General features: G+C 46.6%; 9 protein-coding genes, 1 long non-coding RNA gene and 1 pseudogene across 18 annotated transcripts in view; 5 read left to right on the top strand and 6 right to left on the bottom strand.

Moving 5' to 3' along the window:
• The window catches only part of IVD (isovaleryl-CoA dehydrogenase), a 10,496-nt gene extending 4,469 nt beyond the window's left edge, over positions 1-6,027 (bottom strand). Inside the window, exons 1-7 of one of the 4 annotated variants that reach the window (XR_013997570.1) lie at positions 5,640-5,848; positions 4,537-4,626; positions 4,255-4,306; positions 2,246-2,415; positions 1,700-1,793; positions 1,358-1,494; positions 1-49 (exon numbers count right to left, since the gene is read on the bottom strand). The exon at positions 1-49 is cut by the window's left edge and continues 48 nt beyond it. Coding sequence is in view for 2 of the 4 variants with exons in the window: in XM_081118918.1 (XP_080975044.1) it covers positions 1-49; positions 1,358-1,494; positions 1,700-1,793; positions 2,246-2,415; positions 4,255-4,306; positions 4,537-4,626; positions 5,640-5,795 (748 nt within the window). In the remaining 2 variants the exon portion in view is untranslated. Of the gene's footprint in view, positions 50-1,357; positions 1,495-1,699; positions 1,794-2,245; positions 2,416-4,254; positions 4,307-4,536; positions 4,627-5,639 lie in introns of all 4 variants that reach the window. The other 3 variants (XR_013997571.1, XM_081118918.1, XM_081118919.1) reach the window with 3 other exon arrangements.
• Positions 6,028-42,693: 36,666 nt separating this feature from the next.
• KNSTRN (kinetochore localized astrin (SPAG5) binding protein) lies at positions 42,694-57,656 on the bottom strand. The gene is made up of 9 exons (XM_081156412.1): positions 57,445-57,656; positions 57,161-57,255; positions 47,532-47,664; positions 46,723-46,770; positions 45,831-45,936; positions 45,515-45,608; positions 44,508-44,563; positions 43,714-43,788; positions 42,694-43,463 (listed from the first exon to the last, which is right to left on the bottom strand). The coding sequence occupies exons 1-9, from the start codon at positions 57,651-57,653 to the stop codon at positions 43,332-43,334; spliced, it is 948 nt and encodes a 315-aa protein (XP_081012538.1). The 5' UTR covers positions 57,654-57,656; the 3' UTR covers positions 42,694-43,331.
• Positions 57,657-65,346: 7,690 nt separating this feature from the next.
• DISP2 (dispatched RND transporter family member 2) lies at positions 65,347-78,049 on the bottom strand (the record flags this gene model as incomplete). Its single annotated transcript, XM_081156400.1, has 8 exons — positions 77,813-78,049; positions 71,949-72,278; positions 71,641-71,670; positions 71,365-71,488; positions 70,967-71,082; positions 70,650-70,777; positions 70,179-70,276; positions 65,347-68,607 (listed from the first exon to the last, which is right to left on the bottom strand). The coding sequence occupies exons 1-8, from the start codon at positions 77,989-77,991 to the stop codon at positions 65,347-65,349; spliced, it is 4,266 nt and encodes a 1,421-aa protein (XP_081012526.1). The 5' UTR covers positions 77,992-78,049.
• A 9,621-nt stretch (positions 78,050-87,670) lies between these two features.
• LOC308561205 (proteasome subunit alpha type-2 pseudogene) lies at positions 87,671-88,382 on the top strand (annotated as a pseudogene). The gene has a single exon. The product of its transcript is annotated as a proteasome subunit alpha type-2 pseudogene (transcript).
• A 7,421-nt stretch (positions 88,383-95,803) lies between these two features.
• On the top strand, positions 95,804-104,977 carry CCDC9B (coiled-coil domain containing 9B; the record flags this gene model as incomplete). Its single annotated transcript, XM_081123835.1, has 11 exons — positions 95,804-96,013; positions 96,767-96,880; positions 97,164-97,274; positions 97,859-98,014; positions 98,104-98,229; positions 98,892-99,091; positions 99,391-99,449; positions 100,048-100,101; positions 100,203-100,302; positions 100,848-100,890; positions 100,972-104,977. The coding sequence occupies 11 exons, from the start codon at positions 95,804-95,806 to the stop codon at positions 101,512-101,514; spliced, it is 1,716 nt and encodes a 571-aa protein (XP_080979961.1). The 3' UTR covers positions 101,515-104,977.
• A 5,271-nt stretch (positions 104,978-110,248) lies between these two features.
• On the bottom strand, positions 110,249-112,974 carry INAFM2 (InaF motif containing 2). The gene has a single exon (XM_081123827.1). The coding sequence runs from the start codon at positions 112,544-112,546 to the stop codon at positions 112,085-112,087; it is 462 nt and encodes a 153-aa protein (XP_080979953.1). The 5' UTR covers positions 112,547-112,974; the 3' UTR covers positions 110,249-112,084.
• Positions 112,975-121,769: 8,795 nt separating this feature from the next.
• PLCB2 (phospholipase C beta 2) lies at positions 121,770-145,621 on the top strand. Of its 2 annotated transcripts, XM_081140485.1 has the most exons (31): positions 121,770-122,079; positions 129,255-129,332; positions 129,970-130,038; positions 130,621-130,761; positions 130,885-130,964; positions 131,052-131,105; positions 131,212-131,287; positions 134,138-134,238; positions 134,372-134,538; positions 134,629-134,775; positions 134,943-135,100; positions 135,367-135,449; positions 135,689-135,773; positions 136,204-136,366; positions 136,511-136,617; positions 136,732-136,828; positions 137,847-137,931; positions 138,062-138,186; positions 138,911-139,065; positions 139,602-139,766; positions 140,327-140,426; positions 140,964-141,068; positions 141,237-141,331; positions 141,470-141,539; positions 141,938-142,163; positions 142,250-142,415; positions 142,530-142,606; positions 142,697-142,792; positions 143,317-143,374; positions 144,086-144,172; positions 144,542-145,621. In XM_081140485.1, exons 1-31 carry the CDS (start codon positions 121,996-121,998, stop codon positions 144,743-144,745), a joined length of 3,504 nt encoding a protein of 1,167 aa, XP_080996611.1. In that variant the 5' UTR covers positions 121,770-121,995; the 3' UTR covers positions 144,746-145,621. The 2 variants fall into 2 exon arrangements, with proteins under 2 accessions (XP_080996611.1, XP_080996612.1); XM_081140486.1 differs by lacking the exons at positions 138,911-139,065; positions 140,964-141,068; positions 141,237-141,331; ... (6 more) ...; positions 144,086-144,172; positions 144,542-145,621 and having other exon boundaries at positions 140,327-140,406.
• Positions 145,622-150,661: 5,040 nt separating this feature from the next.
• On the top strand, positions 150,662-151,810 carry ANKRD63 (ankyrin repeat domain 63; the record flags this gene model as incomplete). The annotated part of the gene is made up of 1 exon (XM_081137195.1): positions 150,662-151,810. One exon carries the CDS (start codon positions 150,662-150,664, stop codon positions 151,808-151,810), a length of 1,149 nt encoding a protein of 382 aa, XP_080993321.1.
• A 3,910-nt stretch (positions 151,811-155,720) lies between these two features.
• PAK6 (p21 (RAC1) activated kinase 6) lies at positions 155,721-192,526 on the bottom strand. Of its 2 annotated transcripts, XM_081142007.1 has the most exons (11): positions 191,970-192,526; positions 191,744-191,825; positions 180,424-180,526; positions 166,791-166,999; positions 165,283-165,936; positions 160,225-160,722; positions 159,968-160,101; positions 159,509-159,635; positions 159,274-159,399; positions 158,709-158,843; positions 155,721-157,301 (listed from the first exon to the last, which is right to left on the bottom strand). In XM_081142007.1, exons 4-11 carry the CDS (start codon positions 166,992-166,994, stop codon positions 157,134-157,136), a joined length of 2,046 nt encoding a protein of 681 aa, XP_080998133.1. In that variant the 5' UTR covers positions 166,995-166,999; positions 180,424-180,526; positions 191,744-191,825; positions 191,970-192,526; the 3' UTR covers positions 155,721-157,133. The 2 variants fall into 2 exon arrangements, with proteins under 2 accessions (XP_080998133.1, XP_080998132.1); XM_081142006.1 differs by lacking the exon at positions 180,424-180,526 and having other exon boundaries at positions 191,970-192,051.
• LOC308547851 lies at positions 180,780-199,414 on the top strand. 2 transcript variants are annotated; one of them, XR_013997557.1, is made up of 3 exons: positions 180,780-180,989; positions 181,488-181,709; positions 199,113-199,408. It is a non-coding gene; the product is annotated as an uncharacterized lncRNA (long non-coding RNA). The 2 variants fall into 2 exon arrangements; XR_013997556.1 differs by lacking the exon at positions 180,780-180,989 and adding an exon at positions 181,095-181,185 and having other exon boundaries at positions 199,113-199,414.
• A 1,812-nt stretch (positions 199,415-201,226) lies between these two features.
• Positions 201,227-261,211, bottom strand: BUB1B (BUB1 mitotic checkpoint serine/threonine kinase B). 2 transcript variants are annotated; one of them, XM_081141440.1, is made up of 23 exons: positions 260,809-260,950; positions 258,476-258,622; positions 254,294-254,353; positions 253,740-253,884; positions 240,892-241,088; positions 237,602-237,771; positions 236,356-236,570; positions 236,078-236,169; positions 229,206-229,435; positions 224,327-224,439; positions 223,697-223,812; positions 222,405-222,454; positions 221,185-221,245; positions 220,964-221,069; positions 218,949-219,223; positions 217,913-218,046; positions 217,473-217,613; positions 217,038-217,138; positions 214,374-214,523; positions 212,893-213,035; positions 209,676-209,847; positions 208,575-208,681; positions 201,227-207,233 (listed from the first exon to the last, which is right to left on the bottom strand). In XM_081141440.1, exons 2-23 carry the CDS (start codon positions 258,613-258,615, stop codon positions 207,014-207,016), a joined length of 3,138 nt encoding a protein of 1,045 aa, XP_080997566.1. In that variant the 5' UTR covers positions 258,616-258,622; positions 260,809-260,950; the 3' UTR covers positions 201,227-207,013. The 2 variants fall into 2 exon arrangements, with proteins under 2 accessions (XP_080997566.1, XP_080997565.1); XM_081141439.1 differs by lacking the exon at positions 260,809-260,950 and adding an exon at positions 260,979-261,211 and having other exon boundaries at positions 201,228-207,233.
• Positions 261,212-284,428: the final 23,217 nt, after the last annotated feature.

Here is a 284,428-nt window from a genome sequence, read left to right as displayed (position 1 = left end):
TCATTCCCAGTTTGTCCAGCTTCTGGGAGGTGCTGAAGCCAGGCATGCTCTTTATGGAAACAAAAGGTGGCCTTGATTATAGATCAGGCCGCAAGGAGGTCTAGTAAAGGGAAGACGCCTGCAAAATACCCACCTTCCCATCAAATCCCAGTACTCCCACGGCACATCAATATTCTACTTCCAGGAGCCCCACCCTGTACACAACTGCTCCACTCCTGGAAGCTCCAGCCCTAACACCCCACCCAGACCTTAGCCTTCTCTGCTGCTAGCTTGCATTCTCCCCACTTCTCACAGGGGAACTTCTTTCTCAAAAGCCTGATGCCTGGGGCCGTCCTGACCCTTCCTGGCTTTGTTTCCTTTCCTTAGGGAAATCATTTCCAAGACATTCTCACCAGCCCATTCATTTCCTTTGGCCCTTTGTTCCTCTGCCATTTGTACCTAATTGAATCCCAGCCGGGATCAATTTAACTACCTACCTGCTTTGACCTGGACTGATCAGATGCAGTGTGCATTGGCAAGCGCCCAGAGTGAAAGTCTGGTTTCCCTCACCTCCTGGCTGATGAGAGCAGTGTTGCACAACCTTGAGATTTCTAATCTCAGCCAGGCCCTTTGGGCTACTCTTGTTCCCCAATCCTAGTCAGCTACTTTCCCCTCTTCCTAGGAAGGATATTGCAAACCTTTATGACACTAATTCATGAAGTTGTCTACCAACTCACTCACCTCGGTCGTCCTCAGCCCTCACGGTGCCCTGGCCTTCCACCTCAAGGTCACCAGGCAGATCTTCCTCCCCCATCACCTGTAACCAGCCTCCCTCAACTCTCCACTGTGTTTTGTTCACTTGCTCAGACACATTTCAAGGTCTCCTTCTCCTATTTTCCTTTCTCTTTACCAAAAATTTGCTCAGTTCTCTCCCATTCTTAAAAACAAACTCAAACTCCCAACTTTTCATTCTAACTCCTGCTCTATCTCCCTCTTGCTTTTATTGTCAAGATTTGAAAGGTGCAATCTCCATTCATATTCCCACTCCCACTTCAGTCTTCCAAAGCTGCTCTCAGCAGCCCCCTGATGACAACTTCATTGTCAAATCCAGTTGTCTCCTTTCAGTCCTCATCATCCTGGCCCTTTGGGTGGTCCAGCTCAGTGGCCAGCTCCATTGATCTCAGACTTGACCCATCTTCCATGGCCTCCACTTTTTCACCACCCTCCTTTCAGTCTGCTCTTCTGCCTCACCCTCACCCCAGGGAGCCTTGACAGAGCACACAGGATTGATCACGTTTGCCATCAGCTGAAGGGATCTATCTCTGGCACCACTGTCAGGAGACAAAGGCCTCCCACCGTCCACTCCCCCTTTACTCACCTTCTCCACGATGAAGGCTGTGATGCCCCGAGAAGCTGGTACAGCAGCCGGGTCTGTCTTGGCATAGACGATAAGGACATCGGCATCTGGGCCATTGGTGATCCAGAATTTGTTGCCATTCAGGACGTAGTAATCTCCTAAGAACAGGAATTTGGCTACTTAACACCAGCCATGTTGGCCTGTCTCAGCCAGTCAGCCCACAAACCTAGTGCTAAGCAGAAAGCTGCCCAGCTGGAAACAGTTCTAGAAACCTAGCAGAGGCCAACCTCAATTATTGCTCCCTAACCCTGAGCAGGTCTGTCCCTCTGTCCCTTTCAACTCCCAAGTCAATAGAGGACTCACCTTTCTTTTCTGCTTTTAGCTTCATAGAGACAACATCAGAGCCAGCATTGGGCTCACTCATGGCCAGGGCTCCAATATACTCACCACTGATCAGCTGCAAGGAAAAACCCAAAAGGCCTGGTTATGACTTCAGAAATATCTATAGGAGCTCAGATACTTATTGCCTATTCACATGACACCGCTTCAAACTTCTAAGACCAGGGTATTGGTAAGTCTTACAAGAGAAGCCCAGTATCTGTAAGTCTGAAAAAAACCTCTCCTTTTCTTAGTCCCTTTGCACAGGAAGCAAGTCCTAGTCTTCAGTTTCTGAAAGTGCTCTCTACAGATGTTGTCCAGTGATGAACTCAGGAGGTCTGGCCCTATTTTTAATTTTTTTGACTGAAGTATTTGAAAGCAAACACCTGACCTCTTCCTAACCATATCTGGTTCAGGGCAGTGGGCTACAGAAAGCAAGTCTGCCTGGCCCTTGCCAACAGGGGAGGGTGCCTCGTGGTTGGTGGTTGCACTGTGAGATCAGCGTGTGTTTCTCCATTCCCATTTCCTCACCTTGGGGAGGTATTTCTCCTTCTGGGCCTCATTTCCATTGCGCATAATTTGATTGATGCAGAGGTTGGAGTGGGCACCATAACTGAGTCCCACGGCTCCAGACACTCGGGATATCTCCTCCATCACCAGCACATGTTCCAGGTAGCCCAGGCCAGAGCCGCCATACTGGGCTGGGAGTGGAGGTTGTTCAGGGGAACAGAAAAGGCAGCCCAGATTAAACCAGGACATTGACAGGAACCTAACATTTATAGATAGCAGAAAAATACCTTGGTAGCACCTATTCCAAGTTCCTGCTGACAAAGTCAACAGGTTGATGCCATGGAATTTACTTACAAACACACAGAACCAGCTATGTCTGCTGCCTCTGTCAGCTGAGGGGGTTCAGAAAACAGTCATTGCAACTCCCACTTTATCCCAGACAGACCTCTTAATGAGGACAAGAGAACCTGAAGTGCAGAGGCGGATGAATGAAGAAAGAAAAAGGGCAATAAACAAGAGGGAAGATTAAAGCAGTAAGAACAGATACAAAGCAAAGGATGTGTGTATAAAAGGCCTACGGTGAGATTTTCATAGCATAGGTTTGGACCTAAAGAAACAGGCTATCAAATCAACACACTGTGCACATTAAACTTACATAATGTTACATGTCAGTTATATCTCAATGAAAAAAGTTAAAAAAAAAAAGAGAGAAAAGGAAAAAAGCAAGATTAGTAACAGGGAACAGGAGAACCATAGCCTGAGAGAAAATATGGTGGGCAGTGCAGCAGAAGGTGGGAGAGATGCTGGTAGGGAATTTCAGAACTCCTCATAAAAATGTGCCTTGTCCTTGGCAGTAGATCTAGAATCAAAGTGGCTGGGTCATCTGGTACCAACTGCTGCCCTGCTGTTTGGGTAAACCCTGGTGAGATCCTCTGCACATGTTCACTCTGATCAAGAAGTCAGGCTCATCCTAGACTCTCTGGAAAGGCTGGCCCTCCCCCTGCAATTCCAGGAAGGAAAGCCCACAGGTGGTGACACTGGAAACCAGGACAACCATGCAGAAAGCAGAACTCATATCTGGCATTCTTTTCAAGGTTCTGATTTGTAACTACCTCTTTCTACCATCTGATTCAGAAGCATATTCTTTTGGGGGGTTCATAAACCCATAAGACACAGTGGAAGAAAGAGTCTTGTTTGGAAGTTCCCAGTGGCCTTCCCTCTACTATTTTCCATTAAGGTGGTCTAAATTAATTTTTAAGTGGTTTCATTTTATCATTACTCATGATGTAACTTTCTATGACCAGCTCAAATCCAAGAACTGCCTCTAAGTAGTAAGGGGAAGATGTAAGGAGAAGTATATTGTGTTCCACCTCTATTCCAATGCCCAGTGAATATAAGCTGAAGCAGGGTGTGCCAACCAGGCTTTGGCTGGTAAGGCCATAGGTTCATCTATTTACTGGCACAGCAAGCAAAGCTGGGCCTCGCCTTCAAAGGCCAACATCCAAATCAGAGCCCATCAGCTCCGTGCCCTTTAATCCTAGAAACAAGTAGTAAGTCCCAGAGGGGGACATAGGCCAGGCCCAGGAACAGCGTATTGAACATATATCATCTGGCCACCTCATGTGGAGGCTCAGATAGGCATCCCTCTCCTACATACCACCATCGGTTCCTAAATGAGCCCAGGACCATGCTGTGTGCCTAGATGCTATTGGTAGGATAGAACTCAGGGAATGGACTGAAGTACTAAGCTGCCAAAATCACCTGGGGGAGCTTATTAAGCATGTAGACTTCAAGAGTCCAAGTGATCCTGATCTAAGTGAACCACACTGGCCTAATCTCTTTGCCTTCTCAATGTCACTGCCTAAAAAAACAGAAGGGCTGACAGTCAATGGGTGCCTTGCCAGAACCAAGGGGGAGGAAGTTCTAGGTTTCTTTGAGTATAATCTTTTCACTCTTTTTCTGCTTCTTTTGGGACTGGTGTTAAAGGGCATGCAAGAGAAGTTCTCTTTAGGGAATGAGAGTATACTCACCAGAAGCTGTGATGCCCAGGACTCCCAGGTTTCCCAGCTGCTTCCAAAATTCCTGCCAACAGAATGGAGTGAGCACAGTGAGTTGTAAGAAGGTCGCCAGTCACAGGTGCCTGGATACTTGGAACAATGAAACCCAAATGCTTCACAAAAAGTGGCTGCATTTTTAAGGAGGTTTCATTCACCAGAAGACTATATGAGCTCTTTTAGGCTGCAGTGTAACTGCCAGCTCATCCCAGCTCCCAGACTGCCCCCTGCCCCCTCAGCGTGGGCCTCAAGACTCACTCGAAGGTTCTTGAATTCATTGCTTCGATCAATCTCATGGGCCTGGGGGGCTAGGTGCTCCTGAAGGAACTTAGCCATGGTCTGACGAAGCTAGAGGAAGAGAGGTGGACAGATGCTCTTAAACAGTACATTATTGCCACTGAAGATAGCATCTCCACTACTGAAGACACATTCAGGAAACAGGCCCCAAGACACCTCACCAAACAGAATCAGACTGAAACTTAGAGTTTGTGCTTCCTCAGAGATCATCTTTACCCCTTTTGGACCTGCATGAACCGACCCAAGCCAACCCTTCCAGCCTTCCCCAGTACCCACCCCCTTTTACTGTGCCCCCTTCAGTTCTAGGCGCCTGTCAGGCTCTTTTCTGCCTTTTGTCTAAAAGGGGTTACTCAAAGAGATTAGAAATTCCTCTTGGCAAGAAAGTTTGAGAACTAGAACTAGAACCGATTTCTGGTTCTCCGCGGTGATTTAAAGCTCTGCCCGTTGTCTGTAAACCCAAATGGGCTTTGGAATTCCCAGGGGTACTGGCACCTGCTCCCAATTGCCACAGGAAAATCGCCTGCGGGGGAGGCGGGGGCAACTGTGCCCAAGTGCACAGTCTTCTCCCTCTTGGAACGGTTACAGTTCAGCTCCTTTCCTAATGAGGTCTTTCAAGTATTTTTTAAAATCCTCACTCGAGGATATTTTTTCCATTGCTTTTCCGAGGGTGGGAGGGAGAGAGGGAGAGAGGAACAACACGGACGTGAGACACACTCTGTGGTATGGGATTACTGCATTTCAAAACCCAGAGGTGTGGATTTGGAAAAGATTTATTAGGAATAGCGGTGAACCTGTTTGAGAACCACAGCCCTGGCGTCAGGTGTAAGCGGACTTCAGACAGACCGAGGGTCCTTTTGCCACACACGGGTGGCCCCTCCCCAAACTCCACCAGAACACCATCGGTCTCCCAGGGGCTTCCTGTCCCACTCCTCATCTAACTCGCGCCGCCGGGCGCACGGCCGCTGCTGGGTGGCGGCCGGCAGCGGAGCGCGAGGCGACGGTGAAGCGGGGAGACGGGGGCAGGCGGGAGGCCTTGGGGCTGGGAAAAGGGCCAGGCTCCCTACCTGCTTCTGCTCCTCACTTAGCCCGTTGATCGCATCGTCCACCGCCAACAGCGAGTGGGCCCGCTGGGAAACGAGGCGGGCAAGCGGCGACAGCGGCGGCGTCCGCAGCCTCCAGCTCGTCGCTCGCGCGCCCAGAAGCCAAGCTGCGGCCGCCATCTCTGATTTCACGGGAGCCCGAGCTCCAGGGGAGGTGAACCCGCCCTACGGGCTCCACCAAACCCAGGCTTCGCTGCCCCCACCAATGGGCGAGGGGGGTGGATCTCCCGCAGCCTATCACTCTCCTCTACCGCTGAAGGGGGCGCGGCCCTCAACCGAGACCCGAGCTAATCAGCGGTGACCCCCGCCTGCCGCCCCGGGAGGCGGTGGGGAGCGCCCGGCGGCACCGCCCGCCTCAGCGCTAGGTTGAGTCTCCTTTAAGTAGAGTAGCAAGAAAAGTGGGTTCCTTTTCTGAGCGCAGGATATAGTATCTCCCCTGCGGGGAGGAGCAAGCGTTCAAACAGCTAAGGGGAAACTCCGCCAATGCCCAGTGTTTAGGAATAAATTGTTTTTTGTGGGGTTTTTTGTTTGTTTTAAATATATCTTTATTGATTTCAGAGAGAGGAAAGGAGAGGGAGAGAGAGAGATAGAAACATCAGTGATGAGTCATTGATTGAGCCCGAAACCCGGGCATGTGCCCTGACCTGAAATCCAACCCGGATCTCCTGGATCCTAGGTTGGCGCTCAGCCGCTGAGCCCCGCCCCGCCCGGCAGGAGTAAATTGTTAAACCAAATCTGGGATAGCTCAGACTGGGAAAGCAGGCTCGCTCTAGTGTGCACTTAAAAAGCAAGGTGTTCCAAATCAAATACACAGAATGGGATACCTACAGCATTTTAAAATATTAATAAGGGTGAAACGAGAAAGGCGAGTCACAGGACTCCTTTCACCAGAGTGGAAACCTTTAGTTTAAAAAAATTTGGGATACAAAAATGGACATGAATGGGATTAAAACAAAGGTTTCAGTACAGCAAAAGGCGGAATGGGCGGAAGTGACTCCCTGTAGGTACACCAACATTAAAGGGCCCCAAGCAAGTCTTTTCTATTTACCCATCTTGGGAGAAGATTGGAAGGAAGTGATTACAAGGAGAGACCTGACCAGAAATTAGTTGGAGCCACAATCAGGCTGGTTAAGTCAAGTTAAAGTTTGACAACAGGGCCAAGGTCCCTTGGCTTGACTCTGTGCTAGTGACCTAAAGCCTTTTTACTCGAGTGAATAAAATGATCAGGAGACAGAAGAGAGAAGTTTCCAGGATTCCTTGATATGGGAATTTATGAACTGTGGTGAAGCCCTGGTCCCAGATCTCAGTTGGTTAGAGCATCATCCCAGTATGCCAAAGTTTCGAGTTCAGTCCTCAGTCAGGATACAAACAAGAATCAATCAATTAAAAAAAAGAAGAATATAGATATGTAAGTGTGGCAGGCAGTTTGACAGACATGAGCAGAGCAAGGACGATGGGCCAGGTACAGAAGGTCACCAGAGTGAAAGCCCTGGGTGCCTAGTAAAGGACAACTGTAGGGTGGGACCTTGCCCCCAGGGGGACCTTTCCTCTCCAAACATATTGCTGGTCACTCAGTTTGGACCCCCTGACCTTTCTTCCCTAGAGATAACAATGTAGGCCTCAGTTGTATTTCAGCTCCAGGCCCAGAATAGCAGCAAAGCTAGCCACAGCTAATCTTAGGACCAGCTGCCCTGAATAATGACCCCTTGCCCTGGTGCAGAACAATCAATCATTGAAGACCACAACCCTGAAAGGACACACCTGGAAAACCGCTGAATATTCTATTAAGATCTTCCCCTGGGACCGCCCCTAAAATCTCCACCCTTAAAACCCTCAGGAAGGAAGACCAACCCGGCCATCACAATCTCCCTCCAGGGAGCACACTGGCACTTTTCCCTTTTCCTTTCCCCTCCCAGGCCCTTCCTTAGAGGCGCCTTACCATTAGCTTCCTCCCAAGCTCCAAGGGCTCTTCCTTTGCTTCTGTAACTCCTGTCCTCAGCCCATTTCTTCTATGAATTACTTCTACCTCTGTGATTTTATAAATAAATGGTCTCTTACAGTTTGGGTCTTGGCTCTGAATTCTTTCCGAGCCAGAACTCAAGTACAGAGGTTGCTGAACCCATGTCCAGTCTGACCCCACAGGTCAGACACCTAGTGCTGTTCCTGCTACCTACAACATAAGGATTGATTAGATTATGGAAATTGGAATAGGCTTTATGGGAGAGAGCCAAGATGGCAGCAGATTGAGTGGAAGCTACACTGACACTCTCCTGGGACCAATCTGGATTTATAACTAAAACATAGAAAAACCATCCTGAAAACCAACTGAAGACTAGCTGGAGAGCACCCTCATAACCAAGATGTAGAAAAGAGACTGCATAGAGACTAGTAGCACGTGCGGAGGCCAGAGAGGCCTGGCTGGGCTCCCACAGGAGACAGCTGAAGGTGGGGAGGGATATCTCAACTGTAGGGGGTTCCCACTGAGGACTCTGGGGCCTAAACCCCAGGCTGGGCTTCCCAGCCAAAAGCACCAGAACTGAGAAAGGTGCCCACATAACATCTGGCTGTGAAAAGCAGCTGGGTTTCTGTCTGCCAGGGAGAGGCAGCTAGAACTGCAGGCACCCTCTTAAAGAGCCAACACACAATGTTTCAAGTGCAGCCACTCACCTTGGGCTCCGGTGGAGGTGGAGTGGAGTAGACTGGAGCTGTGTGGGGAGAGTCTGAGATTGTGGGCTCTGGAGAGTGAGATCAGGGGACGCCCTTCTGGATTCCTCTGCCGAGTCATTCCCCCAGACGGTGGAGGACATCTTTCTCTGCGGCTAATTTTTTTTTTTTAAATATATCTTTATTGATCTCAGAGAGAGGAAAGGAGAGGGAGAGAGAGAGATAGAAACATCAATGATGAAAGAGTCATTGATCGAGCCCGCAACCCGGGCATGTGCCCTGACCGGGAATCGAACCCTGATCGCCTGGATCCCAGGTGGACGCTCAACGGCTGAGCCACGCCCAGCCAGGCTCTGCGGCTAATTTTTGGCTTTTGCTTGAGGGGGAAGCAATTGCCCTACCCTGCTGGAAAGCCTCTCACCCTGCCCAGATGAGTTTCTACAGCCTAAGGCTGGTTAAGAGACTGAGAACAACCAGCTGCTCCACCTTGAGGCTCATTAAGAGAATCAGATTAACCAGTCTGCAGGTGGAAGCAGACCTCAGGGTTCTTTGAGTCTTTGCCTGATCTGCTTCAGGACCCAGGCCTTAGAAAAGCAGACTTTGGTGTGCGTCTTGGTCCTGTCCAAATGCACCCAGCCCCAACAGTGGAGACCCCAAGCCTAGGGTTGTTAATAGCCCCAAACAGGGTACTCAGGGCCAGTCACAAACTGCATCTGACATTCACCTGTACCAGAGACCCTCCAAAAAGACTGAACCTGGCTGGACGTGGCTCAGCGGTTGAGCGTCGACCTAGGATCCAGGTGATCGGGGTTTGATTCCCGGTCAGGGCACATGCCCAGTCCGGGGCATGCAGGAGGGAGCCAATCAATTACTCTCTCATCAGTGATTTTTTTTCTCTCTCTCTCCTTTCCTCTCGTTGAAATCAATAAAGATATATTTAAAAAACAACAACAAAAAGACTGAGAGTCCCTGGCAGACCTACCTAACACTTAAAAACAAACCCCAAAAAAGTAGCCAAAATGCAGAGGCCAAGAAACAAGTTCCAAATGAAAGAACAATAGAATTCTCCAGAAAATGAGCTAAATGAAATGGAGATAAGCAATCTCTCAGATATAGAGTTCAGAATACTGATTGTAAGGATGCTCAACAGCATGAAAAAAAGATATGGAAACTATAAAAAATGACCAGGCAGAAATGAAGACTGACATAGAAATAAAGAATACATTGGAAGGAATAAATAGCAGATTGGAGGAAGCTGAGGATCAGATCAGTGAATTAGAAGACAGGGTAGAAAAAAATCACTCAGTCAGAGACCCAAAAACAAAAAAAACATTTAAAAGCAGGAGGACAGTCTAAGGGAGCTGTGGGACAGCATGAAACATAACAATATTCATATTATAGGAATGCCAAAGGGGGTTGAAAGTAAGCAGGGGTTAGAGAACCTGTTTGATAAAATAATGGCAGAAAACTTCCCTAATCTGGTCAAGGAAAAAGTCACACAAGTTCAGGAGGCACCGAGTCCCAAGCAAGAAGAATCCAAAAAGGCCCATGCCCAGACACATCATAATTAAAATGCCAAGATGCCCGGCCGGGCGTGGCTCAGTGGTTAAGCGTCAACCTAGGATCCAGGCGATCGGGGTTCGATTCCTGGTCAGGGCACATGCCCAGTTGCAGGCTTGATCAATGACTCTCTCTTCAATGATGTTTCTCTCTCTCTCTCCCTCTCCTTTCCTTTCTCTGAAATCAATAAAGATATATTTAAAAAAAAAAAAGTGTTATAAAATACCAAGAATTTAAGAGAGAATCTTAAAGGAAGCTAGAGAAAACCAATCTGTTACCTACAAAGGAGCTCCCATAAGGCTGTCATCCGACTTCTCATCAGAAACTCTGCAGGCCAGAAGGGAATGGAGTGAACATTCAACGTAATGCAAAACAAGGATCCGAAACCAAGACTACTCTATCCAGCAAGATTATCAATCAAGATAGATGGTGAAATAAAGAGCTTCCCAGACAAAAAAAAAAAAAAAAAAAAGAAAGAAAGGCCAAAAGACTTTATCACTACAAAACCAGCATTACGGGAAATGTTAAAGGTATTGCTATAATTAGAAGTAGAAATAAAGAGAATGAGAAACATAGGCATAAAGAAACAAAATGGCAGTAGATAAGGATCTTACAATAATAACCTTAAATGTAAATGGATTAAATGCGCCATTAAAAAGATATAGGGTGGCTGAATGGAGAAGAAAACATGACCCAAATATATACTGTCTACAAGAGACCCACCTCAGAACAAAAGACTCATACAGGATGAGAGTGAGGGATAGAAAAGAATTTTCCATGCAAATGAATATTTTAAATAATAATAATAAAAAAAAGATTTTTCCATGCAAATGGAAATGAAAAAAAAAGCTGGGGTAGCAATATTCATATCAGACAAAATAGACTTCAAAATGAAGACCATAATGAGAGACAAGAAAGGTCATTACATAATACCAAAGAGCTCAATCCAACAAGAGGATAAACCCTGATAAACATATATGCACCCAATATAGGAGCACCCAAATTTATAAAAAACTTCTAGAGGACTTTAAGGGAGAGATTGACAGCAATACAATCATACCAGGGAGATGTAACACTCCACTGGCTTCACTGGATAGGTCTTCCAGACAAAAAAATCAATAAGAAAACAGTGACCCTAAATGACACACTAAATCAGATGAATTTAATTGACATTTACAGAACATTGTACCCAAAGCTGCAGAATATACATTCTTCTCAAGTGCACACAGAACATTCTCAAAGATAGTATGTTAGGACACAAAACAAGTCTCTACAAGTTCAAGAAGACTGAAATCATATCAAGCATCTTCTTGGACCACAGTGGCATGAAATTAGAAATCAGCTATAATAAACACACTAAAAAACATTTAAACACGTGGAGGCTGAAAAGCATGTTTTTAAATAATGAATGAGTCACCAAAGAGATCAAGAAAGAAAGAAGAAACTTCCTGGAAACAAATGAAAATGAACACACAACTCCAAATCTATGGGACACAATGAAAGCAGTCCTGAGAGGGAAGTTCATAGCACTACAAACCTACCTCAAAAATCAAGAAAAACTTCTAATAGGTTCTCTAACGCTACAACTTAAAAACTTAGAAAGAGAACAACAAGAAAAGTCCAGAGTAAGTAGAAGGAAAGAAATAATAAAGATCAGAGCAGAAATAAATGACATAGAGACTAAAAAAATAATACAAAGATCAATGAAACCAAGAGCTGGTTCTTTGAAAAGAAAAACAACACTGATGAACCTTTAGCCGGACTCATCAAGAAACAAAGAGAGAGGACCCAAACAAACAAAATCAGAAACAAAATAGGTGAAATAACAACTCACCCAACAGAAATACAAAGGATTGTAAGAAAATACTATGAACAACTATATGCCACCAAACTGGACAACCTGGATGAAATGGACAAATTCCTAGAAAAATACAACCTTCCAAAACTCAATCAGGAAGAGTTAGAAAGTCTAAATAGGCCAATAACTGATGAAGTTGAAGCAGTAATCAAAGGGCTCCCAGCACACAAAAGCCCTGGCCTGGATGGCTTCACAGGGGAGTTTTACCAAACATTCGAAGAAGAATTAACACCTATCCTCCTCAAACTATTTCAAAAAATCCAAGAGGAAGGAGCACTTCCAAACGCTTTTTACGAGGCCGGCATTAGCCTAATTCCAAAACCAGATAAAGACACTACAAAGAAGGAGAATTATAGGCCAATATCCCTGATGAACATAGATGCTAAAATCCTCAACAAAATATTAGCAAATTAGATCCAATAATATATTAAAAAGATCAAACACCATGACCAAGTGGGATTTATTCCAGGGATGCAAGGCTGGTACAATATTCGCAAATTAATAAACATGATACATCACATAAACAAACTGAAAGACAAAAATCACATGATCATATCAATAGACATGGAAAAAGCATTCGATAAAATCCAACACCCATTTTTGATAAAAATTCTCAGCAAACTGGGGATAGAGGGATCATACCTCAACATAATAAAGGCCATATATGACAAACCAACAGCCAACATCATACCATGGGCAAAAACTAAAAGCATTTCCCCTAACAACAGGAACAAGACAGGAATGTCCGCTTTCACCACTCTTATTCAACATAGTACTGGAAATCCTAGCCACAGCCATCAGACAAGAAGAAAACATAAAAGGCATGAAATTGGAAAAGAGGAAACAAAACTGTCATTATTTGCAGATGACATGATATTGTACATAGAGAATCCTAAAGACTCCACCAAAAAACTACTAAATGAATTATGCAAGGGAGCAGGATACAAAATTAACACCCAGAAATCGATGGCATTTTTATACACCAATAATGAACTCTCAGAAAGAGAAACTAAAAAAACAATTCCATTTACCACTGCAACTAAAAAAATAAGATACCTAGGAATAAACTTAACCAAAGATGTAAAAGACCTTTACTCGAAAAACTACAGGACACTGGAAAAAGAAATAGAGGAAGATATAAACAAATGGAAAATATACCATGTTCATGGATTGGAAGAATTAACATCATTAAAATGTCCATACTACCCAAAGCAATCTACAAATTCAGTGCAATCCCTATTAAAATACCAACAGCATATTTCACAGATCTAGAACAAACACTTCAAAAATTTATATGGAACCAAAAGCCCCCTGAATAGCCACAGCAATCTTGAGACAGAAGAACAAAGTTGGAGGGATCACAGTACCAGATATCAAATTATACTTCAAAGCCACTGTAATCAAAACAGCCTGGTACTGGCACAAGAACAGACATATAGATCAGTGGAACAGAACAGAGAACCCAGAAATTGACCCATGCCATTATGGTCAATTAATATTTGACAAAGGAGGCAAGAACATACAATGGAGTAAAAGCAGTCTTTTCAATAAATGGTGTTGGGAAAATTGGACAGGTACATGCAAAAAAATGAAACTAGACCACCAATTTACACCATACACAAAAGTAAATTCAAAATGGATAAAAGACATGAAGCCATAAAAATTCTAGAGGAAAACATAGGCAGCAAAATATCAGACATCTCCCATAGCAATATGTTTGCTGATACATCTCCTAATGCAAGAGAAACTAAGGAGAAAATAAACAAATGGGACTGCATCAAATAAAAAGCTGCTGCACAGCAAAAGAAACCACCAACAAAACAAAAAGGGAGCCCACTGTATGGGAAAACATATTTGCCAATGACACATCTGATAAGGGGTTAATATCCAAAATATATAAGGAATTCATACAACTTAATGTAAGGAAGAGAAACGATCCAATTAAAAAATGGGCAAAGGACCTAAATAGACACTTCTCCAAAGAGGACATACGAATGGCTAAGAGACATACGAGAAAATGCACAAAGTCGCTAATCATCAGAGAGATGCAAATTAAAACCACAATGAGGTATCACTTCACACCTGTCAGAATGGCTCCATCAACAAATCAACAAGACTACAAGTGCTGGCGAAGATGTGGAGAAAAGGGCACACTAGTACACTGCTGGTGGGAATGCAGACTGGTGCAGCCACTATGGAAAGCAGTATGGAGTTTCCTCAGAAGATTAAAAATTGACCTGCCATTTGACCCAGTGATCCCACTTCTAGGAATATAACCTAAGGAACCTGAAACACCAATCACAAAGAACTTATGCACCCCTATGTTTATAGCAGCACAATTCACAATAGCTAAGATCTGGAAACAGCCCAAGGGCCCATCAGTAGATGAGTGGATAAAAAAGCTGTGGGACATTTACACCAGGGAACACTATGCAGCTGTAAAAAAGAAGGATCTTCTATCCTTTGGAACAACATGGAGGGAACTAGAAAGTATTATACTAAGTGAAATAAGCCAGTCAGAGAAAGACAAGTATCACAGGATCTCACTTATATGTGGAATATAATAAACAAAAAAAACCTGATGAACGGAGACGTAGAAGCATGAAACAGACTGAGGGATCTCAGAGGGAAGGCGGGGAGGGGGGTGTGGGTGGGGAGAGATTAATCAAAGAACTTGTATGTTTATAAGCATAACCCAAGGACACAGTCATTGGTAGGGGGAAAGCCTGGGGGTGGGATGGACGTGGGTTGGAGGGGATCAATGGGGATAAAAAGGGGACAACTGTAAAATTTTCAACAATAAAGATAAAGAAACTTAAAAAAATAATAATAAAAAATAAGCAGGCTTTATGTTAAAAAAGTTATGTCAACTTTAATTGATTGCATCTCTTTTATCTGGTTGTATTATGGAAATAGATACTGTGTCTCACTGGGGAACTGAAACCTGAAGGTGTAGGAGTTCAGAACAGGTTACCCCAAGATGTGCTTCTGGGTACAAGATGTGGTATGGGGATTGTTTTTCCGCTAAGGGCAGTAAACTTATTTACTAAGTATCTGCTCTTCTCATCATCCTGCAATAACCCTTTGAAGCCCCTGAGACACTTTACCTCATCCCTAGCTCAGGATGTCTTATATACCCCACGTTTTCTTTCTGTCTCTGAACCTGTCTGCATATGAGGTCTGACTCTCTCATGTGTGTGGGGTTCCCATACATATGTATGTATTAAATTTGGTTTATTTTCTCTTGCTAATTTATCTCAAGTCTATTTGATTATTAGAACAGCCAAAAAAAACTTGAAGGTAAAGGAAGTCTTTTCCTCCCCACAGAGGCTGTCAGTTCTTTCTTTTCTTTTTTAATGATTTCAGAGAGAGAGAGAGGAAGAGAAACTTCAACAATGAGAGAATCATCCATCTGCTGCCTCCTGCACGCCCTCTACTGGGGACTGAGCTTAAAACCTGGGCATGTGCCCTGACTGGGAATCTAACCATGACCTCTTGGTTCATGGGTAAACACTCAACCACTGAGCCACACCGGCTGGTTGTCAGTTCTTTCTTTTGGCTATCAGAAGAAAAGACTCTTAGAAGGTAATAACCTGCCCTGGCTGGTGTGGCCTAGTAATTAGAGTGTCGGCCTGCACACTGAAGAGTCGTGGGTTCGATTTCCGGTCAAGGGCATGTACCCAGGTTGCAGGTTCTATTCCTGGCCCTTGTCGGGGGCGAGAGCGGGAGGCAACCAATCAATGTGTCTCTCTCACATCAATGTTTCTCTCTTTCTCGGTCCCCCTTTCTCCCTCCCTTCCACTCTCTCTAAAAGGCAATGGAAAAAAATATCCTTGAGGGAGGATTAACAAAAAAATACCCACGATAAAAAAGAAGGTAATAACCTTTGCACCCTCTTGGATCCATGGAATTGTTTAATACCACCAGAAATACTTACTGTTTATCCTAGCTGAAACATGACAGGATATTTGAAAGGATTTAATAATTTTCTGATCAGAAATTTGGCCAAATTGGAAACTAATGTCAGAGCCTGATAAGAAATGTACTCAGAGGATAAACATTCCAACAGTGGATGGATGGATTTGTTAGTCTTTTACCACTATTTAAGCTGCAACCCAATTCTTGAGGTGTTGGCTCCAAAAAACCAATTCAAGCCCACCAATTCCTCTTACCTTGCCAAAATGGTCCTATTCAACGTGAGAGGATTAAAAATATTGGTTTAATAAAACAAAAGTCTTTCTGTGAGGAGCTTGCATTTCTTTCCCTGTACCTTTGAGATGTAAATATATGGTCTTCTCCAGGAACTCTTACCTGGGCCATCTTTTAAAATGCAAGTTTCAGGAAGGTAATTCTTAAAACAATAAACAAACAAACAAACAAATCACCCATTTGAAAAGATCAATTCAATTATGCCAGCTATTCTTTTCTAAATTAGTGAGTTTTGCATTATGGTGCCTGTCTTATGGCTAAAAGCTCTCTGTATGTGACTGTATGTTCATGTGTGTTATATGTTATTTTCTACCTCAGAATGATGTATATATATATATATATATATATATATATATATATGAGTGCTTTTAAGTTGGCTTAAACAAATAGGCGCTTATATGAGAAATCTCTAAATTATAATAGAAACTAAATCAAATGCTTTTCAGAATCATTTGATCTGGGAAAATATTTGATATTGAAGCTGGCTTGAGTTTGGTTTGGATAAATAGGCATATCTTTAGAATCATCAGCATTAAATACTATTTTCATTCTACCTGAGTTTATTAGTTAAATGAGTTCATGTTATCTTTGTTGCAAATTTTGTCAGTGAGAAAACTTGGTATAATAAAATTTTCAAAAGTAATGTAGCTTAATTTTTAGGAGCAAGTAAATTAAATAAATGTAAATGGGATAGTTTTAGGTTAACTTTTAGCAACTTAAAAATATTTTTGGTAACCTGAAATTTGAAGGTTTGCTAGTTAAATTAAATGATGAATATTCATTAAGTGTCAAGAATTCACTGTTGCAGTTCTCTGTGGTGTCCTTTAGAGTTTAGGAGATGCAGGCCTGTGGCGAGGAAGAGAGGGAAGAAGCAGGGAAAGGGAATGGGGGCTGCTCCCCAGAGAGAGAGCAAGCGCTGGGTCCTTCTGTTACCAGGAAACCCCAATGGGGCTCCGGGCTGCCTGTCGCTGTATCAAGTTCAACGGAGGCAGGGTTGAATCCTATAAGGTGTTTATTGAGAAGACCAGCCACCAAGAAGACAGGGAGCCTACTAGCATCCAAAACCTGTCTTAAGGAGTGGCCTGAGGGATCTGGTTATATGGGGCAAACTGGGGCTGGGAATGGAATGCAGCTACGTGCAGTCCTGGAAGTCATTCTTTTGCTCTTGGCCGCCTGGGGATGTCTCTATAAGATGATATCTTAACCCACTGTTCACAGCTGTGCCACCTTCTTAATTGCTTCAGTATGAAATCAAGGGAAGTGCTGGGTGCAAAGGCCTAGGAGAAAGAAGCCTAAGGAAAAAACCCTTAAATCCCTGCTTACATAGTATATGTGTCATACAATTTTATAAGTAATATAATTATATTTCAGATTAATTCAGGTGCTCAATCTTTGGAAATTATAAGTGCCCCTATCACTTTGCCTTGAGGGTTTATCTCTTTCTCTCAGGCAGGAATCTTAGGAGAGATCTCAGGGGAGAGTTTCAGCAGAATATTCATTAGTTTTCTAAGTGTGCTCCTTCAGGGGGTTATTAGTCACTGCAGTTGGTCCTGGTGTCACCCACCTCGTTTTGCTGCTTTTCTGGGTTTGGAGCTAAAATACAACTGAGGTCTAGATTTATCTCTAGGGAGGCGACCTTCTGTATCTGCTGTGAATAGCTCTGCCAGTTTGTTCAGCTATCTGTCTCAGTTTCCCTATTCCACTTGTCCTGGTTTGCTGGCCTATCTCATTCCCCCCTCAGAGACTTGCATCCCTAAAAATCTTTGTATCTTTATTTTTTATTTTTAATATGTTTTTTATTGATTTTAGAGAGAGGAAGGGAGAGAGAGAGAGAAATATTGATGTGAGAGAGAAACATTGATGAGTTGCCTCCGTACGCACCTGACCAGGGATTGAAACCATAACCTGGGTATGTGCCCTGACCAGGAATTGAACCCACAACCTTTCAGTACAGGATGATGCTCCAACCAACTGAGCCACACTAGCCAGCACCATTCCTAAAATCTTTTGGGGTAAAGAGGGAGGGTGGTCTGTCTTCACTGACTGCTTCCTTCTGACAAGGGCTGTGGTCCTTGCCTGTATAGGGTGAGGAAGTCTCTCCCTGCCTGATCTAAGGGGGAAAAGGGAATGGGATCAGAGACTGGAACAGAGAGGCTGTTACTTGATTCTTCCAAAATGGGAATAGACTGGAATCCCTGAAGCATTAGCATCTTGATATGGAATTGTTATATTAATCCAGAAGTGAAGTTGGTAGATTGCTCAATATTTCATTGACTCAATTATTTAGTCCTGAAAATAAATCAGTTTGTTAAATTGTTGCATCTCCCCCTGATGGGTGTGGTTCAGTGGTTGGAGCATCGGCCTGCTCAATTTCTCCAGAGAGAAATTAGGTGGAGGAAGGGGACTGGAGCCTGACTGCCTTTTTTTTTTTTTAATAAACTTAAAACTTTTACAAACTTCTGTAATCTTCATAACCTTCTATAAGTCTTTTTACAATTTTCACAAACCTTTTTACCCATTCAGAAATAACCATCATTAGCATAACACAGTTTCAATCCTTGTCCTGCAAAATCGTATCTCTATACTTTATGCCTTCTCTTACCATAACCATACAATTTCTTTCCAACCTAAGTTGAACTTTTAACTCTTAGAAACCTCAGTTTCCAATGATAATAAAAAGGGTAAACAACCAGCATTCCTTAGATTGATTTTTACAAACACATTTTAAGCACGCCCTCACTTTCAAGAAACACACTTTCAGCAAAGCACAAGACATCCATCAACAGCTCCAGATGCACTTTACAGACTTTCTGCAATAAAAAGCCAAAAGCAGGCAAACTTAAGACTTGTCTAGCAATTAATGTTTCAGTATTTCATGTTATTTCAAAACATCTCGATATTCAATAATTTTGATTAAAACTCACTAATTTAGAAAGGAATAGATGAAATAAGTTAAATTAATTTGCTCAGATGGCTAAGTTTTTTTCTATTTTGATAAGATTTACCTTCCAGAGATTTGTTTGTTTTTTTAAAAAATATATCTTTATTGATTTCAGAGAGAGGAAAGGAGAGGGAGAGAGAGATAGAAACATCAATGATGAGAGAGTCATTGATCGGCTGCAGCCCACAACCCGGGCATGTGCCCTGACTGGGAATCAAACCCTGGTCGCCTGGATCCTAGATTGACACTTAACTGCTGAGCCACACCGGGCCAGGTGAGATTTGTATTTTAAAAAATGGCCCAGATGAGAGACTTGGTTAAATCCAGGTATTTGCATTTCAAAAGTCTCGGGAATTTGGTTTCATAAAGCCATTTACCTATAGGCCTTTTGAGATAAATAGGGGAGGTTTTGGAAAGGTAAAAGGATTTTGTGGGCTTTGAATTGTTTCTGGAGCCACACCTCAGGCCCTGTGAAAACTTCATTTGTAAAACAAGGACAGTAAATTTGGGGGGTTGGGGGAGGACAGTAATTTTTTTAATACTTCAACAATTGGTTTGCTACCCAAATCTTGTTGGCCACAGATTGACAAATCCATTCACTCAATTTTGGAATATTTCTTTCCATTTGGGCACATTTTTCTAGTTTACAGATAGTATATAGCTTAGGGTCACCTCTGAAAGTCATAAAGGCTTAGATACATGGAACCTCCGTCCATTTCCCTTGAAAACGGTAAAATAAGTCTAGCTGCAAGAGAGTACTAAAATTAATGGTGCCATTAACTGGCTGAACATCTCCATTGTTCAATTTATATTGGGGCCAGGCTGTGTTACAAAAGGTTAGCCTTTTACTAGAGGGACCCAGGGTCAAATTTCTTCCAGTTGGCAAGTATGTACCCCAAAAGGGGGACTCTCAAGGCACTGTGGACTGGTTCCCCATCTACAGAGAGTAGGGCAGGTACCCTGTTAAACTGTCCGTCCCGTCCCTCAGGCTCTCATGGAACTTAATAATGAAGAGTGGTTGTTAGCAAACAGTCAATCTCAAGGTTAGTTTCCTCTTGGGAGGTTACTTTAATATCATATTTTCCCCTTTGGTTCAGTATCTGGTTCATTTAGTTCTAAATACATATTATCCTTCGGGAAAAAGCATATGTGGGCGTCACTGATTTCAAGAAAACTCTAGCCCAGCCGATGTTGCTCAGTGGTTGAGCATTGACCCATGAACCCGGAGATCAGGGTTTGATTCTCAGTCAGGGCACATACTGGGGTTGCAGGCTTGATCCCCAGTAGGGGGCATGCAGAAGGCAGCCGATGGGTGATTCTCTCTCATCATTGATGTTTCTATCTCTCTCTCTCTCTCCCTTCCTATCTCTGAAATCAATAAAAACATATTTTTTAAAAAAGAAAACCTCACCCTATCAGGTGAATCAGGGCAGATTTGACTAGCAAATGTATATGACACCATAACATTCTCCAGTAGCAAAGGAACAGGTTCTATTTAAAAACAGACATTGATTAGCAACCCTGACATTTGTGCAGAAGATTTACTCCCAGGGAGGATACCATTTAGTTGGGTGTGGTTAAGAACAGATGAAGTAGCCCCAGTATCTACAAAGGCCTTACTGGATTCCTCTTCTATGATAATTTTAACTTCTCCAAAACTATCAGTAAGGAGAAGGGGAACCGCCTTTGGAGCAACCCTATGCTTACTTTTGGTTTCTTTTCTCTTTCTAAGCCCCATTTTGGTTTTTATAAATCCTTTTTAAGGTGGCCTGGCTTTCTACAGTAGAAACAGACTCCTCTATATTTTCCCAGCAGACCTCATCTAACATTTCTGTTGTCTTGTTCCCAGAAACCAGTAGGTATATTAATCGGAATAGATTAGAATAGCCAGCACTATTTTCTAAAAAGTTTTTAAATGTTTTTATTGATTTCAGAGAGAGGGAGGGAGAGGGAGAGCTAGAAACATCAATGATAAGAGTCATTGATCCGCTGCCTCCTGCACGCCCCCTACTAAAGATGGAGCCCGCAACCTGGGCAAGTGCCCTGACTGGGAATCGAACCCCGATCGCCTGGATCCTAGGTGGATGCTCAACCGTTGAGCCACGTTGGCAGGGTCAGCACTATATTTTTTAACAGTAAATCAGATTCCTTTGGAAATCCATGAGGGTCCCAGAGAAAGGAATGTATACAATCACTGTCCCCCTCTTGACTGAAAGTTTCTTTTGGTTTTCTATGCAATTGACCTGTGTTCCTCCTAGGAGTTTCTGATTTGCAACCAAGAGCTACATCATTTAGCTATCTTAAGTGGGTATCATTTCTAGTTAAATCTTCCCATCTCTGTAAGTCAGGAGTGTTAATGGGGACTGGGAGTTTGTGGCCTTGGAGACACAATATCCCATGTTTATTTTAGTTTCATTTTGAGATCTGCAGAGTCTGAACAAACCTCCAGATACGCTGTGTACTGTGTGCTGCCTGTGGACTGAGCTCCAAGTCATCTCATACTCTCCCATGTGTCGGCCTCCCTTCCCCCCTCCACAAAGATTCCCAGTTGCCTAAGAATGCCTGAGATTCCAGCTAGAGGGAGTAAACTACCCCCATCCTCAAAGCAGAAGGAGCATAGGCTCACATTTATGCGGTAAAATATTTTGTCCAGTCCCCTAGAAAGCAACTTCCAGTTGAAAAGCCAAAGTTAAAAATCAGCCATCCACTTTCCGCCTCCTGTCCTTCCTTAGCCTGGATTTTTCATAACCTTAACCTTTAGCTCTACCTCAAGGATTTTTTTAAAAAGACAGATCAAAGAAATTTAGACTCTTACCTTATAACAACAGGGGGTTCTGTTGTTCCCTGTTGAGGGAACTCAGCCAAGCTCACCGACGCAAATCTGCAAATCAAGGAGATGGTGGGGCTCAATGGGCCCCTGCTGGTACCTAGTACGCTTCGGTCTGGGAGGTAGTCCTGGGTGGGCTCCTCTCAGAAATCCTACCATTCTGCCTGGCCGGGCGTGGCTCAGTGGTTAAGCGTCGACCTAGGATCCAGGCGATCAGGGTTCGATTCCCGGTCAGGGCACATGCCCGGGTTGCGGGCAGCAGCTGATCAATGACTCTCTCATCATTGATGTTTCTATCTCTCTCCCTCCCTTCCTCTCTCTGAAATCAATAAAGATATATTTAAAAAAAAAAAAAGAGAGAAATCCTACCATTCTGCTCCACAATAAGACAACCCAGTCACTGCAAGTTAGCCAGGGGGGCTGCTTAAACTCAGGAAAGAAAGTCCCATCTCAGGTTGCCAAAATGTTACTGGAAAGGGGACCTGGCCCTTGTTGGATCTGCCTAGGGCCAGCCGGTAGTGTGTGGGTTCTTGACTTCATGCAGGAAAAATTTCACAACACAAGTCAGGTGACTATGACAGAATGTTTATTAAAGCTGGGGACGGTAAAACAAGAAAGAACTTAGCAGAGAAGAAGTGATCGGAGTGCCTAGGCTGGGCTGCCTTAGCATTCTGGGAAGTCAGAGAAAAGGGGTTCTTGGGAACAGATTCAGGGGTTAGCCTGGGATGAGCTGCTGCTGCCCATTGCTCCCCTGGTTGCAAGTCTCTGTGGGGCCCTTTAGAGTTTAGGAGATGCAGGCCTGTGGGGAAGAGGAGGGGGAAGAAGCAAGGGAAGGGAATGGGGAAAGGGGTGCTGCTCCCCAGAGGGAGAGCAAGTGCTGGGTCCTATGTCTTGAGGACTCCATCTCTTTCTCTCAAGTGGGAATCTTAGGGGAGGTCTCGGGGGAGGGTTTCGGCAGAATATTCATCAGTTTTGTAGGTGTGTTCCTTCGGGGTCCTGCTCTTCTCTGATTGGTCAGTGTCTGGGCAGGGGGTCATTAGTCATTGCAGCTTGTCCTGGCCCTCATTTTGCTGCTTTTCTGAGTCTGGAGCTGAAATATAACTGAGGCCTAGATGTTATCTCTGGGGAGGTGACCTTCTGTATCCGCTGTAAATAGCTCTGCCAGTTTGTTCAGCTATCTGTCTCAGTTTCCCTATTCCACTTGTGCTGGCTTGCTGGCTTGTCCCAGTAGAAGAAATGGGATCAGGAAACAAGTAATAGAGGCAAAATAAGGGCCCTTGGAATTTGGGAATGAGGAAGTTAATGGTAACTTGCCTTGGGGAAGGGGAGGGTGAGGGGAGAGAGAGCTCGCTGGGTCTTCCAGTCTTAAGGGTTTTAAGGGTGGAGATTTTAGGGGAGGTCCCAGAGGAACATCTCAGTAGAATATTCAGCAGTGTTCTTGGTGAGTCCTTTCAGGGTCTGGGTCTCCACTGATTGGTTGTTTGGCACCAGAGCAGAGGGTCATTATTCAATGCAGATGGCCCTGAGGTCGGCTGTGTTTTCCCTTGTCTGGTTTTGCTGCTTTTCTGGGCCCGGAGCTGAAATACAACTGAGGCCTAGATGTTGTCTCTAGGGAGAAAAGGTCAGTGATATGAAAGGGTTGGGGATCCAAACAGCATTGCCAGTGATATGCTAGAGGAGGAAAGGTTAGCCCTGGGGGGCAAGGTCTCACCCTACAATTGTCCACTGCTAGGGACCCAGGGCTTTTTGCCCTGGTGACCTTCTATACCTGGCCCATTGTCCTTGCTCTGCTCATGTCTGTCTGCCTACTACAAAAATAAAAATATTTGTGTCTATTGGTAAACTTATCTTGTGCCACATTAAAATAATTTTTATGATGCTATGAGAAAATATATATTTCTAGAATGTGTTCATAAATGTATCAATCTAAAAAATACTGGTGTAACACATAGTTAAAAATTGCTTACTTCTTGCCCTGGCCGGTGTGGCTCAGTGGGTAAAGCATTGGCCCATACACTGAAGGGTCTCAAGTTTGATTCCCTAGTCAAGGAAGGGCACATACCTGGGCTGCAGGTTTGATCCCTGGCGCCTGTCAGGGCAAATGTGGGAGGCAACCAATTGATGTGTCTCTCACATGGATGTTTTTCTCTCTCTGTCTCTCTGTCTGCCCCCCTTCCACTTTCTTATAAGTCAATGGAAAAAATATCCTCGGGTGAGAATTAACAACAAAAATTGCTTACTTCTTAGTTTTCACTAGCAATTAAGATATTAAAGGTTAAGAATTCTAATATATGTAATTAAATCTCCAGAAATTAATGGTAACAGGAAAAACAACTGTGTATACAAAAAAAATAGGATATGGTTTGGCTTAAAAAAAGGTGTGAAATATGGAGATTTGTTTTTCTTAAAGAAAGTGAAGTAATTTTGTACTGATTGTTTCTGAATGAGAGAACAAGAACGTGTACTAAAAGTAATGCAGAAAGGTGTAGCAAGTTTATGAAAAATCTATTGAAAGGAAATCTTATGAGCCCGGCTGGGTGTGGCTCAGCGGTTGAGCGTCGACCTAGGATCCAGGAGATCGGGGTTTGATTCCCAGTCAGGGCACATGCCCGGGTTGTGGGCTCCATCCCCTGACGAGGATGTGCAGGAGGCAGCCAGTCAATGACTCATCATTGATGTTTCAACTCCCTCTCTCTCTCCCCCCCTCTCTTCCTCTCTCTGAAATCAATAAAGATATATATATTTTTAAAAATCTTATGTAAAGTCAGCTGAATAAGATTGAAAAAAGTTATCAAGTGAGTAAATTTAAATATCAAAAGTAAGGTGATGCAAAATTAAAGTTTAGGGTTTTTTCTATGCTATAAAGGACAAAATTATCTGAAATTATTGATCTGCTACTGATATTGTGTAAAAGATTTCTTTTACATGAAATTGAAAAAACAAAGATTCTGTGTTTTATCACAATATTTTTCTGGTTTTTTGTTTTGTTTTGTTTTGTTTTAACCCTCACCTGAGGATATTTTTTCCATTGCTTTTCTGAGAGTGGAAGGGAGGGTGGGGAAAGAGAGGAAGAGACAGAGAGAATCATCCATGTGAGAGAGACTTATCACATCGATTGGCTGCCTGCTGCACACACCCCGAGCAGGGCCGGGGATTGAGTCTGCAATCAAGGTACGTGCCTTTGGCCAGAATCAAACCCGGGATCCTTCAGTCCCCAGGCTGACGCTCTAACCACTGAGCAAACTGGCTAGGGCAATTTTCTGTTTTATGTTGTCTTAATCAGGTCCTTGATTACTTAAGAAAACTGAATTTCCTCAGTAGTAAGAACTAAGTTATGCTAACAATTATGTAAATTTCTATTATTTTTCATTGTCATCTTTTACTATACCTTTGGTTAAATGGATAATTAAGTATCACTTCATAATGACTTATGATCCTATTTTGTCAAATGCCCAAACCTTTTGTTATATTTTGACAAACTTCCCAAAATTTAAATGATAAAGAGTCCATCCCTGGCCAGTGTGGCTCTGTTAGTTGAAGCACCATCCTGTGCACTGAAGGGTCATGGGTTCTATTCCCGGTCAGGGCACATGCCCAGGTTGCCGGTTGGGTCCCCGATCAGGGTGCATACTGGAGGCAACCGATCTATGTTTCTCTCTCACATCAATGTTTTTCTGTCTCTCTTTCCCTCTCCTTTCCTCTCTCTCTAAAATCAATAAAAACTTATGCAAAAAAATAATATTGGGGGTTTCCAGTCAAGATGGTGGGGTGGTATACTCTGCACTCACCTCCTCCCATAACCACATAAAAATTACAACTAAATTATAGAACAATCAACCTGGATAACTATTTGTAGAGTAGTTGAAGAGAAGTCCCACAGCTAGGGATATAAATAAGAAGTAATGTTAAGACTGGTAGGAGGGGATGGAGCGGAACTATGAAATGGACTGGCCCCACACCCATGTGTGGCAGCTGAGGATCTGGAGAAATATCTCAGTTGCAGAGGTCCTCCCTTAAGGATCAAAGGTCTCAGCCCATGCTGTGCTACCCGGCCTGGAACACCAGTGCCAGGAAAAGATGAAAGGCTTCTGGAAACCCAGGTGTCCTCTTGAAGGACTCTGTGCACAAACTCTCTCACAGGCACTCACTACGGGCTCCTGTAGAAGGACAGAGGCTCAGGGGATGCCAGGAGACATACAAGAGAAACTGAGTCGTGTGGCTTCAGGCTGAAGGCCAGAGGTATGGCAGCCAGTGTCCCTGTGTTGAGCCCTCTCCCCAGACAACCAAATCTGAATCCACATTAGCCTGGTGGACTCAACTAGCTCCACACTCCACCCTGATGACTCTCTGAGACTCACCCTCACATGCCCCCCAAAGTTCCACAGCCCTCAAGTGGGAGACAGCTGGCCTTGGGGTACCCTGAGACTTTTGCTGAGTGGCCTTAGGTCCAGCACTGGTGCTAAATCAAATCTATACTAACCTCCTTATGAACACCACTTGCCCCTAACTGGCAAGCCTTTGACACCCTGCCCAACCCAACTCTCATTCCATCCAAGGCTCTGTCAGCGACTGTGCCTTACAGGCAGCCTGAAGGTGGCAGGAGTTCTCAGGGCACCTTGAGCTTTTGCTAAGGTGCCCAGTACTGGTGGCAGCAGATCTCAATACGCTGTTTGGCCCCTCCCATGCACCTCTGTGACCCGCGCAGGCAGGAACCAACAATGGATCAGTTAGTAACTACCAACAGGTAGCGCTGGGCTGGTCACAGACAGTGCTTGATATTGACCTGCAATGGAGTGTCTTGCAAGAGACACCAGAATCAAAATATCTGGTGGCCAGGTTTAGACCATAACAGATCACCATCTGATTAGTTCCACAAGCGGCATACGCAAAGGGAGGCCTTAGTGGGCACAAACCCCACTGAGGTGAATCTTGCTTCATGGGGGCAGCCCCCACACAGCAGCTGGAATGCTGTGGTTGTGGCCAGTCCTCACAGCCTGCCAGCCTGATGGTCAATTCTACCCACTAACGTGTCAACAGCAATCAAGGGTAAACTACAACAGGAGGGCACACACAATCCACACAAGAACACTCCTGAAGCAGCATGTTCAGATGATCAGGAGAAAGCTCCACTGGGCCCCATGGGACACCTACTAAATAAGGCCACACTTTTTTTTTTTAATCCTCGCCTAAGGATATTTTTCCTTCCTTCCTTCCTTCCTTCCTTCCTTCCTTCCTTCCTTCCTTCCTTCCTTCCTTCCTTCCTTCCTCCCTCCCTCCCTCCCTCCCTCCCTCCCTCCCTCCCTCCCTCCCTCCCTTCCTTCCTTCCTTCCTTCCTTCCTTCCTTCCTTCCTTCCTTCCTTCCTTCCTTCCTCCCTCCCTCCCTCCCTCCCTTTCTCTCTCTCTCTCTCTCTCTCTCTCTCTCTCTCTCTCTCTCTCTCTCATTCTTTCTTTTTGTTGTTGTTAAATATATCTTTATTCATTTCAGAGAGAGGAAGGGAAACAGAGACAGAGATAGAAACATAAATGAGAGTCATTAATTGATCGGCCCCCTCCTGCACACCCCCTACTGGGGACTGAGTTAGAAGCCCAGGCATGTGCCTTGACTGGAAATTGAACCTCGTTCTCCTGGATCATAGGTCAATGCTCAACCACTGAGCTACTCTTGCCAGGCCCAAGAATATTTTTTCCATTGCTTTTCAGAGAGAGTGGAGGGGGAGAGAGAGAGAGAAACATTGATGTGAAAGAGACACATCAATTGGTTGCCTTCTGCTCTCACACCGACCAGGGCCAGGGATTGAGTCTGCAACCGAGGTACATGCCCTTGGCAGGAATCAAACCCAGGACTCTTCAGTCCTCCGGCTGATGCTCTAACCACTGAGCCAAACTGGCTAGGGCAAAAGGCAAATTTTTTTTTTTTAATCCTCACCAAAAGATATTTTTCCATTGCTTTTCAGAGAGAGTGAAAGGGAGAGAGAGAGAAAAAAAACCCCACTGAAGTGAGAGGCATTGATTGGTTGCCTCCCACATGCACCTCAAGGGGGGCCAGGGATGGAGACTGCAACCGAGGTACATGCCTTTGACTGTGAATCAAACCCATGACCCTTTGGTCCTCGGGCCGATGCCCTAAACATTGAGCCAGACCAGCCAGGGCTAGTTTGTATTTTAAAACATCAATAGTGAACTATCAAAAAGAGAAATTTAAAAACAATTCCATTTGCAATTGTCTCAACAAAAAAAAAGTAAAGTGCCTAGGAATAAACTTAACCAAGTAGGTAAAAGACCTGTACTTGGAAAATTATAAGACACTGAAGACATAAATAAATGGAAACATATACTGTGCTCATGGATAGAAAGAATTAACATCATTAAAATGTTGGTAATAGCCCAGCCGGGCATGACTCAGTGACTGAGCATCAACCTAGGATCCAGGAGATCATGGTTTGATTTCTGGTCAGGGCACATGGCCAGATCGTAGGCTTGATCCCTGGTGGGGGGGCATGCAGGACACAGCCGATCAATGACAACTCTCTCATCATTGATGTTTCTATCTCTCTCCCTTCCTCTCTGAAATCAATAAAGATATATATATTTTAAAATGTCCATAATAGCCCGGCCGGGCGTGGCTTAGCTGTTGAGCGTCGACCTAGGATCCAGGCGATCGGGGTTCGATTCCCGGTCAGGGCACATGCCCCAGTTGTGGGCTTGATCAATGACTCTCTCATCATTGATGTTTCTGTCTCTCTCTCTCCCTCTCCTTTCCTCTCTCTGAAATCAATAAAAATATATTTAAAAAAAAGAATGGGACAATTCACTTAAAAAAAAAAGTCCATAATACTCAAAGCAATCTACAGGTTCAATGCAATCCCTATCAAAATACCAAGGCATTTTTCACAGAACTAGAACAAATAACCCTAAAATTCATATGGACCCACAAAAGACCAAGCAAGAATAGCCACAGCAAATTTCAGAAAGAAGAACAGAGTTGGAGATATTAAGATACCTGATATGAAACTATACTATAAGGTTACAGTAACCAAAACAGCATGGTACTGGCATAAAAAGAGACGCATAGATCACTGGAACAGAATAGAGAGCCCAGATATAAAGCCACATTTATATGGTCAATTAATATGTGACAAAGGAGGCAAGAATATACAATGGGGTAATGACAATTTATTAAATAAATGGTGTTGGACACTACCTAGTTTTGCTCAGTGGTTAGAGAGCTAACCCACAGACTGAAGAGTCTTGGGTTCGATTTGGTCAAGGGCACGTGCCTCGGTTGCAGGCTTAATCCCCGCCTTGGTCGGGGTGCCTGCGGGAGGCAACAAATCCCTGTGTCTCTTTCACATTGATGTTCCTTCTTCCCTCTCTCTCTCTCTTTCTTTCTCTCTCTCTCTCCTTTCTACTTTCTCTGAAAAGCAATGGAAAAAATATCCTCAGGTGAGGATTAAAAAAAAAAAGTGTTGGGAAAATTGGACAGATAAGTGCAAAAAGTAAAACTAAGATTCCTTATTACACCATATATAAGAATAAAGTAAAAATGGATTAAAGACTTAAATGTAGGACTTGAAACCATGAAACTCCTAGAGGAAAACATAGGCAGGAAGTTCTTTGACATTTCCCTTAGTAATATTTTGTTTGATATATCTCCTTGGGCAAGGGAAACAAAAGAAGAAAGAAAAATAAACAAATGAGACTGTATCAAACTCAAAAGTTTTTGCACAGCAAAGGAAAGCATCAACAAAATGAAAAGACAACCTACTAAATTGAAGAAGATACATCAGATAAGGGAGTAATATCCAAAATTTATAAAGAACTCATACCACTTATCCCTCAAAAAACAATCCAATTAAAAAATGGACAAAGGACCTGAATAGACATTTCTCCAAAGAGGACATACAGATGGCCAATAAACATCAGAAAAGATGCTCAACACCACTAATCATCAGGGAAATACAATTAAAACCACAATGAGATACCACCTCACACCTGTCAGAATGGCTGTTTTCAATAAATTAAGAAACTGCAAGTGTTGGTAAAGATGTGGAGAAAAAGGAACCCTTGTGCACTGTTGGTGGGAATTCAGATCAGTGCAGCTGCTATGGAAAACGGTATGGAGGTTCCTTAAAAAACTTAAAAATACAACTACTTGCCCAGCCGGGCGTGGCTCAGCGGTTGAGTGTCGACCTAGGATCCAGGCGATCGGGGTTCGATTCCCGGTCAGGGCACCTGCCCGGGTTGCGGGCTCCATCCCCAGTCGGGGGCGTGCAGGAGGCAGCCGATCGATGACTCTCTCATCATTGATGTTTCTGTCTCTCTCCCTGTCCTTTCCTCTCTCTGAAATCAATAAAGATATATTAAAAAAAACCAACAACTACTTTATGACACAGCAATTCTATATACACACACACACATACAAACACATACACAAAACACTAATTCAAAAGAATATATCAACCCCTATGTTCATTGCAGGATTATTTACAATAGCCAAGATATGGAAGCAACCCAAATGCTCATCAATAGACGAATGGATAAAAAGCAGTGGTACATATAGTCAATGGAATATTACTTGACCATAAAAAAGAATGAGATGTTCACATTTGCAACAACATGGATGGACCAAGAGGGTATCATGCTAAGTGAAATAAGTCAGAGAAACACAAATACCATATGACTTCACTTATATGTGGAATCTAAAGAACAAAATAAATGAACACACAAAACAGAAACAGACTCATAGATACAGAGAACATTTAAAAAAAAAATCTAATCATTGGGCTTATTTTTATTATTATTCTTTTTTTAATCCTCACCTGAGAATATTCTTCCATTGCTTTTCAGAGAGAGTGGGGGAGGGGGGGAGAGAGAAAGAGAGGAAGAGAGAGAGACATTGATTGGTTGCCTCCTACACACGCCCCGACCAGGGCCAGGGATCGAGCCTGCAACTGAGGTACGTGCCCTTGGTTGGAATCGAACCTGGGACCCTTCAGTCAGTGGATCGACACTCCAACCACTGAGCCAAACCAGCTAGGGCCATACAGAGAACATTTTGACGGTTGGCGGGGGGGGGGGGGGGGGGGGGAGGGTTGGGGGGTTGTGTGAAAGAGGTGAAGGGATTCAGACTTACAAATTGGTAGTTTCAAAATAGTCAAGGAGATGTAAAGTGCAGCACAGGGAATATAGTCAATAATATTGGCCTATGTATTGAGTAGGTGGGCACTAGAATTATCTGGGGGATCACTTTATAAATTATATAACTTTCTAACCTCTATGCTGTACACCTAAAACTAATATAAAATAATGTTGAATGTCAACTGTAATTGAAAAATTAAATTAAAAAAAGAAAAAAAGACATTGAGTCTTTTTTATGTTATATTTGTATTTGTACATGTTGTAAGTGTTCTAGAAATTATGTGAGATTTCTGGAATGCCATGACAAGGCACAAACTACAAGGACTGAAGCTGAGTATCGGATTGTGTCACATGGATAAAGTCCATTCTGTTTTTTGCAAAAATGACCCCTTATTGCCAGACTTTGCTATTCTTGTGTTCTTGTAACATGACAACAGTCTGCTCCTGAATCAGAGAAATTAAGATGGGTAAGCAATGGCTGTAAATGAAGTGAATAGTTGGGGCTGTGTGCAACCCAAGGCAGCTGCTTGGCTCTTTCTGGCTCCCGGTCATTTTTTCTGTTTTTACATTCCTTCATCCACTATAGTACATTTAAGCAGGACTTCATTCAACTGCCACTTAGTTTGGGTTATCCATATGTTCTTGTTGTTGTGTATGTTTTCTGGATGAGTTGAAGCTTTCCCCTGCCACAAGGCTGATGCCTTCACAGTGGCAAATTAGCTGCTAGAAAATGTGTTTCCCACCTGGGGTATACCTTCCATAATCTTTAGTGATTGGGGTACCCACATCACTGAACAAATCACATGAGCCTTGATGGATCGCCTTGCAAACCTCTTGGATTATCACTGATCCTATCACCCTCAATTATCAGGCAAGGTCAAGAGAACTCAGGTGAAAACTGGATTCAAGCAGAACAGGTTTAATTGCACAGGACTGAATGCACTGATGAAGATTATGATTTTATGACTTTTTATTTGAAATACTGCTGATTTTAAGAATCTTTTGTGTTCCAGGTATAAGGATTTTTTTCTTTTTCTTTAACTATACTTAGAGCAATTTGGTAAATTATATATTTGTAAGCAGAATTGGAAAATTTTATTCTCTTTCCCTGATCCCTCCAGAATTTGGCAATTGTGAATTTGCAGAAGTTCAATAAGAATCTATTCTCTTTATAACAGGATACAACTGGAAATTGGTTTTATTACTAAGGCTTTGACTGGAATGTCAGGTTTGACAAAGACATGCATAGACTCAGACATGACCAGCAAGCTTTAAGGAATTAAGATTGACTTTGCAAGCCAACAAGAGCCCCTTAGGAACAAAGCCTGGTACCTTGATTACATGGTTCACAGCAGCCTTTCCAGGTAAGGAACAGATTGCTTCCTGGAGGTGCAAAGAACGAACCTCGGGATACATTGGGGACCTCAAGAAGAGCGGAATTACCCCCAAGTCAGTGGGTATTGCAGGCAAAGTCTGATGGCAACTGCATGGCTTGACCTCTTATCCTAGAGAGGCCTTTTTAAATTCAATCTGAAGATTCCACGTGAAATATGAAATATTCCAGCAAAGCAGATTACTATTCTTGCTGGACTTATACAAATAATGAGATTTATAATAACTAGACTTATTTTACAAATAAATTACTCTTAATTTGGCTATCTTTGGTAAAAATGGGGGTGATTTTAGAGAGAAAAAATTTTTCAATTTGATATAGACTTCCGAGAAATCACAACAGCTCATCTGTGGACTGTCTTTGTGCCTATTTCAGAAAGATCGCCAGAGACATTCAAACTGCAGGAGGATCTACCTGATGTCACTGCCTGTCTTCACTCCATATGAAGATGATTTTGAAACAGATATCTAGAAATCTTAACTGCCTGCCTTCAGAATTCAGAAACCAAGATTATTGTCATCTCTAATCATTAATCTTTGTTTTGCTTTTGTTTCCAGAGAGGTGTCACTAATTAAAATACCTGATTTCTTGCACCAAAGGCAGTTAAGATTTCTAGATATCTGTTTCAAAATCATCTTCATATGGAGTGAAGACAGGCATTATCGCCTTCTAAAATGAGACAAGTTTCACTGTACTGAACTTTTCTTAAGACTGAGGCTGGCTTAATAGAGAATGGTTTATTAGCCCAGCTTCTAGAATGTGAAACCTCCAGGGAAATTTCAGAGGAGGGAACTATGGAGGTTCAGAGCTAGTCACCCCAAAATGTGTTTCTGTGGTATATGGATTGTTTTGAGCTAAAGGCAATTTTAGCTTTAGGCTCAAGAGAATTCTCTGCCCCCCTCTCTAACTACCTAGAAGAATGGAACTAGGGGCCTTGTCCATAATAAGAGAATATCTGTGATCATCTTTTTTTTAAAAAAATATGTTTTTATTGATTTCAGAGAGAGGAAGGGTGAGGGAGGGAGAGAGAGGAATAGAAACATCAATGATGAAAGAGTCATTAACTGGCTGCCTCATGCACAGCCCCCACCGGGGACTGAGTCTGCAACCCAGGCTTGTGCCCTGACCGGGAATTAAAACGCTATCTCCTGGATCATAGGTCGTTGCTTGACCGCTGAGACACTGGGGCAGGGCTGTGATCATCTTTTTGACCCACCCATATGGCAGGGCAAATTTTTATCATCTTGCAATGGCCCTTTGAAGCCCCCAAGGTGTGTCACCTCATCCCTAGCTGAGAATATCTTATATACTTCAATCCCCCTTTCTATCTCTGAACCTCTATGCATGTGAGGTCTCTGTATGTATTACATTTGGTTATTTTCTCTTGCTAATCTGTCTCACGTCTACTTGATTATTAGACTAGCCAGAAGAACCTTGAGAGTAGAAGAAAATTTGTTCCTCTCTGGCAGAGCCAAGAGCCCGAACTCCAAGGAAGTAGTTAATAGTGGCCTCAGCTGTTTAAAGGTCAAAATGAAACTGAAAGTCCAATGGATTTAGCCACAGGCAAGTCATTGGTGACTTTAGCGAAGATTGTTTTGGTAGAGTAATGAGACAAGAAGTCAGATTATGCATAGGTGAAAGAGAAAATCACAATAGAAATTAGGAAATATTTTAAACACGATGATAAAGAAAATATGGCATAGCCAAACTTGTGGGATGCAGCTATCTGGCCCTTGGAGAAAAATTTATAGTTGTAAATGCAAATATTGTGTTAAAGAACAAAATTCAACGGAGTCAATTTGAAGATCTAATAGGCTTTTTTAGGCGAGTCATAAATTGGGCAGCATCTAACCTAGCAAATAGAAGGGAGCTCTAATGAGTTGAACAAAATGAAATGGTTTTATAGGCAGAAAGTGGGTGGGACTAAGAAGTTAAAAGACTGGATTATTTTGAAAAGTACACCCTCCTTTAGGGAAGGTAAGGGATCTTATTGGGTAGATTACCTCAGTGCTGACCAGGAAATTCCAAACTAATTGATTTAAAAATTCCAGTCCTGAGAGAGTCTGAAACTGCAATTAGGTTAGTTATTAAGTTTTGGTTTGGTGACTTAGCTTAGAAAAAGTGACTCCATTTTGGCCTGTTGTTTCTTTTTTGACAACTGGAAAAGAGAAAACTTGAAATGACGTCCACTCTTCATTTTAAGAAAATAGAAACAGAACACTAAATTACAACAGATGTAGATGGAAATGAATAGTAAGAGTAGAAATTATGAAAGAGAGAGCAGATTTACAACAAAGAAAAGCAATATAAAATTGATGAAACACTAACAAGACCGACCAAGAGAAAAGAGAAATTGCAAATCACTGATATCAAGAATGAAAAAGAGGGTAGCCTTCAGGTCCTATTGGTATGAAAAGGTAATAAGAGGATATTTTGAGCAATTCATGCCAACACATTTGACAATGACAAAATGGACAAGTCCATTTATATGAAGTTCAAGAAAAGAATACTCATAGATGGTGATTTTCTGTCAGAACAGTACTCCTCTCTGGAGGTGGTGGCCGTGGCGAAAAGGGCACCAGATTTTACCGGCGATTGGACCTGGGTTCAGCAACCTCAGTACTTGACTTCTGGCTAATAAGTAATTCAGAGGTAAGAAACTGTAAGAGAAAGTTTATTCAGATAGTCACAGAGGCAGAAGAACTAAGCTGTAGAAGAAATGGGCTCAGGAAACCAGTTACAGAGACAAAAGAAGGGCCCTTGCAGCTTAGGAGAAAGAGAGAAAGGCAAAGGTAACTTGCCTGGGGGGGAGAAAAGAGGGAAGGGAAAGGGGTGGGCATAGTGGGGGGGGGGGTCAGGGAGAGCCTGAGCCCCTCTGTCCTTCAGTCCAGGGGCTCTTAAGGGTAGAGATTTTAGGATTTTAGGGGAGGTCCCAGGGGAGGATCTCAACAGAATATTCATCAGCTTTCCAGGTGTGGCCTTTCAGGGTCCTGTTTTCCACTGACTGATGGGCTCCAGGGCAGGGGGTCATTATTCAGTGCAGCTGGTTCTGAGGTTTTGCTGCTTTTCAGGGCCTGGAGCTAAAACACAACTGAGGCCCAGCTGTATTTGATGCAGGTCAGAACCTTTTGTCCTGGAGCTTAATGCTTAAGGGCGATCCGCTGGCCTCCTGTTTGTTCCTCTAAGGGCGTCTAACCCGCCCGACTACCCACTGCCAGGGGAAGAAAGGTCCGGAGAGGATCTAAACGGCATGGCTGGTGTTATGAAAGGTCAGGGGGTCAAACGGAATGACCAGCAACATGGTTGGGGAGGAAAGGTTACCCGGGGCTGAGGTCCTTGTTTTCCGTTTTGCCCGTTGCGAGGCACCAGGTTTTCCCACCCAGGCCGACCTTCTGTACCTGGCCCTTCATCCTTGCTCTGCTCGCGTCTGCCTGCCTACCACGGAGGGAAGCAGTAATTTATTAACCTGTACACGTAAAGTTAGTATATTTTGGTAAGCCTCAATACATTTTATTAAAAATTGTAGTAAAATATGCATAACAAAATTTGCCATTTTAACTATACTTTAGTGTGCACCAGTGACATTAAATACATTCACAGTGTTGTACATCTATCACCGCTATCCATTTCCAGAACTTTTCATCTTCCCAAACAGAAACTGTACATGTTAAACTTCCTGTTTCCTCCCCCCCCCCAGCCCCTGGCAACCTCTATTCTTCTTTCTGTCTCTATTAATTTGCCTACTGGGTACCTCATAATCAGACTGGAAGGGGAAAAGGAGTGAAAACGCTTCTTAAGAAATTTTAAAAAAAACCATGTTTTTTAACATATTTGAGAGAGTAAGGGAGAGAGAGAGTAAGGGAGAGGGAGAGATAGAAACATTGATGAGAGAGAAACATTGATTGGTTGCCTACTGGGGATCGAGACTGAAACCCAAGCCCTGCATGTGCCCCGACTGGGAACTGACCGGGACTTGAACAGGTGACCTCTTGGTGCATGGGGCAATGCTCAACCAACTGAGCCACACCGGCCAGGCCTTCTTGAGAAATTTGACTGTGAATAGAAGATAGATGGTAGCTGGAGGGGATGAGAAAGGTGCTTTTTTGTACTCGTGTTTCAAGATGGTTGTATTTGAGCCTAAGAGTAGAAGTTGAGAGATCCCTGTGACAGGGAAGTTGAATATCTGAGGTTTGGGAAGTCATAGTAAAATTAAGGCACTGAAGAGACAGAGGCAGAAGAGAGCAAGAGAGAGTGCCAGCATGGTAGTGGAAGTTAAGGGCAAGATTATAAAAGAAATCATTTGCCAAGATAAAAATTGAATTTTAATATTACCATCAGGATTTGAGTACCTTTGCCAGGTGCTGGAAACAATTCTCTCTTACAACAACCCAGCAAGACAGATATCTCTACTTTACTGGTAAGAAATTAGACTGAGGGAAGTAACTTGCCAAAGACCAGTTTTTAGTGGTGAGAAATAGATTGAGAAATAAAATGGAATCACTATAGCCAAGCTGCTAAATTATTGAAATAAAGTAGACTGAGGTATGAGGGAATGATTCTGTTTTGGTTTTAACTAGCCTGGGAACTTACTTTTTGAATTTTCCAGTCTGATATCAATGATGGATATTCATCAAGCCTCAGATAACCCTCTGATTTCCCCTTGAAAGACTAAGGAAAGAAGGCTTGCATATCCAGACTACCTGACACTCATGTTCTAGACCTCAGGTCATCTAGAGGATTACCACCTTGGACCCATTCAGAGGCTAAGAATGCAAAACTCGTTCTTTCCAAGAAATTACTTTCTACTATGAGAACCCTTAGCTTTTCTTTCTTTTGTACTCTGGGTACTGCCTACTTGTATCTCCGGGTTGCAAACCCTAAAACCCTAGAATAAATCTTTATCATGTATTTCTAGCCAAAGCCTCCAGACTCTTTTTGAGTCTGATGGACAGTGTGTAGGCTGGGATTCCAACCCAGATTTGTCTGGCTGGGAATGAGCTGCAAGCTGAAGTTTCAACATCCTAATTTAATAACTAATTCTTTTTCTGTCCTTGCTCAAAACCTCTATGTATGTAGATTCCTTCCCCCACACCCTATGCCATCAATTAATTTCTGTAGTTTTCTTGTGTTTCAAATCTTTCTTTACACCTTTGCTGTCATGGTCCTAACACATTTGAGTCCTCTGCAGTCCTGATGTCCTGGACTCTTATCATCTTAATCCTCTTAAAAGTTCAGAAATAGCCAAAGTAAAACCAGTGAATCACTGAAGTAGTCATTAGTAAAAGTTTATTGTGTAAACCAGGAGCACTCACACCAAAACATGGGGTGAGGCTCAGGGGTATATTGTTATAAAGCAGCTTATATAGTGAGAAAATGTTACCAAACCATACCAATCAAGGGTCTGCCTGCCCTCTGTGTAGCAAAGCCAAACACTGAACATCGAGGTTGGCAAGGAGAAATTAAAGCTGTTTTATTTGCAGGGAGTCAAGCAAGGAGAACAGGAAGCTATTGCTTAAAAATCCAAACTCCCGATGGCTTTTATTTCTTTTTTCTTTTTTTAAAAAATTATTTATTCATTTTTGAGAGAGACATCAATTTGTTGTTTCACCCACTTATATATTCATTGGTTGATTTTTTTTTTTTTAATATATCTTTATTGATTTCAGAGAGAGGAAGGGAGAGGGAGAGAGAGAGACAGAAACATCAATGATGAGAGAGTCGCTGATGGAGCCCGCAACCGGGGCATGTGCCCTGACGGGGAATCGAACCCTGATCGCCCGGATCCTAGGTCGATGCTCAACCGCTGAGCCACGCCCGGCCGTGCCCTGATGGCTTTTAATCAAGGGTTTTTAAAGGCAAAGATTGAAGGTGAGGGGTTAGGGGGAACAGGCTGGTATGCAGAAGCACTTGGCAGTACAGGTGTTGATTGGAGAGCTTTGGAACTTGGCCATTTATGGTAAAATATGGTAAGGGGCTTCAGCATTGATCTTCCTGCACAAGGGACCCTTTGCTTCTGAAAGGGTTTTGGTGTTCAAATTCTGGTCACGTCCCAGTTCTTTGGTCCTATGTGTATGTAGCTGGAGGCCAAAGTTCTCCCCTCTGCACACGCTTTGGCTTCATGAGTTGCAGTTTTGGTCTGTTGACTCTGAAAGACAACTGAGTAACTTGTTAGAAACAGGGTAGGACCGTTTTGAGCTGATTCTAAAGTTACAAACACAGTGACTATTAATTCTTCACAGCAATTGGTTATATTAGAATTTTCAGTGGTTACCTATGTCAACCTCAAGAAAGGGGTCAAGTTTTGCTTATGATTTCTTGAAGCAAAAGCAAGAAATGAACCAGGGCAAGTTCGTGTTGCAAAATAAGCTAAATTAAGCTTTGTTTGTATGACTGAACTGGTTTTGTCTCCTTGGAATTGTCAAGGCTGTTATCCATTTGTTTTATTTTAACACTGCCATCCATCTTTAACACCAATGCCAGATTCAGTTTTCTAAAACATTCATTATGATGACTGGGCTGCAAACTCACAGGGATGTCATGTAATATTTTAAACTTTTGGGGGAATCTCAGTGATACTTCACATGTTAAACATGTGAACTACTAGCTTGAAGTAGGTCAATTTCAAAATTAGATCACACTACATTCCTTTCCTCTTTTTTAAAATTTATCTTTATTGTTGAAAGAATTACAGATGCCCCTTTCCCTATTACATTCCTTTCAACGTCAAACAGGGAATGAAGGCAGTAGTGTCCAATTTGATTCCAAGGTTTGAGAAATTAAGCAGTGTCCAACATCCCATTAGTAAATAATTGTAGTTACTGAGCAGTGAAATGAAAATTCTTTTCTCTAGATCTTTGTATTATTTTTTCAAATAGCTATTAAGTTGTTAGGCCATAAGTACTTATGTGGATGTAATTACTTGAAGTAGCTAGGTATTTCTTTTGGTGTCAAAAAATATTACTGAGACAATAGGGCCCACACTTCCCACCTTTCCCGTAACTCTGGAGACAGTGGCACTGCGCTGTGCTTGCTGTCCCCTCCTCATTCGTGCCCCTGCTGCAGATGGGGGGGGCTGCAGGCGGCTGCAGGAGGTCCTGTCAACCCCAGCCGCAAAGACCCGCAGGGCCAGGAGGAGAGTTTCCGTACTTTGCCCATGGCAGGAACCTGCTGAACCCAGAGGGTGCGCCTCCGAACGCCTCGTGGACCGCCCGTAGGGTTCTTAGTTGCAACAGAAAGTGGCCGATTTCAGCAGACAAAGGAACATGCTGAAAGGCTGTTTTAAAGCTTACAGAATGACAAGGAATTTAGGACCATAAAGCTGACTTAACAGGCAGGCATAAGGGAGGTGAGGCATTTGTAATACAGCCAGTGTCACAGACGGAAACAGCCCCGCAGGCCACTGCACCCCTGCTGAGCTTGGCGAACGTGGACACTGCCTCATGCGTCACCGGCACCACCCTGCCTGCTGCTGTCACTACACCCCTGCAGTTCCCAAAACCCAGATGTGGCTGCCACCACCAGGGTGAAGTTTCTGCTGTTCTTGGGCACAATTCAAAGCCCCAGAGGGTGTCCAGATTGGCTAAGTCTTAGCCATGTGCCCGTGCCCTGACTGCAAGCAAAGCTGGGATAACCAGCTTCTGCTGTTCAGAGCTTCAAAATCAGGACTCGGGCTCTGGCACTCTCTACCCTCTAGACGCATATGGTAGGGAATTCCCCAAATGTTTATTCAGTTATAGGATTTTAAGCTTGATTTTGGCAATTCCCAAGGCAAAACAAGTGAAACTTGGAGTGGATGTATAGCTACCAGTTTTCAAAGTCCTGGCGATGAAGTATGGGAGTAGTATAGAAAATGAACAAAAGCAATTTAGGTTCTCTGGAAAGCAAGAAGGGGTTCATAGTGGAACATATGCTCCAGTAGAAGTGTTTACATTCAAGAATGAAAAAAAAAATAACCTGTTGAAGTTATCAGATAAAAAATTAAATGCTCCCCCTTCACCTTAGTATAAAAACGTTGTTTGCATGGGTGCAAAAAAGAATGGTTTGCCACTGGAGCATCGAAAGAAGTTAAATGTTGATAGAACCGAATGCCTACAAAGGAAGGGTTCGGAAGAAATTATGGACATTATTAAAAGGGGGAAACAAAAACTCATTAGAACATAGACTGTACCTATGGATATTTTCTCTATGTGCTCATTTAATATATTTTTAACATTTAGAACAGGGACCTGGGATATCTCTACATTTAATATACAGGTTGTCCCCAAAAATGTCTACACACTTTAATAATTATTAATTCCAATGAGTTAAATCTGAAAAGAAACATCAATTGAGCTTTCAGCTGTTAGTGTATACAGTAGTCTTTGGGGACACCATGTATTTTCAACAATGCTCTGGAGGGATATCTCACTTGAGCGATTGTTTTCAGACTATACAAAGAAACTGGGTTAGGAGTTAGGCAACTGCAAGGGGACCATGAGGCCCTGGAATGCATGATAAATGGATATGGGTACTTCTTCTGTGAACACTTTCCTATGAAGTTACTTTCTTGAGCTGATCTGTATTCTTGCGCTGTGCCAAAGGATAGATTTGCAACTTAATGGCTGTTAAATCCGTTAGTGCTGGTGAATCGCTCTGCTCTGGAATTTTATCAGCTAGTAAGAGCAAGCAAACTGCAGAGACAGTTGATAATAAAATTTCTTTAATTAAAAAAAATTATTACTGAGACAATAGGGGCATCATGAACTGAGAAAGTTTGGAAACCTCTGGCCTAAATGATAAAAACCCACACTTCTTAGCCTGGCATTTAAGGTTCTTCAAAACTTCTGGCAACACCATGTATCTTCACTCCCATTATTCCCTGGCTCAATTTTTTTCTTGAATACTTGCTTGTAGTTTGACCCTGGGTGAATCAATTTAACTACTCTGAGCTATTTCCCCAGCTGTAAAATGGAGTAACAGTGCTTACCTTCTGATTGTAATGATTACATGAGAATGTACATGAGGAACATGAACACATTTGGCACATTACAAGTGTTCAATTAAGCATCAGACATAATCCCTTCTCATTTTGAACCCTCTGAACAAGCCCAGTGTTCTTACTAAGTTTCCCAAGACTCATCTGGATATTCCTCTGCCCTTTTTTCCCAGTCTTCCATGATTTTATTTTCTTTCTGGAGTTTCCCAATGATACTGCCACTCTCCCCAATTCTCCACGTGTTCACCAACCTGGAGGGCCCTCAACTTTTTAGCTAGCCTCTCCAAATGTTACTTTTCCTTCAATTCCCAGTCTACCTTTTTCAAAGACTAGCCCATAGTCAACTACTATAGAACACAATTGTATCACACAACCCATTGTTAATGAAGAATCACCTTTTGTTAACTTGTATATGACCTGCACACTTTTTGTTTCACCAAATACTGTAAGAGTCTGAGGTTAAGAATGTCACACTACATTAAAGATTCCTATAGCATCTAGCAAAGTGGAGAGTGGAGATCACTATTTGTTGAGTTTGTGTATGAATTTGTTCAGGCTCCAGATCAGAATAAGCACCCAGAATATTACATGTACAAAAGGCAGATGGAGCAGCACAGGTCAGAGGGAATGAGTCAAGAGTGCACAAATGCTGGCTGGTGGTGCAGAGCAGAACCTTGGTGAGACCAGGCCATCAGAGAGCAGGGTCTCTGCTGGGAAGGTGAGTAATGATAGACATTGAAATCAGTATGTTCCCAGGAGTTAACTAGGGAGGCATGACAAGGCGGTGAGGATCCCACAAGGAGTTTCCCACCCTCTCCTTCCAAGAAGGAAGTAAACTTTTGGGGGGCCTGAAATAGCAATTATAAATTCATTTGGTGTAAACAACTTTTTAAACTATTAACATCCTGAAAATGGTTAGAAAATGTTCAGTCCTTCTCATTGATGAGATTTAACTGGGTTGCCCCCTCAAAACATGTGGGGCGTAACCAACTGCACAAATGTTTGTGGCGAAGGCAAAGACTTTTAGCTCTATAAGTTAGGGTGGGGGCATTCATCGCTTGATTGGGTGGCTCTGGGAAGCTTCAGTAATGCTGTGCCTTTGGTAAACCAGGGTGAGGCAGCCTGCTATGGACTTCAGCTGATTAAGGATCTATGAAGCCAGGTCCCGGATTGGCCATACAAAGCCAATAGCAGGCACACAACCACGCTTAGGAATACAGGGAGAACACAGGCAACTCGTGACACAAACCTGTGACTGGAGCCTGGCACCTGCTGCTACAAGCAGGGAATGCCCCCAGAAGACTAGCTAACGTTCCTGGAGGACAGGGCGGCGTAGGCATGGAGCACTTAGTGAGTAGAAGAAAGATATTCTGGGTTAAATTGGAGTTGTGAACTTGTTACCTACATTAGTTAAATAGTAGTCAGTGAACATACTTAGGTTAGAAGGCTATTTTCACTTTTCAATGTTGCAATCCAAACAGTTACAGAAATCTTTATTTTAAAATTAACACTATATATATATACATATAAAAAACACAGAAGTAATTTAGATTAAAAGCTCCAAGTTGTATTGTTTCAGGTAGGTGTTACTGCTATCTATACCTTCACCCCATTTAGTAAGCCATTTCAAGTAACTTAAGTTCACAAATTTATGAGGTACAGAGCCCAACCAGGATGGGAAAGAATGTGTTCCAAATCAGAAGAGGGCTGCGTGGCTCCTCAGTGATGTTCCCTGTGGAGCACCTAAGCTCCAATGTACAATTAAGGGTTTCTTCCCACACATCTGAGTGTGACCTTTTGGGTCCTCTGGCAGTGGCTGGTTTAGTCTCCTGATTCTAACGGCATGTCGCACTGTTGCCTAGGAACTGATCCAAGTTTCCAGACCCCTTTCTTGTAGACTTCTGACCAATGTGAAGGTTGGGAACACTTGCTTAAAGGAGGAACCGCCATTCCAGCATAAACTGTCCTTAATCCTACTGCCGAAACTGTTTTCATTCTAGGGATGGTAAGATTACGGCCAAGAAGCAAATATCCTTAGTGGCTTTCTCTTCAAGTTAATTCCCAAGAGAGCCATCTGGCCACTTGCTTTTTATCACATTTCTAATAGCTGCTCCATTTCCTCAAGGGCTGTTGTAAAATCATTTACTTGGCTGTTACATAAGATCTGCTGTTCTAGGAACCGGGCCCTCTCTTCTTCTTTCATCTTCAACTTTACTTTTAATGCCTGCATGGAAAGATATTCAAAAAGAAAAAACCAAAACTTTGAAACATTATGCTTCTATTCCATTGAGGAAGAATTATCTGTTATTTGTAGGGGAACTGAATTCTGTTTTTCTTTGCAAATTTTCTGTAAATCTAAAATTATCACAAAAGTTTATTAAAAATAAATACATAAATAAGCAAAAGCCCTCCATAGATCCACCTACTGTCGTAGGAAATGGTAATGTTGCTTCAGAGTGATGCCTGCCTCTTACCTGTAACTCTTCCATCTGCTTTTTGGCTGTTTCATTAAAAAGCTTCAGTTCATCTTGCAAAGTTTCTAACAGCAACTAAGAGGAAAGTACAATGTAGTAATGAATCTTTATTGATATGTGAACACTTTCTTCATATAAACTAAGCTCTTTGTATCAAAGGAGAGTTGAATTAGATGATCATTCAGTCGTTTGCTGAGGGTCCACATGCATCGGGCTCCCTACTGGGCACCCAGGAGGAACTCAGTCCTCAGGAGGGACTACAGAATACCCCACTTCCATGAGCCCTGCTGCACAAGCAATATGAGCAAACAGAGCCACTGAAGGGGTGACTAATGTCCTGGGAAAGCTGAGGATGGTTCCATATCTAGTGTTCTATGACTCTAAGATGACAACTGATCTCCTGATTATAGAGGCTCAAAAGACTTAAATCCCACACTTCAGAGAAGGAACCAAAAAGAAGCCAAATTTAATTCATGCTGAACCTTTGCATTATGGTTTTTAGCGAAGTAATAAGAGAGAAATTTGTTATATAGTGTAGGACAGAGAAACCAGGTCTCTCCTATTGTGTGTTTTGAAGTAGTACATTTTCAACTCAAATTCACTCATATTTGTAAGCACAAAGTCACCTGCCAAGTAAAATATGCTATTTTGAGTACATACCCACCCCTCTCCTCTTCCACTACCCTGGATACCAAAGGCTGATCCTCGGGGTTTACTGAGCATATGGCAGAGATCTTAGAGCTGCAGAGCCCCATGGCCACTCAGCCCTCGCCCACTCACACCCATGCCCTCACCATAGAGTCCACATGATCCGGGTTGGATTCTTGCTCTGTTTCTAGGGTTTCAGCGTCTAAACATAATGGAGACAACAAAGTTAGCCTCGCTTAGGGAACTGTACCTTAAACAAACAAACAAACAAAAAAACCCCTCTAGGCAGCTGCTCCGACTCCCCTGAATTTTTACCTTGGCAGTGTTGCCCACACCTGCCTTGAGATATATTTTATCTCCTTCCTTTCTAAGTTTGGATATGGCCAAGAATTCCTCCTCCTTTCTCTTCAGAAAATTTTTCCAAAGGCAATGTTAGGTTGGATTTTTTGTTTACAAAACACGGAACTATTTTTTAAAGCTTTTCAGGCTTTAAATATTATTTTTATTTTTGGTAAAAGTAGTGCATACACATAGTAAATTAAAATAATGTAAAAATGTACATAAAGAATATATCCTAAATTGCACAGTTAACCAGTAGCATTCAATGTCATCATTCCTTAATTCAAAGAAGACTGGGGCCCTTCCCTGGGCACCCTCAGGCTCCCCAGCTCCATCTAAGGCCCCTTCCAGTCTCTGGGAAAGCCCTTCTCGTGCTCTCCTCTTTGCTCTACACTCTGCTCTCTAGGGACGGGGTCAGAACAGGAATCACATTTTAACCACGGTGATTCTGATTAGCCAGATGGTACTAGAAACAGCATCATCTCTCTCTCTTCCCACCTGGGAAAGTTAACTGTATACTCTCTTTCTTGAAAGAAAGTATTTCTGGTCTAATTTGCAAGGTCATACCTTTGGGCACCAAATGAATGGCATAAAGTGTTCAGATAAGAAAGCGACAATCCTCTCTCTCTCCACAACCACCTGAAATTTTGTTGGTCAGGCATAGTCAACATCGTCAGCGAATGAAGAGCTCCGAGCTCCTGCACGGACTAGGCCAGCTGCTGCCATGCTGGACTCTTAACACACAGTCCAGAATCATCCCAGGAGAGGGCAAGTGCACTGATTCCTCTGAAGGCCACTGTGTGCTGTTTCTTACCTGGGTTGAGGCCCTTGCTCTCCAAAATTGCCAAACTGTTGTCCTGAAACTTCTGCAGCAGTTCCACCTTTTCGGTCAGGTCCTTCAGTTTTTCCTATTGGGGTGCCATGCAGACAGATCAGGCCTGTTCCACTCCTCAGGGGTGGTCTTTGCTGCCCTTGCTCTCAAGACAGCCACAGCACAAGCCTGGCGTCTTAACTCTCTGCCCATGGGTAGCTGGGCATTACAAGCTTGCTCCCACCTGAGGGGCTGTCCCTCAGGGTCCCACATGCATCACCCAGTGCAGCTGATGGCAGAGGGCTGGCGGGTCTCTTACCTGAGTTTCAGTCAACTTCTGGTGCAACTGCTTGTTGACAGCCTCTAAGATCTGGTTCTTATCCTTGAGCTCTTCCCCCGATTTCTGCTTACTCAGTGGTCTATAGCTGTAATGATAACTATGCTTAAGGAGGTGGTGGAGGGGCTGAGAGTATGGACTAGGGAGCCTCACAAATGGCTGTCCAAATCCTGGCTTCATCACAGTGCTGTATGACCTTCAGTGAGTTGCAGAACCTCTCTGAGGTTCTGTTTCCTCATTTCTAGAATGAGGATAATATCTACATCTCCGAACATTATTATTGTGAAGGATAAGAGAATACATGTACCATTTTTAGCTAGCTACTGACACTTAGTAACTTAGAGTTCTTCTTGGACAGTATTTTGTTTTCAGAACTTTTAAGACATGCCCAGATTTGGAATTAGAACCTATTTCTACAGACTTTTCAGCTTACATTATTTCTGTCTCAGGACTGCAAAATGTCCCAGCTGGCCCCAAAGACAGAAACATGGACCCTTCTCCTGGGTTTCGCCTTCACCAGCATCAGCAGCAGGAGCACTATGAGAAATGCCATCTTGAAATCACTAACTACACGCAGCCCCTCCTATCCTGTGATAGGTCATAGATCATAGCTGGGTTTTATTTCCAGACAGCAGTGGTCCTGGCATAGAGCCCAAAAAGCTCTTGAGTGGCACTCAAGATGGTAGCTTCTTCACTGATCTTGCCCCAAGAGTGTTTCTCAAATATGGCTGTGCCTCACCCCTGAAAATTCCATTCAGATTTCTGGGGGTGGCACCTAGACTGTAACACATTAAACAAGTCCTAACAAATCCTATATAACTAGGACTGAGATCCACTAAAATGGTACCTAACCTTCATTTACCCTGATGCTCACCTCTTTTTGACATTCCTCTTGATGGCAGTATCTGCAGCTTTCACCTGCCTAGAGAAGCAAAGACACAGAAATCAGGATGTTCACTTGACTTACTGTGGTGAACATTTTGCAGTATCTACACATATCAAATTGTTATGTTGTACACTTGAAACTATAATGTGGTCAATAATACCTTAATTACAAAACAACAAAGGAATCGATCAGAGAATTGTAATATATTGTTACGTGTTGTGAACAAAGCAGAAGAAAGAGGCTGGTTTTTTGAGGACAGAACCAGAGATTTTATACAATGCAAACAGCACAAGACTTAGCTCTGAAACATGCATGTTGTCTCAGCCCAGATTATTGAAAAAGGCTTATTAACAGAGAATGAAATCCCCTCTTGCTCAACATGGAGTGACTATCTCACGTCAGCCTCACTTACATGGGGGACTGAGCACTGGGTGGAGGGACACGAATGCACACTGCGCTGGACTATGCTCAGACCAGCTACAGAGGCTAACAACTAGCCCCACCCGCCATGACTACTATTTAGGGCTGGTGTATGACCACAGTGGTGCCATCTGTACACTGAGAGCAGTGGTGAGAAAGGAAACAATGCCTCTTATCATGACCCTTGCTGTGCCTCTTCAGAACTGATCAACATAGAGGCTCCTGAAAACCACTCAGCAATACTGCACTGCTCTGGGTCACCGACTCTCGGCCACTTGTTCAGATGCCTTGTGCTCTCAAAAACCCTCTTTTCTAATTCTTGGTACCGAGATATTTTTAGCAAGGTGTTCTAACTGGATACCAATGACCTGACCCACCCAGTCTCTCGCCTTGGTTTGATGATTTTCATAACATCATTTTCTGAAACTCCTGGATGAAGAATTCTGGAAACATCGACTTCTTTAGATTTAACAGGTAATAAGCTCTTAGAAGTGGCTCGAGTTTGTGAGTCTGCAAAGGAAAACAGGAGGGTAAAACCTCTATAACAAACGGAGCTCCATTCTAAGTTGCCAGAAATGTACTTCATTTTGGCCTATCTCAATTTGTGAAAATTAATTCAGAAGGATAAGAATTCTAGACTCCTTGGGGATAGAAACCAAAATTCTTTAAATGTGACAGTGCAGTGTGTTTCAGGGTAGCGAAAAGCTGGATGACAAAGCAAACGGAATGGCCAGAGGGTCAAAGTGGAGGCTGACACAAGCCAAGAGCTGAATGCGAGGCAGTGTGGCGGTGAGCAGGGCAAAACACGCTGAATCCTTCATCAGACAGCCGAGGACTCGGGCCATCCTGTTGAGCTCCTAGGCACTTGGCACGCTCTCCCGAGGCCACACTCAAGCTGCTTCGAGTTTCTCTTTTCATCGCTTTAGCTGTTTTGACCAGACTGTCTCCCTAACTACTCTAAAATGCGTCTTTGTGTCCCAGTGCTTAGGAGAGCATCTGGCATACGAACAGAGGTTCAATACCTGCTGTTGAGTAAACAGTACCCTTCAAAGTTTCGTGGGTTATTTCACAGACCATCTGTAAAGAATCTCCTCTAGTCTCCTTTCCCTCTTCCATGCTGATTACCTTTACCGCCGGCCCTTTTAATATGTTTACCCATCACTAAGTTCAGAGGTTACCATCTAGCATTCTGTTCTGATCCTCTTGCTAGGCTATGGCCAGGTAACCGAGAAACGGCCCTGCCCAGAGGGCGGGATTCCCTGACCCTCACACTACCCTCCACCACACGCTGCCTTTCTACCATTTATATTCCATACCAAATTCAAGTAGTAACTTGTTCTGGGGTTAAGTACCCTCCCTCCTCTCCCCAACACACACACACACAGACACACACAGACACACACACACACACACACTTTTCTAGTTTACACTTTTACTTTATTCATTGTAAAATGGCTCCTTTAAGCTTAACCTAAATAAAGAAAGAGCCATAACAATGAAATCAAGTTGAAGAAATGAGGTACAAAGCACTAGATCACAGGGATTAGGAAATTTTGTATTTATGTTTGAAAAAGATTTTGATGACTCTAACTTCACAATAATATGATTATTGTGGAATAAATATGATTTCTCAGGTTAACAAATTATTTCATTTATAGGTATACTCACTGAGGACTTACACCCAATTTTCCATACTCTTATCCACAAAACAAAGATTAAAAGGGTTCTTTTTGAGGTCTCTGTCTGAAGTAAAAGGCAACATTGGGGGAACATATTTACCTTCTCCTCTCTCAAGTAGTCATAAGTTATAGATGATAACAAGGTGTTAACAGTAAATTGATCAAAATTAACACTCTTCTTAAAATGAGAGCTGCTAGGAGGGAAACTGAATGGCTGGTGCTCAAAGGAGGAAAGAGGACTTGTTTTTCATGGCATATCATTTTCTAACTTTGGATTTTTTTTATGTGTATATGTTACCCATTTAAAAACCTAAAACTCGGAGTTATGTAAAACCTGGAGTGATGTAAGCATCATGGCAGAGTGAGAAAACCCCTTTGTTTCTCCCAAGTTTACAAGTTCGGCAACTATAACTCAACAAAGGATCCTCTGCTCAACACACAGACATGCCTAAAAATCCATCCACTAGGACACCTGAAGGTGGGTGTACTAGAACAAGTAGGGAAGGCAGGATGGGGGAAATAGAGGAATGGGGCCCCCCATGGCTCCAGTGAGCAAGTTAGCAGTGAAGTCAGGCTGCAGCCCTCACACAAGGGCTGCAAGAGGGGCAGCAGCAGTGTTCCTCTGGGGAAAGGCATCTCCCTTCTCCCCTCCCCATTGTGGCAGACCCCAATAGAGGTGGCTGGGAAACCTTAAATAGTACAGCAGTGCTGACAAGGAGGGGGGCAGAGCCATAAGATCACAAACTTGTCTCCCCTGACCCACCCATCCCAACAGAGCCAGGAGGAGGCAGTGAAGATGCCTCCAAAAAGACAGCAGGGCCAACGACCATTAGGAAAAGGAGATAATGCACAAAACCAGTACTCTACCATTCACCACATCCCCCACCACAGTGACAGTGCCCTGTAACTGAGGCCACCCAATCCCAGAGGGGACACCAACCACCCCTGTGGGTATGCAACATTTTTCTTAACTCAGGTGACATCGCTCCACCATGAACCCAGAGGTGCCAATATCACAGGTAAGAGAAAACAAAAACTTAACACTATAATACCATCAAAGTAAAGTACCCTACCTAGCAAACTCCTGAATTATTGAGAGCAAAATAGTACTTAAACAAGAAAAGGGCTCAGTACCTCAAATGTTCAGGTGGAGAAACAATTCATTAAATACCATGAACAACCAAGATAACATAGGAGAACAGAAAGAAAATGAAAAGTCTCCAGAAATCAAAGTCATGGAAGGCTGTGACTTAAAAAACAGAGAAGTTAAGCCCAGCCAGTGTGGCTCAGCAGTTGAGCATCAACCTATGATCCAGGAGATTACTGTTCAATTCCCAATCAGGGCACATGCCCAGGGGGCTCGACCCCCCAGTGGCATACGTGCAGGAGGCAGCCGATCAATGACTCTCTCATCACTAATGTTTCTTTCTCTCCTCCCTCCCTCCCTCTGAAATCAGTAAAGACATGTTAAAAAAAATTTTTTTTTTTAAAAACACACAAAAAGCAGAGAATTTAAGATTGCAGTTATGAAAAAGTTCAACAAGATACAAGAGGACTCAGAAAGGTAGTAAAATGAGTTCAAGAATAAAATTAATTCAAAGGAGTACTTTACCAAAGAGATTTAAACTATAAAAAGGAACCAAACAAATTCTGGAGCTCAATAAATGAGATGAGGAGTGCACCAGAGAGCACTGGAAATAGAGCAGACAAGATGAAGGGAGATTTAGCAAGCTCAAAATAGAAACCTAGAAATGACCCAGGAGGAAGAACAGAAAGAACTAAGAGTAAAAAAAGAAAAAAAAGAAAGAACTCTGTCTATGAGAACTATCTGACTCCACTAGAAAGAGCAACATAAGGATAATGGGAATGCTAGAGAAGAGGGAGAAGGAAACAGAGCCTCGGGAGAGAAATAATTGATGAGAACTCCCAAACCTATGGGAACAAGTGGACTTTAGAATAAGGGAAGCTAACAGGACACCTAATTTTATCAATGCAAAAGATCTTCTCCAAGATGATTTTATTCAAACTGTCATAAATTAATGACAAAGAAAGAATTCTCAAGGCAACCAGGGAAAAGAAGACTGTAACCTACAATGGGAACTCCATTAGATTACCATCAGATTTTTCAGTAGAAATACTGCAAACCAGGAAAGAATAGAAAGAAATATTCAAAATATTGAAAGACAGGAACCATCAGGCAAGGATAATATATCCAGCAAAGTTATCCTTTAGCTATGAAGAAATAAAAGCTTTCTCAGACAAAAAAAGAAAAAGCTGAGAGAATTTACTACTACAGTACCTGCATTAACAAGAAATGTTGAAAGGAACTCTTCTACTGGAAAACCGAGAAAAGTATACAAAACTTTGAGCAAGATGACTAACATACAGAAGCAGAAGCCTACAACTCTGCTTCAGAGTAGGAGAGTAAACACTTAATTATAACAAAGGTTAAGGAGAAAAAGAGGCATTAAAAAATTACTATAGCTACTGCAACTTGGTAATGAATGCACAGCATAAAAAGGGGTAATTTGTGACAACAAAATCACAAAAGGGAAGAGAAAAAGTACTGAATACGTACAGGTGAATGAAGATATGAGAATATCAAAAGCAGGACTATTGCATGTGTGAGACATTTTACATAAACCTAATGCACCTACAAAACAAAAACCCAGAGCTGAGACACAAAACATAAAAAAAGAGGAAACGAAGGGGAAAAAATCATAGAAAACCACCAAATTAAAATAGCAGACAGAACAAGGGAAAAGAAACAATGGAGACAGAGTGACCAGAAGACAAAAGATAAAATGGCTGTGGTTAGAGCCTCATATGTTATAATCACCCTAAATGTAAATTACTAATTACCAATCAAAAGGCACACAGTAGCAAGATAGATTAAAAAACAAGACCAAACTATATGTTGTCTGCAGGAGACTCAGCTCCAAAGATAATCATAGGCTTTAAAGTGAAGGGGTGGGCCAGGCCGGTGTGGCCCAGCGGTTGAGCTTCGACCCATGAACCAGGAGGTCATGGTTCGATTCCCGGTCAGGGCACATGCTCGGGTTGTGGGCTCGATCCCCAATATGGGGCATGCACGAGGCAGGCAATCAATGACTCTCTCATCATTGATGTTTCTATCTCTCTCTCCCTCTCTCTTCTTCTCTCTGAAATCAATAAAGATGTATTTTAAAAAAATAAATAAAAGAAAAAGTGAAGGGGTGGAAGATGATATTCCAAGCAAGTGGTATCAGAGAAAAAAGTGGATGTAGCAGTACTTATATCAGACAAAATAGATTTCAAGATAAAAAAGGTAAAAAGAAACAAAGATGGACATTTTATAATGATAAAGGGGATAATTCATCCAGAAGACATAATACTTACCAATACATATGTATGAAACCTGGGAACACCAAGACACATAAAGCAATCACTAACAGACCTAAAGGCAGAAATTAACAAAACTACAATTACAGTAGAGGGCCTGAACACCCCACTTACAGCAATGGACAGATCATCCAGTCAGAAAGTCAGTAAGGATATATTGGCCTTAAATGACACATTAGACCAAATGGACTTAATTGATATTTACAGAACTTTCCATCTCCAAACACCAGGATACATTCTCAAGTGCACACCGAACAATCAAGGATAGACTATATGTCAGGACACAAAACCAGTCTCAATAAATTTAAGACTGAAATCATACCAAGTGCGCATATATATATATAAATATATCTTTATTGATTTCAGAGAGAAGAAGGGAGAGGGTGAGAAGGACAGAAACATCAATGATGAAAGAATCATTGACTGGCTGCCTCCTGCACGCCCCCGACTAGGGATCAAGCCACAATCTGGGCATGTGCCCCGACCAGGAATCGAACTGCGATCTCCTGGATCCTAGGCGGATGCTCAACCACTGAGCCACGCCGGCTGGGCCCAAGCATATTTTCTGACCAGAGTGGTATAAAACTGGAAATTAATTACAAGAAGAAAGCTGGAAAAAATCACAAATATGTGGAGATTAAACAGCATGATACTGAACAACTACTGGGTTAAATTAGAAATAAGAAACCAAAAGATACATAGAAATGAATGAAAATGAAGATATGACATAACAAAATTTTAGGGGTGCAGCAAAAGCGGCACTAAGAGGGGTGTTTATAGCATTATAGGCCTACCTTAAGAAACAAGAAAAATCCCAAGTAAATAATCTAACATTACACCTTAAAGAACTAGAAAAAGAACAAATGAAGCCCAAAGTTAGTAGAAGGAAGGAAATAATAAAAAGCAGAGCAATAAATGAAATAGAGAAAAGACAATAGAAAAAAATTAATAAACAAAGAACTGGTTCTTTGAAAAGAAATAAAACTGACAAATCTCTGGCTAGAGGAGAAAAGAGTCAAACAAAATCAGAAACAAAAGAGGAAGTTACAATGGACACTGCAGAAATACAAAGGATTATACTAGAATACTATGAAAGGATATACTGTACACCATCAAACTCAATAACCTAAAAGAAATGTACAAATTCTTACAAGTATACAACTTCTAGAGTGAATCATGAAGAAGCAGAAAACCGCCCTAGCCAGTTTTGCTCAGTGGTTAGAGCGTCGGCCTGTGGACTGAAGGGTCTTGGGTTCGATTCCAGCCAAGGGCACGTACTTCAGTTACAGGCTTGATCCCCAGCCCTGGCCAGGGCACATGTAGGAGGCAACCAAAAGATGTGTCTCTTTCACATCAATGTCTCTCTCTCTCCCCCTGCCCCCCCCCTCCCCCCGGCTCCCTTCCATTCTCTCTGAAAAGCAATGATAAAAATATACTCAGATGAGGATTTTTTTTAAAAGTAGAAAACCTATATAGATGGGTCACTAGTAAGGAAATTGGAACAGTAATCAAAAACCTCTTAAAAAACAAAAGTCCAGGACCAGATGGCTTCACTGGTGAATTCCACCAAATATTCAAAGAAGATTTAATACCAATCCTTGTGATTTTTTTCCAAAATAATTGGAGAAGACACAATACTTCCTAACGTTTTATGAGGCCAACATTACCCTCACACCAAAACCAGGCAAGGATAACACATACACACAAAAATTACAGGCCAATATATCTTATAAACATAGATGCAAAATCCTAAAAAAAATACTAGCAAATCGAATACAGCAATATATTAAAAGAATCATAGATCATGATCAAGTGGGGTTTATTCCAGGGATGCAAGGGTTCAACATCCACAAATCAATCAATGTGATTATAACAATAGATGCAGAAAAAGCATTTGATAAGCTGTAACATCCACTTATAGTAAGACACTCAATAAAAATGGGTATAGAAGGAAAGTACCTCAACATTATAAAGGCCATATATGACAAACCCTCAGGTAACATCACACTCAGTGGTGAGAAACTGAAACTTCCTCTAAGAAAAAGACATGGACGCCCACTCTCATCACTGCTATTCAATAGTACTGGAAGTCCCAGCCAGAACAATCAGACAAAAAGAAAAAAAAAAAGGCATCCAGTGGAAATGAAGAAGTAAAACTGTTTTCAGATGAGATGACTCTCTATATAGAAAACCCTAAAGATGCCACCAAAAAAAACTATTAGAAACAACAAATAAAGTTGCAGGATACAAAATCAATATATAAAAGCCTGTTGCATTCCTATATACTAACAATAAAATATCAGAAAGAGAAATAAAGAAAACAATCCTATTTGCGATCACAACAAAAAGAATAAAATACCTAGGAATAAAGTTAACAAAGGAGCTGAAAGATATGTATACTGAAAACTACAAGACACTTGTTGAAAGATTTAATACAACCCCTATCAAAGTCCCAATGGCCTTTTTTCAAGGAAATAGAACAAAACATTCCTCAAATTTGTATGGAATCACAAAAGATCCCAAGTAACCAAAGCAATCCTGAGGAAAAAGGACAAAGCTAGAGGTATCACACTCCCTGACTTCAAACTATACTATAAAGCTACAATACTTAAAACAACATGGTATTGGCAGAAAAACAGAAACACAGACCAATGGAACAGAACTGAGAGCTGAGAAATAAACCCGCACATGGACAACAAATTTTTGACAAAGGAGCCAAAGACATACAATAGAGAAAGGAAAGTCTCTTCAATAAGTGATGTTGGGAAAACTGGAAAGCCACACGCAAAAGAATGAAACTAGGCTGCTTATTTGACACCATACACAAAAACTAATTTAAAATGGAGTAAAGACTTGAATATAAGACCTGAAACAATAAAATACATAGAAAGAAACATAGGCACTAAACTTATGGATCTTGGTCTTACAGGGGTTTTTGTGAACTTGACCCCAAAGGCAAGGGAAGTAAAAGGAAAAATAAATCAATGGGACTACATCAAACTAAAAAGCTTCTGCATAGCAAAAGAAACCATCAACAAAACAAAAAGGCAACCAATGGAATGGGTGAAGATATTTGCAAATGATACCTCTGGTAAGGAATTAATATCTGAAATATATAAAGAACTCATACAACTCAACAACAACAATTCTATTTAAAAAATGGGCAGAAGACCTGAATAAACACTTTTACAAGCAAGTCACATATGATCAACAGAAATATGAAAAGATGCTCAACATCACTAGTTATAAGGGAAATGCAAATCAAAACCACAATGAGCTACCACCTCACACCTGTCAGAATCCTGGAGAAGCTCTGGAAAAGGGAACCCTGGTATACTGCTGCTGGGAATGTAAATTGGTGCAGCCACTATGAGAAACAGTAAGGAGGCTCCTCAAAAAGTAATAGAGCTAACATATGAGCCAGCAATACCTCTTAGACCGGGTATCTACCTTAAAAATATGAAACCACTTATTTGTAAAGATATGTGTACCACTGTGTTCACTGCAGCACTATTCACAATATTGTCAAGACATGGAAACAACCTATGTGTCCTTTGACTGATGATTGGAAAAACAAGATGTGGTACATATATGCAACGGAATACTAAAAAAATAAAATAAAAATCAATCAATAAAAAATATTTATTTTTTTAAAAAAAACGACGTCGGGTGCTGAGCTAACAGGTATACAGATGCTGTATTATAAAGTTGTACACCTGAAATTTATATAATGTTATTAACCAATGTTACCCCACTAAATGTAATAAAAACAAATAAAAAAACTAAAACTTAAGAACAACCAACCCATGCCCAACACAAAAACAAAAAACCTGGAAGAAGGCCTAAAAATGTTAAATTATTGAGGCTACATAAGATCACAAAGCTCGGACAGGGGCAGAAAGCAAGGAGATGAAAACTTGGCTGGGGAGAGCCAGTCACTCCCCACTGACAGGCACTGCACTCTAAGGGAAAAGCAGGGTAAACAAAGTGGCACTTGTTCCCGGGTCACTCCTAGATCCTGCTAATGGCAGGATTACCAGTCAGGTGTTCTGAGGTAACATAAGCAGGACAACCCTTTAAACCAGCTCCATGGAGTAACTGAGAAGGGATCTTAAAACAGCTGCTTCAAAATCTCCCACAACAAGTTCTTTTCTTTTTTTTTAAATCCAGGATTAATTTAATTTTAAAAACAAATACAAGCTATCGATTCACTCTTCTTAACCTAACCGGACAGTCTACCTGTCCCACAACAGGTTCTGATGACTGAAGCTTATTTTGTGCTACAATCTCTAGATTAGGCAGCTGAACACCTGCAGACCCTGGACAATGACTTTCAACCACAGGCCAAGTAACGTAAAGCAAGATGGCAAAGCAATAAACAAGTTTTAATCAGGTCTCTTCTCCCAAGTTTCTCGAATGCTTTACGTAGGCCTGAGCCCCCTCTCTCACTTCACTCAACACATGTTTATTGAGAATGAACTACATGAGACACACCAGGCAGATACAAATGTAAACCAGACAAGCTGGGGAACCCTAAAGCCACCCCCTATGTATCTTGCTTCCCAAATGAACTCTCCTCCGTCCTCCCAGACAACAAACTCGGTCCCTCCAGACAGCGCAAGTATGGAAATAAAACCCGTAATTGTTAACAAAGGGCTTCCCAGCTTAATGGGAACAATATTGTAGGGCAATCAGCAACTTAAATCTAATTGGTAATGCAGCCCGGTCAGGTTTGGGGAAGCAAGGGGTGCAGGGCAGGTCTAAAACCCTACCGCACGCCTCTCTTCCCCTAACTCCCACATTAAAGCCAGACCCGACGGCTCTACCGGAGTGCGCAGGTCGTCAGCGCCGAGGGGATGCCCTCCCCCACCCCTGCCTGCGCCTCCCACAGCGGCCAACGATTCGATCCTCCATCTTTCCCGGGGGGAAGGGGGGTGGACACCCACCTGCGAGCGGGCCGCCGCTCAGCACCGAGGGGGGCTGCAGTGTGCACACTGTCTTAACCACGCCGGCCATCGTAGCGAGGTGGTAAGGCTGGGCCCTGGAAGGTGGAAGGTGAACGTTACCCGGTGGTCCAGGGTGTCGCCCCCCACCCCCAGGAAGTGGAGGGCCCGGGGAGAGCGCGACCTAGCCCGTCCCGGCTCCGGGGAGGAGTAAGGAGAAACTCCTCCATATCCACCCCAACCCGCCCGCCCTCATCAGCCCAATCCCATTCCCCGGTAGACCGAACCCAGGTGCCTGTGGCTCCTGCCCGCAGTCCTCGTTGCTCGGATTCAGAAGGTGCTCCGCTGCAACTGCCGCACCGTCAGCCGGCTCTGCCGCCTGGGTTTCAAATGGAAACTTCCGGTCGCCGGGTGGGCGAGGCTGCGGCGCGAGCCCAGTAGGCGGCCACGTTGTACGGTCGGCCGTGCACTGGGCGGCGCCTTCGGAGGCTGCCATGCTGTACGGAAAGTTTGAGCGAAGGCGCGAGCCTGAGTTTCCCTTCACTCGGTGATGGTGGAGTCCCTGGGTCTGGGCGGGGGAGGGGAGTGGTGCACTTTGCGGACCTGAACGGAGCTGTGAGCCACCGGCGTCACATTCCGCTTGGGACGCAAACGCAGTCAAGTTTAGAGTCCATGTCACAATCCTCTTTGTTTGGTCTGTGATGGTCAGGGACATTGCATGATGCTTGACTGCCAGGCTGCAAAGGGTTCAATGGGCATAAAACTACACGTTACAGGATCGAGAGTGGCAGATGAGGTTTGAAGACGGCCTGTGGGCTGAAATACCACAGGCACCAACCCGGGCATGTGCCCTGACCAGGAATCGAACCACGATCTCCTGGATCCTAGGTCCATGCTCAGCGGCTGAGCCACGCCTGGCCGGGCAGATTTTATCTTAAGAGTAATGGGAAGTTATTGAAGTATTAGAGCAGGAGAGTATTCTTCAAGTTATATTTTAAAAAGCTCATTCTGGGTACTCCAGAGAATGGATCGAAGGGGGCAAGAGTGGAACTAGGAAGGCACCGGGGAGGCTACTGTAATCAAGTGAGAGAAACGGTGGCTTGGCCATGGTGGTGGTGGTATTCATGGAAATGAAGAGACTGACTCGCAGAACTCAGTGCCAGATTGGCAGTGGGCAGGGAGTGGAGGATAAGGGAGGGGGAATCTTCAGGATGATTCCCTGGCTTGAATAACTAGGTGGACAGAGTCACTATTTTGTGTTGGGGGAGACCGAGCATTTAATTTTGAACATGGTAAACTTGAAATGCCTCTGAGACGTTCAAGTGTTTAAACTGTCAGGTAGGCAGTTGGAAATGTAGGCTTTGAGCCCAGAGGAGAGTCTAGGTTGGAGATACACTTTTGGGAGTTATGGGTCTAGGGATGCAATTAAACCCATGATATTGGATAAGATCACCAAGGGAAGAAGTGTACAGAGAGCCTTAGGGCCAAGGACAGGGACAGCAGCATTTAGAAGTTGCAATAAGAAGGTGCCAGCCAAGAAACACAATAAAGATGGGCCAGAAAGGTGAGAAGGAAACAAAAAAAAAAGGTGGTATCCTAGAAGCTAAGAAGGAAGGAGTGATAAACTGCTGAAGGAGTGAAGGAGGGAGTGGTAAACTATTGAAAAAAACTTAAAGGGTAAGCGAGATGAAAAATAAAAAGGATCCATTTAATTTAGCAACAAATAAGTTATTGAAGAGTATAGGATGAGAAATTCTGGTGAAGTGTGAGTGGAAGTCATGTTGGAGCAGGTTGAAGAGTACATGAGAGAGAGAAGCAGAGATGGCAGGTACAGACTTGGTTTGTGAATGGAGGAACAGGTGAGCAGTAACGAGGTGGATTGGGGGGCTGGTCTTGAAGGTGCAGATACTAGTTGCTACATGTGCTGTTGGGAATGAGCCAGCTGAGAGGAAGAAAAGGATGCTTTCGAGGGGAGAGATGAGCAAGGAGCAAAGTCACAGAGAAAGAGGGAAGAAAGGTGGGATCTAGAGCAGCATCTTCAAATTATTTTGTTCACATACCCCCACAAGACAATAAAACAAAAAACAATGTACCCTGTTACCTATTTTTAGTTGATGCCTAAATGTTTTCATAATTTTAAATATTTGTAAAGGACATATGCTTTCTACCTGTTATATATTATGTATGACCTTTATTCATTTCTAAAACTTTTTTCTTTTGGTATTTCATTTTGGATAATTTCTATTGCTATGTCTTCAAGTTCACTAATCACTTTCTGCAGTGTCTAAAGTATTTTTAATTCCATCCAGTGATTTTTTTTCATCTTGGACATTTTAGTTTTCATCTCTACAAGTTCAACTTGACTATTTTAAAAAATACCTTCCAAGTTTCTACTTAGCTATGTGAATATATGGGATACAGTTACAATAACTGTTTTGTTGGCTTTGTCAAATAATTCTCATATAAGTCTCAGTTCTGGGTTGGTGTCAATTGATTTTCCTCCTTACTATGGGTTATATTTTTCTGCTTCTTTGCATGACTGGTAATTTTTTATTAGGCCCCAGACATTGTGAATTTTATGTTTTTGGGTGCTGGTGATTTTTGTATTCCTGTAACTATTCTGAAGGTTTGTTCTGGGATGCAGTTACATTACTTAGAAACAGTTTGATCCCTTCAAGTCTTGCTTTTAATATTTATTAGGTGGGAAAAATCAGTGTTTAAACTAGGGAGTCCCCACTACTGAGCCAAGAACTTTTTGCAAATTCTAACCAATACTGCATAAATTATGAGGTTTCCCAGTCTGGCTAATGGGAATAGGCAATGTTCCAGCCCTGTGTAACTAGTGGCTACTGTTCCTTCTAATCATTTTGGGTGGTTCTTTCCTTGGTCTCAAGTAGTTTCCTCACATTTATATGATCAATGCTCTGTGGAATACTCAGGGGGGCCCTTTGCAGATCTCCAGAATTCTCTCTCTTTGTACCTTTCTTCTATCCACTATTCTGTCCTGAGCACTCTAGCTGTTTTGGTTGCCCCAAACCCTGAGCTGTCTCCTCATCTCCGGAAGTCTGCATGGCCCTGCCTGGGGTCTCCCTCTCTGCAGTGTATCCTGCTCTCTTAAGCAGTAAGCCGGGCAATTATAGGGCCCACTTCATTTGTTTCTTGTCCATTAGGGATCATTGACCTTTGTTGTTGAATATACAGTGTCATGAAAAGTGTTCCCCCCCCCCCCGCCCCATTTGGTTATTGTTTCAGGAAGGAGGGTAAATCTGGTCCTGCTACTCCATCTTGGCTAGAAGAGGAAGTGGTATATGTACTTTAAATATACTTCTGTTCAAACCATGAAGCTTCAGATTTAAATGACTCCACTTTTGGAAAATGTCCACCAAATATCCTATGTGCAAAGCCAGTCCTTTGTGTTAAACTCATCAGCCAAATCAAATTGACTTTCTATTATAAAACGTCTGATTTTAAAATTTTTTATTAAAATTTTTTGTTTTGTTTTTTAATTACATTTTTCAATTCAGGCAATTCAAATTAAATGGAGAAGGCACAGAACTGAGCTACTGGGTTGCCCCCTGTGAAACTTCTCATAGAAACTATCTAGGCTTTGCTCACTCAAGGACTTCCTCAAGCAGAGCATTCTCAAGGTGTCCTTTTGTTTTTTATACTGCAGAGCAAATTGCCAGAGTAGGATTCAAAAGGAAGGAGGGGGTTAACTGGGAAAGTGGAGATAGAGAAGAACTGACTGACCTAAGGCTCCTTCTTAGGCTGATCAATATAAAGAGAGGAAACATATGAAGGAGGAAGCTCTGGAAACTGATTCCCTAAAACTGTCTGTGTCCACCTACCTTTTAGAAAGTCTTCATGTCCCCGTGGGAATGCAAGCCCTAGGTTGAAGGCCTTTGGTGCAGTGTGTGAAGCCATTGATGGAACCATCTTTTGTTGTAATAGAAGGGATGGGAACAGAAGCAGGCAGGAGCAGGGGTAGGTAAGTTGGGGACTTGGTGCCTTGAAGGTGACTAAATTTCCAGTTTTCTTTATGAAGAGTGACTTGTCTACTGACAGTGGGGTTGTGGAAGCTGGAGATGGGCATCAGATATTTGAGGAAGGTAGAGAAAGTATGAAATGGTCATTACAAAGAATGGAAACTAGAAACTAGAATGGAAACTAGCTAGGCAGGGCTGAGGGTCTAGTGGAGGAGGTTGGTGGTCATGAATTCAGATCGACATCAGTCTGCCCAGCTGTGTAATTTTCTTTAGCAATACTAAAGCTCTTGTTTGATGTTTGGGAATTTGGTAAAATGCTGATCTTTCCCCTATATTGAAGGATACCATGAATAATCACACAGAAGCCTGATAATAATTATAAGTTTATCAAGGTCCTTCCAGGGCTCTTCAGTACAGGGTGGCTTTGGACTGCCAGCCATTTACATAGCACATGATGGCTTTCTTTTGTTCCTCATCTTCCCAGTGAATTGTGTTACAATTTCTTAAGTAAAAACACCTCCAGACCTTGAGTTACAGTCACACCTGTGAACAAGGGTGAGGGTAGAAAGGGTGAGGAATGTCTGTTTTTCCTATCCCCAAGCTAATGGGATCTTGACGCACAGCATGGGGTGCCAGAGAGCTTGTCATTGCCCATGTGTATTATCAAAGGCTGAGATAAGGCCACGATGGAAGAAAAGATCAGAAACTCTCTGGATAACAGGTGAAGGTTGTAAATCAATGTTTCCTCTTTCCTGATATCTCTCACCTGCCTCCCTGTCCGGTTGTGCACCGGGAGAAGAATGAAGAGTTGGAGGGGACTGAGGAAGTTTGGCTTGTCAATCTCTTATGATATGTCTCTTTCAGAATCAGGCTCAAGCTGGGATATTGACTAAATATCATGGTATGGGATAGGCCATGTGCCAATAAAATCTAAGATTCTGCCAGTCACATCAATCTCTGCCTATCTTCGTCATCAAAGCACCACAGCCATGGAAGGATGGGCTTTCCCATTGTAACAAACTATTCCAAGTTACATTTTAAAAACACAGCACACATACTCTGAGTGTGAGTTCAAGGATCTGTAGCACAAATAGGAGAAATACTCTCAAGTCCCAAGTGAGCGTTAATGTAGTTCTATTTTAAAGTGTCTTAGTGTTAAGAAACCATTTCTTGAATTTTCCAGAGCAAATGTGAATGCTTTGACTGGTTTTCCCTTGCCTCACAGTATGCTTCGAAGCCTCTCCCCACGTATGCAGGGTCACACACTCATTGTAACCACCCATAACAATAATTAAGTGAATAGATCTGCTAAAGTCAAAGGAAATTAAAAAATGCCTTAAATCCTGCTTTCCAAAATTGGGGCCCCGAGAGGCAGGCTGGATTACCTGCCGAAATAGGGTGCCTGCTGTTGGTTTGGGCCATTCTTGTTGCGAGGTGAAGTTTTTGATTGCCAGTGGGTTCTTCCAGTCCTTAGGGCCCAGAGGCATAAAGAACAAATCCAGTTGGCACCTCAGCTGTTCTGGCTCATCTGCCTTCCTATAGGGTTGTATGGCCATGGCCTGTAAGAATGAGACCCAGAAATCCCTGATAGGATCATCAGGTGTGCCCAAACTCCCAATGACGCCCCCACCCCATGCTTTAACATTTCAGTGGTTGTGTTCAGGCAGTTTTTGAAGCTCCAGTCCCAGACACCAACGTTTTCCTTTGTAAGAGACAAAAAAAGGGTGTGGAGGAGCAGGTTCTTTTGGTCCAGGTCCCTGCTGCCCTCCCACAACATGGGGCAAAAGAACCTTGGTGAGTTGCTGAGAAGCAGCTAAGATGCTGGACTCTCTTTTGCATCAAGGTCACACTTCTGCTAATGCTCAGAAGGAAGGGCTCACCTGTCCTCCCTCTAGAGGGCTGATTGTCCCAGGTGAGACCAGGGCGCTCTCAGCCTGATTGTGTAGTAACAGGACAGTCCATGGTGCAGAGAAGTCAGGACCCTGATGAGCAGCCCTAGGCCACAGAGGCTGAATTCTCCTTGAACATGGGGAAAGGTCCAAGCGGATCTCTGGGGGGACAGGTTGAAGTTATGTCCTAGTCACTATCCTCCCTTCCTAGTGTCAGGAGTCAGATGGGTTCGATTTACTTATCTTGCAAAGTATTCTGTCATTCCTGCCCACGGTCTTCTGTGTTTTCAACTCCTATGTCTCATTTGGGCTTCTGTCCTACTTTTCATGAGCTCCCATTGGGGTGGGAGGTGAGTCTCAACAATATACGAAAAACCAAAACACTCCTTGATTTATCTCCAGCTCTGCCACAGACTGTTCATGCCTAGAAAACTCCTTTCCTTTTGTGATACTCATCTGTAAAATGGCCTGAATCAAGGGTTTTCACACCACATTCTGTGAGGCCTTCAGGAGCTTGAGGGGTTCCCCAGGTACAGTAGAAAGGGAGGTTGAGCTGGCTCTGTATTCCCCCACCCAGCACCCAGCAGAGTAGCTGCTTTTTATCTGTTCTACATACTATGTTTCCATACAACAATTCTTTGAAGAAAGGGTCCTGAGGCTACAAAGTTTGCAAACTGCTGGAATGGATGATCATTAAGGTTCCTTCCAGTCTGAGATACTTAGGATTCTGAAGCCCAGCTCAAGTTGTTCTTCTTCCAGAAAGCCTTCCTGGTTACCCAGTCTTGGGTACTTGAGCTCCAGCAATACTGATGGTGACAGACATATGTCCCTCTGAGGCCCACTGATGCCTGCATGGATGTGTGAACTGTTTCCCCAGTTAGAGAGTGAGCTCCTTGAGGGAAGATGATTTTCCTTGCACGCCTCTGCCTCCTTGTAGTACCATATGCAGGGTAGGTATTCAGTAAACTTGCTGATACTCTAAGTGTCATGAGCTCTTACATGGGATAAAACCTTCCAGAGAGACTCACTGCCTTGGGGAGGAGGAATCAGCCTTTGGTCTGCTGATGGCCACCAGGAACACCTGTCCTTAGGAAGCCGGGGAACAGCTTCAGACCCATACAGTCCCAAAAAGGGCAGCCCTGAGTTCTTGCTCCACCTCTACTTTCCTCAGTGTCTCTCCTGGTGGGGGCTGTCCATATACTGTGGCCATGGAAGAGGCATGCCCCGGACTCTGAACTTGGGGACCAGATTAGCCAGGATACCTGATGGCCAGCAGGCATCTCAGCTGGATTTGGAGGGATGCACAGGGATGGTGGGAGGAACTCCAGGCTTGCTCAGAATATCTCTCTCTGGAGATGGAGGCCTGAAGGGGGAGGGAGGGGAGTTTACTCAGAGACATCTGAGAAGGCAATCATAGGAGGGTGCTAGAGGTAAAAGATCAGGACAGCCACAGACCAATGTTTGTGGCCAGGTGGCCAGGAGGAGAGTGGGAGCTGTAGTGGTGGAGTGAGTGTGGAAACCTGCTGTGCCATTTATTAGCTATGTGACTTCGGGTAAATCACTTACCTTTACTTAGTTTCAATGTCTTTACCTATAAATTGGGGGCAAAAGAACCAACTTCAGGGTACCCCACAGTGAAGTGAGATTCCAAGGATACAAGTCTAGAAGTGTTCTGTAAACTAAAAGATGCAGGGACAGAAAATATTCTGACTGTTAATAGGGGAGTCCACTCTTCCCTGCCACGGCAGCTGCCTATGAAGGACCAGGCTGCAATGTAATAGGGATACTCAGAGGCTGATCAGCCCTCTTCTCCTGCTCCTGCCTTCTCAGCCTGGCCTTGATGAATTTCCGGTCAGACTGGGGTGTGTGTGGGGGGTAGGGCAGCTCAGGGCAGAGGCCACAGCCCAATTCTGGCACAGAGAAGCGCCTCAAAGAGAAGGAAGTATCCTGGTAAAGAGCCCCTGAAAGATATGAGGCCCAGGAGGCTGCCGAGGTTCCCCAGGACTCTTGCTTGGTGAGATTCCCTGGAGTGGGTCCTGGTTGGCACTGTGGGGGCTCAGGAGTCCTCAGCAGGTCACAAGGAGAGCTTGGCATTTCTCTCCAAAGATTCTCCCCACTGAATCCTCCAGATGGGGGGTGTAAGTAGCAGCCCCGACCAAGGCTGGAATATCTGGCAGGGTTTAAAGTCCACAGCTGAAGGGTGAGATCTCTCCATGCTGACATGGGGAAACACCACCAGGCTCCAGCTTGATGCTGTCCCTGCCCTGTCCTCCCTGACAGGCTCTGCACCTGGCCCAGCTTCCCCCAGCCTCCCTCAACTACTGTAGCCTGAAGTATGGGTGCTGGGCCTGCGCAGCCAAACATCTGGCAGATCTGGTTGGCTGTTGGGCAGCACCACAGGGCTGCCATCCCCTGGTCCCCCACGGCCCTTCCAGGATGAGGTGCTCTGGTGGGAGGCAGGCTGTGATGGATCATACACAGTCTCCTTCAGCGCCAGCCACAGGGTGTCCCGCTTCCTGTTCAGCTGGCCTCGCTCAGGTACTGATTGCTCAGTTTCATCCAGGTCCTCTGGGGAGGCACCCATGGAATCTGGTACATGGGCATTGGGTTCAGAGGTGCTTAGGCAGGTCTCATCCGAGACGCTGAGCCCCTCCAGGGTGCTGGCTGAGGAGCAGAGGCAATCAGGTGGCACTGCAGCCTTGGGCTTGGAGGCGTGGGCTGGAGCTTCTGCTGAGGCCTGCACGGGCTCAGCCTTCTGCCCTTGGGAGTCCTGCCTGGCCTGGGTTTTGGGGCTGGTGCCAGCCTGCTTATAAGGGGAGGAGGTCTGCAGGGCTGGGCACTGGCTGAAGACTGCCTGGTGGTCCAGGAGCAGGTCCCTTGGTGAGGCAGGGGCTGGTGGGGGCCGGGAGCAGTAGGGGCCATCATGAAGCTGTATATCCTCAGAGAGCACTGAGGGCCGGTGAGATAGTTTGCTGGTGGCTGTGCTGGTGTCAAAGCTGGGGCTCCGGCGCCGTGCCAGGGGCTGTAGCTCATACTGCTCCGAGTAGGACCCAGGCGGCCCTCCTCCTGGCCCTGGTCGTGGGCGGCCTGCCTTTTCCCCACTTGGCTCCCCAGTTCCAGCATCCCATGGCAGGTGGGCACAGGGCCAGAGGATCTGCCCACAGTTCTTCTCTGGTCCAAAAAAACAGCAGAGAGATTGGAAGAAGAAGCTGGCAAAGCCGCAGCTGACACACTTTACCATCATGAGGACAATGCCCAGCTTGCGAAAGAGCAACACCGTGGCAGGCAGCATGAGCACACCAGCTGCAAACAGGGCTGCAGCCCCCATGGCCGTGGCGCGGCTGGTCTGGCGCAGTGAGAAGGCTACACGGCTTAGGCGGTCTGGGTGTGGGCATAGGTGATAGGAGATGCAGTAGTTGACAGTGAAGTCTACCGAGAGGCCCACAGATGCAGAGAGGAAGAGTGTCTCGGCAGTGTTAAGCTGCCACTCGAGTAGAACCAGGAGCCCCACGGTGAGCAGGACCGTGCCTGCTATAGCTGCCACGGAGAACAGGCTAAGTGGAACGTTCCAGGTGCCAAGCAGCAGTGTGGCAAAGGCCAGCGCCAGAGCCAGGCCCAGCACCACAGCAGGCTCGGTGCTCAGGCTGTGTTGCAGGCTGTACAGCTCCAGACGGCTGGTGAACCAACCCTGGCGGAGGCCCGGAGGTGCCCTGCCCAGCTCTGCTGCCAGCCAGTGGCTGACCTCAGTGTAGAAGTGGTGGGCCTGGCTGTAGTCTGGACTATACTGGAAGTTGGTCTGGAACTGTAGGACCAGGGCAGTCAGGCTGCCCTGGGTATTGAAGCGAGGCCCCAGGTCACGGGTGCTATCTGGGCCTTGCTCCAGAGCCATCATCTTGAGGCAGTGCAGGAAAAGCTGGGGTGCCCAGGGGAAGCCTGAGTGGCTACAGCAGAGGCCAGGTCCCAGGCGGGCACAACCGGGGCTCTCCATCCAGTGCTGGAGGGCCTCCACGAAGCACAGTGTGGGCCAGCCCTCCGGTTGGGCTCCAAAGAAACTCTGATTCCGAGCTCTGTAGCAGAGTGCCAGCAGCCAGCGCTGGGCCTCGGGACTGCTGGCCGAGAAGGCAGGGTCACTAACCAGTGAGCTGTTGCTGCGAGGGTCCAGGGGGTCCCCAGTGTCTACAGGCAGGATGCCCCACACCAAAATCACGGGCATGTGGCCGCCCTCGCCCTCAGGCAGCCGCTCGAACTGGAACTGCTGGCGGTACTCAGCGTCGAAGCGCTCGAAGGGGTGGCTGGGCCGGAAGACCTGGCCGCGCGGGGGCAGCAGGGTGGGCAGCCGCAGGCGGGGGCTGACGCCCGCGATGTAGGCGCCCCCTGCCGCCAGCGCCGAGAACCAGCAGATCCAGATATAGCGGAACTTGATGACGCCGCAGGGCAGGAGGCGCTGGAACAGCAGGCGCGAGGTGCCGGTGACCGCCCTCCGGAGGCCGCGGAGCCGCCTGTGCAGCGCCAGCGCCAGCCGCCGGGGCGCGCTGCCGGCCCACGGGCCTCGCGCCCGGGCGGCACAGCTGCGAGCCAGGTAGCGCTCGTGGAGCACGGCCGAGGAGGGCAGCCAGGCGAGCGTGAGCGCCAGGTGCGCCAGCACAGCCGTGCCCATGTAGAGGGCGAAGCAGCGCACAGCCGGCAGGCGGCTCAGGTAGCTGGCATAGAAGGCCGCGCTGGTGGTGAGGCCGGAGACCAGCAGCAGGTAGCCGAAGTGGTGCATGGTGCGGCCCACGCGCTGCACCAGCCCGCCAGAGGGCAGCTGGCTCTTGCTGAGGCGCCAGAGGTCAAAGAAGACGAGGGTGTGATTAGTGCAGACGCTGCTGAGCAGGACGAGGGCCGCCAGATTGACGAAAGGGAAGTAGGCCATGCGGAAGGCCACTCGGTAAAGAAAGAAGGCCATCAGTAGGGAGCCCAGCACCCCTAGCAGAACCATGAACGTAAGGAAGAAGGAGCGCAGATAGAGAGCGATGCTGAGGAAGATGGCAGCCAGGGCCAGCAAGGGGTACACCGTATCCTGAGCTAGGTAGTACCTGAGCAGCTCCTGCTTGAGGCCCAGATCCATGCCAGTGATGGATGTGTAATTGTCAGAGAGCCCCCAGGGGGTGGCTAGGCGGTCCAGGTAGATGCCCATCATGGAGGCACCCTTTGGGGTGGGCAGGAAGAGCAGACTGTACTTGAGGGAGGGCACCTGGTAGTCAGCAGTCTGGGGACTCAGAAAGTCCCTGTCCAGCAGAAAGTGCAGAAGTTGGTAGACAGCACTGCTCCGGGAGCACTTGGTGGGAACCTGGGCACAGCGTGGGGGCTTGTCCTGCCCAGGTCCCAGACAAGAGGGCACCAGGGCACCACGGTGGTAGTAGAGGGCACAGGTCCGAAGCAGGGCCAGTATGCGGACTGTGTCTGCTTGAGTAGTGTCCAGGCAGGAGGAGCGGTTGGAGAGCACGGCCACATAGTTGCCCAGGGACCAGCTGGGGCAGCACTTGTTGGCGGTTATACGGTGGCACAGAGCCCCAAAGCGGGTATGGGAACGAATCTGTAGGGCAGACAGCAGGAGAGAGCTCAAGGGCAGTGCAGGGGCCCAGGTTTCCCTAGCCCTGTCCAAGGCCCTCTCATCTTCTTTCAGACTGCAGGGCAGAGGCAGCGATGTATCTTGACAGCCCAGCAGAACTGGCTTGTCTCAGAGCTGCCTTTGGCCCCTGGCCCAGGTGTCAGCAGTCACATCTTGACTCCATCTAAGTGGAGCCTCAGGGATGCTGCTGAGGCCCCAGCCTGAGAGGTCCTGCCCTAATGGCCCCTGCAGGTCACACACCTCAACTCTATACTGCCTGAGCCAGGAGTAGGAGTGGAAGTGGCAGTCACAGATGGAACAGGGCTGCGGTCCAGAGAACTGGAAGCAAATGGTGAGAAACGCGGAGGCCAAAACATTCCAGGATCAAGGTCACTACCAAACCCTACCCGCCTCCCTCTGTCTGCTGGTCTGCTTAAACCCTGTTAGGCACAGGTCTGTTTCTTTTTCAGACCTCATGCCTCCTTTTCTCTCCCACGTGCTGTTGACATCACAATAGGTGGTATAGTTACAGAGAGTGCCTGTCTGGGAACCAGAGCCACCAACTGGGTGTATGGCCTTGGATCTGAGATGATGGCGACAATAGTAACATTTATTGAGAGATTACTCTTGCCAGTAATTACATTATAGTTTTACAAATTCTATCTTAATTGTCACAACATCCGTATGAGGAAAGTACCGTTCTTATCCCCACTTTATACACACAAAGACTGAGGCACTGAGAGGTTAAGAAAGGTGCCTGAAGTCACACAACTTGCGGGACGGCACCTGGTAGTCAGCAGTCTGAATTCAGCTAGGAAGTATTAGAGCTGGCCTTGAAATCAGGCATCTGACTCCAGAGTACATGTTCTTAACCTCTCAGTGCTTCAGTCTTTGTGCATACAAAGGGGGGATAAGAACGGTACTTTCCTCATAGGGATGTTGTGAGAGAGATACATTGACTGGCTGCCTCCCGCAGGAGCCCTGACCAGGGGTGGGGATTGAACCTGCAACCCAGATATGTGCCATTGACTGGGAATCGAACCTTCAACCCTCTGGTGCGAAGGCCAATGCTCCAACCACTGAGCCACGCTGGCCAGGACCAGAGCACATGTTCTTAACCAGTGTTTCTTTGTACTTTGGATATCCTTGTATGAAGTGGGCGTCTTGGGCTACTTAGTGGTATTTTTAGCAGCAAACCTTTCTGCAGATGTTATGGTGTGTGGTTATCTAGTTAGCATGATTACATTGGCACTGCTTGGATTGATGGGGCCTGGGGGCCTTGGGTCAGGGCCTCCTTAACAGTTCTTGAGGCTCCTTTTTAGGACCTTTAGGAAATCCCCAGGCTCCTCATGGTCTGTTTTCCAACACTTGTGTTTTGGCTCTTCTGAAAACAGCTGACTCTTCTTTCCCCACCCCAACCTGGAGCCTCTCAACAGCATTGGAATAATTTTCTAAGCAGAGAATGCTCTTCCCCAGTCCACCCTAGCAGTCCTGGCTCAGCAGTATTTCCTTGGGATCAGGTTCTTGGTGTCCTGGTACCTCCCCAGTCAGCTCACCTGGTCCTGTTCCATGCGACACATGGAATGGATGGCATGTAGGTTCCACAGGCTGCCCTCTGAGGTGGACATGAACACCAGCTGTGCATAGCTCTTCTCTGCAACATACCCCCCAGAGCTCAGCCCTTTGGCCCCAGGTCCTGGGCCCACCAAAGGAAAGATTCTTACCCAGGGCCATATGAGGTTCAGATTCTCAGGAAGCTGAAACCTGTCCCTGGTTGCCTCATCCAGGGCCTGCATTCCAGCTCCTGTCCCCCCACCCCCACCCCGCCTTGACCCTATCTGGCTGGATCACCTGAGATCTGCCTAATCTTCCCAGATGTACGTAATCCAACTTCCTTGGCTTGAATGTGGCCAGCTGGCTTCCTTCCCTTTCTATCTGCCTAAATTTGTTCTTTTGTGCCCTTCTGTTCTAGTAGGTGGGGGTGGGGACCACCATTAAAGCCAGGATCTGGCCAAGCTGAAGCTTACCAGGGGGGCCACAGAAGAAGTTCTCCTGCCCTCTCTCCTCCAGGGGCTCCACCATCCTCCGGGGCCGGACCATGCCCTCCTGGGCAGTACTCCAGGGTGTGGGGCTCAGAGTGGTGTGGGGGTTTGAGCTGAGGTATACAGAAAACCAGTGCCAGGCACCATCAAGGAGTGGGGTGTTCAGAAGAGGCCAGATGCTACTCCCCAGCAAGCTCCTCTAACTTGCTCTTGAGGAGGTCATCTGGTGGCTTCTACCTAGAGACCTCATTTCCCCCCCCCCCCATTCCCCTCAATGGTGTGGAAAGATGGGAACCCATTACCTGTTCAGCTCAAGGTCTGGGGAAAGGGAAAGAAGCTTCCTGGGGCCTGTGAGGGACTGCAGTGCTCTCCAGACCTCTAGCTTGCGACCAATGTCTGTGTCCCGAGGCTCAAAACCCTGTGGGGAGGAGGGCCAAGAAGATAGGCAAGCAGGAGGAGGGATTTTCCATATGGTTCTTCTCAGCTCTGCCCCTTTGCATCCCTGGAGCAGGGAAGGCCAGCCTTCCTGCTTGGATTGTTGAATGGGAGTATCACCTCTATAGCATTTTTCCAGCTCTCTATGTAGGCTGAGAGCCCACCATTGCCACCCCGCCCTCAGCTGGGCCACTCCAACTTGTTGCCCCAGACTGAGCTGAGGTGGCCAGGCCTGGGGACTGCCTCCCTTCCCTTGGTCCCTTACCAGCAAGGGCTTGGAGAAGTCAGGCAGGTGGCCCCCCAAGAGTCCAGCCAGGGTGCAAAGAAGGATGACAGCTAGACACAGCAGCAGCACTGCCACTGGCCACTCAGCAATCAGCTGGGAATAGCTGGAAAGAGGAAGAGAACCCACATAAACTGGTGTTGGGTGTGGTAGCAGGGCCTGGGTGAGCTTTGGAGCAACCAAGAAGGGGTGGTAGAGCTATATTGGGCACGGCCTGGTCACCCTAGGGGTCAAGAGAAGGCCAAGGCCTAGGCCTACCTCTTGGGCATCCGGAAGGCCTGTTCTTGCCTGTGGAATAGAAGAAAAGACACATGCTTGCCAGAGTCGTTTTATATGGTAGGAGGTAGGGGTAGGGGGATAGAGGAAGATGGTATTAACCCTTTTAGGCTTTCCCACACCACAGCTACAGCCCTTACTTCCTCCTCTATCCAGGCTGCCTCCTTCATCAGAGGCAGGGGACATCCTGGACTGCCTTGATGATGTTGTCCAGAGCTTGGGGTTGTCCCCACATTTTAGCCCTGCCCTACCTTCCGATGGCAGCTGGCAGGCTGCTGGACCTCTCTTACCTGACACTGATCACATGGTGCTGCACAGATGGTGGCTTCCAGGCCCCATCATGCTGTGAGGGGGCTGGGGAAGGGCTGAGGCCAGAGCCATGGGAGCACAGAGCTGCCCGGTCCCCCAGCCCTGGCAGGGAACTGCCCCCCCGGTATTCCTTTGGTGCCCGTGTATAAGTGAAGTGGGCAGGGGCCAAAGGGCTGGAAGGGCCCACAGGCTGGAGGGTAGAAGTTGCTGGTGGAGGTCCTGAAGAACTGGAAGGGTCCTCAAGGGGACAGCTGTGGAGGGAGCAGCTCCTTTCTGGGCTTGCCTCAGGGGCCACAGCCTTGCTCTGGGACCTGGGGAGAAAAGAGGCAGGGAAGATCGGGTGAGGCACATTGGTGAAATTTTTCTATTACCAGTCCTGGAGGAGAGGCAAGGAGGGTGAGGACTATGAATCTATATTCCCAACCTACCTCTTGGGGTCCATTGCCTTGTTCACTCATCTGTCCATGCACTCAAAAAACAACACATTAGTGTCAGCCTGCTACACACTAGAACTGTGCTAGACAATGAACGTGTTTTCACATGATGAGTTAATGCACTCCTTACAAAAACCTACAGGGGAAGTACTTTCCTTGTTTATAGATTTGAAAACTGAGGTTCTTTGAGATGTGAAGAGCTGGGCCTTGAACCCAGTTCTGACTTACAGTCCTGTGCTCTTTCTGCTAGTCATCAGTTCATCCTCTTGTTAGATATTTATTGAGCACCTGCTGCACTCTTGTCCCCACAGGTAATTGCTCCTCTCCCAGGTAATTGCATGGCTCACACTCTCTCTTTATTCTGTTCTCAGTTCAACTATTACCTTTTGGAGAAGCCTTCCATGATTACCCTTGCTAAATAATTGCCCTCCAGTTCTTCATCCCCCTACCTGCTTTATATTTCTCAGAGCATTTGCCACAACTGGACATGATATGATATAGCTGTCATATTTATTGCCTGTCTCTCATATGGAATGCGAGCTCTGGGAGAGCCGGGGCCTGACACATTTGTTCATCTCTCTATCCGCAGTGCCTTGAACAGTGCCTTGCACACAGAAGGTGCCCAGGGAATGTTTGTTGAATGAATACCGAGTTCAGACAGGCTGCTAATAGTGGTGCTAGGATAAAGAAGGCCCAGTCCTTGTCCTCTAGGCACTCATAGCGGGTGGGAGATGTGGACAGTCTAACATGTTGAGTGCTGTGAGAGAAGTCACAGAGGGCTGAAGGAGCCCAGAGGAGGGCCCGAACTTCACAGGGCTGGGCATAGTCAGGGAAAGTTTGGCCGAGGCAGCTGCTGCCTTTCCACCACCAACCTTGGGCCATGGGCCATAAAGTTTGTTTGCAAGGGTGTACACAATTGGGAGATGGAGTTGGGACTCCCAAGGAACTTGCCAAGGAGAAGTCAGAAATAGATTCCTCTTCCAAAATTACTAATGAGGGCAACACTGTCTAGGGACTCAGCCCCACTCCTTGGGTGTGGGGGTAGATGGAGTCCCACCCCAGTGACAGAATTGCCAGATAGGACATGAGAAGATGGCCACAGAACAGAGTGGGGGGTTCCCCAGGGGTTCTGGGCTTGTTAGGTAGCCTTGGCAGAGCCCTGTCTTTTTCCCTCCATCTCCCTGGATCACGTGGCCTGCCAGAGCTTGCATAGCTCCCACGGGAGAGCCAGGTGTATGCCGAACCAACACTGGCTCCCAGCCCTGCCTGCTGTACTGATGAAGAGGCTCTGGGCCAGAGTCCCGATCCAACTGGACATTGCTCACAGAGGCTGGGTTCTGCCCAGAGACCAACTGGAGAGACTGCAAAGAATAGGCAAGTTCCTCCCCTTCCTCCCAGAAGGCTGGCTGGCTGGCATAGCAGTCTGGGTAGAGTGACCCTTGTGCTGAGAAGGGGGGGGCAGTGGAAGTGTACTCCTGGCTCCATCATCCTTTAGCCCTGGTACCTTGGGAAAGACACATGATTCTTGGAGCCCTGGCATCCATGTCTGTTGGGTGAGGGTATAACCATAACGACCCCTCCCGGGTTTGGTATTAACAGATACAACATATGTGAGGTGCCTGACATGGAGCCTGGCATGTGGAAGACACATTTGCTTTCCTGCCCCTTCTCACACTCAGTACTGCAGGGAGCATGTAGTTTAAGAATATTTATATTTACAGTTTGACCTCTTTAGTACCTCAGATAATATATCTCTATATGAGAACTCCTCACACCTTAAGTATCTCACTACATACATAATTATAAAGACTACTTTTTGTTATCCAAAAGTTGCATCAGAATTTGATCCCACAATTTAAATCACTGCTACTTTAAAAAAATTTTTTTTTTATTTTTTACTAACAACCTTTAGAAAAGTAGGGATTTGACCAATGTTGTGCTAAAGCAAGACCTCAGATGACCCCATAAAATTAATGACATAGCAACAACTGTCCTGGCAGTTAAAAGACCTTATGGGCCCATCTCCATGGACAAAAGGAAGCTGGATAAATGGCCTGGGTTTATGTGTCTAAGTGTGGATATCTACCTCTTTACGATTTTTATCCTGCAGGTGTTTTTTGAGCACCTACCACATGCTGGGCACGGTGCTTGGTCTGGGTTGGATCCTGAGGCATGAAGATGACCCTTTAGTCTTGGTCTCCCTTTTTAGAGCAGGGCCTGCCTTCCAGAGGTCAGGAGGGTGGGGCAACCAGGGCGCCTGTTCCAACTTCCCATGGCCTTAAAGCACTCACTGAGCACTGGACCTGTCCTAGGAGCCAGGCTCCCACTTGGAGTGTCAGTTTCTTTTTCACTAAGGGAAGCCAGCACTCCAGGGGGTGTTGGAGGAGAACATGAGCACTCTCCCTTAACCAGTCTACCAAACCTCATAAGCCCAACCCCTTCATTCCATTGCTTCTATTTAATGGGGATTCCAGTGTCCACCACTTATTTGTTTCTAATGAGGTCTTCCTGGCTCCAGCCCCTTTCTTTTAACCCCTTCTTTCCCTCTCCAGGGACCTAGGATCAGCTGTTCCCAAATCTCAACCTTTTTGACTGTGCCCATTGTCATATGATAAAAATTTTTTAAATAGATTTTTAAAAAATCCTCACCTGAGGATATTTTTTTCATTGATTTTTAGAGAGAGTGGAAGGGAGGGAGAGAGGAAGAGAGAGAAACATCGACGTGAGAGAGACACATGGATTGGTTGCTTCCCACATGAACCATGACTGGGGCTGGGGCTCAAATGTGCAATGGAGATAAGCACCCTTGACTAGGAATAGAAACTGAGATCCTTTGGTCCACAGGCCAACGCTGTAACCACTAAACCAAACCAGCAGGGCTAAATTGAATTTTTAGAGAGAGAGGAAGGGAGAGGGAAACAGAGAGAAACATTGATGTGAGAGCAAAACACTCATCAATTGGCTGCCTCCTGCACTCCCTCTATGGGGGATTGAGCCAGAAACCTGTGCATGTGCCCTGACCTGGAATCGAACTGGCAACCTTCAGTGCACAGGATGACACCCAACCAACTGAACCACACCAACCAGGGCAATATGGTAGAATTTGAAACCTCCACATTCTGACTGCTTTAGGACTGATCCTTTATCTCAACTCTTTCAAGAACAGCCAAACTCTACTCAGAATAAGAGCTTTCTCCTGCCAGCCCCTGCTGCCCTCTGTTCTCAGGAGATCTAGTAATAATATGACTTAAGTACTCCAGGCCTTGTCTCCCCAGGGGGCTTTTATTCTCACCCTCTCAGTTCCATGGCTCTGACTAGGATGAGCTATTTCCTGGGCTGCCTGCCTGGGCTCGCTGGCCTATAAGCCAAGTAACTGAGGTAGGCGGGCAGGGGGATGGAAGGTAGTGACGCAGGCCTCCTTAAGAGGCCAAAGTCACAGCAGTCAGGGCCTGACGGGGCTCCAGACACAGAAGTTCCACTTGGGAGCCTCATAAGGGGCAATGCACATGTGCATTGACCTTGCTCCCAAGCTCACAGACACATAGCCATATGGACATCCATGTGATCCTGCAGAGTGCCCAGGATAGATGGGGAAGCAGCTCACGTCACTAGGAAAATAAAAAGGTAATTTTTAAAAATACAAAGAATGAAATATTTCACCCAGCTGGGTGTGGCTCAGCAGTTGAACATCGACCTAGGATCTAGGAGATCGTGGTTCAATCACCGGTCAGGGCACATGCCTGGGTTGTGGGCTCAATCCCCAGTCAGGGGTGTGCAGGAGGCAGCCAATCACTGATGACTCTCATCATTGATGTTTCAACTCTCTCTCCCTCTCCCTTCTTCTCTCTCAGATCAATAAAGATATATTAAAAAAAAAAAAATTTAAAAAAGGATGAAGTATTTCAAATTGCTCTGTAGTCAATGCATTAGTAAAGGACAGTGTGTGTGTGTGTGTGTGTGTGTGTGTGTGTGTGTGTGTCCGTGTCCATGTGTGCATGTGCACGCCATCATATTCACTGTGTATCTATCCTCAGAGTTCTATGTAGCTCATCAGGAGCATAGTTGTGTTTCTTGAATTGCACTTTGTCTGATTGGTATCCAGGGTCTCTGGGGATGTGCAGAGAGGGGCCAGAGGTCCCAGGGAGTTGTTGGAGGAGAGCAATTAGTTCATGTGCCCAAGAATGACCCTCACGTGCAGGGGAAGTGAGCAGGCCAAACAGGGCTGATCCTTGGCAAAATATCCAAGGCACCAAATGACTTTCCAGCCCCTTCTAGGGAGGCTCCTGACCCCAGACCCCTGCTCTGCCCTGTCACTGCCCTGCCCTGTCCACCCCTGGCTCTTTGGTCAGGCCATAATCCCAAGTAGACCTTGGTCCAGGGAACACATCCATCCTGTGTCACATCCCTTTGAATAAATCTCTGTGCCTTTCAGATGGAAAGGTGGCTATATCTGTCCAAGCTGATGTGTTAACAATAGAGGGATGAAAACATTCTTTTTCACTTGTGGGGTCTCCTCTTGCTCTGAGGTACAGAATGTACATTTTAATTGGAGCAGTCTAGAGACCATGTGTCCACCTCTGCTTTGTGCCTCCAAAGAATGCCTCTTATTTCAGTCCAGGCAGGACAGAAAGGCAGTGTCATGTCAGGAGAGGGATTCTGGAGACGGCAGGGCACAGAAACTGTGCCATATTGCTACCTGGCTGGGCTGTTTCCTCCCACATATGATGGAGGAAGAGAGAGGAGAGGCACCAAGACCTGGGCCCTCAGCCAAAAGGTGTTCCTCTGGTCCTGCCAGCTTGGGGCTCCTTCAGGGCCTGAGCCTCTGAGCCTGCCCACCTTAGTGCCTCCAGCGAGTGCAGGTAGCTGCCACATGCGGGGACTCTGGCCCACACGTGCGCAGCCGGCCATGCAGGGCAGTCTCCTGACGGTGATGGACAAAGACAGTCCCTGGCGTGGCCGCCGAGTGTCTGCCCTCCCCAGGACACCCACCTTGGTGAGCCCCCCATCCATGGTACACGCACACTCTCCCGCACACTGACATGCTGCCACCCGGACTGAGGCAGCCCGCGGGCGTGAGGCTTACAGAGAAGGCGCGGGGGCAGGGCCTGGAGGGAGTGGCTCGGGGCCGGGGAGGGAAGCCCCGGCCTTGGAGGTAAGGTAGGAATGGTGGGTGGGGCAGGTTCCCGGGGCGCTGAGGGCGGCGGGGGCCGACAGTAGGGGGTATCAGGCAGAGAGAGAATGGACTTGGCGGAATGAGGGCGTGGCCAGGGGGCCGGGAGCGTGGAGGCGCCAGGTGGGGCTCCGAGAGGGGCTGGGGAATGAATGGGGCGATGTATGGCGGCTCCTGAGGATACCTGGGGTGGGGGTGCTGGAAGGTCTGTGAGTTGGATCTGTGGAGTGGTCCGCCCTACCTGTCCGGGGAGCTGCCATCTGGGGCCAAAGGCTCCCCTTCTTGCCTTTGCTCCTCTTCCGGACCCGGGCCGGGAGCCGGACCGCTCCCGCCGCTGCAGCTGCCTCGGTCCATGCCCGTGGGCGGTGCCGCTGTCCGGGCGCTGGTGCTGAAGCAGTCGTGGGGCCGGCTCTGGCGCATGCGTAGGCGCCGGGCTTGCGGATCGCTGGGCGGGGCCGACCAGGAGCCCAGCCAATGGGCGCGGCACTGGGGGGCGGAGACAGAGGCTGCCTGCGGCGCCGCTGCCCCGAGCTGCACGCTCCCAGTCCTTTAGGACCCCGGGGCTGGCGGTGTGGGTCCCTCTGACCAGGCCCAGTCCGAGAGCTGCTGTTAGGAGTCTGGCTTTCTGGCTGTAGTCTGCACATCGGCTTCTCCTGAGGGGCATCGGTCTTCCCGTAAGGAACCAGGAAGCGGGACCCAAGCACAGTATAGAGAGCCTCACAACTTGAAATGCAGACTTTTTCAGTCGCAAAGAAGGAGCAGCTCCACACCCGCACTTGAGGGAACAGGACACTGAGGGGTCGAGAGGTTGGATGACTTTAGTCCCACATTTCTCTCGGCTCCATTCAGTGATCCCTGTTCCTCCCCAGCGGGGCTAGGCACCTGCTCAAGTTGGGTCCTTCTTTACTTTCACCTGGACCTGGACATGAGTCTATGCCCATCAGAAGCGTAGCCCCAATTCTGTTATTCAAGTGTGGAATATAGTGGGGAGGGGGCAGAAAGACACTCAGAGAGTCCCCGTTCCTTTTCTTATAATTACCCTACTTCAGCCTGGGAAGCACCCAGTCCCCAGTCACTCCAGGGCACTTGCTGCCTTCCGCATCAGGGAATGACTGTGAGGGAGGGGAGGTGTGACGGGCTGTGGACAGGCCTGGCTAGAGGGCTGTGGCAGCACTCGAATAGATAGGGGCAGTGTAAGAAGCCTGTGAGTTGGCGAGTGGAGAGGGTCCCAGATGTAGGACTTGCATAAGTGGAAAGGGTTTCACAGCAAGCAGGCTGGATGTGTGTGCAGGGAGGTGCCTTGGATGAAGAATAGGACTGGGGAGAGAGTTAGAACCCAGAAGTATAGGTATAGGTATCCCTAAACTGTGTGCAAACGCCATTCTATGCAAGGCATAGGTCAGTAGGGGATGGGGGTGGGGAGTCTAGACGTGTAGAAGTGGTGGGCGTGCCCTGAGTACCTTAGTTTGGTTGGAGAGACAAAAGACTAGCCCATAAATTGGTGCTGACTGGGTAGCATGGGGTCAGGCTATTCTATCCTATCCATGTGATAGTTGATATAAGCTGTAGAGAAGGAGGTAGTGTGCAAAGAGAGAACCTCTCTTTTCCTAATGGGCTTTAGGGAAGGCTTCATGTTGATGGTGGAGCTTCACATGGCTTGGAAGCAAGGAATTACTGACCTGGGGGTGAGGCAAGGGTGGTGTGGTGGTGGTGAACTGTGAAAAATTAAGGAGGCTGGAAAGTTCAATGTATGTTCAGGGAAGGATGAGAAATTCATCTGGACAATAGGGATCCACTAAAGGCTTCTGATCTATAAAGTGAGGCATGCAAGATGGAACTTTGGAAGGCCCACCAGGTCTGGGTGTATATGATGGGGTAGAGGTGATGAGGCCACATTTTAGGCCCTTTGATGGGAGGAAGCAGAAATGAAAAAGAAAGGAGAGGTGGCCTTATACAACCTTATGTTATGGGGACCACAGAGCCAAGCTTCTGAGAATGCCTGGCTGGGTACCCCGTTCTCACAACTAAGGAACTCAGACTGCTGGGCCCCCTGAGTGGCAGGTTGGATATGAAGGAAGTCGGGCTCTTTTAAGAGTAAAACACGGCACCCAGCCAGTGTGGCTCAGTTGGTTGGGGTGTCATCCCATGCACTGAAGGATTGCGGGTTTGATTCCCAGTCAGGGCACTTACCCATGTTGTGGGTTCGATCCCTGGTCAGGGCGTGTATGGGAGGCAACTGATCAATGCTTCTAACATCAATGTTTCACTCTCTCTCTCCCTTTCTCAAATTAAAATAATAATAATAATAATAATAATAATAATAATAATAATAATAATAAAGACTAAAATATGGCCTTTAGGAGGCTGTTTATTAGGAAAAAAAGACTCTGGTTCAGGCTTCATCTCAGGTCAGCAGGGCAACCCACTCAGGCTCCCCATTCTTGTGTCTTGTTTCTTCTGCTTGTTCAGTGATGTGGACCAGGGGGTGACCCACAGGACCCTGGGGGTAGCTTCCCTCCAGGGCAGTGCCTAGGGCCAGGGTCATGGCAATGCTCACTACCATGGCAGTGCTCCTGTGGAAAGCCAAATTAACAATGTTAGAGTCAGAGGTCAGTGCCAATTTCACCCCAAATTGACTCCCTCCTTCTCCCTACTCCATACTGTAGAGGAATCAAGATTCCTGGACACTAGCAGGGGATCATAGTGGAGGGTTGGAAGGCAGGGACAGCAGTGACAGCTCTTAGCTCTGGGCCTTTTGCTTTGATGAAACCAGAGCACTGAGCAGACAAAAGGGAGGAAGCTAGATTCATTGGTCTCCATTCTTTGAGCTGAGATATGACTCCCACTTCCTGGACCTCAGTTTATTTTATCTGTATCAAAGAAGCAGAATTATCTCAATCTCATCTTCTTCCTTCCATCACCCAGGAACCCTTGTAGAGTGACTAGAGGTTTTGCCATGTTAGGAACGGCAAGCTGACTGTACTTAGAAGTGAGGGTGGGGATGTGGGGGCTACAGAGAAGCTCACTGTGGGCCAGAGGCAAGGAGGAGACAGGAAGCAAGGTTGGGGCGGGGGTGGGGGTGGGGTTGTAGTATCAGAAGAGGAAGAGGAGGGAGAGGAAAAAGAGGAGGAAGACAGCTTGAGGGTGGGAGGAGACCAAAGGTAGGAGGTGGCAAGTCAGGGGTGTTCGTATTCATTATGTAGGTAGTGCATGTGTGTGCATAGGTACAAGGGTGTGTGCTAATTTACATGCAGATAGCTGTGTCTTTGCACATGTGCATGGGTGGGTGCATATACATGTCTGCTGTATACACAGATGCATGCGTATGGGTGCATGTGCATGGCTGTAAGTACAGGACAGTGGGAGTGTGTGTGAGCCTATGCCTGTCCCTGAATAGGAGCCAGACTCAAGAAACCAGAAAGACTAGAGGGTAAAATCAAGGCTTTACTGCCTCAGCCAGAAGAGGCCTGGAAAGAGGGTGGTTTAACCTTCTGTCTTAGCTGGAACCACTCCTGAGGCCCCAAGGTCAGAGGAGTTTCTTTACCTCTTGCCACAAGCCGGGGGAAGAGGAGAGAGATACCACCCTGGCTGGGATCCTGAGGGAGCGGGGTGTGTGTGTGTGTGTGTGTGTGTGTGTGTGTGTCCTATGCCCCTACTCTAGAGGTGAGATAGCTTCCCAGTCTGCTTCTGCCTCCTAGGGCCTAGTTAAGGCTTGGGGAGTGGGGGTGGTCATGGGGTGTTAGCATGGGGGTATGTGGTGGGGAGGCAGGCTCCAGGAGCAGGGGCTTTCCTGTGACCATGTTAGAGCAGCCCCTGCCCCCTCCAGGCTCAGTGATGCCTGGATATAGCCCCTTCCTATCCTGCCTGCCTCTCCTATGACTCTTTTTGTGATGGAACCAGTTCCAGGCCTAGGAGCTGAGTCTGCTGGTGGTAGCCAATGGAGGGACTGGGGGAGCAGGGAGGAGAGCTGGTAGCCTCCCTTCTCTGGCCTGGGCAGGTCACTGGGGCCCTGTAGTGTGGTTGGGGTTTGGGAGCAAGCCAGCCATCCAGGAAGACTGTGGGGGAGGCCAGGAAGGCAGGAAGCAGGAACAGGCGGGGAAGCAGCAGGAGAGAGGATGGGGCAGGGAGGGGATGTGAGGAGAGGAGAGAGACAGATGGGAAAACAGGAGAGCAGCTGAAGAGAAGGCTGCAGCCAGCAGGGGGTGGGTAAGTGCTGTGGGGCCGATGGCTGAGCCTGCTCCCTACTCTTCATTTGGGAAGGTCTAGGAAGGCAGCTAGAGGCCTGGAGGACATGGCAGTGGAGAGAAAAAAGGGAAGGCGACTGGGAAACTTTCCTACTTTCTGACCTGTGGGAGAGAAAGGGAAAAAGAGCAGCTAGTTCTGGGCTCCAGAACTAGCCACTCCTCATTTGGTTCTGCAGTGAGAAGCCTGTCCTCTCCCTGGTGCTGATTTTGTGCCCACCCCCCACCATCACCAAGGTGCCTCAGGCTTGCTCACTTGCCTGACCATCATTCTTTCCTTCATTCACTCAACAACAGATATGTGTATAGAGAAATTCAATGCAAAGTTCAGCTGTGCATTCCTGTTTGCTCAAGAGCTGGCCGAGTCCTCCTGGATGCTGTGGGGCCAGTTAGGAGGTGCGGGTTCTTGTCCCCACCCTGTCAGCTGTCTGCCCTCCAAACCTCAGCCAAACTCCATGACACTAAGGGAGGTATTCTGCAGTGGCAAACCCTGGTTCTTCTGCTTCCACCTCTAGGCAGGCCCCATCCAGCCTCCCCATCTGCCCCCCTGCCAAATCCCACTTTTCTCAGTCCAGTCTCTCTGCTCAGTCAGCTGCTTGTTGGCTACTGCTTATGGCCTTCTGCTCCCCTCCCTTAGCCTTTGCTCCTATCTCCTGTCACTTGAAAATCTCTCTTGCTCCTCTCTGTGTTGCCTTCCTGCAGGATGTCTGTTTAGACTGGGCCATCCTGCCTGCCCTGCCTGCGGAGCTGCAGGTCCAGTGGGGTCATTCTTCAGTGACGAATCTGAGTGTCCTGGGTGTTTGGATGGGTGCATTGGTGGGAACTGCCTACTCAACGAGACTTACATTTCTTGAGGACCAGGATTGTCTCTTGTTCCTTTTGAGGGAAGCCAATGGCACAGCTGCCAAGAGCTGAGTTCTGGGCTCCTGAACTAGCTACTCCTCCATGGCCTCACCCTGAGCATAACCCCCTAATTCCTCCGGCCTCTTGTGTACAATAGGGAAGCATCTGTCTGCTTTATCCCTGAGGTTGAAGATCTAGTGAGATGAAGAAGGTATGAGGATCTTTCTTAAACTATAAAGTGTTCTACAAAGTATAAGAAGTTGTTTTCATTTAGGAAGCCTACTACCACCTTTGCACAAACACACATTCTTTTTTTTTTTTTTAATATGTTTTTATTGATTTCAGAGAGGAAGGGAGAGGGAGCGAGGTAGAAACATCAATGATGAGAGAGTCATTGTTCGGCTGCCTCCTGCGCGCCCCCGCTGGGGATCGAGCCCGCAACCCGGGCATGTGCCCTGACTGGGAATCGAACTTCGATCTTCTGGATCCTAGGTCGATGCTCAACAACCACTGAGCACACCGGCCAGGCACAAATGCACATTCTCGGCAGCAGTAGATCTAGCTGAGCGGTTGCCCCTGCCTTTGCCGCTCTTCTTCCTTCTCTCTTCCTTCTTCCACCCCACGGCTTCCCCGCCACGGTAGTTACCTAGCTCCATTTTTATGGAACAAGTGCAAAGGAACACCTGCGGTTCAACAGGTAAACCTTAGTTTACTGTAATCTAAATCTCAGCCTTTCCTTATTCCCCCCCAGGGATGTGTAACACAGCCCACGCAGGAGCTGAAAGGGATAAAACTGCTCTCTCTCGCTTAGCTCGGTACCCAGAATGGAGCTGGGCACTGAATAGGTGCCAGCCACAAGTGTTGAATGGATACAGTGGGTTCACCCACATGGTGGGTAGACAGAGACATGAAAGCATCATGCACTGGCCCCTGAACCCTGCACCCTCACATTTGACCCCCAGACTCAAAATCATGTATTAATTCAGTTCCACTTGAGTCAATGTCAATCATGTTAATTATTCATGTTGTGTGCCTACCATGTGCCAGGTCATGATACCCAGTCCCTATAGATTCTTGTCCCTGTGTAGACACCTGGCATAAAGGTGGGAGAGGATGGCTTGATGACATCAGTTCACCCAGAGCAGGGAAGAGCAGCATGGGATTAGTGGGTAGGGGTCTATGGAAGATCCAGGGACCCAAAGACCTTTGCAAGTGAATGGAAAGCCTGCCAGGGTCCGAAGTGCTTGTTCCTGTCTCCTCCCACCAGAATTAAAAGTTGGTGGGAGGCCTAGGGTCTGAGCCAAGTTGTCATTTATCAACAAATATTTTCTCATCGGATGGAGGTGCTGAGGTACTCTGTTGCCAAGGTTGGCCTCATCTTGTTTGGGGCTGGCACACAGGTCACAGTGGACAACACCAGAATGGACCAAGTGCACACACAGTACATTCATTTTTCCTGAACCACAAATGAGAATACATTATGCAACAGAAAGACCAAATGCTTGACATCAGGGCTCTCTGGTACTCATATAGTTGCTGAACATAGAAGCACAAATGTTAACACACACACACACTTCCAAGATAGGCCCCCTGTACCTCTTGAGCCACTCATTTTTGTTGGCTTCTATTTGTACCACAAATATTCCCCTGAAGTCAGCTTCCAAGCTATGCCCATGGCCCTTCCTGCCCCCAATCCTTCCTCTTAATGAGTGATGAGTCTGAAAGAGATCCATGGGCCTGGGCTTGGGAGAAGGAGCAGTAAAGAAAACCTTGGGGCAGTCAGAATCTGTCTTGGAAAAAAGAGAAAAGACAGGTTTTGGAAAAACACAAACAATCAAATTGAAAAATGGGCAGAGAATCTAAAAAGACATTTCTCCAAAGAAGACATACAGATGGCCAACAGGTACATGAAAAGATGCTCACCATCACTAATTATCAAGGAAATGCAAATCAAAACCAGAAGATATCATCTCATACCTGTTAGAATGGCTGTTATCAAAAGACAAGAGATAGCAAGTGTTGGTGGTGAGATGGGGAGAAGAGAACCCTCCTGCACTGTTAGTGCGAATGTAAATTGCTGCAGCCACTATGGAAAACAGTGTGGAGGCTCGTCAAAAAATTAAAAATAGAACTACCATATGGCCCAGCAATTTCGCTTCTGAATATTTATCCAAAGAAAATGAAAATGCTAACTCAAAAAGATATCTGCACCCCCATGTTCACTGAAGCATTATTTACAGTAGCCAACACATGGAAGCAGCCTACGTGTCCATTGATAAATGAAAGGATAAAGAAAATGTTCACACACACACACACACACACACACACACACACACACAGGAATCGTATTCAGCCATGAAAAAGGAAGAAAATCTTGCCATTTACAACAACATGGATGGACCTTGAGACATTATGCTAAGTGAAATAAGTCAGATAGAGAAAGACAAATACTGTATGATCTCACTTATATGTGAGATCTAAAAAAAAAAACCCCAAATAAAAACAACAACAACAACCCTTCAGCTCATAGACACAGAGAACAGATTGGTGGTTATCAGAGGTGGTGGGGAGGAAGAGGGGGATGGGGTGGATGAAATGGGTGAAGGGGATCAGAAGGTACAAACTGTTGTATACCTTAAACTAATATGTTATACATCAATTAAACCTCAAAAAACACAAAAAAGGTCTTGGGCTTTCTCTTGCCAATTCAGGCCAAGTGCTTGAGGGACAAGAATTGGCGGCTCTGAAAGGAAACTAGTCATTCTATCCCTTCAACCCTCAGCAAAACCCGTCTGCCTGGCATGACAGAGGCTGTAAATTCAATTATAACTCAAGTAGGAGGTGGACGTTTAGGAGTTTGGCCAGGAATGGGACCAGGGCAGGTGAGCAGACACAGATGCAGATATACACACAGACCCACATTGCATTTAGGAGAGACACAGACTAACCCCCACAGATGCATGACACCCACACAAAGAGATACAGGGGCACAGATACCAATTCAGAACACATGTACTTATACCCAGAGAGACCACGGCCACACAGAGCCACCATACACTCTCACAGAGAGCTCCTCCTGTCCCCTGCCGCAGCCAGCAGAGCCAGACTCTTACCTGAGAGTGCAGAGCAGAGGGCAGGAGGAAGTCAGGATCGCCCGGTCCTCAGGTGTATTTGTATAAGGCAGCGATTTTCAATAGTGTGTTGCAGCACCCTGGGGTGCCACAAGAATTTTTTTAAAACATGCAATACCTGACTATTTAGTCAGGGGTGCTGACCTCTTTTCCCTTACATTGTCCAATAAAAATGTGACAACAGCTAACACAATAGATGTCCTGTGTGAATGAATAAAAATTATACGATTTGTGTGTGTGTGTGTTTTCAAATCGGCAAAAATATATTTTTTGGTGTGCTGCAGAATTTTAATAATTAGTTTATATGTGCCATGAGGTGAAAAAGGTTGAGAATCACTGGTAAAGGGGAGGGTCTGGGAGGGGCCAGGTGCACTGGGAGGATCATGGGCAGAGGGTGTGGGGAACAAGGGCGGATGGCCTAATCTCTGTCTGGGCAAAGAGGAGCTGGAAGCAGTTTGCACGTGTGTGTGTGTGTGTGTGTGTGTGTGTGTGTGTGTGTGTGTGTGTGTAGTAGGTGGAGAGAGTAGGGAACAACCCATTACCTGATTGGTCTGGTCTGGTAACAAGATGCATAGAACCAAGGCAAGGCTGTTCAGCACCAGGCCAGCTCTAAATATCTGTGGAGCTGCTACTGAATGCCAGGCCGTGAGATGCTTCACACAGTTTAGTTAGCCCACTGACTCCTGCAAATAGACAGGATTCTCACCTGCTTCCAGGGGTGGAGGAAATAGTGACCCCGGTGGAAGGAACAGGTTGACAATTTGCCCTGGGCACCAAGCCCCAGTTCTGAGTTCTCGAATGTGCTGCCACAACCCAGGGAGCCATATTGTGAGTGGAAATCAAACAATTCAGAAAAGGGGACTTTTGGGATGGAATTCAGACAAGAGGGAAAGGAGCCAGGGGTTTTGAAGTCCAGGCTGCCAACTTGCTCTGCACTCTGCAATCCCCTGTGCTCTGGCCTCCTCTAAGCCTTTGACCTCTGCCGTGGGCCACAGCCTTTTGCTCTGTGTGCTCTGGCCACACTGGCTTCCACTTGTGCCCTGCAGACAGACCAGATACCCCTGTTACAAGCTCTCCTGTCTCCCTGGATCCTTTCTTCTAGTGTCACTTGTCCCCCACTGGACTGTATGCCCATCTTTTATTCCCAGGGACTGGCCCTTAGCAGTTCTCCCAGCACTTAGCAGGTGCCAGTAAGTATCTGGTGAATTTGGAGTGTAGTTATTGTTGGGTAATGATGGAAATATTATATATATATATATATATATATATATATATATATATATATATATACACTTCCATTTCTGTGGTTTATTTTTTGTGTTTTTTCTCCTTGTTACACATTTTTCTGGAAAAAGGAGGAGCATATCTTCCAGGATTGCAGCCCCCTGGCTGACCTGAGCTCACAATGCTGGGCAAAACTGAGGCCAGCTGAGACTCCCATTCTCAGTGAGGCAAAGGGCTTGGTCGGCTCCTGTTACAATCAAGAACAAGAACCATGTGAAATCACAAGAGAAAGCAGAGAAGTGAAAACAGTCACTGTTCCAGGTTTTCCTGTAAGGAGCCTGGATGAACTATCTGTACCTGAATGGCATTAAATTCATTTTAAAAAGTAATGTATCTGGCTGGTGTTGCGCAGTGGTTAGAGATTCGGCCCATGCACCAAAGGGTCGCGGGTTTGATTTCTGGTCATGAACCCGGGTTGTAGGTTCAATCCCTGGTCCTGGTTGGGGTGCGTGTGGGAGGCAATCAATCGATGTGTCTCTCTCACATTGATGTCTCTCTCTCTCCCTCTCTCTCTCTCTCTCTCTCCCTTCCACTCTCTTTAAATGGATCCGGTGAGAATTAACAACAACAAAAAGTAACGTATCTAGTCTCTGGGTAAAGATGGCCGAGCGCGGTCACAGCTTCTCATTGACTGCGTTCAGCCCATCTGGAAACTTGTTCAGACTGCATGTACTTTGGCTGCTGTAGCTGGAGGAGCCCCTTCAGTGGGAATTAAAGCTGCAAATGGTGTGGTATTTGTGGTATTAGCAACTGAGAAGAAACAGAAATCCATTTCGTATGATGAGCGAAGTGTAGACAAAGTGGAGCCAATCGTCAAACACACAGGCTTGACTCTAGTGGCATGGGCCCAGATCACAGAGTGCTTGTGCACAGAGCTCCAAAACTAGCTCAGCAATATTATCTTGTTTACCGAAAACCCATTCCCACAGCTCAGCTGGTACAGAGAGTAGCATCTGTGATGTGAGAATATGCCCGTCAGGTGGTGGTCGTCCATTTGGAGTTTTTTACTAATTTGTGGTTGGAACGAGGGACGACCATATTTATTTCACTCAGATCCATCAAGAGCTTACTTTGCCTGGAAAGCCACAGCATGGGAAAGAACCATGTGAATGGGAAAACTTTCCTTGAGAAAAGATATAATGAATATCTAGAGCTTGAAGATACCATTCATACAGCCATATTAACCCTAAAGGAAAGCTTTGAAGGGTTAAGTGACAGAAGATAACATAGAAGGTGGAATCTGCAACGAAGCTGGATTTAGGAGGCTTATTCCACCTGGAGTAAAAAGGATTACTTGGCTGCCACAGCATAATAACAAAGTGACAGAAAAATCCAGAATTTCAGAGAACCTCTATATTTTAACTAGTTTAAAGTATGCTTTGTTTGCAAACTTTTTGCATACTTATTGCAACATGATTTAATGGATCAATGTTTTTAAAATGACACTTATAAATCATAATAAACTGTTAAATCAAAAAAATAAAATTTAAAAAGTGACACACCTATTGCCAGATGGGTACTAGACTTATTGGGGTGTTCAATTTGTAAGGTATATAAATGTCTAATCACTATGTTGTATACCTGAAAGTAATACAATATTGAATGTCAATTGTAATTGAAAAATACTTTAATAAAAAAAGAAAAAAGTAACATATTTGAGAGAAATGAAAACAGGTCCTCACAAAGGTTTATACTTGAATGTTCAGCGTAGCTTTGTTTGGAAAAGCTAAAAATTGGGAGCTTCTCAAATGTCTATCAGTAGGCGAATGAATAAGCAGATTGTAGTGTATGCATTTGCTGGGATACTACTCAACAATAAAAAGACCTTTGCTATATGCTAAAATATGTTTGAGTCTCAAAATAACTGCCAAGTGAAAGAAGCAGCACATACTGTACAATTCTATCTAGAAAATTCTAGAATTTTGGAAAATTCTAGGAAATGTGAGCTAATTACAATGACCGCAGATCATTGATTGCCTGGGGACAGTGTGGTGGGAATGGGGAGGAGATGGAGGGAGATGCTAGTAAGGGACACCAGGACACTTTTGGGTTTGATGGATATTTACATTATCTTAATTGTGGTGATGGCTTCATGGATTATACATATGGCAAAACTTATCAAATTGCACAATTTGTGCAGTTTATGGTATGTCAATTTGGTCTCACTGAGAGCTGTAAACAGAAGTAACATAACCACATCAGAAAATGATTTGAAAAATGGAAAGAAGGAAAAAGAGTGATTCTTCATTATTTTCATCGTGGGTAGAAAAATATTTCTGTGTCAGGTTCTTTTATAGTATTAATTATCTCTTATCAGCTCTTGGAGATAAGTGTTACCTTCCCTTCCTTTGTAGATTAAAAAAAATAAAAATCCAGGATTCAAAGAAGTTAAGAGGCTTGCCTGAGGCCATCCAGCCGGTGTGCAGTTAGTCCCAATCATAACAATCTGAGTCTAGCCTGGGTCTTCTCCACCTTACTATTGTCTCTCCTTTCAGGAATACTCTTCTGGAAAATTCCAGCCTGCTTTGTTAACATTGTGGACAAAGGACTTTGGTCAATGACTAGATGGAGAGTTATTACTGCATCACCCACACATTTGCTGTGAGCCTTGGGGGAGCCAGGGCATGGGAGATGGAGGCCCACAGAGAGGTGCCTGCAGTACTCCCGCCCCTCAGCCCACACTGCGTGAATGGCAGGACCTGTGTCCACCCACGCCCTGTCTTTGCCAGCCCTTCACACTCTCTCTCCTAGGAATCCTCCTTTCCCCCTTTAGGGACCCTGACAACATGATCTCCCCACAGCTTTGGCAGGAAAGGGGAGGCCTATGTCCTCAGGAACCCTCAAGGGAGACTGAGGGGCTGCAGGGCTGAGGAGTGCTGTGGGGGCTCACTGCTCTAGTCCCGAGGTTTAGGGCCTCAGTTCTCATCATCTCTGGAGTCATGGTCTGAGCTCGGGGTCCCAGTCACTGCAGGCACATGCTGGGAGGTATGGAGGTGGTAGACCTGTCTTTATGGGGTGGACAGAGAAGCCAGGACAGACTGAGTGGCCTGGGTGAGGTGAGAGGCCTGAGGGAGGTGAGGATGCCCACAGCAGGGTGAGCATGCTGGAGTCAATTTACAGCAGAGCATGGTGCTCTGGCTTCTCCCCTTCCCAACCTGAAGGTGTGCAAGCAGAGCCTCGGCCGCATGTGTGTCCCCTTCCTTTGCACTGTGCCTTACAGGTGGGAAGTGCTCACCAAGTGCTTGGACTTATTGCTTGGCTGAGAGAGGAGGCACTTCCCTGCCAGAAAGGTACCAAGTGGAAGAGAAAGGAGCCTGGGGAGCAAAGAAGACACGACTGGGTAAGGGGCTGGGCTCAGGGAGAGGAGAGGCTAAAGGGTGTCTCCTGCAGTGGTAGAGGCTATGGGCAGGGGTCTCCAGAGGGTGCAACTGACAGTGAAGGCCAGAAGGCAGGATGGCCCTCTCTCTGGCCTCCAATCTCTCTCAGCAGAGCCAGCAAGGCCCCTTGTTCGGACTGGTTTTGGGTGGGAGGGAGGCAGGCCAGCCAGGCTCCTTTACATGGTTTGGGTGGACAGGTTTCTCACTGCAGGAGGGCAAAAGTGGCCAGCCCTGGGCATGCACTGGAGAGTGTGCTTCAGGGCTGGGGCATCGGCCTGAGTGATTCAGGGCAGGTGCAGTGGGGAGGCCTCCACCCCTCCATCCAGACTCCTGGGCAGCTCACCGACCTGATGGCCAAAGAGAAGCTAATAACAGCTGCCCTGGCTAATTCACAGATTTCAGAGCTTGACGAGATCAAATGGCATCACGTGTGTGAGGGGTTGGCCATGTCAGATGTAAGTGGGAGGTGGTGTTACTACTGTTAGGATGAGCACTGAGGACCTATTTGACTTCCTGGCCTCTCTGTTCCTTCCATTGCTCACACAGGGATCTTCCTATTGGACATGGCCCCACCTCTGGCCTCTGGTATCACTCAGAGTATCTCACCAACAGGCTCCTGAGCAGTTCCCTCCCTGCCCAGCCTCTTGCAATACCTTCTTTCTTCCTAAATCGACCAAATGTCCAGGTTTGCCTAGACTTGAGGGGTTTCTGGATGCAGGACTTTCAGTGCTAAAACAGGGTCAGTTCCAGGCAAACAGGGACAATGGGTCACCTTCCTGCCCTCCCCACCCCCAGGCTGCTTCCTCTTCCCCTCGGTGAACATGGTGTCCAAGCATTTCAAAGCTCTCTTTCGCCCTGGATGACCTCTCCTGCCTTGAAGCCTCTAGTCCCGGGCATGCCACTCAGAGATGGGGCATGCCACCCCTGGCCATTCCAAAGACCCTTCCCCCTTCTCAGGGGGCCAGCCAGCTCTCAGCAACCCCTTAGCCCTCTGTTGGGCTTCTGTCCTCTCTACCCCTCAAAACTGTGCCAGACCTTTTCCCTATCCCTACAGGATGTGACCCCACCCACACCACACCCCTATGAGAGGCCCCTGGGATGAGCTTCAAGGGGGAAGAGTACCTGTCTGTCCCCTCCAACCCTCTCTGCCTTCCCAAAGGAAGGAGCACCTGAGCACATGCAGGCAAGCCCGGTCTGCACCCCACATCCATGAGGGTCTGCAGGCCTGAGTCCTTGATGTTGTCTTGGCCCTTCCCCTCTCCACTGTGCTCACCCCAAGTCATGCCAATACTCTGAGGACTCCTGCTCACTCTCCCTGCACCCCCACTGCTCTGCCTGGCCCAGACCCCTTCCTCCAGGCTCTGGACACAGCTTCCTACTTGTATGCTTGAGTGTTCACCTTCCTGTGCCCTCAACCAGGCGAAGCACACAGTAGGTGCTGCTACTGCCATGGGCAAGCCCTGATGGGGGCAGCACTTGGCTTCTCGTGTGGGCAGCTCTGGGGAAAACACTCTGAGTCATCTTTGCAGCCACCAAGGAAAAGAAAGTCCCCTACAAGGGAGACCCCAGGGGGTCAGTTCCACACAAGGGTTCACTTCCCACTGCTGGGCCTAAAGCTGGAAGGCTCTAGAGACCCCAGCCCTGGGTGTGCCTTGGAGAACAGAGTGGAGGGCTGGGTTCCCAGGCCATCTTCCCTTTTGCTTCCTGATACCTCAAATGACTTTGGTCCTGCCCTTCTCTGGCATGTGTATTCTCGGGAGAGGCGGGGCCCAGACTTTGTCCTGGCACCTGGAGCCTGCCCAGGGCTAGTCCCTCTGGCTCAATCTCATGCACTCTGAGTCTTCTCCACCCAGAGCCAGGCCTGGCCTGACCTGAAAGGCCTGCACATACCCTTGTCAGTAGGAGTTAGCACAGCAGTTTCTTGAGCCAGGAATGGCCAAGGGGGACAGTGGAGGGAGGGCTTTGTAGGAAAGGAACACTGCTTTAAGCCGTCTTCTCGCCCCTTCCCATTTGGAGGGCCGCTGCCTGGAAGTTGGGCTCTCATGCAATCTAGCTCCTCCCACCCTCTTCCTCAATACTCACCCACCCACTCAGAGCTGGCTAGTGGCACCAGTGATGTCTAAGGGCTTAGCCCCAGTCAAAAGAATGGTTCCTAGGCACTGGGATGTGAGCGTGGAACTGAGCCTGGTGGGATCCAGAGGCAGGTGAAGCACAGGGACTGCTTCCAGGAGCACCAATGTTAGCTGCAGAGAGATGGCAGCCAGAGCAGGGATTTCAGAGGGAACAGGGCATAGGGAGGAGAGCAGGCAGGGAGGACTCCCTGGAGGAGGTGGGCAGGAGCCCAGTCTTGCAGGATTTGCTGGCAGGGAACAACATGAAGGGAAGCACAGAGAGGATGCTGAGGAGGTATCTCAGGATCTCCCCCACCAGGTCACAAAAGGTCTCCATTCTCTAGAGGTCTTCAATGTGTTCAGTCCCCAGCAGGCTGGCAGGAGGCAGCTGCTGGAGTGCCTCAAAGGATGCTGTGGTGGTAGCATCCAGAAGGTAGCTGTCAAGGTTATCCGAGGCAAGAAGAAAACTATTTTGAGCTTTACTCTGGGTCACACATTGTTATAGATAAGTACAGATGTTACTGCGTTTTTTCATTTAACCTGTCAATGACTCAATGAAGTAGGTACCCTTCATTTTATAGATGAGGACCAGAGACATAAGGAACTTACCTAAAACCACATAGCTAGTAAGGGGTGAAGATAATTTGGAATCCACGATTCCACTCTGCCTCGTTTGATGACAAGGCTGAGGAAGGGCAAGGAGTGCTTGTATTTAATGACCAGCCGTGGTCAGGGGTAGCCATTCTGGAAACTGTGAACAGGGTCTGAGTAGTGCAGGCTCGATGGGTGGGGCCTCAGCGTGTGGTCCAGAGGGTCTTTTCTCCCCTGCATGCTTCCCTCCTCTTTTCTTCCTCAACAAGAATCCCCAGACTTGCAGCCATCTTGTCCTTGGGTTGGCTCTGGGTCTGTGTACCACAGACCCGTAATACCTCCCAAAGGGAAGAGATGTAACCTGGACCCTTGAAGTCTCCGGGCAGCTGCTGGAGTTGGGAGGAGGAATGCTGGGCAGGGAAGCAGGTGCCCTGCTGGTTTCCAGTTGCATCTGTGTTTCAAAGAGGCTGTGCAGCCTAGGCAGATGGGGCTACCTTTCTGGGCCTTCCCATCTCCATTCTCGTGGAGGTGGGAGGTGGGTGTTACAGAGGCTTGAGGTAGAGGAGCTGGAGAGCAGGAGCCAGGGGAAATCGCTCCTCCCCAAACCGGGCTTTGTAACTCTGCTGCCCCCTAGTGGTGGCATGGAGTAACAGAGACAGGCTAATCCAACATCAGGCAGGCCATCTCCCTGCCCCCAGACAGGGAAGGAGGGTTCACTCTTGGTGGCCTTTACCAGCCACCTCCTCCCTCAGGGCTGCATGCGGTCTGGATGAAAGAAAGGCAACCAGAGCCTATACATAAGATCCCCACAGCTGTGCCCAGGATTGCATGGGTTATTAACTCATATATTCATTCTGCAAGTGGGAGGGTCTATAGTTTGCAAGGGCACAGTGCCAGGCCCTGGGGATCTAGGGGCCCTTGGCAAACCTTTTCTGCCCTCAGAGAGCCTCTGTTCAGTGGGAGAGCACACCGGCAAGTCGCAGACTCTGGAGAAAATAGCAGAATGTGGGGCTGTTCCAAGGTGTGACATTGTAATACTTGGGAAGCACACGGTGGAAACTGTGGGGCCCTGACTATTGGTTTGTCCCAGGCACGTGGGCCTCCAGTCTGGTGGGCTTAGAGGCCTTTGCTACTGGGTCAGTGGAGTCTCTCCTTGTGGGTCCTTCCAGAAGAGCTGGGTCACCCTCCCCATGGAATGGCTAGATTTCTACCTGTGCCTCCCTTTCCCTTGGCTGGGGAGGGGACCGAGGGAGACAGCAGTTCTTGCCTCACCCCTGCAGCCTCTTCTATCTATACCCCTCCTCCTCAGACCTGGTCTGGAAGCCTGGTTTCCAAACATGATGGAGAACGTTAGGTCTCAGCCGCATCTCCCCCTCCTAGCCTGATGCTCTGCGGGCCTCCCAGCTCCAATATCGTGACACTGTGTGGGCAGCTGATGGGAAGCTTGACTGCCACGCCACCAGGGCTCTGCCCCTGGCCTTCGGAGGCTCCGCTGGAGCTCAGCAGCCTGTGGGGGGCGGCGCATGGAGAAGGTGGGAGATGGAGCGAGCATGCCTGAGAGAGAGGCCCAGGGCAAGGAGCCTGGGTGCGTCATGTTGCTGGGAAAGTAGATGAGTCTGACTCAGTGGGAACATCCGGCAGGAATGGAAGAGAGAAGGCAGTGGCATTTCCAAGGGAGCTCTGGGGCTGTGCAGATTGGGTGTGGGGTTAGGGGTGCTGTGTGAAGGCCTGGCCAGGAAAGAGGCTAAACATGGTGGGGAAAGGAGGGCACACAGGAAGGGTGGTTCAAGGGGAGCAGAGGTTGGACCTCTGGCTGATCTGGGGAAGACAGAGAGTGCAGCGGGGCTTTCTGCTCTGGAGACAGAAGGGGACAAGTCACAGCATGGGATTAGGGAAACTGAGGCCTTGTCAATCAGGAATGTAGGGAATGCAGAGACCTCTGACCCCCTCAGGGCCCGGAGGCTCTCAGGGTGGGACTGCCAGGCAAGCTGCTCCCCTGGGCAGAGGGACCAGCCTTAGCTGTACAAGGAAAGTTCAGGGAAAGACTTTCCCAAGAAAGGCTGCTTTCTTTTTCTGGGTGAGAGAGGCTGAAAGGGCCAGCTCTAGAGAGCAAGGCCAGGAAGGGCCCAGAGTTTGGAGCCTGAGGAGGGAAGGCCTGTGGCCAGCTGTGAGCTGTGGTGGCAAGGGCCCTTCACCCCATACCAAAGAGACACAAACAGCTGAGCTTCCTAGGAGGGGCTGTACTTTAAAATACAGGAAAGACAATGTTCAGCCTAAAGGAATGAATGACTAATGGTGTTCTTTTAGGTATGAGGTAGTATTTGGTAGTGTAGGGGAGGGGAGCTTCTTGATCCCTTTGAATTATTTTAACTGGGGCTGGTGAGGAGAGTGAGGTGGGGGCCTCAGACCAGGGAGCTGGGTCCTGCAGGTCTTTCTCTACTAATGGTCGGGGCGAAGGCTGCCCATCTGTCCGCAGGCAGGCCCAGGCTGGGGCCTTGCTGGGGCACAGGGCCTTGGGGAAAGCAGGGCCTGGGGCAGCCATGTCCCCTGTGTAGGCTCAACCTGCCAGGGGAGGTCCGTGTTGGTCTGTCTGGGAACGCTGGGGCAGGTCAGGGAGAGGTGCTGGGCAGGACCAGCTCGCCCTCTGAGAGTGGATGGGTGGGGGCAGTGGCCCAGGCGTTCCTGGCTGGGAGCCCAGAGGAGTCTTTTGTAATCACAACATGATCTCGTGTGCTGAGCAGCGAAGCCGGCAGGGAGAGGCCGGCAGAGGCCTGGCTCCAGTGGCTCCAGCGTCCCTCCTGCTTTGGCTCCCCCGGGGCTGCTCTGGAATTCTCTTCGTACCCGCTGTTGCCATGCACTCAGCTGTGAGTGGCACCTGGCCCTTTGCGGAGGGCTCCTTGGGGCTGGGAGAGGGTTGAGACACCAGGAAGCCATACTCTGATGGCAGCTGGGGACAGCTGGGCCTGGGAGGAAAAGGGCTGTGCCTAGGCAGGTGGGGGGCTGGGGAGGGGCCCTGGTGACAAGGGAGACCCTGCAGCCAAACAGGGAGGGACCTGGGCGTCCCTAGAACTGGCTTTCTCTTGTGTCCACTGCCAGCAGCTCACGGGCTGGAGAGGCTGGCCCCTGGGAGCGGCTCTTTCCCACAGGCTGGGCATAGGCTTGAGGAGTGGGGTCCAGGGCCTGGGAGTTCAGGACGGATCAGGGGCCTCTCTTCTTACTGTGGTTCTGGGCCTGGGAGCCAAACAGCTCACTCCTCGACCTCCTGAATCCCCTGGCAACTTCCCAGTCACGGCAGGTTCCGTTGCCAGAGCCATTTATAACTCCCATTCCAGGCTGTGCTCAGCAGTGGAGCTCCCTGGAGAGCCGGGGGAGGGGCAGCCCACTGCTGGGAGCTGTAGGCCTGGGTACAAGGCCCTGACCTGAGCCCAAGAATGCAGAGTGATGGGCAGACAGACCAGGTGGGGTGGGGGCTTGGGCCTTCTCTGTGCCATCTCCCCTTGTGACCCTAGCTCTGGGGCCTGTTCCTTAGGTGGTAAGAATCTGGTTGGGTGGGAAAGTTGGGGCACTAGTAAGGGTTGGGCCCAGCAGTCAGCAGCGTGGACCCCTGCCCTCTGCAGGGGTCACATGGGGCCGAGTCCCCGATGAGTAGGCAGGAAGAGAAGGATGCCGAGCTGGACCGGAGGATTGTTGCTCTTCGCAAGAAGAACCAGGCCTTACTACGCAGGTACCAGGTGAGTGGGCTGTGCCAGGGGCTGTGAGGACTGACTGGGTTGGCACACCCCATCTGACCGCCAGACCCTTGTGTGGTGGTCTCCCCCTGAAGGCTCAGCCTGGACATAGGGTTAGGGTGGGTGTGGTCCATCTCAGAGGCTCTTTGAGGGTCTTGGGGACTCTGTGATGTGGTGCCTCTGCCCCCTGGTGTCCCACCAGTGTCTCTCTGTGTAGGCCTGTCAGTGTGTGTGTCTCTGTGCTTCTGGGGGCCATGGCCTGTGCTGACCCTGGGCCCTCTCACAGGAGATCCAGGAAGACCGTCGGCAGGCAGAGCAGGGGGGCATGGCTGTGACCACGCCACCAGAGTTCCTCCCATCTGATAGCCTCACCGTCACCATCAGCCAGGTTCCCGGGGTAAGCCCCACCTGTGAGACAAGGCAGGGTGGCTAGGAGGTGGAGGCCCCAGCCCATGGCAGGGGAGGACAACCGCCCCTTCTCCTCTGCTTCTCCCACTTACAGTTCTGGGGTGCTCTCCAGCTCCCAACCTCATGCAGCCCAGGCCACTGCTGTCCCCCCATCCCCGAAGGGCCACAGATGAACGGCCAACAAATAGAAGCCTCCTCATACCCCTTTCCAGCCCCAAAGCCCTGTATGTAGGTCTCAAAGCTCAGGCTATTCCTAAACCCCAAACCCCAGGGGTCAGAGAACTGGTGCCAAATGGTAGGAACAGTGGACAAGGGACAAAGCCCCATTGTCTGAGTGCTCTGTATTTCCCAGTTCAGAGATGACGGGTCACTGTGGCATCTTGGGCCCCAGGGTGGCCCTAGGCCTCGATAACCTAATGCCAATGGCATGCGAACACCCCATGGAGTCAGCTTCTTTGTGGGCATTCCAGGGAGGGCCAGGGCTGGAGCCCGGCCTGGGGAACCACCCAAAGGACCCAACCCCCAGCTCCTGCCCAGCACTGCCCACAGGGGACAGAGCACCTCATTCTGCAGGGGAAGCGAGTGGTCAGCCGGAACTGGGCAAGGAGCACCCTTGGACCTGGAGCAGCAAATGAGCTGCTTGAGGGTGAAGAGGAGGAGGACCACATTGATACTTTCTGCCTGGGGGAGCGGGTGGAGCTGGCCGTGACCATGGAAAACAAAGCCGAGGTGAGCAGGTGGGTGGGGGAAGCCCAGCTCCCAGGCGTGTAGCCTTTTCTCCCCCAGCTCTGCCACACTGTCCATACTCACCTCCCCAGGCCAAGCGGATCGTAAGTGAGAAGCCCACCAGAGCAAGGAACCAGGGGGCAGAAGGGTCACCTGGAGAGGGCTTGGGCCGGAGCTCCTTCATGCAGATGGCTGGCGGCTTGGATTCTGCAGGGAAGGTATATCTTCAAGAGGGGATGGGGACATGAACATGGTGGTGCCCATTTTGGGGAAGGCCAAGAAGCTGAGTCACATATGTCCCCCATCTGTGAGGACATGGCTAGGTAGCACTAGCAAGAATTCCCATCCCTTCTTCCTTTCTCTGGCTAGTCCCTATGTTGGGTGGGCCTTGTGGTGAGAGACGGGGTAAGCCGGAGGTGTGATCCAGCCCCTTACCCTACCTGGACCTCTGATGGCAAGTGGGTGGGGCCTTGGGTGGGGTCTGGAAGGGCCCGGGACTGGCTATGTGCCAGGTACGACCTCTAGGTGGCAGCAGCACCTAGTTCTGGCTGTTGCTCACAGCTGCTCCACCCCCTGCCCCTTCACCTTGGGCCTAGCCACACATCCCTGCAGCAACCCTGTGGATAGGTGCTATTATTATCCCCATTTTACAGGTGAGGAAATGATACACAGAGAGGTTAAGTAATCTTCCCAAAAGACACAGCTAGCAAGTGGATGGAAACCTACTGCAAACAGCAATTAGAGATGGAACACATTTAATATTTAGATGGGGACAGCAAAACCTTGAGAGAGGAAGGGGTTAGTAGACTCTGGGTTTCCATTCCAAGCCCAAGGCTTTTTCTGCTTCTACTGCATGGTTCTGAGTGTCTTCTCCTGGCAGGGTGCTCGGGAGCCCCGGAGTCCAGGCAGGGTCCCAGGCTCAGCTCCCCACCGGCCAGTGTGGGGGCCTCTAGAGGTGGGCTGGGACTATGCCCAGTGGAAGCAGGAGCGGGAGCAGATTGACCTGGCCCGTCTTGCCCGGCACAGAGATGCACAGGGTGACTGGCGCCGCCCATGGGACCTGGACAAAGCCAAGCCCACGTGGGTGGCAGGGCAGGGAGGCTTGTTGGGCTGATGTGCTGTGGGGTTTGGGGTAGGGCTAATTGTGGGTGCTTCTTGGAGGGCTGGTGGGACCTTCCCCAGGGTGGTGAGGGTCTGCCTTCGTCTTCAGGTCAGGGCTCTGTGTGGGCACTGGGTCCCCCATCTTTCTTGGGCCCATCATCTCCCTGCTGCCCTCAGCTCTGGGGCTGGGGCTGGGGCAGGTGGGGTAGGTGTGGGTCTTGCCGCAGCCTCTATCCTGCCTGCACCAGCAGCCTGACTACCTCTCTCTGTCTCCACAGGCTACAGAACTCCAGCAAGCCTCTGGAAGAGGGCCCCGGCAGGGCAGGCAGCACCAGGGGTGAGCCAGGACCCCACACATTCCCTTCCCCTCCTTGGCTCTTTTTATCCCTTCCTCTCTTTTCCCTGTCTTTTGGTTTACTATTTGTTTTAGAGCTGGAAGGAAGCATGGAGGAACATCTTCCTTCCTCTCTTTTGCTGTCAGAGGAGGTCACCATGACCTCCCTGCCTATCCTTCAAAACCACAACTCCTGCGCAGGGTTCTGACCCCAGAATGTCTGGGGAGATGGCTCATGAGGAAGTCTGTGCTGGGGCCTGCTGAGCTGTTGGTTCCTCATGTGTGAAAGCCCTAGTTTCCTTCCCCTGGCCGGTTGTAGGAACAGAGCTCTGCGAATCACTGGTCCTCTGATTTTATACATGAGGAGGCTGGTGCTGGAGAGGCTGGCCAGTCACTTAGCCAGGAGTGGCAAAGTGAGCACAGGGACCCAGCTCTCCTGACCTCCAGACCAGGACTCTATTTGGGAGCCAGAAAACCCGCAACTGAGCCAAGAGAAGGACTGACAGCTTCTTGGTCCTGGGAGAACTGGCGTTCCTGCTCCAAACTGGTGTTTGGATCCTCTGTCACCCTACCCTTTCTCCATTGCCTTTGCCCCACTTAGGTCACAGGAGCCACCTGAAGCTACAGCCCCCACCATTGCCCCCTGATGGCAAAGGTGAGTTGGGAGAGGAGGAGAAGCTGGGTGCCACGAGCTGGTGAGGGAGCTGGGCTGCTAAGGCCCTCTTCTTGCCTTGATTTGTGGACCATTTCTTGCAGGTGGCACTACTCGGGGTGGGCCATCTAGCAGACCCTCAGTGGCGCCGGTCACACGCAGCAAAGCCCGAGGGACGGAGAGGCTGACTGGCAGGGCCCGCAGGTATCAGGTGGCAGGGGGCAAAATCAAGGGAGGCATCTGGGCTCTCTGATTTCCTGGCTCCCCTTTGCCCCAGGAATTGAGGACCCACACCGGCCCTTGGGGCTTGTCTCCTGGTTGACTGCTGCCTGCTGCCTGGTGGCAGGTTAATGAGATGCAGGGAGAGGCCATCAGTGAAGGCAGCAGCAGCAGCAAGAGCCTGGTGCCCAGGGAGGCCAGTGGTAATTACAGCAGTTACCTTCCCCCGGGAAGGCAGGTGCCTTTCGCAGGCAGTGCAGGCAGGGACATGCCTGGAGTCTCCACAGAACTCAAGGTGCTACAGGCTCGGCCATAAACAGCAGCTGGGGACCTGCTGCACTAAGGAGGGCAGTGTTCAGAGGAAACAGCTGAATTTGGGGAGCGAGGCGGGTTGGAAAGGAAGCATCCTGGAGCCTCGTTCTGGCTCTGATGCTCCTGAGACCCTGGGAACATGGGCCACCTACTGCAGTGCTGGTGACGTGAAGTGGGGTGGATAAGAGTAGCGCCCACCATGTGCTGTGTTTCTATAGGTGGGAGACAAAGGAAGACAAGGAGGAGGCACAGAGCCAGGAGGTGGGTACCAGGCCAGAGGGTGTGGCGGGCTAGGGATGAGCCCTGGATTTGCCAGCCAGCAGCGCCAATCTCTTGTTTCAGGGAAGTGAAAGCACCAACCAGACTCTGAATGAGAAGGAAAACGCACAGACACAGAGCAGGATGGAGCAGCAGGGCAGACCCCTGAGTGTCCTGGCAACCAGCCCAGCTCCAGCATCCCCAGAGGGGCCAAAAGGGGAATCAGGAACTTCAACAGCCAGTCCGGTCCCTGGCTCTCCACAAAACACTGACTTGGTTCCCCTTGACCTCTCTTTAGGAGGCACCAGTAGCCCCTGGCCTGGGAAGAGTGTGTGTGTGCTCAGTCCAAGGCCTGGGGCCCAGGAGAGTCCTGTGTCCCCATCTGATGGTTCCGAGCAGCCGCTGGGGTGGAATGATCCCCAGGCTGAGCAGGAAGTCCAGACATGCTCCGAGCCACAAAGAGGAGCAGGGCCCCTAGAACCCAGAAAAGACAGGTCTGGCAAGGCTGGGGCCCAGCAAAGCCTGGCACCGAGAAGCAGGCCCCCCAGAGGAACTGGCCAAAGAGCGAGGGGCACAGGAGGTGTGAGGACCAGAAGAGGGGGCCCTGGCCCTGCAGGGAGATGCTGAGCAAAGCTCCTGGGAGCAGGGGCACCAGGCTGGGGAGAGGAGGGAAGAACACAGACAAGAGCCTTCTTTGTGATGGGTGTCTGGTTGCTGTGGCTTGTGGCAGTCTGGCTGAACAGTTTGGCAAACTCTGGCACAGTGACATTGTGAGGGCAAGGAGCTGTCCTTTCCTGCACCTCATGTGCACATTCCTGTGCACGTGTGTGTTTTCACCTGCAGGTGCAGCCCCTGATATATTCCTGTGCCACATCTGGTCTGACTGGTAAGCCCTGTGTTGGGTCTACTGCTGCCAAGGCCACAAGCTCCTCCCTACCCGCCATGGCGAGAGAGCAAGGCTGAGAAGCACTTAGCACTGGCTTGTGTGGCCTCCCTCTCCAGCCTCCAGCTCCAGCTTCCAGCTCCTCAGGTGCAGGCAGCCTCAGCAGCTGGCATGACCAGTCCAGGCCTGGGCCCTTTCCCTCACCTCTGCCCTGCACCCAGATGACTCACAGCCCTAGACTCACAGGGTGGCCAAACCAGGGAAATCTCACCAATCAACCAGAAGCCTTTTGCCTTTCTGGAAGAGGAGGCTGAGGCCCAGAGAAAGGGAGGCCACTGCGGGCAGGGGCTGAGCTGGGAATAGAAGAACAGAGCTCAGGTCTCCCCTCGAAGGAATGGGGTGAGGTTGGGTGGGGAGGGGACAGCCTCCTCTCCCCACAGTAAAGTGGGAGAGCTTACCAGCAGGGATCCCCTCCCCCACACCAGATCAGACATTGAGTGCACTCTAAATGGAGATCAGGGAGCAGCCCTGCAGCCCAGGCTCGCTGCACCATCTTGCTGCACCATGGTCAGGCAAAAGTAAGGACTCAGACAGGATCTCAGAGAGAGAAACAGCAACTCCAGCTAAGTATGACATCAAGACTTGTTTTTCCTACTTAAGTCTCCATTCCTGCCCCTCCTCTGAGGCCCATGTCTGGTGAATTATCCAGACTCCGCACAAGCTGTGGCTTCCTCTCAATTCAACAAACATTTCCTGAGCACCCACTACCAGCAACGCAGCTGGTAGGCGATAGTGACTTTGCCAGCAAGAGGGAGGGAAGAAACCTAGTTATCCGGCAGATCCAGGCTGCACAGCAGGAGCCCTTCTTGGCTGTAGGTGCCTGACAGGGTACAGGGGCTGGGATGGTGGTAGAAGCCCAAAGGGAGCCATCCCACCTCTGCTGGCAAGGGCAGGTACCCCTCCCTTTCTCATCACATGTACCCTTTGCCCCCAAGTCCTTGCCTCCCCATGTGGTCCCCTCTGCCCCCCTCCTCTGTGGTTCTGCCATGGTTGTTCCCTCTGCTGAGAGTGCCAGCCCCCCCCCCCCCAGGTTCTCTAGGGAGTATCCGGATTGTCCCCAGGATTTCTCCATTGTCAAAGTGAGGCCTTTCCCATGAGGTCTCAGCCTGGGCTTCCTCACTGGCTCTTGCTCCACCCTTCCCAACTATTCAGGAAGCCTGAGGAGGGGATCAGACTGTTTACAGCAGCGTTTCTCTCATGTAAGGTGCAGAGTGATGCAGATTGTAATTCAGTAGGTCTGGGGAGGGCTGGGAATTTGCATTTCTAATGCATCTCCAGGTGATGCCTATGCTGCTGATACCTGGACAGCACTTAGAGCAGTAAGGGTTTGGACTATGGAGAGCTGGGCTCAAAGACAGACTAGGCTTGTTGCTGGCTATGTAGGGAGGAGGAAGCATTGCTCCTGTTGGTGGAGCTTCTTGGCTATAGAGCTGGGTGGGAAGCTGGGGCAGCTAGGAAGATGCTTGAGAGGCCAGTGAGTGGTGGTGCCAATGTCCGGTAGCAGAGAGTGAGAAAGCTGGGTGGGAAAGGGGCAAGGTGAAGAGAGTGGAAGAAGTTGGTGTGGGGTTGATCAAAGGGGTTTGGAAAAGGCTTGGGAACAATTCTATGCATATGGGAGGAAGACCCCTGTGAAATGAATAGGCAAGAATGAAAGAATCCCAGCTCAAGTTTTCCTCTTGGCTTCCAGTCACACAAATCTGCCTTTGGAGCTTTGCTCTGGCCCTGGAACCCATGACTCCCAAAGGATGGAGCTGGGGTAGGCAGAGCCTTTGAATGCAGCTGTCTCCAAAAATAATTGTGATCAAGAACTTAAATTATAAGATTCATAAACTGCTCCCAACCCCCAATGCTTCCAACTGTACAGATGTGCCTTCATTTGAGGGTGTGCCAAGGCATGTTTGACTGTGGGGTGGGGATTTAGTATTTTGGAAGAGCTCTGGTTCAGCTCTCACAACAGGACATAAGCAAGAGAAAAAGCTGGGCTGAAGGGCTATGGAGAGATAGGGCTCCTCTCCCTGAGGGTAACATCCAGAAGGAGGTTAGGAGAAAGGATGTCATGGGAGTCACTAGGGGCTGGAGAGAAGACTGGCACAGGACATCTTCACTGGAGGAAGACTGTAGGGCAAGGTAATTATCACTGAGCTTTAATAAAAAAGGGGAGCCCTTCTTCAGAATAAGGGGAACCAGCAGCTATGAGGGCCAACCCTCCTGCTCTAGGGTGGAACCTGATATGAAGCAGGCGGGAAATGTGGATAGATATCCCTCCACCCACCTTGGGGTCGTGGAAGACTGGATTTTTTTCTCTTCCTGGATCCTTAAGGCCTGGTTGGGAGCCTTCCTCTTAGAATCCCTTCTGCTCTCCAACCAACAAACAAGATTGCTCTTAGAAGTGGGAAGTTCTTCATGAGACACGGCTATCAGGAACTCAGGCACAGAGCTGAAGGAACTGAGACGGGAGGGAGCAGAGGGTAGTGGGAAACCAGCAGGGAGATGACAGCTTTACCTAAGGTCTCATAACAAGGAGAGCAGAAGAGGCGGGAGGCATCCTTGTCCTGGGCCCATTTCACTTCGCAGAGGGGAGCAGCAGACCATATTGCAAGAGAGCTACGTGTGTTATTTTTGTTTGACATTTTTTTATTGAGTTTTAGAGAAAGGAAGGGAGGGAGAGAGAAACATCAATGTGACATCGATAGGTTGCCTCCTGCACCCCCTGCACTGGGGATCGAGCCTGCAGTCTAGGCATGTGCCCTGACCTGTCCAGAAACTGAACCTGGCAACACTTCAGTGCACAGGATGACACCTAACCGACTGAACCACGCTGGCCAGGGTGGGAGGTATGTTTTTTGATGATAGGAAGCATAGCAGAGTGGGTCATACATGGGCCTTGGAATCTGACAGACTAAATCTGGATCCTGTTTGCCATATGCTAGCTGGACGACCTCAGTCAATTTAACTTCTAAAAGCCTCAGTTCTCTTATCTGCAACATGGGGCTAGTATTACCTACCTTGAAGGGTTGTTCAGAAAATTAAAGATAAGGGTATGCAAAATATGCCTGGCACATAGTAGGCACTCTATTAACAGTAGCCCGGCACCCAGAAGGCACTTAGTAAATATCTGTTGAATAAATGAAGTAGCTATTTGCTGTGATCTCGGTCTACTTTGTTTCCCATCTTTTCCTTTGCCTTCTTTTTTAGTCTCATTTTCATTGGGTTAATACACTCTCAGGGACAAAAGAGGTGGTTTATAATGTTTACTAGCCTTCCAGGTCAGTGAGCTGCTTTCATCTGGGGAAGTCTAGTTGAGAAAAAGCCTCAGGAAGTGACCCTTTTCTTACAGGGAGGGTTCTTTGTCCCCACCCAGCAGTGGGATCTAAGGATGTCCTAAGCATTTCTGCCTAACTTTGCACATTGACTCCCACAGCTCAGATGGTTCCTCTTGTCCTCTGTTCACCACAGTAGGAATCTCATGAACTTCCACCAGTATTTACTTCTTTAATGTTTCCCCCCAAAACAAACTCGACTTGCGGAGTTTGCTCCATGCCTGCTGGTGTTAAGTTTTGTCACCCAATAGAGCAGCATGATTATATTTTCTTATGGTCAGGGGATGGGAAATTGGGGATCCCGGGAAGCAGGGGCTCCCCAGCTACCTAACAAGGCTCAAGTTGGGAAGGTTTGACCACTAATTAACTCCAGTCCCAACCCTGGCCTCAGCGACAAGAGTAACAGGTGAAGATGGTACTAGCCCCCCAAATGAACAAAGGAAACAGCAAAAATCTCCTTATCTTTTTATTTTGGGGACTAAATCAGAGGGGGTCAAGGGAATAGGAGAAACTAAAGACACCGACCATTTCAATTCTGCCTCTTGAGTCATTTATCAGCGTCTACAGACTCCAGCAAGCATCTCACCGAGTGAGGGTTATTGGGGCTAATGAGGAAGGGTTGGCACTGGGTGACCACAACCTCACTGAGGGGGAGCATTCAAGGCTGGAAAAGGCAATGAGAGGAGCCAGCATAAGGCCCAGACTGAGGCTGCTTTTTCTCAACAAGTCTGCTGGCCCACGTCACAGCCTCTCATTAAGCATCCACTTGACACTAGGGAAGTGAAATTGCACAGACCTGGCACCAGAAGGAACAAATGTGGCACCCACTACTCCTTTTAAGGACTGGCTCGAGGAACAGCAGGCCTCAGGGAGGAGGTGAGGCAAACACACCAGTACCTTTGCGGGAAGGGGAGGGAGGAGTCTTTCAGGCCTGCTCCTTCTTAACAAGCTCTCCAGGGCAAGTTCTGCTGCACTGTCAGAAATAACCAGCAATGTAGGCTTTTCCCCTTGTCTCAAACTCTGGGGACACAGCATTTCTTTTCTCCCGAGCAGGGCAGCTGGCTTCAACCAAGAAAGAGGATCAGAAGTCCCCTTGATAGCAGTCTGTCAGAACAGAAATACCCTGAGCCCTGTACACCAGCTTTGTCCTGTACACCAAGAGGTGGCAGTTTCGATTCCCAGTCAGGGCACATGCCTGGGTTGTGGGTTTGATCCCCGGATGGGGTGCATGCAGGAGGCAGATGATCGACGTTTCTCTCTCCCTCCTTCTCTCTGAAATCAAAATATAATTAAACAAACAAACAAACAAACAAACAAACAAACAGAAATACCCTCACCTAAGTTACAGGTTCAGAGGGAAAGGCTGGGCCAGTGGTTCTCAAATTTTAGTGTGTATCAGAATCACCTGGAAAGCTAGTTAAAACACAATGCTGGGCTCCATCCCTGAATTTCTCATTCAGTTGGTCTGAGATGGGGCCCAAGACATAGCATTTCTACCAAGTTCCCAGTGATGCTAATACTGATGGTCTGGGTACTGGTGTGAATGTTTGCTACCTGCCCCTTCACATTTCTTTCCTTGCATCAATTTTCCTCAAAGGGACAGCAGTTCCCTTGAAAATATATTACCTCATGTGTGTACACTGTACTTTTATTCCCAAGATCTCCAAGCCCTGTCACATCTATGACCTCCATTTGCTCTCATGAATTCCATTTGGTTAGGAGAAAAGAGAGGGGTCAATGGCCATAGCCAATGCCATTACTGAGTTCTTAAGTTTCCTATTTTCTAGTTCAAGGCTCCTTCCCAAGAGCATGCTGCCTCCCACTCATGTCCTCATGATACTGCGAGCTGTCTATGGACCAGAGACTGACTGCTGTGACACAGCACTGCCCAGACTGACCAGCAGGAAGCTGAGGGGGTAGGTGGCCTCCAGAACACAGTGGGGGGAGACCTCAACTCATGACTCAGAATACTATGGAGGAAGCAGAGAGAAGTATATTAAAAAAAAAAAAATTCCTTGGTAATGAATGTAATTGCTTCTTTGGACAAGTTGGTTTGGGGACTTTTGAGGTTCATTTGGCACTCTGTAGGCACTAAATAAATAGTTCTTGAATTAATGGTAGTGGTTTATGGAAAATAATTTAAGTTAGAATCTTATTGCTGTTTAACTGAAAAACTGTTGCAAAAACAGATTACTGAAGTTAAGAAAATGGGGCAGTAACAAGGGTAGATTCTTGTTGGCATGACTGAAAATTCCTTGAGGGTGAGAACTGTGTGGTAATCTTCTGGTCCCTTAGTAGTAGCTTAGCAAATGTTTCAAGTAGCACAGGGAAACTGGTTTTGGCCAGTGCTCCTTACTGACCAGGTGGCTCATGTGCACCATGGGAGCCATAGCTGTTTCTGCACTTAGGATGGAGAGCCTGGTAGAGTCTGGCTGTGTGGTAAAAAAAAGGTTTTGTTTTTGTATTTTTAAAATTAGCTACTGGAGGGAACAAAGAGTGTAACATAGGTTTTCTGGCAGCAGAAACCCACAGGCTATGTCAGCAAGTAAAACAGATGTGACCAAAAAACTGTCGATGGAGCAGGTATTTTTATAGCTCAACATTAGGCATAAAAGGCCAGAACAGAGGAGACAATGAATGGGTCACACATTCTATGCTGCCTCCATTAAGCACCACATGGAATACAGCTGTGAACTTCTGGAGCCTGGAGAGAACAGGCAGGCTAAGCCCAAGTCCCTCAATTTGGAAATGAAGAAAATTGTGGCTAGCCCAGCCAGTGCAGCTGTGATTTGCAGGGGTTCTCTTCAGAAATCAGTCCCTTGAACCAGATTATGGGCTGTGATGTGGGTCCACAAGTGAATTATGACAATGACACCACAATGACACAAGGAACAAGGCTATTGCTATCCAACACAGTGATCAACCAGTTGAGCAACAAACTCAGGGCACCTACTACTGTGCCAGGCACTGAGATTAGTGCTGGTCCTGAGAAATGAGCAAAGCCATGTGGTCCCTCCCTCATCCCAGAGAGACCAAAACAAACAAACAAACAAAACCTACAGCTGTGACCCTTTTGTTAATGCAGTTGCAATTCCAGAAATACCTCCATTCTCTGTAGACAGGAAGGAGAGGACAATTATTACCCCTTTTAAATAGCTGTGGTAGCCCTAAAGCTTGGGAGCTGACCTTTCAGTTCCCCTTCAAGAAACATGTAGAAACAAGTAGATGCTCTTCACTCAGCATTTCAAAACAGGATATAAATACTCAACTAAAGAACACAGTATCTTAGAATTCCCTAGTGAAAACTGAAAAACAAGGTAGACAGAAAATGGTCTCATACTGTGTGGAAATCTAGAGCTCTTAGGAAGAAAAATATTTCTTAAGACTTCAGGGAAACACTTTTTGTATCTCAGCACCCATGGGGGAGAGACAAGATACCCACACAAAACCAATGTAACCAGCTTAGCAAACCCTGGCCCCTCATCCTCCAAAACTTCACTTTCAAAAGAGAATTCTCTCTTCCTCCAAACTCAGGCTGTCAGGGAATAAGCTCATAGCAGAAACTTCTAATAGAAACGAACACCGAGAAACTATCCTGGTGGTGCAGGTACAAGGCAGTTGAAGGAAAGTAACCCCCTTTGCACAAATCTCTACTTCCTGGCTCAAAAGCTGATGGACAGTTTTGCAGCTAATTTCTAACCCTTGAAAATAAAACTATTCAGACCACTGACCCCCACCAACCGGGCCCTGTTCTGGTGGACTGGTGTCCTTCTCATCAGCCAGCAGGCCCCTGCCACACACACGGCTGTATGGGCCCACCGCGTGAAGCCGGGTGCAGCTGCAAAAGCCACATGTTACCATCTACAGAAAGGAGGGGCTGACTAGAACCTCAAAACTCTTTCCCTCCCCTTCTGCTCTGCCTTACCAAGCCCTCTCACAGAAAGCCATTGTGTAGGCTGAAGAGGGAAATAAAAGAAGGGCAGACTTTTTCCAGGCTCCCCTGCAGACTACAAGGTGATGTAAAAGAGCAGCAGCCAACCCCCCAAACAGCTCTGGAGAAGTGCAGGCCTCAGGGGGCCCCACCAACACTGGCTTCTGGTTGTGTACTGGGCAGCACTGTCTAATAATGAGCTGAGCTCAATTGCTTGCCATGTATTTTGCAGCATAACTAATCCCTTATTTTTGTGCTTTTCACCCACATGTTCTTTTATTGTTTGCTTTAGGGGGAGAAAAAGCCTCACCTTTGAAGCAATCTAAAGCTTCTCTCAGCATTTGGCTCTCTTACCTCCTCCATTGTAGACAGAGCTCTGAACAACCACTGCAGACTCCTCAGTGTGCCTTTCCCAGTGTTAGCATTTCTTGAGCTATCTAGAGGCCAATGGTTTTGTTTAAAGGTGAGAACAGTGATGCTATCAAGCAGCTTATCCTCACCTCAGTTCTCAGCCAGCTCAGTATTTGCAATAATTCTTAATATGCATGGTGACTGGTCCCTTAGGTTTCTCAGCCAGGCATCTGCTCACAGTCTAAAAGCAGAACTTTTTCAACCTTTTAAAGCTAGATATCACTGTTCTTCCAACCCCATCATTGCTTCCCGACTAAGATGGATCCTGCCATCCTTCACTAATCAATTCAGTCAAGCTATCAGGCACAGAGAACATTAGGGCAATTGTTTTTTCCTCCTACAGCTATTTATCACCGCCCATCCACATCTCAGACCATTTCCTCTTCCAACCTCTATTCCTTACCAAAGAAATTTGAAAACAGAAACAATTTACACACGCTTACATAGTTATTAGAATGTATTTTTGTTCACCTGAAAAATAAAACTTTTAAAAAATATACAAGACTTTTTGAGTACAGGTATATTTTAAATGGCTGAATTATAAATAATGTCTCTGGTCATGTTCACAGCTAGAGCTGGAACTAATGTCCCAATTCCAGTGAAGGCTTTAGAGTCAGGAGGCCAGCAGCTGGACCTACAAGTGGTCTCTCTAGACTCTTTGATCCATCCCAGAGTGGATTCAACAGTCCAGAATGCAGGGGTTAGGATGGGGACAGGAGATTGGACTCCCAAATGTTCTTCTGCAAGTTCAAAGAATTCTTGGAATAAGAGATCAATTTATAAATTATTAAAATATAGGACTAAAAATTCACACAATAAATATAAAGTACAGGCTATTATTGAAGTTATAAAGTGGCATTTTATGTTTCTCCCCCACAGGTCCCCACCAAAATTTTAAAAGGCCTCAGAGGCTTTCTAATGACCAAAGTCAAGTCAGCTGCTCACAAATCTCCTCCAGCCAGACACCTTGGGGGTGCTACCAGCCATACCCCTAGGCTATGACAGCTCAGCTGCAGTTATCTTGCCCACAACAGGAGACGGCTTAAAGCAAGGCTGTTTGTCCTATAAACTTGGATCAGAGCTAACTACAGTGTAGGCCAGAAAACTGAAGAGACAAACTGTTTCAGGACTCAGGTGGCTAAGTTTTTGTCTTTTTTTTTTTTTAAAGTGTCTCATTTCCCAAAACGGAAACACTAAGGGGTTTGATATCGTCACTACCCACACTCAATTACCTAAAAGCAAGTGGCAGAAGGAAATGGAATCCGAATTGAGGATGTATAATTCTTACTGCCCCAGAGCTATGGAAGTGTCATTTCCCTTGATGTTTCTCATCTCAGTAAAAAAGGCTGCATATAAGTTTATCAGGAGAGGTAAAGACAAGCCAATTTAACCTTCCTACCGCTGGTCTATTAACTGGCTATCAAAGCACAATCCTGAGTTTGATGCCTACTTTTTAAACCAGAGGATGTGTAAAAGCTCTGGTTTCACAATAAATTTCATCCTAATCGCAGGGCTACATTGCCACTACAAGCTCAGGGAAGAGGGAAGGCTAGGATGATTACTGGAAGAAGACAAGATCTTAAGGAGCAGGGGAAAAAATAAATAAATAAAAGATAAAACAAACACTTGTGAGTCACTCTACTTACAAAAGCTTGCTCTTCCTAAAACACTGTGAGAGAAGGCCAAAGATTGAAGCACAGAGAAAGGCACTGCTCTTTCCCTTCTTTATTCCGTGGCCCACATCCAGATACTTAGGGTGCAACAGGAAGCCTCTTGGGTGGGGGCACAAGAGTGGGAAGAGATCAGTACACTCCCCAGCTTCCCTAAACTGCTTCTATTTCTCCTAAGGGTTTTCACTGTTCTTTCAACAAGTCAAATAACGATTATACTCTTTTGTGTCATAAACCTATCTTTCTGAAATAGGAGGGGGAGTAGGGGAAAGAATGGGTGATGGAAAAAACAGTGTTTGTGCCCTTTGGCTAGCTGCACTTTGGGGCCCAGCAAATAGCCCTTGCCTGACCCCATCAGTCAGTAGCTACCCAGGGTGTGGTAGAATATATAGAATTCTATGTAATTACAGCTTCTAGTGCATATGTCAACAACTATATACAGGGATCTATAAATTAAATGCATTTGTGGTCACTGCAACTAGGTTGACGTACCTGAGCTCCACTACTTTTGGTGCCCTCCTCCTTCAACTTATTTAAGAGCCCCTACAGCTCCCTCCTTCCCCTGAGTCTTGGGGGAAAGCCCGAGTCACCCCTGCACGTAGGATACACGAGTGCAAACGGCGCAGAAGAGTTCGGTGCTAGGATCACCCCACCCCTCCCCACGCCCCGCTTATGGCTCATAGCCCCGGCGCCGCATCACGGTCCTGGGAAGACCAAACCCCCGAGTCCCGGACGAAGAGTGGTCTCTTGGCCGAAGATCGAGCTGCAGGCCACTCGCCCCACGAGTCGGCGATCGTCCGGGGAAGGGGGGCGTTCACTCCCGTGCGTGTCGCTTCAGCGGGCTCTCCGCGCCGTCCCGCTGCAAAGTCCAGCCTCCAGGCTTGGGGAGGATGGTTCCCCGCCGCGGTGTGGCGGGCGGGCTTCAACGACTCCCGGGCGCCGCCGCCGCTCCCTCCTCGTCCTCCTCCGGCCCCCGCGGCCGCTCCGGCGGCCCGGCCAGGGGGCTTTCCGCAGAGGGCTCGGGAGGCAGGGGCCCTGCCGCCTGCAGCGGGGGCGCGTCCCGCGGAGCCTCACGGCGGGATGACCCCGTGGCACTGGGCCCCGCGGCTGCCGCCCCCGAAGTCCCGGACGGGCCGGTGGCGTTGGAGCCGCCGGGGGGCGGGCCGGCGGCTCCTCCCGAGGTCCCGGCGCCCACCGGCTGCCAGATGAGGCTGTAATAGACGGCGAGCACGATGGCGGCCAGCGACACGGAGAGCACGTAGGCGAACACGGTGGCGAGCCGGACCCACTTCTTGTTGGTCTTGGCCGCCATCTTCGCCTTCTTGTCCCCGGTGTAGGTGGCCGGCTTGCCCCGCTCGGCCGGGGCGGCGTCGCGCTCCTTCATGGGGGGGCCCCGACCTTTGCCCCGGTGCTCCACGGCCCCGGCTGGAGGGGGCCTGGCGGCCTGCGAGGACTGGGCAAGGGGCGCCCGGCGCCCTCGGTTCCCGGCCGCTCCGCCGCCGCTCCTCACGCCGCCCGCCCGCAGCCCGCCACCGCGTCGCTGCAGCCGCCGCCGGGGCCTGGGCCAGTCACCGCCGCCAGCGCCGCCGCCGCCGCCGGCCCGTCAGCTGCTTCCCCGCCGCCGCCACAGCCACAGCCGCCACAGCCGCTCGGCTCCGCGTCCCCATCCGCCGCCGCCACCGTCTGCCCGGCCGCCGGCCGCTCGGTCTCCAGTGGCCGCGCCGACAGCGAGCTCCGCTCCAGCCGGGCTCCCCCGCCTCGCGCGCGGGCTCCGGGGGGGCGGGGGCGGGGAGAGCGCTGCGGGGGGCTGCCTCTTAAAAGGGCGACGCCGGGGTCCGGAAGTGCCGCGCGGGAAGGCGGGCTTCTGTTGGGCGCCGCACGGTGCCCCGCTCCCGGGCAGGGACCCGGGGGAAGAGAGAGTTAAAGGAGGCTGGTTCTTAAAAGGGCAACGCCGCCGCAGCCCGGCGCCCGCCGGCGCGGGGAGGGTGGGCGCTCAGCGCTTCTTTAAAGGGGACCCGCGTCATTTGGGGAGGAGCGCGGAAAGCGAGGGGGGCGGGGAGGGGCGCCCGAGCGCGGAGCTGTCAACTCTGGCAACTCTCCTCTTAGTCCTGACTGTCCCTAGTGAGAGGTGGAATAGCAGCACCAGTTTGGGCCCCCGGGCCTCAGTTTACCCCCAGGGTAGGGGTGGCAGCGCACTCGTGCCGTCTGCTCGCGCTCCGCTCCACGCACGCTGCCGGCGGGTCCCCCAGACCCCTCGATGCCTAAGGACTCTGGCCCACGTCGGGCTTAGGCAGACGGGACCAGCAGCGCGCACGGCGGTCACAGTTGTCGCGCCCCTTCCCCTGCGGCCCCACGCCCTTCCCCGTCCCGCCGGCGCTTCGTGGCTTTGCTGAAATGTACCCAATACCTTGTCCTCTTACAACCCCGAGTCAGGATGCCCAGGCCTTCGAGAGCTTCCGGGACGGTACTACGTGCTAAGTTGGCTTTCCAGACTCGTCTCCCACCTTAGTGCCAAAGTTTGCAACGGGTCTCAGGTCCCGCTTTCGGGGGGTCCCGACCCCCAGGTCAAGGGCCTGGGCTGAACCCGTGGAGCGGCTCCAGGTGCTTTTCCCCTCCCTGATCCTCTCGAGGTCTCAGAGCCTGGGCGTTCGTTCCCTCGCCCTCCTTCTACAAGACTTCCCAGAATTTCTGGTTCCCTCCTCCTTGAATTCTGCTTCCTGTGTTCCCAGAACTGGATGTGTGGACTGCCTGGGTATCTCAATGGGTGTGGGAGACTGCCTGTGTGGGGAGAGGACTGTGGTCCTGATGGGCTTCTGTGGGTGAACAGCTTTCCCCCCAAGTTCAGACCCCGAAGATGTGAGCCTGATTTTTCGCTTCTGACTCTGTGGGGCAGGACCCTCTCGCCTTTCCCATTTCCCCTGCTCCTCTACAGGAATTCTATGGTATGCAGACAGGATGCCCCATTTATGAGGAGTCCCCTTCCCAGCACTGCTGCCCTGCCCCCACTAAGGACAGGCCTAGTGAGAGAAATCAGAGAATCAAGGCAGGGTGGGGACAGAAAGGGCCCAAAAAATCATCTTTTGTAAATACCCCCCTGGACCCTAGAACCTCCTGCACAACGTCCCTATGGAGCACTCCAGCGTCAGATAACGACTCTGTGATGGTGGACCTTGCCTGCTCCCCGAGGCAGCCTTCTCAGGCTTTGGAAAGTTCTGACCAATTACACACAGAAGTCAGGTGGTTGTAAGAGCTGAGTGTGCTGATGACTGAGGGAACCAAAGGCCTATAACCCAACCCCTCACTCTCATTCCTGAGGCCCATTTGTGAGTCTGCCACTAACAGTGGCCAACTGGATGCTAGTTCCAGAAGTAGCCTGCCTTTTTACTTTCTGAGAAATTTCAAGAACATTGGAAGTTTGGAGTGTGTATTGTCTTCTGTTGGGCTGATGGGGAAAAGACCACTCCTTCCCCATCCTGCTCTCAGGTCAGCCACAGCTTGTCCAGCAGGTGGCCTGTTAAGTTAAAATCCTGAATTGACTCTGGATGTTGTCCGCTCCTCTCCCCTGCTCTCTGGCTTTCCTGGCAGGACTGATCATACCAACTATACCAAGGTAAATTATTCTGAAAGATTCCAGCTAAGGCCAACCCAAAGCCTCCGTCTATCTTCTTTCTTGAATTCACTCCATATTTCTTCTGTTGCAGATTAAACTTCTTTCTTCTTGCCTGGTTCTCAGTGAAGCGGAAAACAGCATGTCATTCTTTTCTATACTAAAGAATAAACATACTTGAAGCACTTATTCAATTCCTCTCACCCTATTTTTTTCCAAACTAAACAGTGCCAGATTCTTTAACCTATCATCAATAAGCCCTATTTATTATCTGGATTTACATAGTGCCTTTTACCCTGGAACTCAAATTGCTTTCAGGTATAATTGAGCCTGATCTCCCTGGTGCCTGAGCCATTAAGAAACCATTAGTGTTTTCCTGCTGCAGGCAACTAAATGGCCCCCTAGTGGCCTAAAAGTGAATATGCTTCTCTAAGTGCCTCTCCGCCTCTGAGTGTAGAAGAGAGAGAGAAATCAGAGAATGAAGACAGGGTGGGGACAGAAAGGGCCCAAAAGGTCATCTTTTGTAAATACCCCCATGGGCCCTAGAACCTCCTACACGACATCCCTATGGAGCACTCCAGCATCAGCTAAAATACCCTCCATGACTGTGTACCTTGTCTGCTCCCTAAGGCAGCCTTGTCAGGCTTTGGAAAGTTCTGACCAATGACGACAGCAGCAACATCCAAGGCCTTATTACGTGCTAGGCACCATACTGAGCACTTACATTCCTTGTCTCATTTGTCTCACAACAACCTATCAGGTAGGTACTCTGGAAGGGTTGGTGATTCACCTTGACTTGAATGGGCATATATTCTAGATATGGATTTCTCTTTCTTGCTAAAGGTGTCAACCAGCACCACTCTTTAAGGGCTTAAAGGTGTTTGATTCACTGACTGACTTGGGATCTCACATAATGTTGCATCAGATCAAGAGTCTTACTTTATAGCAAAAGAGTGGTTGTGAATCTTCTGGGCACATCACATACTTTGCTGCCCACCGGTAAATAGAGTTGATAGAATCAAAGAACAGCCTTTCAAAGGTGCAGGTGAAGCACCATTTTAGGACACGGTGCTCTGGCACAAAGCATGCACCCTATCCAATAACTATAATATGGTGCTATGGCCCAACAGCTAAAATATAAAAGTCTAGGGAACAAGGGATGGAAGGAGGAATAATTTCATTTATCATCACTCCCAGTGACCCTTGGAGGTGGGGGTAGGATTTGTGGTTCCTATTCCAACAGTTCTAGGCTCCATGGGTTTAGAGAATCTGAGTCTCAGAGGTGGAACACTTCCAGCAGAGGCAGAACAAGAATCCCATAAATGCTTACTGTGGCTGCTGTTCATCCTTCAGAGTCCTTGTGCCAAGAGGCCAGCAGGCAAAGAAAGGAATCACTTCCTAGCAAAGATATGTGACCCTGGTCCTTTATAAAAGATAGGGCTGCTGCTACATAGTGGGTCAGGGAAGAATATGTTTGGCACCCAGGTGAAACACTGGGGTGTCTCTTGGTACTCCCTTGCCCAATTTTGACAGTAAGTAGACAAATTCAAAAGCTTAGTTTGAGAAGGGCATGGTGATTAAGGGCTCAGACCCCTCAGGAATGCCACCAGGTAAGCCACCTAGACCAGCAGAGGTACAAGCTGAAGGTAAACAGAATTAGAATGGGTAATGGGGTGGCGAGAATGCTGAATATCAGTGACACCAAGACAAGCTGCAGTAGTGGAGAGTCAGGAATGAGTAGAGAAATAAATTAATCAGTGATGCAGTCACAACAAAGGACACTCTGGAGTTGAAATGACCCTTCACACCTGGCCCTAACTGAGGCAAGAGGGCTGGACCTTTAAAATCCCACATTGACCATGCAGATTATCCATAGGAAGGGCTTATGAAGTCAGGCAAGGTAGCTCCCTTTGGAAATGCCCAGGGAGAGATTCAGCTATGAGCCATTAGCAGCCAACACTCCGGAAATTTGGGATTAAGTTTCTTGGTCCCAGATGCAGGATCTGGGTAGTGAGTCACAGCAACTATGACAGTGCCCCCTGGACATGGCTTAGACTACATGCTTCATATGGTAAGCTTGCTTTGGGTGGACGTAGCTCCTCCAGAATTCTGCTTTTCTCTGGGAAACTTACAGGAAGATAAGTAGGGGGAACTTTTGCCTCCCACTTCATGAGCCCTTCCTAGGGATAATCTGCCTGGTCATTGTGGGGAAGCAAAGGTCCAGCCCTCTTGTCCTCAGTTGGGGCCAGGTCCGAAGCATCATCCTCATCCCAGAGCTCCCTCTGGAGGTGTCCTTTGTTGTGACTGCATCACTGATCAATTTATTCCTCTGTTCAGTCCTGACTCCTTCACTCCTTCAGATGTGTTGTTTCTGAGAGTACTTCCCAATAAACTTTCTGCAAGCAATTCTCTTCCTCATAATGGTTCATGAGTAACCTGGGGACCCAGGAGAACAAGTCTCATCCATCTGAAGGTAGACTTTCTGGCCACCTGTGTCTCTTAAGCCATGGTTCCCTCCATCAGTCCTCACAGGGTGTTGTGTCATCCTATATCCCAGCTGTCCTCCACCAAGTGTCCTCCAGCTATGTGTTTCCCATGATAAAGCAACTAAACTGAAGTCCCTGGGTACATCAGATGTGGTCTGACATGACAGGAATGAGAATGTGATTGAGTCTTCCTTGGTTCTAGCGCCTTGGCTGCATATTGGAGCCAAGGGCAAAACTTTAGAAATCCAAACTCCCCACCTTCCTTCCTCTCTCCCCACCCACCCATCCCAGGTCCTGATTCAGAGGGTCTGGCGCAGCAAGGATACAGTCTTACCAGAGCTCCCAGGCAATTCTGATTGATATCAAGATGGAGAGTCACTGGGCTTAGTATTCAACTTCAATTCAGCAGCCTCAGAGTCTGTCTGCTTTTCTGGCAGCCTTTTCATTTGACTCATATGGAGCTGGCTGTCAGCAAAACCCCTCAGTTTTATTCACACATGCTTCTGCTAAGCTGCCACTTCCCCACCCTGTCCTTGTACAGTCGGTGCCTTGGAGCCAAGCCCAGATCTCTCAGTTAAGCCCTGTTCATTTCACCTTTGAGGTTCAAGCTGTTACTCCAGCAAGTTAGGAGGTTTTGGGATCCTGAGTATGTCTCCCAATGTATCCCCTGTTCTCACTGACTTCAGCATTCACAGCATTGAGGGGCTTGTTCTCTGTGGCTTTGCCCAGGTCCTGATAAAAAGGTAGATGACAGGAAAGGGAACAAAAGCCTTTAGCGTTTCTGAGGGCATTCCTCATGTGCAATGCACCATGCCCGCCTGGAGAGGGACATCGCCCACCTTCTTTTCATCACACTTAGGAAAATGGGCCACTTTCACAGATAGATAAACAGAGGCAGAGAAGATGTTTAATGTGTCCAAGAACACCCTGCTGGGGTGGAGGCCAATCCTTTCCTGCCGTCTACAGCTCTTATCTCTAGGTTTCTCATATTCCAGGGGAAAGGTGGGAGATAAAAGTGACAAGGTTGGCCCTCCTGATTGGAAAGAGAGAGGTTTTTAGAGCTGGAAGGGATCTTTGAAACAATCAAAAGCCTAACAGATTAGAGAGCTTGGGTAACTTGCTTAGATCACACAGCATAAATCTCTCCTCTGTTTGAGATTAAAATCTGGGTTTCTTGAGGATGAACAGTGTTCACTCAGCTACATCTCCAGGTAAGTTTGATCAAAAATGGCACTTCAAAGGGAAACACATATGGGACCGATTCTTTTCCACTTCTAAGTCCCAGATGTTTCCCTCTATGATTCTAGAAGAGCTTGGTTTGGGAGGACAGGTAACATCTTCCTCCTGTGCTCCTGATTGCCTCTCCTCTCCTACCTAAGGGATTAGAACCTCAGCACCTGTTACCAGCCTTGTCCCTTCCTCCATTCGTACTCAACTCTCAGTGTGCAGAGGGTGGCTGGATCTGGAGCCACAGCTGGACATACAGACAGACTGGTGGACAGCTCCTGCTCCTCACTCTCACGCCTGCCTCATCGGCTGTGGGGGCTGTGGTGGTACAAAGGTGGTGGGAGGTAGGCACTCAACTTCATGAGCTCTGGCCACTTCAAGTCTACAACCAGGAACACCCCTAACTCAGCCGGCCCTGGGAAGGTGGGTCCAGCCCCTGATCCACACAAACTACTGAACACACACCCACACCCACACTAGAACCAAAGTCCGTGAAGATATTTGTTATGGAAAGAATAGCATATATACTGAGAAGGGTAATAAGAAACTGCATTGCTCCTGTCGGTGTTTGCTAAAAATACCTGTAATAAGTACTTTACATTCATTATAATATTTAGTTCTTACAACACCCCTTGAGGCATTATTAATTCCATTTTACAGGTGAGAACGTTGAGGCACAGGAAGGTTAAGTATCACAAGATAAGCCAGCTAGGAAGTGACTGGGTTCATAGAGTAGTGAATGTGGCTCCATATGTCAGACTGGGAAACAGACCCCAGAGGATATAACAGCAGCCTTCTTCATTCCAAAACTAAGCTAGCCATTGGCCCAAGACGTACAACAGGCCTCCGGGCTCCTGAGCCTCGCTGCTTCATCAGGTAAGAAACACACCTAATGGGGCTTTCTTGTTGGCTAGTAACTGGGTCACCAGAAAATCTGAGTTCAACTTCCACCACTAAACTTCTCTGATGAACAGACTGGGAAACCAAAGCATGAAGTCCCCACACAAAGCTGCCAAGTGAGCCAGTGAATTAGGGACCTGCCTCTGAAGCTTCAGGCTACCAGCATCTCCCTGGGAGGCAGCAATGTGCTGAATATAAGTTCTTAGTGACTTCTATGGCCCAAAGCCACAGAAGCTCACACATGACAGACTCTCCAGCTTATGTGTCTCCCCAGATCACAGTTGACACAGACTCTCCAGCGACGTCACTGAGGATCTACTTTCCCTTGATTCCCAGCCTTTCCCCAGGAGGCATGTGTTTTCTAGTGCACCCAGTAGGGGGCATCCTCACCCTTCCACCTTCTGCCCTGGAAAGAGTGGAGGGGTGGGGAGGCGCAAGATTGGCAGATTGTCTGGGGCCCTCTGCTCAGCTCAGTCCAGGAGCACATTTCCCAAACTGGGTATTGTGTGACCGCCTGATTTTCTTCATATCCATTCTACCATTATTTATACAGTATTTTTCTTTGTCAATACACATTTTTTTAAAACCTCAATGTATTTTTAAAAGAAAAAAGCCTTCTTTGATGAAGGTTTTCCCAGCTCCCTCACCCTGTGAATTTCCTGCATTCTGAGGGCTGCTTTGCAGGATATGGGCAGGAAAAGACAGGCCCCCGCAGAAGCTACAGTTGGGGGTCTCAGTGACCGGTTCCAGGCAGTGCCATCACTCGGTAAAGAGGGTGAGGATTTATTCTGTGGATTCAGAGCCTCAACCTTCAGAGCCTGATAATGGAAGGATCACAGTAAAAAATCCTGAACTCCCTGCCTTGCTGTGGCAACCCCAACCTTGTAAAATGAGAGGAACTTGTCTCCCCAGTCCCCCACCCCCAAGCTGAGGGAGAGGGAAGGGATTGTCTTTCCAGGCCCAAAGTGGAGAGAAGGCTGATGACTGCAGGACAGATAAGAGGGGGGTACTTGGGTGCAGTACCAGAGGTAGCTGCAGGTGGCAGGTGACAGTTGACAGGTGCAGGGGCTTTGGAAAGGGGCAGGGATTTCCCTTGCAAAATCTATTCAAACAGACAGAGAGGGAACCTGATCTCAGGGAGGGAATCAGAACTGCAGGGACACCAGAGGGGCCCCCAAAGAAGCCCATCGCTAGAGGCATGGGGGAAGAGAGATGAGGGACAGCAGGACTTGGAGAGAAGGGAGAAAGGATGAGTCTTGAGGGGAAAGGGCAAAGTAGCTGGAGGATTCCCAAGCTGCTTCCACAGACTCAGTCAGGCCTTGCTCCAGGCTCTACCCAGTGGTCTTAGAGTTGCTTTCCTGGAGGCTATTTTTGCACTGGGAGTCCCCTTAGCTCCAGCTCCACTGGCCCCCATCCTTCTGCCCTGGCCCAGACTGGCCAGCAGAGACTGTTCTAAGGCCTGAGTGAGGGTCCCACAGTTGTCAGGGGAGCAGAAATCGAGGCCCTAAGAGGGGAAGGAAGTCCTGGGCAGAGCTCCCTGCTCCCCCAGTTGAATTAACAAGGGTGATAAGCAGATCAGGTTAAGCAAGAGGAAGTGGGCTGGCTGAGCTGGGCCAGGCCTGAGCTCCCTAGGCTGGGGCAGTGTTAAGACCATGCAAGCACCCTGAGCAAGTGCCCAGAGCTGAGGTCTCTCCAAGTAGCCTCCTGCCTCAAGTGTTCTCTCCCCAGGCTTTGGGCACATAGCAGAAGAGGGAGCCTGGCAGGAGAGCCCAGCGAAGTCTGGTGGCCAAGAGTTGCTCAACCAGCTGTGTGTTGAGGGTGGCTGGTCAGTGGAGGTTCCAGGTCTCAGCCAGGCCTAGAGGGCCGGGAGGGGGAGTCATGTGTGGTGGGTGAGGGGTGTGATTGCCTCACTTGCACCTCATTTTCATGGGGAGGAAGTGTTGAGAAAGAGGAGCTGGGTGTTCAGCAAACTTTGCTTATTCAAAAATGCTCAATCCCAGCTGGGCGCTGCCCCACCCTCAACTCCCACTTCGAGGGTGGTCCCAGCCTCCTCAGGCTCTGGGAGGAACCCCTGTGCTCTGGACCCCCTTCTGTGGAAGCCCCTTCCCTGGTCACCTCCTTGCTTCCTCCTGTCAGTCCCTGCCTGGGCAACAGTCTCCCCAGTTGGCCCCATATCGATCCCTGTCTAGTCCCCCACTGCAACCGGGGGAGCAGGGATACTCCTGTGACTGGGAGGCCCCTGCTCCGAGCCGACCGGGCCTCCTGACCCGCTGTCCTGAGCAGCACAGAGAAGGAAGCCCTGAGCAGGAAGTGCTGAGGCCAGGGCGACAGCGGGGGCGGGGGCTTCAGGGAGGGGAGCTGGCCTCTCTGGGAAGGAGCGGCAGCCACAGCCCCCGCTGCAGGCCTGAGGAGGCTGATTTAAAAGGCAGCCAGGCCTCTGTCTGAAGCACTCAGCTCCCGGCCCAGCCACCACCACCGGTGGGCTGCAGGAGCACCCAGACTTCCGCACCAGCTCAGGGCGTGTGCCATGTGAGCCCAGCCTGGCTTCCCTCCTGCCTGCCCTCCTCCTGCCGGCCTCTGCCTGTCCAGCTTCTCCAGAGGAACACTGGCACCATGTCTGTGCTCAACCCTGTCCTGCTGCCCCCCAAAGTGAAGGCCTACCTGATCTCCGGGGAGCACTTCATCAAATGGGACGATGTGAGTGGGGCAGGGGCTGTGGGCTGCTGGGGCACTGGGGCAGCCAGCTGGCTGCTAGGGGCTTTGCCAGGGTGGGTGGGTAGGTTTATGTCTGTCAGGACTCAGGCGCCTGTGTGACTCCGCCGGGCAGCTGACACAGTGCCTGGAAAAAAAAACTTGGGGGTGAGGGTGTGTGCCCCAACATACGTCCCTGGGCTGCTGGGGCTAAGGCCCTGTGTCTGGGCGTGAGAAGCTGGTGGGCTGCCTACGAAAAAGTTTCTCTGGGTTTGTTGCTCCCAGTCTAGCCTTAGTGGAAGGAAAGTGTGCCCCAGAGCTGAGGCAGGGCCAGAAGCAGAGGCGAACCAGGTCCCTGCTCCCAGCAAAGATGCCCCACTCCTGCCCCATTAGGGTACCCAGACTGAAATTGTTCACCCCTCCCCACCTATCCCTGTCCCAAGGAAGCCCTGCTTTCCCCTAAGTTGCTGTGGGGTAGCCACAAAAGGCCCCTGGATCCCAAGTGAGAACTGGAGGCTTCTGTTCCCAGGGACCCTGGAGGGAACAGACTGACTTCTGCTTCTGGGGGCTACTCTCAGCTGGGCTGACTGACTCCTGCCTGTCTGTAGGGGAAGGCACTGCTTTGTCTTGTACTGTCTCCACTGTGTCTGTTCCTTCCCAAACTGGGGCCTGCTTTCCAGCCTCTGGTCCTTCCAGACCCCAGGGGCCAGGATTCTCTTGGGCAGATGAGGAGAACAGTATGGGGACCCTTCTTCAGGGAGGGGAGGCTGCTGGGCTGGCCCTGAGTGAGAGTCAGAGGGGCTGGTCCCAGGAAGGGAAAATGAAGGCTTGGGAAACGATGTAGGGGGTGGAAGAGAGGGCCCTTAGGGCTGGCTAGTCCTCCTTACAGGTGGGTGAGGGGGCTCTGGGTCTGTGAGTTAAGGTAGCCTGGGGCTCTCTGCCTTTGGGGCTGGGCTAGGCTGCATAATCTAGCTGCCATGACTATGGGGAGGAGGCCATGGCTAGATGCTTTCTGCTTCCCTAAGGTTGTGTGGTCGATGTGGCACGGTGGTGGCATGTCTCAGGAGCCTGTGGAATGAGGGAAGTGGCTCAGATGAAAAGTGAAGTGGCCTTTCTCAGTTCCTCTGGGAAGTGTGTGTAACCTGACTGGGCAGAGGGTCATTAGGGGTGGGGACATGCTTTGTGGCCTTCTCTGCAAGCCAGCACCTGGGTACCTGGCTGCCCCACTCTCCTCCCCAAGGCAGGGCACTGGGCAGCCTTCCTTGATCCTGACTTCCACAAGCAGGAACCTCCCAAGCCAGTCACAGGGCACATGGACCTATGAGCCCGGGTTCTGCTCTTGGACTGGATTCAGCCCAGTTAGCAGGTGACTTGGATATGTGGTGCCATGTTGAATAAGCACAATGCACAGGATGGAATCAACTCCCAACTTAATTTTGTCTTCCAGGCCCCTTTACAATGTATTTGCTGGGAGAAGCTCTCCTCCTGCCCATGGAAGGAAAATCAGGCAGCCATAGACAATCCATTTGCTCTCAGGGAATACAATCCTATGCTCACTTTTCCTCACAAAGCCCAGTCTTTTTTCTTTTCTTTTTTTAATCTTTATTGATTTCAGAGAGAGGAATGGAGAGGAAGAGAGAGAGATAGAAACATCAATGATAAGAGAGTCATTGATCAGCTGCCTCCTGCATGCTCCCCACTGGTGATCAAGCCCACAACCTGGGCCTGTGCCCTGACCAGGAATAGAACAGTAATCTCCTGGACCATAGGTCAATGCTCAACCACTGAGCCACTCCCGCCAGGCACAAAGCCCAGTCTTATTTCAGAAACAGTTAAAATTAAAAAATTCAACCTTCAATAGAATAACATCTTCTGCCCTCCATCCACTAGGAATGGTTTTAGGTGGGCTGCAGGCCTTCTGGTGGGATTCCCTGCTCCCCTTCCAAGCCCCAATAGGGATGGGGTGCAAGGAGGGAGGTGAGAAAGGAGTACCAAAGTGCTTAATTGAAAAGTATCATCATCAACTGGCTCGTGTTCTCTGAGCCTAGCAGAAGGTCCAGATTTATTCTTTCTCTGGTGCACATGTTTGGGTATTCTCAGGAGACCTTCCCCATGCTGAACTGGGGATCTCTTGCTTAGGGTCCTCCTGCTATATGTATTTCAGGAGGCCACTTGCAATGGCTTCTTCAGCCCCTCTGAATCCAGTTACCACCTTCAGCCTCCTGTAGCTTTGGACTCTTTGCCCCTCTCTCCCACAGGCCCACTCCGGACCCCAGCAAATGCCACGTGTGCATTGTCCTAACAGACTCTAGGAGTGAGGCTCATCCAGCACACCAGAGTCTCTCTGTCTCCAATAGTTAGCTGATCTGTCACCAACTCGGTTTCCTGGGCAAGAGTCAGACCCAGTCTCTTATGTCCCACAACAGCAGGGATGACAAAAGCTCTCCAAGTGCAGTTAAACCCCTCATTAGGTTTAAAGTGAGGGGTCGGGCACCTCAGTCCTCCCTTAGGGAGGGAAGGGAATGGAGTTCACAGCACAGCTTTCTCCAGAATTAGTCTCTTCACAAAGTGTTCTCTTTCTTAGTCCTTTAAGCACCTCTGATCTGAGAAGCTTTTCTTTGACCCCTTCCTTTGTAAATGCTGCATTTGATTTGCTCTGGTGTGCAGGAACTACCATGTGTTGTGGGAAACTTGAACTTTAATATCTTGTTACACAGGGGTGGGCAAAAGTAGGTTTACAGTTGTTCATATGGAGAATAATGCAATAGGAGGTCCAAGATGGCAGCAGGTTGAGTGGAAGCCACACTGACACTCTCCCAGGACCAAACTGGAATTATAACTAAAATATAGAAAAACCACCCTGACTAATCAACTGCAACTGAAGACTAGCTGGGGAGCACCCTCATAACCAAGGACGAAAAGTGGAGACCCCATAGAGACTGGTGGGAAGTGTGGAAGTGTGAGAAGGCTGGCTGGGCTCCCACAGGCAGCAGTTGAAGGTCCAGAGGGATATCTCAGCTATGGGGGGTTCCCACTGAGAACTCTGGGGCCTAAACCCCAAGCTAGGCTCCTCAGCCCAGAGCACAACAACTGAGAAAGATACCCATATAACATCTGGCTGTGAAAAGCAGCAAGGTTTCTGTCTGCCAGGGAGAGACAGCTGGAAATACAGCCACCCTTTTAAAGAGCCAATGCACAAAGTTTCGCGTGCAGCCACTCACCTTGGGCTCTGGCGGAGGCAGAGTGGACTAGAGCAGTGTGAGGAGAAGCTAAGGGGGCTGGCTGGGAGAATAGATCTTGGAGGGCACCCTTCTGGACCCCAGTGCTGAGTCATTCCCCCATATGGCAGAGGACATCTTCCTCAGGCAAACATTTACCTTGCAAGAAGCTTTTGCTTGGGGGGGAATAAATTGCCCCACCCTGCAGGTAGACCTCTGGCCCCATTCCAGGGAGTTTCTACAGCCTGAGGCTCCATAAGAGACTGAATAATAGCCTGAGGGTGCTTTGAGTCTTTGCCTGATTTGCTTCTGGACCCAGGTCTTGGGAAAGCAGGCCTCAGTGCACATCTTAGTCCTATCCAAACACACCCAGCCCCAGCAGAGGAAAAGAGAAGCTGTGGAGTGTGGAAAACTTCAAACAAGGTAATCAAAGCCAGTCACAAACAGCGTCTGACATTGACCTGCTCCAGAGACCATCCAAAAGACTGGGAGTCTAGCAGATCTACCTAATACATAGAAACAAATCCAAACAGGCAGCCAAAATGGGGAGACAAAAAAATAAGCCCCAAATGAAAGAACAAAAGAATTCTCCAGAAGAAGAGCTAAATGAAATGGAGATAAGCAACCTATCAGATACAGAGTTCAGAATACTGATCATAAAGATGCTCAACAGCATGAAAAAAGATATAGAAACTATAAAGGAAATTAAGGATGACATAGTAGAAATAATAATTAAAAAAACATTGGAAGGAATGAACAGCAGATTAAGGGAAGCTGAGGATTGGATCAGCAAATTAGAAGATGGGGTAGGAAAAAAATCACTCAATCAGAAAACTAAAACCAAAAAGCAATTAAAAAACAGGAGGATAGTTTAAGGGAGCAGTGGGACAACATGAAATGTAACAATATTTGCATCATAGGAGTGCCAGAAGAGGTTGAAAATAAGCAAGGGTTAGAGAACCTGTTTGAAGAAATGATGGCAGAAAACTTCCCTAACCTGGTCAAGGAAAAAGTCACACAACTTCTGGAGGCACAGAGAATCCCAAGCAAGAAGAATCCAAAGAGGCTCACTCCCAGACATATCATAATTAAAATGCCAAAAATTCAAGACAAAGAGAGAATCTTAAGGGCAGCAAGAGAAAAGCAAGCTGTAACCTACAAAGGAGCTCCCATAAGGCTGTCAGTTGATTTCTCATCAGAAATTCTGCAGGCCAGAAGGGAATGGAATGAAGTATTCAAGGTAATGCAAAACAAGGATCTGAAACCAAGACTACTCTATCCAGCAAGGTTATCACTCAAAATAGATGCTAACATAAAGAGCTTTCCAGACAAAAAAAGGTAAAGGAGTTTATCACCACCAAACCAGCATTGCAGAAAATGTTAAAGGGATTTCTGTAATAAAAAGTTAAAATAGAGAGAATGAGAAACATAGGCATAAAGAAATAAGATGGCAATAGATAAGTACCTTTCAATAACTACCTTAAATATGAATAGATTAAATGTCCAAATCAAAAGACATAGGGTAGCTGAATGGATAAGAAAACAAATATATGCTGACTATAAAAGACCCACCTCAGAACAAAAGACTCACACAGGCTGAAAACCCCCCAAAAAACCAAACTTCTGGAGGACTTTAAAGGAGAGATCGGCAGCAATACAGTCAGAGTAGGGGACTTTAACACCCCAATGACTTTACTGGATAGATCTTTCAGATAAAAAATCAACAAGGAAACAGTGAACCTAAATGACACACTAGGTCAGATGGATTTAATTGACATTTACAGAACATTCCACTCCACAGCTTCAGAATAGGCATTCTTCTCAAGTGCACATGGGACATTCTCAAAAACAGACCACTTGTTAGGACACAAAACAAGTTTCTACAAGTTCAAGAAGATTGAAATCATATCAAGCTTGTATGATTTCAATCTTCTTGAACTTGTAGAGACTTATTCTGTGTAAATGTAGAGACGTTTACACAATGGCATACTATGCAGCTGTAAAAAACAAAGGATCCCTTACCCTTTGAGATGGCATGGTGGGAACTGGAAAGTATTATGCTAAGCAAAATAAGCCAGTCAGAGAAAGACAAGTGTCACATGATGTTACTCATATGTGGGATCTAATGAACAAAATAAGCCTATGAACAAAATAGATCCAGAGACATAGAAGCAGGGAACAGACTGATGAATCTGAGGGAAGGCAGAGGTGGGTGGGTGGGTTGGGATATATTAGCATATAGACAATACAGACAATAGTGGATACAGACAATAGTGGGGTGAAGGCCTGGGGGATGGGTTCAGGGTGGAGGGGATCAATGGGAGGGAAAGGGGACATTTGTAATACTTTCAACAATAAAGATATTTTTTTAAAAAAAATTCAAAATGGCCTGGCCAGGCGTGGCTCAGCAGTTGAGCGTCGACCTAGGATCCAGGTTATAGGGGTTTGATTCCTGGTCAGGACACATGCCCGGGTTGTGGGCTTGATCAATGACTCTCATCATTGATGTTTCTATCTCTGTCTCCCTCTCCTTTCCTTTCTCTGAAATCAATAAAGATATATTTTTAAAAAAATAAAAATAAAAATTCAAAATGATGAAAAGCAAGAACCTACAACCAAGATTACTCTACCCAGCAAAGCCATCATTTAGAGCTGAAGGTCAGATAAAGGGCTAAGATAAGAAAAAGCTAAAGGAGTTCATCATCACCAAACCAAATGAAATGTTGAAGAATCATCTTTAAGAAGAAGCTAATGAACAGAAGAAACTGACAAACAAAATAGACCCAGAGACACTGAAGCATGCAACAGACAGTTGTATCTCAGAGGGAAGAGGGAAGGGGAGTGGGGGGTGGGAAGAAATTAACCAAAGAAGTTATATGCATATATGCATAACCCATGGACACAGTCAATAATGGGGTGAAGGCCTGGGGAGGGGGTGGGAGCGAGGTGGAGGGGGTTAATGGGGGGAAAATGGGACACCTGCAATACTTTCAACAATAAAGATAAATTTAAAAAAAGAAAAGAAAGCAATAATTAATAATAGTATAAGAATAAACTGTTTCATGCACTTACAACTATAGACCTACTTTTGCCCAGCCTTGTATATGCATACAAGTATCATTACAATCAAAGGTAGCCTGTGTGCCCTGTGATCGGAACAGGAATTTAGAAGTGAGTTCATTCATCATTCATTCACTCGCTCTTTTAGCAAACCTGGGGCACCAGGATCATGGTCTAGTCCAGGCTTGTTTCCTGGGAGTCCATAAGCCCCAGGGGATTTCCTGGATGGGCTTCTTGTCTGAAAACAAGCCCCCATCCAGCCTGCTGCAGAAAAGACTTTTCAGAAGAGGTGAGGCTTTTGCTGGTCCTTAGTGGTGTTTCAGGCATGGTAGCATTGGATGCTTAGGCTTGGAGGTGAGAACGCACTTTGTGTCTATGCAGCAGTTGGATGGATGGGGTGGAGGGAGCAGTTCATGGAGGGGAGGACTGGGCATGTGGGAAGCTAGATTTCAGCTGGATTGTGTAAGGCCTTGGATGCAGGCACAGGAGTTGGGTTCTTGGCTCTCACTGTGTTGAGCAATTCTGGAGGCAGTATGGACCCTTAGGAAAGATATTCTAACCCCCTTGGCTGAGCTGTGGCCATTAAAAGCAGGGTAAGGTGGGGGCCAAGACCCTGTTTGGGGTCTAGAAAGAGAAGCTCTCTTTGAGGTTTAGAGGGGAAACTCTCTTCTCTTCCAGAAATGCCATTTCCAATCCTCTATCCCTCCCCTCCCCTCCCCTCCCCTGGTCCAGAGCTTTTGAGGCTTATGCCCAGCCCTTAGCTCTGGAGAACGAAGTGAAATGCCTGCAGATTCTTGGGACAGCCACTTCCTAGGGAGATGGTGAGCTCTGAAACCCCTGGTGTGGGCCAGGGAAGCTTGGCCTGAAGTCTCAGAGCAGGGTGTTGACTCTTTCTCTCCGCAGGAAACAACAGTAGCCTCCCCGGTTATGCTCTCTGTGGATCCCAAGGGCTATTACTTATACTGGACATATCAGAGCAAGGTGAGGCAGCTCCTACCTACAGTGGCCCTGAGCTCCTGCTAATCCATGGAGTCAAGCAGCCTCTTAGCAATGGGGAACTGAAGGTGTGGATGCTGGGGAGTGTAGAAGGACCTGGAAGGGTGGCTCTTGGGGATCGCCTGTGAGCAGGGGCTGTTTGCTTTGGGAGGGAGGATGCAGTCACAACAACCATGCCTGCCTCGGGCCCAGATGCTCCAGCCCTAGCATCCTGTGGAGAGAGAGAGAGGGAGAAAAAAGAGCTGCTACTGAAGACTGATTCTCTGCCAGTGGCTGCAGGTGAATTGAGGGCTCAGAGAGATCAGAGAAGGGCCTCAGCACCCAGGCAGAGGAAGGGAGGGAGAACCTGGTGAGAGTCCAGGATGGTGGCGGTGAGGCCACAATTACAGGTGGCTACGGTGAGTAACTGAAGTGGCCAGCGAAGAAATGGACCGAGAGGAAGGGAGGAGGGTCACCAAGAGTAGGGAGAGTCTGACGGCTGGGAAGGCTGGGGTCCGGGCAGCCCCCACACAGTTTTGGCATCTAGAGAAGGCAGTTGGCCAAGATGTGAAGGGGCGTGGAAGCTCCCTCCTTGCTGCTCTATGTCCACACCCTTTCTTTGTTCCCACCGGGCCCCTTCCAGGAAAAGGAGTTTCTGGATATCACCAGCATCCGGGACACCCGCTTTGGGAAGTTTGCCAAGATTCCCAAGGTAGGTGGGCTCAGTAGCAGCTCAGGTTCAGCATGGTCACCAGCTCCACGGGGTTGGGGCAGCAGTCCCTGGTGAGTGAAGAGAGATTCCTGGGCTGGGCAACAGGGCCTCCCCTGAGCCAAGGAAGGGGTGTGGCTGCTCCTGTCTCAGGGCCAGCTCTTGCCCCTAAATCACCCCAGGCTGTCTAGGAGGTATTGCTTACACCCCCTCCCCCCCCTTCCTGGTCAACTCCCTGATTGATTTGCCTAAATTTGCTTAATGCTTGTAGAAAGATTGGAAGAAGGGATTGGCAGGAGCCGGATTCCCTGAGACAGGGAGCTAAGGCTCTATCTTCAAATGAAAAAATGGCAAACAAGATACATATGACTCTCAGACCCCATGGCCTTGGTTAATCTCTTTCCATGGGTTTCTCCCTCCCGGCCCAGCCCCTGAAGTCAGGGATAGGAAGATGCTGGGGCCTGTGGCTCCTGAGGTGGGAATGGGATTCTACCCCAGTGGGCAACAGTTCAAGGGCCTGAGGGGGAGGGACAGGGGGCGCCACAGCAGGCAGGGATGAGCCTTACCTTGTCACCATTGCTGCAGAGCCAGAAGCTCCGGGATGTCTTCAACCTGGATTTTCCTGACAACACCTTCCTGCTGAAGGCATTCACTGTGGTGTCTGGCCCTGATATGGTGGACCTCACCTTCCACAACTTTGTCTCCTGCAAAGAGAATGTGGGCAAGGTGCTCGGGGGTCACCTGGCCTGGGGCTCAGCACCCGGACTTCCTGAGATACAGGCCTGGCCATGGGTTGGTGGGGACACCTTCAAGGTCAGGGGCCTGACTGCTGTGCTCTGTGTCCTGCAGGACTGGGCTGAAGATATACTGGCTCTGGTCAAACACCCGCTGTCAGCCAACGCCCCCCGCGCCACCTTCCTGGACAAGATGTAAGTACCTGCCTGCCTGCCTGGCCACAGAGTGTGGGACTAAGTGTTCAGCCCCAGGGCCTGACAGGTTGCTTTCTGCCCCACCAGTCTGGTGAAGCTCAAGATGCAGCTCAATCCTGAAGGGAAGATTCCTGTGAAGAAGTGAGTCTCCCCTATCGCCTCCCTACCCTTATGTCCAGCTCCCCAAAGCCTTCCCTCTCCAGGCATGACTCCTCTCTTTGCCTCCTGCCTTTCTCTGCTCCTTCAGTTTATTCCAGATGTTTCCTGCTGACCGCAAGCGTGTAGAAGCTGCCCTCAGTGCCTGCCACCTCCCCAAAGGCAAAGTGAGTGGTTCCCCCTTCCCCAGCCCACCCTTGTCATCTGAGCTTGCTCTGACCAGAGGGCCACTTGGCCAGGCTGGTGGGGGAAGGAGAGGGTAAGAATGATAACACAGTCCCAGCAAATAGCCCCAAAGCCAGTTAACCCTAGAACCACTGGTTTCTGATACACAGAGACAGAACCAAGCAAAGGGGGTGAGCTGCTCCGGGTTCTGAGCAGGTTGGTCTCCCACCCCTGGGTGGCGGTGGGGCAGGGGTTGGTGTTTAGGACAAGCAGCAGGGATGGGTGCATTCCCAGTCCAGCCTTGGAATGGAAGTGGAGATGAATGTTTTCAGCCTGGAGGAGCGAGGTAAGGTCAGTGGGCACAGGAGGCAGTCTACAGGGATCCGAAAGCTGCAAGAAGGGACTAGTCTGCAGGGTGTGGGGAGAGGCACCGAATCAAGGATGTAAGCTGCCAGGACAGACTTTAGCTCAACACAGAAAAATGTTTTTCTCTTTCTTTTTAGTTAAGTCACTAATTTTAAATTACAGGTTGTATGCAGGTGTATTGTGTAATACACCCATAAGGTATATTATGTAAATTACAAAAAGGAGCCCTTCTGGGCAGATGCAGGCCTGAGCCAGGGTTCATGCCTGGCAGGGGAAGTGGACCTCAGCCCCCTGACCCCCTTGGCCATGCCTTTGTACAGGGTACCACCTGCACCCCATGGAGTCTTTTCTCCTGGTAAGAATTTGGAACATTGTAATTAAACTAAGACCTCACTGATCACTTGTCTCCCTGAATCCCAAGAGGAATACTTCCCTCCGAGTCACAGCTTTATGGAGCTCATGACCCCTGGGTGAAATCAGCCACAGGGGATACAAGCATGGGGTGGGAGAGAGGGTGGGAATGGGCTCCTGCTGAGGACCCCATAGCCAGCATAGCAAGCTTCAGTCAATACACATCCACCCTCCTTTCTTAATGCCTCCTGATCTCCCACCTTGGCTAAGTCCTCCTGATTTGTCAGCTCTGCTTGTGTCCCAGTAGGGGCCACTGGCCCATCTTTGCTTAAAGCTGATAGGTCCAAGATCCAATCTTAGGGAGATCCATTCTAGCTCTTCTGCTCCAAAGTAAGAGTAATGTTGGCTTTCCAATATGATCCTGAGGACATATGATGGGCATTTCTGGGATGGAATGCAAAGGCACAGAATCCCTTGATGCCACTAATCTACTTTCTGTTTCTATTTCTGTGGATTTGACTATTCTGGACATTTTGTGTAAATGGAATCATACAATATGTGATCTTTAATGTCAGGCTTTATTCACTTAGCATGTTTCAAGGTTCATCCATGTTGTAACAGGCATCAGTACTTCATTCCTTTTTATGGCTCAATAATAGTCCATTGTATGGACATATCACATTTTGCTTAGCTCTGCACTAGTTGATGAACCTTAGGACAGTGTCCACTTTTTGGCTATTATGAAAAATGTTGCTATGAACATTCACATACACAATTTTGTCTGAACATGTATTCGCAGTTCTCTTGGGTATAAACCTAGCTGTGGAATTATTGGATCATATGGTAACTCTATATTTAACATTTTGAGGAACTGCCAAAGTGTTTTCCAAAGGGATCACACCATTTTACAGTCCCATCAGCATTGTATGAGTGTTCCAATTTCTCCATATCCTCACCAACACTTGTTATTGTCTTTTTTTTCTTTAATTTTAGTCATCCTAGTAGAAATGAAATGATATCTCATTGTGTGTGTGTGTTTTTAATATATCTTTATTGGTTTCAGAGAGAGGAAGAGAGAGGGAGAGAGAGAAACATCAATGATGAGTCATTGATCAGCTGCCTCTTGCACGCCCCCTGCTGGGGATCGAGCCCCAAACCCGGGCACGTGCCCTGACCAGGAATTGAACTGCAATCTCCTGGATCCTAGGTTGATGCCCAACCGCTGAGCCACGCCCAGCCAGGCTCACTATGGTTTCGATTTGCATCTCCCTAATGACTAATGGTATTGAACATCTTCCCATTTGTTTATTAGTTTTTGAATATCTTCTTTGGAGAATTATGTATTCAAATCTTTTACCCATCTTTCAATCAGCTTATTTGCTTTTTTACTGCTGAGCTGTTCCTTCGTAGATATCTGATTTGCAAATATAGGGTGGGGCGAAAGTAGGTTAACAATTGCTTTTATGGAAAATAATACAATTATTAATAATAGTACAAGAATAAATTGTTTTTCTTACAACTATAAACCTACTTTTGCCCCCCCCCCCATTTTCTTCCATTCTGTGGATTGTCTGTTCACCTTTTCGATGGTGTTCTTCAAAGCACAAAAGTTTTTAATTTTCATGAAGTCCAAGCCATATTTTCTTATTGCTGTTCCTGTGCTTTTTGGTGTCTCCAACTATTATTGTTGACTTGTCTATTTTCCCCCTCGATTCTGTCAGTTTTTACTTTATGCATCTTGGGACTCTCTTGTTAGCTGTACTATTTACATTCAAACTGCTTCTTTTTGAAAATTTACCCTCCACTTAAAAAATAAAAAGCTAGCTCAGTACTCTGCAAGTGTGAGCACCACTTACTTCTGACCTCTTTTCCTCCTCATTCTGGTCACTCTTAGTTCCAATCCTGCCCCAGCCAAGGGACTGCCCAGTGTCTGAATTCAGGGGCAAAGTAAACCAGCTAAGCATGCTCTCTGCCCAGCAACCAGGGCCTGGAAAAGTGGGCACTCAGCATGTCCTTAATGCTCCTCTGTCTGCCCTGAGCCGTCCTTGGGACCAGGTCCCCGTGTACTGGGCCTAGTTTGTGGATCTCAGTGCTTAGAAGGTGGAGCAGAAGTGATCAGGTGACTCTCTCCCCAGAATGATGCCATCAATCCTGAGGACTTCCCACAATCTGTCTACAAGAGTTTCCTCTTGAACCTCTGCCCCCGGCCAGAAATAGATGAGATCTTCACTTCCCAGTGAGCTTCTTGGGTTGGGCTCAGCATGGGGAAGGGGTGGTGGCTAAATTCCTACCTGCTATGCTGACAGTTAGGAGGGTTCACTGGACCAAGGGGTTATCTGGAGACCTGTGCTCTTCTTTCTGGTCTGCAGCCATGCCAAGGCCAAACCCTACATGACCAAGGAGCACTTGACCAAATTTATCAACCAGAAACAGAGGGATCCTCGCCTCAACTCCTTATTGTTCCCACCAGCGCGGCCTGACCAGGTGCAGGGCCTCATTGACAAATATGAGCCCAGTGGCATCAACGTGCAGAGGGGTGAGGATCAGTTGAAGCCCTAATCCCCTGTGGGCTTGTCCTGGTCTGACAACTGGGCTGTGGCCCTGAAAGTTATCCCCTGCCCCCCAGGCCAGCTGTCACCCCAGGGCATGGTGTGGTTTCTCTGTGGGCCGGAGAACAGCGTGCTGGCCCAAGACAAGCTGCTGGTTCACCAGGACATGACGCAGCCGCTCAATCATTACTTCATCAACTCCTCGCACAACACCTACCTGACAGGTGGGCCCCAGCCACCTCACTGCTGACTCCTTTTATGGGGGCTGCTCCTGTCCTCTGAATTCCTCCCGGGGTTGCCCATGGGCTGCCATCAGTACAGAGCATGCTGGGGTGGGGTGGGGGAGAGCCCTTGAGTGAAGCCCCTGCCCCGCCCCCTTGCCCTGGCCCAGCCGGCCAGTTCTCAGGCCTCTCCTCTGCTGAGATGTACCGCCAGGTGCTGCTGGCTGGCTGTCGCTGCGTGGAGCTGGACTGCTGGAAGGGGAAGCTCCCCGAAGAGGAGCCTATTATCACCCACGGCTTTACCATGACCACAGACATCTACTTCAAGGTAAGACTCGGAGTGTGGAGGCTGGTGGCGGAGGCACTAGGGAAGGGCCCTGGTCCCTAAGTTTTCTGGGTATGGAGGCCATAAGCAGGAGGAGCAGCTGGGGGGCCTCGGAACAGAGTGGGGATTAGAGGGGACCAGAGGAGACAGGGGACCAACAGTGGCCCTCCAGCTCTAGGTGTGTGTTAAACCTGGGGAGAGTGGAAGGGTGCCATTGGGGGGGGGGCTGGAGCACTGACCTCCCCTCCACCAAGTCCTCTCTCCTTTAGGAAGCAATTGAGGCGATTGCAGAAAGTGCCTTTAAGACCTCCCCCTATCCTGTCATCCTGTCGTTTGAAAACCACGTGGACTCGTGAGTATCCAGGCCCGTTCAGCCTCATTCTCTGCTCTGTCCCCGTCTCTGTCCTCCCCCCACTATCCCCGGCCCCTGCCCATGCCCTCCACACAGTCTCCTCGAGACCCCAGGCTCTCCTGCCTGTGCCCCTGCCTCCCTGACCTCCTGTGCTCCTGATGACCCAGATCAGGGGTCCAGAAGGATGGCCAAGAGGAGGGTGGTGCTGCTGAACCTCACCCCACTTCTCCTCCCTGCAGACCCCGCCAACAGGCCAAGATGGCTGAGTACTGCCGGACCATGTTTGGTGATATGCTGCTCACGGAGCCCCTGGAAAAGTTTCCAGTGAGTGGCCTTCACTACGGGGCATCTGTGTTAGGCACTGTGCTGGGCTTTGGGGGTCTGTTAGTGACAAAGGTGCAGTCCCAGCCCTCAGGGGAGAAAGACAAGGCAACCAGTGGCTGCTGTGGGAGTGCTGGGGGAGTCCTGATCTGTTCTTGGGGATCAGGGGAGGCTTCCTGGAGAAAGTGACGGCTAAGCTGAAGCCCAAGGGAGATACTGGGTTTGTGTCGGTGAGAGTGGGAAAGGAGTTCTAGGCAGATAGAAGAGGTGAGAGAGAACATCACCGAGGAACTGGGAGCGTTGGGCCAAGCAGCGGCTTAGCACAGGAGGGGGAGTGACGAGGGGAGAGGCTGGAGGAGCAGGCAGGGGCCATGCTGAGAGCTTGATGTGAAGGAACTTAGGCTGCACGCTGACACCCTCTCCTCTCCCACAGCTGAAACCAGGCAGCCCCCTGCCCAGCCCCGAGGATCTCCGTGGCAAGATCCTCATCAAAAACAAGAAGAACCAGTTTTTGGGCCCAGCAGCCCCCAGCAAGGAGCCGGGCGGGGAGGCTGAGGGCAGCTGCCCACCCAGTGCCCCTGTGGCGGAGGACACCCGTGAGTGAGCCTGGGAGGAGTGGGGATCAGGGCGGGGGTGAGGGACTGGGCCTGGAGGGAAGAGGGGGCTGGGCCTGGAGGAGACCTGCTGGGAGCCAGCCTGGGGGGCCCTGCCCCCAGTGCTGACAGAGTGGTGTGTGGCAGTGTTGGCTGCTGAGGAAGGGGCTGAGCTGGAGGAGCAGGTGGAGGAGGAGGAGTCGGAGTTGGGAAACCTGGATGAAGAAGAGATGAGGAAGATGCAGTCAGATGAGGTGCGTGGAGACAGCCCGGAGGCCCTTCTGCCATCCCACCGAGTCCTCCAGCAGGACATGGGGCCATGTCCCTGGGCTCTGGGCTCCTATTCTTCACTCTCCTCTCTCCTCTAGGGCACAGCGGGCCTGGAGGTGACGGCCTATGAGGAGATGTCCAGCCTGGTTAACTACATCCAGCCCACCAAGTTCATCTCCTTTGAGTTCTCTGCCCGTAAGTTCATGCGGGTGGCGGTGAGCTGGAGGTTCAGCGAGGCTCAGGAGGCCCTCGGGAAGTGTGTCCCAACACCAGGCACTTTCATGGGTGGGGGTAAGAGGAAGGGGGTTGTCCCCCTTCCTTGGACTGGGGGCCCTGTCTATAAATATGCATCAGAGGAGCCAGGCCAAAGGCTTAAGTGGCAGTGGCTCCCATTTCCCAGTACTGAGGAATTTGGCACCAAGCAGAATGCTCTGGAGTTTATCGGTGACAGGCAGGTCCAGGTTGTATATGACAGGCCCCCTCAGTGGGGCTGGCTTGGGGCTCCCGCAGCCTCCTGCAGGTTCTGTGGCTCCTAAGCCCAGAAACCCCAGCCCCGGGGCATGAGAACTGCTGGGAGGGGGTGGAAGGCAGAGAAACCAGCCAGTGCACACCTACTCCTTGTACCCTTCCCTTTCTGTGTACACCGTATTATTTTTCTTCCCCGGACAGACACACAGTGCCTTCCTCTCCCCCGCTGTGCCTGTCCCCAACATGATCACCTCCTTCTGTCTATACTTGTGCACCTCTGTAACCTTATTTCCTCACCCCTGAACCCACAACCTGCACCCTTACCTGTGCTCACCCATGGCATGTACCACCCTTGGCGTGTACCTCTCACCCCGGTACCCACCCTTTGTGTTTACACCCTGAGCGTCGCAGCATGTTCCTGACTCCTGGTCTCATCCTCACATGTTCCTCATACTTTCTGTCCCCACCCAGGGCAGGAACCCCTCACCCTCCAGGACCGTGGCCCCCCCATCCCTGTGCACACCCACCATGCATGCCCTTTCCCCCTGTACACACTATTACCCACACAGATCTGCACATCCCACCCCACCCTGGGTTCACCTCCCTCCCTGAAGCCTCAGGCCTCGGTGGGAATGCTGGGTTAGAGGCATCTCTGTGTTGGAGGTAGCTGCACCAAAGGAAGGGGAGGTCTGCGGGACTACCTCAGCCTGATAGAGACTCCCCCTCATATTTCTCCCCCACACAGAGAAGAACCAAAGTTATGTCATCTCTTCCTTCACGGAGCTCAAGGCTTATGACCTGCTCTCCAAGGCTGCAGTGCAGTTTGTTGAGTATCCTTGAGGCCTCAGTAGCCAAGGTCCCTGGTTGGGGTAGAGGGATGGGGACAGGGTTCAAAAGGGGGGGCTGTTGGGTACTCCTGGTGCAGCCTCAGGCTGGCTGGCTTCCTATACTCTGGAGCAGCTACAACAAGCGCCAGATGAGCCGCATTTACCCAAAGGGCACCCGCATGGACTCCTCCAATTACATGCCCCAGATGTTCTGGAATGTTGGTTGCCAGATGGTCGCCCTCAACTTCCAGACAATGGGTGAGAGCACTCCCTTAAGACCCTACCCCTCCCACCTTCACCCCATTCCTGGAAGGTGGTCTTTAGAACAGACCTGGTGTTCAGATGTTTGTTTAGGCTAGGGGTGGGGAACGTCCGGCCCATGGGCCTTATACAGTCGGTGAATCATTTGGTCTGGCCCTGCCAAGGCAACCGCAGGCAGGACTCAAAATTCAATAAATCTAGGAGCTTTTATTCATAGCTAATTTTTAAGTTGATAATTTTGTATGGCCCTCAAATGATGTTATAAATATCCAAATGGCCCTTGGCAGAAAAAAGGTTCTCCACCCCTGGTTTAGGCTCTGGGAGCCCGTGCAGGTGTGTGAGTGTTTCGGGGCAGAAAGGCATTAGCTCATGCCTGTGTGACTGCACATATATGAGTGTGTGTGTGTGAAGATGCCAGGGTGCTGGCATGGGTTCTGGCTGCTCCTTGAGTGGGTCTGTGGAAATACCTGCTCCACTGGCCTCAACTCCCACTGTGAGCCTGAGATCTGGTTGTGGCTTTGGTCCTGCTGATGCCAGGTTGTGGGCCCTTTCTGAGAGAAGAGACACCCTAAGAAACCAACCAGACATGAGAAACCCTCATGCCCATGGTCCGTTCAACCTCTGGGTTCACAAGACAAGAGAAAGGCTGAGAAATGTGGAAATAGAGATTGGGTGCAGACACAGAGTCGGGCCTTTCTCACCAAGTGCCCTTGTCCCCCAGACCTGCCCATGCAACAGAACATGGCGCTATTTGAGTTCAATGGGCAGAGTGGCTACCTTCTCAAGCATGAGTTCATGCGCCGGCCAGACAAGCAGTTCAACCCCTTCTCGGTGGATGGCATCGACGTGGTGGTAGCCACCACCCTTTCCATTAAGGCAAGGCGCTGAGGTGGACAGGTGGCTGGGAGGGCTGGGGTCTTGAGGAGAAAGACACAGGAGCTCCATTCTTCTACTCCCAACCCCCTCCCCTGATACCCTGCAAACTTCAGCCCCAGCTAGTTCCTGCAGTAGCAAGTTGCCTTGGAAACTGCCTCCTCCTCAGCCTTGGAGGCTGCCTCTTGGTCCCCATGGAAACCAAGGGGAAGGACTGAGGCTGGGGTGGGGGAGGGGAGAAGCGTGAGCAAAGTTAGGCTCTAGGAACCCCAGGCCCTGGGAAAGAGCCCTATTCTTTCTTTGCCTGGGGAGGGAGGTGGGGAGGCCCACACCCCTTCTTGAATGCTGGAAACACCCGTCAGCAGAGCTTAGTTGTAACCCTTGAGCCACACAGCTTCTATTCAGTGGCCAGAGTTGAGTGGGGCTCTTCACAGTACCCAAGAATGGATGCTTCAGCTCGGGAAGCTAGAGGCCCCAGGTGCTGGGGAATGGCCTGGTAGGGCAGCTGATGCCGGCCTCCCACGGGCTCCCACCTCCAGGTAATCTCTGGGCAGTTCCTGTCAGAACGCAGCGTGCGCACCTATGTGGAAGTGGAGCTGTTTGGCCTACCTGGGGACCCCAAGAGGCGCTATCGCACCAAGCTGTCACCCAGTGCCAACTCCATCAATCCTGTCTGGAATGAGGAGCCCTTTGTCTTTGAGAAGGTGGGAGGCTAGGGCAGGGCAGGGGCTGGGGCCTGGGCAGGGTAAGGGCTGCCCCTAGGTCTCGGCTTCTGTTTGTAGAACAGAGGAAATACATAAAGGGAGGCCCTTGGGCGTCCTCCTCTCGCCACCCCTCACTTTGTGCCCTCCTAAATTTCAAGAGCCCAAAAAGCAAGTTTACAGAAGTGTACTTGGTGGGCAGGTTGGATGTGTGTGCATGTGTGTGTTCATGTTAGGACCAGAGGCAGAAATGTGAACTCTCAGACCAGGGTGCAAGGTCCCATGGGGTCCCAGGGGGTCTTTTGTCCCCACTAGATACTTGTTGACAAAGCTGTCACAGGCTGTCTGCACCAGGACCCCCAAAGCCCTACTCCCCTGTGCGGACCAGCCACGGCATGAGCTGTGAGGCTGTTTGTGTGTGGCCTAGTGTGTGCCTTCTCTCCTCACCAAATCTGGTCACACCTACTATGGTCTCACACTGACCCCAGACTTCTGAAACTAGAGAGGGAGTCAACTTGGCCACAGTCTCCTCCCCAGCTTGTCCTGTCCCAAACTCTCCCCAGATCTTGATGCCTGAGCTGGCCTCCCTCAGGGTGGCTGTGATGGAGGAAGGCAACAAGTTTCTTGGACACCGCATCATCCCCATCAATATTCTGAATTCTGGTAAGGGTAGGGGTCCTCCTTCGCTGTCCCCAGTAGGTCTGAGATCAAAGTCATCATCAGGAGCCTGTCCAGAGGGTGGGGCAGCTTCAGGGAGGTGGCCCTGAGACTTTACCTAACCCTTTCATGTTATCAGCCCTACGGAGTGAAGCAAGAATAATACCTCTCCAGGAAACTGACAGAAGTGGGGACTCTGGCCACCTAACAGAATGTCTGTAATTTTCTGAAACCACTGGGGCAATTTTCCAAGTAGCTGACACTTACTGGGAACTTGAAATGCTTTAAGGCCTTATAACATTCTCACTTAATCCTAATGGTAACCACAGGAGATAGACACTGTTATCCCCATTTCACAGATGAGGAAAGTCTCAGAGATTTAAAGTAACCTGCCCAAGGTCACACAGCCAGGAAGGTGCAGAACCAGACTTGGACTCTGGCCTCTCTGACTCTCAAACCAGAAGCCTTGAGTGCTGGGCTGCTGGCATGCTGTGCTGGGCAGCGATGGGCTCTGCTCACTGTCCGCCCTGTCCTGCCCCACAGGATACCACCATCTGTGCCTGCGCAGTGAGAGCAACATGCCCCTCACCATGCCTGCGCTCTTTGTTCTCCTGGAGATGAAGGACTATGTACCTGACACCTGGGCAGGTTAGGAGGCCCACAGAGTGCTGGGAGCCCAGGGCTGTGCATTTCCCCTCCCCCTGCCTCAAGTCAGCCTCCAGAGTGGGGCACGCCAGGGTATCTTGGGGTAGGTGAGGATTTGGGAGGCTGCCAGGTGCTCTCCATACCAGGCCTGTTATGCCTCTGTGCACCCAGATCTCACCGTGGCCCTCGCCAATCCCATCAAGTTCTTCAGCGCCCATGATAAGAAGTCTGTGAAGCTCAAGGAAGCCATGGGAGGTCTGCCTGAGGTCTGTGTCGCTGGGTTCATTGCCCGGGCCCCCCAGGAGCTTTGCCCTCTCTTCGGGAAGATGAGGGCGGGGCAGTGTCCAGGGCTCAGGGAGCCAGGGCTGTTGGAGCCATCTTCCTAACCTGCTCTCCCTACGCAGAAGCCCTTCTTTCCCGGGAGTCCAGTTGCCAGCCAGGTCAACGGGGCCCCGGCCAGCAATGGGTCAGCAGGTACGCACTGTGGGGGTCCTGCCCTCTCTGGCGGCATCCATAGGCACTTCCCAGCCTGGCGGCAGATCTTGAAAAAACTAAGACTTTAACCTGCGGAAGGGAACACTGTGTCTGAAGCCTTAGCAACGAGAAAGTGCACCTCAGGGGTCCCATGCTGGTACCCCCAGCGGGCCGGGAGGGGCGGAGCTGAGCCAGGGGACCCCAGGGCACCTGGCAGCCCGTCCTGTGGCTCTTGCAGCCGCCGGGGCCGGGGCCCAGGCCGGGGAGGCCGCGAAAGCAGCTGTGGGTAAGGCCTGCTGGGTCCGAGTGGTCTTGAGGACGAGCTTGGGGAAGGTTCGGGTCTCCAGGGAAAGGCGGGGGCTCCTGGGCGGCGGGACACCTCACCCGGGTCCCCGCAGAGCCGCGGACCGCCAGCCTGGAGGAGCTGCGGGAGCTGAAGGGCGTCGTGAAGCTGCAGCGGCGGCAGGAGAAGGAGCTGCGGGAGCTGGAGCGGCGCGGCGCGCGGCGCTGGGAGGAGCTGCTGCAGCGGGGCGCGGCGCAGCTGGCCGAGCTCGGGCCGCCGGGCGCGGGGGGCGGCCTCGGGGGCTGCAGGCTCGGCCCGGGCAAGGGCTCCCGCAAGAAGAGGTAAGGGCAGTGGCGGCGTCCTGCCCCCCGCGGCGAGAGTGCGGGCGTTGGAGAGCTCAGGACCTGTTCCCACGTGGCCTCCGCAGGACCCAGCCCAGGGAGGAGGTCGCCGCGTCCCGGCTGGGCGAGGGCCCCGAGGGCGCGGACCCGCGCGCGCATGAGCTGAGGGACAGGCTGGAGCTGGAGCTGCAGCAGCAGGGCAAGGAGCACTACGAGTGTGTCCTGAAGCTCAAGGAGCAGCACCTGGCCGAGGTGACGGGGTGGGGGAGGGGAGAGAGCTACAACCGGACCAAATCCACACCCTCCGCACAGCAAAGGGCTTCTGGATAAGCCGGTTTGCTAAACCCATCCTTCCTTTCCCTACAGAAAATTGCCAAGATGATGGAGCTGGCCAGAGAGAAACAGGCTGCAGAGCTTAAGACCCTCAAGGAGACCTCAGAGAAGTATGACTGCCTCCCTCCCAAGCCTTACTCTCACCTCCCAGGAGGCTCAGGACCCCACAGGACATCTCCCTAATGTCTGTATCTCTACAGTGACACCAAAGAGATGAAGAAGAAGCTGGAGGCCAAGAGGCTGGAGCGGATCCAGGCCATGATGAAGTCTACCACTGACAAGATGGCCCAGGAGAGGTGAGTCCTGGAAGAGAGGCCCAGGACTCAAACTCCAGGCCCATTGCTGAGCAGGAGCCACGCCAAGTGGGAAGGGGTCTCCCAACAGAGGATCCTGACTCGCTTCCCAGAGATGTGCCTGTCCCCTGGCTCTTGAAAGTTAATGTTACTTCTGTCACCTCTGATTAGAGTGACTTCCTTACACAAAACACAGATGTCAACACCATTTGACCAGAGAGGAGAATTTAAGGGAAAATCAAGCAGGCAAAGAGGGAGGTGAAATCTTGGGACAGCAGCTTCCCACTTGGGCTTTCCCACACACCCCCTGAAGGGCAGTGCGAGTTAGTGAGGAAGCCTTCCTTTCAGAGGGCCCCCAGGACTTCCAGTGGCCACTCAATCCTCCTTGGGTTTCCGTTTCACCCCTTTGGCTTGTTCCTGCCCCTATTGCATAGCCCTTATTTGGCCTACACCCTGAGGAGTCTTCATCTCACCCAGTTCTTCCCGGGGGCCTCCTGCCCTCTCTGAAACTCCAATCACCCCAACAGGTTGAAGAAAGAGATTAACAACTCCCACATCCAGGAGGTGGTACAGGTCATCAACCGGGTATGTAACACTGTATCTTTCCCAAACACACACACACACACACACACACACACACACACACACACATTCACACTCCATAGGAGAGAAGGGTGGCACTGGGCCTTTACTTTGCCCTTAGGAGATATACTGTCCAGAGTGGCCCATGAAGCTCAGGAAGGTGGGAGATGGTGCAGAGGATGGGGAGCCCCTAGGCCAGCCTGAGGTTCTGTCTTTCTGTGGAGTTTGGGGTACCAGCCTGAAGAGGTCTGTCTCTGTCCAACTGCCCTTAATGGAAAGGATATGAACTAGCTAGCCAGGTGATGATGGGATTGGGGTGGGTGGGTGAGAGGGAGCCAGGAGTGCTTCCTGAGGCTCCAAGGAGTCTGAAGAGGAAGGAAAGCCCTGCTGGGAAGGACCTAAAGCTCCCCTGGTGTTAACAACAGTAACAGAACTCCCAGCTACTGAGTCGTGACCTTATTGCAGACACTAAGTCAGGTGCTTCACATGAACTATCTCTTACAAACCTTCAGGATACGGTGAGACAGGTACTATTATCCTGATTTTACAAATTAAACAAACAAACAAAAACAGAAACAATGAAAACTGTTAGAAGATTAAGGAATTTACCTAAGTCTTATAGTCTTATAGCTGGTTGGCTGGGATTGTAGCTGGATGCCAACCCAGACTGCCTGTCTGTGCTGTCCTGATTCCCTGCCTCTCACCCCCACCCAGATGACAGAGAGCCTGGAGAGGCACCAGGAGAAGCTGGAGGAGAAGCAGGCAGCCTGCCTGGAACAGATCCGGGAGATGGAGAAGCAGGTGACAGGAACCACCACCCTGGCCCCCAGCAGAGTTGGCATGGCTCCAGGGTGTAAAGGGGCCCTGTTCCAGGGACTTTCCAGTCAGGAGATGGGGGGGGAGGGGGCAATGACCCCTCACCAGTGGGTCACAGGTGCTGATTCCTGTGGGACCCTAGGACTCTTTCACATGAGGCAGATCTCTTTGCTTGGTTGGTACCCCCTCTCCTGAGAGGCTTCCTGATGGGCTCCACTGTGCCCCATCTCCCTCCCACCCCATCTCCTGGGAGCTCTGAAAAGACAGGACATCTCCTTGTTCCATTGCCCAGGGGAAGGAGAGTGGGAAGGTAGCCCCTCCTGAGCCAGGCTGTGGTCCTTGCTGTCCCCACAGTTCCAGCAGGAGGCGCTGGCAGAGTATGAGGCCAAGATGAAGGGCCTGGAGGCTGAGGTGAAGGAGGCGGTGAGGACCTGCCTCAGGGCCTGCTTCCCCTCTGAGGCTGAGGACAAGCTTGAGAGGCCCTGTGGGGCCTCCAGGGAGCTGTGTGAGCAGGAACCACTTACAGTCAACACAGACACCCAGGAGAGCTGCCTCTGATACCCTCATCCAACTGGGACATTCTGCAAGGACATCCCCCCTTCTGTTGGATGGGGCTCCATCCCGCCAGGAAGAAAGGCCCCAGCAGCCCCAGCTCTCTGAGGCTGTGGGGAGCTGGGTTCCCTTGGACCTTGGAGCCCTCTCCTCAACAGCCAGGCGAGAGGAGGAGGCAGGGACCAGATACCATCAGGGCAGGGGCCCGTCTGAGGCCTAGAGGTCCTCTCTAAGCTGACGTCCTGCTCCTCAAATTAGTGTCACATATTTGTTGAGGGCAAAAGAATGTCGACTGGGAGGCAGGAAATGGGGTCCTGGCCTCACCCTGCCTTTCCTAGTATGCAACTAGTGGTGCCCACTCTGGAATCAGTCTCCTCGCCTGGAGGGTTAGGCCTGGCACCTGGAACCTCCATTTAGCACCCAATTCAAGCAGGACCCATTCTGCCATAAGGCCCAGGCTTCTAGGCCTCATTTTAGGCCTGCCCTGAATTGGCCTCACTGTCAGCTCCCTGATACAGAGCCTGGCACCACCTCCAAGCTCCCTGGGGACTGCTGCCCCCAGCATCCCAGGCTGAGGCCCCTTGCTTGGCTTCCTGCCTATGGGGAATGGGAGGCTGACATGAAAAAGCTGCCTCAGCTGTCTGGCCCTCAGGCCGCTGAGACAACTGGGGCTGTGGCTGGGGGTGAGGGGAGAAGGGTGGTCTTTTGGGCACTTTCCCACCCAGTGCCTGGCTAACCTCTTTTCCTAGTCTTGGGGGGGATATTTCCTAACATGTACCACAACTCAGGCTGCCTGACAAGGTCATTGGTTTTCTTTCCTGACTTTATGAGATTTATTTATTTTTCCCCTTTTTACTCCTACTAAAGAACTCTGTCCCAATATTTCCTGCCTAAGCCTGCTTTTGTTCTATAGTTAAGAAATGGGGAGGGGGAAGGAGAATGCCCTGAAATGAAGCAGGCTGCAAAAAAACCCTTGGGAGCTGAAACCCCGGCTGAGGTGTCCTTCAGAGTCCAGCAGAATGGCCCTGCCTCTAGCCATGAAGAGGATTCACTTCCCTTTCTGCCAGCCCTGATGCTACAACCACTGGAAAATGATGTCACCCCTCTTCTCCACCCCGACCCCCACCCAGATGTGGCCCTTGTCTATACCCTCAGGGCTGGAGCAGAAGAGCCTATGCAAAGGTGCCCCCCACTCTCTTGGGGGAGTTGCAAACCTTCAGGCCACCTGAGTCCCTTTAAGCACACTTACAGTGGTCACATTCTCAGGCCCCTGTGGGATATGGTTGACCCCAGCACTTGCTGTAGAGAGGCTTGTGGGCAGTCATTCACTGCATCTATAGCATGGTCCCAAATCCCAAATGGGGACAGGCACTGGCTTGGGAGAGGTGGGGTGGGGTCGATTCTGGGAAGAGGTTGTTTTCTTCTCAGAGAGTTACAGCAAATACCATTAGCTGTGAGCACCTGTGCCTTTGGAAAATAAACAGGACTCCCCCCCACACACACACACACTCCTTCCCCATCCCTCTGGGATCCTAGGAGTTCCTGGCTGCAGGGTGAGGCTAAGGACCTGCTCATTCACAGGAATAAGGCCTGTCATTGATACAGCTGAGGGCAGTGCCCTGTCTTCAGTCCTCCAGCTGGGCACTCAGCTGCCCCAGCTGCCCCCCAGTCCAAGGGTAGAACGCAGGCCTAGAGGAACTCACTGACCTAGGCATGGGGGCATAAACCCCAGCCAGTACCATACAGAGCCCACTGGGCAGCCTCCTCTTCCCCTCCTCGGGGAAGAAGGGGCTGCTTTCTCCTGCCTCTAAGCCAGGCCTGGTAGAATATCTGGGCCCCTAGTGTGGAGTTGGGAAGTCCAGGAGTGGGGAAGGAGAGGCAATCCTGCCTCCTAGAGAGGCCTCTGCACAGCAAGCTGGAGGCTTCCACGCCCAGGTACCCACCTCCGTGCTTTTTGTTCTCCTAGAAAAGGGCAAGGTGCCCCTGGGAAAATGCCATCGTCTCTGGGCCCTGGAGATGAGTTAATTTCTGGCGTCAGGGGATGTGCAGGGGAAGAGTTGCCTTCTGGGCAGGTGAAGGCCACCTGGGTTCCATTCCAATGTGTATCTATGGGGCTGGGCCAAGGTTCCCTGTCCCCTTGTCACGCCTCGGTTTCACTTTTTGCATAAAGAGAAGGGTCCCTACCCCCTTCCCAATCCCACTGCTGATTCAGTTGCCAGAGTCCTCTGTTGACTCACCAGTCCCCTGCAGCTCCCCACTTCCCCCCTGTAACCTCCAAGCTCTCTAGATCTCCCAGCCACGTGCCACCAGGCCCAACTCTGCTGAGCTGGTGCAACGTGACAGGGTGAGGGGGTTGGTGACACTTGAGGAGGAAAGAAGAGGGCCTGGGGGGGGGGGCAACTGCAGACAGAGTGACAGACTGCAGACCTGAGCATCCTCTTGGAGGAAGTCCTTTTGCCAGCCTGAGGCCTCCGGGGGGAGAGGCTCAGCTGGTGGGAGGGGAGGGGAGAGTGGAGTGCCTGCCTGCCCCCTGCCTGCCTCGGCTCTACCTCCTGTCAGCCTTCAGCTCCCTAAGCGACAGCTTCTAATTCGAGCTATTGGTGCCTCTGCAGCAAAGTCTCAGCTTTTTTTCTTTTTTTTCTTCCAGCTTTGCTATTTCTTTTCTGTTCAGAACATATTGAGCCCACAGGGAAGTCAGAGTAAAGGCTCCAGGGTCTGAGCCCTACCCCCCCCCCCCCATCCCAACACAGATCTGGCCTGATTGGCAAGGCCAGCTGGGGGAAATGGAGCAGGCTACTCCTTCCAAAGAGCAGCCAGCATGGGGCTCTCTCACAGGCCAGGGAGAGGCCCTGAAGGGGACCTACCTCAGCTCCTCTTCTTCCACAGAACTGTCTCCATCGTCCGCACTCCACAGGCAACAGGGACATAAATGAGGCAGAGTTGTCTCAGGGAGGCTCAGAGGACAGGGCGTATGGCTGTTTAGGACCAACCAGGTGCCCAGTCGGTGTTTCTGCTGCTTCTCTCCTCCGTCTGGGGGGGCGTCACTGCCTGGGTGTAGGATGGCCTGCTGCACACAGATTCCAGGGATACCCTCTCCCCTGACCCTGAAAACAGAGAAAGATGGGAAGAAAACAATTTCCTTCATGGTGGAGAAAAGGGATGTTGAGTCACGAAGGGAAGAAAAGCCTGTCTTCTGCTGTCTGAGTAGCATTCCCTTTCTAGTCCTTATGGGGGTTGGAGAGTCTATACCCACCCCTGGGTGACACCCAAGAGGGGCCCCCAGGTCTGGGGGCGGGATTGGGCTTTTTGCATGCTGAATAATTGTGTAGTTCTTTTCCTGACACTCTCTAGCAAGATCTTGCGTGAAGCAGGCAGGGTAGTATTATCGGCTTCATTTTGCAGGTGGTGATATGCAGGCCTGGAGGCAGACTGCTAGTTAATGCCTTCAAGCTGGGACTTAATTCTGATGTCGAATACTGTGCCCTTTCTGTGACACCATGAGAGAAAACTGGCAGAACCCTGAGCAGAGGGATGGAAAAATACAAAAAGAAAAAGGGGCTTCACAGTGTGTGCAGAGATACTTCACATGCCCCCTCTGGACACAGCGGCCTGGGAGCACCTGCTCCATGGCTGGGCCCCATGCCAGGTGGGCATCCCTGGGGTTTGGGAGCTAGAGAGAGGCAAGAAGTTCAGGGTGCAAGGCCATGTGTCCGCTTTGCCACTCACCCACCAGCTTCTTCCTAGAGGCAAATCCTCTGCTCACCCCATACTTTTCCCCAGTCAGCTCCTCCTACAAAGCTTCTTGTCACTGCTCTGCCCAGGCTGAGGACACTTTTCCTCTCCCCTTGATTTCCAGTTGTTCATAGGAAGGGACCCTTTAAAGCAGTCCCCAACACTGTCCCTTCAAGGTGTTTTTCCTTGCCTTCCTGCCCTTGCCTCAGTGACCCCCTCTGGAATGTCCTCCTTGTTTCTTAGCAGCCAGATCCCATCCCACTCTTCCTTGAAGACCACCTCAGAAGCTCTAACCTTAGAAGATTTCAGAGCCCTCTCCTCCCCATAGCTCCAACTTTCCCTCTAAGGACTGTCTCGGTTTGTATTTAACAGATGTATTCAGCTCTCAGGTGATAACCTCCACTTTTTATGTGCTGGTCCTGTCTTCCCATTTGAGAGGGGAGGTCTTTTCTATCCAGAACTGAACTTCTGCTTCTGTATTTCCCACAGCTGGAAACACAATGCTTGGCTCACGAAAAGTCTCAGTAAATTCTGTAGTTGACACCTGATTCATATTTTACTTTACAAAGATCCATTCCAACCCTCCCCCATCCCTTTGGCTCTGAGGTGCCCTGACTCTCCTCACCCGAGGCCTGCGCCTCCCTGCCCCCCAGGGCCACCCCTGGAGCAGCCCGCCAGAGACTCAATGCGGTGGTTTTCCCACACCCCATTGACTCCAGCTCTCCTCCCCCTATCCAGAGGGGTCAGGGCGTGGACAAGGTCAGAGCCTTGTGGTCTAGGGGTGGTTTTGTGCTCAAGAGGGAGATGGCGAGTGGGGGTGGGGGAGCTTGCGTGTGTCCCTCAATCTTTGCTCTTCTGGGATGGCTGCTGGTCCCGAGGCAGCGAGGAGGCGGCGTCGGGGAGTTGCTGCCGCGGCTGCAGCACTCCAGGATCCTAAGGCGCCCACTCCGCCTGCGTCTCAGCCGCCGAGAGCTGGCAGGCGGGCACGTTGTAGGGGTTGGAGACGTCTGAGATTGGCGAGCGCGCTCTCCTCCCACCCCCACTCCGAGTGAGCCTGTGCGGGAGGAACAATTGTGAGTGCGTGGTTCGCTACACCTCGAGTGGCAGTTCCCAGCCAGACTGAGCGCCCCCAGCCCGCGAGCAGCGCAGCTACTCCTTCCTCCAAATTACTCCCAGCCCGCCATTCGCAGCCACCCTAGCTCGCGTAGGGTCCAGTTCTGCTCTCATGGGGTACCATTTTCTTCCACCCGGGCCGCTAGGGTCAGCCTCTGGTCTTCCCCGACGGGCCCGAGGTCCCGCTAGTTTCTAAGGAGCCCAGGGCACCGACTCCGGGCAGGAGGCGGGGAGAAAAGACTGTGACTTTTGGATTGGCCCGACCGGGTGCATGTGGCCCACAGCGAGCAGCCCCCGCCACTGTCCCGCAACCGCCGCTCTAGCCCCAGGGGATCGAGGAGGAGGAGACGCTCCCCCACATCGAGGCCCACGAAGGTGTGGGGTCGGGGGCGGTGTCCCCCGCTCCGTCCTTTTCTGCCTGGACGGCTCAGCCCGCTCCCGGGGCAGCCATTGCCATGGAGACCCCCGGCGGCTAAAAACCAGGTATCCAGGTGGGCGGTGGCTCCGGTGCCGCTGAGCCCCCAAGTAAGGAGCAAGCGCCCTGGCGTGGCCCGGCCCCCGCGAGAGGGGAGGAGGCGGAGGAGCGGCGCTGGCAGCTCGAGGAGCGGCGCGCCCCGCCGGGGCTAGAGGCAGGCGCACCAGGCAGGCGCCGCTGTCTCAGCAAGGGAGCGGGGGCTGCCCGGGGTGCGGGTGAGTGGCGTGGCTCCAGGCCAGAGGGACTGAGGGTCGCCGGACACGGGGAAAACAGCGGGAAGGGTCAGGAGGGGGCAGAGCTTGGGTTCAATCGTCTCGTGGTGGGCCAGGCGGGGAGCGCGGAGGAGCAAGCAGCCTACACCTCCAGGCAGGCGGGAAGCCCAGGGAAAGAGCAGCGAGACGCCAGGAGCGCGACCCAGTTGCGGCAGGGCAGCGGGAACCGTGGGGGCACGGGAGTGGGAAGCGCAGGACCCTCGGCCGCAGTCGCCCACGCGGAGAGGGAGCCACGCCAGAGCCCGGGCGGAGGCCAGACCCGGCGGGGCACGGGAACAGGGGCGCCCCCGTGCGGAGCGGCCGGGCCGTCTGGGCGCGGCGGCCGGTGCCATGCTCAAACCCAAGGACCTGTGTCCCCGAGCGGGTACCCGCACCTTCCTGGAGGCCATGCAGGCGGGCAAAGTGCACCTGGCCCGCTTCGTGCTGGATGCGCTGGACCGAAGCATCATCGACTGTCGCGCGGAGCAGGGCCGCACGCCGCTCATGGTGGCCGTGGGGCTGCCGGACCCTGCGCTGCGCGCGCGCTTCGTGCGACTACTGCTGGAGCAGGGTGCGGCGGTGAACCTGCGGGACGAGCGCGGCCGCACGGCGCTGAGCCTGGCATGCGAGCGTGGCCACCTGGACGCAGTGCAGCTGCTGGTGCAGTTCAGCGGCGACCCCGAGGCGGCCGACTCGGCGGGCAACAGCCCGGTGATGTGGGCGGCGGCCTGCGGCCATGGGGCGGTGCTCGAGTTCCTAGTGCGCTCTTTCCGCCGCCTCGGCCTCCGCCTCGACCGCACTAACCGTGCGGGCCTCACAGCGCTGCAGCTGGCCGCCGCCCGCGGCCACGGAACCTGCGTGCAGGCCCTCACGGGGCCCTGGGGCCGTGCAGCCGCCGCCGCCGCGGCCCGGGGCTCCAACTCCGACAGCCCGCCTGGTCGTCCGGCTCCCGCGCCCAGCCCCGAGCGCCGCCGCCCGAGCCCCCGCCGCCTGCAGCGGCCTCTCTTGGCGCGCTTTGCGCGAGCGGCCGGCGGCCACGGTCACGGCGGCGAGGCTGGCGCAGGGGGCAAGAGCTCGGGTCGGCACCGGGCGCAGGGGAGCGAGCGGCCCGAGCTGGGCCGGAGCATGAGTCTGGCTCTGGGTGCTGTGACCGAGGAGGAGGCAGCTCGACTGCGGGCGGGAGCCCTGATGGCCCGACCACACTCTCCCCAGTCTTCGGGGACCGGGCGGTGGCGTTCGCATGAGGTGCTGGAGGGAGCGCCTCTGACCTCGGCGCAAGCCCCCATCGGCCTCAGCCCTCACCCCGAAGGCGGCCCCGGCTCCGGCCGCCTGGGTTTGCGCCGACGCTCCACAGCTCCAGACATCCCCAGCCTGGTCGGGGAGGCACCGGCGCCGGAGAGCGGCGCGGAGCTAGAGGCCAACGCTGTGCCGCACTCCGTGCCTGGGCCCCAGCCTTGGCAAGCAGGCACGGAGGCCGTGGTTTTGCACGATCTGCGGTAAACAGCGTCGAGGACGAGCCTTGTTCCCTGCACCTGCCTGTCTCTGCTCCACTGGATTTCTCTTTCTTCTAGGTCCTCACTTTCCCTCCCACCTGTGATCCCAGAACCTGTCCCTACTGCCAAGATGAGTGGCCTTCTCTCTGAAAGGAACCCCTATTATTTCTTCTTTGTGCTCGCTGGCATTTTTGGTATCCCCTGCGTAAGTCTCACCTTCCCTACAGCCTGCCTTTTCCTGTCCTGGAAGGGGAGGAGTAGAAGTCTGGTTCCATGAGCTGCAGCCTTCCGGGAAGCTGGACCCCCTTTCCTCCATCCTAAGGCTCAGTCCTGAGCCTGGCTGGCTCCTGCCCCATCTCCTTCCCATTGTCAGGTTTCCCCACACCCAGGCAGCCAGGCACAGAGAAGACTGGACCTATAGGAAAAGGGCCTAGCCACCCCCTCTCCCAGTGATGCTGACAATAATGCCACAGGACCTAAGCTCCCCAACTCCTTGAGTGTTGGAGAAGGGGAGCAAGGAGATGGGCCTCAGAGACTTTCTGGATTAGCTGATTAGGAAAGAATCTGGAGGTTAAATTTTTGGGGGTTAGAAACTCCTGCCTCAAGACAATGAAAGCCTATTTTGGAAGTGGCAGAGCCCAGGGTGTTGAACGCTTGTTGTCCCTTGAACCAGCTTCTGGATAATTCCAGTTCCCTCGACCCCTTCCCAGGCCCACCCAGAATTCACTCCACTGGCAATCTGTGTTCATTGCCCCAGGCAGCGCCCACCCAGCCCATCCCCAGGCTCCTCTAGATTTTGAGTTCCATCTTTGAGGTCTCACTCCTCCTGTCCCAGCCTCATTTCCTCTCACTCTCAGAAGCCTGAAATGGAAAGGACTTAAGCATTTCTCCCGGCCCCACCGCCTCCCAGCTCCCCCGTCCCACACGTGGGTGCTCCTGCAGGGTGGAACAGTTGCGAAGGTTTTGCTTAATTGCATTTCTTCCAATCCTCAAAGAGCTCGTGTTTTGAGTCTTTGTACATGAAGCAGAAAGCAGCAGGTCTGATCCGAGGCTTAAGAACCTGACAATGTCTCTTTAAATAGAAGCTCCGCGAGGGGGATAATTGACTGAAGTGTTTGCCACGTTAAACGGCGGCGCGCGGGAGTCGGAAGCCCACACGAGCCGCAGGCTTGGGTTTAAATTACATCAAACTCCGGCGAGAGCTGGGAGGGGGCTGTTCACCCGCTCCTGCCTCTCGCTGGGCTGTTAATGGAGGGCAGGGCGGATGATGGATGCTGGAGGTCAAGACCAAGGACCCCTGCCTGTGCCCCTGAGCGTGGGCCGCAGGCCCAGCCCCGCTCCCTCCTGGGCAGATTAGTGAGTCAGAGGCACCCGCAGAGGCGGTTGAAAGCCCTTTCCCGGGCTGGTGGCGCTCTCTCCCTCCCGCCCCAGCGAGGGGGCGACTAAGCGGGCCTGGCGCATCGCGCGTCTTAGGACCCTGCGGAAGCGCTAGCACTTGGATCCGTGCGCCCAGCCCGCCAGGGGGCGGCGTGTGGGGGCTCTTTCTGTGAACCCCTTTTTCATCTGCAAAGGGGTCTTTTCAAGACATCAACCTGTTCGTTTTTGCAGAACGGAAGGTTTCTCACCAGTAACTCAAAGGGAACTGCCCGGAAAGAGAATGACCTGTGCTGAGAAATTGGGCCTGCGGGTGAGGGGTGGGTGGTCAGGCGCGGGTCTTGTGGAGGTAGATGTCAGACGTCTCCCCAACGCTTACACCTTTCAGGCCCCAGAGGCCGCTAGGACCCCTACACTGGGCCTGATCTCTGGTGCCCCCTGGTGGCATCACTGCGCTCTCTTCGCTGCACCCTGGCTTGGAGTTCGGACTTCTGGTTTTATTTGGGATCGCTGCTGTCTACTTCTCCCTCCGCGTGCATTTACCCAAGGAATCCTCACACTCTTGTAGTATATTAAATCCTGATACTTGAAATCATTTCACAGCATTGAAGTGAGGGACAATGAACAAAACATTTGCATTTGGAGTAGCAGGAGCCCAGACCCTTCACGAAAGACCCCAAGATCTTCCAAGTTAAGGCTCTGTGTCCTGAGAGGTCCTGCTGTCTTCCGAAAAACTGCAGCTCCCAGACCTCCCTTATGATTTCTGAACCTTGGGACCTACTGATTATGCACTGTTTTCTTCTGATGAGCTTTCCTTTTGTTTTGGGGGTGTTTTGCCCTTCCCCCGCCCCTTTCTCCTCAAACACCTGCCTCCCCTTAGTTCCACTGTCTGGGTGGTGGGTAAACAATACAGAAGCTCCTGAAAAGCCAGAAGGAGAGGATCTGGGGTGGGATGGGGGTAATTGGACACCCCAAGTGCAAACTCCTTTTTTCCTGATCCTTGCTTGCTTACTTACTCCCTTTCCAATTGTGTTTAATTTTCATGAAGTTTCTGATGGTGTAAGAATACAAATATTTTGGCTTCTTCAAAACACCATGGGGTCTGGGTTGCACATTGTGTTGAAGGTGCTGTATCTTTTCAAGTGTCACTGACACGGGGCTTTCTGGTTGAATGTCACCTTGGGCTCTCTTTATTGGGTAAACAACCATGAGGGTTGCTCTCCGTGAAGTTGCCAAGGGCTGGGTGGCTGAAAGTGATGTTTCTAAAAAACCACAGCTGATCTTTCCTGTCTGAACTGAATTGTGTGTCTGACTGACTTGCTGTTCTTGCAGATTTACCAGGCCCAGCCCTGTGCAGAACTTAAATGTTTCACCACATTTGCTCTCCTGAACTTCCTCATTGTCAGCCCAAAGGCGTTGAGGCTGGGGTCCTCTCTAGCTCTCTCCACTTTGGAAGAGACTTTCTAAACATTTTGCTTTTCCAACTCTCTTTGCTTTTGTCATTGTGAAGTTACCCATGCCGCTGGAGTCTGGTACTCTAAGATCAAACTCAGAACTGGTCTGTGTGAGGCTGAATGACGTACACAGATGCTTTTTGAATGACACTGTGTGGTGGAAGGACTATTAATACTCAAAAGAATAGTTAATAAACCCAGTATTGTTCAGTTGCGAGAACTGGCCTCTCTTTGCCTTACCAACCACTCCCGCCTGTGGGCTCCCTTTGTTTTGGAGAGGTGGATGAGTGCACTTGCCTCCATCTCTGCCTGTCCCACTGTGGCTGCCTCTAGAAGGTAAGACTCAGGTGCTGTTTCTGGCTGAGCTGGTGGGACTGGGGCCCTTGGACCATGGCAGCTATCTAGGTGTGAATGCTGTGAGGAGCAGGAGATGGTCTGCATGGCTTCTTGCTCCTGGTTAAGAGGTTTCAGTGAGCCCGGGGCTAGGGGGTAGGATGAGCTCTCAGGAAGTACTGGAATCAGTGTCAGAGCTACAAGTTTCAAGATAATTTCATCTACCCATCCCACTCCCAGGACTAGAACTCAGGTTTCTTGATTTCCAGCCACTGCACTGCTCTTTCAAAACTCACTGTCTCCCTCAGCTCTGAGAACCGAAATGGAGACAGCTTTCTCATTGGAAGCAGTTCTAGGCCCCTTCCTATGGACAGCTCGAGGAGAGTAGCCTTTGACTTTCCAAGGAGTGAGAAGCAAACAGAAGGGAGAAGCTGCTGCAGAAAGTGGTCATCAGCCCCGGTGGCTGCTCCCAGAGCCTGTGTTGCGCCAGCAAGCCAGCATGGCCCTGGCTCTCCTGGCTGGGCTCTTCTCCCCTGGGAAGGAGGCTATTTCTCAGCTCTTTCAGTCCCAAGGGTGTTTCACTTCCTGTTTCCCTCATTCCCTGCCCACACACCACCAGGGAGTTGGGTATTCTGTGGACTAGTGGCCACTGGAAAGCTTGCGTTGGGGAGGACAAGGGCCACACTAGACACCCACTACAGAGTGTCCAGCTCAAAGGCAGCTTGGCTCCACCCCCAGAGACAATAGGAAGTCCAGAGGTTTTGAACACTCAAGTTTAATTTAAAACAGGCACAAGTGCAAACAATTCACAAAAGTTTCGAGGGAAGATGCTTTTGTTTTTAAAACTTTGACCCTTAAAAAAAAGTCCTTGCAATTTTTTTTTTTTTTAGTTTTTTTTTTTTGCCCCAAATCAGGCCACTAGGGAACAGGAATCTAAAAATATGATCTAGATAGGGCCCAGACACCTGGAGTTCTTCCCTGGGCTCTCCTGTCTCACAACAGCCCTGAAGGTGGACAAGGAGACAGGTGCCTGAGGAGGCAGCGAGGGGCAGATGGTTTGCACAAATGGGTTGCCCATTGTCTTGACATGATGGAATCCCCAGAGCTGGTTCACCTCCCCCAGACCAGGATTTTTAAAAGAAAGGGTCCCTGATGTCCTGGTTATTGAGATGAAGCTCACAGGTAAAACAGTTTCCTCACCCTTGCATACTTGGCCTGGCAGACTCCATAGTACAGGAGAAACTTGGAGAGCTGCCCAGCCCGCAGGATGCATCAGCCTCAATACAGACCTCTTGATTGGTCCAGGAGAGACACAGGACTTAAGGGGTGGAAGCCAGGCCAAGAAAGCAGGTCCCTTCAGAGCAGAATTTAGTGGGAAAGAGAATAAGGAAGCCTTACTGAAGGGGCCAGGCTGTCAGGGTGACCTTCCTCCACTTATACACACACACAGGCACACACACAGGCACACAAGCACACATGAGCACGTGCATCCTGTAAAGTGACACCACCTTTACCACCAACCCCCATTATTTCTCTCTCACTGGGAAAATGTCCCTTTGCCTCCCACGGCCTGTTCACAGTTCAGAACAGGCTGTGCATGAGTGTTGTGTGTTGTCAGTGCAGGTGGGTCAGGAAGCAGGTGCAGGTGGGACTGTGTCTTCAGGAAGTCAGACACAAGGGAAGAAGATGGATTCAGGTAATAAAAACTTTCCCTATGGCCCTCTCGAGACTCTAGGGTTTGGAATTGGAACTGAGAACAGCAAGTATCCTGGTGAAGGCAGGCACTCTGCCCTCCTGGTGGCCTGGGATGCTAGTGTACAACTGCTTTTAAAAAACCGCAGCAGCCTTTTCTGCTGTGTTGGCTGCAGTGGCCAGAAGTGCTGGTCTCCGTGTTTCTTAGAAATATCCCTGTGCAAATAACAAAGGGTCATCCTGAAAAAGGGGTCTCTATCATCCCAAAGGCAACTGGGGACTCTCTTGAGGGGGAGAGAGACTAAGGGGCAGGTCCGGCCTGGCCCAGTGGGCTGAGGGGCAGGAGGGTGGGGGTGGGGCTTCACATTCAATCTTTGGAGAGAATACTGAGAATGAAGCAAGCAGGCCCTGCCAGCAAGCTGGCTGCCCAGTGTCCCCTGCCTATGGGCACAGGTGGCAGGTGCACTTGGGGTGGGCTCAGCAGGTGGAGGTCTGCTTGCGGTAGAGCTGGATCAGGGGCACCAGGCACTCAGGGAGCCCAGTCTGCAGCAGGAAGGGATGGTCCAGGAGCTCCTGGGCAGTGGCTCTCTCCTGGGGGTCCCGCACCAGCATCCGTTCCAGGAAGTCTCGCAGCACTGGGGAAACCTGTGGAGACGGGCAGTGAGAAGAAGCTACAATTTGCAGTCCTTTTGGGGTGACCCATCTGCCTGACCCCACCATCATTTGAAAGTCTTAAATTCTCTCTCTTCTTTCTTCCTGCTACCTCCCAGGTGTCATTATCAAGAGGTAAAGAAAATCAGCATCAGTCAAGGAAAAGCGGCCAGTTTGCCTCCAGGGGGTGCTGCTGAGCAATGGAATTAGGGTGCCTGGAGTGCTGGGGAAGCTGGGCTCTAAACACAGACCATTCCACACCCTGCTTCTCTGGGCTCTCTTCGCGTTCAGGTTCTATGGAAAGGGGTATGGGATTGGTATCAGTGATATGGTCCGGGGTTTATCTCTGATCTCCAGCAAGTTGCAATTTTCTCTAGACCTCAGTTTTCTCATCTGCAAAATGGGCTAATAATAAAATATGCTTGCTCTGTCTGCCACATAGGGCTTTAGTGAGGACAGAAAACAAGTCAGGGATGAAGAAGTTTTTGAAAAATAAAAAAGAACAAGGTGAACCCTGAAAAGAAAGATTTCTTTATTGCTCTAAGCCTTAGAGTTTAAGTCAAGGGCTTATCTTGGTTCATTTTGAGCCAATATCTTAGGGTGAGGCTAAGTCTTGGGCTGTCACAGAAGGCTATCTCCTCTGAGGAATTAGTCCACTAGAACTCTCCCCTAATCTGCTAATCTTGGGGTCAGCAGTGGTCTCTAAGGACCAGCTGATTCGGAGGGGTTTACTGAATGTCCTCCCATCCAGCAGTGTTGGGGCCACAGAACTATTTTGCCCTTTAGGGACTGGGCTTCAACCCTCTGGAACACTTCTCACTCTGGCCACCAGATGGCAGTGCCATTTTGCAGCCCTATGCTGTCCTGGCCACTAGACAGGGGTGTCCACAAGTTAGGCCTGCTGGTTTGGGTGGATTTGGTCACACACACACACACACACACACACACACACACACACACACACACAGAGGTTTTAAGGGAAACACTGTGGCTCAGATGTAGTGAGGATGTGCAGTAAGGGAGCACAAGCTGATTCACTGTGATAGACTGGGGAACACTGTGCTGGCTCTGCTGACAGATGGGGTTAGCAGAAGCTCAGTTAGCTTCTCTAGATTCCTCCCCAGAACATCAGGGATTCCTGGCAGCTTTGCTCTCCCTTCTTTCTGGCTCCTGTCAATTGCTTGAGGGAGAAACTTGTTGGAGTGACACTGGGAGTTTATGTATAGGTGTGGCTCCATGCCTAGGTGCAGGTTTTGTGTGGAGAAAGAGGTGCCTTTTCCAGGAGCCCAGACCCTCTGGCTTCTGTGAAACAGAGACGCTGGGCCTGGGAGCCCAGGGTCTGGTCCTCAAAGCCTAAGGAAGAATGGGGTCTATAGGGTCACACCTTATGCACAGACTGACCTTGTGAGAATTTTTCAGCTTGGGTGGGGAGCTGTCCCGGAGCCTCTTCATGGCTTGCACTGGCGAGTCACTGAAGTAGGGTGGCTCCCCGTCCACCATCTCAATCACCATGATGCCCAGAGACCAGATATCCACCTGCAGGAGGAGAATGTCTCAGAGTCTGGCTCTTGGTAGCAGCATGCTGCGGGGGAGGGGACAGCTGGTCCCACTTCTCTTTAGTGAGTTGGTCTCCTTCCTGGCCAACTGCCCTGTGGACAGTTACTTCCTACATGAGTAACCTTGACTAGGGACACAGCTGTCAGCCACTCTGAGAAATGCCATCACACATGGGGAAGCCTGGCCATACCCCTTGTCCTTGAGCTGGGAAGGAGCATTTTTGGGACCAGTTTGTGGCAGCAAAGTCACAGGCCCCATTCAAGAAGGGAAAATGGGCAGTAGGGTAGGGTATTGACTAAGTGGGAGCCTGAGAATCAGGGCTATTTTTGGTGGGAGGGGGCCAAAAGTGGAAGAGTTGTGTGTTCCCAAGCCTCTTCTGGGAGGACTGGGGGATAGAGAGAACAGTTACCTCGGTGGCATACAGAGACCTGGAGATCACTTCAGGAGCCATCCAGTAGGGAGTTCCCACCAGGGACTTCCTCTTAGGGACGTCTTTACTGATCTGAGCACAGAATCCGAAGTCTGACAGTTTTACCTGGGGTTGAGGTAAGAGGGAAAAAGTGGAGTTGTGAACCAGGAGGAGGAGCCATGCTGGGAGCAAGGAAGTGGGGGACACGTGTGTGCCAGAGTGGGGAGGGACCTACCCTGCCATCAAGGGTCAGCAGGATTGAGTCACTCTTGATGTCCCGGTGTATGACACCCTGGGCGTGCAGATACGCCAGGGCCTGCAGCACGGCCTCACACACAGTGGCAATCTGCTCCTCGTTCAGCCTGGACAGGGAAGGCAGGGCCACCGTTGGAAGAGAATGTTAGCTTTGGCTGGGAGAGTAGGTGCCCCTGGTACCAGGCCTCAGCTCCTGGGTAATGTGTGTGGGAGCTCAGTTAGAACAGAGCCCTGGTGGAAATGGGCCTGGGCCTAGGCTGGATGCCACCTATCCTCCCACTCCCCTGAGGCCCTTGGGTCTATTAACCCAAACAGACAGGGGATAGTCAGGATGATCTGATAGTTCCCCCAAGTTTCCTGGGCCCCAGGCTGCCTGATATCCCTGCCAGGGCAATGGTGGAGGCAGCTAGCATGGGGCCCCAGCCCTCCAGCTGCCCACCTGACTTGGGAGATGATGTCCGTGAGGGCCCCGCCCTGCAGGAACTCCATAAGCACCCACAGCTCCTCGCCCACCAGGTAGCTCTTGTACATCTCCACCACGTTGAGGTGCTGGTAGTCTCGCATGATCACCACCTGGGGGCAGGTGGGGACGCCTGAGTGCCGGGCAGACCTCACTTCCCTACTCGCACCTCTCCAGCCGGCTCGGTGCTACTTTCCCATCCCTGATGCCCACCCACACCCACCCTCTCCTCCCACCTCATTAAAGAGCAGCTCCCTGCGCTGCTGCTTCCTGAGGTCCATCATCTTGACGGCCACCTGGCGGCCCGAGTGCTTCTCTCGGGCCAGGCAGACAATGCCTGTGGAGCCCTCGCCAATCTTCACGTAGCTGTCCAGCAGCAGCCGGGGGTCACCCTGGTCCACCACCATCCTGAGTGCAGCCTTGAACTGCTCATGTGTCACGATGCCTGTGTCCTCACCAGCCAGGGCACCCTTGGCTACAGTGGGGTCCTGGGGCAGGTACAGGTTGCTGGTGCTGATCTGGGCGTGCCGGGTGCGGGGGGAGCCAGCAGGGGAAGACCGTCCTGGAGGAGGGCCGGCAGCTGGGGCTGTGCGGAGGGACTTCTGGGGGCTGCTGGTATCTGAGGTGGTCAGAGGGCTGAAGGTGCCCATGGACTGGCCTGAGGGCAAGGACTGGGCCTTGGCCACCAGGTTTGTCGGGGAGTCTTTCTGTGGCGGTCGGAATGAGGGGTTGGGCTGTAAGGAAAGAGAAACAGAAAGAGGTTTGGCTGTGGGAATGTTTGGAGCAAACTTCTCAGAGGCAGGGGGTGGCTGCTAGGACTCCTGGACATGAGCAGGGTTAAGCAGGGCATCAGGCCAAATTGGGGAGGTGCCACAAGCAAAGATTTTTAAACGGAGCTGAAGTCAAACCACAGTTCTGCTCAGGAAACCAGCCCCCACTGTTCCCAGCTGAACAGACCAAACAAGAGCTCTCTACATCCAATTTGCCTGCTCCTGAGAAGACAAAGAAAGCAGAGTCCCTGGGGTGTCCTTGTGCTGGGTGTTTCTTCCTAGGGAATTGACAGCCAGACCCCAGGGAGGCGACCGAGAGGCAGTTCCCCCTCTGCTGCGGGGCCACCTGGGGAATCTGGGTCAGGGCAGTTGCTCCCATGGTTCTCCCACCCAAGGGCCCATGCAGGCAGAAGCCCTGTTTTGTTCCCCATAGAGGACCACAGAGCCATGTTTTCATCTGGGGGCTTTTAGGACCCCCTGGGCTGGGGATATGGTACCAGAGAGATTTGGGATCAGGAGGGTAGGTCTAGCCAAATCCAACCTTTGGGCCAGAGATCCTGGGGAATTTTTCTAAGGGCTCCCCAGAGAAGCCCCTCCACTTGCTCCTAAGCATGAAACTCCTGCCTCAGAACCCCCCACAAGGAAGGAAAGGTAGGGCCTATCCTTGCGGGGAGGGAGGGAAGATGGAGGAATGGCAGACTGGGCCCACCCCTGGAAATGCCTTTCCCAGCCCAAACTCTCCTGCTAGCCCTGCCAGGAAATGACCCTCTCCTTGGGGTTCTCCCCAGGCAGCTGGTGGTGTGCAACATGACTATGGATTATGTGTTTTTAAAAGGGGCATGGGGAGCCCGACCAGGCATGGCTCAGCGGTTGAGCGTCGACCTGGGATCCAGGTGATCAGGCTTTGATTCCCAGTCAGGGCACATGCCCAGGTTGCGGGCTCGATCAATGACTCTCATCATTGATGTTTCTTTCTCTCTCTCCCTCTCCTTTCCTCTCTCTGAAATCAATAAAGATATATTAAAAAAAAAAAAAATTTTTTTTAAAAGGGGGGGGCACGGGGAGAGGGCCCTACATAACCTACAGTGGACCTCCAGGGACTGCAGAGAGGCCTTCTTGGAACTTCTCAGAACCCATCACATAGTGGTTGTCTAGGTGCCCAGTGGCTCCTGGTCCTGGCTCCTAGAGCTGAATCAACTTTCAGGAAATCTTCTTAAGCAGCCAGCTTGGGCTGAGCTACTAGCTTGGAAACCCCAAGTCTGGGCCTCGGACCCACTGGGCTCAGCCAGAGCAAGCTCCCCAGGCTTCTTGGGTCCCACCCCTACTACAGGCCCTGGCCTTGTCTAGGTCGAGCAGTTCTCCCTGCCTGCAGAGAGCCGAGAGCCTAGCACTGACGTGGCCTGGGACACAGGACATGGGCGTCCTGGGGCCAGGCTTGGTCTTCACCGCAGTAGTGGTGGGTCCCAAGTGTCCCTCCATTGGCCCTGCTGCCTGTCTCCACAAGGAGAGAGTTTTACTTAATGTAACCACAGGAAAGGACCAGATGAAACTTGCTAAACCACACCAAGAAAGGGAAAGGAGACAAAGCTGAAATTAATGAATTTTACAAGATCTGGATTAATTCTGGAGTTACTTGTGTGACTGAGACCTTGCGCAGGAAGCTACCAGCAGAGTCATTTATGACGTTACAATGATGCCCCGTTTCCCTTCCTGAGCCATGGTTGTCACACTGGGTTCTCCAGCTGTGGGCCTAGGGGCTGTACTGTAAGTGCCCCACTGGCAGAGGCCATGTTGTAATATTAAAAAATAATAAAACCATTTATTGAGCATTTAACACTTTGACAAGGCCCTTAAATGCATTGCCTCATTAACTCTCATAGCCCTGTGGTTATTTCATTATCCTATGGGTACTATCATTATTGCATTTGTAGATGAGGAAACTGGATCAGAGAGAAGCAACTTGCCCAGAGTCACTAAGTAGTAAGGGGCAAGGCCAGACTTCAGCCCCGCTCAGCCTGCCCCCTGATCCCTATGCTATAGTCCTATTGGTATCATGTATATAGCTGGCATATAATGGAGTACATGGTACACAGTAGGGGCTTAAACAATGTTTGTCGATTATTGAGGTCTTTCTGCCTCTAAATTCCCCAGACTTACAACTGTCTTACCTCTTTGGCTTTCCTGCCCCCACTCGAGGTCTTCTTTTGCTCTTTAGCCAAAGTGAGTGACCAGAGGCCAAGCTGTCTGGGCTGAGCCCAAGAGCCCTAGGGCCACAAGCCCTGCAGCCACTCCTGGCACACTATGGCCACTGGCAGCCTGACCTGGCAGGGTACCAGTGCCACTATGGGAGCTGCTGAGTGTGTCCAGAGCCAGATTTTGGCATATGCTGAGGTATAGAGGCCTGGCTGCTGGCTTCGTCTGGGGGTTCCTGGGGCTTCCCATCTGTGTGGTAATTTGCCTAAAGCAGTGGTTCTCAACTGAGGGTGACTTTGCCCCCCAAGGAACATTTGGCAATATCTGGAAGGATTTGTGGTTATCCCACTGACAGGGTGCTGCTAGGGTCTAGTGGGTAGCGAGCGGGAATGCTACTAAATATCCTACAATACACAGGACAGCCCCCACAACAAAGGATCATCTGACCCAAATGTCAACAGTGCAGGGTTGAGAAACCCTGGCTCAGAGTGGCTCAGAGGAAGCCTCAGCGCTGCCTTTGGAGGCCTGGCTTAGAGTGTTTATCTAGAAACATATATCCAACGTGCTGAGAAGGAGAGCACTCTGCTGGATTTGGAACTGTGGTGTCTCCAAGCCCAAGAGAAGCACCTCCTCCCCCCACAGGTGCAGGGCCCAGGCCTGCACACCCAGCAGCAGTGGCCCGTGGCAGGTACTCAGTAAAGTGTGCAGGCATGGGAAGGCCGACAGAGGCTGGGTGGGCAGCCCTTGCCCTGCTGCGGGGGCTGCCAGAAGCCCAGAAACATGCATGTCTGTGCCAAGCCCAGTGTTGACACCCCCTCTTTCCAAGTCCCTAAAGCCTTTCCAAAGGACTCCCAAGAGGCCAGGGAGCAGTCAAGTTCCCATTCTGACCTCCCTGGCAGTGTGCACTGTGCTGCTCCCACCTTGTTTTTCTGGAGAATGTCTCCCCAGGGGCACAGCCTTCCAGGCTCCTCAGCTCAGACACTCAAGTTCCTTACATGAACGGATACATCAAGCCACACCTCATCTGTTTGTCCCCCAGAGTCCTACCCACAGGGGATACCAGCCCACTGTCCTTTGTCCCCGTGGGGGGCTGGAGTACACAAAGCCCAGAGACTTCCCCGGGCACCTTGGGCTGGCAGTGACTTAGAAAGGTCCAGGCCACTCCCCAGACTCCCCACCCATGTTCAGGCTGCACCAGCTGGCGCCACCACTGAGAGGGGAGGACCCAGGCTTGTCCTCCTCCAGGGGGGGAAGCCTCCATCACTGAGCCGCCTGTTTCTTAGGTCTGACTTAGAAGCCTCGTGCTGCCGGCCAAGCTCACTGCTGCCTGTCTTTCAGGAAGGAGCTAGCGATCAAGTGGCTGCCAAGACAGCCAAGCCTTCCTGAGCCGAGGCCCTCTTGTGCCTTCCTTCCCTGACTCACCCTCTCTGAGTCAGTCTTCTCATCTACCAAATGGGAAAGGATATTATTGTCACCACAGACAGGATGCCATAGGGCACCTAAGAAGCAAAGCTGTTCTCTGCCTGCCCAGAAATGTCACCGTTAGGGCCCCCTTCACTGTCTCCTTTCTTATAAGAAAAATATGTGCATTTGAGACTGTCACATAGGCTATAGTCCGTTCTCCTGCTACCTCTGGACCCAGGCAAATTCAACCCTCTATCTTTCCATATGGCACGCAAACTTGAGAATAAGTCATTACAGAAATGTTAATTACACAAAACCACCACCACTGAAAAAGGGAAGGCAGGCAGGCGGGCGGGTATCCTCACTAGAGGAGGGAGGGACACTGCTGAGCACCTGAGGGAGAGGCAGTGCAGGAGCATCTGCACAACCTCAGGGGAACACTGGGCAAGTGAGGGATGGAGGCGGAAAGAAGGTCTGAGAAGAGGGAGGCAGGAGAGCCCTTGGCCTGCCCAAGTGCTAGAGCCCCTATCTCTGCTGGGGCCTGGGTGGGGGTTGCTGGGCACTGGGGGCAGGGAAGATCTGCGCTTTTGTGGTTAAAAAATGCTTTTTCCAGGGGTGTCTGCCAACCACACCCAAGAGGGCAGGAGTATAAGCTGGGTGTACCATAAGCCCTTCCAAAGACCCCCGGAAAACAACCTGGCTTACAACTTTAGAGGGCTTAGCAGTTGGTTCAGGGTAGACTCTTCAGTTGAGGCTGAGCTGGTTTCTTGATTATTTTGTTCCCTCATGCTGTCCCCAACCCAACCCTGCAAATGGGGAAGGCCAGGCAGGGCCTGTGTCCCTGACATGCATTCCCCAGTGGACACCTACCAGGCCAGCTCCCAGCTCTGCTGAGAGTGGCCTCAGAAGGAAGCCCCACTGACCTACCTTGCTCTGGGGCGGAGGGCCTGGCTTGCTGCAGCTCAGAGGGGCTGTGGCAGGAGTTGACAGGAACATGCTCCGGAACAGCCTGTGCTTAAGGCTGCTCTCCTGGGTCTTAGGGCTGGGGCTGCCCTCCCCGCCCGGCCTGCCCACAGCTGAGCCCACAAGGCAGGACTGTGGCCGGGCCTCCTCAGAGCCATGCCTGGCAGCTTTGGTCCCACGCCTCCCTGTGGCTGCAGGGGGTGAGGTGCTGGGTGGGGAGCTCTGCAGGCAGGCACCCAGCTGCAGGCAGCGCTGTGTGGCACCCTGGAATTCAGTGGGGCCCAGGGACTGTGCCTTGGTGGCCAGCCCATTGGGTGGGACCCGTGGGCTCTGTGGTTCTGGCCATGGCATCTGCCGGTGGCCTGCTGATGTGCCCCCGTTGCAGCTGAGGTAGAGGCTGTGGGGGTCAGTGTGCTCAGACTGGGGGCTCTGCAGGTACATGTCCGGGTCAGCAGCCCAGTGCTCCTCCCCCAGCAGCCCCAGGGACTGTGCCCGCCGCCGGTTGGTGGGGCTGCGCCCACGCAGGGTGTTGGAGCTGATGACTGACAACTTCTGGATGTCATTGAGCAGCCCTGAGATGTAGCCATCCATGGGCACAGAGCTGCCCCGCACCACGGTCTGCAGGAGAGAGAAGAGAATGCGTGAATGGCTTGTTCATGGCAGGGAGGCGCCACCTGGGACCAGGCCAGAGAGCCTTCCTGGGGGCCTGGAGGAGGAACACTTAAGGACCTTGCCTGCTATGTCATCCATCCAAGCCTTAATTTTTCAGTCATTTGCCAGGGCCCATGGCAGGTCAGGCCTGTTCTGGTGCAGAAATACTGGGAAAAGGCCCATTTTCATGTGGCTCACAATCCTGCAGGGCACACAGGTAAGTAACCATGGGGGTTACAATCCATCACGCCAAATGGTGTGGGCAGCTGAGCTTGGGGAGCTGAGGAGAATCTGGAGAGGTGCCCTCCAGATGCCACCTGGGGCCTGCCATTCTGTAGCTCTGCCTGTGGCCTTCTGGGAGCTGTGAAGAGCACCCAGTTCAGGGCTCTCCTCTGCACATGCTGACTTTTTGGCCTCTAAATCCTGACCCCCAACCCCTCCAAGGCTCCTGGATCTTCCCCTCTGGACCCACACAACTAAATCCCCTAGTCCCACAGGGCTGCAGGTCAATATTACGTGGGCACCCTTAACACTAAAAGATGATTTGTTGTTATCTGAAATTCATATGTTATTGGGCAGCCTGTATTTTTATTTGCTATACTTGGCAACCCTACTATCCTTTAGAGGACTCCCCAGGCTCCTCCTCCCTGGGTCACCCCGGGAGAGAATGAGAGGCTGATTAGCAGGGAATGAAAACAGTGGCTAATTGATAGCTGGCAATTAGGTGGTTCCTCCAGGTGCCTTGTGGTTTGGACAGGCAGGAGCGTCTGTGGAGCAGGAGAGGCTGAACTTGGCCTCACCATCCCTGCCGCCCCCCTTACCTTCATGGGCTGGAGCTGCACCCGAGTAATGCGCGAAGGGTCCACCACGGGCTTGGGACGCCGAAGTGTGTCCAGGATGTTCTGCCATTGAGGGGGGAGGCCCACGAACTTGCCTTCTTTAGGGTCAAAGGAGGTGTGGACGCGGTGCTGGAAGTTCTGTGGGGCTGAGATCTCAGGGCGTTTCTTCTTTTTCTTGCGGAACATGGTGCCTGCGTGGGGAGGGTTGGCTGAGCTTCAGGGTGGGGCTTCATGGGAGACTGGGCCCATGGAGCAGGGGTGGCTATGTGGGTGTTGGGGCACCAGGCCCTGGGATCTCTCCCCCCAGCACATCTCCCCTGTCTGGGCCCAGGGCTTCCCCCCACCTCTCATCCCCACTTCCCCCGCAAAATTGCTAGCTCCCAGCAGAGGGGTCTCAGAAACAACAAAAGCACCATATTTAAGCCAACACAGACTGAAGAAAACAGGTATTTGTTTTCCCATCTGTACCAACAGTCCCTTGTTGAGCAGGCAGACTCTGGGGGAGGTGTTCTTATAAGATCCAAATCCCATTACAAATATCACCCACTGTCAAAGAATTAAAAACGGGTCAAAGAGGGAGGAAAGCTGAGGGAGGAAAGCTGGTGAACACATTTTAAGAAGTAAGTATGACCTTATCTGATTCTTCAACGAGGTAAGAATAGTACAAGAAGCCCAGCCAGCGAGGCTCAGTGGCTGAGCACCCACCCATGAACCAAGGTCAGAGTTTGATTCCCAGTCAGGGCACATGCCCGAGTTTCGGGCTCCACCCCCAGGGGCGTGCAGGAGGCAGCTGATTAGTGACCCTCATCGTTGATGTTCCTATTTCTCTCTCCCTCTCCCTTCCTCTCTCTGAAATCAATAAAAACATATATTTTTTAAAAATAGTACAAGAAAAGGAAAAATTGAACTAATCTCACTTATGAACATTAACATGAAAATCCTAAACAAAACTAGCAAGTTGAATCCAATAGTATATTAAAGTTTTCTGTTTTTTGTTTTATCACATTCAACTCGGGTTTGTCCCAGGATGATGATGGTTCATGTGACACAAGCATTCATGAAAAGCCAACCCACTGAGTCACAGACATGCCGCTCAGTCTGGGGCCCTTGTGTTACGAGGCGCTCGACCCTAATTCTGGAAAGCCCCGAGGGTTGGCTAGCTCAGGGGCAAAGCTCTCCAGGGAAGAGAAAGCCCACCTCCCCTTGGGCCTCTCTCTGGGTCCCAGAACTCTGACCATACGAAACATCCCTTGCAGTCAAACCTCCCTCCTTCTCCTTGCTGACTGGGGTTTGCCTAAGGCCCTGGTGAGCTCCCTCACCAGCTCAGAGTGCTGCTGGCACGAGGATCTGAGAGAGGGAGACTGGAAGCCCAGGAGATAGTGACTCTTCCCAAGGCTGCTCTAGACTCACCTTCAGAAAGTCCCTGACTGTGAGCCACATGTGATGGGAGTCAGGGTCAGCGGGTGCCCACTGAATGCTTTTGTGTCTGATACGGCTCAAAGCAGCTCATTGGGTATTTAAAAATTTTCTTTATCATGGTAAAATATACTCAGTGGGTTCTTATGTTACCTGGAAAAGTCACTTCTAGGTTGTGACACATGTTTGTTTCTTGAATGCTTGGGGTCATTCATCTAATCATAGAACTAGGGTATCTTTGGATACTAGGGCATTCTCTTTTGGCTCCTGCTCTGGAAACAGCATTTTCCTGGTCACTTTAGCAGGTTCTGGAGTAGGTCACAGATCTGTGAGGCAGATGGTGCCCACTCAGAAAGACTGGGGGATCAAACAGCCATAGCTTCCGAACTAGACTTTACCAGGTGTGAATCTATCTGAATCCATGTCATACTCCTTGGAATGTCAGCTACTTTTCCGGACCTTGAGGTTCAGGAGTCCACCAAACATGCCCTACAGGCAAAGTCCCCTATGCAGGACCCCCAAGGACCAAGGACTTTGGAGTGACATACACCTGTCTGAGTTGCAGGTGAGCTGTAGGGAGTCTCCCACTAATCTGGGGAGACTTTGAGCAAGATACATAAATGATTTGAGCCTCAGTGGTCTTCATCTATAAAATAGGGTAAATAAAAGATATCTCACAGGGATTGGGGGGTATTAAGTGAGCAGATTCCCAGTAAATGGGGGCTGTTCCTCTTGTTGTGTTACTTTTCTGTATCCCTGTCTCTAAACTCAGGGCCCTACAGACTCGGGAATGTGAGCAGATACTAGTCTGGGAGTGATATCAAACCCCGACCTCAGATTCACCTGACAAGGGGCCAGGCCTGACTTCTGGGACCTCAGGCATTAGACAACTGTCCACTATGTTGACTCTTTTTAAAAAGAATTAATTGATTTATTTACTAGAGAGAGAGTGGAAGGGGGAGAGAGAGAGAGAGAGAAACATCAATGTGAGAGAGACACATTGATTGCTTGCCTTCCACACACACCCTGACCAGGGCTGGGGATCGAGCCAGCAACCGAGGTATATGCCCTTGAGGGAATCAAACCAGAGACCCTTCAGTATGAAGACTGATGATCTAACTACTGAGCCAAGCTGGCTAGGGCTCCACCATGACAACTCTTGATGGTTTGGTAAAACTTGACCTCCTCTATCTAAGCCTTTGGCCACAGAAGAGTCTTCACCTCTCAGTCTGTCCTAACAGCATCTGAGACAGACTCTCTATCCTGGGGTTAGGTTAGCTGATGGTTTCACCCTGTTCCCCCACTTTGTTAACTCCTCTGGAGATGGTGGGACACACCATAGAGTGAAAGAAGAGATGGCTAAGGCCCTGGCCAGGTAGCTCAGTTGGTTGGCGCATTCTCCCCATATGCCAAAGTGTGGGTTCTGTCTTTGGTCAGGGCACATACAAGAATCAACCAAAGAATGTACAAATAAGTGGAACAATGAATCTCTCTCTCTCCCTCCCCCCCTCCTCTATCTCTAGACATAAAAATAAAAAAATAGAAGAGCTGGCTAATACCTCCCTCCCCCCCCCCCCAGAATCTCCTTCTCCTCAACTCTCCTGCCCTGCCCGATGGCCCAGTTTTTGCAGGGGACAGCATCTTTAGCAAATCATCTAAATGGCTCTGAGGCTACCCCAACAGCAATTTCAGAACATTTTTCACAGAGGCAGAAAGGATGGCCTGAGGAAAAGAAAGATGGATGGTGCAAAGTGCTAGGGTCTGGAACTGTGGTGAGGGTGGGAGCTGGCTGAAGCAATGAATGGGCTCAGGCTCTGGGGGTGGGATGAGCAGAGATTTAGAAGTCGGAGCCAGTTACTTAGCTGGTGGGAAATCCACACCTACGGGGGGCTGCCAGGACTCTTGCAAAATGTGGTGAAGCCAGCACTACCTAGGACGATATAATTATGTGCATAGACTATCCAGAAAAATCTACATGCAAACTATTGGGATTAGATAAGTGAATTTAGAAGGTTCCTGATTCAAGGTCAATGTATAAAGATCAATTGTATTTCTACACACCAGCAACAAATAGAAAATGAAATTTTAAAAAAGATTCTGTGGTAGAGCCCGGCCAGGCGTGGCTCAGCGGTTGAGCGTAGACCTAGGATCCAGGCGATCGGAGTTCGATTACCGGTCAGGGCATATGCCCGAGTTGCGGGCTGCAGCTGATCAATGACTCTCTCATCACTGATGTTTCTATCTCTCTCTCTCCCTTTCCTTTCCTCTCTCTGAAATCAATAAAGATATATTAAAAAAAAAAAAAAAAAAAAGATTCTGTGGTAGAAATTTGGTCTTTGTCCCCTATTCCTGCCACACAGTTGCTAAAACCCTTGGAATCCCCAGAGTGACAAGAACATTGGGACTTTCAGCCTCCCTGCCCCCACCTCTGGGGAGGGGAGAAGGGCTGGAGATTGAGTTAATCACCAACGGTCAATGATTTAATCAATCAAGCCTATGTCATAAAAACCCCTAAATGACAGTATTCAGGGAGCTCCTGAGTTTGTGGACACTGAGGTGTGGGGAGAGTGAGGTGTCGGGAAAGGGTATGAAAGTTCCATGCTCCCGATACACGCCTTGCCCTATGCATTTCTTCCGTCTGGCTGTTCCTGAGTTTTATAATGAACTGGCAAGAGTAAGTAAGGTGCCTTCCTGAGTTGCATGGGCCATTCTAACAGATGACCGAACCTGAGGACGGGGTCATGGGAACCCCTGTTTATAGCCAGTTGGTTAGAGGTACAGGCAGCTCGAGACTTGCAACTGGAATCTGAAGTAGGGGCAGTTTGGGAGACTGAACCTGTGGGGTCTGTGCGAACTCCAGGGAATTAGGGTCAGAATTCAACTGGACTGAATTGTTGAATACCCAGCTGGTGTCCAAGCTGGAGAACCGGTCTCAGGAAGACAAAAACTCTCTCATTTGATGTCAGAAGTGTTATCAGGGTAAAAACCCTTCCGGTTCCATTTACCATTTTCCCTTAAAAATATCAAATACCTAGGAATAAATCTAACCGAAGATGTACAAGTTTTCTACATTGAAAAGCATAAAATAATTAAAGATATTAAAGAATGTTCATAAATTGGAAGACGTAATGTTATAAGGATGTCAATTATTCCCAATTAACCTACAGATTTATTTCTTTTATTTCTTTTTTTCTTAAAACATATCTTTATTGATTTCAGAGAGAGGAAAGGAGGGGGAGAGAGAGAGATAGAAACATCAATGATGAGAGAGTCATCGATCGGCTGCCTAGCCTGCAACCCGGGCATGTGCCCTGACCGGGAATTTAACCCCGATTGCCTGCATTCTAGGTTGATGCTCAACCGCTGAGCCCGGCCGGGCTTCACATTTATTTCAATCTCAATCAAAATCCCAGTGTATTTCTTTTGGTGGAAATTGACAAATTGATTCTAAAATGTACAGAGAAACATAAAGAGCCAGGAATAGTCAAGATAATCTTTTTAATTTTTTAAAAATTGTTTTTAGAGAGAGGGAGAGAGAGAAACATTGATATGAGAGAGAAACATTGATCAAATGCCACATGCACAAGCCCCCAGTGGGGATCGAACCTGCAACCTAGGGATGTGCCCTGACTGGGAATTGAAACCACCACTTTTTGGTGTATGGGATGATGCTCCAACCAAGCCACACTAGCCAGGGCCAAGACAATCTTGAAGAACAAAGTTGGAGGATTATGCTACTAGATATCAAGGTTTATTATAGAGCTACATTAATTACTATAGTGTGGAATTGGCACAAAGATTGATGAATAGAACAATGGAATAGAAAAGAGAATCCAGAAATAGACTCAGTCATATAAGGTCACTTAATTTATGACAAAGGTGACACTGCAATATGGTGGGAATAGATGACCTTTTCCATAAATGTAGTGAAGCAATTAGATATCCATATGAAAAAAAAGGAATCCTGAAAAATGAATTCATATCATCCCTCAAAATTAATCGGATCTAAATATGAAAGGTAAAATAATAAAGCTGGTGGGAGTGGTGGTGGGGACAGCAGAGGGGGGAACCCAATGTCTGGCCACCGCCTACCCCAGGGCCCCTGTGAGTGACTACATGGGGCCCAAGTTTGGTAGGCTCTCCTGAAGCCCCTAACCTGCTGGGGCCAAAACCTGTCCATACCCAGGGGTCCTGGAGACAAATTAAATTACCAGGTTTTCTTTGTCCAAAGCAGAATTGAAAAAAAAGTTATTAAAAAAAAATGTTTTTATTGATTTCAGAGAGGAAGGGAGGGGGAGAAAGAGATAGGAACATCAATGATGACAGAGAATCATTGATCGGCTACCTCCTACATGTCCCCTACTGGGGATCGAGCCTGCATGTGCCCTGACCGGGAATTGAACCATGACCTCCTGGCTCATAGGTTGATGCTCAACCACTGAGCCATGCCGGCAGGGCAAAAGCAGAATTGAAAAAAAAACGTTTATGAGTTTATTTGAGCCAAACTGACAACATATGCTGGAGAGCAAGATCTCACATGCTCCCAAGAATAACAGTTTTGCAGTTTCTTTTATGCACTGAAATTAAAGAGGGAACATTAGGACTATTACATGCAGGTGGGATTGGATTACAGGGTAGTTAAGATTATGTGCTCTCAGGCTTTAGAAGGAAGGTCTGAAAGGGGGCGTTTCAAAGGTGTGCTAACCAAGATGCACAGAAACAATGGATATGGCTTGCTTAAGGCAAAGACAAGCCTTTTACTAAAGAAGTTACAGGCCTGGGGTGTGACTACCCACTATGACCTGCCCAGTTAGAAATTTTAATCAGATCATCCTGTGAGGTTACTTTCCACAGAACCTCTTTTTCTTCCACAACACAGCAGAATTCTGATGTCACAGGTTAGGAGTTGGGCTTCTTTCTAAAGATCTCACCTAGGTCCTGCCTGGGTAGTTCAGTTGGTTAGAGTGTGGTCCTGGTATGTCAAGGTTTTGGGTTTGATCCCCGCTCAGGGCAAATACAAGAATCAACCAATAAATGCATCAATAAGTGGCACAACCAATCAATGTTTCTCTCTCCTTCCCTTCCTCTCTCCCTCTAAAATCAATAAATAAAAATAAAAATAAATAAATAAAAATAAAGATTTCACCTATATTCATGTATAAATGTAGTATGAATGCAATGAGCAGCTGAAGGAAATACAGCAAAATATTCATTGTTGTGTTTGATTGGTGAGCTACAGGTGATCCCTCCTATCTCATCTTTCTATTCTTCTAAATTTCCTTAAAGAAAATGGACTGCTTTTCTAAAGAAAACTATATATATATATTTTAACATATCTTTACTGATTTCAGAGAGAGGAAAGGAGGGGAGAGAGAGAGATAGAAACATCAATGATGAGAGAGTCATTGATCAAGCCCACAACTGGGCATGTGCCCTGACCAGGAATCGAACTCCGATCGCCTGGATCCTAGGTCGATGCTCACCCACTGAGCCACGCCCAGCCGGGCCAAAATATTTTTAAAGAAAGAAAAGGGTGATCCATGACGACTGAGCTCCTAAGAGACATTCACCCATTCAAATATCTAATATTGCCAAGCCATTGGGTATGAAACACCTGAGACAAAAACATCCTGCATCCTTCCAGCAACAGAACCCGTGCCCTCAGGCACACCTGCCCAGACAGGGCCCCTCAAGTTGCCCTTTCTAGTTCTCCATCTTTCACCCCAGGCTCCTACCTCAGACCCAAGCCCAACGCCCCTGGGCTGGGGCGGCAGTTGCTGCATCAGCCCTGAGGGCATAGTGTTAAAGCAAATCAGGCTGTGCCAGCCCTTAAAGTTGCTACCCCCAGTATCTCACCTCTTTACATCCACACTCAATCTATCTAGTGGAGAAGCTTTCCTCAAAGAAGATACCCCTGAGGAGGAAGGAGGAAGGAGGAAGAAGAAAGGGGAAAGGAGGAGGGAGGAGGGAAGAGGGAGGAAGATGACGTTCTTTAGACAGCCAGTCCCTACCTTTCCTTCTGCTGAGCCTGAAGGAAGTGATGTGGGCCTGAGACTCTGCAGTAGAAATAGACAGAGGCAGGGGGCCAGCTCAGACTCAGGGTGACCTCCTGTCTGTCTGACACCTCTCCCCAACACAGGGCAGGGAGGTGCTAAGGATTCTTTCCCAGGCTGGGATGCATTGTTGTGACTGAGAAATGCTTTGAACATTCCTCTCCTGAATGTCTACAGATAGTACTTTCTGGCTGGCCCATGACTGGACCAGAGGGGAGTGCCAGTGCTGGGAAGGAAGAGCCCAGTCCAAACCAGTGTGAGAAGGAAGCTCCCTGGCCACAGCTCCTGCAGAGGCTGCTTCCTCCAGCCAGAGCCTGGCAGGTGAGGAGCCAGTCAGTTTCTGGCAGAGATTTTCTGGAGGAAGTCCTGCCACACCCAATAAACCCAAGGGCAGAGCTGGTGGGAGAGTTTAAGGGACCACAGGTTGGGGTCACTGAAGGGTGGGACTGTCATGTTAGAGGAGACTCAAGACAGAAAGGGAAGTTACTGTTCTTGAGCACCTACTATGTGCTAGGCCCTTTCCAAGGTTCAACTCGTTTAATCCTCACAACAGCTCTAGGAGGTAGGAATTATTATTATTCACAAATCCAGATGAGGCTCAGAGAGGTTAAATAACTTGCTCAAGGTCACAGAACTAGGAAGTGACTGGGTTGGAGTTGGACCCTAGATGTAGTTCCAAAGTCCCTGCTCCATCCACCATGCCCATTCTGAGGGCCCTGGGCTGCTGTTAATCTCCTTCCCAGTCTCTATGAATGAAAATGGGGCTGAGCAGCCTGAGAAAATTTATGCAAGTATGCAGAAGGGGGTGGGCCAGGGCCAGCTTCCTCTTCCAAGATTGTTAGGTTCTTTCCTGGGCTGATGTGTGAGTCAGAAGCCAAGGGAGCTGGGGCTGCCCTGACTTGCAGGCTGACCCTCACTTTGTTTGAAACCAGGTTTCTTTTTGCCTTGCAAAGATGGGGATGGGTAACCTACTCCAAAAAGCTCATGTGGGTGGCTGTGCTATCCAGGCCTGGCATATATGAAAAAAGCCACAAAAGCAGCAGGAGTGTATTCTCTCCAGCAATGTGAGGTCCCCTCCACAGGGTCTCACTCAGCCTGAAGTTGGGCAACCCATGGGCCTGGCTGGAGGAGTGGTAGGCCGAGCTTTGTGGATGATGCTACTGTTCCATGGCCACATGGGGTTTGGGTGGTGGCCCTCAGAGCAGGACACTGTGGTGTGGCTAGTCTGGAGTCCATAACAGGAGTAAGCAGAGCAGCTACAGTATGTGGGTCACCCTTTCAAATTGCTTCTCCTGTGGGAGGAGACATCCATTTGCCAGGGCCACCAAGCTGTTGGACGCTACAAACCCAAGACAGGGCTATAGAGAAATGTCTGCATTTAAACCTCAGACCAGAGTTCAAATGAGTGCTGCCCTTTGAGGCAGACCCTTGGGAGAGACTAACTATTTTTTAAACATGCTCTAGTACTTCCAGGCGTCCCCTTTGGAAATCACCTTTGGGGCCCATCTTGAGCCAACATCAACTGTTCTCCTAACCTGTCGCCTCTGCTTTCATCAGAAGTGGCACTGTCTGACTCGGTCGCCCACCTCACCCTCCAGGCCCGGCTTTGAGTGGGTTTTGGCTTTTCCCACACATCAAATCCCTTTCAAGGAAAGGACTCTTAGTCCAAGGAAGGGATTCACAGGAATGCACAGCAGGCTGGGAAGGTGGCTTCCAGAGAGTAAGTCTAAAGGAGTTTGCAGCTACTCTGAAGGGGGTGGGGCTTGGTTGGTTAAGTTCTGGGAAGTTGGTTAACTGTCTGTTAGGAATGAAGCACCCGGTGACTGGAAGAGAGGAGGCAGCTGCACCCTGGGCCCTGCTCCGAGTGCCAGTAAGCAAGAGCGGGGGACACACCCAGCTTCCTCTTCAGGAGGCTCAGGGTCTGCTAACCAGAGCTGAGCTCTGGCTCAGTGTGGCCCCGGGAATGGGGTTCCTAAGCTCCGGCTTGTGGCCTTGGCCCACTTTCCTTTCTAGGCCTCAGCATTTCAGGTGGTGACCAGGAAATGGACTCCTCCTTCACCTCTGTCAGCTTTTCCAAGTACAGTGAGAAGAGACACAGCATCTGTTCTAGCTCGAGGGTCCATTTTGGGTGTTTTTAGTAACCATCACTCAGGGAATGCCTAGTGCGAGCACCAGGTTGTGGGCTGAGCATTTCACATACAAAATCTCCTCACCACAAGCCTGTGAGATAAGACTGTTATAGTTCCATCATGCAGATGAGGAAACCGATGTTCAGAGAGATTAATGATTTGCCCAAGTCAAGCAGAAAAGAAGGGGCACAGCCATATCTGTCTGACCCAGGTCCTGATGTGAACCTGGTTGCGGTGGGCTGTCTCCTCCCACCGCCCACCCAAGGTGCTGCTTTGGGGAAGGAACTATTCTAGAATCATGGTACTGAGGCAGAGGTATGACCCTGAGTTCGACAGCCATTACACAGGCACTCCTACTTCTGCCACCATCCAGTCACACAGTGACCACAGAGGACCCTGTCACCTCCAGAGTTGGGCCCTCCCACCCTGACATCAGCAGTCGGGCTGCCAACTTCTTCATACCTCTTTGGGAACTGGCATCCCACACACCCTTCCTGACAAGTTGGGTGCCTCTCGGCCCCTAGTCAAGAATAGCCTGCCCCCCTTCAGAGTATTCTCATCAGCCAGAAGATTTTTCTCAAACGTTACTTTCTGAAGTTTGTTTAAATATAAAATTATATTATTCACTCATTTATTCAAAAGTATTTATTGTGCATCTACTCTGCTCTGGGCTCCGGGCATCATAGTAAACAAAACAAAATCCTTGCTCTCATGCAGTTTAGCTTGCTTTTCCAACTAGATGTTGCTAGACACCCTCCTGAGCTCACCACCTGCCAGAAGAGATGGCAATGAATACCCTGTGGGATCGCTCATGGGTCTGGCCTCCCCTCTGTCCCTGCCCAAACTGCAGTGGCATTCCCAACAGAAGCCTGTCCCCTGTTCACACACTGCTCAAATAAGTTTGGTGATGGGAGCACCTCCCCCTTCCTGAGGCCCCTGCCCTCTGTCTCTCTGTCCCCTTGCTACTCATCTTTTGTGTGGAGCTGAGCTCTGTCCTCCCTCAGCGTCCACCAGGTGTGCAGGAAAACCATCTGCTCCTCTTTATATGACATGAGAGTTGGGAGATGCACCCCAGCGCACTTTCCTGGCCCCCCAAAATATACTAGGGGAAGGGCCTTAAGAGAATTTTGTTTTTCTGCTCAGTTGTCACCTGCAGGGTGGGTGGGTCCTAGACCCAAGCCTTGGCCCTCACCGCCATTGCCTGAGGTCTCTGTAAGATCTGCCCAGGGCCATTGTGCTGTAGTGTGGAGTGTCCCCAGGATACCTAGTACTAAGGTTCTGTTGTCCTCCTAGAAAGGCCTAGAGAGAAGCTGTGTGTGCAGGGCAGAGGGCACTGTGCACATAACAAGCCCACATGTCTGGGCTCCCCGCCCCTGTCATCATTCCCACACTGCAGGTCTCGGTGAATCCCCAGAGGAGAGAGAATGGGGCTGCTGCTGAAAAGAATATGATAATAAAGCTCATTCAATCACTTGTGTCAACACTCCAGTTGAATTAAAGGCCAAAGGGCCAGGCTGGCCAGCCAGAGAAGGTCAATATTGACTCAGGCTTTCAGGCCGAGCTCCAGCCTACACACACAGCAGTGCCAGTGATGTGGTCCAGCAGCAGCTCAAGCCAGCCCAGCCCTCCGGCCTCTGCTCACTGTACTTAGAATCCTAACCCCCTCCTGGGTCCACAGAACTGTGCTTTCCTGGGCACAGGGTTATCTCCAAGGAAGGAGAGAAGAATAGCCTTCCTGGGAGGGCTGCAGGCCAGGCACCTCCTCACCAGCCCAGATTTTCAACAGCTTCTGCCTGCGGAGGCCGGAGTCCTTATCACAGCATCACAGAGTTCTCAACGCAATGCCAGAAAGAACCTCTAGAGTCCCCCACTCACAAGATTAGGTCCTCAATCACACACACAGAAAGATTATTTTTTTACAGCCCTTAACAGTCAATGTCTATTTTGTTTTCCTCTTCACCCTATGTTCACAATATCCTGTGACTTGGTCCAAACTTGCTTTACTGGGTGCATTTTATTTATTTATTTATTTATTGTTTGTTTGTTTGTTTGTTTGTTTGTTTATTTATTTATTTCCTCACCCAAGGATATTTTTTCCATTGCTTTTCAGAGAGAGTGGAAATGAGAGAGAGAAATAGCTATGTGAGAGAGACACACTGGTTGGTTGCCTCCCGCAAGCGCCCAAACGGAGACTTTACTGGGTGCATTTTAAAGATGAGAGGAGGCTGGGAAGAGGAGGGAGATGAGAAAGGGAATATATACATATACATGCATAAAGCGCCCAGCACATGCCAGGCACTGTGCTGGGTGGTCGCTTTTATTAGTGCATTTAATGGTCACAAGTCGACGAGGTAGATATTACGATCTCTGTTTTACAAAGTGAAGAAACCGAGGCTTAGAGAGAAGTAATTGTTTGAGTTGGTAAGTGTGGAGTTGGGATTCAAACTCAGGTCTCTCCAACTTCAAGCTCCAAGCTCCTCTAACATGTCCAGAGAAGTTAAATGACCTGTCTCAGATCACACAGCTACTTAGAGATAGGACTGAAAGATTCAAGCCAGAGGCTCCCTGTACCAGAGGCAACACCTGTGACCAGGGTCACCCATGAACATGTGACCATGTATGACATGCACAGAGCATGTTGCTGTTTCTGCCTCTAAATTCAGATTCCCTTCCAGAAATGTCCCCTTCCCTGGGCCACCTCACTACCTGCCCCCCATAGACCCTCTGCCTTTACTGTCTTTCCATTGCTTTTCTCTAACAACCTTCATCATCTCCTGCCACAGAGCCAGACCATTCTCAAAGTTCTCCAAGAGAGGAGAGCCTAGTAGCTTCAGCTCTTCCAATAGTATCAAGTGGAGGTGAGAGATGTGGTCCCTTGCTGGGCTGTTCCCATTTCTCACTGTGAGTCCTCACAACTATCCTATAAGGAAGGCACGATCCTCCCCATTTTATAGCCCAGGACACTAAAGTTTAGAGAGAAGTAAAGCAACTCACCTAAAGAATCAAAGGCAAAGTCAGGATTTGAACCTAGCCTTTTCTGGTTCCAAATGTGTTCTCAGCCACGACATATACATGGCATGAGGAAAATTCAGAGAATTGCAATATATGCCGTACCAGCCACAAAAGACCTGAGCACAGATACACCCAAGCCTCCTCAAATCCCCTACCTAGAGAAACAATTCAGAAGAGCCTAAAAGAACACCAGAATGGGGCAAGATACAGAAAGCACAGTCTGTACCCTGGGGATTCTTTATGTCTTAGTCCTTAGTGTTCCTAGCAGCATCCATATCCCAGGTTGGATGCTGCGCACTGGGTGCGAGAAAATCCGGAGGGATTTTAGCAGGTTAGAGATGCTGGGAATATGTTGTCAGACTGGGATATGCAGAGTAGCACCTCTGCCTGAGGCTGCCTCCTGGCCTGCTCAGCACAGGGGCTGGGCCTGCTGTTGCCCTTCCTGTTCCAGAGCCTCTTTCCCAAGCAAGAGTTCAGTGCACAGGTTTGGTGACACTGCCTTGCCCCAGACAGGCATCAGACAGGCATCAGACCTGATGACAAGCAGAGGCTGGGCCAGGGGGCAGGGCAGGGCATTTGAAGCCCAGCAGCCTGCTGTGGACTGAGGCGGTGGAAGTAACAATGCACATCCACTAAGGACTGAAAAATGGCACCTAAAAGGGACCACTGCTGCCCTGGCTCAGTTCATTGGGCGTCCTCCCGAGCACTGAAGGATCACTGGTTTGATTTCCGGTCAGGGCACATGCCTAGGTTGCAGGCTCCATCCTGTGTCAGGCAACCTCTCACATCTCCTTCCCTCTCTCTCTCTCTTTCTCCCTCTCCCTTCCCTTCCTTTCTCTCTCCAATCAATTAAAAAAAAAAAAAAAAAAAAAAGGACCACTGCTGCTGCCTAAAAGTCCCAAGAACAGGCCAGCTACCTGCCCACTGTCCCTTCCAACCTATCTCCCATCATGGTCTCCAAAGGGCTCCGGGACACCCTAGCAGGGCTGGAGGTCCCTCACTCACCTCTGGCGGGCTGCCTGTCTCGCCTCCTTACCCGTCAGTGGGCAGAGCTCTCAGGCACCAGGGGAGGGAAGACTATGGACCTTCCCTGCTAGTCCTCCAAGGCCTGGGTGGAAACAGATCAGAAAGTCATGGTGACAAACGTGATATGTGTCCCCGCGGATTTTGCGAATGGCTGGAATACAGAGCATTCGAGCCTCTCCGTATCAGCCTCCCCACTAAGCCACTTTCTCAAGCGCAAGGGGAGGCTGAGGTATCTCCACAGGGCTCAGGGGGAGGAGGGAGCGGTGGGCGCAACGCTTCTGGCCCTTCTCCCGGCAGCTAAGCTCCCACTCACAGCAGCCACAGGGCCCCGCCGCAGACCGGAGCGGGGCGGGAATCGCTCAGACGGCCAGGGCGCGCCAGGCGCGCTCGTGGAGGGAGGACCCGCTCGCAGCGCCCGGCCTCACCTCCCTGCGCTCAGGCGCCTCCACCAGGCGCCGCGGGGCCCGAACGTGGGGAACGAGAACCCGGGAAAGGGGGCCGCGTACAGGGAGGCCTGCCCCCTCGTCCCGTCCCAGCCCGGGGAGGTCAGCCAGCTTCCAGGGGTGGGGGGCACCCACCTGCGAGCAGGAAGCCCCGGGAGCGCTCGGAGAGGCCGCGGGAGCAGGGCCCGCCCTCCGCGGGAGGGACCTGGGCGCCGGGAGCGAGGGGAGGCCGCGCTTACAAGTCGGTACAGCGCCGGCTTCACCTGGCCGCGAGTTTGATTTCAGGGTGTGGCTCCAGGTAGGACTCGGAGGCGGGCGAACACAGAGCCCTGGGAAAGTCGCCAAGGGGAGCAGGGGCCCGTGGCCGTGGCCAGGAGCCTCTCTGCTCCAGGGGCGCCTCTCTGCTCAACCCTTTCCCTCTAGCGCGTGGGTTCCAGCTTCCTCTGGCCCTTGGCCTCAGGACCTTGATCCTAGCCACGCCCGCCGTGACCTGCCAGCGGCCCCACGGTCCCCGGTGGTCTCTGGGCCACGGCACAGAGGCCTGACCAGGATTATTCGCTGAGCTCCTCTGTGTAATTAACTCATTAATTTGCATTGCAGATTCTCGGGGCTACCTCTTCCGGGATCCTAGAGGTGCTGCGGCCCGAGCCCACCCACACACCTGGGGAGCCAGCCCCAGCTGGAGTCCTGCCACCTGCCACCTTGGCCTGTCTGTCCATCTAGGCAAGGCCTTAAGACTGTCTTGGGAAGGAAAACTGGAATTAAAGAGATTCCAATTTCCTTGTCAGACCTTGCTCAGTTCTGGGAACCCTCTGGCTTCAGGTAAGCGACCTCTGGGGAAAAGAAAGCTTTCAGGAGCCCTGCACCCCCAAACAGGATAGGCCCGGTTCCACAGCTAGCATCTCATGGTGGTGAGTGCCCTGGTCTAGGAGCAGGATGGCTGTTCCAGTGGCTCACTCCTGACTGCCCTTTGCCCTGCTTCTTCTGGATTGGAGGGTAGTTTCTCCTGTGTATTAATGTTGTGGGGGAAGGGCGGGGGCCACCTGTCTCTCTCTTCCCCAAACAAGGGCCCCCACACAGGGCTGTGTCCAATTGAGTGTTGAAAGGATTCTGGCTTGGAAATTCAGTACATCTGCACCCCAAATGGCTGCCCCCAAGCAGTGGCTGGGTGACTGCTAGTGTCGCAGCACAGGGATCTAGGACTGCAGAGACTTTTGTCATTGTTGGGCACCTCAAACTTTAGTTATTGAGGTCACTACTGTCATGTATCATTTTTGTTCACTGATTCTTTAGATATATCAATGCAATTTATGGATAAAGCATTTGCACCTGGGCTCTTTTGCTTTTGCACAGTTTACTCTAGACTCCTGCCAAACATAGCTAAGGTGGTGGGTGGGAATTCACCAGCGTCAAATGGGCGGCCTGCACCCTGTCTGGCTGCACCACAAGCCCCAATGCCCTCAGCCTCTGTGGGGAAAGCCTGGTGGTGCTGGCTGGAGATGCTGGTCCTGTGAGCTGGGAGAGTGGTGTGGAAGCTGGGGCAGTTGCAGGCAGGTCTCTGCTCCTCTCTGTATCTTTCCCAACGGGATTCTTTCTCTTTCCTCAGGCAGCACTGTTAGCCAACCTCTCACCTCCCGTGGCCCCAAGGAAGCTGCCTGCTGAGCTAAGGACAAAGGGGCCATGTGATGCAAATATGGCTTTCCCCACAGATTAGTTACCCAGGGACATAGAAATACTGGCTGTGGGAAGGGCAGTTTGCAGGGGCAATTGGTTGATGAGGATTTGAAATGAACCATGAACCAAAGCTAGGATGAAATGTATAACATCGTTGAACCTAAAATCAACACCCTAAATTATATTTTACTGACTCACAGATGCACACATGAATTCTTTTCTTTTCATACAAATACCTTATATATCAAAACAACAGCTCCAAGCAGTACCTTTGAACTGTTGAACTATGATAAAGTGTGAACATTAGAATATTATCAGAAATGAACTGGTATTTAATTCGGGTTGAATCCAGGCCTGGGTATCCCAGAAAGGCTACTAGCCAAGTCCATCCTCACCCTGTAGGAAGTGAGTCTAGGTAACCCTGAGGTCCTCCCACCTTTGGGACCGTCAGTGGGGCTTGGAGGGAGGCAGAGACTCCCAAATAAGACTGACCATGGAGGTAATGAATCCCCCATCACTTTAGACCCCAGATAACTATCAGCCAGATATGCTAGAGAAAAGGTTCTCATACTAGATACTGGGCTATACCAGGGGACCTCTCGGGCCCGTCACAACCCCAAGTTTCTGCACTTCTGGTTGCATCTACATGTGGGTCAGCTGCACTGGAATGGATGACCTCTGCCAATAAGGATGGCTAGGATGTGCAGAATAGGACCTGAGTGATTAATTCCTGTGTGCGACTCTCCCCCTCTTCTCTGTCCTACTCTGATTCACGCCCAACTCAGTTGTGTCCAGGAGGAGAATGCAGAACAACAGTGCAGGAAGTAGCAGGAACAGTCTGGGGGAAGCGTCTCCCCCAGCATCCATGTGCCTCCCTCTGGCCCTGTTCCCACAGCTGTGCCAGGCACAGGGACAGGGATCAGGCATACCCTCCTTTGAGGAGCCTGGGATGCTGGCAGAGGTGTTCAGGTTGAGGTAGTGGTCCATGTGCTGCCATTCTTCAAATTGAGCAGGGACACTGAGAACTGACATTTCACCATGGGCAATGGCTCTTGGAGCCCCACCAGCACTGGGGCATTGGCCAACCAGAACTGTCTGGGAAGGCACCCTGGGCGGGGCAGGCACTTCCTGGCTCTCTCTCAGCCTGTGGCTGTTGGGACCTGCTGTAACATCCAAGAACCTACAGCTAGGGCTGGGAGCCTGGGTTAGAACCAGAGGGGAAAGATATGGATCGACTTGTGGTTTAGAAACACAAACACATTATCCTTTCCCTGCACCTTTCTGCTGCATGACTTGAAAAGCTGTCTGGGGATCAGGAACACTGCTGACAAGCTCACTCACTCCTAGGGCTCCTTCCTCTGGATGACTCTGCCCTCCTCTGATAATAGTAATAATAGCTTCTATTGGGCCAAGCTCCATGCTAAGCTATTTACACAAATTATCTTACTTAAGCCTTCACCACAACCTTGGCACAGAAGAATATTATTATTGTTCTTATTTTACAGATGAGGAAACTGAGGCTAGGAGAGGTTAAGGAACCAGCTCAAGGTCTTATAGTTAGTTACTGAGTGGTGGAGCCAGAATTTCAACCCAAGTCTATCTCCCCAGACTGTTCTCTTAAATCTGTACTGCTCAGAGGTCTCTGGTTCCAAGGACTGTCTGATATGACTTGGCCAAATGGGGTCAAGTTCCTGGGAACAGTTGCTGGGGAAGGCACTGGTCTTTTGCCATCTTGTGCCAATTCTGCCACCCTGGATGGGTAAATCATATGACACCGAGAGGTGGGGGATATCCCTCCCCAATTTCTGATAAGGGCATGAGGAACAGCACTGGCTGTGAGGGTCAGAGGGGGCCTCAGTTTCTCCTACCCCGTCACTGAGTCCTCTGCTAGGAACCAGGTGCTAGATCCCCCCCCCCCCCCAGTCATGAGCTGGCACCCTGCCTGAAGTCCTTGCATCAAGTCATCTGCCCTTCACAGACTCGGCATGGGCCCAGCACCATGAGGCCCATGTGCAGGCACTGCTGGGAAAGTGGGGCCTGGCACACCTGTTGGTTCTTGGCTGGGGAAACCCCTGGAGCCTGGAAGAGAGGCAGCCCCCAGTCTTAGGAGAGAGGAAGTCTTGGAGTAGATCCCTTCTCCCTCTCTTCCAGGCTGTCCAACACCTGTCCCTTCCTGTTCTTGGGGTAGCCTGGGCCAGTGTCCCTCACCCTGATGGTACCACATCTCTCTCTGCTGATGGGGCTGAGAGGTAAGTGCCCACTTCTGAGTATCTGGGAGCATGAGTTGAGGGAGTTGACACTGACAAGCCCTTGGGGTCCTTTAGCGGAAGAGAGAGAGAGACTAGCGGCAGAGAGCATGGGTTCTTGAAGGATTGGAGCCCTCTGCCTCTCTAGATTTCCAGCATGGCTCAGCCTCAGTTTCTTGATGTGTATAATGGTGGAGGGAGTGCCACCCTCCCTTCAGAAGGTGGTAAAATGATAAGATCTAGAACAATGGAGTCCAGGAGCCCTGAGGATCAGCACCCCCAAACAGGGTGAAAGGTTCTTGACCCTTGGTACTCACAGTTGGTAAAGGGACCAAGGAGGAAACTCTCTTCTGCTGTGCCACACATGCATGTAGGTGTCATAGGAAGCCACTGAACCCCATTTGGTGAGCTGCAGGGGCTGAATGCCAAGGTTCTTCCAGGAGAACTTGCTAAGAAATCAACCCTACAGGTCTATCCTCTCCAGATTCTACAGAGAGAACCCAGCCCAGGGGCAGCACTGTCTGGGCCCAGCTAGGTATTTGGAGAAAGTCCATGGGCTCTCCTGCCTGGCTGCTGGACAGACACATCCTTCTGCTGCCCTGAATCTCAGCAGAGGAGAACTCCCACACCCAGAGCCTCTAGTCTCTCTCCACCTTTTTCTCAAGTTCTGCATCTATACTAGGCTCCCTATGCCAAGGGGAATATACAAGGCCAGTCCTCCCAAGTGCAAACTGACACTGGGGGCCAAACTTGCTTGACTGTCCCAAAGGGGCCTGGCGACCTGGACGAGCCACTCAGATGCAGGGGCCACTGTCCACCCACCTCAAGGGGCTGAAGCAGGAGCCATGTAGGCTGTGGTACCCTTCCCAGGTACAAGGGGCTATAAGCCACCCTGGGGAGGGCTGGGAAAAGAAAGATTCACCTCTATGCTGAGAACACTCATTTTAGAGACATGATGAATTCATTTAATATCTTCTCACTGTGATCACTTTGCAGGCCCTGCTCTTAATGGGCTCCAAAGTTCCATCCAAATGTCTGTTGCTGGCACTTTAGCTCTCTGCTTGGCACTTTTGCTGGCAGAACTAACAGCTGGAAGCCTCCTTGAATGGAAACCCTTCACTGTCCTTTCCTCTCTCTTCTGAGCCTCTGGTGCCACCTCAGTCTGAGACTAGGTCTGGGCTGAGACTGATACCCAAGCCGTGGTACCCAGGGCCTGACTTTAAGGAGGGACAGGTGAGTGGGGGGAGTAGAAGGCTTGTGGCCAGGTGAGGGCTCACACCAGAGAAAGGAAAGAGTCTGAGGAAGCACAATGTTGTCTGTCCAAGCCCCATCCACAACCCTCTGCTGGAGCACCTTAGCTTTAAATGCACAAAGTTCACAGGCTCTGGGCTATGTGGTCTCCTGGGAACACTGACCACCTGGCTGTAGAGTTCGCTGAACTCTGCCTCTGTGTCTGCCCTGTGCTGTGCTATGCTTAGAGGGTCCTGCAGGGGCCCGGGCAGCTGCTACTTTCCCTTCTCAGGGTCATTTCTTCCTTAGTCTCTGGCCCATACCTTGACTGCCCCAGGGTGGCAGCCTTCAGGACCTTCATGTGAATGCTGACATGGCAAGGGCCTGGTGTGCACTGCCATGCCCTCACTAGTGCCTGGCATGATGGACTCTCCGGAGGCAGCTCTTCCTCCTATCCTGATCTCCCCTACTCCACAGGAGCCTTGCACCCTTGCTCACCCCTGGCCTTGAATTCTTGCCCCTGAGCTTGGCTCTATCCCGCCTCAGGGTCTGAGACCTCCACCTTTCTCCACCTTTCCCGATCCCAGACACACCGTCTCCAGCAAGACCCACTGTAGTGTAATACAGAATTCTTCTTGTACAGCTTGGGCCTCGTGACAGGGTGACAGGTGACATAGGCCTCCTGCTTCTGAGATCTGATCTCTGATGGTGGCCATTGGACATTTATATTCCTGCCTGGGGTCAGAGTGTAACTGTTGAAAAATCCACCTGAGATAAAAGGTTTCCTGTATGCCTCCCTTAACCTAAGCCCAAAAATTTCCCTTTCTTTCCTAGATATTCTCATCATTACTTCCTTCTTTGGCTTAAGACATTGATAGCCTTCTGGTTAAAATGTAAAGTGCTTCCTGGGCCCTGGCCAGTGTTGCTCAGTGGTTAGAGCATTGGTCTGTGTACCGAAGGGTTGCAGGTTTGATTCCTGGTCAAGGGCACATATCTGGGTTGCAGGTTCGATCCCCAGCCCCGGTTGGAGAGTGTGTGGGAGGCAACCAATCGATGTGTCTCTCTCACATCGATGTTTCTCTCTCTCTTCCCCCTTTCTCTGCCCTCTTCCCTCCCTTCCTGCCCCCCCCCTTCCACTCTAAAAATTAATGGGGGAAAAATATGCTTCCTGGGACAAGTAGAACTTGAGTCAATCCATTTACACTCAGAGAATGGCCTGGGTAGGATGGGCAGAGTCTCCTCTTGGGGAGCTCTGCTGAAGGGGCAGGAGATGAGCTGGGGCTCCATATGGAGCAAGATGGGGGGCAGGGGGCAGGACCAGGACCCTGTTAGGGCAGGAGGCACAGAGGAGTGCTGGGACCTGTCCAGATTCCCACTTTGTCAGGCCAGGCCACCTCTCTGAAGCCATCGAGTTTTACCAGGCAGCTAGCATTTTCCCCTGCTCGGGGTGCCTTTGATGCTGCTGCTGATGGAAAGGCAGTCTGGGAGGTAAGAGTACTGGAATGGGGGATGGGGACCCCCAGACCTGAAACTGGCTCTGTGGCAGTTAGCTGTGTGGTCCCAGGACCCATTTTCCTTCTCTGGGACTCCTCTTCTCTCTCTAACATGTGGGCTGCATTAGACATTCTTAGGGACTTCCTTTGGCTTGAAATCCAAGGCAGCCAGCTCCTTTCTGGGGCAGACCTTTCTACCTATGCGCTTCTCCCCGCTGACCCAGGACTGTGCTCTGGACGTCCAGGGAGGCTGTGGCATGACGGGTCCCTTGGCTCCCTCCACCCTGTGCCTTTTTGCATAATTCCACCTGAAGCCTCATCTGAAGCTGAAAGAAAGAAAATGGAGGCTGGAGGCTCCAGGCCAGGAAGCTGAACCAGAGAACCAGTCCTTCCAGTTTTAACCCTGGTGCCGCTGCAGCCTTCAGGAGCAAGGGCAGACAGACAGGCGGCAGGGGGCCTTGAGCAAGGTGACTGGTTCATTGCTATTTGCCTGGGGGTGAGCTGCTGCACTGGGATCAGAGGCCAGAGCAATGCATCAGCTGACCTGAGCTTTCTGGACTTGCTTTTCTGAGCACCCAGAGGCCCCCCACTCCAGGTCCTGGGCAGCCAGAATGAACACAGCCCTGCTCCATCCTCTTAGCTGGAGGCCCAGGGGCCTGAGTGCTTTGAGGCTTGGGCAAACCAGAGCCAAGCAGGAAGATGCCAGCATTTGCTGACGATGCGGCACTCTGAGGGGGCAGTTTTGCCACAGAGAATCTATAGATGTACAAAAAAAGTCATCATCGTCTCTCTGTAAAGACCTGGGTCTTTACACTGACTGATATGACGTATGAGGTTTTATAGAAAATGCTGGCCAATGTGGGTGTCCCTTTGCTGGGGCTGATGTAGCCCCATGTAGTTAGGAGGGAACCCATTTTTTGCATGCTAATCCCTCCAGCATTGTTCTTCTAGGTGAACAGAACCTGGGATTACCTTTCCTAAATTCATAAAATCATAACCGTTTGGTAGGCAAAGAAAAACGTCTCTGAGTTTTAGCCTTATGATTCTTGGGCATTTCTAAGTCACCTGCCGCAATAGTCAAGGAAATCGCTGGAGTCTCCAGTCTGGCCCTTCTGCATGAAGCACCTCCTCCAAATGTGTGTTTCAGATGGGGCTTATTAGTGAACAGTTCTTCAAGGAATTGAGGCTACCCTTGACAAGATTCCAGGCCCAAAGAAGAGTGTGATCAGAGTCCAACTTTTGATTCCTTCACCATATACAGTCCCCGGCAAGTTCTCAAGACCTCAAACTCTATTACCCCCCCCCCCCCCCAAAAAGCAGAAAACTCTTAATAGGCTCAAATCATTCCTTAGAGAACTTCAGTGGATAAACAATTTGCTATTTGGGAAAAAGTGGATCAGGTATAGCTTTTCTTCCCAGCATGATCGGGCATGGATCTATCGGCATTCTGAGAGTTTAGCTTTTCTTCAGGGAAGGGTTCTTCCAAAGCCACCTCTTCCATGAAGTCTTTTATGATTTCCCTGAAGACCCCAGTGAGGTCTCTCCCTCCTGGCACTTTGTTCCTCTAACACTAATAATCATCACAATGACAACATTATCTTTCGCTGGGCACTTATGTGCCAGCCATGCTGCTAAGGGTGTTTGCATATGGCCTCATTTAATCTTTTCAACATGTGTGTCTCATAGGTACTATAATTATCTCCATTGGACAGAAAAGGAAATTGAGACCTAGAGAGATGAGGTAACTTATCTGAGGTCACCCAGGCAGGAAGAGGCAGCCCCAGGCCTGACACTCACCTGCTGTTAACCACCCACCATTCTGCCTTTTCCTGTACCTGTATATCTCCCTGAGAATCTGTCCTCTGCCCATAACAGTAGAAGCTGCTTCTTCCTTTGTGTTTTCATTCTCGGCTAATCTTTTTTTTTATTCATCTTTATAAAGTTCTATGTTAAGAACCATCTCCCACTATCGGTCTAAATTTATAAATTATCTGGACTGAATGGTCATGGCTGACAGTTACAGTGATGAATCAGGGACCCAGAGTGAGCAAAAGGGCAACACTGCCATGCTGCTAATCATGGCTCTGTAGCTCAGCTGGTTTCTGGTGGTGTTGGCCCCATGCTCAGCTTTCCTTTCCCTCCTCTACTGAAGGACTGTAAGTTCCTCGGGGCAAGGGCTCTGTCCCATTCATTTCTTGGCACCTCCCCCCACCCCCTGTTCCTGCCACCAGTGTTTTATATTTAGGAGGGAACCGCTGATCCCTGCCTGCAAGCAAGTGAGCCAGGACAAGATGCCAATTGCCATCTCCAGGTGCTGCCTGGAGCACACATATTGCCAAGAAAAGACAAATTCCCCTTTATCTCACACCCCACACATATCACCTTAGCCCTTAATGGGCTCTAGGGCTGAGCTCAGAAGAGGAGGCTTCCAGTCAGCTTACTCACCCCAGGCAGGAGGGCCGGCTGGGGCCAGGAGGTTGAGTTCTTTCTGCCTCTGAAGTTTTCGTATTTCCATGCTCTATTCCAGCCTGTTAGCTAGCCCACTTCCTTTAACCAAGGCAGGTTCACAGAAATGACCTCTTCTCAAAGCCCTCACAGGGGCAGGCTGCAGAATGCCAGTGGGTGAGGCTTGCCGCACCCTTCCTACTGCCCAGCTCTTAGAAACTGCTCCTGAGACCTGGGCCTTCTCACTCATGATGTAGAGGGCTCTGCTTCAGGCCACAGGACAGCTTCCCATAATCCTTCCAGCCTTCTACACCCAGGACAGTGTGTGCTAGAGGTGTCTCTGGGGCCACGTGGGTAAGGAATGCAGTCTCTCAGTCTGCCTACTCCCTGCCAGCCGTCCCACAGAGGTAGGCAGGTATCAGAAAATCAATGTCCAGAGTCCTCCCTAAGCCATCTTAAAACTCCAGACAGGCTTTCCCTCTCCTGCCCCTATACCCTGGCCTCTACCCTCTGCTCCCTCGTGGCTCCATCAGCTGCCACCCTGCTAGCTTGCTGTTTGGCACTCAATAGCTTCTGCCACTCTGAACCCAGCTGGGCACCAGCTGCTGCTTAGCTCTGCACACACAGGGGACTCCCAGGCTTAGAGTCACCTTTTGTGGGGAGGCAGGATTTCCTTGTCCTGGAGCCAGGTGCGGGGATCAGTTGAGTGGGAGACATGTAGGGGTTCATCCTGACTCTGATCTCATGTGTTCCTCCTGCCTGCACCTTTCCTATGCCTGGCATGTCCTAGAGAGCTCAGCTCACAAAGAATCAGTCTGTCCTTGGGGGACTAGAAGGTCCATGCAGCCCCCACACTCCCACCTTGTGGCTACTCACAGGGGCACACAGCTTTCCACCCAAATCAAGTGCTTCCAGAAGCCTTGCTCCTGGTGTCCACCCACTCCTGACTAGGCACTTAGGGTTCCCAGGTTTGCCCTCCTAATCTTCAGAGGGGACCCCTTGCTTGGCCCAAAGGCCGTATTCCCAGCTAGATGAGCTTCTGTAGGGCCCAAGGGCCAGGAAGCCCAGAGCTTATCCTCAACTCTTAGAATCCAGTTCCCACCAGAACCAGCTTAGAAAAGAACCCAAGCAGGACCTCTGACCTTGGTGTGTGACACCAGGGAAAGAACAAACTACGCTATATTAGCCTTGCTTCTTGGTTGGGCCCCAGAGCTTTAATACCCCAAGCTCACTGGGCTGACATCCCAGGAGCAAACCAGGTCGCTAACCCCTGTAGCAGAAGTGAAGAGCCCAAGGCCTGTGAGGAGGAATGGTGCTCAGCCAGGCATCCCCTGGACCCAGACTTCCACTGAATTTCAGTCAGAATCTGTCCAGGCTAAGCTCTGCATAGGGGCATGACTTGGAGCCTGGGTCCCAATGATGCTCCATAAATATCTGTGGTATGAATACAAGAGGGGAGTGTCTCAGAGGTGGTAGGGTAAGAGGACATCCTGGAGGGGCGTCCTGGTGGCACTGGCTCAGCCCAGCAGGAGGGGGAGGTACAGGCAGGAACAGCAGAAATAAACATTTCTCCCTCTAGCCAGGAAACCAGAGGCCAGCTTGGACTGGGCTGTTTCAAAATCAATCTGGAAAGGAAGTGGCAGGTTGAATGGGGCCCACAGGAACCCACAGCTGCCACCCCTGTCCTAGATGGCACATGGCCTGGACACCTCCACACCCCCACCCCTGTCTGGGAAGCCAGAGCCTATGTCCGTAGCAGGGACCTTACCGTGGCTGCTCCTCCAGGCAGCTGGGCCTTGAGCTCCCCACTGCAGGCTGGTGCTTGTCTCTAGCCCAGGAAGCGCCACTCCCTTCAGGCAAAAAGGCAGAAAAAAAAAGGAAAGAAAAAGAAAACCTCAGTGCTTTCCTCACCCAGCCGCTTCTCCCAAAGGCTCCTGGTTAGTGTCATCCTGCCTCTGTGGGCACCAATCCTCCTCCCTCGGCAGCTTACTCACCGGTGTGCCTGTGAGGCTGCCAGCTGTGTGGGGGAGGTGGGGGGCCCACGCCTCTCTGCCTGACATGCACCGGAGCATGCCCTGTGGGGTCCAGGGGCTCTGGCCTGAGCGCCAGGCTGAGTAGTGGCCCCTGACTGGGTCCTGAGAATGGGGAAGTTGTGTCCTGGCCAGTGCTCCTCTCAGGAAACGCACCCGTGAGCTTGGCAGAGAGCACACAGAGATGCTGACTGGCACTGCATGGGTGAGTGTCAGAATTCCTTGGTAGAAAGCCGTCTCCTTAGTGCCCAGGGCTGTCGGAAGAGGGAGCAGCCGACGTGATGTGCTGTCCAGCGCGCTGGCGGGCTGGCTGCTATCCTTGGCCTGCCCCTCTGGACCACTCCCTACCTCGGCATTCTGCCTCGTGTCTGTGCTCTGGACTCAGGGAGGGCCTGGGCTTGTCTCAGCTGGAGCTGCTCCTCACCCTGACCAGGCCAGGTGCTTGGTGTCCCTTTTCCACAGCACCCATCTCAGAACCTGGGCTGGCCCAGCATCAGTTAGGACAAGCTGCCGCCAAATCCCGAATCCCCAGCTCTCTGGATCCCCCTGCTGTCCTCAGCACTGGGATGACACACATTCTCACACACGTGGGGCCACACCCAGCACAAAGCCACCTACCTGCCCAGGCCAGCCTAAGCCAATCGAGCCTCGCTCTCCAAATGCCACTCTGACCCTAGAAGCCACTCATTTACAGAAATATCTCCTGGGAGGTGAGTTCAAAGCCAGCCCTGGAGGACTCCAGTCGGCATGGACCCAACCCCCCTTTTCTCCCGACACCTCTAGAGGACACAGCAGCCTGATCACCATATCTGCTATTGCACTTTGTTGGCTGGCGTCTCTCCCATGGCACTTTGGGCCCCCATAATGTCTTCCATATCCTTAGGAAGTGGCGGCAGGCTGTCAGCAGGTTCCATCTTCCTAGGAGCCCAAGGTAGGGAGGGGCGGCTGGAAGGGGCGGGACTCAGGTGCAGCTCCAAGTTTCCAGCTCCCAAAATAATCAGATGCAAAAGAGAAGAAAGAAACCTCTAGGCCAGCAGGTGACTCAGTGCCAGTGGGCCAGTTTAGCCTCCTGGATGGCTGCCGCCGGCTCCTGGCACATCAGGCAGGGAGCAGTGCCCTCCGCGACCTGCTGTCCACAGCAGAGCTGTCAAAGGGAGTGTGGCCGGGGAGCCCCCGCCGGCCCAGGGCTGCCCGGCAGGCGGCACCGGCAGCGGGCTCCAGACTCCTTCCCCGCTCCGGCCGCCCCTCCTCCACCGCGCACCCCGGCTCACTTTGAGATTTCTCCATTAAATCCTCAGGCAGCGACCTGCTCCAACGTTGCTTGGCAATTTTGATATCGTCGAGGGTTGCCATGGGGAGGAGGGTGATGTCATTGACACACAAAAAAACCCCCACTGAATTTACAAATCAGCTGGGGCTGGAGCTATTTATAAAAGCACGTTTTCCCTTGCCTTCCTTTACTGAGGGGGCGGGAGAGGAAGGGCTGCCTGCCGGGATCAGTGGGAGCCTCCCCCAGACCCCCAGAAGCCAGACCTCCCAGGCTTCCCACCCCCGGAGAGCAGCGAGATTCAGACCTGGCTGGCCCTGACCACAGCGGGGCTCAGCTCCCCTTTCCGGGTCTCAGCTGGTTTTGCTGGGAGTGGCCCACGGGGGGTGCTGGGCAACGTGAACGCTGGCGTCCTGAGTTTGCAGGGGCCAGTGAAACCCGCCACTGAACCGCCCTTTACGTATCATGGCCCCCAGGCCGAAGCCCGCGTGTGCAGGTAGGGGGCCTGAGCTCCTGTGCGCATGCGCCTGCTGGCTCGCCGCCCCGGGCGCGCCAGGTGGAGCCTCGCTTCCCAAAGTGCCCTCCCTCCCTCTGCGCCTCCCGCCCGCTTCCCTGGCTCCTGGACTTCTCCCAGCGTCCAGCTGTGGGGTGCCCAAGCCCCAGTTTTGGCTGCCTATCCCTCTCTCCCCACACTCGCTTGAAACACTGTTCTCTCGGGGGCTCTGACCATCCACCTGGAAATGCTCACCCCACCGCCTGTGCCACCCTGACCCGCCAGCTCCTGCTCCCAGTGCCCCCCGCTGCTGACAGACCGCAACCTGCTGGCCGATTCTCCCCACTCCCCAGCCCCTTACATCCAAGGTGGCACTAGGCTGCTCAGATTATTTTTGAAAACTCAGAAATTTTCTTCCATAGTAAAGCAACGTAGTGTTTGATTAAAAGCCCAGGCTCTGAGTTTTCACAGTCCTGACTTCAAATCCCAGCTCTGCTGTTCATCAGCCGAGTCACCTCTGGCATGTACTTACCAGCTACACTCAGTTTCCTCATCCATAAAATGGGGATGATTTTGCCTGCTTTCCGGGATTGTAGGAATGAAATGAACAAAGCTCCTGGCACAGGGACCACTAAGGAGAGCTCAATAAACATGAATTTTCTTCTCAGCTTTCAGCTGTCAGGACTGTGTTGCTCATTGCTCATTCTTATCCAGCTACCAACTGGTGGCGGGTTAATCTTCCAAAACATGAACCCAGTCACCTCCTGTGCAAAGGTCTCCAGGTGAACACGTGGACATTCTGATTGAACTGCACAGTATCGGACCATGTGGCATTAATCATAAAAACTTTAGTCAAGTCCTCCAACTACCAGCCATGGAACCCACCCTAGCTCCAAGCAAGAAAGAAAATTTTTGATAACCATCAGGTAACTAATTGCTAGCACTGATGAGAAGTCTGGAGCATCAAGTTCAGGACAGAAGCCAGGCAGCCCCGAGGACTCTAGGCGTCAGGATTGACCTGTACGGAAGATGCTGCCACCACGCACTCCACCTAGTACACCTCCACCCCTAGTCCAAGAGCAGGGAGCATCTGGTTGGCAGGCTCAAGCCGTGTATCCACCTCTCGCTTTGGTGGAGGGAGGGGAGCCTGGGCACAGAGCTTCTGTCACCAGACATGATGTAAATATTAGAGTGCTGTTACTAAAGGAATGGGTGCTGGAAGTCCCAAACCAGCCAACGGTCACCATGGCATCTTTGGCACTTTTTCTAATCATTTTAAATTTCTGAGTGTGATAATCTGTGTTGATTCTTTTGTTCTTCTTGTCTTCATGGACTTCTGAAAACTGATGGCCTGTACAAACAGACTCATTCCTCTGCTCTATCACGTTGCATGACTTCTTGATTTGGTGAAAATATCTGCAAGCTTAGATCCATTTGTTTCACAGGTTGTAGAGAGGGAGGGTGGTCGTGGTGATCTGCCAGCCTTTGGAGGAAACCCTGCAAAGCCTGTTGCAGGGGGGCAGGCATATAGATAGATACCTGTGCTCCTAGGCCAGTGGTGTGCCCTGTGTCCTTCTTTATCCCAATTGAATCACCTCTCTGCTAATCCCAGTAGGCTGTGAGCTATCCAGGGCAGGAATCCCAGCATGATGCTTGGCATATAGTAGATGCTCATGCAAACTTTGTTGAATGAATGAACATCTAAGGAGGTTGTGTGCTTGGAATATGGTGAATCACAGAGCTGAGAGAAATTCTAGAATCATCAACCCCACCCCTTCTTCTACAGGTGAGAAAACTGCAGCCCAGAGATTAGGTGACTCAGCAAAGTCACAGAGGAAATTGGAGGCAGAATCAGGACTAGAATGTGGCTTTCCCTCCTCACAGGCCTTTGTTGTTCCCTTTGCTGTCCATGCAGGTCCATTCTGGCTCAAGCCCCAAGTGTGATGTATCTGTAATTTAGTCAAAGGCAGCAGTGGTGCTGTCACCACGGGCATTTCTGCCTTTGAATCTTGGCTCCGAGGGTTGCAGCGATGCAAATTCAGCCAAGATGATGTCCTTACAATTTCTTAATAAAGTCTTTCACTTGAAGCTCTTTTGTTTTTGAAAATGGACATATACGTACAGCCTCAAAAGGTACTTGCCTCATCTGCACCGTTTTGTTGAGTCAGGTTCTGCTGGGATGATTGCATACATCAACCGTGTCCTACTGCATAATCTTAAAAGAATCGTTTGGAGATGTGTTTAGAAAGGCCATGTAACAAGGAAGTCCTAAAATTTTCCTAAACTGATGCTTCATAGGCTTTCCCAAAGAATGAAGTTTCAGAAACAAAGTCTAGGGTTCTAGCATGTGGGAAAAATTCCTTCACTGCCACATTTTTCTAGATCTTTAGATTCTTCCACACTATCCACCTTCTTGTGCTGCATGAATAGAGGGTGCTTTTATACAGGTTTCTGATAGCTGAGTGGGCCTGTCTCCACCTGCCTACACTTGTCAACACCTCACACCTCAGGGCCAGGAAGGGAGGAACAGATTCTGCTTACCTTTGCCTCCTACCAGGGCAGGGCAGGCTCGAGAGGAAAAGCCTTGGAGTAATGAGCAGATGTCACTGGAGGCCTGTGTCCTGCCTCACGGCTGCTCTTACCTCAAATATCCCTCAGCTCTAGGCCTCCAGGAGAGCCAGACCAGAGGCAGGGGCCTCACCTCCAAGAGATTTTCCCAAATGGCTTCCTGCATGGCAAGTGGGATGCCCACCCTCTGAGGTGTTGGTAGCAAAAGGTAGGACGATCAGGTCAAGTCCTGGGGGTCCTCAGTAGGAAGGATGCTTACAGGCCTCACATAGGGAGACCCTGAGTACCTTCTGTGCCCTCTCCTCTGGCCCTATTCCTCCTTCCATCTAGTGGGGGAGGAGTTGGGGGGGAGGATTCCAGGGTAATGAAGTGCCCTGGTGGGAGGGCAAGCTGTGTGGGTAGCGTGCAGGGGGCTTCTCTCTATCATGCTCCCTGGAATAACAGTGACTGCAGATTAGGGGATTTCTCCAGGAACTCTTTTCTTCAACTAACGCAAATTGGAAAAGCCTAGGAAGAGTTCCTACCAACAGCCCTGCTGCCTGGCCACTGCCACTCGGGCCTTGATCAGAAGGCCCAAGGCTGGCCCTCGTCCTAAAAGTTTAGAGGGAACGTGGGGCCTTCCAATAGCCCAGTCTGGGCTGCAGAACCTGCCTGGACCAAGGAGTAGGGAAGTGGGGTGGAGGCAAAGGGGCCATAGTACTGTCTGAAAACAGGGATTATACTCTGAGAAGCTGGTTTAGCATCCCCCATGCCTCTGGGGCACCTGGAAAGCCAGAAGAGAATGACAGAGGCATAGTCAGTTGGGGAGACACCCAGAGAAGAGGGCAGTATCAGCAGTTGGACAGAGAGGCACCTTTTTGTTTGGCCTTCCCGTATTGCCCAATCCATCACAATGCTATAGGGGCATGAGGGAGGGGAGCACAGACCAGACTGTCATCAGGATTAGGAGTGACCCCAGCTAGGGACTCTGTTGTTGACTTCCAGGAGTTTCCTCTCAGGAGAAACTGTATACTTCAAGTAAACAGGGAATGGAATGGTTTTTCCAGTGGTGTGTGGAATTGTGAAAATACTTGGTTTCATGAGGTGGGGGGCAGTAGCTGAAAAACATTTTTATGAAGTATTTGGCATGTGCCAGCATAGTACGGCTGGGATCTTTCCACCTGTTAGTTCACTGAATCCTCAAATCACCAAAAGGTCAGTGTTGTTATCCGCATTTGTACAGATGAGGAATCTGAGGCTCAGAGTGTGGCCCTGGCTCTCACTGTAACCCCCGTGGCTGAGGCAGGCTCTCCCTGGGGAAGTTCTGGCTTAACTGTTTCTGGATGACACTGCACAGATGGCTGAAGGGAGCCACTCAGCTGGGGTCTGACCACAACCTGCTTTGATGGGCTGTGAGAGCTGCAGAAAGGGATGTGCTGCCTCTGGCTGTCTTTCATCTCTGTGGGACAGGACAGGCCTTTAGACTTCAGGAGAGAGTAGGAACTCAATCCCCAGCTCAATGGCTGGCAGCAGGCCCAGTAGTGGCCTTTCCTAGACATCAGCCTTTCCTGGGAGCAGCCTCTATGGGAGGGGATGGCCCATCTCTGTCAGAGCATAGAAAACTGACTGGGCCTTCACTCAAGACAGAGTGAGAGAGAAAAGCCTTTTGTCAGAGTGAAATGGGCTAGTCCCAGGGGCACTTCAGGGTTTTGACCCCGAGGAGTTAACAGCAATGTGAGGGCCGGCTCAGAAATTGGTCAGAGCAGTTACAAACTGCAAAGTCCCAGGTACTGGACTCACAGCAGAGGATGTGATGGGCCTGTGCCATCCCAGCCCCAGTCCACCAGGAGCAGTCTTCTTGACACATCTCAGCTTCCGAAATAAGCAGGGACTAGTGATAAATCTTGCAGCACAGGTGATACAAAGCAGCAAATGGACACATGTAGAGGGTTCCCAATGTCCCTACAATGACTGTGGCTAAAAGCTAACTTTCTTGAGCACATATTATAGGCTATGTACTATGCTAAGCCCTTATCATACATTAACTCATTAAATCCTCAACTAATCCAATTAATGAATCCATTCAATAAATATCTATTGAATACTTGCTAGGTGCAAAGCTCAAGTTGCTGTCCTCACGTAATTTACAATCTAGGTAGAAATTTCAGAAATGAGGAAACTAAGGCCTCCTGAAGATAACTCACTAGCTCAGGTCACTAACAGGACAGGGCTTAGAACCCAGGCAGTCTGTTTCAGAGTCCAGGATGCTATTTTGCTACCAAATCTTTTTTCCTTCCCAACACCACCTATGTGGCAGACACTATGGTTGCCTCTCTAAAGCAATCTCATTCCCCTTCTTACTTGCTGGAAGAAACCCAATGTATTTAGATGCACATTCTTCTTCCTGTGTACTCAGGGAAGGACCCCCCAGCACCAGTCCCAGGGATGAATCTTAATTAGTTTGGAACAATTTTGGTAATTCCCCTCCTTTTGCCAGGGATTGGTTTAGGACCCAGGGCATGCGGCAATATGTCCAAGAAATGAGGGGAAGTTTGCTGTAACGGTCTTTGGAAAGTTTTCTTGTGCTACTCCAAGTGGTTGAGATTGGAACTGTGGTAGCCATCTGTGTACTAAGGGGACCTGCCTGAGGACAAAGCCAATATGCTGGGGATGGCAGAACAGAAAGGTGGAAACCACTGGGTTCTCCAAGCTGCTGAACTCCAGGCTTGTTGTTATGTGAGATAGCAGATATTCTTACTCCTTACAGTATCTTGAATCGTTTTTCTGATTTTTTTTGCAGGTGGAAACTACCTAATAGAAACCACCTCCAATCCCTGTCACACGATGGCTTCCAGGACACCCCAACTGAAGTTGGCCCTCACTTCCGCTGAGTGTCCTAACACACTTGCTCCACTCCTTTGGCTCCTGGTCATGACTTACTTTGAGATGTCTTTTAACTTTCTTCTATGTTTTGGTTTTTAACCTGTAATATCCTGTTTTTCTAAATTATAAACTCCCTGAAGGGAGTAAGCATGCCTTATGTTTCTTTATATCCTTCCTGGAGCCCCAGTAGAGCTTAATAAATATTTATTGGCTAACCTTCTTTGACACATTTAAAGAGATTGTTTCTTGCCCTGGAGCGGGTAAATGGACACGTTTAAATTAAGTAAAACAGGAGTCAACATATGGCAGCTGGAGGCCTGACAATATTAGGCATTTCAATTGTGGTTTAGATCTCTCAATGGATTACACCAATCCCACCTCCCTCCCGTGTGCCCAGCTCTGGGCTGGCTGCTGGGGAGACAGGCAGGAATCTTCTGCTTGCTATGAGCCAAGAGACTTTCATGCCTGGCAACCGTATCATGTTTTTAATTCTCACAGCCCTTTGGGATAGGAACCATCACCACTAGTTTATACATGGCAGACTGACCTGCCCGGATCAAGCAGCTGGTAAAGAGCAGATGTAGGGTATGAACCCAGGTTTTCTAGTTCCTGAATCAAGTTTATAGGACTTCCTATGCTCCCCCTTTCCTTTTTCCTTTTAAGCAGTGGTCATCTTTTATCCATTGGCTCAGGACAGAGATGTAGCAGAGCAGAGAGTAGAAATAGTTCCAAAAACCTAAGCTCTACAATTCTCAGGAAGAGACTAAATATCTTGGCTTTAAATGGGTTGAGTAGGCCCTGCCTCGCAAGCCAGAAATTCATTTCTCTGGTACGGGAGAGGGACAGAAAGGAGGAGGGAGACGTGTCTATAGGTGGCTAGAAAAGGGACCTGCATCCTCCTTCCCTTTGGGTTGAAATGACCTCGAGACTAAAAGGACTGGGGACCAGATAGATTCTTTTTGATAGCTTGGTACTTGGCTGATCTTGAGACTGTACAAATATTTGGTTCCCTGAAGGTCACTACTGTAAATTAATCCAAGACAGTGAGGCTCCAATCAACTAGCTGGGATCCCAATGTACTTGAGAGGTTTCCAGAGAACTTTAGACCATTTAAATGACATTAGAACTAAATCAGTACAAGTATCTATAAGTATCTGTACCAAAAGCTTTAGTTCTCAATACTCCGTAAAGTAGGCATGCAGGTGATCCTTTTATAGAGGAAGACATTAGCTCAGAGAAGAAGTAACTTTGTTCAATGCCACACAGCCAGGATTCAAGCCCAGGCATTATGATTTCTAGAGAGGGCACTGTTAACCACCATACTAGTGTTTGGTCTGGTACCATAGGCAGGGAGCCACCTCAATACTGAGATGGTCCTAGGAGGTCCTAGGCCTGTGAAGCTGACATCCTATAATGTGGGCACTACACGTAAGTTATAACAGTATAAAAAGACACAGATCTTGTCTCAAAGAGCTCATCTGAGTTGGAGGTAAGGCATGTACATGTACTTGTCCTAGGCAACTAATACTGTAGCAGGGGAATGGTACAGGTAGGAGCTATGGGCTGCCCCTAGTGGTCTATACACTACGGGACATCGACCACTGGTCCACATGGTTGGACATTGGATGTGCCCAACTGGGTGAGTTCTAAGCAAATGGCTTCGTTATCTGTTCAGTGACAGATAAAGCTGAAAATGTCTGGGAAGTTGATCTGGAAAGTCTCTCCTAGCAATGCCAGTTAACTTTTGTCTACTCTGCCTAGCTCATATTTCTGCCCGCCTGATCGGCTGGATTCACTGGGACTCCTTGACTCACTGTACCACACACACACTCATCCTTCACTATCTCAATGAAGCTTCATGTGTCACGCTTTTCAATATTTTTATTACTTTATTCTAGTGTTACCAAATTTCTTTTTCAATTTTGTTTAAAAAAATGCAAAATCAAACAAGTAAATGGGAAGAGGGTATGGGGGGATAAATGGTGATGAAAAAAAATAAAAACACACACAAGTAAATGTATACACATCCTTTTGTTCACAGATTTTAATGAGTATCTGTTTTTATGAAATGCCATCCTCACTTTGCTAATTGCAGGAGTGAAGCAATTAAATAAAATGTATCACATGACCAGGCCAGTAAGATTAAACTACTCTGAAACTGCAGCATATGCTGATTCACATAACTGTTTCAAATGAATGTGAGGCTGAATTAAACCACATGGGAAATTTAAAGTACACATTTTGATGGAATAAGTACACCTGTAAAAATAACATTTAATTTTGAAAAGAGTAAACAGGACAATGAAGTGTAGCACGATATAAGGTCAGCAGCCAACGACAACAAAAGGTTAAAGAAACATACACTTCAGTGACACAAGATATGAAAGTGGGATTGTGATACCAGGCACATCTAGAGCCTAGGAGATTCTTCACCCCTCACCAAGGCTCTAATATAAGTTTTTTAAACTCATGGCTGCACTTGCTCAACACTTTAATCCACTACTTACTTTTGAGAACTATATGCTAATTTCTGAGAGTATATAAAGTTAAAATTGACACACACTCCTTTGCTCACATGGGGTTTGAAAACTAGCAGTTTGATTGGGCAACCACTATTTCTCATGGAGAGAAATCTGAATTTATGGGACAATAATTTGCCACAGGAGCCAAAAGTTTGCAGCCAAAAGTTTGCCACAGGAGCCTCTAGAAGAGCAGGATTATTGGAAGCAGTGTGCTCTGATGGAAAAAGAATATGTTTATAGAAGTTTAGCCTAAGGTTATTGCTGTTTGTTCCTTAATCATACAATGTCAGTTTGTGGAAACTCAAGTTTTTATATGAAAGCCAAAAAATATATTTGTTTTGGAAAAAGGTTGAGTTTTATAAAATTCAGTCCCTTCACAGACATAGGAAGTTGTAATAGTAGGAAGATAGTAATTTTGGAAAGCATTCTTTGAATAGAAACATTACAAAACATTTGAACACATATGAATTTTTAGCATACTGAAAAGAGAAGTTTAGATATACTATCTTCAATGATTTAAAATTATTTTCAGTCTCTCATTTTAATTCCAAATTAGTCTTGCTTTTATATTTGGATAATAAAGAATCCCACATTTCCCATAAAATAAAACAACTAACATTTATTAGGCTTTTTATTTTTTAAAATGTAGATAAGGGAAAAGATGACAAAACGATGGTCCATAATTTCTTAGCATGGATTATCCTATAGACAGAACTAATGCATGTACATGTGCAGAAATGTAAAAACCTACACTCTTTCCTCTCTCTACCACTATACACTCTCCCCAAAGGCAATCACTTTTTCCCTCTCTTTTTTTTTTTTTTTTAACATAGCTGAAAATGTCTGGAACTCATCTTTCAAAGCCTAACTCAGGTTCTGCCATGTCTATGGGCCCATGCCAAAAAGGAAGACTGGCCTTCCGTAGCAATGCCAAGGCACCCTCGGTCTACAAAAATGGTCTGACATCACCTCTGCATTAGTTCCAGGACTCCTGTTTTCCCAGGGCCTGTCCTATTGATTATCCTTTTGGGAACAATGAGCCTTGGAAGCAGGGAGGACAACGATTACAAAGAGTCCTTTATCTGTGACCACCTGTGCCAAGGTTTCTTTAAGATAAGTATTAGGAAACTTTATCAACTGAAGGAAATAAATATTTAAATATAATAAAAATTGCCAAATCACCTAATAATGTACTAAATTTCCATTCCAACTAATATGTGAGTACTTGCTTCTCCTCATCCTCAAATGCAATTTTCAACTATTTACCATGTAAAAATGTCAGGTCTATGTTGCATTTTTACAGGACACAAAAGTAAATCCCTGCCCTTACGAGTTTAAATTCTAGTAGTGGGATACAGGAAAAGGAATATATAATATATATATTCAAATGAATGTAAGGCTGAATTAAACACAAGTTTGGAAAGTACACATTTTGACGGAATAAATAAACCTGTGAAAATAACATTTAATTCTGAAAAGAGTAAATAGGACAATACATATATATACACACACATTCACACATATACACACACACATACGTGAGGTGGTGATAGGTATTATAGAAAAAATAAATAGGGGTTTTATTAAACACGGGGCCCTTTGAACACCCAGCCCTCTGAACACGGGGTCCTTTAAGCACGTGGGCCCTTTAACCATTGGCTCTTGAGCACGTGGGCCCTTGTGCAAGTGGGGCCCTTAACCATTGGCTCTTTAAGCACGTGGGCCCTTGAGCACGTGGGCCCTTTAACCACTGGCTCTTGAAGCACGTGGGCCCTTGAGCACGTGGGCCCTTTAACCACTGGCTCTTTAAGCACTGGGCCCTTGTGCACGTGGGTCCCTTAACCATTGGCTCTTTAGCACGTGGGCCCTTTAAACACAGGGCCTTTTGAGCACGTGGGCCCTTTAACCATTGGCTCTTTAAGCACGTGGGCTCTTGAGCACGTGGACCCTTTAACCATTGGCTCAAAAAAAAAAAAAAAAATCAGGATAAAGAGGGATAGAATGTAATAGCAGTGTGTGGGGGAGGATGCTATTTTGTACAGAACGGCCAGGGAAGGCCGCTGATAAAATGGATATTGAGATGACATCTTCAATGGATATTTGAAGAGAAGGGAGTAATCCATGTGAAAACCCTGGCAGGAGAAATGGCAAAACAAACAGGCCGTAAATAGAGAACCTAGTTGGCATTTTTGAGGAGCAGGTAGGAGGTGGGCAGACTGAAGTAGAGTGAAGAAGGAAAAGAGGAGTCAGGAAAGAGTTCAGGAAATAAGGAGGTCAGGCCTGGTAGGGTCTTGTCAGTTGCGATAAGGTCTTTAGATGCTGTGCTGTGTGAGATGGGAAGCCACTGGAGGGTTCATATATGACTGGTGGCGGGTGGGGGAAGTATAGAGACAGATATGAGACCTTGAGACAATCCAAGAGAAAGATGATGCAAGTATGTGTTTGCAAGTAATTTTTCTTGCTTTGAGTTTATGATTTTTGGGGCTTTTGAGGGGAGACAGGTGGCCATGTTAGATTTTGTTTATCTACTCTACTAATACAGCAATCTTGTTTATGTCTTGGTTTTACATCACACAGATAAAAGATTACAAAGTCATCTAGTATTTTCTATTTTCATTCTCTATATTAACATTTTTGATCTATCTAAAATTGTTTTGTGGATAAGCAGTAAAACAGGCAAAGGCCACCGCATATGGTATGCAACTCACTCACTGCACCAGGCTGAGTGGGAGCTGAAGTCAGTCAAGCAATGGTGCACTGAGAGGTACTGAGTCCACTAGAGGAAGGGGCCTTTCTCTGATTTGTGTGACAGTACTGTATGAACTAGTGGTGGCACTGGTGATAGAGTTCAAACTCTAATCCATTGGTTCAACAGCAGATGTTAAATAATCCATCTTTCCCCATACTGATTTGAAATTCCACCTTTATCCTATTCTTGCATCTTTGGTGGAACCATGAACCTCATTAAAGTTGAAGTTTGTCACATTAAAAAAAGGTTTTTTTAAAATGTATCTTCCTCACAAGTCTTAATTTTAGGAGTCATATTGGAAGCAAATTTTAACATATTAGAAAGAACTGGTGCAACTGGATGGATAATTTCTCATTTTCCGATGCAACAGAAAAGAAGCACTTCTTTGCTTAAAAACTTTAGCCTAAATACAATAAGGGGATTCATTTCAAAGAGCCTCATGCTAAACCTCTGAAAGGCTTTCTTATCTCCCTTGAGAAAATAGCTCAACTAACAGTCTAGAGTCCTACTGTTACAGGAAACCTTTTTATTTCCAGACTCAGGTTTGGCATCAGTTAGAGCACTTTGGCTTGGGTGGAAGGTTTCCTATACAACCGTCCAGGAGGATGCAGGCTTTCATAGTGGTAGATTAATGGATGCACACTTTGTGAATGGTGAGGCACTATATATTCCATGGTCTCTTTTCAAACAAAAGTGAAAATCCTGTCTTTTCAGGTGCTTTTTTTTTTCTTCTTTCCAGGTCCATCATTATGCTATTCTTGCCTTAGTGAGACAAGAAGTAAGAATCATTTGAATCTTCTGCCAAAAATCAGAGGCTTCTTTCTCCCAAGACAAAGAAGCATAGAATATAAGAGAAATGAAAATGTGTCTGCTTTGTGGTTTTAAGTTTAGGCAAAGAGTAAACTAAGACATCATAGGTCCTAACTGGTCAGGTAATGTTTTCTCTCCTCTACAAAGAAGGACTGGACTTGAAGGGGATGGGAAATGGAGGAAGAGGGGGCAAAACAGTTGCAAGTTCTCTAATAAGTAGCTTCCTCAGATTCTCCTCCCTTTCCTCAGAAATAAAGCTTTCTCCATAGAGCGGTGGTTTGTCAGCCTTGTTGTCAAGGTCGCTGAAGAATTCACTAGGTGGTAGCTAAGCTTATGTTAAGAAAGAATCTAAATTTATTGTCCAGCCTCAGAGTAATGACTTTGGTCAAAGCAGTAGATTGAAAAATGAGGAGAGCAGAGAGCTGAAGGGCTCAATTACATAAAAGATACAGATATGTGATTTCACATCATCAGTTGTATGAGAAGCAAACATGAAAATGTTAGAGTTGTCTTTTGGTTAAGAGCAAAAATTTCCAACTTGGATCTTTCAGATCTTTCAGATCCAAGTCATGTTTCAGTGCTTCAACTATATATGCTTAAATATTTTTAGTTGAGATATATTTAGAATTTTCTGCTTTCAGCAATCTTAGAGCAGTAACAGTGATAATTAGAGCTTAAAAAAAAAAATCAGGCACTAGCATGGAGTCATATTTGATAATTTTGATATTTAGATATTAAATAGGTAATTTTCAGTTTCCTTTTATACCAATTTTCTTCCCTATCCTCAAGGCTACGTATAGTTCATGCTTTTGTTTGGGGGCCCAATACTTCATCTAGACCTATTCTCTTCCAAATTATTACATACTTCAGTTATTTTTTTATTCTGACCTTCTGCCTCTTCAAATCTTCCAAATAATCTTCCTTCAAGCCTCCACCAAGTCATTCTGTATTTAACAGAATGATGGTTTTTCCATTTCTAAAGGGTTGTTAAACTCCATTCAAAACCTTTTCTTTTCCTTTCTAATAGCCACTGTCACAATCAAGAGATTCAGTAGCAACACCACTACTAGATTATATAAATAGACCAAGGGGGTTGGGGGATGAAAATTAAAACATTAAAATATATTGAAAACATAAACCACCTTGTCACTTGAAATTTAAGACAGTTTGGCCTTGTGAAAATAATTTTATCCACTTTTCAATCTAGACCACTTAGTGAAAGGCCAGGAACACCTAAAGGAATGGTTGGCTATTCTGTCTTGTTACAATCCTCTCATAACAGTTCCAGATCTAGGATATATAAATTTCCATGGTAAAATAGCTCCTGTCTACAAAATCAAGCCATTTATTATCTTAGTTGGCAAAAAGTAGATGAGATGTTAGAAGCACAAATTTAACAAATACTATTTTATTATTTACAAAATACATAATGATCATAAGGGTACATGACACAAATTACAAAAGGGAAAGTACAGGGAAAAGTAGTGACAAATGCATTAAATGACAACAAGGTACCCATTCACATGGAGTCCATTTAGAATAAAACAGTTCTTTGTTAAAGTTAGACAAGAACAAGAGTAGGTACATTGCTGTGCAAAAAAATGCCAGTTACCTAGAAGTATGCCACTACCAAAAAGTAGAAAAGTATCGGTAGTGTATCTAAATGTGTCCTAAAGTAGATTATAGCATATGCAGGTCCAGTGTTCTACAACAGAACCAGTGGTTTTAGGCAGGAATCTATGAGAGACTTGACTTCCTATCTTGCTGGAAGAGCAAAGCCCCAGGACCAATGAACTTCCCTACCTTCCATAAAGCTTTGTTCAGGTGACTGTGGAATGTGGTGTCAAACACCCCATTCATTTCTGCTGCAAGTTCCCTCAGAACAGACACTGTAGACTCATCACTGGCATTCAAAATCCGCACAAAGAATTTATTCCACAATTCACCATCTTTTAGCCTAAAAATATATAAAACCATTTCTGTCAAGATTAGGCATGCAAAAGTTAAAATTCTTTCTGTGTTTAATTTTACGCACCACCATGATTTAAGGTAATGCCTAGAACTCTAGGGTGAGAGATCATTCAAGTAGTCCTTTGAAAGGCCAAGGTGAAACTTAAAAAAAAAAAAAAAAAGGCCTACTATAGTGGGAAAAGCCATAATACAATGCACATAAAGGAAAAAGTCTCTCATCTAAATCTATAAACTTCCTCTGTGTACTAAGATGCAGCACTTCTCTTCTACAAATAGAAAATGAATTTTTTCTCCTCTACTCTAACTTTCCTAAAGTCTAGGTCATTAGAAAGACTGCAGCACCTCTCCTCCTGTCTAGTGGTTTATTATTTTCACAATCCTCTGAGAATCCTAAGCTTGACTGAAGTAACTACTGCTTAAGTCTATGATGTTTGTACTCTTTTTTTTAAATCAGAGAAGCTGCCATTTTTGTATAAGGCAGAGCTATTACGAAACCCCAACTGACCCCACCTGTTTGTGTTAGGATCATAAACAACTGGTGATACCCGAATCTTTCCTATGTGTCTTATAATATATTTCAAGTACAGGTTAGAGACAAATAAGACTGGCCAAATTCTAAATTAAAGAAAGAAAAAAATGCAATTCAATTGTTGGGAGGGTGGAATGAAAGAGAAGGAGTGTTAAGTCTTCAACGGTGATTCTTTTAAAACCAAAGAATATATCAGAGATAAATTGGTAAACTTATTCTGGGAAGTTATTAGCTCTGATAAACTAAAGTGAAACATGGGATATTTAATAAGTTTAATGAGCAAGCTTGAGGGAGTACTAAAATTCTGAGACCAAGCAGCTGTTATTAAGAAAGCATTTACTTCTTCACCAAGGAGATTCAGTTTCTGCTCTGGTCCCACCCATTCATTAAATAAATAACAGCCTACAATTAGTATATAATTTAGAAATTTAACTCTCTTCAAGAGATGCTTATTAACTTTTGATAGCAACAGCTATTAAAAAGGGGTATAACACTAACACCAACTGGTTAGAAAATTATTCTCATGAAATGTTTCTAACTAACATTTCTAAATTGAGAGGCTTAAATACTATAGTTGCAGTCTGTATGATACATCTAGGTCCAGAATGATGTCCTGAAGTCTGAGTAGTTTCTAATTTTTAATTACCAATTCCTCTGCCCTGCACTAGGTGCTCCATGATACTCTTAACAAAAACTGGTTGAAATAAACGGAATCATGGCTGTCAAAGCAGAGAGAGCACCCAAGAGAAAGAGAAAATTATTTGATTAGGCAAAGACCCTGAAATCACCAATACTTACTCAGAAATATTTTGGCTAAGTTTCCAGAGGTACCCATCCCAGAAGACCTGTAGGTGTTCCTTGAACAATAGTAAATGTGCTAAATCTGCTATACCAAACAGATCTACCTGAAATCACAAAAAGCACCATCAGCTAAAATAATTCTCTGCTACTATCATGGCAATTTATTTATTTATTTTTATTTTTAAATTTATTTTGCGAGAGAGAGAGAGAAACATCAATCGGTTGCCTCTCACGTGCACCCTGACCGGGGATCAAACCTGCAACCTGGGTATGTGCCCTGACCGGATATTGAACCCCCACCTTTTGGTGTGACGGGTTGATACTCCAACCAACTGAGCCACACCAGCCAGGGCTCATGCAATTTATTTATATAGGAAGTTGAAAGATAATATAGTGATTAAGTTTATTTTATGACATATATTTTAGTAGACTGTTCCTTACCCTTACAGTATAGGGAGAAGCTTCCCCAAAGAAGTGATCGATGGAGCCAACTCTAGGAACGAACTATCCTTAAGAACAAAAGGTAACAAAAATATCTGGACTGTCAAATTCAAATTTGTAGATCTACTGAATTTGCATGGACTCCAGCTGTGATCTAAATGTGGTCCATATGACTAATTCAGGTTCATGCTACATATTCAGTCAGCAAATGCTATATGTCCAGAGCTGAATCAGAAAGGATTGTGCATATAATGTATGAAACACTTTACATTTTTCCTAATGTGGCTTTTATATGCATCATTTGACTTAATCCTCACAACAATTCTGATGTACACAGAGCAGATTGTTATCCTTATTTTATAAAGATCACAGAAAATGACTTATAAAAAAAGACTACATAGATAAGTGGTAGAAACAGCCCTGACACATAGGTTACTGAGTTAGTCATGGGTTTGCACATGTATGTGTATATTCTTTAGTATTGTGACAAAAAAAAAAAAAAAAAAAAAGGTACATTTTGCTTGACTTGATGATATCTGAAAACTAGGTCATCTATTCCAGGACAGAATAGTAAACACTAGCTTTCATAGCTTATCTTAGGAAAGAAAGAGATTAAGAAGCCCTCTCCATATTTGCTCAGGCTTGTTTTACACTTACCTGGTAGGGAGAAGAACAGTTAGCCAGGATCTTTTGTCCTTCCAGGATCTGTACAGTCCGAAAGCCGCTGAGGGTAAAAACATCTAGCTGTGCTCTAAGGTCGACACTGTAGGAAAAGTCCACTATGTTCAAAGCTTGATTGTTCTTATCACAATCATAGGGATCGTAGATTCTAAGCCCAGATTTAAGAGAAAGAGATAATAAAAAATAGACCATGAAAGGAGCTGCATAGCTGGTTTAAAAAAAAAAAAAGAAAAAGAAAAAAAGAGGTACTGCAGGTGTGTCTTAGCTATGCCAACAGCTCCCTCCAGTGGTTAGTTTTAAAAATGCACCTGTAGGAGCGGCCGCAAAGTCCCTCCACCCAAGTGGGCGAGAGGGGGATGTCAAGATTATAGTTTAGTGACACAAAGTGTTCCTGTATATCTAAACCACAGTGCACGGTCACCACATAACATTTATCAAGTTTCCATATTACATAAAGTACTGGAAGTAGAGTGCAGTCCTCTGCCTCACACTGTAGATATTCACACATATAAAAGCAATGATTTATACATTGATGAGGATGATGGAGGAAATTAAGCTTTTATAGGTGTCATAGCCTTTCTTGTTTACTACTATATATTAGGCTTTCCAAGTTTCCATTTTCATTCAGATTCCTCTCTCTCAGATTTTAATTGAAAATATAAGATAAAGTACTATCTATATGGTAACCTATCCTGTTTTCTATTAAACTAATACCAGATTCTACCTTACTCTTATTTCAACCCTTAGTTCCTAAAACAAAAAAAATGATTCACTATTAATTAATTTTATTTTCCTTGGGTTTATCTATTCCATGCAATAAAGCTACTATTCAAAGAGATGTAGAAACTGTTAATGTAAGAGAAAAGAATGGATTATTTTTGTGTTTCTTTGTCTCTGCTTTTCTCAGTTAGTTCCCTTAAATTCCTGATTGACATTGGTGGCAGGTCCTCCATTCCTAAATACAGGCTTTGACTAAACCCTGCACATACTTCTAGAGCACAGAACGACCTATTTTACTTTAAAATTTTTATTTGCTCCCATTTTTCCTTGGCACATGATGCAACTGTTTTGGCCATCACAAAACCATAATTTCCAGATATTTTTAAAACTTGGGAGAGGTAGGAAAAGTATTTCTTAGGTTAATAAAAAGAAGCAGGAAGGTCTCCTCACTTTCTAATTGGCCACTCACTGTTACCATGGGCAAGGCATTTTACTTTTTTGGGTCTCATTTTCCTTACAAAAAATATATTTAAGAACTGCATTAAATGATTTCAAAAGGGTCTTTTAAGTCCTTTTGAATGTATATGAAATTTCCTACCAAATCTGACTAAGTCGTGACAAAAAGAAGGGATATCTAAATACATAGTACACAAATGCCCAATCCTTAAAAGGCTTAGAATATCCCTTTGCTTAAAATTTCCATAGACTTGAGAACTCTAGCACTATCTTCTAAACTCTCAGTGTTGTGAAATACGGTAAAAATAAAAACTATACCTCGGGTTCTCACACTTGGAAACACATGGGGGGTGTTTCTGGTGGTCACAATGGCTGGTGGAATATAACTTGTATTTAATTGGGTGGGGTAGCGGCAATTATGGGGGAACAGAGATATAAAACATCCTGAAATGCTTGCAACAGACCTGCACGAAGAATTATCTCATCCAAAATACCTTTGGTACCCTGGATGAGAAATGCTGCTATATTATGCCTAGGGAAGACTTTAAGATTCTGCTACCTCAGGAAAGAAGGTGGGATGCTCCAGTTCTTTTGGTTACAATTGCAGAAATACATTGAGGGTTCCTTTAGATTCCATGCCAACTATAATTTAGAGTTGAATTGAGTCATCTCTTACAGATTAAGTAATCAAGAGAAATGTAAAGAATGACTGCAGATTTTAGTGTACATCAGTGACCTCAGAGAAAGTTAACTGCTTCCCCAAGGTTGGAGTAGACACAGGGCTTGGGCAGACAAAGCATCTTTAAACCAGACTGCTTTACTCAAATACCATGAGACCAGTAATCATTACAAGGGGGTGCTGGTTCTCTAGTCCTTTTCATAAAACAAAAACTGTGAACTATGCCTTCCTTGTTCATGCCTTAATGTGTTTTTTTTAATTTTAATTTTTCATTAAATTTATTGGAGTGACACTGGTTTGCAAAAACATTCAAGTTTCAAGTGTACAACTCAATAAAACATCATCTGCACATTGCATCGTGCTCCAACTGCCCCAAGCAAAGGCTCTTTCTGTCCACATTTCCCCTTTGCCCACTCCCACCTACCTCCGCCCCCCCTCCCTTTCCCTCTGGCTATCACCACACTTTCGTTTGTGTCTATGTGTTGTGTGTGTGTGTGTATATATATATTTTTTTGCTTAATCCCTTCACCTTTTTCACCCAGCCCCTCTGACAGCTGTCAGTCTATTCCCTGTATCTATGAGTCTGTTTCTATTTTATTTGTTTATTTTGTTCATTATTCCACATATAAATGAGATCATACGGTACTTGTCTTTCTCTGACTGGTTTATTTCACTTAGCATAATAATCTCCAGGTCTATCCATGCTGTCCCAAAGGGTAAAGATTTCCTTCTTTTTTACAGCCGAGTAGTATTCTATTGTACATGCCTTAATGTGTCCTATATTTTCTCAGTTCTTAGTATTTGGGCTTTATTTCTTATTTCCTGCTTTCAGCTTACCCCTTGAATCTGATAGCTAAGCTGGGTTTAATTTGAACACTAAGCCCCTTTTCTTGGCATAGTTTGTATTTGTATCTGATTTTTACCTATTCCTCTCGGCAATTACCTTAATTTGGCCTGACTTAAGCTTTGGTCTTTGAAATTAAGCAGTGCCTCAGTATTGCTAGCATACTCACTAGATCTGTACTGGTCCCACTCAAAGAAAGACTTAGACAAATATGCTTTACATTCCCCCAAATATTCATATTTCATATTTCTTCTTCACAGGAATCATCATAATACCCAGAATGGTTAATTCTTTTTTCTGAATTAATATATTTCCAAAATGCTTTTTTCTTTGAATTCTTTTAAACTATTCCCAATGATTATTGACTTTTAGGTAGCAAATATTCTCTTAACATACTGTTTGTCAATATGGCATTTATCGAAAGGCAAAAGAAAAGGCAACTATCCATGTTTTAGAGAAAGCTAACAGAAGCATAAAAGAATGAAAGAACCAACCTGTTTCTAAAAAGCAGACTCCCTGGACTCAAGTCACCATGGACTATTTCTGCTTTGTGTAGTTTCTCCACTATTGTCAAAAGGTTATAAACAATCAACACTGTTATTTCATGGGTAATAAATTCGCTGTGTTGAAAAAGATCCTGGAGATGGAAGGACAAAAAAATTCACTATTTCTTAAGTTAGGGTGACTGTACTTACACGCAATGCCCTGCTTGCTGCTGCTCTGTACTCTTCCTTGTTCTCTACTAGAATGGGGGCTCTCTGGAAGGTTGGGCCTTTGTCCCAGTTTTAACAACACTGCTCTCCTGTGAGAATGTTTGTGAGGATTTACTGAAGTAACGGACTAAGAGCATCAAGTATGAACCTGGCCCATAAAAAGTGCTCTATAAATGGTAGTTTTAAAATACTCTTATTCTAACCATTTTAGAGAATTCATATTACAATCAAAATATGCAGCAAAACCTTCTTAAGGACATTCCAAAGAAAAAAAATTGCATTGTGTTTGGGTTATAAAAGTTACATTGTGTTTGGATTATAAAAATAACCCAGCGTGTGTGGGGTTAGTATAGATAAAACAAGAATGGCAAAATAGACCTCTTGACCCCTGGTTCCCATTCCTCATGTAAGGAGCTTGGAAGTCACCATTCTGACCTTAACAAGTAAAAAGCTCAGTAACTCTTCTAGGATCTGTAAGCATAGATTGACACTTTTGTGAGCTTTTGCCTATAGGAGCTAGACAGGTGCTCACAGTAAATACTGGAAAAAAACTCCTCTCCTGCTTCTGGCATGAGGAGAAACCATTTGAAACAGTCCAGAGCGCTCTGTGTTTAACGAGGCCTGCCCTCGGGAAACTAGTTAACCAGAGCCTACCATACCCGGGGAAGGGAAATTCCTAACTCTAGCCCACTCCAGCTAGCCTCATCCACACTAGGAGGTGGGGGAGGGGGAGGAGAGAAACACAGAGGCATAGGCTCACTAAAAAAGGATATAAATCACAGGACTGCACAGTGCTTCCCCTCCCTCCCCCTCACACCTTATCACCACATTACTAAAGGTCTATTCATAGCAGTTCCTTTTACCCAGTACATCATATCCAGTTGTAAAAAAAATTACATGAAATACTAGAAGGCAAAAACAAAATTTGGAGAGACAGACCAAGCGTCAAAATCAGACATGGCAGGGAATTTGGAATTATCTGACCAGGAATTTAAAAGAGGAGGAACCATGAGCTGATGATGATCATAGATGACAGGGTCATTGCAAATTGTCTGCTTTTGTATATGTCTGACCACTGACAAGTTAAAAGAGGTTCTTGGTCAAAATAACTTGGGAAAAGAAAATGACCAATGCTTTTCATTTATAATGAGTTGGTCTACTTCTAGAAGATTAACAATAATTTTGTAATAAATTCTTTTGCTAAATGGAGCACAAATCTCTCTGTTTGAGGACTTAAATTATGTTTTTATATTATTGCAAACCTGAAGGGTGAAGCAGTTGGTACACTGGTGCCAAACAATATAGCCATCTTGGTACTGATAATAGCTGCACAAGTAATCACACTCTTCATTTAAACGTTCCTTTAACTTGAGGTTGATATAAAAGTCCCATAGGACAGTTTGAGAAGATACCTGTATGAAATTATATTTTAAAAGTAGCAGCAATTAAAATCTATGGTTATTGTTGGCAGATTAAAAACATTCCCTCCAGCCCTGCCAATACCCCAACAGAAATAATAAAGGGATGTTTTAAAAGGCATAAATCTATAATAAAAGAGCAACAAATTCTGGAAGCTAAAAAGAGAACAAGAGATAACATTCTGCTTCCCAGACCCAAGGAAAGCTGATTCTAGCCATGGAAAATGCTGAAAGCAATCAAATTAATGCTATGAGACCATCTTCGTATAGTATAAAATTGGTGGCACCAATTAGCTACAGAGCAAGGGTGAAGGTAGAACTAAAACAGGAGTGGTTGAACTCTGTTCAAGGGAAGTTAGACCCCAGATTCTCCCTCCTCCTCTTGTAACCCAGCCTTGCAACTTGCTTATCCCCCATTCCAGACCAGGAGTTTATTCCCAGAGAGTATAAAACAGAAGGGGTCTGGACTAGAGGACACTGGGCACTATTGAGGGTGGGAATACCATATGGAAAAAAGAAAAACATTTGTATATCAAATGTTAAGATGCACCTTCCTTCCCCTCCACTCTCCAGACTAATTTCCCCACTCAGCTTTCAGGAAGCTAGCAGCCAGTATTATATACTCCAGCCAGGAAATTAGAGAAGTTTTCTCTAAGGGATCTGATCAGTTCAAGAGAAAAGATCTAAAGACTGGGGGTTTTCTAATAAAGTGGTCAAGCAAGATCATGCTAAAGCAAGCCCCACAGCTGTCAAGGTCCCTTCCACACATACAGAGCTCTCAGTTAGCTTTTAGAGTCCTATACTTCAATATGAACAGTGAACCAAAGATTCGAATAAAGCCTCTAATTGAAAGACAGAGATCAAAACAGACAAAAGGAAACAGATGATTCAGGGAGAAAAAAAAAATTAAAGAATCATTAATATACTCTGAGAGATAAGGAATATTCCACCTTTGAAATTAAGATAATGCTACAAAGAAGAAAATTCTGAGAATAAAAGAGCTCTTGCAAATGAAATACATGACAAAAGAAATGAAAAACCCAATAAAAAGACTGAAAATAAAGTTGATAAAACATTTCAGAAAGTAAAGAAAAAAGACAGAGATAGAAAACAGGAAGAAAAAAATAAAATTTTAAAAGATCTGACCAGGAGACCCCATATCCTAATAAAAGGAATTCTGAAATGAGAGGAGAGAGAAGACTGAGGGGAAGAAAAATTTATTCCTTGAAGAGTATTTCTCAGAACTGAAGGAGTTTCCAAATTGAAATGGCCACTAAGTGCCCAGCATATGGGTAACAAAGAATTTTACCAAAGCATATAATTGTGAAATTTTAAGAAGGCTGGGGACAAAAATAAAATCCTAGAAGGATCCAGAGAGAGAGGGAAAAATAATCTCAAACAAAGAATGGCAAGACTGTCTGGCCGGTGTTGCTCAGTGGTTGAGCACAAACCTATGAACCAGGAAATCTCGGTTCGATTCCTGGTAAAGGGCACAGGCCCAGGTTTTGGCCTCGATTCCCAGGAGGGGGCGTGCAGGAGGCAGCCGATCAATGATTCTCTCTATCATTGATATTTCTCTCTCTCTCTCCCTCTCTGAAATAAAAACAAACAAACAAACAGCCCAGCCGGGCGTGGCTCAGCGATTGAACATCGACCTAGGATCCAGGCGATCGGGGTTCGATTCCCGGTCAGGGCACATGCCCGGGTTGCGGGCTGCAGCCAATCAATGACTCTCTCATCATTGATGTTTCTCTCTCTCTCTCCCTCTCCTTTCCCCTCTCTGAAATCAATAAAAAGATATATTAAAAAAATAAATAAATAAATAAAAAAATAAAAAGACAAAAACACACACAAACAAACAAAAAACCTATTAAAAAAAAACCAGAATGGCCAGACTTTAAAAGCAAAGTTAGAAGTCAAAAGATAGCAGAGCTCATCTTCAAAATTCTAAGGAAAAAGTGTTTTAAACCTGGAATTCTAATATTCAAACTACTAATCAAGTAAAGATGCGGAATAAGGAATTTTCTGAATGCAAGGTTTCAAAAAACTTCCATCCCATGCATCCCTTCTCAGGAAGCTGCTAAAACATGAGGGCTTAAACCCAGAAAGAAGAAATAAATGGAATCCAATATAACTGGGCATCCAATATAAGTGGTAATGTGAATCCCTAGGATGGTGGTGAATGAAAATTTCAAAATAATACTGTGTGTGTGCGAAGACTAGAATGTAACTTGTCAATACTGGAGCAGGACAGAAAATTTCAGATTTCCTCAAAAAGATAAAATTATAGAATATTTAGTATGTTTGATTAAGAGACTAACACAATAGCTTCTTATTTTTGATATCTGATCCTGGCGTATAATGGTGAGTGATTTCTTGAAGCATCAGTTACTTTCCTATAAGAAGCTTATGGACTATTCAAAAGATTTGATGGTACCCTGAGGCCACAGTTACTGCTTCAACACACATTACTTATAAGGTAACAGTAATGACAAGAATTAGTCCCACCTTTATTATGGTCAATTCTGCAGAGTTTCTTGATGTCACCCAGAATAATTTGTAATCTTCACATATTAGGTATTCTTGTTTAATGCAATAATCCTCATTACCTGTTGAGAAGGTTTGATTCCATTTAAAAACCACTGGAATATGTATAGGGCCCCTAGCTTTTACTTCCTGGCTTAAAGGCTAACAGCACCTTATAATTAGCCAGTCAGTAGCAGCTAGAATACTTTTCAAAATCACTTGTTACACACTGAAAGAAGGGAACACAGAATTCCTATTGTCACTGGGACAAGAACTCATCAATGTGTCAACTTCTATGATTCTGTTTCTTATAATCTAGAAATATTTATTGTGCAAAAACATCAAGCTCAAGTACAAAAATAATCACTTATTTGTACACTGTCATACACAAAAGGACATGCATTCAATGGTACTTACCTAATTCAATTTCCTTCTCTATTTCCAACTTAGGCATTGGTCTATCTTCTACAAAAAACTCTGCAGAAGCACTCAGCTCTGGTTGGGATTTCAGCAGTTGTCTGCGATACTGTGAACACCAGGGTGACTGAATGGGGCTTTCTGGGGGAAGAAGGGAAGTTGAAAAAAAAAATTACCCAAAAAACCTAAAATGAGTATTATAACAGAAGAGGGGGAAAAACAAGATTGCATGATCAATACTGCTAACCTAACAACACTCATCTATCTTAGGTCTTTTTGATATTATGTTCCATTAGTACTAATACATTCTAGAAATTTCACAATTTATGGAAACTTTTGTAGAAAAGAAAAACACAGCTCAGTTTGCTGAGATAAATAAGTGTTCACTAGATATGGGTGTAGATGCTTGCTTACCAAGTCAGTGGTATATGTGTACTTACCTGTAGCCTCATTAGTAAGCTCCAGTTTCTCAGGAATATGAAGACATTTGATGGAGGAGGTGCTTATAACTGAGGCAGAAGATCCAGAGAAGCCAGAGGAGTGTGTGGCTTCGCCGCTGTCTTCAATAATTGGGCTAAAAGAATTACAAATCAGTCAATCCTTATAGGAAAAATATGTAAACTTATGTTATCATTTGATATTTAATAGTCTCATTTTCAAAGGCTATTATTTTCCTGAAACAGAAATATTCATAATCAGAATCTAGGTAACTTTATCTACCCTGGTTGACAAGCAATACCTAGCATTAAATTTCTAAACTTATGCTTTATTTACCTAATCTATTGTAAATGCCTATTCTACATCTATTCTAAACTACTGAGAAAACTGACTAAGACACTAACTTTCTTCCTATTTATTCCTTCTCTGGACTTTTTACTCTGCAATAAGAAAGGGTCAAGAAAGAAAAAGGGACATCAACATCATTCAAGGTGAATACATGCTAACAGATGTGATTAAAAAGTTTGTTGGAGAAAAAGTCTGAAGATGCAGTTTAAAAGCACAAATTGACAAACAAGAATATTCCTCAAGCTGGAATAAGTTTGTTGAAATTAGCCGATTTTTAAATATGGGTAGATCATAAAGCTTAGTCACTGTCTCTCTATGCCATTCCCTCATACCTATTTGTTCATTTCCATCTCTCTATCAAAAGATACTTATCTCTAGTTGTCTAACCAAAATTAGTATCAAGTTATTCTACCATTATTTTAAACTTAATATTAAAAGGAAAATAAATGCCTCCTCTTTCCCAATCAGGTATACACCATGATCCTCCTGGGTACTTTTCTAACCCTCATATTTAAATCAATTACTAAATTCCATTGACACTTTATCTAGGGGAACCCTACTGTCATATAGAGCACTTAGCACAATACCTGGCAGGTAGTAAGAGCTTAAAAATTAACTGCTATAACTGATAAGCACACACAATAAGAGAGCACTTGAACAGTCTGGTTTGTGCAACCTATAATCAGTCACCTCAGCTTCTTGATGCTGAGAGGTGGATTGTAGATAGTGCCACATGCAGTCTGTTGGTCCTCAGAGGTCTTCACATCTAGATCCTCTTCCTGCAATAGTCTCTCAGGATCAGAAGGGAGATCCTTCAAGGATATTATCTCATGAAAAGGAGTGGATACAAAACGAGCAGCTCTAGCAAAGTCACAAGTGTCTTCTGGGTTAGGACAAATGGTTACGTTCCTGAAACCTGTGATAATAGCATCCTCACTCAAAGGCTCAATTCCTATAAATTCATCCTGAAATAAAAACCAAGTAAAGTTTAGCTGAAATAGTTCAATAAGCATATGGATGCCCTAACTTTTTTATTTAGAGAGACATAAATTAGCTAAGTGATTTTCAACACAGGGTATGGAAGTAGCACATCAGAATCTCTAAGGAAAAACAATTTAAAAAAGCACATAACACTTGAAGAAAAAAGTTTTGTATCATGAAAACAGCAAACTACATTTCATCCAAAATACAGTAAGGAATCTCCACACAAAGGAAAAACACTGGACAATAGTTTTTTCCCAACCAATTTCACCTAAGAACTAGAGGACTAACACCATTTTTCTTCTTATTTTGGCCTAGAGAATATTCAGATAATCTGCTATCCTCCTAGTTTTTAAGTCATCTTCTTCTATGCCAAATAGTTAATCTTTGTAAAAGGTAATTCACAATCATGGTAGAAAATATGGAAAAAACACAAAGTATAAAAAGAAAAACATTTAAAATATGCCTTTATCTTTAATAGTAATACATATATATGATTTTAAAAAGTCAACTGGCTGGTGTGGTTCAGTTGGTTAAGCATCATCTGGTGCACCAAAAGGTCACTGGTTCGATTCCTGGTCAGGGCACATTCCCAGGTTGCGGGTTTGGTCACCGATTGAAATGCATATGGGAGCCAACTGATTGATGTTTCTCTCTCTCTCCCTTTCTCTCTCTCTAAAATCAATAAAAACATATTAAAAAATAAAAAGTCAACTAGTTCAAAAGGATTTAAAAGGATATATAGTGAAAAACTTTCCCTCCTACAGTTGACTCACCCCTCCATCACCACTTCAATTACCACTCCTCAGAAACAACTGCTGTTGTCATATATACATATCTGGTGGGATACACGATTTGTGTGTGTGTGTGTGTGCGCGGGGCGGGGGGGAGATACATTGATTTGTTGTTCCACTTATTTATGCATTCATTGGTGGTTTCTTGTATGTGCCCTGACCGGGGATCCGTAAGGCTGGCGTATTGGGACAGTGTTCTAACCAACTGAGCTACCATGTCAGGGCAAAAAAAAAAAGGTATTTTAAAGCAAGTGAAATATATGCTAGTACAGTTGACCCTTGAACAATATCGGGATTAAGGGAGCTGACCCCCACTCCCTGCACAGTCGAAAATCCTTGGATAACTTTTGACTCCCCAAAAACCTAACTTACAAGTCATCCTTTGGTGTAGTGTGGGATTGGTTTCAGGCTCCCCCCGCCGGACGCTCAAGTCCCTTATGTAAAATGGCATGGAACAATATATACACTTGGCCCTCTCCATCCACAGATTCCCAACCATGGATGAAAAATACCATTTGGTTGGTTAATCTCTGGATGCAAAACATGGGCATATGGAGGACCAACTATATATTGAAAAAAATTCCACATATAAGTGGATCAGCACAGTTCAAATCCATGTTGTTCAAAGATTAACTGTATATATTATTTTTTAAATGTTTTTATTGATTTTTTGAGAGAGAGACATCAATTGGCTGCCTCCTGCACACCCCCTGCCAGGAATCAAGCTCGAAACCCGGGCATGTGCCATGACCAGGAATTGAACTGGCAAACTTTTGGTGCATAGGATGATGCCAAACCAACTGAGCCACACTGACCAGGGCTCATGTGCTTATTTCAAGTCAGGAATTTTCACCTGAACCTCAAACTTTTTTGAGAATTGAATGAAACAATCCACTAGTCCATTTATATTAATTTAGGAATACTTCTTACACAAATATCTGGAGACACATCTTCATTTGAGGTGATGCTGTCTGAAGTTTTGAGAACTGCAAGGGGTCTTCGTTGGACCGAAACCTGTGAGGGATCTGTGGGAGGACTGGAGAAAGACACATTCCACTTAGCAATTTTTTTTCTGTTGACAGAGATAACAGTAACCTCTCATTTATAAAAACAGAAAACTTTGTGTCAAAACAAAACAAAAAGTCTCACACCTGATATTCTTTTTTTCTGAAAGAAGAGACTCATCAAAAATGGAGAAAGGTATACTGGGACCTATAGAAAAAGAGACTAGATTTATACTCTTTAGAGTAAATGCTCTATTCTTCAAGACTACTAGAACAATAAATATTTTCAATTGCTTGGAAGCAGAAAGGCAACTGTTTGTTTTTTTATAATGAATAATTTTGAACATATAAAAGTAAAGATCCTTTAATAATAATCTAAACATGGATGATCTTGCTTATCTTTATTGCCCACCATTACCACTACTCCCCAAACTCAACCCAACTCCAGATTATTTTGACACAAATCCAAGACATATCATTTCATCTATACATATTTCAGTATGTATTTGTATAAGAGAGGCTATTTTTAAAAAGTATAATCTCAAAACATAATCATAACTATAGAATTAACAATTTCTGAAAATCAAATATCCAATCAAAAGTTTCACATTTTACCAATTTTTAAAAAAAGTTTGAATTGGGAATGCAGAGTAAGATTCATGTACTGTGACTGGTTAAAATGTCTCTTAAATCACTTTTATTCCATAGACTTTTTTGAAAATAATTTTTTGTTGAAGAATCTGGGTTGCTTGTCCCAAAACGCTGAAAATTTCCCCCCCAATTACATCTTTCTGTGTTGTTTAACCTGTTCCTCTATGCTTTTATTTCCTATAATTTGGTGGGAAGTTTATTAGAATTAGAGGTTTAATCAAGTTTGATTTAATGTTGTTGTTTTTTTAAAAAAAACTGCTTATGGTGGAAATTCTTATTTTTACCACTTAACATGTTTCTAAGTGGAAAAGATAACAAATTTGAGTATAAAATAGCCTTAGTTTTAAGCTTTTTTTCTTTGTTCCAAAAACCACTTTCCAGTCTTGGCTGCTGGATACTAAATCCCCATGAGGGATTTAGTGTACAGTAGCTAAAGCGGAAGATTATTTGGTGGTTAGTATAAATTTAAATGTGCATTTAAACCAAATATGTCAAAATACTGAGGAATCTTATGACAATACTCTTTCGAATGTCTATCTTATTTCAAATCATATGCTTATAAATACATTCCATGATTCAAAGATACAATAATAACCTTAATCTCTCTCTGCCTTCTTTCAACTCCTTTTACTGTAATTAAGAAAAATATTTACCACTTGTTACATAATGCATGGGTTATCAGCAAGTTCTTCATGACATTGTCAAATGCAACTTACCTTTAGAATGAGGTTGTTCTTGCCAAATGTTTTCTGCAAGTGAAATGTCCCTATAAAGAAACTTATTTTAAGACATGTGCTTAGTACTCACAGAAAGAATTAATTCTTAAACGTCTAGGAGGCTTTTTTATTAAATATAATCTTCTTCACTCTAAGATAAAGAAAATATTCTAGTATTATAAATCCAAATTCTCTGAAAAGATGGAGCCTTCAGTCATTATAACTGTTGTAGAAGTATGTTTCATAATAGATGTTAAGTTACGTTAACAGTATAAGCAGATTACAAAATGGTAAACTTTCATGCATTTTTTAAAAATATGTTTTTATTGATTTTAGAGAGAAAGGGAAGGAGAGGGAGAGGGTGAGAAACATTGATATGAGAGAAAAACATGGATTGGCTGCTTCCTGCACAACCCCTACTGGGGATAGAGCCTGAAAACTGGGCACATGCCCTGACTGGGAATCAAACCAGCAACCTTTTGGTCCATGGGATGACACTCATGCAACTTAGCCATATGGGCAGGGCTAAACTCTCATTTTAATAAAACAAAACAAAACTAGAATGAACACATAAGGAGGACTATATCAATGTTAACAATAGTCATCTTAGTGGCAGAAATGGATGGTTTTGTCTTTTAAAAAATTATATTTGATTGCTTTGAAAAGAAACATGCATTTTTTAAAAATTAAATGTTGTGTGTTTTTTTAAAAAATATATCTGTATTGATTTCAGAGAGAGGAAAGGAGAGGGAGAGAGAGAAATAGAAACATCAATGATGAGAGAGTCATTGATCAAGCCTGCAACAGGGCATGTGCTCTGACCAGGAATCAAACCCCGATTGCCTGGATCCTAGGTTGATGCTCAACTGCTGAGCCATGCCCGGCCGGGCTAAATATGTTTTTATTGATTTCAGAGAACGGGAGAGGGAGAGAGAAATAGAAACATCAATGATGAAAGAGTCATTGATTGGCTGCCTCTTGCATGCCCCCTCCTCAGGATTGAGCCCACAACCTGGGCATGTGCCCTGGCCGGGAATCAAACCTTGATTTCCTGGATCATAGGTTGATGCTCAACTGCTGAGCGATGCCAGCTGGGCTGTATTTTTTTTTTAATGGAAAAAGTCAGTACCCTATCCTCCCTCATCAGCATCAAAGTTTATGTTGTGACAGAGACTCACAAAAATCATGTCTTGATACTATAGAAGTCAAGAAGACTTCAAGTCACTAGAAAGTCAAAGGTTGGTTCTAAATGCAATCCATGATCATGATCCTTTCCACCAATGTGGTCCTACCTGGCACAAGAGTTTACTGGACAAACAGAATTGGACACAGTCATTCCTGGTATTTCCTGAGACTCAGAAGCAATTCGCAGTTCAGCTGTCTCCTTTGTAGGCATCTTTTCTCCCTGCTATTTGCATTAAATAAACAAAATCAATTTGTCCTCTCTATCTAGAAAATGCTACCTATTTTCAATCTTTAGTTCCCAAATTAGCTTTATCATACTTTTCTCCTAGATATCCACTAACAGGATAAAATGTCTGCTCCACAAAAGTTCTTTCCAATAATTTATGTTCCTAGTATAAACTGGTATTGTACTTGACTGAGCAGTGTCAAGCATATACTAAATTTCTTTAGTTAACCCCATTTTAATGGAGAATGACTATAATAAACAGCTAAAATTAGAGGTAACAAAACAATGGTTTAGAATATAAATAAGAAGTCAATAAATTGTATCACATGCCACAAATTCCATTTGAAGTCACCTGTTAAATTACTTTCCTGCTCAACTTCACTGCTATCAATTAATAATTAAGAAACTACAGAAAACTCTAAATGGGGGCTGAGAAAACTTCTATGCTTTTACATTGCTTAAATTTGTTTTGATAAGCTTTAGTTTCATGTATTAAAAAAAGAGAAATAACCTGATCACCCGCTCTTTCTTGCCGAGTAGTTTGAATTTCTTTTAGCTTCTTCTCCATCTCTTCAATTTGTTTCTGCATTTCTGCTCTCTTCTCTGCACTGGTCAGTAGCTCAGCTAGAAACAATAAAGTCGGCTGAGGCGTTTACTGCTCATAGCAATTTATTCTGTCAAAAACTGTTTTGGGGTTTCATGTCCTCAATATATAGGCTAATATTACAGATGAGAATGACATAAGTGGCGCAGAATCCTCAACTTGCGGTCCCATTTTCAGTCAATAAAAAACAGAATATCTACTGCATGCCAAGGACAACTCTGAGCATTTAAGTTTCAGTGGTGCATAATGAAAAGTCCTTGGTCATGTGGTACTAACAGTCAATTTGGGGGAGACAAACATACACACCCACAAATTAACAAGAAACTCTGTGTTAAAAATAAAGTAAAAATGGTGATGTGAGAATGTGTGACTGGGTAGGAAGATGGAGGTCAGGAGCTATTTAAGACCAGTGATGAGGGAAGATCATTCTCAAAAAGAGACATTATAAAGCTGTAACCTGAATAACAAGGGGCCAGTCATATACAGAACTAGGGAAAGATTCTAGGCCAAGGGACTAGCTGGCACAAAGGCCCTAATGCAGGAGGAACAAGATCATTGTGTTCAAGGATCCAAATGAAGGCCAGCACAGTAGGCAGCAGAGTAAGAGGGAGAAAAGTAAAAGATGAGGTTGGAGAGGTAGGCAGAGGCCAAGTCACATGGGGGTAAAGAGTTTATATTGCATTCTGAGGTAATGAAAAACAGTGGAGTATTTTAAGTAAAGAAGCAACATGATCTGAGAATGTTTTAAAGAGATCATTTGCTGTGAGCAAAATGGATTGTGTTAAGCCCAGAATGAATATAGAAAGTCTAGCTGCAGTAGTCTAGCTATAAAAGATTGTGGTTTGGATTAAGGCAATAATGGGAATGGTAAGAAATGAAAAATTTTGAAAATTTTGGGGTAGTAAACTTGATGGGCTTATTCATTAGTTGTGGGGGATGGTAAGAAAAGAGTGAAAAATGATGACTTCTGGATTTTTTTGGTTTGAATCAATAGGGTGCATGGTCGATACTTTTTTTTGAGATGGGAAAACCTGATGGTGTGTGTTGAGGTGCAGTTTGTGGCATAAATCAGTAATTCAGTTTTGGTCAAGCTGAGTTTAAAATGTTTATTAGAGCCCTGACCGGGTAGCTCAGTTGGTTAGAGCATCGTCCCAATATTCCAAAGTGCTGGTTCAATCCCTGGTCAGGGCACAAACAAAAATCAACTAATGAATGCATAAATAAGTGGAACAACAAATCGATGTTTCTCTCTCTCCCCCCTTCCCCTCTCTCTCCAAAATCAAAAATAAAAAATAAAAATGTTTATTAGGATAGCCAATAGATAACAGTCTGGAGTTCAGGTGAAATGCCAGGGGTGGGGATATAAATTTGGGAGTCCACAGCTTCTAAATAGTATTTAACTCATTACCTAGAGATAGCTGTAGAAATAAAAGATATTGGAATATTCTAGAACTCTATTCTGGGCCTCAGAAAGAGGTCCTAGATGAGAAGAACAGCAGTAAAGGAAACTGAGAAGTACTACATCAAGGAAGAAGCCAAGAGAAACTTTTCATAAAGAAGTATTTCATCAACTGCCAAATGAAGCCAAGAGGTCAATCAAGATCAGGACTGAGAAAAAGCCAGTGAATTTGGCTAAAAGGAGTTTTCTGGTGACCATGATCAGGCTGTTTCACTGGAATAGAGAAACGCTTGAGGAAATAAGAGGCAGTGAAGATTAATACAATTCCCAAGAAATTTTGCTGTGAAGGAAGAAAAATGAGGTAGTAGCTAAAGAAAGAGGATAATGGAGGGCATTAAAAAAAAAAAAGAAAAAAGAATTGGAGACATTAAGGGTATCTTTGCATGATGGTGAGAATAATTCAGGAAAAATGTTGGAGGGGGAAGGAAAAAGGCCACTCATTCGATAGGAAGAGAAAAATGTTAATTTTAATGTGATGGAAGAAAATGGAGTTACTATTATATTCCTTCTACTTTTCCAATGAAGTATGAAGCAAGATCACAGCTAAGGAGGGGCAGCGATGTAGAAGATTTGAAAATATGAGGAAAAATTAAATTAGCTGTTCAGCAGAAAGAAGAAATTTACCTACCAGGAAACTGTAATAAGACTGCTAGGCACTGGTGAATGCCAGCTTGAGGTCTGTGGTCATGAATTTAAAGTGAGACCAGTACGTAGGGTTGCATTTCTCCAGCTATATTTAAACTATTTGGGTGCAGACACAAACTGTGAGCAGATAGCTGAATTTAACCAGAGGTTTTGCCAGATGAACACAATATAGAGATAATCTCAATAAGGCTAAAGAATTCCAGGAGCGGAGTCCTAAAGTAAGTAAGCCAGAAGAGAAGTAAAAGAAAAGGAAATCCAAGAGTTATTGGATAAGGTCAAAAGTAAGACCATGAGAGGAGGCGATGAGTAGGGTTGAAGAAGAGATCACAGGAGGTATGGTGACCATGAAACTGAAAAGCCATAGTACTGGATGGTATAGGGGTGGAAAGGAAGATACAGAACTAGGTGCTTAGTCAATTAATGAATGATGGGGAGTGACTAAAAAGTCTGAGGTTAGAATATTAAAGGAGGCTCAGGAGGTAGGAAAAAAAATGGAAGGACACGGATCTCAAAGAAGCTAGAGTTTTTGGAGGAGGGAAAAAATGATTTGGAAGTAGCAATGGGAAGAATGAACAACTATCTTGTCTCTCTGTAGGCCCTGCCTGTGGCTTCCTCATTTCCAGTATTCCTACTTGATAGTCAGTAATCAGCAATAGTCTTTGAAGCCAGTTTTTAATAGTAACAAGAAACCACTTTATTATAGGCATGAGGATTTATAAGAATGCAAACTATACACAGCAGGGAAATTACATGTTCACGAACTAGATTCAGGGACCAACTTAGGAAATGAGTATTAAAAAATCCTCAGAGGTCTGATCTATTCAAATCCCATCTAACCCTAACACAAGTCCTTCTTTGGCTAGCTGAGAATAAAATGGACTTTAATCTTACTGCTATATACCTGGTATAAGCTAGATCTCTCCTAAGGAAACAGACGTGGTTTTTACTTAATGCCGTTTTCTTTTATTTATTAACAAACTTTTGAGGTATAACTGACATACAATGTTAGTTTCAAATATACAACATAATTATTCTATATTTGTATATATTGCAAAATGATCACCACAGTAAGTCTAGGTACTATCTGTTATCATACACAGTTGTAAAAATAATTTTTTTCTTGTGATGAGAACTTTTAAGATTTACTCTCTAAGCAACTTTCAAATATGCAATACAGCATTATTAATTATAGTCATCATGCTATTCATTACATCCCCACAACTTATTTTATAACTGGAAATTTGCACCTTTTGACTCATTTCACCCATTTTGCCCACTCTCAATCCCCCAGTTCTGGCAATCCAGCTGTTCTTTGTATCTGAGTTTGTTTGTTTTAAGATTCCACATGTATGTGAGACCGTACAGTATTTATCTTTCTGTCTCATTTCACTTAGCATAATTTCCTCAAGGTCCATCCATGCTGTTGCAAATGGCAAGATTTCATTCTTTTCTGTGGCTGAATAATATTCCATATTACGTGTGCGTGCACGCACACGCACACACCCATTTTCTTTATACATTCATCTACTGATGGACACTTAGGTTTAAGGAAACACTAGTTTTTTATTTGAATACCTAGTTCCTTTCCCAGTTCATATTTGGTTACTCTCCTAGCCTAGTTCTTTAAGGTGGTATCCATTTTTTAAAAGTCTTACTCAACTATCTCCTTACTTTCTAACCATTCCCTCTCCTACCTATATACATAGGTTCCATTTTTCAATATGATATTTGATCCCAGAGCACCTTTGTCAGTCTTGGAAGGCACTAGTTGATATAATAAATGAAGGCAATTTCAAACTTACTAATAACAGTCTGCTTTATAGAAGTGCTTCTAACTTGTCACCTGGAACTCAGAAATGATTTTTCCTTATGTAAATTATAAGTAATAGTTAAGTTTCCCAGCTAGCCTTACATATTCCATATCCTCTTAAGTGAGCTGAGCTACAATAGTAGGTTATTCTGGATAACTGTGTAGAGCCTAGTCAAAATATCTAAATGGATGAACTTTATTTTTGGACCTTCCTCCTCCTTTTCTGTAGTCTCCCTCATCTTCTAATGCCTTAAGCTCCAAATACTATACTTCAATATTTTTCAGCCCCTTCTGCGCTACCTCTTGCCCGAGTTGCTTCAGGCTCTAGAAGAGAACTGCTTCCCATTTTCCCAAAATTCCAAATTTCTCCTTTTAGAGTAAAACTTTTCTTAATTTAGAAAGAAGATACTGTCTTTAAGAAACAATACAAATAAGTACTATCTAAGTGACTGCAGTGTGACTATGTTAACCTACATAAGCTCTGGGAGAAATTCCAAGCAGAGTATCAAAAGTCAAGTGAAATATTTCAGGCAATACGAGGAAAGTACTTCATGGGGAAGCATGGCATGTACATGTATACATGTCAGGGATCATAGCTGTCTGCCTATTACACTGGTGAATATGAAATGTTTCTACAGTTCAGAGCTTCTTCTCCTCCTTTACTTCTGAACACAGACTTATTTGCTTAGTTTTTCCCCCCAGGGGTCTCATGGAAAGCTGCAACGGGAGTTCAGCTTAAATAGAGAGAGAAATAGAAACCAAAGAAATATCATATAAACATACAAACAATGGGGCAACTTTCCTCAGACTTAATATACTAACTCAACCTTCCTAGAACTAAAGTTAAGTTATTATGACAAACTTGAACATACCTTCCCTTTGTTCTTTTAATTTCTTCCGGAAAACTTCAGCCCGGATCTCTTCAAAGGAGAACTCCCCCACTCCTGCATAAATCTTCTCCTTGCAGTACATCATCTTCTCTTTCTTTTCCTCAGATGCTTGCTGATGGCTTTGAACTCTTTGCAGGAGATCACCTTCTTCCTTTCCAGGCTTTCTTGTGCTTAGAATATGGTTTATACTGGGTTCAATTTTACATGGTGTCCTAAAAGAAGCAAAATAATTATTATTCACCATACAGGTCAAATGAGCTATTTTTATACTTTAAAAAAAAAAAAATGTTTTCATTGATTTCAGAGAGAGGAAGGAAGAGGAAGAGAGAGATAGAAACATCAATGATGAAACAGAGTCATTGATCGGCTGCCTCCTGCACGCCTCCTACTGGGGATCGAGCCTGAAACCCAGGCATGTGCCCTGACTGAGAATCGAACGGTAACCTCCTGGTTCATAAGTTCACGCTCAACTGCTGAACCATGCTGGCTGGGCCAGTCTATTAATTTCTTAAAAAGGGTGCAAAATTTGTATTCTGAAAACTCTAAAACACTGTTAAAAGACATGAAAGAAGATATAACTAGAAGAAAGACAACCCATGCTCACATATCTGAAGATGTGATATTGATAAGACAACAATATTCATTAAATTGACTTACAGATTCAACACAATCTAAATCAAAATCCCAGCTGGCTATTTTGCAGACATTGACAAGCTGGTCCTAAAATTCAGATGGAATTTCAAGAGGCTAGAATGATAAAACAATCTTTAAAAAGACACAGCCTGGCCAGGCATGGCTCAGTGGTTCAGCATCGACCTAGGATCCAGGAGATCACAGTTTGATTCCTGGTCAGGGCACATGCCCAGGTTGTGGGCTCAATCCCCAGTCAGAGGCATGCAGGAGGCCTTATCATCAATGTTTCTCTCTCTCTCTCCTCTCCCTTCTTCTCTCTGAAATCAATAAAGATATATTAAAAAAATTTAATAAAAAGGACAAAGTTGGAGAACTCACACTTCTAGATTTCAAAAGTAATCTACAGTAATTAAATCTACAGTAATTAAGACTGCTTGGTGCTGGCATAAGGATAGACATATAGATCAACATAATAGGATTAAGAGTCCAGAAATAAACCCATACATTATGGTCAATTGATTTTCATTGGGAAACGAAGACTATTCAACGGGGAAAAAAGTTTTTTCAACAAATGGTGCTGGAACAACTGGCACCCATATGCAGAAGAATAAAGTTGGACTCCCCTTCCTTATACTATACATAAACATTAGCTAAGAATGGATCACAGACATGTAAGAGCTAAAACTATAAAACTCTTGGATAAAAACATAGGAGTAAATCTTCATGATTTGGGATTAGGCAAAGTCCTTTTAGATACAACACCAAAAGCACAAGAAACAAAAGAATGGACTTTTATCCAGAATCTATAAACTCTTACAACTCAACTATAAAAACACATATAATCCAACTGAGAAATAGACAAGGATTTGAATAGGCATTTCTCCAAATAAGATACACAAGTGGCCAATAAGCCCAAGAAAAGATGCTCAACATCACTAGTCATTAGGAAAATGCAAATCAAAAACTCTAATGAGATACCACTTCACAATGGCAATAACAAACAAGCAAACAAAAAACTGATAATAAGAATTGTTAGTAAAGATGTAGAGAAACTGGAACCCTTATTATGGCATTGTAGAAATATAAAAAGGAGCAGTCTCTTTGGGAAATAGTTTAACAGTTCCTTGAAATATTAAACATGGAGTTACTATATAACTCTGCAACTCCTCTTCTAGGTATAATACCAAGAAGAAATGAAAACAGTATGTCTACAAAAAACATACACAAATGTTCATAGAAACATTATTCATAATAGCCACAAAAAGTACAAAGAAACAACTCAAATGTCCACAGAGTAGCTACTCTAGACAAGTTCAACAGTATAGCATGATTACATATGGGGGAGAAAACTGGAGATATTAGCAGAGGCCAAATCATAAATGCTCTTATAAGTTATGTTAAAGAGTTTGGGTTTCATACCATAGGTTATGGGGAGCTAGCAATGGACTCTGATCAGGAAATGGCACGATCAGATTTGCACTGCAGGCCTGTGACAGCGTAGAGAATGAATGGGATGGGTAAAAGTAGAGGTTAGGTTGCAATAATCCCAGTAAAAAATGACAGAGCCCGGTCGGGCATGGCTCAGCATCGATCTAGGATCCAGGAGATCAGGGTTTGATTCCTGGTCAGGGCACATGCCCGGGTTGCAGGCTAGGCAGCCAATCAATGACTCTCTCATCATTGATGTTTCTATCTCTCTCTCTCCCCCCCTTCCTTTCCTCTCTCTGAAATCAATAAAGATATGTTTAAAAAAAAAAAAATGACAGAGACACAGAAACCATAAAGAGGCATTTGATCTACACCACCCGGAGGTGGCAGAGTGTGGTTTGGTGTATACCTTCTTCTACCCCTTGCCCTGGGATGAAAAGGACGGGAGCATCAGCCCCGCTCCCAAGTCCTCACAGACAGCTCTCAGGCCCAGCTCTTGGGCCACATCCCATCGGGAAGGTGAGAAGGCGATGCATATTCGGGGCTTGCAACTGCTCCAGGATAGGAATGACCCTGACCCCAATGTGAAGATTTACCTCCTTCCTGACACTCAGAAAACCACTAAGAAGAAAACCAAAGTGGCCCCAAAAACCTGCAACCCCACCTATAATGAAATACTGGTGTATGATGTGATCCCCAAGGGAGACCTGCAGCAGCGGGAACTACAGCTGAGTGTGCTGAGCAAGGAAGGATTTTGGGAGAACCTTCTCCTTGGTGAGGTGCATATCTGCCTGCGAGAGCTGGACCTGGCCCAGAAGACCAATGGTTCAAAGTAGGATCTCAAAGTTATGAGACCTTGTGAGCCAAGCAGAGCCCTGGCTCAGTGCCCCAGGGTGGTGGTGGCCTTGGTGGAGAGGACCCTTGGCAGGCTTCCCTGCTATTCAGATGGATGGGACTTCTGTGATAAGAGGCAGGGAGGGTAAGAGGATCTCTGTCATCCCCTTCTCTGCAGACTGAATTTGTGTTGGTTGTAATGAACAGCCCCCCTTGGAAGCTGTGAGATTGCAACAAAGTTTTAAATTTATCTCCTGTCAAGGGAGCAATGCCTGGTTTGTGGTGTGTAGGGTTGGCTGTATTGAAGCAGAGTTTGGGGGAGGGTGGGTAGATCTCTTCTTTTTCTTTTCTTTTCTTTTCTTTTCTTTTCTTTTCTTTTCTTTTCTTTTCTTTTCTTTTCTTTTCTTTTCTTTTCTCTCTCTCTCTTTTTTTTTTTTTTTTAAGCGAGAGAGAGGAAGGGAAAGAGAGAGGAGAAATATCGATCAGCTGCCCTCACACCCGGACCAAGGATCAAACCACAACCTGGATATGTGCCCTGACCAGGAAACTACCTTTCAGTGTATGGGAAGACACTTCAACCAACTGAGCCACACCAGCCAGGGTGGAAATCTTTATTATTATTATTTTTAAAGATTTTAAAATTGATTTTTACAGAGTGGAAGAGAGAGAGAGAAACATCTGTGTGAGAGTGAAACACTGGCCAGGACTTTATTTTTTAAAAATAAAATAGTGATCTTGTCCTAACTGGACCAAAGTCTTGTGAGAAGGGACTCATATGCCTCAGAAGGTAAAAAGACGAAGACTATTTGGACTTTTGGTATGATTAAGGTTCTTATTGGGCTTTTCCCTAGGTTTGTGTTTGTTTTCCTCTCTATAGGAATTATATGGGGAGGTGCCCCGTGGGTCCTTGGTTAGAGCCCCCCCTCTAAGGGCAGGTCCAGGAGGAGCAGGGAGAGCTGGACTGAGGCCTGTGCTGCATGGCTTTTCTGATTTTGCCTCCATAGGAGAGCAGTGTGACTCCTATGGGTGCAAGGAAGGGCCTTTCTTATGGGGTTCCACAAAGGATCTGTATTCAGGAACTAGTGCCCTTTTGGGGGGAGATTTTCCTCTCTTCTTTACCTACTTTGCTAGGACTCGCCCTGAATCCTACCCCTCCATTCTCTCACCCTCCAGGGGCCATTTGGTCCCTATGAATATGCTAGGGCAGCTTCCTCAGAGGTTTCTCCCTTCATTTTTCTCTGTGGGATAAAATGCTGCCTTGGCCCTGGATTTTGTTTTCCTCAAGGGCATCTGGGCCCTGGGAAGGGGCTTCTATGCTGCAGACGGCAACGTGGCTGCCTGTTGGGTAGTCCTGGGAAGCCTTTCCTATAACTTCCCACTCTTTTGTGCTGCTTCTCTCCCAAACTCCATTTCTGTCACATTTTTTATAAGAACCTCCCTCATTCTATGGGGCCATAAACCTATATAGTCTGGAGCAAAAGGGATACCCTATCTGAAAGAAAGGGGCATGGGATCCCATCAAAACTTGTTTTTCTGTCCTGGCCAGTGGGTCAGTTGGTTAGAGCGTTGTCCTGCGCACCAAAAGGTTGAGAGTTTGATACCCAGTCGGGGCACGAGCCAGGGGGCGGGCAACTGATCCAATTTAGTTTCTCTCTCTCTCTCTCTCTTCCTTCCTCTCTCTCAAATCAATAAAAACATATCCTCTAGTGAGGATTAAAAGAACAGCAAAACACTTATGATTTCCAGTGGTTTTCTTTGCTCTCAAGGAAGCTGGATTAGAGCAGTGATCGATTCCCTGCAGCTGGGAGGGAGAGACTGGGTTTTTTTTAATCTCTTAATACTCATTTCCTACCACTTGGATTTGAAATTCACTCTAACGCCTCCAAAGCATTATCTTCCTTGAAAAAAAGACCGAGAGACTTTGAGTTTGATATTACTGTCTTAAACTAGAATAGGCTGGGGAATGGAGTTAATGGGGATACTTTGTGAACTGTTAACTGGGGAACAGTCAACAGTTCACAAAGTATGCCTTATGACTGGGGAATGGAGTTAATGGGGATACTTTGTGAACTGTTTGTCCCTCCTAGCTTCCTCCCCAGCTTCAAAGAGCAGAAATTCCCCTTTTGCTGACTCATTCCATAACTGGAGAAAGCAGCTCCACTCACTGAAGCCATAGGGCACCAAGGAAGTTTAATCTTTTTTCTTTCTTTTTTTTAAATTAAAGGACAGAGCTGGCTGCTGTGGGGAGGGGCTAGGGAAGATGGGAACAGGAGTGGACTTCTCTAGATGAATGGACCACAGATGTGTTACTGGATTTCTGCCTGTAGTTCATTTTTTAAATCCTCACCCAAGGATATGTTTTCATTGATTTTTTAGAGAGAGAGGAAGGGGAAGAGAAAGAAACATTGATTGGTTGCCTCCTGCACACGCCCCGACCAGGGATCCAACCAGGGATCGAACTTGCAACCTAGCTATGTGCCCTGACTGGGATTCGAACCCACAACCTTTTGGTATACAGGACAATGCTCCAACCAAATAAGCCACCCAGCCAGGGCTGCTTGTAGCTCATTTTATTTTGATCCTCTATGCCCTGATTTAAAGAGGTCTGTGTATTGTACCCACTTCCCAGATGTCCTTGTATCTCCTACTTTCTCTGGAACTGTATTTTCTAATAAATGGCATTTGAGAAAAACAAAATTATCTTAAAAAAAAAAAAAAAAAAGAATAAACCATAAAGGTGATGGTAAAATTTGATTGTATAAGAATTTAAGCCCGGCAGGGAGTGGATCAGGGGTTGAGCGTCAACCTAGGATCCAGGCAATCGGGGTTTGATTCCTGGTCAGGGCACATTCCCGGGTTGTGGGCTCGATCCCCAGTCGGGGGTGTGCAGGAGGCAGCCGATCAATCACTCTCTCATCATTGATATTTCTATCTCTCTCTCTCCCTCTCCTTTCCTCTCTCTGAAATCAATAAAGATATATTAAAAAAAATTTTTTTAATATATTTATAATGGTTGCTGCTATGCAATGTCAAAAGATAAGTGGCAAACTAGGGGAAAATATTTGCAATTCTTATTACAGAGTTTGGCTAGTTTTCTTAATCTATGAAGAAAGAATTCCTGGAACACATTAAGAAAAACACAAACTAAAGAAAAATGTTACAGAGAAGTAAAATAAGACAGCCATGAAAAAGAGTTTAAATGAAAATAGAGTTGAACATTTTCTATACCATATTTATTCTGACATCGCTGTTTCTACAAAGTGATTTGAAACATTAAAAAAATTAAACACCCATAAATGTGTGTTATCAATTCTTTAGGTAATTCTTTGTAAAGGCTCATATGATTTTCTTAAGAATAACCTCTCTTATGATGAGCTCTTATCAAACAGAATTTTTGCTCTAAATCTTATCTCTTTTTACATTGCTATACTACTTAACATATAGTGGAGGGTTATAGATTAATTATGATACAAGTTGCATTGGGACACAACATACGACCCAGTATTAGAACTCCACAATGTCATGTATTAGACTAAATCTCAGACTGCCTGATTATCTAGTCATCACCTATCATACTCTTCTTATAAACAGAAATGCTAAGGACTAGGAAGAAAAAGAAAAAGATATCTGGAAGGAAAGAGCAGGATCAGTGGACACACTATCGCAATTTCTAATTCCTGTCAATAACAAAGGTAGAATATCTCACTTAAATAACAGTGATTATCTTTGACTTACAGCACTGTAAATATAAACCTATTAAGTTTATTCCTCAATAAGAATATTATCAAATAGTCTTTTGGCCCTAACATACCCAAAGGAATACAGACATAAAGGAAACACAAAACTTTGCCTGGTTATTTTCATACCCACAAAGATGAAAATGCCTCTGGGAACTAGGATGGGTGGCTCTGCCCACACTTAATAACTCCCACCTCAAAAAATCTGGAAAGCAAACTCACATAACAGGCTGTTGTGCAGTCTCTTCCACATAAGGAGTAAAACTGGGAAGCACAGAGGGTATAGCTGTCATAGGAGCTGTACTGCCGTGAGGCTGGCGATGAAGAAGAATATGAAAATTACCATAGTTTTACATTTTGACACAATATATGCAGACCATGCCTAATTATTCAAGAGGAATTTTTTAAAGATGCTAAAAAATACTCCTCTAATATAAATCGAAAGGTGTTTTTTTTTTTTAATGTTGGCAAATACACTGGATCTAAGTAAAAGTTCTTACCCTGTATTCCAAAGGCCTGCCTGTGTTCCAAGGGCCTGCTTGCAGCTCGTTTTCTTTGGCTCTGGACACGGGCGGTGCTATCCATGGCTGGACTGTAGGCTTAGACAGCTCTGCTATAGAAGCCTCATCAGCATTTTCATCAAAAACAGTAATTCTAGAATTACTTTGCATTGGTTGAGGGAGTGGATTTTGGAGTCCTCTGTTCTGGTTTGAAGCTAGGAGAAAAATATTAAAACTATGTCAAATCTTTAATTATCCAACTCAGATGCTAGATAAGGTTACATCTACTACCATAGAATCAAAGAGATTTTAAAAAATAATTAGTAACTTTTTAATCCATTCTGTATTTGTTATTTATACTCTCCCTCTTTTCCCTCATCTACAATTTTTTATTCATAGATATAAAAAAACACACCAAATTCTGCATCTTCCTTCAGCCATCATTCTAACATTGTCTAGTTTTATCAGAGACTAACATAACCTAAATCTTCATTTTTCAGTTTAAAATTTTCTGTCAATAGAAATCACCTGAGATATACCAAATCTAGAGAAGACAAATTAAAATTAGCCCATTTATTAGGGGTGTCCTCTGTTGTGGGGCTGCTTATTACAATCAAGCTTCATCATGATCTGAATGAAATGTTCTTTAGGACCATATACTCCCTTATACTCTAATTCCACGATCTCCAAGAAACCTTCTAAATATTGATAAGTTGATACCAAGAAAGGGATGAGATTTTTAAAAAATATTCTTGTTTACATGTCTAACTACTATAAATTTAGTTAATAAAAGCTTACTGCTCTTTGTACCTTTTGCTCAATGTTGCTGTGAACCTAAAATTTCCCTAAAAAATAGTGAATTAAAAAAAGCTTATTGTTGTTCATCTTTAGATATACAAAGAGAGCCCAATTTCTGGCCCCAAAAGACTGATGGCCATGTTAATACATTCTCTGCGGCTCTGGTACATGTTAACTTTATTTTGACAATATATATCTTTTTTCAACTAACAACTCCTCAATTCAGAAATTCTTGATGCTTCCTATATTAGGTTTTTCTTAATTAAGACAAAATTGGGGACATGTTTTGGTTTTTGTGCACACTGTGATCTCAGCTTTCTCCTTAGAATTCCTTCCTTTTGCTACCAAGTACTCAGAAAACTAGGACAATGTCTATGTATATATTATCTCTTCACATAATTTGCCTACCACCTGAGACTGAGTTTCCCATAACATTTAACAAACTTACCTTTGAGAGCACCTCCTATGCGGCTGATTGGAGCTTTTGCTGTCTTTTTCCCTTTGCTTTTTAGTTCAGCCAGTGTACTTCGCTGTGGTACAGACGATCCAAAATCTTCCTCCACTTCTTCTTTCTCAAGTGCCAACAGAGTTTGCCGAGTCACTCGAGCTTGGAACTGTCTAAAGTAAAAAATGAGCAATTAACTTCTGGTGAGATGAATACTACTCACCAGATTCAAAATTTCTAATTTGTTAAAACAAACAAGGGAGAAAGGCAGGAAGGGGAAGATATAGAAACAGTCCAAAGACAGTGTTTTTTCTCTCAGGAATTAAAAAAAAAAAGCTACCTTGGGATCAGAGGTTTGGGCTAGATTAATTTAGCTCCCCGTTTAAATGTGCAAGTTAGGGGATATAGCTCAGTGGCAGAGCATTTGACTGTAGATTAAATGTCCAAGTTCGACCAATTAAAAATACTCTGAAGATCACCATTAAGTTGGTCTGAGGATAAGATCAGGGTGACTAACATTAGAGAATTTATTAAGGTCAGAGTTTCCCATCAATTTTTTATTATAAAACTTTTTAAACTTATAAAATAGTTGAAAAGAATAAATAAGTACCTAAAAATCCTTCATGTAGATTCACCAATTATTAACCTCTTGTCACATTATTTTATCACTGTCTTTATGTGTCTCTTTCTCTTTCCATACACTGGCCTCAACTCACCATTCTTCTGAAATCATGTGAAATAAAGTTGCATCCAACATACATTTTACTTCAGTAAAGCTGGCAGAAGTTTGAAGACTAAACTTCTTGCGCTGCTGCTGAAGTTTTAAGTATTAACAAAAGGGTAAAAAAAACACACACAAAAACCCCAAAAAACTGCAAGTGCTGACCAACATGGAGTTAGCTCATGATAGCACACACCTCCCTCCCCCACATCTCCCACTGATTAGAACTAAAATCTGTAAACCTAATACAAAAAAGCAACTGAAGCCTCTGACATGTAAACAAAAGCAAGTGGACTGTGGAGAGGAGACAAACTTGAAGAAACAACCCACACTGGGTTGTTTCCTGTTTTTTCCCCCTCCCTTCTCTTTTTTTGTGTGTTTCTGAATTGTTGTAACAGTGGTGTGGAAAGCTAAAACTCCTAGAGAAACCTCATCTTTCTGGCAAGAGGACTGGGAAAGGGGGAATCCGAGGACCAACGGGTATGGGAGAAATATAGGAGAGGATGAGCTGAAGAAGAGGATCCCCTAATTCTGTACATGAATTGGCACAAGCCCTGGACTCACTCCTCAGCTATGCATGCATAGGGCAGAACCATGGCAGCACAGAAAAGGCTGTGAGAACTGAACTATAATATAAACCACTGCCCAAGTCCCAGAATAACCCCTGAGCAACACACACGAGATAGACCCAAAGGTCTTGAAAACTGAACTGACATTGAAATCACTACCCACATAAGATGGGAAAGAACTTGTGACATCTGAATATTGGTTACCTACTAAGACAAAATCATCAACATTCTCCACAAAATATTAACCAAGAGAACCCAGAGTCTAATAACATAGTATCATTTTAAATGTCCAAGGTATAATCCAAAATTACTTGACACACAAATAACCAGGAGAATGTGATCAATTCTCAAAGGAAAAGATAACTGAGATACCAGCATCAAGATGACACAGGTGTGGGAGTTTTCAGAGATTTTAAAGCAGCTATTATAACTATGTTCCATGAGATAAAGGTAGAAGCATTGGAAATGAATAAAAAGATAAAAGTTCTTAGCACAGATACAGAATACATAAAAAAAGTCAAATGGAAGTTTTAGACCTGAAAAACACAGTATCTAAAATAAAAAATTTACTGGATGGACTCAGCATCAAAATGAAGAGGGCTGACGAAGGAGTATATGAACCTGAAGACAAATCAATAACTGGCCACTCTGAAGAATAGAAAGAAAAAAGGTTTAAGAAATTTTAAAACAGGAACTGAGCTTCAGAGACCTGTGGAACAATATCCAAAGATCTAACATACGTGTAACGAAAGTCCCAGAAGAAGAAAGAAAAAAATATAGGTGCAGAAAAATATTTTTAAAATCATGGCTGAAAACTTTTCAAAAGTTGTGAAAGGTATACATTTAACAAACTTTAAAAGCCCGTTAAACCCCAAATGGTTAAATGCAAAGGTATTACACCTAGACACGTCACAATCAAACTGCTGAAAACCAATGTTAAAGAAAAAAATCTTAAATGAACCCAGAGAAAAATCAACACATTATAGTCAAAGGAATTAGAAAAACTAAAAAGAACAAAGTTAGAGAATTCATGTTACCTAATTTCCAGACTTACTATAAAGCTACAGTAATCTAGATAGCATGGTATACACTAACGAATATACAAATCAATAGAACAAAACAAAGTAACAGAAATAAACCTGCACAAATATAATCAAACTGATTTTTGACAAAGGTACAAAGGCAATTTAATGGAGAAAGTCTTTTCAACGAGAGGCATAGGAATAAACATAGGTTTATCTGCAAAAAACCCCCCCAAAACCTTGACCCATACCTTATACAAAAATTAACCCAAAATGGATCATAGATCTAAATGTAAAAAATAAAACTATAAAACTTCAAAATGAAAACAATGGAGAAAAACCTTTGCGACCTTTGGCTAGACAAAATTCTCAGATATACCAAAAGCACAATCCATAAGAAATAAATGTTAGATTACTTCAAAATAAAAAACCTTTATTGTATAAAAAACATTGTTAAGAGAATGAACAGGCCAGACAAGCTTGGAGAAAAGGTTTACAAATTACTTATCTGACAAAAGACTCATAATCAGAATATATAAACTCTTACACCTCAAATGTGTTACGCTAAATGAAAGAAGCCAGACACAAAAGGCTACATATTGCATCATTTCATTTATATGACATTATAGAAAAGGCAAAGCTATAGGGCTAGAGAATAGATCAGTTGTTGCCAGGGGTTGGGTGTGATAAAAGTAGGTGTTGACCACAAGGGGATAGCTTGATAGAATTCTATGGAGTGATGGAATTAGTTTATATCATGATCACAGTAATAGTTACATGTTTCTTTTCATTTGTGAAAACTTCTAAAACTATACTCCATAGAATGAATTTTACTGTATGTTAAATATGCCTTTTAAAAAAACTGAATAGTAACTAAGTAAACTTGCCAATTCATGGAGAGCACTTTATTGGATGCAAAAACGACCATTTATAGCCACTAGTTTTTAAAGAGTTAAAACAAGCTCTACAGAAACATCTTACCGGTGCTGTGACTGCAGTCTTTCCAGTGGTTCAGCCTTCCGTTGAATCCCTTCCTGAAATATCATATCTGCTTTCTTAAAGTTTTCTCTAGCTTCATATTCTTCAGCCCATGAAATATAGAACTGAGCAAGCGAAACAGCAATCCCTTGGTTGTGTAAATAACTATACATATCCAAAGGCTCATTGCATAAATGCCCCTGTAACAAATTAAAAGCATTAACAATTTACCAATTTCTACACACTTAGCTATTATGTGCCAAACAATCACTGGAGGTACTACCTGTAGTTTCTGCATTGAAAAAATATAACTGTTATAATACAATGTTGTAAGGATGATACTGAGAGGACCTAAAAAGCAGACAAAAAGAGGACCTACAGAAGAGAACAAAAGAGATTAATTTGTGAGAAAAAGGGATGAGGAAGAAAGACTTCAGGAAGGTATAATATTTGAGTGTGGCCTTGAAGGAGGAGTAGACTTATATAGGGTAGAGAATAGAAAAGGAAAAGCATTCTAGACATAGAGAATTGTTTATAGGGCTGTAGGCAAGAAAGGAGTTTGGAAAAAAAGGTGTGACAGATGTTGAATGTCAAGCTAATCAATTTTGAATTTACCTGACAATCAATGTATGTGTGTTTAGGTGGGAGAGCTATAAGCAAAACAAATGACAGACAAATAAATCTGTATTTTATTTAATTTAATTTTTTGTTAAGCCTCACCCGAGGATATTTTCTCCATTGATTTTCAGAGAGTGGAAGGAAGGAAGACAAGGGGAGAGGGGGAGAGGGGAAGAGGGAGGAGGGAGGAAGGGAGGTGGGAAGGAGGGACGGAGGGAGGAGAAAGAGAGAGGAAAGAGAGAGAAAGAGAGAGAGAGAGAGAGAGAGAGAGAGAGAGAGAGAGAGAAGCATCGATATGAGACAGACACATCAGTTGGTTGCCTCCCTCAGGTGCCCCAGGGACTCAAATTTGTATTTTAGAAGGGACCTTATAATTCTAGATAATTCTAGTAGCAAGAAAGTGGGTATGAGTGGAAATCACTAAAAATCCCACACCACTGACAGTGTGATGTACTTTCTTTAATCTTATACATAATAAGATGATTTTTATCATTTTATAAAGTTTAATAATGAAGATTGTTTTTATTCCACTTAGCGCTTCAGTCATTTTTTTTCCATGCTGCTGCTTACTCTTCACTATTATTTTTAAATGGATGAATGTTCCATGTGTAGATCTTACATCAATGAACTATTCCCCTGTTACCTCAATAAACAACTTTTAATTTTGACGAATTATCAATAATTCCATAATAAATATCTTCATGCATACAACCATTCACATTTTACATTACCCCCTTAAGAAAAACTCCAAGTAGGACTTTGTTAAAAAGTTAAAAATTGCTTTTTAAGCGACTTATACAAATTAAAAATGCTAGTAGTAATTCCCAAATACTAATTTTTAAAACTTCCTAATTTCACATAAAAATGGAATTCCAGTATTCCAATTAGTTATTTTACTACCAGGGAGGCTAACATTTTCTCTTGTTTATTTATTAGATGTATGTTCTCTCATACCTACCTTTTCCTGATTATCTCACCTAAGATAAGTCCTCCTTGTATGTATGCTTATACAACTTACTATTTTCCCTCTTTCTTTTTCGTTACTTTTACAACTAATTGCTTGACATCTGTCTTCTGCAATAAAGTAAGCCTCACAAACACAGAAAACTTTGCTATCTACTATATCCCAGTGCCTAGCCAGGGTCTGGTAGAAAAAGGTTGAATAAATGAAATGCTCCATTTATATCTCTCACAAAAACAGTATTTTATAATTTAATTCTGTAGTAATTCAGTAAATGGTTTTTTCTGCTTACCCAAATTAGTGATGTTTTCCCCTATGTGACAGTGCTTCAAGCAAAGTTATAATTCTGAATGTGTTCTCAGTATAAGATCCAGTCCTAACATTGACTTCACTTTGTTAACAACTCTCTGAATAGCTCTGTGCAGCATGGAACAGCCAATAAAGGCTGGCTGTCTCATGGTTATTCCAGAGTGCTAAATGAGATCACTTAAGAAAATATAAATTAAGGGACAACATGGTTAGCGTAATAGATCCAAAAGGTAAACAAATATTTTCTTTTTCCTTTTAGGTGAATGTATTGGGGTGACACTAGCTAACAAAATTATACAGGTTTCAGGTGCACAATTCCACAACACATCATCTGCACACTGTATTGTGTGTTCACCACCCCAATAAACAAATCTTTTTGATAACCTCTAAAAAGCCAAACTAGAACAATTTTACACTGGATATTTTCTTAAACAAAAACAAAACAAGAAAAATTCCCTTAGTTAGACTGTAATTATCCCTTATAAAAACCTCCATTCCACTGTGGAACTGATATTTTTTAAACTACAACAAAAATAGAAGTTACTAGATAAATGATAATGTGTCTGGATGTTGTGACAATGTCAGATCGTTAACAAACTTTCTAAATTGTTACTCAATTTTTATACTTATCTTAAACAATATGCAGACCATTCTTTCAGGAACACTGGTCTAGACTATGATTTTTTACTTTATAATAATGTCATTGCTCTTTAGTACCAACACCAAGATAGCATAAGTGAACAGAAAAATTATTTAAATTAATTGCTACTTTTAATAGCTCCAACAATATATAATCATAGAATTCTGGGATTAAGTCACTTTAGAGGTTTATCTAGTCTAACCTTTTAATAAATCACATATAAGAACATTATACAAGAGACTCCCAGTCAAGATAGGGGAGTAGGTAAATATGGTACTCACCTCCTCCCACAACCACATCAAAATTAAAACTAAACTACAGAGCAACCATCATTCAGAACTATGTGAAATCTCACTGAATGGAAGTCCTACAATCCTGTAACTACGGAATTAAAGTCTCATAGCTCTGCTGTGGCTCGGTTGGAGCATCGTCCCGCACACCAAAAGGTGGTGGGTTTGATTCCCGGTCAGGGCACATACCCAAGTTGCAGGTTTGCATCCCAGTTGGGAGTGTGTAGGAGGCAACCACTCGATGTTTCTCTCTCTCTCTGGCATCAATTAAAAAACAACAATGAAGAAGCCACATCGAGATTGATAGGAGGGGCGGAGACATGGAATAGGCTGGTCCCACACCCACATATGGTGGATAAATACTGGGAGGAATATCTCAGCAGTGGAGGTCCCCCCCTGAGGGGTGAAGAGTCCCAGCCCAACACAAAGACTCCCAGCCCAAGGTTCCAGCGCCAGGAAGGTAAGTCCCCATAACTTCTGGCTGTAAAAACCAGAGCAGATTGTGGCTGAGGGAGACAGAGGGCTGCTGGAGTCCCAGGCAGTTCCTCTTAAAGGGCCCACCCATGGACTTAGTTGGACTCACTCCCTCTGAGTTCCAGTGCTGTGGCAGCAGATCAAAAGGCACCAGGGGCATATGGAGAAGTCCTGATTTGTCTGACATCAGGGCACGAGCTGGAGGAGCAACCCTCGCCCAAAAAGAAGTGCTGGCAGAGACTATTATTCCTTTTTTGAGACCTGTCCCCACAGAGGAGGAAGGTGAGACCATATCTGGGTCTCCATCAACCTGCCTATCACTGTTTGTTTACCATGGTGATTCCGAGACCCTGCCCCACCCAACTTGCCAGTCCATCCAAGCTGTTTCCAGTGGCTTTTCCATATGAGTGGTTTGTCTTGGCTCACACTTCAGACTTTCCTAAAATCTCTCAAACAAGCAGCATCTGGCCTCCGCATGCCCCATACCTCTCATTAAGTGGTCCCAGACCCAACACTAGTCGCAGTCAGCACTGATTCACAGCTTGGCCTCTCCCAGACACCTCCATGCCCAGCACAAGTAGCAAACATCTGCAGATCACTTTGTAGCTCATGCCGGATGGTCCCAGGCAGAATAAAGGCCTGCATCAGCTGACTTTGGCCTGCATCTATGGGGAGGCCTGAGCCAATGCAACCTGTGGACAACAGCTTCAGACCACATTGCAGGACTACCACCCAACCACCTCCACAAGTGACACACTCAAGGGGCAGACTAAGTGGCACAGAGCCCCAATGAAGTAAGTCCTACTCTAGGGGTGCACAGCTGATCCTCCACAGTGGTTGGAGGTTGGTGGTCAGTGGTTGCAGCCAGTCCTTGCGGCTGATCAGACTGGGGGTAAATCCCTCTCATTGACATGCCAACAGCAGTCAAGGCTCAACTACAAGAGGAGGGTACACACAGCCCACAGGAGTGCGGGGGGGAGGGGGGGCTCAGCTTGGGCGATCAGAGGCTGTACCACTGGACCCTACAGAACCCCTACTACATTAGGTCACTCTACCAAGCCTGGGAGAGGTAGTAGCTGTACCTAACATATAGAAACAAACACAGGGAGGCTGCCAAAATGAGTAGACAGAGAAACATGTCCCAAATGAAAGAACAGATAAAAAATCCAGGCAAGCAATCTACTAGATGCAGAGTTCACAAGACTGGTTATAAGGATGCTCAATGAACTTAGTGAGAACGTCAACAGCATAAAAAAGGACATGTCAGAAATGAAGGACACACTAACTGAAATGAAGAATAATTTACAGAGAATCAACAGGAGAGTAGATGAAGCCGAGAATCAAATCAGCAATTTGGAATATAAGAAAACAAAAAACACCCAATTGGAACAGCAAAAAGAAAAAAGAATCTAAAAAAGTGAGTATCATGTAAGGAGCCTCTGGGACAAATTCAAGTACATCTACATTAACATCATGGTGGTGCCATAAGGAGAAGAGAGAGAGAAAGAAATTAAAAACCTATTTGAAAAAATGACACAAAACTTCCCTAACTTGGTGAAGGAAATAGACATACAAGTCCAAGAAGCACAGAAGTCCCAAACAAGATAAACTCAAAGAGGCCCACACCAAGACACATCATAATTAAAATGCCAAAGGTTAAAGAAAAAGAGAGAATCTTAAAAGCAGCAAGAGAAAAGCAGTTAGTTACCTATAAGAGAGCTCCCATAAAACAATCAGCTGATTTCTCAACCGAACTTTTCAAGCCGGAAGGAATTGGCATGAAATATTTAAAGTGATGAAAAGCAAGGACCTACAACCAAGACTACTCTACCCAGCAACGCTATTATTTAAAATTGAAGGAGCGAGATTAAAGATGGCCACTGACTGAGTGGAAGCTACACAGACACTCTCCTGGGACCAAAATGGAATTACAACTAAAATATAGAAAAACTGTCCTAAATAATCAACTGCAACTGAAGATGAGCTAGAGAGCACCCTCATAACCAAGGAGGAAAAGTGGAGACCACATAGAGACTGGCAGGAAGTGCGGAGGCGCGAGAGAGCTGGCTGGGCTCCCACAGGCAGCAGCTGAAGGTCCAGAGGGATATTTAGCTGTGGGGGGTTCCCACTGAGGACTTTGGGGCTTAAACCCCAGGCTGGGATTCACAGCCAAGAGCACCAGAACAGAGAGAGGTACCCATATAAATCTGGCTGTGAAAAGCAGCAGGGTTTCTGTCTGCCAGGGAGAGACAGCTGGAAATTCAGGCACCCTCTTAATGGGCCAATGCACAAAGTTTCGTGTGCAGCCACTCACCTTGGGCTCCAGCAGAGGGAAGGAAGAGTGGACTGGAGCTGTGTGAGGAGAATCTAGAGTTGTGGAGATACAGCTCAGAGGGAACCCCTCTGGATTCCTGTGCTGAGTCATTCCCCCAAAACTGCAGAGGACATCTTTCTCAGGCAGACATTTACCTTCCAAGCAGCTTTTGCCTGAGGGGGAAGCAACTGCCCCACCCTGCAGGTAAACCTCTTGCCCTGTCCCACCCTGTGGAGTTTCTACAGCCTAAGGCTTATTAAAAGAATCAGATTAATCAGCATGCAGGCAGAGGCAGACCTCAGAGTGCTTTGAGTCTTTGACTGATCTGCTTCTGGATTCGGGCTTTAGAAAAGCAGACTTTGGTGTGCATCATGGTCTTGTTCAAACACACCCAGCCCCAATAGAGGGGACCCTAAGTTGTGGGTTGTTGATAGCTCCAAACAGGGTACACAAGGCCGGTCATAAACAGTGTCTGACATTGGCCTGCACCAGAGACCTTCCAAAAAGACCAAGAGTCCCAGCAGACCTACCCTTTTCATAGAAACAAACCCAAATAGGCAGCTAAAATGGGGAGACAAAAAAACAAGCCCTAAATGAAAAAACAAGAGAAGTCTTCAGAAAAAGAGCAAAACGAAATGGAGATAAGCAATCTATCAGATATAGAGTTCAGACTACTGATCATAAGGATGCTCAACAGCATGAGAAAAGAAATGGAAACTATGAAGGAAATTAAGAATGGCATAGTAGAATTAAAAAAAAAAACATCGGAAGGAATGAACAGCAGAGGATCAGATAAGTAAATTAAAAGACAGGGTAGGAAAAAAATCACTCAATCAGAGAATCCAAAAGAAAAATCAATTAAAAAACAGGAGGACAGTCTTAAGGGAGCTGTGGGACAACATTAAATGTAACAATATTCACATTATAGGAGTACCAGAGGAGGCTGAAGTAAGCAAGGGTTAGAGAACATGTCTGAAGAAATAATGGCAGAAAACTTCCCTAACCTGGTCAAGGAAAAAGTCACACAAGTTTAGGAGGCACAAAGAGCCCTAAGTAAGAAGAATCCAAAGAGGCCCATGCCCAGACACATCAAAATAAAAATGCCAAAAATATTAAAGGGACTGCTGTAATAAGAGAAACATAAAGAATTAAAATGGCAATAAATAAGGACCTATCAATAATAACCTTAAGGACTTTAAGGAAGAGATCAACAGCAAAACAGTCATAGTCGTTGACTTTAACACCCCATTGACCTCACTGGATAGCTCTTCCAGACAAAAAGTCAACACCAAAACAGTGATTCTAAATGGCACACTAGATCATATGGATTTAATTGATATTTACAGAACATTTCACCCCAACGCTGCAGAACATACATTCCTCTCAAGTGCACATGGGTCATGCTCAAAGACAGACCACATTTTAGGACACAAAACCAGGTCCTACAAGTTCAAGAAGACTGAAGTCATATCAAGCATCGCAGATCACAATGGCATAAAATCAGAAATCAACTGCAGTAAAAACACTCAAAAACATTCAAACACATGGAGGCTAAATAGCACATTATTAAACAATGAATGGGTTACCAATAAGATCAAGAAAGAAATCAAAAACTTCTTGGAAACAAATGAAAATGAACACACAACCCCAAATCTATGGGACACAGCAAAAGCAGTCCTAAGAGAGATCATAGCACAACAGGCCTACCTCAAGAATCAAGAAAAATTTTTAGTAAACTATCTAACCCTACAACTTAAAGAATTAGAAAGCTCCCCTGTGAAGCCATTCAGACCAGGGCTTTTGTTTGCTGGGAGTTTTTTTTATTACTGCTTCGATTTCATCAGTTGTTATTAGCCTATTCAGGTTTTCTGATTCTTCCTGATTCAGTTTTACATGACCTCACTCATATGTGGAATCTCACAAACAAAATAGACTGAGGAATAAAACAGATCCAGAGACATAGAAGCATGAAACAGACTGATGAATTTCAAAGGGAAGGCAGGGGGTGGGGGAGTGGGTGGGGAGAGAGTAATCAAAGAACTTATATGCATATATGCATAACCCATAGACATAGACAATAGTGTGGTGAATGTCTGGGAGGGGAGGTGGATGCGGGGTGGAGGGGATCAATGGGGGAACAAAAAGGGGGATTATCTGTAATACTTGCAACAATAAAGATACATTTAAAAAATTAATTAATTAAAAGAAGATCATCCAACTATCACCAAAAAAAATAAATAAAATTGAAAGAGAAATAAAGAGCTTGCAAAACAAGAAAAAGCTAAAGGAGTTCATTACCAGCAAACCAACATTACAAGAAATGTTAACGGGACTGCTTTAAGAAGAAAAAAAAAAGATAAAACATATGAATAACAAAATGGCAATTAATACATATCAACAATTACTTTAAATGCAAATGGTTTAAATGTTCCTATCAAAAGACATACTGTGGCTGAATGGGTAACAAAACAAGACCCATACATATGTCCATATAAGACTCACTTCAGATGGAAAGACACACACAGACTGAAACTATAGGGATGGAAAAACATATTTAATGCAAATGGAAATGAAAAAAACAGCTGGGGTAGCTATATTTATATCAAACAAAATAGGCTTTAAGACAAAGGTTACAATAAGAAACAAAGGACATTACATCATAATAAAGGGATCAAGCCAAGAGGACATTTGTCTTTTAAAAATTTATGCACCCAACACAGGAGCACCTAAATATATAAAGTATACTTGATGGACATAAAGGGAGTGATCATCTGTAACACAGTCATAGTAGGGGATTTTAACATTCCACTAACATCAATAGATAGATTGTTCAAACAGAAAACCAATAAGGAAACATCAGCCTTAAATGACACACTAGACCAGATATTTTCAGAGCATTTCACCCCAAAGCAGCAGAATATACATTCTTTTCAAGTGCACATGGAACATTTTCCAGGACAGACCATGTTAGGACACAAAAGATGTATCAAAAAATTTAAGGAGGCTGATATCATATCAAGCATCTTCTCTGTCCACAATGGTATGAAACTAGAAATAAACTACACGAAAAAAACTGGAACACAAACACACAGAAGCTAATTAACATGTTACTAAACAATGCATGGGTTAAGAATAAGCTCAAGGAAGGAAATCAAAAGATACTATGAGACAAATGAAAATAAAAACACAACAACCCCAAATCTATGGGAAAAAGAAAAAGCTGTCCTAAGAGGGAAATTTATAGCATTAAAGGCATACCTCAAGAAATAAGAAAAATCTCAAATGAACAATATAACCTTACATCTAAAGGAACTGGAGAAAGAACAACAAAGCCCTAAGTGAGTAGAAGGAAGGAGTAATAAAGATCAGAGTAGAAATAAACAAAATAGTCTAAAAAGACAACCAAAAAAATCAATAAAACCAGGTGCAGTTTCTTTGAAAAGCTAAACTAGATGGATAAACCCTTAACCAGACTCATCAAGGAAAAGAGAGGACCAAATTAAATAAAATCAGAAATGAAAGAGAACTAACAACTGACACCACAGAAATACAAAGGATTATGAGAGAATACTATGAACTAACTATATGCCAACAAACTGGGAAATCTGGAAGAAATAGATAAATTCTTAGAAACATACAATCTTCCAAAACCAAATCCAGAAGAAACAGAACATCTGAATAGACCAATTACAACAAATGAAATAGAAGTAGAATAAAAAAGCTCCCAGCATAAGAAAGTCCTGGACCGGCTGGCTTCACAGGTGAATTTTACCAAACATTCAAGGAAGAACTAACACGTATCCTTCTCAAACTATTACAAAAAATTTAAGAGAAGGCAAGACTCCCAAGTTTTTTTACAGGGACAGCATTATCTTACTTCCAAAACCAGATAAAGACACTACAATGAGAGAAAAGTATAGGCCAATAACCCTGATGAACATAGATGCAAAAATCCTCAACAAAATATTAGGAAACCAAGTTCAACAATACATTAAAATGATCATTAACCATGATCAAGTGGGATTTATTCCTGGGATACAAGAATGGTATGATATCCACAAATCAATTAACATGATACACCACATAAAAAAAATGAAGATAAAAATCATATGATATCAATAGATGCGGAAAAAGCACCTGAAAAATCCAGCATCTATATATGATGAAAACTTAACAAAGTGGAAATTGAAGGAATATACCTAAACATAATAAAGCCATATGTGATAAACTCACATATGGGGAAAAACTAAAAGCGTTTCCCTTAAGATGAGAAACAAGATGAGGAATGTCCACTTTCACCACTCATATTCAACACAGTATTGGAAGTCTTAACCAGAACAATCAGACAAGAAATAAAAGGCATCCAAATTGGAAAGAAAGAAATAAAACTCATTATTTGCAGATGACATGATATTATATAGAGAGGACCCTAAAAATTTCACGAAAACCTACTAGAACTGATAAATGAATTCAGTAAAGTAGCAGGACACAAAATATTCAGAAATTGGTTGCATTTTTTTTTTTAAACCAATAATGAACTATCAGAAAGGCAAACTAAGAAAACAATCCCATTTACAACTGTCTCAAAGAAAATGAAATTCCTTGAAATAAATTTAAGCAAGGAGGTAAAAAAACTATACTAGGAAAATTATAAGACGCTGAAGAAATAAACTGAAGAAGACACAAATAAATGGAAGCATATACCGTGCTCATGAATAGGAAGAATTAACATCATTTAAATGCCCATACTATCCAAGACAATCTATAGATTCAATGCAATTCCTATCAAAATACCAGTAGTGTGTTTCACAGAACTAGAACAAATAATCCAAAATTTGATGTGGAACCACATAAGACCCTGAATAGCCACAGCAATCTTAAGAAGAATAAAGTTGGACGTATCACACTAATACCAAACTATATAATAAGGCTATAGTAATCAAAACAGCATGGTACTGGCATAAAAACAGACATATAGATCAATGGAACAGAATAGAGAGCCCAGAAATAATCCCATGCCTACACAGCCAATTAATATTTGACAAAGGAGGCAAGAATATACAATGGGATAAAGGCAATCTATTCAATAAACAGTGTTGGGAAAATTGTACAGATAGATGCAAAAAAATGCAACTAGACCACCTTCTTACACCATATACAAGAATAAACCTAAAATGGATTAAATACTTAAATGTAAGACTGAACCATAAAACTCTTAGAAAAAAACATAGGCAGTTAAATCTCTGACATTTCTCTTGGTAATATTTTTTCTGCTACAGCTCCTTGGGCAAGGGAAACAAACCAACAAAAAAATAAATAAGCAAATGGGACTACATCAAACTAAAAAGCTATTGCACAGCAAAAGAAACCATCAATAAAATAAAATGACAACCCAATAAATGCAAGAAGATATTCACCAATGATACACTTGATAAGAGGTTAATATTCAAAATGTATACAGGACTTGTACAATTCTCAACACCAAAAAAAACTTCAAACAATCCAATTTAAAAATTGGCAGAGGACCTGAATAGATACTTCTCCAAAGAGGACATACAGATGACCAATAGACATCATCTCACACATGTCAGAATGGCTATCTTCAATGAATCAATAAACAAGTGCTGGCAAGTACGTGGAAAAAAGGGAACCCACGTGTACTATTGGTGGGAATGCAGGCTGATGTAATCACTGTGGAAAACAGTATGCAGAGTCCTTCAAAAAAGTAAAAATGGATCTGCCTTATGACCCAGCAATTCCACTTCTGGGTATATATTCAAAGAAACCCAAAACACTAATTCAAAAGAATATATGCACCCCTATGTTCATTGCAGTGTTATTTACAATGGTCAAGATATGGAAGCAACCCAAGTGACAATCAATAGACAAGTGAATAAAAAAGTGGTGAGATATATATATCAATGGAATATTAGCCATAAAAAAAGAATGAAATCCTAGCATGGATGGACACAGAGGATACTATGGTAAGTGAAGTAAGTCAAGTCAAAGAAAGATAAATACCATATGATTTCACTTACATATGGAATTTAAAGAACAAAATAAATGAACAAACAAAATAGAAACAGACTCATAGGTAGAGAACAGACTGATGGTTGCCAGGGGGAGGGGGTTGGGGTACTGGGTGAAAAAGGTGAAGAGATTAAGAACTACAAATTGGTACTTACAAAATATTCATGGGGATGTAAAGTAGAGCACAGGGAATATAGTTAGTAATATTATAACAACTATGTAGGGTGCCAGGTGGGTACTGAAAATATCAGGGGGAACATTTTGTAAAATGTAAGATTGTAAGATTGTCTAACCAGTAGGCTGTACACCTGAAACCAATACAAAATAATATTGAATGTAAAGTGTAATTGAAACAAAATTTGAGAGAAAAAAAAGCCACCCTCAAGAGATGTATTTTAGCCAAAAATTTTATCAATCAATTTCAAATATCAATATTTTGTCATATTACAATAGTCATTGTAAATATTCTATTATTTAGAATTATCTAATCTAGTATATAACTTCTTATTTTTTACATAATTTTAAAAATTTATTTTATTTTTATAAGTATCTAATTATCCATTATCTAACATTCTATTCTAAATATTTATCATTTACTTTTTTCTAATCTTTTTAAGGATAAAAGCAATGAAATTGATGTCTAAGAAACCCTGGTTAATATTTGTTATGAAGAAGATGTTTTCATAAAAAATCCTCAAGAGCAGTCTTATTAGAAATAAAAGAACTACATGTCAAGTAAGACAGTACGATATAGTCACGCAGACATTTTTTGGATGTAGCAATAAACTAGGTAAACGAGGCCCAAAGACAGATGAAGAATTAAACATCACTTTTTATGATGATGATTCTCAAAAAGGAAAGGGATACCAGAATCATCTATAAGAGTTTTTTCCCAATTTTACTAATGCCATGTGTTAGATCCTACACATCTTCCTCCAATACAGTTGTACGACCCAATTATATTTAAAACAAACAAATAAGTAACACACTCCCATGGAAAGGTATACCAGCCTTGTGATCACTCATAAACTGGTATAAAACATTACATTAAAATACATCTTTAAAGTAGGACCAATTTACCAAATATTGAATATTTATTAAATGTCTAGTATCTACTAAATGGCACAGGTTTTGCCATTTTTTGGTGTACCAGATATTTCTAGACAAAAATCTCTTGGTTTAATATTTTAAATTCAAATGGTATTTGAAACTTACCAATTTAAGCCAGAGACTGAGAAACCGAGGATCATTATAATATCTTTTTTCTCCTTGTAGTGCTTCTACAGCTCTTTCCAATAATGTTGACATATTACTCTCCTTCCCTCCCTGGGGATAGTTCTGCTCTGTCCAGTTAATATACCTGAACAGGAAGAAAAGGAAAAGAATATTTTAAAAGTACATTAAATTTTTGTTCTTGCCCCAAGACCCACTCTGGATCTAATATATTGAAAGTGTGTTTATTTAGAGGTCCACAATGACATGCCCTAAGTTTGTATCCCTCACACTTTTCCAAGTATCTCTATTAAGTGCTAATTGGAAAATAAAGGGGATGGGGATAAAAGGGTGCAGCTCACAGCTACATGCTACACACTTGAAATTTCTTCAGTCTTGAATGCCTCAGGAAGAGACACTATGAATATTCTGTCTCTGAGTCCCAAGAAATCACTTTATATTCTGGCACACTGCTCTCTACACCCCAATTTGAGAAGCATGACCATAATAACTCATCTGTTAAGTTTCTATTGCCCTTGTTAAACAAAAATACCCACCTATCCCAAACATCCAGAGGGTCATTTCCAGTGTAAAATCGAATTTCAGATTCAAATGCTCTAAAATTTAAACAGAAAATGTTAGCAATAAACAATTGTGAAAATAGCCAAATGAACAATTATCACCTCCATTTTTATTCATTAACTGTTTAATGCCAATCTAGATAACTACACTGGAGTTTGAGAGTTTGTTAAACAGAAAGAACAAGAATAGAAATAATTAGGATTCTGCCTGGTAACATAACAGAAGGGAAAAACATGGAGAAATTAGAGAAACAGCCTGGCTGGGTGTGGCTCAGCGGTTGAGTGTCGACCTAGGATCCAGGCGATCGGGGTTCGATTCCCGGTCAGGGCACATGCCCGAGTTGTGGGCTCGATCAATGACTCTCTCATCATTGATGTTTCTATCTCTCTCTCCTTTCCTCTCTCTGAAATCAATAAAGATATATTTAAAAAAAAAAAGAGAAATTAGAGAAACAAATTCCAAGAAACATATAGGAAAGTAATATTACCCAGCAATTTAAAGCCCTGGAACAAGACTCCCTAGGTTCAAACACACCTCCAGTTAATCACTAACTGAGTGACATATTTAAACTGTTTATAAGCTATTTAAACTGTTTTCCATTTCCTCATCTGTAAAATGGGGATAATAATAGTACTAGTACCTATTTTATTAGGTTGATTAGTCTTAAATGTAAAGTGTTTAAACATAGTAAGTACTCAATAAATGAAAGCTATTGTATATAATAGTATTGAACAAATTAAACATACAGATACACACCCACACACGAATCTTAAGGAAAAATTCCACGGGCAACATCAGTCACAGAAGAGTAATACCATATGTAATTTGGGATGTGCCTTAAAGTATAAAATGGGACTTTGTAAAGACCTGGGAAAGGCAGAGGGCTAAGAATTAAGATTTACCAGTTAGAATAGAGGGAAAATATTGGGTAATAAACCACAATTTCGATAAATGAACAAAAACTGTAAAAGGAGTTATGTTTGATATAAATAATAATAAAATAGTCCATGACACAAAGGAATTTATATTCTAATAAGACAAGGTATAGAATGAAAAACTAACTGAAACTATAAAGCAGTATGGTATATTACAATTGCCAAGGATGGATCTGTTAAGGCTTTAAGAAGTGAAAGAAGCAGGCTTAGAAGGTGGGACTCTGAAGGAACCACAATATTTTAAAGAAAAATGGAGTTTTCCGAGAGGGAAATCAGTATTAGATAAAGTTGTGAAGGTGGGAAAGTTTATCCAGAGGAAATTGAGCTATAACATAAAGTCAATATTGGGGAAAAATGGAGCTACCTGGAGAGGTAAGAAGGGCATGAGCCACTATTGGTTCTTTAATTGGAGAGTATCTTGAATATAAGATTTCAAAAAAAAATTAACCTAGTAACATTATAAGAATAGGACCATTGGGAAAGGGACCACAATTATAAAGCTAATATGGTGACTTAAGTATGAGATAATGAGGGGATTTATCTGCAGAAATGGTAAAAACAAAAAACAAAATCCAAGACACTACTAGTGAAAATCAGCCATCCTCCAAACTAATCTATAGATCCAGTGCAATCCAACCAAAATACCAGCATGCTCTTTTCTAGAAATTAAAAAGATGATTTTTAAAAAATTTGTATGGAAAGGCAAAGGACCAAAAATAGCAAAATCAATTTTGAAAAAGAACAATAAAACTCAAAGAACACTCTCTACCTGACTTCAAAATTTATCATATAAAGCTAATTAAGACAGAGTATAATTGGTTAAAGAACAATGGCAATTAGAACAATGAAACAGAATAGAGAGTCCAGAAATAATACACACATATACAAATGATTTTTGACAAGGGCCCCTAAGCTATTCAACGGGGAAAGGAAAAAAAAAAAATCTCTTCAACAAATAGAGGCAGAACAACTAGGTATCCATATTGGGGCAGGTAGGAGGGGAACTTTTACTCCTACCTTACACTATACACAAAGATAAATTTAAGATGAATCATAGACCTAACCATTAAAGCTAAAACAATAATGCTACTAGAAGAAAACACAGAATATCTTTGCAACTTTGGAGTAGCAATAATTTCTTAGAGAAGACACAAAAGGCACTAACCATAAAAGAAAAACACTAATGAATTAAACTTCATGAAAATTAAAATCTTCTTGCTTATCAAAAAATACTGCCAAGAAAATAGACAGCCATGGACTGGGAGAAAATATTTGCAACACATATATTTAATAAAGGACTTGTAAACAGACTATATAAAGAACTCATACAGTCTAATTTTAAAACTGCGCAAAACATCTAATATAACACAAAAGAAGTTATATAAAAGGTCAATAAGTGTGCAAAAAAGTGCTCACTATCATTAGTCACCAGGAGAAATGGGAAGTAAAACCATGAGATACCATTATACATCCACCTGAATGACTAAAACAAAAAAGACTAACACCATCAAATGCTGGAGTGGAATTGAAACAGACTCTTATACATTGGTGGTAGAAGTGTAAAATGTCACAAACTCTTTGTTTCTTAAAAAGTTAAACATACATTTATTTTATGACCCAGCAATTCCTTTCCAAGAGAAGTGAAAATCTATGCCCACAAAAAGCCTTGTACAAGAATGTCCATAGCAGCTTTACTCATAAAGCACACAAAACTGGAAAGAATCTAAATATCTACCAATTGATAAATAAACAAATGGAATACTACTCATTAATAAAAAGGAATAACCTACTTATACACACAATATGAAAAAGCCTAATAAACCATGCTGAGTGAAAGAACTGTATAATTCCATTTATATAAACTTCTAGAATAAGCAAAAGTAACCTATGTTGATAGAAATCTGATCACTGGTTGCTTTGATTGGAAAGGGGAGTGAAAGAACTTCTGAGGTAATGAAAATGTTCTGTCTTGAAATGCATGTCAAAACTGATTAAATGGTATACATAAAAATCTGAGCATTTCACTGGATGTAAATTATACTTAAAAAAAAAAAAATCACCAGTCCTTAGGAACCAACTAAATAAAATTAGGGTAATAGAGCAGTGAGTTAGATCATTCAGGTGAGTTTTAGTACCATTAACCAAAATGGGAGTAGAAAAAGGCAGGTTATTTAAGAGAGAAGATATTCAGTATTTAATACATTAGTGAAACATTTATCTAATTATATATTACAGGTAGATAAAGACATTTAGAAGGCAAGTAAGAGATGTACACAGTAGTTAACAGAGACTTAAGTAAAATGCAGTAGGAAGTAAACAAGAAAAAGTAGTTGGAGGAGAAGTGAAAAAAAACTAGTACAATGTCACAGAAGCCAGGAAGAGGATGTAAGAACAGACTACTACCAGCTCTGAAGTAAAACCATAAAACCCAATGCTTTTAAAGATCCAATGAGATGAACAAGAATATTCATTACATTATAACCCCAAATTATGATAATTTGTCTATGATGGAAGAATTATTTTGTAAGAGATTAAGGGTAGAAACCGATACTTAATTTTTTAAAAAAGCATATCTATCAAAACATGTATTAGTCAAAGGAAAGCAAGTTCTATAGGTCCATTTGAATAACATAGTGGTGTTTTTCAATTTTTGTTTATCCAGAGTTTGTTAAATCATTATTGAGACACTTTGTAGTAAAAATTCAGTTTCTCTGAGGTTTTACATTTTCTTTGGAGATCATTATTTCTTTTTGGTAAATTATCAAAAATACTTTCCTAGAAAGTTAGTAATTGAGTACACATAAAAGCAGATTCACTCTCATTCAGTACTCAGAATCCAAGGAAGAAATTTCTCTAATTGATTACTATCAAAGAAAAGAGTTAATTCTGTTTAGGGATTCAGAATGACATAATACTTTTGGAAAATACAGTAATATGATACTTGCTTTACTTTGCTTCTCACTGCCCCCTGCATAAGATGCATTTCTATTGATACAAGAGTTTGGTTGCTCCACAATGAAATAAATCCTATAGCTCTTGTTTTTAACCATACTTGAGGAGATCTTTAAATAGCTATCATGTGATGAGAAAGCAGGTGAGGAACAGAGTCTCATATTACTAATTTTAAAGAGTACTCTTTATGCCATTGTACATAGATCCACATAGTATCTACCACAGTTGGGGATGAACAATGATAGGTTGAGCCTCAGCTGTTCTACACACCGTTTCTGCTGCTGTAGAGTAGTGTTACGGGCAGATTCTTGCTGTGCCAATACTCCCTGAAGTGTGGATATGCTCCGCCCTTGCCTTAAGGGTTGGACATTTTCTTTACTCAGCTCCCATTCATCTCCCTCCAGAGACATGGCTTCACTGTGAAGGGGAAAACAAAAGTAAGTTTCATATCAACAATGACATATATCATTAGATTATTGTAAACGTTCTCAGATAAGTGATTACTCATGATTTCTGGGTTGAATATTGTGGGCACGCACATTAGTAGTGTTATTACACTTCTAAGCTTCTGAGTCTTTCTGTGACTTGGTTTCCAAGTTTATGGCTGTAGTATTTGCCTAATGGAAGAGAGAATGTAGCAGGGTATTGTGGACAGTATTATAAGAATAGTTTAAGGCAGGAAGGAAAGAAGGGAAACAAGTATTATAAATTTGGCAAAGTAAGCAAAAAGCAGTTCTATGCCTACACTGACTGTATCATCTAGTTTGATTTAAAATTAGCAAAGTGTTCATCAGACTAATACCCCATGTTTCAACTGATGACTTAAAACTAAAGTTTACATATATATAGGTAGCCCAGAGCAGAAGCAGACAAAAATACATTTAACTGGTCACAACTGCCCCCCTCCCAATTCTATCAAGCCTATGGGGGGAATCCCCACAAGTTTTTTTGGAGGGGATCACCATACTGGTTATGTACCCTGAACATCCTGGTAGATAAAAGCCTACTTCTGGATGACAGGCATTATCTCTGGGTTTAAAACAGAGACAGATTAGGCACTAATTTTCAAAATAGAGTGAAAGTTATCAGTGACCTCAGTCTAGATGAGAGTGAAACTCTCGTCAAGAAAATAAGCTAATAATCTAGGTTGTAACTACTCACATCTTTTTAATACTGTGTGAAGCCTTTAATAGCCATATCATTTATTTTTGTATCCCCTATAGTCTAATACAGGATCTGACACTAGTAAGCAATGAATAAATTACTTGAGTTTATCTGAATTTCTTCTCTTGGTCTTAAACTAGCAATTAAATTATCTCAGTTACATGTCCTAAACTGAGTTGGGACTACTCCCTTGCTGCCTCTTTCTCCTGCCTCCTCGAAAACCTGCTCCTCCCACAGTCTTTCCTCTCCTCATTTTTCCAGTTGCTCAAGTCAAAAGTCTTAGTACCAACCTTGACATTCCTCTCACACCTCCCCAATCACTGGGCAAATCCTGTTTGGCTCTACCTTCAGAATATATCTAGACATCAACCTCTCCTCATCATCTTTAATGTTTCTAGCTTAACTCAAGCCCCCACTTCTCTTGCCTGGATTATTTCAATAACCTCTTAACTAAGTCCCTTGCTTCCATTCTTTTCTGCCTATAGTCTTTTCAACACTGCAGCCAAAGTGATCCAATTTAAACCCACGTCAGATCACGTTTCTTCTGCTGAAAACTCCAATGACACAATTACAATCAGAGTAAAAGCCAAGTCCTTACAATGCCTGCATCCTCACCTTTTTTCCTTCATTTCCTTTCACTCTCCAGGTTCATTCTGCTCCAGCTGCTTGCCAGGTACAGCTCCACCTCCAACTCTAACCCTCCACTTTGTACTTCCCCCATATATGTACATGCACCACTAGCTCTTCAGCTTCCTTCAAGTCCTCACCCAAATGACACCTTCTCAGTGAGGCCCCTGTTCAAAACTATCTAAAATTGTACCGCCTTGTCCCCACCGTTTTTTTAAAGTAGTGCCCACCATCTAACTCTTAGTTTATTTATCTTGTTTATTGTCTGTTGTCCCTACCCTCAACCCACCCCAGAACCTAAGCTTCACCAGGGTAGGGAGTTTTGTGTCTTTTACTTGCTGCACTTAGTCGGTTGTCAATAAATATTTGTTGCATGAATTAAAGAGCATTTTTCTAGGTATTGTGTACCCCAAAATGAAAATGCATAGAGAATTCCAACTTAGCAAGAGCTGATACATATTTTATATATGGAAAAGCAGCAAGCACGCAGATAAGGGCTTTTTAGATTTCTAACTATGCTACTGGTATAATTATAGCACCGACCACTTGTTGAGCACTTATTTGGAGGCAGTTACTTTACGAATACTTTGAATTCTCCCAGAACTAGGCAAGGTAAGATTAACATCAATATTTTCCATATTAAGACGTGTCCAAGGTCAAACGGCCAGCAAACGGCTGAACTGAGATACAAACGCAGACCCCACTACAAATTCCAAGTTTTCTGTAACACTGGGGTCCCACAACCTCCTTTGTGTCGAAGCTGCACGGAGCGGGATTCCCGGTGCCCCTACCGCACTGAGGTCAGTACTTACCTGAGTTTTCACCTCCGCCCCTTGCGTCCGACTAGGAACTGGAAGGAGGCTGCGGCCTGCCAGCCCTTCTACTGACCGTCCGCTTTTCTCCTTGACGTTCTGAGCGGGGCCTCTGTCACCTCTTAGCTACCCCCGGTCTCGCAAGCCCAGCTCTCAGCTCTCGTACCTACCTCAAAGCACCCCCTTCCTTCTTCGCCGCCATCCTGCATCCCCTGCTTAGATCCTTGTCCAGCCGTGGGCCTTTCCTCAGGGCCGCAGACCGTCTGGGTTTCCTTCTGCAACCTGCTCTTAGAGGTATCAAAGCGACTAGAGGGTACTCCGGGACAAAAGAAAAGCATGCACCTGACTCCCTCACTAGCCAGCCACCTCAAACCCAGCCGCCAACTTTCAAATTTAACGGACGACGTAGCTACGCCCTCCGCTCGTATTCGCGCCTTTTGCTCAAGGCATTCTGGGGTTTGTAGTTAAACCACGCAGTCGCGATGCATAATGGGAATTGTAGTTTCCAGAATCTGTGGCTGCTCAATTCGCGCCTTTTTGCTCAAGGCATTCTGGGGTTTGTAGTTTATCTCGGGTTTAAACCACGCAGTCGCGGTGCATAATGGGAGTTGTAGTTTCCAGAATCTGTGGCTGCTCAATTGCAGCAGGCTTAGGCAGTATAGATTCTCTGCAGGTGCTCTTTGCGTCTAAGGTCAGCCTCTGAGCCAAGCCAGAGACACTTTAAACAGCAGAATCTCTTTGATGTTTTGAGTGTAGGGAGATGTCTTTAACTGCTTGCACTTGGCTTGACTTTTTTCTGGGGTGGCTGGCCAGGCTATATGATCATCCCCTGCTGTCTGCCCCAAGTCTCACATGTGCCTGGAGTTCTTAGACTGCGTTGACCCAGCTGTTTCCTGCCCAACTTTGAATTCAGAAGAGCTGAATTCTAGTTCTGTAATCATCGTACCAAAGTTGCAACTTTAGGTAAGCTATATAATCTTTCTGACCTTCAATTTTCTTCATCTATAATGTAATAATGATATTGCCTTGCTTTCTCTACTACACAGTTCACAGGCAAAAACACAGCTATGCCACAGCTCCTAAGATTTTCCCTCTTTTCCCCTTCAGGAGATTGCCTCCACTGACACTGGGCTCTTAGGCCCTGTTCAGATTTCCTGAGGAAGTAACTATGGTGGGCTCAGCCGTGACCAAGGGAGCACTCTTTTGAACATGTCGAGGTATACGGAGGTCCTCCTCTATGATTGTGGGGATGGTGGGAGAGGTGGCAGTTTCCAGAGTGGGAAACTGGGAGTAGGTGTCCACTATTCCTTGGCTCTTGGTTCCCAGCTTTTTCTGTCTTTATTCTTACTATGTAAACTCTTATTTCCTCTTCATTTTTGGGACTCTTGCAATGGAATGGAAATCCAATTCAAATAGGCTTACTCAGAAAAGATAACTTATTGATTGATATATAAAAAATCAGATGATGCTTAACCCTACACTCAAGTGGTGTCATCATGACTGGGCCTCCCCATTTCATACCTCTATTCTTCATGTTGGTATACTGTCATTGTCCATTGAGTAACAACAGCTTTAGGACTTAATCCTTCCAAGTTCAAATTCAGACTCAGGAGTCACTCTGATTACCTCCTTCCCTCACACAATCACTGAGGCTAGTCGATTCAGGGCTCTAATCGTTCAGGCTCAAATCATGTGTTTCACCTTGGGAGTGAGAGAGGGGAGGGCATGGTTCCCCATAGGAAATTTTGGTTGCTCTTTACTTCCAAGTCCTCTACACTGAGGAAGCCTTCTTGGATTATGGGAGATTTAGTATATGGGATTCTCTGTCTGGCTCATTTTATCTCTTACCTTACACCGGTACTGACCTAGCCCCTCATTTTCTTTTCCCAGAATGTCCAGTTCACATATACAGCTCCTCAATTTCAGCTGCTTCCTATAAACTATTTTGGAAGTGTAGCATCTGCTCCTTTGATCTCAGTCTTTCCTGTAGCCTCATCAGATACCCTGTAAACTGTGGTACAACATTGAACACATTCAGGCTAAACCCTTTGCTTATTTCACCAGAGAAAAAGGGGGATAGGTAAAACAAAATAAAAAAACAACAACCTGAATGGCAGTGGTTCTCTGTGGTCTTATTTGGAATGTGAGTTCTTGTTAGGCTGGACTATGACTGCCTGGCCAGCACAGGGCCCAGATATGATGCAGGCTTCAACAGCACCCACCAATTGCGAGGAAAGTCAGGATTAAGCTCTTACACATTTATGGTCCAAAGAGGGTGAGACAAAGGCTCAGGCTGAGTAATGTGCCAAGCATGGGTGGGACACAGAAGATGTAAACAGTGAACTAGACACAGTTTTATGCTCTAGGAACTTCAGTCTAATGGAGAGACAGGCAAATAAACAGGCACTTTTGGTACATTGCTGCCCCAGCCAGAGGTAAGTAAACACAGGGGGCCATGAAAGCAAATAAGAAGAGCTTCCAACCTAGGCCTGGGGAAGAGGAGAAGGTCAGGGAAAATTTCCTGGAGAAGATGGTGAATCTGAAAGGCAAGGAGCATTTGGTATAAACTACTGAGCACAACAATACAAGGTATGTCATTACTGAAGTTTCCCTGTAGCATGTGCCCACCTCCCCTCTATTTCCCACCCTCTCCAATGAATTCTCACACCCAAGTCTCCCTTCTTTAGACCTCCATGCTGTCGGTCAAAACTTACCTGTCCTGCACTGGCCAGTATTCTCAGTGGTTGGAGCATTGGCCTGCACACTGAAGGGCTGCAGGTTTGATTCCCAGTCAGGGGCACATACCTGGATTGCAGGTTCAATACCCAGCCCTGGTCAGGTCACATTCGGGAATCAACAAATAGTTGTGTCTCTCTCACATTTATCTCTCTCTTCTCTCCCCCCACACCTTCCAGTCTCTAAAAATCAATGGAAAAATATCCTTGGGTGAAGATTTACAAAAAAAAGAAGAGAAGAGAAGAGAAGAGAAGAGAAGAGAAGAGAAGAGAAGAGAAGAGAAGAGAAGAGGAGGGGAGGGGAGGGGAGGGGAGGGGAGGGGAGGGGAGGGGAGGGGAGGGGAGGGGAGGGGAGGGGAGGGGAGGGGAGGGGAGGGGAGGGGAGGGGAGGGGAGGGGAGGGGAGGGGGGAAGAGAAGAGGCAGGGAGGGAGGGAGGAAGAGAAGAGAAGAGAAGAGAGAAGAGAAGAGAAGAGAAGAGAAGAGAAGAGAAGAGAAGAGAAGAGAAGAGAAGAGAAGAGAAGAGAAGAGAAGAGAAGAGAAGAGGCAGGGAGGGAGGGAGGAAGAAAGAGAGGAAAGAAAGAAAGAGAGAGAGAGAGAGAGAGAGAGAGAGAGAGAGAGAGAAAGAGAGAAAGAGAGAAAGAGAGAGAGAGAGAGAGAGAGAAGAAAGAAAGAAAGAGAGAAAGAGAGAAAGAGAGAAAGAGAGAAAGAGAAAGAGAGAAAGAGAGAGAGAGAGAGAGAGAGAGAGAGAGAGAGAGAAAGAAAGAAAGAAAGAAAGAAAGAAAGAAAGAAAGAAAGAAAGAAAGAAAGAAAGAAAGAAAAAGAAAGAAAGGAAAAACTTACCTATCCTGCCCTGGCCAGTGTGGCTCAGTTGGTTGGATGTCATCTGCGCACTGAAAGGTTGCCGATTTGACTCCCTGTCAGGGCACATGCTGGAGTTGTGGTCTGGATCCGTGGTAGAGGGCGTACACAGGCAGCAGATCAATCAATCCATTGATCGATGTTTTACTTTCTCTCTCTTCCCTCTCCCTTCCCCTCTCTCTATAAATCAATAAAAACATCTGAAAAACAAAAAACAAAAAGACTTACCTGTCCTGTGTCCTATTCTCTCTCACCTAGCTATCACATTGAAAACATATGAACTAACTCACACTAAGATGTTAATAACAGTTAATGTTTAAATGCAGTATTTTCCACATCATTTTCTAAGATGCTAATAGATGTTACAGGAGAATAAGTGTTTGGTGTTCAAATAAGTGTCTGAAATTTTGGGTAAAATGAGTATCTTCACTGAAGTGCTTCCTAGAGCCCCTAATATGCCAAAGTGCACCATGAATCTCTGAGAAGGTGTATTAGTTTTCTGTTGCTGCTATAACAAACTACCATAAACTTAGTAGCTTAAAGCCACATCAATGTGTTATCTTAGTTTGGTATGTCAGAAGTTTGACTTGATCTCATTGGGCTAAGCAAGGTGTTGGCAGGACTGTTTCTGGAGGCCCTTTGGGATTATTTGTTTCCTTTTTTTCTTGTTTTTAGAGGCATTCACTGGTATTCCTTGGCTTGTGGCCCCCTTCCTCCATCTTCAAAGTCAGCAACATAGCATCTTTCATAGCATCTGTCACCACATTTCTTTCTCTGACCATAGTTAATAAAATCACCCTTCTTCTAAGGGCTCATGTGATTAGATTGGGCCCATCCAAATGATCTAGGTTAACTTTTCTATCTCAAGGTCTTGAACCTTTATCAGACCTGCCAAGTCCCTTTTGTTACATAAGGTGACATATTCACATGTTCCATGCATTAGAATCTGGATGTCTTTGGGGACCGTTATTCTACCTATGACTGGGGGTGCTGAAATATGTTGGCATCTCTAAACTTATTTGATCCTAAAGAAACTTTCTCAAACATCTTTCACAACAGATTTTAGGTTCTTTGTATTTTAACAGTAGGCCCAGGAGAAAAAAATGCATAAAGGAACAAATCTTAATGGTGGAATTTCAGGCACAGTGACAACTGGTAGCAGTTGGGGGACTAGCAAGCCCCTTTTTCACCCACTTACTTTATATGCAAAGCCATACCTATCTGCACCAGTGTCTGTTAGAAGGATTCAGTTGTCAGAAAAATCCATGATCTCTTGCTTGTGGAGATGTGTGTGTTCTTGATTGTCAAAGGCTGATTTCCTCCAACTTTGCCTTCATGGAGTATACAAAATCCAGCTTTAGTAGGCTAAACTGCAAAGATGAAAACCTCTGGGTCTCCAGGGAACCCTTGGATGGACTGCTTGTTTACTGTGCAACCACAGGAGGAGGGAGGGACTGTCCCAGGGGTGGGAGGAAGGTCAAGAGAGACCAAATGGGGGTGTGTGTGTTCAGGGCCTGAAGGAGACCACATCTGGGAAAGCAGCATCACCATGCTGGCCTTTATCCCAGCAACAGATCAGCCAATCAGAGCAGCGTCTGCATCTTGTATTCACCAGTGATGAGGTGTCTTGAGGTAGAGGAACCAATGAGAAAGAGGCATAATAATCCAAACCATCTTGTGTTGCCAGGAGGAAGGGAGGTGAAGGGTGAAAAGATACATTAGCCCAGAGCTGGGGGCTACTGGCTGCTGCCCAGTTGCATCTCACAGTAGCTGTTGCTGATGGTATTAAGGTACTATCCAAGGAGGTGGGTTTCTCTCTTTAATTTCATGGAAACTCCTTTCTGGACTCTGCTTCTATTTTTCTGCAGAACTATGTTACTTTTCATGGGTCTTCTCAAACCACTGGAAATTGCCTGACCCAGAATTTCCACACTAATATATGCAAAAAAATATACATGCTGAATGAGGAGATAACAGTTATCAACTTTTCTACACCTGGCAAAAGAACTAAAAGGTCAGAATAGACCATAATCTGAGAACAGAAGAGGGCTGTTAAGAAACAAAGTAAGATGTGGAGATAGATGAGCTATTTAGCTAAAAAGAAGTACAGAATTAGACTGTTTTGCCCAGACATTAACCTGACCAGAGTTGTGTGTTCCAGGGAGGTCTTGGAGATTCTAGAGAGTTCCCAGGTATTCACTACTGTGCTCAATTTACACATGATGTGATCCAAACTCAAAGAAGTAAAGTGACTATGAGATGTGTTACGGAGGAAGAGGAGAGTAGGATCTGAGTGCTGCTAGCTTCTACTTCAAGCCCAGTACTGTGGGTGCCACACACCTCAGTTCTAAGTTAAGGGATTCAACCAGTTCTAATGTTTAATAAACTTCAGCTTCTGGTGCCACGTTTTGTGGGAGGAGTGAATTCAGGGTCTCCAGTGTCATATGTAGAAGAAGCCTCCACTCAGTCCAACATGTTAGATATTTCCCAAAAACTGATGAGTGGGACCCCTGGCAGCAAATTTTGTTTGCCTTTAAGGAAGAGGAATGGTGGAAGCAGGAGGGTTTGCCCATAGACTTGTGGGGAACAGGATTGGGGAGGGCGACCTAAGATCCACTTTGACAGTGATCCTCTTCACCCTGGCCCTGAGGACCTCTGGCCTTGTGAAGAGAAGGCCTGTGGCAGGGGCTGCAAGAATCAGTTCTGTGTGAGGCTGGCCTTCAGCAGCATTGCCTTTGTGCCAAGGTGCCAAGGGCAGAGCCCAGCTCCAGCATATCAAAGACTGGCCACTTTGAGAGCACTGGGCTTCCATGCCTGGGCCTGGACATTAGCACCCTCATAGCCAGCTCCAGCAGAGGTGAGATATCCTCCAGTGGCCTCAGAGACAGCGGGAAGGAAGAGTAGGATAGATGCTGGGTGGGAACTGCGAGGTCTGGACTGGTTGGTGAGCATAAGAGCTCTAGAAAACACCTAGATGACCTGGGGGATGCTTTGAAAAGGAGGCTGACTCAGGGCTACGTATATAGTTGTACAAATTATGCCTTGCCTAAAAGTACCTCCCTCTAGAGGCACGAATGGGGACACTTTTTCTTGCTTTGTTCATGCAGAGGAATCATCTTTAAAAGTTTATCTGTCCAGAGGGAATGGCATGAAGCATACAAGGTAATGCAAAACAGGGATCTGAAACCAAGACTACTCTATCCAGCAAGGCTATCATTCAAAATAAATGGTGAAATAAAGAGCTTCCCAGACAAAAAAAAGCTAAAGGAGTTTATCACCACCAAACCAGCATTGCAGGAAATGTGAAAGGGACTTCTGTAATAAGAAGTTGAAATAGAACAAGAAACAGGCATAAAGAAATAAGATGGCATTATTGATAAGTACCTATCAATAATGACCTTAAATATAAATGGATTAAAGGCCCCAATCAAAGGACATAGGGTAGCTGAATGGTAAGAAAACAAGACCCAAGTATGTGCTGTCTGCAAGAGACCCACCTCAGAACAAAAGACTCACACAGACTGGAAAAAAAAATTCAAAAAAAAAACCAAAACACTTCTGGAGGACTTTAAACTAGAGATTGCCAGCAGTACAGTCACAGTAGGGGACTTTAACACCCCACTGACTTTACTGGATAGATCTTCCAGCAAAAATCAACAAGGAATCAGTGATTCTAAATGACACAGTAGAGCAGATGGATTTAACTGACATTTACAGAACATTTTACCCCAAAGCTGCAGAATAGGCATTCTCCTCAAGTGTACTTGGGGCATTCTCAAAGATAGACCAGCATGTTAGGACACAAAACAAGTCTCTACAAGTTCAAGAAGATTGAAATCATATCAAGCATCTTCTTGGACAATTTCACTGTGGAATACTATGCAGCTATAAAAAACAAAGGATCCCTTACCCTTTGAGACAGCATGGCGGGACCTGGAGAGTATTATGCTAAGCAAAATAAGCCTGTCAGAGAAAGACAAGTATTACATGATCTTAATCATATGTGGAATCTAGTGAACAAAATAAACCAATGAACAAAATGAGTCCAGAGACATAGAGGCATGGAACAGACTGAGGAATCTCAGAGGGAAGGCAGAGGTAGGTGAGTGGGTGGGGAGAGATTAACCTAAGAATTTATGTGCATATATGCATAACCCATGGACACAGACAATAGTATGGTGGAGGCCTGGGGGGAGGGAGGCAGGGTGTAGGGGATAAATGGGGGGGGGGAAGGGGGACATTTGTAATACTTTCAACAATAAAGATAAATTAAAAAAAAAAATTATCTGTCCAGAGCCTTGGCCAGGTAACTCAGTTGGTTAGAGCGTCATTCCGATATGCCAAGGTTGCTCTTTGATCCTTGCTCAAGGCACTTATAAGAATCAACCAATGGGAGCAGCCAAGTAGCTCAGTTGGTTGAGTGTCATCTGTCCTGTGCAGTGAAGGGTTGCTGGTTTCAGTTCGATTCCCGGTTGGGGTCCATACAAAAGGCAGCCAATCGATGTTTGATGTTTCTTTCTCACTTCAATGTTTCTCTCTCTCTCTCCCTTCCTCTTTCTAAGCATGTCCTCGGGAGAGGATTAAAAAAGAAAGAAAAATAAAATTTGAAATACTAATCAGATTAAAATTTGAATAGTGTTTAAAAACAGAATCAACCAATGAATGCATAAATAAGTAGAACAACAAATCAAACACTCTCTTTCTGTCTCTTTCAAATCAATAAAATAAAAATTAAAAAGAAATGTATATGTCCAGAGGGGCCTCCTTTTTCTAATTCACACAAAGCACTGTGTGTGCTAACTGTGGAGGTCCTATGGTAGAGCCAGTGAATTTTCATTACTCTGTTCCTGTGGCTCTAGAGAGGCGAGGTCTGAGGAAGTGAGGTGTATAGTGGTCTATCCTTGGGTAAGGAGGTGGTGATCCCAGGATAGCTGAACAGCAATTGGGATGGCTCTTGGCAGAGCCAACTAATGTGGGAAAGCTGACGGGAGGGTGGAGTGTCTGGGGGCTGGGTATGTCTGGGCTCCCATTGCTCCTCCTGGGTATGTCTGGGTTCCCATTGCTCCTTTGTTCCTGGGTATGTCTGGGTTCCCATTGCTCCTTCGTTCCTGGGTATGTCTGGGCTCCCGTTGCTCCTTCGCTCAGATGTTGCCTCCTGGGACCTGGTGCAGACTGTGGAAAGTTTGCTTCTGACATTCTGAGGGGCCCAGCCGTGGGAGGGATTCTTGAAGATCTGGACTCTGCATTGCTTTTCCAAGGAAAGGCCAGAGGTCAGAGGCCCCCAGGCTGGGAGAGGGTGAGACAATTGGAAACAACTTAGTTTGGCCGACTGTGGGAGCCAAGCATGGAGATGTTCAGATTGCACAGTGGGAAGCTGACCATGGCTAGATGTGAGATGATTCAGAGAAGAACTAAGTGAGGCCACAAGCTATTTCACCTCTGTTCCCACCTCTACCCTCTACCCTAAAGGCTGTTCATTTTTGGCCTTGTCTGGAGGTGTGGGTCTTCCCCAGGATTAGCCAACATTCTTCCTGTCTTAAAACATTCTGAGACTGAAGGCCAAAGGGAACCTGAATTTGGGATCCTTCTAGAGCAGTGTTACAGGAGCTCTTCACATTTCAGAGCCCTGGGCTCACTCTTGGGCTTGAACAGGCCATCCCTCCTTCTTCACAGAGGTCTTCAGGACACGTTGTCTCCCAGGAGTTTCTATGTCTTTCTTCCAACACAGGCTCCAAAACTGAAGTAGGAAGAAGAGAATCCAGAGACAGGCAGAGTTAGAAAACATCATCTCCTAACAGCCAAAGACAGAATCTGATCCTGTTTCTGATTTTCTATCCAAGCCCCTTGTAAGGAGTTAGGGAAAGCGGTGAGCATTCCGAGAGAAAAGGCAGGGAGGTTAGCCAGATATGATCCCTGTGTTTTCACCAGGGGAGCTGTGGTATTGGGAGGCTGGCTCCTGGGAGATGTGTTCCTGGACACAAATTACCTATGGAGCTGTCACGGGGAAGACCCTGCCACACTGGCAGGTATGAGAGAGGCTCATCCCTCCCATTCATGGGCTGCAGTTTCCTGCTCAACTGCGAAGAAATTGGACCTCCCAGAAGTCAAAGGCTTTGTGTTCCACTGTTTCACCCTGTGTTCCTCACTGGTGTGTAGAGCCAGGAGGTGGGATGTGGCAGTTCTTGCTCACCATGGAATTCCCAGAACCTGACTAACTGACCGAAGTGAATCACAGAAAATAGCTAGCATATGACCTTGTTAGACCAAGCACTCTAGGATGTCATTTATTCACTCAACAAACATTTACTGAATATTTTATGTCAGGTGCTGTGCCAGACACCAGGATATAAATATGAAAAAACCCCACACAAGTGCTGTGCTCAAGAAAAACAATTTATAACATGGCAGCTTTTAAGCTACAACCCAGCATGTACCTAGAGTTTGGGGAGCTCAAAAGAGTATGCAGCCCCTCCCCACCTGAGCCTTGGGGGCTGAGAGAAGGGAGATCTCAGGAAGTGCTTCCAAGGAGGGTCTTGAAAAATGATTAGGAGTTACTAAAAGGAGAGGAATGGCTTTCCAGGCAGAAGGAACAGCATGTCTAATACAGGGAGGCAAGAGAGTGAGTGCACTGGTTATCTGGGGAACTGTGGGTAGGAGCTTAGGGGAGGTGTAGGGACCTGGCTGGAGATGCCCCTGACTCACTGCACCTAGCAAATAGCAAGGTTGGAGGGCAAACCCAGCCCCTTCTTCTCCCAGTCTACGGTGGGCTTCCCATTCGGCCTCCTATTCTTCCCACTCTGGGAAGGGCCTGAAGATCCCTCCCCTCTGTCCCAAGTGAGAAGTGAGGAGGGCAGGGCACAGAGTGGGCACCTTGCCCACCTGAATGCATTCTCTTCTTCACCTTAGACACAGTTCTTCGATGCCAAGCTGTTTTCATGTATTGGCTTTATCTTGACTGAGCCATTGAGGCTGCCCTGACCAGGGGGAACTGCCCCAGCTGCTCCGACTGGTTGGGCTACAGGTTGAAGCTCCTGTCTCTCCCAGAGGGCTCTTGTATCTCCCCTGCTCCCCTCCTTGCTGCTCCCCAGCCCTGACATGTTCCCATTAGCTGGAGTGGCTCCTCCTTGGCCAGTACTTATCACTTCGCACCATCCCTCTCCCCATTTGAGGATTGGGGGCACTGTGAAGTTTTAACTTTTGAATCTTTCCTTGCCTCCTGGGCCCATCTGCAGACTGAGGCAGCCCTGCTGTCAGGCACACTGCCCATACTGCAAGAACACCCCTCTCCAAGGGTTTGCACCCCAGGTGCTTCTGCTTCCCAGCGGGCATCTGGAGGGTGAGGGTATGTTTGTCTGTCTTGCGGACCAGGGAGCACTGTGGGCATTTAGTGGGGATGGGGCAGATTGTCCCACCCAAAATGGTCATGACTTCCCCCACTGAGAAACACTGCATCTGGGCCCTCTTGATTCACAGAAATGCAATTTGTGTAAATCTCTACATCAGGGCTTAAACTTGGCTGTGCACATGAATCACCTGGGGAACTTGTTAAAATGCAGGGCCTAATTTTGTAGGGCTGGGGTGGGGCCTGAGCTTCTGTATTTCTAAAGAGCTCCCAGCTGTTGTTAGGCTGCTGGTTTAGGACCACACTTTGCAAAGCAAGGCTCTATAGCACAAATGTGCATGTTTCTTTTAGGCAGGGACGTGTATTGGGGGGCATTTTGTCTGCAGAATTTGTGGAACTGGATATTGCCAAATATTTGTTTAAATCTGTGATTTTTGTCCAGGAGTGATTTTGCCCTTCCCCCAGGGGACATTTTTGACTGTTACAACTAGAGGGGTGGAGGCATGGGTGCTACTGGCATACAGTAGGTAGAAGCCAGGTATATAGTTGAACATCCTGCAAAGGACAGACCAGCCCCTCACAACAGTCATCTAGCTCCAAATGTCAATAGTGCCAAGGTTAAGAAGCCCTGGGTTAGACAAAGTCTTAAAACAATGTGAAATATATTTGTGGGCATTCTGACTTCACTGCAAATTGGTTACTAGCCACAGTGCTGTTGCTGTGAACACGTCATTGACTGAGGCTTGGGCCCCTCTGAGCATGAGCCCATTAGCAAATTAGAAATCAGGAGCACTGGGTTGTGGTCTGGGTGGAAAAACTCTGGTAGTAGGTGTGAGACTTCACAAGCCTCAGAGATGGAATTTTTAAAAACTCTATGGAGGGGAGGGGGGTAGCGGGATGGCAGGGAGAGGGATAGGACGAAGGAGGAGCACATAGGTAGATGTGGGCATGGCCCATATTTTAGTTCTGACCATGGGTTTTCATGTTCCTTATATCCTTTTGGAATAAATAATTAAACATAAACACAAAGGCAGGCCTTGCCTGGATCAATGAAGGAAGAGGGCTGTAGACCAAGGAATGTGATTGAGCCAGTATACCTGGGGTTAAAAAAACCCAGAATTACCTGGGTGAGTGACTAATAATAAAGTTATACCATTATACTCATGGCAAAAATATCTGTGATGGGGAGAGAATGTGACAGGTTATGCAAAAAGACAAGAATGCCAGTTGCCTTGGATCTCACTCTTTCCCAGCACATGCATAGTGGAGGGGGCACAGGAGACAGGCTTTTCCCTCTTGTGTTTAGTTTCAACCATGCAGGGACCCTGAGGACTGTCCCATGGGTTATCACAGTCCTAATGGCTACAGGCCATTGATGACCTGCTGCCCAGAGGGGCCTTTCATCTGGCCCTCTGACCAGCCCTCCTGGAGCAAGATATCAGCCATAGCCCTGCCCCTGTCCCTGCCCCTCTGTGATCCATAGCCTGGCTCATCATGCTCAGCCACTCAGCTAGACAGACATGGATAATTGATGGTGTTTTCTTTGGCAACTTTCTGTGCCCCCCAAATTCCTCACTGTCTTTATTGCCCTCTATTTTCTAGTTACCCAGGCTTATTGTTCCCTCTCTATTTCCTGCAAAATCTCAGCTAGTCCCAGAGTATCTGGACAGTACACTTTGCTTCAGACTTTCTTTCCTACCCATATCCAAACTTACCTCTCCTGTGCCCCTTCCCTCAAGACACTTCTCTCTGAGACCAGCTAATTATAAACATCAGAGCATTTTCCTTAGTGATGCTGATGGATCTTTTATTACGCTAACCTCCGCATGTGGTGTATGTGTATTTTAACAGAAGATATTTGGATAGCTAATGTCCCAATTCAAAGAAATAACTCCAGAGGTGGGAGTTCTTTCATCTGAGGGGGAAGTTAAAAATCACCAAATGTCAGGACCTAGCCAGTTTGGCTCAATAGTTAGAGCGTCGGCCCAAGGACTGAAAGGTCCCATGTTTGATTCCGGCCAAGGGCATGTACTTCGGTCGCAGGCTCCATCCCTGGCCCAGTCCTGGTCCGGGTGCAGCGGGAGGCAGCCAATTGATGTGTCTCTCACATCAGTGTTTCTCTCTCTCTCCCTCTTTCACTCTCTCTGAAAAAGCAATGGAAAAAATATCCTCGGGTGAGGGTTAAAAAAAAAATCACCAAATGTCAGAATGAGAAGAGGTCTTGAAGATCTTCTAGTGCAACTCTCTCAAGTGACAGACACAGAACCAAGGTTCAGAGAAGTTATTTGCCTAAGGTCGCACAGCATATTGGGGCTAAAATTGAGCGCACAACCCAACTCCCATTTCTTTATTCAGTCAGTACTCTGTCAACAAATCCTTTTTGGGCATTTGCTATTGTATGCCAGGTGCCACTGGGCACTGGGGGCACAAATAAGACCAGAGTCTTGTCCCAGGTCACTGATAAAGAGAGATATGTTAAGTCACCAGGTGCCCTTTACTTGCCTTGGCTGAAGTTAGATGTGAAATGTTGTGTGCAGTTACAATAATTACCCTTAACGCACATTTTCTGGAAAACTGTCACCCCATTTTTATTGTATGCCTTTTATTCATTTATTCTTGTTTGCGTGATTCTATCATTTCTTTGTTATTTACTATAAGTTGCATCAAATTAGTTTTGGAAATAAGTGGAGTGTGAACAGTAGGTCTTAACATACCCCTCAGCCTTTGCAGTCAGTAAGAATTAGGTTTGGCTGTGGGTAATGGATACTCAAAATAACCATGACTTCAATAAGACAGAAGCTCTTTCTTAAGTGACTGTTGGGGGTAGGCAGGCCATGCCCAGCATGGTGGCTCTGCTCCACCAGTCCTCAGGAGAACAGGGCTCCCCGGGGTGCTTGGCTGCCAGCTGCAATCAGCCCTCTTATTAATTATCTGCCAGGAGCTAAATGAAGGACCCTACAGCTGAGCAGAGGCACCAGCCCCAGGCCTTACCCAGGACAAATCCCCTGGGCTGCAGCTTTGTCAGATCTGTTGTAGTAAGGGCCCTCCCTGAGGCCCATGCACCCTTTGGACATCTGAATCCTAAGAACATTTTGGGCTTGGATGAAGTTTGCCTCCCACCTTAGGGAGCAGAATGTGATAGCGGGGAAAGGGAGGGGATGAGTTGGGGCCCGAGCCCACTGCAATGGGAGGAGGAAAATGTGGCTTCTTCAGAGGCAAAGGCCCAGCATTGGGCCCTATGGGAGGGCAAGCCTGGCATGTAACTCCTTGGAATGTGACCTTCTCAGAGGCCTGTAGCTGAATTGTGCTAGGGTCAGCCCCGGGTATAGGAAGACAACCCGCAGAGATATAAGTAGTTGATGAACAGTGCGATTGTAGTTTTAATTGTAATTGATTGCCTTGTTTTGGCATAGTGTCCTGGCTTCCCAGTTTCTGTTGTCTCCCTGGTACCCTCTCCTCCCTTCCCAGGAGGAAAAAGTCAAACATGGTGCAAATATCCAGGAAGTGTGTGCTCCGTCCCAAGTCCTGCTCCTCTTGGGTAAGGGGCTTTGAGTCAGCTTTAGGACAGGCCTGGCTGGGGCTTGGTGCAGTCAAGGGCCATCTCCCATCTTGGGTGAGCCACAGAGTGCTTCATGGCCCCCTCTCTACCCTTTCAGAGCTGCCCCAAGGTCAGGCTGAGCCTTCCGGGCTCCCCACAGAGTCCTGAGCCCAGACGCCTACTCCTTCCTGTGCTGGATCGTGCACACTGAGTGGAGCAGCAGCAGAGAAGGAAGGCTCCATGGGGGCAGTTGGGGGCTCAGCCACCCCACCCCTCAGCCTTTGCAGTCAGAGACTGGGAGCTTTGCCAGAGTAACCATAGAAATAATTGTATAAAATAATAGTAGTGATGGGTAGTGATGGGGGAACTTTTAATAATTATTCTTGGATAACATAGATTATATGCTGGGACTGTCCTAAGCTAATGTGGACACCCGGCCTTCCTAAATCTAAGGGTGGTAAGTACCCATTGGACCCCACTCCCACTGGCCCTCCATCACGCCAGGGTGTTAAATCCAGGTTAACTTTCACTGTTCTCAGTAGCCAAGCAGTGGGCTCTCGTTCTGGTTCTGCTTTTTGGGGCTGAATCACCAGGCACACAGTCCTGCCTACTGGTTTCTGAGGATGGCCCCAAAGATGATAAACCAGCCCTCCCTACCCCCGACCCTCCACCCAGGAGGAGATGTGCCTCTTTTCTCTTGGTTCTTCATGCCTTGCTGAGGGGCACAGGCAATATTCTCTGAGGACTGTGGAGCCCTCCTTCCTTGTGGGGGATCTCAGCTCCAGGAAAAGGGAGGCAAGGTGGGCTGTTCCAGAGAACACTGTGTCCAGGTGTGAGTTTGTTGTTGTTGTTTTACCTTAAAGAGAAGGTGTTGGACCCAAAGAAGGAACTGCCAGCTCTAAAATCTGATGATTCTGTGATGGTTCCTGCCCTGTACCGATACCAAGTGACAAGCCTGGCATTGATCAGCCTTAGCCCTCAGGGCTGGTGTTAGATTTAAGGTTGTACCAAAATCTGCACCCCTTCAAAGTAGGCCTGATTCAAAAGAAGCAAGCAGAGACTAGCAGAGAACTCAAGACTAGCCCGCAGTGAGTTCTATTCCTTCTGGCCGCTTGGGCCACTTGGCTCCATTCTCCCCTTACAGTTTCCACATCTGGATCCTCCTGCACCTGCCTCTGATGCACATGTTCTAGCTCATTTCTCAAAGGCTCCCCACAGCCAGTCGTGGGCCTTCTTTGCTTATGGGAGAGAGTCTACCCTGGCCAGGCCAAGATGGCAGTCTCTTCCCTTCCCGCAATTTCCATCAGAATGGCAAGAGGAAAAGTGAGGACCCCAATAGCATATTTGCCTGGATCACACAGACATTGGTTTCGTCCACACTTCTCTCAGTTTTTGTGCCTCCCCCCGCCTCACCCCTGCCCCAGCTCACTCTTTTGTCAAATACTCTTAGACATTAAATCTGTCAAGTGGTTTGGGGTTTGCAATCTACCAAAACCTTGCACTTTTTGGTTGAAACCAATGAAATCCTCTCTCCGCTGTGCTCTCTTCTGTGCCTCTGTTGTGGCAGCACTAACCCTCCCGTTCTACGTTGTTAAGGTTTGAGCAACTCTGTCCCAGGCATTCAGCACAGAATTCTTTCAATGTTGGCTTGAGCCAGGAAGTGGGTATACTGTATGTATGGTTAGAGGCAATGCACTTTTGAATGGCATGTTTTGTGGGTCTATCTTACTGTTCCTGTTAAACCACAGCAAGGAAAAACCCACGGGAGGAGGTTTTGGCTGAATTACCACAGAGAAGCTGGAGCATCTCCGGCAGGGGAAGCTACAGTCCCTTTCTCCAAGGCTTTCTTCTAGCAACAGCTGCATCTTAACAGGGCCTTCTGGATACTCCAAAAGAGAATTACGATTGTGGGATCTGCAGGTCTCAGAGAAGGCTGTGGGAACCCAGAGGTTTGGGGACCCTTCTTACACTATTCCATATTGGCAGCTTCCAGCTTTGCCTAAGTGTGGACAATCTTGTGAAGAAAGAAGGTAGCTGTAGCAATGCCATGTGTGCGGCTCTGGCCTGAGGGTTATGCAGGATCTAGAGGCCTTGTCCATGGTTGGGCTCTGCCTTCCAGAGACCAGGTAACTAACAGCTGAAGGGCACAGAGTTCCTTGAGTAGAGTTTGGGGCCAGAGGTCAGGGCAATCTAGACTTGCCACTAACCCGGGGAGGCTCAGGCCCAGCAGTGGATGTTGCCATACACGCTATCCTCTCCTACTTCCTCCAGGCACTGCCTGGCTTCTGGGCAGAGTTCTGAGTGACAGCTCATTCGATGCAGAGGTCCAGTAGAAATTCAAACTTTAGAACAATATGTCTGGCTTTTCCCGGAGCCAGCTTGGTCAGTAATGGCCAGAGAACAAAGGGTTCCGCAGATATGGAAAGAAAACAGCATGAAACTTTAACGGTGTATTTTAAAGGCAGGTGTACTGGATCTGGGCCAAATTCCCCCACACTCCCAGGTCTGCTCCTCTGCCTGCCTTCCTAGCGATTTCCTTACTGGTCCATGCTACTGGCATGCTCCTGTATGTCTGCCCCACTGCAGCTACTATGCAGATTCTCTGCATAGTGGGCCCTGCCAAAGGGTATGTGCCCAGCAGGCCCCCTCTTCCCAGACTGGGGAGCTCTGTGCAGCCTGAGGATCCTGTGGGGCTCAGGCCCACCCTAACTCAGTGCTTTCATGAGGGAGTCACTGAGCCTTGGCCTCCCCTGGATCTGGAGGGAGAAGGCAGGGCGGTTGGAGTTGGATCTAGAGGAGGGGAAAGAGGAAGTTGGGAGGGCAGAGAGATCAAGGGAGAACACTAGGTCTCTGTGACACTAGGTTTCTCGCCCTCACATCAGGGAATCCCCAGAGCAGTAGCTGCTTCTGGGTTGCAGCACTGTCCTGCCCTGCCCTGTGGTCATGCCACTGCTTCCCACAGCCAGCTTGTAATATTGGGATTGACTGCAATCACTACTGGGAGCCCTAATTAATTCACTGTGCTTATTTGCTTCTAACTGTATGCAAATATATGCAAATAAACACAACATTCGTGGCTATCCCAAGAGGCTTGGTGCTATTTTTGTTCAGATTCCAAGGCTGGGATTATGGGGTTCATGTGGGCATTCCAGAGGGCTGAGGGCATTTAAAGGTTGAGACCATTTCCTTTTAAAAGAAAACAACCTATTTTTTTTCTACTTCCTTTTCTTCTCTTAGAAATTCAAGACTAGACTCTTGAGAGAATGAAGAAATGTGAACCCAAATCCAAAAATGAAAGCCAGGAAGAAAGCCCCAGGCCCTCATGGGATTGGGGACAGTTTGTGAGGCACTCTCTCCCCTGTGAAGAAACAGGGTCACCAGATTGTTGTATTATTTTTTTACAATAATAATTGTAGAATTAAAATAAACTTTATGTTCTGCTATTTGAGTTTTTAAGTTATGTACTGGGAATATAGATTGTAACTGAAAGTGGATTAAATCACAACTTTGCTGTGGCCTCAGCTGGGGAATTATTAGAGAAATATTTAGTATATAAGTCTTGCCCTGTTCTTAATTAGCAATAGCTCTGAAAGACACAGACACTGAGTAGCAGGGACACTGGTGGTTCGGGACAGGGTGTCACAGAGAAGGCTTGGACAGCTGACCGATCATACCCTTGCAACTCCTTCCCTTTTCTGGGAAAGGGAAGAGAAACTAACATTTCCTAAGCATCTATGTGTTTGACACCATGCTAAGGACTTGCAAATTTTGTCACCTGGTTTAATCCCCACTTTTTATACGGGGATGAAGAAACTGGGACTCAAAGGGGTTACGTAATTTATAAGGGGTACAGCAGGATTTCCATCTGTGTGAGGATTCCAAGCCCACCCTTCTTTCCCTGCTAGCTACTTCCCTAAAACAGCCTGTAGCAGAGGAAGTGTCTGCTTTACTCGCTAACACAACCAAGGAGCCTGGTGGCTGTTCTCCCTAATTGCAGGCCAAAATCTCTGCTCCTAAAGGCGTCATTTTGGACAACCACTCATACTGGAGGGCATCTGGGCTCTAAGTTACCCTGGCTTCCATTTCACTTTTGTGCTCTGCTAAGCTCCACACCACACCCTCTTTCTGTCTGAGAAACTGTCCCGGAGTTTGAAGGCACCAAAGATACGCCAGGCTGGGCAGGGGCAGTCGGCGTGCATGTGGTGGGCACTGCATCTTGGGACAGTCTGGATCAGTGCACAATTGGGGCTAATAGAGGATCTTCCTTGTTTCATGAATAAGTAAAGTATTTGGGTGACATGAGACCCTCTTGTGTTGAACGCAGATGCCTCCTTGTCCTCTAGAGGGAATTTAACACTGAGTAATTAAAAATGAACATCAGGCTCAAGATTTCAGTGTCTGTTCCCTGGAATGGCAGTCCCTCTGAGGGGCGGGAGCGGGATGCATTGTTCCCTGACCCCCCACTCAGCCTCGGATAGGAAAGAGGCTCCCTTTTCTCCTGTGTCGTCTCCCTGTAGGGCAGATTGGGCAGAAGGGACATCAGATGGAGAGGGGTATTTTAGGGCCTCCTCCATAACCTGCATTAGTTAATTTATTAATTTTAAAGTTTGAATCTTCTTCTCTCCCTCTTGTTAATGCAAAACTCTACCTGGAGGTATCATCCTAAACCCCAGGTGTACATTTGAATAACCCGGGGAGCTTTAAAAAATTCTAAGGCCCAGATCCCAGCCCTAGAGACTCTAATTGGTCTTGTGGGGAGCATAGGCATCAGAGTTGTTTTAAAGCTCCCCAGGTTATTCTAATGTGCAGCCGCGGTTCAGAACCACTGCCTCCAAATCACCTGGCAGGCTTATTAAAACGCAGATTGCTGGGCCCCACCCTCTGAGTTTCTCAGTCAGGGGGTCTGGCAAGGAGAGCAAGAATTTGCATTTCTAACAAGTTCCAGGTGATGCTGATACTGCTGGACCAGGCACCACACTTTGAAAACCACTGTTCTAGATCGACTCTTAAGGTGAAAGCAACTGTTAAATATTACTACTTCCATTTATCGAGTACTTACTAGATGTCAGGTACTTTGGTGTCAAAGATTTTACACATTATAGTCTCATTTATTCCTATCATAGCCTGTATAATATGATCTTTTAAGTAAAATATATGCTGTTTCTTTAATGCTACATTTATTTATTATGCTAGATATGATTCCCCGACTAGAACATGTGCCTTCTGAAAATAGGCCAATGATTTTTTTCATTCTTCTTCTGGACTTTCTTTCCCTACCCTATGGTTGCCACACAGTGCTGAACACAGTAATAACTATGATTTGTTGAGCATCTGCTACGTACCAAAGCACTCTACGAGGTGCTTTGCTTAGTTTATTACACTTTCTACTCTCCAGCAACCACATCAGGAGAGTGCCATAATTATTTCCATCTGACAGGTGATATAACTAAGTTCAGAGAGGTTAATTTACTATTCCCATATCACCAGTAGGTGCCAATGCTGGGATTTTAATCCCCATTTGTCTGCCTCCAAAGCCTTGTTCTTACCCTGTCATTCTGGCTTCTTACCTATGTCACAACAGTATTATCTCTGGCCACCTAATTGAATCCTGAAGGAGTCCCGGCTCCTTTTTCAATGGCCCTGGGCATGACTGAAGTGGAAAAGTGGGGGAGGTCCCCATGACTTTGGGGATGCTAGCTCCCAAGGACCCTTGGCCCCTGCAGCTTTTATCTTCCCAAACCACAATACTTGGCACATAGTTGATCCACAATAAATATTTACAGGCATACCTGGAGATATTGTGGGTTTGGTTCCAGACCACCGCAATAAAGCGAAACATAATCTTTTTGTTGGTGGATGGTCTTAACTGCAATTTGTAAAAAACACATCTGTGAAGAGCAGTAAAGCAAAGCACAATAAAACAAGGTATGCCTGTATTTAATAGATGAGTACTGATTGTACTTTATATTATAGGACTTGGTTATATACTGTTTTGTGTTAAATGTCATCTATTCCTTGTTCTGTGTAAATTGTACCTCCTCAAAAGATGAAGACAGCAAAAGACTGGCAAACCAATATTAGCAACACATAACAGAATTATACACAATGTAGAATTTTCCCCAAGATTGCAAGGTTGGTTTAATATATAAAATCAATCAATATAATACCCAAGGTTGACAAATTAAAGGACAAAATCACATGATCATCTCAGTAGACACAGAATAAACATTTGACAAAATCCAATATTTTTTCATGATAAAAAAAAACACAATAAACTAGGGATTGAAGGGAACTGCCAACCCCTCACAGCTATATCATACTTAATAAAAAAAAGACTGAAAGCTTTTTTCTTAAGATCACAAACAAGACAAGGATGTTTACTCTTGTCACTTTGTGCAACATTGTACTAGAGGTTCTAGCTAGGGCAGTTAAGCAAGACAGAGTAATAAAAGGTATTTGGACTGCAAAGGAAGAAGTAAGACTATCTCTATTCGCAGATGACCTGATCTTGTACATAGTCAAGCCTTAGGAATCCTCAAAAATGAAAAAAAAAACCCAACTGTTTGACTAGTAAATGAATTAAGCAAGATTGTAGAATAACAGGTCAGTATACAAAAATTAACTGTATTTTAATCCATTGGCAATGAGCAACCTGAAAATAAAATTAAGAAAACAATTATATTTATAGTAGCACTAAAAAGAATAAAATACTTAGGAATAATTTTTTAAAAGATGTGTACACTGAAAACTATGAGACATTGTTGATAGAAATTAAAGAAGATCTAACACATGGAAAGGCATCATATGTTCATGAATTAGAAGACTTAACCTTGTTAAGATGGCAATATTCCCTAATTGATTTACAGAATCAGTGCAATCCCAATAAAAATTTCTGCTGGCTTTTTTTTTTTTTTTTTTTTGCAGAAATTGAAAGCGGATCCTAAAATACATGTGAAATGCAAGGGAACAATAATATACAAATGATCTTGAAAATCAAAAACAAAGTTGGAGGACTCACACTTCCCAATTTCAAAAGTTACTATATAGCTACAGTAATCAAGACAGCTGGTACTGGCATAAAGGATAGACATATACAGGGTGTCCCCCGCAAAATGTATATATACTTTAACAGTGGATAGCTCAATTTTGAAAATGAAATGTATTTTAATAAATACTGCATTTATAATTATTTGAAGTGTGTATATACATTTTTAGGGACACCCTATAGTTGAAATGAATAGGCTTGAAAGTCCAGAAATAAAACCTCACATATATGGTCAATTGATTTTCAACAAGGCTACCAAGACCATTCAATGGAACAAAGAATACTCTTTTCACCAAATGGTGCTATGACCACAAGATATCCACACACAAAATAACGAACTTGAACCCCTTTATACCATACATAGAAATTAGCTAAAAATGGAACAGAGGCCTAAATGAAAGAGCTAAAACTATAAAACCTTTAGAAGAAAACATGAGTAAATCTTTGTGACCTTGGGTTAGATAATGGTTTCTTAGATAAGACACCAAAAGCATAAGCCACATAAGAAAGAATAAACAAACTGAACTACATTAAAATTAAAAACTTTTGTGCTGCAAATGACATTATCAAGACAACCAGTAAGCCCCAGCAGAGGGGACCTCAAGCCAAGGGTTGCTGATAGTTCCAAACAGGATACTCAGGGCCAGCCACAAACTGTGTCTGACACCGGCCTGCACCAGAGACCCTCCAAAAAGACAGAATCCTAGAAGATCTACCTGATACATAGAAACAAACCCAGACAAGCAGCCAAAATGGAGAAACAAAAAACAAGCCCCAAATGAAAGAACAAGAGAAGTCTCCAGAAAAAGAGCTAAATGAAATGGAGATAAGCAATCTATCAGATACATAGTTCGGAATACTGATTGCAAGGATTCTCAACAGCATGAAGAAAAATATGGAAACTATGAAGGAAATTAAGAATGACATAGGAGAAATAAAGAGTACATTGGAAGGAATAAACAGCAGATTAGAGGAAGCTGAGGAATGGATCAGCGAATTAGAAGACAGGGTAGAAAAAAATCACTCAGAGATCCAAAAAGAAAAAACAATTAAAAAACAGGAGGACAGCTGTGTTTGAATATTAGAAGACAGGGTAGAAAAAAATCACTCAGAGATCCAAAAAGAAAAAACAATTAAAAAACAGGAGGACAGCTGTGGGACAACATGAAATGTAACAATATTCACATTATAGGAGTACCAGAGGAGGTTGAAAGTAAGCAAGGGTTAGAGAACCTGTTCAAAGAAATAATGGCAGAAAACTCCCCTAACCTGGTCAAGGAAAAAGTCACACAAGTTCAGGAGGCACAGAGAGTCCCAAACAAGAAGAATCCAAAGAGGCCCACACCCAGACACATCAAAATAAAAATGCCAAAAATTCAAGACAAAGAGAGAATATTAAAGACAGCTAGAGAAAAGCAATCTGTTACCTACAAAGGAGCTCTCATAAGGCTGTCAGCTGACTTCTCATCAAAAACTCTACAGGCCAGAAGGGAATGGAATGAAGTATTCAAGGTAATGCAAAACAAGGATCTGAAACCAAGACTACTCTATCCAGCAAGACTATCATTCAAGATAGATGGTGAAATAAAGAGCCTCTCAGACAAAAAAGGCTAAAGGAGTTTGTCACCACCAAACCAGCATTACAGGAAATGTTAAAGGAACTGCTGTAATTAGAAGTAGAAATAGAGAAAGAGAAACATAGGCATAAACAATTAAAATGGCAATAGATAAGTATTTAAATGTAAAACAACTCTCTATAAGTTCAAGAAGATTGAAATCATATCAAACATCTCAGATCACAATGGCATGAAATTGGAAATCAACTACAGTCAAACACTCAAAAATATTCAAACACATGGAGGCTAAATAGCACATTATTAAACAATGAATGGGTTACCAATAAGATCGAGAAAGAAATCAAAAATTTCTTGGAAACAAATGAAAATGAACACACAATAACCTTAAATCTATGGGACACAGCAAAAGCAGTCCTAAGAGGGAAGATCATAGCACTACAGGTCTCCCTCAAAAAGCAAGAAAATTTTTTAGTAAACTATCTAACCCTACAACTTAAAGAATTAGAAAACTTCCCCGTGAGGCC

The sequence above is a fragment of the Miniopterus schreibersii genome (assembly GCF_964146895.1).
Source record: "Miniopterus schreibersii genome assembly, chromosome: 1".
NCBI classification, from domain to species: domain Eukaryota; kingdom Metazoa; phylum Chordata; class Mammalia; order Chiroptera; family Miniopteridae; genus Miniopterus; species Miniopterus schreibersii.
Note: the sequence above shows the minus strand (reverse complement) of the source record. Positions and strands in the feature narration are given on the sequence as shown.

Excerpts from the sequence above, each read along its gene's own strand:
- KNSTRN (XM_081156412.1), bottom strand. The coding sequence starts at position 57,653 with ATGGCAGCCTCCGAAGGCGCCGCCCAGTGCACGGCCGACCGTACAACG. Across the intron at positions 47,665-57,160 it reads GAGCGGCGGCCCGCTCGCAG|ACTCACAAACTCGAGCCACT; the intron begins GTGGGTGTCCAC and ends TTTCCTTTGCAG. Across the intron at positions 45,937-46,722 it reads AAGAGGAATGTCAAAAAGAG|CTATAGACCACTGAGTAAGC; the intron begins GTGAGCATCAGG and ends TTATCATTACAG.
- INAFM2 (XM_081123827.1), bottom strand. The coding sequence starts at position 112,546 with ATGAAGGAGCGCGACGCCGCCCCGGCCGAGCGGGGCAAGCCGGCCACC.
- PLCB2 (XM_081140485.1), top strand. The coding sequence starts at position 121,996 with ATGTCTGTGCTCAACCCTGTCCTGCTGCCCCCCAAAGTGAAGGCCTAC. Across the intron at positions 134,539-134,628 it reads TGGCATCAACGTGCAGAGGG|GCCAGCTGTCACCCCAGGGC; the intron begins GTGAGGATCAGT and ends CCTGCCCCCCAG. Across the intron at positions 141,540-141,937 it reads GGCCAGCAATGGGTCAGCAG|AGCCGCGGACCGCCAGCCTG; the intron begins GTACGCACTGTG and ends GGGTCCCCGCAG.
- PAK6 (XM_081142006.1), bottom strand. The coding sequence starts at position 192,047 with ATGCTCCGGTGCATGTCAGGCAGAGAGGCGTGGGCCCCCCACCTCCCC. Across the intron at positions 167,000-191,743 it reads TGCCTGGAGGAGCAGCCACG|GCACCATGTTCCGCAAGAAA; the intron begins GTAAGGTCCCTG and ends CTCCCCACGCAG. Across the intron at positions 157,302-158,708 it reads AGCTGAAAAATTCTCACAAG|GTTTCCCCAGTGCTGCGAGA; the intron begins GTCAGTCTGTGC and ends CCGTCTCCACAG.
- BUB1B (XM_081141439.1), bottom strand. The coding sequence starts at position 261,010 with ATGGCGGCGAAGAAGGAAGGGGGTGCTTTGAG. Across the intron at positions 229,436-236,077 it reads ACTGCACAACAGCCTGTTAT|GACACCATGTAAAATTGAAC; the intron begins GTGAGTTTGCTT and ends TGCTTCTTTTAG. Across the intron at positions 224,440-229,205 it reads ATTAAAAGAACAAAGGGAAG|CTGAGCTACTGACCAGTGCA; the intron begins GTATGTTCAAGT and ends TATTGTTTCTAG.